Source organism: Leptosomus discolor, chromosome 2 (assembly GCF_034619465.1).
Source record: "Leptosomus discolor isolate bLepDis1 chromosome 2, bLepDis1.hap2, whole genome shotgun sequence".
Lineage (NCBI taxonomy): Eukaryota > Metazoa > Chordata > Aves > Leptosomiformes > Leptosomidae > Leptosomus > Leptosomus discolor.
The window spans coordinates 99,209,826-99,453,618 of record NC_141392.1 but is presented as its reverse complement, the minus strand read 5'-3'; the positions used below and the strand labels follow the sequence as shown (position 1 = coordinate 99,453,618).

General features: G+C 38.9%; 1 protein-coding gene across 1 annotated transcript; it reads left to right on the top strand.

The window, feature by feature from the left end:
* The first annotated feature begins 17,966 nt into the window (after positions 1 to 17,966).
* PRIM2 (DNA primase subunit 2) lies at positions 17,967 to 136,574 on the top strand. Its single transcript, XM_086461501.1, has 13 exons — positions 17,967 to 18,123; positions 18,783 to 18,886; positions 19,193 to 19,272; positions 25,270 to 25,390; positions 42,985 to 43,080; positions 43,834 to 43,971; positions 81,578 to 81,645; positions 89,919 to 89,991; positions 91,138 to 91,323; positions 114,056 to 114,182; positions 115,049 to 115,131; positions 129,537 to 129,605; positions 136,347 to 136,574. The coding sequence occupies exons 1-13, from the start codon at positions 17,967 to 17,969 to the stop codon at positions 136,572 to 136,574; spliced, it is 1,530 nt and encodes a 509-aa protein (XP_086317627.1).
* The last annotated feature ends 107,219 nt before the right edge of the window (positions 136,575 to 243,793 follow it).

Here is a 243,793-nt window from a genome sequence, read left to right as displayed (position 1 = left end):
CGCAGTCCGTCTGCAGAGAACTTCATATGCACCCTGCATAAAAGCAAGGGTGGGCATCCAGTTTAAATGTATCATCATTTTGAATACCTCTGTACTCAGCAGAAAGAGGGAGGACTCCTGAGGGGTGATTCATCCTGGGATAAAGTAAGTATCACAAATACAGTAGAGATCTTTTGCTCTCTGAGACCTCTCTCTCTCTCTCCAGTAACCACTGAGGCAGCCAAGTCAATTAGCTTGAATTAGACACCTAACCTTTAGATGGCTAAATTAGGTGAGTGAAAGTCATTAGCAACAATGTTCTGTTTCAGAAATTCTCATTATTAGTGAAAAAAAAAAAAGTACTGCAAAAGATGACCTCATGAAATATTATCCTCCTGACTGCTTTGTCCAGTGTAACTGAACAAAAATGCTTGTAAAAACAAAATAAGCACAGTTGTGGGCTATCTACTCAGTAAACTGTACACGCACGTCGCAACTAATGACCTGTGGTGAATCTACTAAAAATGCCAAGGGTTGAATCACTGCCGCATGAGCAAATCGAGTGGTAGGAATTGGCTGGTTTTGCAGAGATTAAAAAAATAATATAAAACATCAAGTTTAAAAAGATTTGCTTCAATCAGGCGGCTGCATCATAGACTCAGAAATGTGCAACTTCTCTGAGTTTAAACAATCATCACCACTGTTTTATACAACCCATAATCTGTGGATTTGATTTTTCAATAAATTACTGAGGTTGAGTCCAGTAGATTTCAGAAATAACTGCACATCAATTGTTATGGTCTCTATATTGAGTTGCTTTGTTTGGGCATGTGTAGCCATGCCCTGTGATCTTCCACAAGTAGGAGATGCACAACTTACAAGTACTAAGCAAGCGCTTATTGGCTTACACAAAAAATAGCTTGGATTTAATAATCTCTTAGGTAAAGGAATAATACACTCACTGCCCCAGGTATGGCACCCAGGGTCTTTGCTGTCCAGCCAGGCATCAGTCATGAGGAGGAGGGCAGGCTGGTCCCACAGCTCCCAGCAGTGGATGCACAGAGCTGCTGAGCTGCCACCTACCACCAGCTCGACCAACACTCATGACACTGGAGACTTGACCCAGTAGCTCCTGACTAGTCCCTGGGCCAATAAGCCTCCCTCTCTCTCTTAATTTAGGATTATACACCTTTCCATGCCGGTGGTTTCCCTCTTGGATCCTTGAGCTGCTAACAATTGTGTCACACCAGCACCTGTAATTTTCATTTTTCCTGTCTCTGTACAGACTCATACCTCATTTTTGGCAGTCTGAGCAGTGGTTGTGCAGCTGTGGTATCACAGCTGGCCAGTGGATCCTTGGTGCACAGACTGCTAAAGCTCTGGTGATGGGAGAAGCTTGCAGCCAGGTGCAGAAAGAAAGAGACGGGGTTCACTAAACAGGGTGTACATTATTAAGGTGATGGGAGAGAGTGAATTTAGAAAGGGTGTAAGATGCCGTTTTTCAGGGCACGCAGCAGCTAAACAGCAGAGTTAGGAAGAAACAGTCCTTATGTATCAGTTCTTCCATGACTCGTGGATTCTGTGGAAATTTCCTTTGCAGCATCTGGTACCAATCACTGTCAGAAACAGATTGCATTAAGTAGATGCTTGGGCTGCTCCTGTATTTGCAGCTCCTGCACTTTGTATAGGCACATATCTGTGTGTAAAAAGACCTACAACCAACCTACGTTCTGCGTTGCCCTGATGCTAGTGGGTAGGCAGGTGTAGAAAGAGATTGTAAAAGATGTATCAATGGCTACTGATGTTTTTCACCAAATAGTTCAACATTTCATTTATAAACATTATAGATGGAAAACAATGCACTTTTACTTCATCTGTAGAAGGGTATCTATCTGTTCACATTTTTATATCACATTTTTGTATAACTGATGTTGTTGGTGATGGTTGCTATGAAAGAGTATCGGCTCTTTAAGCCAATGTCCCACTTATAAGGCTAGTACACAGTGGTCCTCTTGCTTTAGATTTATATTTTCTACTTTAGTAGATTTAGATTTCTTTCACTACCAAGGTTGTTTGGCTAGTGACTGGTTATTGGTCACCTTAGCATTGGTAGGAGTTAATTTTTATCTTTCCTATTTATTATTATTAATTTATCATTATTATTTCCCTTTAGAGATTGTCTCTCTTGCATTCGAAAAGTATATGAAACTGTTTCTCTCCTAAAACATCACATAGCTCAAACTTTTTTTGAAAGAAAACTGTCAAGAGGACATGTTTTTGTCACTTAGAAAAAGGACTCAACCATTAGATGTTTTCCTTCACGTGTGGATTTGTAGTAGTTAAAGCTAATGCTACCCTCAAGGTACAATAACTATGGTGATGAAAAAATGATGCCTACGAGAAGCCCACTGACTGGATTCAGTTAAACTTGGCTGTCATCCAGGGAACTCCCTTGTTTCTCACTAAGAGGCTTTAATTTGATCCTCCTTATTTGTATACGACTTTCCACTTTCCTTTTTGCCTCCCTACAAACAGGAGATAACCATTTGTTATGTTCAGATCAATATAACAGTAATGAAGGAAATACTTTCATGCAAATCAGGGTAAACCCTCGCTGTGAACCCTGGAAAATTCCAGGCTAGAACAAGCCTCACACGACATTGCTGAGTGTGATTAGGAAGGAGTGGTTTAGATCTATTTGTCATACAGATGATGCTAGGGACTAAATATCCTGTGGACTTCTCTATTTCCTTGAGCATTGCCTTCAGATCAACAACCTCTGCACTGCTTTGAGGTAGCTGGGACATCACAGAATGGTTTGGGCTGGAAGGGACCTTAAAGACCATCTAGTTCCCACCCCCCTGCCATGGGCAGGGACACTTTCCACTAGACCAGGTCGCTCAAAGCCCCATCCAGCCTGGCCTTGAACACTGCCAGGGAGGGGGCAGCCACAGCTTCTCTGGGCAACCTGTGCCAGTGTCTCACCAGCCTCACAGTAAAGAATTTCTTCCTAATATCTAATCTAAGTCTGCCCTCTTTCAGTCTGAAAGTTACCCCTTGCCCTATCACTACACTCCCTGATAAAGTGTCCCTCCCCATCATTCCTGTAGGCCCCCTTTAAGCACTATAAGGTCTCTGGATATCTTGGATGAAACTGCTAAGTAGATGTGGATAGGCCTATTGAGGAAATTAAAAGGATAAGCCGTCTGGAAGCTAGGACAAACAGGTATGATCTGGTAACTAAACTGAAGGTTGTTTGCAGGTGGTGTTTTGGGTCAAGGACTATGCATAGGCATGGAGGTTCAGGTTGCTAAGGCTCCTAATGTGAACTGAACGTCCAAGGGGGAGTGGAGTTCAGTTGCAGGAGTCTGAAACTTCAAGACTACATTGCCGTTCCACCTTTTTGTCTTACAAGTTCATGGCAGGGATCCAGCATGGGAAGTAAGGGGACAGAAAATATTTGTCTATTCATAGCAGGGCCACATACCTTGAAAACTGGTAACTGTATGAAGGAAATACTCAAGATACTGCTGTCCGTCTCCAAGTGCTGTGCCTCTCACTCAGTTCCACTGGAACAACAGTCTGTGTGCTCACAATGTAAACTGGATGATGAACTGAACTAGTGTTCAAAAAGTGCTAAGTTTTTTTCTTAAAGTCAAATCAGTCCCCTGATCTGCTTCACAGCATGGCACATCATCACATAGGGGTAAAAGAAAATGCCTATGATAGCATCACTGCTGAATTTTCATAATGTGAAACCATGGTGTGAGAAATCATGTAAGATACAGAATATTCTGTAGAACTGAATTCTGGTAGTCATAATCCTTAAGGACCTTACAATAAAAGACCTTCTGTAAGACATGCAAGAGAACTGGGAAAGTAATATTGTGACAAAAAGTCTTGTTTTTTCCTCATCAGAAACAATGTGCAGTAAGTTTGCAAGACGGGCACCATATCACCTACCAGCCTTTTCCCCATTCCATGTGACATTTTGTGGGGAAGACAAACACTCACTGAGTACCAAATACTGCCTGCACAGCGGATCTCTGCTGACTGTCTTTACAGACTGTTGCTAATGCAATTGCAGAAGAATTCTCTATTTGAGTTGGCAGCTGGTAATAGTGGTGAATGATTCCTCCTAGTAAAAGTAGGTTCCAAATAATATAGATGTAAACCAAATAATATAGATAGATGAACATCTCAAAGATTGTAAATATTCAACATGTCTGAAAATTGGCAACTAAGTAGATGAATGAGACCTAGATAAACGAGTGTGTGTTCACCAGAGACAAGACAGCAGAAATCATCTGCTATTTTTGATAGCTACTACTGAGCTAGTGGGTGTCCAGGCTACGCTGAGCCCATGTACTATCTTTTTCTGGCAGTGAAGAAGAAAAGAAGAACCTAGGAAACAAGAATGGGGAAGAGGGTGAGGTGGTTGTGTGTGAAATGGAGCAGAGGGCTGTAGGCATGCTAGCGGAAGGAAAAGATGGTGATCCATGAATAGCCAAATTGAATGTGTTTGTCTAATCACAGAATAGGTGCTGTACTTCTAATGCCATAGAGAGTTCAGGGATTACAGCAGGTCCCTTATGCTTCAGGGAAATCTTTATTCAATGACCTGTTCCCACAGCCTGCGTGGGTCACTCTCCATCCCCAGCTGGAACAAAGCTACTCAGAAATCCAGCTCTCAGCAGGCACTGCCAGCTTTATAGCTACATAGGGCTGGAATGAAGAGTTTTGAAACGTCTGTGTGGAGGAATGGGGACGGGGAGGAATGGATAACATGGCTTGTTATCTTTTCCCTTCTGTTTTTATTTTATTTAAATTCTCAAGTGGATCTAAAATTCCAGAAAAAGTGTTATTAGTGTCTGCAACAAATACAAGATACACCATCTTGTCAGATTTGCTCACCTGAACTTTTGGTCTACAATTATAGTTGCAATGAGTAAGCCAAAAACTGAGACAAGAAACTGGGCAACCATGTTACACTTCAATGAGCTGAAACTTAGATATCTTATTATTGGCAAAACCTTAGCCTGAATATGTGAGTGTTGCCTCAAAATGATCTTCCATCTGACTGCCAAAGGCTTTTTCTGTATTAAATAAAGACTCCCAGTGCTTGATTGATTTTTTTCATAAATTTCAATCCTGACTTTTTTTGTAGTCATGTAGCACTGCTGTTTCCATCCTAGCCTCTGCAGCTGTAGTCCAAAATTGTCATAGATTGTCTGTGCTATTTCTTTTGTTTTCAATGTTTGTTTTCATGAATCTTATTTGTAAAAAAAGAAAATTCCTTAATTATGTTTTTAAACTTTCAGGCAGGATTTATTAAAATGCAAAGAAATGGAAAAATTAATTTATTCTTTGTTTTTCTTTCAGTCTTGGCAACAAAATTAGGTAACAAATACACTGTAACACTTCTTGCTGCAATCTGCGAGGAATGTTTCACTTAGAAGTAACTGGTTTTATTAGTGTGGCAAAACAGATAAAAATGATGGATTTGTAAGAGCTTAGTTTTATAAAATTTGCTTCAAATTCAGTATTTAATTAGACAATATTCTCTAAGGACATTTAAATGCCTTTTTCCTTAAAATAATGTATTATTCAAAGGTTAGAACTTCAATTTTTGGGATGCTGATGAAGCAAGCCTCATAATTCAACTTGCTAGTCAAAATAATACTAACAAGGAATGGATGCTGTGCTTCTTAAGCTTCTACTACTCCAAATGCGTGCAATAAGAAATAGCAGTGCTTTGCCTCCCAGGGTCAGGATGTAGGTGTTTTTACAATATTAGTCACTGAACCTACTGCATATCAAACTGTTACTGGTGCGTTGTGAGATGTTGATGCCACGACATCTTTCAGACATGCTGGTTTGTGCATGTATAATGAATTGCTTCTCCAAGGGCATGGCTTCTGTGCTCCAGTGCGATACTAACAAGAAGGAAGAAAGGTACTTTGCTGCCTTTATACAAATGTTCTCAGCTAAAAATGTATCCAGCACACAAAAAGCCTATTCCTTTTTTAAAAAAAGCCAGTTTCAGATAGTTGAAAAAATCTGAGTAACTCAGCTATAGTCAGGCTTGTGTAGCAAGCACAGCTGGACTCCAGACACTGACTCATTCTCCAATTACCACTACCCAGCTCTTTTTCCAACAGGATCTCTTCTGCCAATAAATCTTCCAGTTTCCCATAATGTACTGTCAGGCTGAGGTCATGTCAATGCAGATATAAAAACTGAATCTATGTCCACACCCATGAGGAGGAAAATAAAGCAAGAAATTTGGAACTAATAAGCACCAATAAAAGCAAAAAAACCCAACTGGGAAACACACAGACAACTTTAGAACTTCTTTGTACAGATCACAGTCGAAATACTCTGCATCTGTGTTTACCAGGCTGCCCTCTGTAAGTCTTCTGTATTTCTGTTGTAAGCAGGAAAGGAAAGGAATTTACACTTAAGAAAGACTACTACCCTTAGTTAAAAGCAACAAGACAACAAATTTGTCTTTGTAAGATGTTACAGCCAAAAACCCCTATGTTTTGGTAAATACAAGAAAATAAACAGTAGCCTCTACCCTCCCCAGTCTTGCTGTCATATGTGAATAAGTAATAATTGATCTGAAAGACTGTTTGAAGTGCCCTGCTGCAAATTTCAGATATGTAATACGTTCCATGTTCTTGTGACCACAGCGTGTGGGCTCTACTAAGTTTTGGCACAACCAGATCTCCCTTTTGCTTCAAGTTTACTCCAGAAAATTTGCATTTGAGTTTAACAGAAAGACCCTAAGATCCACTCTTTCCTAAACCAGGTATATTAGACCAATTTTGGTCGGACGAATCCATACAGTAGATGAAATTCTACAGCCTGTCATAGGTAGGCAGTTTAAATATATTTCCTTCTGGCTCTAAAACCTATTAAAAACAGAGCAGAAAAAGTAAATCATTGAGCATATTCTATTTTTTTCTAATTGTGTGACCAGTCTCTTTCTGTTGGCCACCAGCAAGCACCTTACAGTCACCCCACCATCAGTAGACCACAATTTAAAATAGACAGTTGTCACTGATGGAAAATGATCTGTCAATGGCAAAAACAATACAGAGATTGTACTGTCAAATTTCCTGAGCTATCTCATTTTTTAAGGAGTTTTTACAGATATCCAAAAATTCTATTCAACTGACCTCTTAGTCCTACACATCATGGGAAAGGTAATATCCCAAAGTAAATAAATGGCTGACAAATCGGCTAGTAGACAGTCTCGACGGCAAAACCGAATTGATATAAAAATTTGGTTGGTTTTGCAAAATCTCAGCCAGGCAATTTTTCAGTCTTTTCAAAGTTTGAAAATGCCAGAGGGAACGAGTTTCTGACATTTTCTTTGGCTGCTACTGAAAACTCATCTACATTCAGGCTATTACACTTGAATTTTGAAGTCTGTCATAGCAACCTTCAAAAAATTTAATGAGTCCAACTTTAGCTTACTGAGGGAGACAGGAACCTTATAAGTGAATACAGGTGTTTTTATACCAGGCTCTGAGGAAAAGGCTCAATAAAAAGTAAAACACTATGAAGAAAGATAAATGAAATGGGAAGTTATGCTAGCCTTTTGCCTCTAAAGCAAATAATCTATAAGAGCAAATGTACTTGTAATTATCTAAAATGACATTACTCTCTTCTTTTTATACCTCATATCACTGAAATTTCAGAAAAGTCCTTTGTTCCCAGGAGACTGCAGCAGGAAGGTGCCGATGCGCTGCCGATGTGCTGCCGTTGTCTGCTTGGCCTATGCCAACATTTGGAGGGGCAGAGCGCTGGAAGGTGGGAGCTCTGCTGCTCTTCCCTGGGGAGTCTGAACTCCTTGGATGGCAAGGCTGAGATGGAGCCAGAATGAAGAACAGGGTCTAGATCACTCTAGCTGCGACTGCTGAACGGGGCGTGGGAGATGCACAATAAGCAGGTTAGTAACTCTGATGGTGGTGAAAAGAAGTGTGGGAAGAAATGGGGCTGGCTATGGGGCTGTAAGTGAGGGAAAGAAGTGAACTTTATCCAGGACACCAGGCTTGTTGGGGATGGGGTTACTACTATTGCTTTTACTACTGAATTAGTGCTGCCTACAAGTGAAGGGTGTCCACATATTTGGAGCTGGGGGACCTGTGCAGGCAGTAACACAAGCGCTGCCTATGCCAGAGACAGAGCTGGGGAAGGAAATACTGGGGTGATGGGAAAAATGAGCATCAGAAGTTCCTGGGGCCCAGAAACTGTCAGAGTAGACTGAGATGTTGTAAGTGAACTGGGATGGCAGATGAGGAGACTGAGAAGGTAGCGATGGCAGCCTAACCAGCATACTACTGAGGATACCTGGGGCTGTCCCCCCCTTTTTGAGACTGCCTGCTCTGTACTACCCTCCTACAGCTTTGGCTTTCTCAGTGTCCTGTGTAGAATTTGCAGGCTGCCATGGGTACACAAAGAAAACCAAGATGTTCCCGGTCCTGTAGGTAAGTTAACGCTCTTGGCTCTGTTCCCAGAGAGTATCACCTTCTCCCTCCTGCAAGGCAATGAGATAGGTCAGCATTGGATGAGGTGGTGTTACAGGGAGGCTGTGCTGCCTGCTCACCAGTTGCCACCAAAAGGCTACTGGCAGCTCTGTCACTGCCATAAAACTGCATTTTGATGTAGAAAACTCTCTGTTCACCTCTGTGCAAGAGGTCCCTGAGAGATGATACAGTGGACTTTTAAACCCTAAGTGTGAATTACTGTCATAGAAGAGCATATTTCCAGTTACCTGTTTTTCTCATCGACCTTCTCATTCTAGTAAATCTCCAACTAATTAGACTTTTTAATCAAAACCAAATGTGGTTTTTCTTTTATTACTCTTCTGGTATATTTAGTTTTTTCTACTAACAAATATATTATTGTTATGTAGTACCTATTTGTACACCATTCAGGGTTTTGTTCTGTGTAGTTTCTTGAACTAGCCTTATCTCTCGACTGTGTGAACAACTTGTAGGGATACAAGTAGTATTATGAATTTGTTCCACATGGTTGGTTCTTTCTCTCATACTCTTACAAGAGGGAGAACTGTGTGTGAAGTTTAGTGCTTTGTTGATGAGTGCTACCGGTTTATTTCAAAAGCATTTATATGTATTTAAACAATTTGTATTTATGATAGAGAAAGGAAGACAAAGAAATTCTTGTGTTTGAAGTGAAAGCATGGAAAACTGCCTCCACAAACCTCCATCATCTTTTACCTTGTTAGAAAGATGTTTTATTACCAAGGAACAGAATTATTGAACTTAATGTTAGGCAGTCCTTTGACCATGGAAGTGCGTTTGTCCTCAAGAGTAAGAGAAAGACCTTGCATTCAACAGAGAGCCAGAACAGGGAACAAAGAAAAGACAGAAACTTTTTTTAAAATTAATAAATTATCAAACAAATTTGTTGGAATACAATAAAACAGTTCAAATTAAAGCACACAAACTAGCACACACTAGCTCTTTGTGCTATGTGACCCCTCAGCTGTGGACTCTGTAGAAAAAAATGTCCCATGTTGCCTTCATCCAGTCTTCAGAATTGTTGAAAAAATGTAGGTGATTGTAAACTACAGCCACTCTAACACACCTGAATTTTCTGTTACTCTAAAACAAAACTTAGCTGGCTCTCTGAAATGGAAACTTCAGTATTTTTTAAGCACAACTGACCATTTTGCTGTAGTTAAACTATGCTCATTTTGGTTTATTTCCCTGACCTCTAGAACCTGCCTGTAGGTGCCTATTGCTTGGTAGCTTTCCTCGCAAGGTGAAGGCAGACAAGTGCGTACACTCTGTATTATGCAACAAAGAGAAGGAGGAATTGGGAGAGTATTCAGGCTGCCAGAGAACAGCAAGAACAAAGAGCAAAGAGAAATGCTGATTTTTACCCGTGATGACTGCCATTGTAACTGTTGTACCTGCCTGACCGATCTTTGCTTTGTTCTACTTTCAAAGTCTACTTTTGCCTGAAGGCTGGTCTAGAAGTTCTTGGAAGAACTTTCTCCCACTAGCATGGAGTATCAGGTTATTGCAGAGATCACCATATTCATCATAAATTGGTGATGGACTCAACACCTCCACATGTACTCAACACTCAATATATAATTACTGTCTGCCATCATTTGTACTCATATTTAACTGTATACAGTTCATCGAGAAGGCAAAACTGCAGGCACTGAAGTGTGTAATACCATGAAGATACCCACGTAAGTAATGGGTCCATAAAAACTAAATATGTATAATGAGAACACAGTCACTTTTGAAAGCATTTGGGACTCTATATGCTAGAAAAAAAAATGTTGCTGCTTTTCTTTGCCATGCATCCATACCACCTAAAATATGACAGTAAGGTATATCAGCTGGATTCATTTGGATTAATTGTGATCCACCCTTGCCATTCAGCTGTTTGCAGATTTGTTATAAAAATGTTAGGTCTTCAATATATCTAATAACCTCGTGGTTTTGAAAGCAGCATGCTGTTAATAGCTGTGCAACTGATAAACTTGGTTTCCTAATTGGAAGTATAAACACAGTAATCTTTCCTACGTAGTGTTGCTATATTGTAGGCAATTTTAACAGTGATTTAAAAGTGAGTAGGATGAGTCGCAGCTTCTGAAATTTGTTATGCAAAGGTACCATGTAATTTTCAAAATGACACTGTGTGTACAGGATTTCTACACATTCACGTAGGTTATCTGAAGAAAGATTGCCAAGATACTGGTGCCAACAGTTATTCTAGTTCTGCAGTCTGAAAAGAAATCAACAGTTTTATCAGCAAGACCTGAAACTTAAGGAGTGTTACAGTAGGAACTGATGTCCACAGTGCTGGAGGATGGGGTTGGGTTTTTATATTCTGAGGCTATATTCTGCTTCCAGCGAAATCAATGCAGTTTTAGACAAGACTTAACGGGGAGAGGAGCCTTTGTTTGAACTTTTCACTATTACTTTTTGATAAACTAGTTCGTGTTGCTTCTTTAGCTCAACTTCCACAAAGCCTCAGCCAAAGGAAATGCTAGAATAAGACAAAAGCAATATAAAGACAAAATGCTAAGAACTAAGACAAAATAACATATTTAGTTTCTAGTAGGAAGGTGGCTCAAGAATTAGCTAGTATGTTAATCATCTTCGTTGCATGTATTTTACTCAGGCAACTTCCAATTAATTTGGAATTTTTCTTGCAAAAGGAATGTATGAGTTACCTCTAACTCCTTACGCTGGTATCCATTCATAACAGGGAACGGGACCTAGTATTACATACAAGGGAGACTCTTTTCACTTAACTTGCAAAAATACTTAGGTTCCCACTCCTGTGCATCACTTAGATTTGAAAAACACCACAAAACCCCAACCTGGAAAACAAAAAAATACCACAAACCCCGAACAAACTTGAGGCAAACAAATGGAAAATAAATCAGCTCCTCAGGCAGCTAAATTTAGGCAGGCTGGATGTCCTTTCGGAGGCCAGCAGGACACCTACCTCTTTTCAAGTATTCCATGGGAAAATATTCCCTTTAAAAGAAGATGTTAAAAGGTAGGTGCAAACCTAGATTAGGCAGACCAGATCTCACCCTGATGTTTATTTTGGGTGTTTTCACTTGTAATGTTGGAAGTGCTCTGAGTCAGTTTAACACAGAGGTTTATTAGCAATTGGAAGGCAGCTGGCCACTTACGTTTAGGTTGGAATTTTGCAGACTGTTTTACACAGCGACTGGGTATTTGAAAACTCAGTGTGTGTCAGTACTGAACAGGACATTTTTTCACAATCAAGTCATAGGCTTAAAACGGGGAATCTGCCTCGCCAAGTCTGTGTTATTCAATAACCCTAAATAAACAGCAAAAAGGCTGAAGAAAATCCTTAAACTGCAGTGGGTTTCTTTTAATGGAGGCACAATCATACTTTAAAATTTTCAGACAACAAGAGATTCTCCTGGTAAAAAAATATTTTAAACTTTTTTTGCATTATAATGAATCCTGACAATTCTTTATGTGATTCAAAAAGGCATAAAAATCCTAGATATGTATCTATGTCTAGTTATTATGTTAGATATCAATATTTTTGGGGTTAAAGAAAATTTCAATCGCCTACAGATTACTTGATAAGAAAGGATCCTGTTCTTTACTGTTATACAGGTAGAAATTTGGTTAATCCCAAGAGAGTATCAGAAATGCAGCAAATCTTAAATGTTATATGTAACAAAAGCATTTCTTCTTTTAAGTTAGTTTACTGGTAATAATTTCCAAGAAGAGAAAACATCAATATCTATACATGTAGACAGACTGAAAAACTTCTTTGCATGTTCAGAAGCTCACAATTTAAATATAGTAAGATAGACATACCAGGAAAAAGATGGAGATCCTTGTGCAGCAGAATGCATTAAGTCTACAAATGAATTCTACCTTCTTAGTCCTGGTGCTTGATGGTTCAAACCTTCCCCTGTCTGCTTGTTTGGAGACAATGGAGCAGTGGCTGAGCTCAAGCTATATTTATGCTGATCAGCCAGGATGTTTGTGTTAACTGGCTGGTTGCTGCTGCTCCACACACAAAAGAGGCTGAGTTCTGCATTTCTTTCCCATGTGTCCTGGTTTGGGCTAAATCAGAACTAATTCTGGTTTAGTGCTTTAACTTTTCAGTGAAGTCTCCTTTAACTAACGGCATTTTCTCAAACAGCAGCATGTTTTTCCAGACAGTGACTGCTTCTCGCAGTGATAAGGCCTGGTGTTTATAGCTCGTACCAAGGAATGGTGTGCAGAGAGGCCCTTGCTTATTCTTGTTCTTGTAGCGACCAAGGTCACTGCTAAATCTTGTATCCCATGCTGGGGTGCCGGGAGTGAAAATGGTCACAAGCACGAAAAAGGTCACACCTGCAGGGAGGGGTGAACTAGACAGGTGACCCAAACCTGACCAACAGAGTATTCCATCCCATACACGTCATATTCAGTGTAAAGCTGAGAGATCACGAGGGTCTCGCTCTCTTGCTCTCTTCTTCGATGGCCGACAACTGAGGAGGACTCTGTCTGTTCTTCTGTCATCAATCCCAATCCGTGCATCCCTGAATCCAGTGCCTGAGTCCAGCTCCTGCATCCCGTTCCTGTCTGCTGCCGAGTGCAGCCTGGGACTGCCCCAGTGCCAGCCCTGCAGCGTGGTGGTGACGTATCGTCATCAGGGTGGGGGGAGTTGGGTTCGGTATTGGTTTTGTATATATTTGTACATATTGTATAGATTTCATTGTTTCCTTATTCTTATTATTATCTTTTATTGTTATTGTTGCATTAAAGCTGTTTTAGTTTTTTTTTCCAAACCTTAAAGTCTCTCTCTCTCTTGTTCTCTCTCCTTTTCCCTTTTGGGAGGGGAGAGGGGTTAGTAGATTGCGTCTGTCATTTGTTAGTGGCCAGCCCAGCCTCAAACCATGACACCATGGTAGAAATCTGAATCTCTCTCTCTTTCCTTTACCCAGGCTCTAATTTCTCAAATTTGTGAGTACTTCTTATCTTTGATGCTTCAATCCCTCGCTCTAACATTGATTGAATGCTCAAAAGTTATCAGAGGAAGATTAACAAGAGACAAAAAACCAGGTCAACCTCTCTCCACATTGCCCAAGTGCCAGCATGACAGGCAAAATTATTCAAAGTATATGGAACATCTTGTAATGCAGTAGGACAGCGGCATCCTTTTGGAGAAGACTTGCATAGGGACAGGGCATATTCTTCCTTGATACGTAGCCTGAACAATGGTCCTAAGGGATTGAAAATATCTGTAACAGAACAAGGGTGCAGTGAACATATTTGCTACAGCTGCTTAAACGTACTGAAGAAGATGCATGCAGTGAGAGGTGGAGGTGGAAGACAGACCTGCCTGTCAGGATAAATCTAAGAAGATGCATCTAGATTTCCTCCACCTGTGCACTAGCGTCTTGGACAGGGGACTTGTGAATAAATCCAGGATCCGAAAGCCCTGTACGAGTGGAGCCAGAGAGACTTAGACCGTCACAAGGGATGTGACCATCATCACTTCTCACTTATATAAATTAACATCGAGAGACTGGGAGCGTATTCCTACTAAAATAGCCCCCTGAACCTCTCTTCACTGCATGATTCATGCTTTACTTGGAGCTGGCAGGAATTTAAAGGCCAGCTCAGAACATTTACCCTGCTATTTATAGTAAGTAGAGAGGTACCTGCAGCATGGTCAGAAAAAAAATCTCGGTATAACCTGGGTGGAAAACATTTAAAGAAGTAATAAAAAGTGTGGAGCAGAGAACAGCAAAACAGACATACAAAGAGAAGTTGGGCTAGCAATGACACAAATACACTACAAGAAAAGTGTAAAACTGTCAAGACTTCTGAAAAAGCCCGACCAGTATACTAATTGAGTTAAATTATATAAAAACCTATAAATAAATACACTGAATAAACAAAAGTTAAAAAAATATTCAAGGAGAATATCCTAAGGGGCGAAAACATCAAGAAAGCAAGTTATGAAGACAATACATATAAAGACTGAGTTACACGGGAATTCAGTCAGCCTGATGATACACACAGTAAATAAGATCATTGGTAAATTAACAATAGGAGATGAAAGGGAGCTGGAAGCAGAGTCAGGACATTTTGATGTCCTGACTTGCCATCCACAGAGATCTAGACATCCCAGACACAATGGATGAATGGGGCAGCTTGAAAGAGAGACTAGGTATCAGCATCCCCATATTTACTCTTTTATTAGCAGTTCTAGTTAAGCAAGTAGAGAAGAATCAGGCTCGGACAGATTAGCATCGGGCACTCTGCTAGTCAGTATAACAAAAGTGGGAGTAGAAACTGTGCAATGATTCATATTTAATGCAAATAAGGATTTTGGGGTTTTTTTTGTTATTGAAATAGCAGAACAGTTTGGGGTATGCTGAATCGGACTGTGTTTGGACGGGATGATGGAGACAGGTTGACAGCTGACCATATGGATGTTGTTGCAAAACATTTGTGAGGTGGGTTGTTGCAACATCAATGATTCTGTTAAAAATATATTTAAAAAAATCAGACCCTACTGGTAATGATACTATGGAAGTGATGAAAATATATGTAGAAAAAAGTAACAAAATATTACTAATAAGCACCAATTATTAATAATTAATATTACTAATATTTACCTATTATTGAAATAGGTTTCAATAAATGCATCAATAAGAAATTCTTGGTTATGAAATTTCGGGACTTTTCCACCAAGGCGATACCTTTTCACTTTGTCTGTTTTCTTTTCCCAAGAAAATTATTTTTGGGTGAAAGAGCTGACAAACCCCTCATGAGGTTTTGCATTGTAAGATTTATTTGAGTCTACATTATACAGATATTCATTTTCCTTCTTAGTTTCTGCTGAAGTAATCATACGACTTTTTGCAATAATATGCAAAATGTTAATAGTTAACTGGAATTAAAAAAAAATAACCCGGGTAGGTCTTCACCTAATTACAGACAATTTGAGGATCAGTATTTAGCATTAGAGGAAAAAAAATAGTATTAAAACAAAAAAAAGATGAGAAATGGCAGATGTAGACCTAACTGCTGACCTGTTAAAAATTAGCAGGATGTGGTTCAGTAGAAGAAATGGTGACGGACAGCAAACCACATACCATGGTTTCAAAAAGTATGGTACTGCTTATGTGCCAAACCCTAAAACATTAATTGAAATTAATTAAAATGCAAAGCACTGCTGGTTTCTGCAGAGTGCTCCTGAGCACTGTCACACTTCTCCCCCTCCAGTCCAGGCTGTGTACAGCATGCAAAGCAAATGTGAAAACTCTTACCTTGACCGGCCCTGGACAGTGCACTGCCAGTCTCAAGATCTCTCGGGTATTAACACACCGGTCAAAGGCAAAAGCTCTGACTTCTTGTAACTGCTAGGTGGTTTTGGCAGATGCACTCCTACTCCTGAGCAACTCGTGTAGCAACCGGGTGGAGAAGGGAAGAAATTGTGCAGGGATGAGCACTGGCTATTTGAAAAAGTTGCTCTGGGTTAAAGTTGCTTTATATACATATTTAAAGATATCAAGTTGCTTTGGGTTAAATATATTACAAAAATATAAATAGATAAAAATATATTGATAGCATATTTTTTCCTGGAAAAACTACAGAGCAGCCCTGGAGAGTGAAACTTGATTTTCCACTCTGTTCAAATTGTCCCTTGGCAGAGGTTTGGCCCAGCCCAAAGAGCACACTTCACAGTTTGAGAATTAGCATGAGCATAGAAGTATTTTCCGTAGGCAATTTGGATGTGGCCACCTTGTTCTGAAGGGTAACCGAGGTGGTTATCCCACATCAGTTGAACTCAGCACCATGTTTAATCTGCTAGTACAGAGGCAGGCTGCAGTTTTAGGCTGGCTTCCAGTGGCAGTGTTTGTTAACTCTGCAATCAAATTACTTGGCAATGTCTTAGGTGTTGCCCATGAACATGAGACTACTGTGTCCTGGTCCATGATGGCTTCATTGTTCTTAAGAACTTGCCAGCCTAAGCTACTGATTTTCCTCACTTTGTGGGCATAAACTGTATGCCAATTCTGATTTTCCATCCCTTTACACTTTAAATTTGTCTCAAGGTTATTAACCAGCTTTTCTGGTTAGGGAAAATAAATGGCATTTTGAGGCAGGGATGTGAAAGAGAACATAACCTCCGCTGCAGCAAAACAGTCGACCCACTGGCAAAACTTGCAAATTCTACAGCTATCTTGGAAAAATGACAAAATTATACAACTGTATAATGGTGCCGAGTTTATGGGATCACAGAATTAAAAGGGAGTTCCTCAGTGTTTGAATATTGTGCTGAACATTTCACTTTCAAACCAGCTTAACAGCATCATGAAGCTTAGTGATATTGTGAGCCTCCATTTTGGGTACTGGAGTTGCATAGGACCAGATGACATTGCTGTCGCTGATGTGAAGAGGGGACAACAGTAGATGACTGATGAAACCCAGCAGTTGTGCCAGTCTCGAGGGCAGGTGTTCAGTGCCGTGGGACAACACCTCGGGTGGGCCCTTCGGAGACAGTCACTGGTGCCATGGCCACACGGGGCTTACGCAGGGCGGCCATGGAGCCAGGCCTTCCCCCCCCAGCAGCGGCCTTCCTGATGCTGGCTGCGGCCTGGTGCTGCCGACAGACATCGCTCTGCTTCGGCCCCCAGGGAGCCACGTCACTGCGCCGCCATTCGGTGCTGGGAACATGGAAATGGCCAGTGGGCAGGCGGGCGGTGGAAGCAACGACCACCCTGACGCCCACAGCCATCTGCAGGCTCCCAGAAATTCAGAGGCAGGGAATTGGAGGGGAAAAAAAGAGTTTTAGTTTAATTTGGTGGCAAATATTTTTAAAGATCTTCAGCCGTGAAAACCACAAACTGGCAGAAAGCTAGTTACAGCGTTTCACGCGCTGTCGGAAAGACAAAAAGACCCATTTGTTCAGTTCAGGTATCCAGGTACGACTGGCCAGGAACCATAGAGCTCCCAACGGGGCTAGAGAGGCCTCCACAACCTGCCCGCACGTAGCAGGAGCCGCCATGCTGGTTGTGGGCACCGTTCATTGGGAGTCGGCGCGCTTCGTTGTGGACAGCCAATTGCCGCGCGGGAGGCGTGGCCCGGGTAGGCGGGGCTCGGCGTGAGGCGCGGCGGAGCGTCGAGGGCGGTGCGGAAGTGGGCGGGGCTAGCTGTGCGCGGGAAGCTGGGGCGCTTGGCCGGTGCGCGGAGGCAGGTGAGGGGTCATGCGTTATGGTTAAGGCGGGCGGGGGGTGGTTGCCATGGGAACGAAGGGATGGGCACTGCAGGGGAGTAGGGGGTCCAGGGGGCTGCCCCAGGGCGGCTCGGTGGCGGGCGGGCCGGCCCTACCCCACTTGGGGCTTCCCCTTCCCTCCCCTTCCTTCCCCCCGGTGCCGCCTGCCAGGTGGCTGAGCGCCCGTGTCGCCCGCAGGCCCGCCGGCGGGGCAGATGGACTTCTCCAGCGGGCGAGCGAGGCTGAAGCAGCTGCGGCTGGCTGGGGACCGGCGGGACCTGTACCCTCACAGCCTGCAGTTCTACTTGGAGCCCCCCACGGAAAACATCTCTTTGGCGGAGTTTGAGAGCTTTGCCATCGACCGCCTGAGGCGTGAGTAGCGTCCCCGGCCGCCCCTCAGGCCCCCCCCCCCCGAAGCTTTTGATTCTTCCTGTCATGGCTTTTTGGCGGGCTCAGATGCTCTTTTTGCCTGTTAATGTGAACTGTCTGCCTGCTCATGCTGAAATGAGCCCCCTCTAAAGAAAAACGAGTTGCTGTAGGTATTTCAGAGAGCTGTGACTGATTTCATGACGAGTGTCTGGTGTATAGCAGTCAGGACTGTACAGTTTTGGTTTACACTGGTGGTTTTTAGGAACATGTTTCCCTTTCTATGTGTGGTGACATACTTGATATCTCTCAGTACAGCCATTCAGATAGCTGTGGCTGGGAGCAAGGCTTCCCCTGAACTCGTGAAAAGCACTGAATCCAAGGGTTTTGTCATTATGGTGTAAACTGATGTTCTGATCTATCAGAGTTAGCAGCCTCTCTTTCCATGGTGACTGTATGGATCCCAGAGTTGGACAAGCTGTTCAGGACTTGTGGGCCACAGCTTATCCTCCATAGGTCTTATTTGCTCCCCATAGCACTAAAAGCAATTCCTGCGCCCTTACCCCGGTTTGTGCATTTCCCAAGACATGGTACAGTTAGATGTCTCTTCAATATCTTCTCCCTAACATGGACCATGGACTTTTTCTTTTTTTTTTTTTCCACAGTGCTCAAAGTAGTTGAAAACCTTGGTGTGAGCTATGTGAGAAGTAATGATTTATACAAAACTAAGCTGGAGTCTGAGCTCCGCAGACTTAATTTTCCCTACAAAGTAAGTAAAAATCAAAAAAGGGAACTCTCTTGCACTTATTTTCTTTATACCATTCAAGAATTCTGAATAAAAGTAGAGATGATGAAATACTATTCCTAAAACTTAAATTTTGGTCTTTTTGTCAGAGATGTAGTTTTTCTTTGAGAGTATATATTTATTTCTTTAGGACAATCCCCTTCTTTAATAGTCTTGTATTTATTATCTTAAAGATGAGTTTTAATACACTGTTGAACAGCAATGATAAATTATTTGTGGATTTTTAATCTGGGAGAGATTATTTCTCTGAAATAATAATATGTTCTGTAGGCTTTGGCTGAGGATGATTATGAGGCAAGAAGAAAAGACCACATCTCTCATTTCATACTGCGCCTTGCTTACTGTCAGTCGTAAGTACTTTTTGTGTTATGCTATACTCTTATTATTAATTTTAAATGTATGCCGATACTACATTGCTTTTTATAGACATTAGAGATATTTTAGAGTTGCACGACTACTAAATAGAAAGATAGGCTCAAACAGAGGGCTTTTTTTGCTAGGAACCTGATTTCAACAGTGATGAAAAGGGATACTCGGGATCAAAATTGACATCCAGATTTTGTAATAATTAACAAAAAAAAGTACAAACTTCTGGGTTTTACACACAGAACATTGATTTCAGTCTCTTCCTTTTGACATCTTTTTTTGAGATTGAAGCAAACCAGTATTAAGTGTTTGTCAGGCATTCGCAGTGATAATTTAATTTAAATTAAATTAACTGCTTATATGCTTAAACTGTTGATTGCTGACCGAAGACCTGACTGTAAAAAGGCTTTATATTGTTGTCGAAAGAGAGTGCCTTGTTTCTGGCAAACTAAAAGTACCATCTGAGTTTGAGGTTTCCTCTACTGACTCTGCTTTTCTTCCAAATTCATTGCCATGGATGGTTGCTTTGCAATTTTTTTGTCATGTGAAATCTCAAGCACAAAGTTGGTCCTGTCAAGTGTATTCCTTTTGCTTCAGTTGTAGTTTTTGGATGAAATTAGAGGTTGTCGGTACTTGGTGTCTGTTAGCAGCTTTTCTGTGCATCAGTGTGAACTTCTGACTCCTTGCCATTGCAGTCCTTTTTTAGAATTAAAACTGGCAAATATGAAGTGTGTACTGTTTTTGAATTGTTAATTCAACTGGACTTTGAAGTTGTGATATAGTTGAAATTAGGTGAATGTGGTAGAGTACGTGTTATGATACTGTGATAGCTGACATGACTGAAGCGCTGCTATGGACCGATACAGATTTGTAAGCAAAAACAGATTGGGAAGGTGAGTAGGAGGGATTGTGCTCTAAGCCAAGATATGGAGCTGGAATGGATGGGGCTTTTCCTTTTTTGGAATGGGTCATGAGACTGTTGAGAGTTTTGGGGCAAGTGTTGGAGAAGAGACTGAGGTGGCTAACAAACAGTAGGTGCCTCCTACCTGACCTATTCTGATCAGAATTAGAAGTAGCAGAGGCCTCAAAAGCTTCCAGATGGAGGAAACCTCACCATGACAGGCCCTGGGTGGCTTAAAACACCCCAAAATCTTTAGGATTATTCACATCCTGTCACGTTGCCCTTTCAAAAGACACCTGGGCTGTGCTGAAGACAGTTTGTTGATATATGTGATTGATGACCCAGCTAGATCTGTGATGCATGTACAGTGAGGAATGGGCTGTGGATGTGAAGATCAATAGCAGCCTTCACTGCATTGACTCTTGACAGTGTAGTTTAAAATCCTGAAAGAATGGAACAAGTTGAGTAACAGAATTACGAATGAAATTCCTTCTACCCTTCTCTATTGTACAGGTATTATATGCAGTTATGAATAACAAATGTAATACTGGTTTCTTTCTAGTGCTTGCATTCATTGTATATATTTTTATAAGCTCCCTTTGTCATACTGGTCATGCTGATCTTTACAAGAAAATGTCTTGCTTTACCAGTATGTTAAGTTTCTACCAATGCCCGCTAAAAGGTGGTAGTCTTAAGTAGCCTGGGACTAAAAAGCTCCTGAAAACTTATTGTTTCTTATTATGCAGCTAGTGGCATTTTGAATAGTTAGTTTGGTTTCCATTATCCTGTCTTGTAAAACTTTACTTTCAGAATCTAGGTATTATTTAGATGGGACCATTGCTTTTCTGGGGGAGATGAGACACTTTGAGGGTGAAGAAAGTGCTGCTGTTCTGGAAGGAAAAATCGTCTGGTGCCAAGAATCTGGTCTGGAATTCAAGAGGCATCTGTTTTTGGTTGATCTGTGGCTTCAGGAAAACTGGGTTGGGTCAGATTCACAGAAGGCAATACAAGTCATGTAGCAAAACCCTGAAGGTTAGGTATTTGTTTCAGGAGTGGAATTTACTAAGCTTTGTTCGCTGGTCCGAGAAGGGAGGAAGGCATATGTGAATGATGGCGGCTAGCATGCTGAATGAAAGGCTGCCTCCGTCAGAAATAGCCAAGCAAGGACTTGGTGAAACATTTGCCTTTGTCACTGATGTGGTATCTTTCCCCCCATGCCCTGAATCTCTGTAATGGTTCTGGAATCTCCTGGAATTAAGGATAGATGCAGATAATTGGACTGCTTTCTTTTTCTCTGCAAGCTATTTTTTAAAACGAAGATCATTGTCTTTTGTATGAGATCTTATTATGCAATGCTTGCTTGGGAAAGAAATGGAAGGCATGCTCCAAATCCTGTGTTTCAGGGAATAGGCTATAGGCAGGGCAGAGGTGGGCAGTTTGTTGAAGTTGAACCACTGTGCAGAAATTAATACAAGCTATTTTGGGCCACAGAATCAGCAGGAAGGAGCCTGGCTTTGTAGTCTAGGGGAAGGACCCCTTCTTAGGGAGGAGAGGCCTTGGATAGAGCTCCAGGGCACTCGTTTATAAACTACTTGGAAATGTACTTTTGTGTTCCTGTTTATATACAGATAGTTTGATGCAGTATTTCAATAAAGCAGCTTCCACTTAAGCTTGCTGCTTTTGTTTCTTTGGAAAGGTGGACTTAGTGCTTACTCATAAAATGGAAAATAGCATCTTAAGCGCTGTGAGGTGACCTTGTACCCAGCATTCTTCATTCTGTCTTGAAAAGCAGCTGTTTCAGGCATGAGATATTTCTATGCTCTAAAACTGGGAGGCAAATAGAATATACTGTTCTCTAAGTTTTTATCACATTAGGTCAAAATTAAGCTTGGCACAAATAATGAGGTTAATTGAAAGCTATTAAGGTAGGAGTGTTTGAAAAAGTGTACTTAAATAGACATGACTGCAAACTAGATTGAATTCAGTTCGCTGTGGCCTGCCAGGCAGTTGTGTTTACAGGCTTGTTTTACTGTGACACCGTCTTTTTAAGTTTCCAGTTGGCCAACAGTGCCACCCAGGGGTACGAGTTTACATCAACTTTTTTTTTTTCCTGGTCTGCATCAGTCCTCAACTTATAAATTGGTTTGTTTTGGTTTGTTGTTTTTCTTAGTCTGAAGTGGCCAAGTCCACCATTCTTGTCAGTTAAATTTGTAATATAGCCATCATCTGTGGTGTGTTAACCCTGGCTAGATGCCAGGTGCCCACCAAAGCTGCTCCATCACTCCCCTCCTCAGCTATACAGGGGAGAGAAGATGTAACAAAAGGCTCATGGGTCAAGATAAGGGCAGGGAGAGATCGCTCACCAGTTACCATCACGGACGAAACAGACTTGACTTGCAGGAAATTAATTTAATTTATTGCAAATTAAATCAGAGTAGGATAATGAGAAATAAAACCTAAATCTTAAAAAACCTTCCCCCGACTCCTCCCTTCTTTCCAGGCTTAACTTCACTCCTGATTTCTCTGCCTCCTCTCTGCCAGTGGTGCAGGGGGATGGGGAATGGGGGTTGTGCTCGGTTCATCACATGTTGTTTCTGCCACTCCTTCCTCCTCAGGGGGAGGACTCCTCACACTCTTCCCCTGCTCCAGCATGGGGTCCCTCCCGCGGGAGACAGTCCTACATGAACTTCTCCAACATGAGTCCTTCCCATTGGCTACAGCTCTTCACTGACTGCTCCAGTGTGGGCCCCTTTCATGGGGTGCAGTCCTTCAGGAATAGACTGCGCCAGCATGGGTCCCCCGTGGGGTCACAAGTGCTGCCAGCAAACCTGCTCCTGCATGGGCTCCTCTGTCTCCATGGGTCCACAGTTTCCGCCAGGAGCCTGCTCCAGTGCCAGCTTCCCACGGGGTCACAGCCCCCTTTGGGCATCCACCTGCTCCAGCACGGGGTCCTCCAGGGGCTGCAGGTGGATATCTGCTCCGCCGCTAACCTCTATGGGCTGCAGGGGGACAGCCTGCCTCACCATGGTCTTCACCACAGGCCACAGAGGAATCTGCTCTGATGCCTGGAGCACCTCCTCTCCCACCTTCTTCACTGACCTTGGTGTCTGCAGAGTTGTTTCTCTCACATGTTCTCACTCCTCTCTACGGCTGGAATTGCGCAGGTTTTTTTCCTGCTTTCTTAAATCTGTTATCACAGAGGCACTACCGTCGTCACTGATGGCCTCGCTCTTGACCAGCGGTGGGTCCATCTTGGAGCCAGTTGGCATTGGCCCTGTCTGATATGGGGGAAGCCTCTAGCAGCTTCTCACAGAAGCCATCCCTGTAGCCCCCCCACTATCAAACCTTGCCACGCAAAGGCAATACATCATCTCTTGGCTGTATTTCTTCTGCCTTCTGAAATCCAAGACTTTTAAAGCTTATTCCCATACAATGTTGCTAAGACATGGTATGTACAGTCTTGAGCGACCGGTCTCATCCGTACCCTTCTTTTGCACCGCAGTCACTTATATCTGTCAGGACAAGGAAATAGAATAATCTTGTTTCATTCGTCTTCATGGCAAACACAGCTCTAAAGAGATTTTTACTTGCATGTTGGCTGTGACCATGCATTTCTGCTTCTGTGTGTTGCATCTCTCAGACTGACTGGCCTCCAAAGTAATTCTATATGCTCGATTCTCCCCGCCCCCCCCCCCCCCCCCCCTTAGGGAAACAAATGTAGTATAAAGCTGATGAATTAGGGAAAGAACAAAATTTCACATCCTAGGTTTTTGTTACTGTCCCAGATGATCACAGAACTACAGAAGATCGGTTGTAAAGGCATTATCTTCCATTTTAATTTGCACAGATTATTAATACATCCCAAGCACTGAAACTGTCCACAGGGTTATACTTCACAAAGCACCTTAACAGAGCCTTTCCATCTGGAATTATAATGTGAATAATAATAACTTTTCTCCAAGACCTATTTCAAGCACAGATTTTGTCCCTAAAACCACGAACAGCTCTGTTGTAATTCACTGGTGCCCTATGGGAAAAGATGTTTAAATATTGTAAGGAGAACATGTCAGACTGCAGTATTTCTGTGCTCTGTGAATTGTCGTGACAGTAGCCCTCAGCGTAGCTCTTGGAGGACAGTCTAAAAGCATGCCCTGTAGTAGTGAGGTACAGGATCATAGGCATTCTCTGCTTTTATGTACAGGGTGGCTTTTGTTACTCATGTTGTGGTACCTGTGTGCTATAGCTTTGAGTAATGTGCTGATGCCTGGGGATCAGTGCTGGGATGTAGAGAGTAATATGAGTACTTAGAGTACCTGGAGACTGGCTTCAGTGTTGTTTTTCTTTTATGCTGTCTACTGACTCCTGTCCCTGTGTTCTTGTTTATTCTCCTCCTTGCTCACCTGCAGTTGCTTAAACCCCTTTTGCTCTTTTATCAAGTGTTGGATGTTCTATTTGTGTTCCTTACCCAAGTTCATTGTTATATATTTTCCTTTTGCCTGCTTCCAGGCTATTTGTTGCCTAGCATAGAGCATTGTTGTTACAGTATGAGATGTGTGTGTTTTCCTTCAGCTGCAGATACCTCAAAAATAAGAATTAAAAGAAGTAGGCTTCATAATGTATTTGCCTCATCAAATTAATTGTGGCTTTAGTTGTACAATGAAGAAATATTGTGCCATGTTGAAGAAAAAAAGCTGTCCTTTAAATACCAGAGAATGTTATCTGCAGTTGGTTATTCTTACCTAAAATAAGTAAGAAGTGGTGAGTACCGTTTAAAGGAGACAGACAGCTTTGATAGCTACACAACAACTTTTAGTGTTGAGATTGACTACCTCTGTTCTTCCAAAACATCTGCAGTCGTGCCTCATTGTGTATCGTCTCTTCACAAGTCTTCTCTGATTGAGTACTCCTTCCTGAAGGTTTCCTGCCTTCTCTTCCAAGCTCCTCGGTTTGTGGGTCCCATGCCGAAGTCAGCATTACATTTAATGGTGTGTTCACTAGGTTTGACATATAGTTTATAAAGAAAGAGAGAATGTGTAATCAGAAAATGTATTTTTTTTTTAAAACTATTATTTCTTTGCAGTGAGGATCTCAGGCGTTGGTTTCTTCAACAAGAAATGGATCTCTTGCGGTATCGCTTCAGTCAATTAACTGACAGTTTAAGACAGAAATTCCTGAAACATGTTAACTTATCATTTGAAGCTGTAAGTATGTTACTTTACGTATTTGTGTTATGTTGCATGTGCCTGCTGTTTTTTAAAATTCTCAGTAAGACAGTTTTAGTACTTCTGTTTAAAAAATAAAGTATGCAGTTATGGCTTTAAAAGAAGAACCATACAGAACTTCTGTACTTGGAGATTACTGTGCATTCCACAGAAGTGAGGATTAAGTGATGTGATTATGTGCTGCAGCAAGAGAAGTTCAGTCTGCTGCAGTCAACTAACACTTACCTGAAAAAATGTGTAATTACAAAAGTAAGTTAACAATGTTTACGAAAGCTGATAGATATTTTTGAATCAGATTCTGGATGGGTTAGATCCAGTCTATGTCCTTCAGATATGGTGTTTGTATGTCTCATCTGTCAGTCAGGGCAAATAACACTCAGGTCAGAATTACCTTGCTTTCTTTTACATGTAAGCAATGAATTGTGTGATAATTCACCTTAAAGGTTTCATTGATGAGAAAGTGATAGCTGTGTTTGTTTCTAACCTGAAGTGTGTGTGGAATATTACTGACTTCAACTGGAAAATAGTTTTGATCAACAAATGTCTCTAATCAAAAACTTTGCTCTAGAACCTTTTAAGATGTGGGCTTCTTGCTGTAGTAACCAGAGCAAATCACAGTGACCTGAGGACTTTGTACATCGTACGATTTCGTAAATACTGACATCTGGAAAACGATGTGAAAATTAAAAAGACATGCATTCAAGGAATACTTAAGGTAGCTGTTGAGGACATAATTAAAATTTAATAATCAAGTATGAAAATCCTGTATGGATTGCTCAAGAATGTAACTTACTGTGTGATTGTCACTGTCGGTTAAAAATAATAGGCTTCTACTTTGCAAGTATAATTTTGACACATGGTCGTATGTTTGTACATGCTAGAAATCATTTTGATTCTGCTTGTTCGTGCATATTAAGTGAATTACTGGAGCTACAGATGTGTAACCAAGAGTATGATTTTGCTTAAGGAAAAAAAAAAGCTGGTATTAGATACAGTAGTTAAAAATTGCCTGCCATATTGAAGGATTTATAAATAATTTTAAAATAAATGATGTACAATTAAATAAGGTTTATTGTTACTTAGACTATGCATGCACGTACATGTGAATTATATTCTCATTTAATAGACCACTTGATTTTGGCCCATTAAGTATGGAGAATGCAGAATATGAGTTGTGTCAAAAATTCTGTAAATGCTCTTATTCTAATAAGCAACTCTTATTATTCAACAGTTGTTGCTTTCTAATTAGAACTTTGGTTCAAAGCTTTTTTCCCTTTTGATTTACTCATTCTAGTTCTTTACCGATTCATGAAAAACCTTGAAAATACCAGATCTATGTAGACAAACAACTGTTGCTTTTGAGATGCTTTAGGGATGTTACAGAAGCGTTGCTGCTGTTACATACTGCTTCATTTATCTGTGTGGATTACAGGAAAATCCGTTGCAGTTTCTGCGTTAATGATTTCAATAAAATTTTGCATTGCAGCTATGAAGTACTTTGTTAGAAAGCTCCAGCTTTGCCTGTAGCTCTTGGAGTAAACTTAAATTAATAAAAATTAATGTAACAATCATCACTACTGAAAAAAAATTTCTATTAAAATACTGCTTAATTAGGAGAACTTAAATATTCTACAGCATGTGACTGACATACTATATGTTACTGGATTGAACGAACTGGCAGCAGTGCATGTTGATGATGAAAGATGACTTGTGCAGTGTTGAGAATGAATTTGTCTAGCTAAACAGTAACAAATGGGCTTTCCTGGTCTTCGAGAGACTATTAGAAATGTCATTCTTAGGTTCAACAGACCTTTCAGCAAACAGTGTGTTTGTGGAGCTGTATTTCCATTGCTTATTCCCCAGCCACATATTGTCCTGTCACAGTTTCAGCATTGAGGCTTGTGAGAATAAATTAATATTTGCAGGTTGCTGGAAATAGCCAGGAGTATGGCTTGTTTCTGTGTTATTGAATGTGCCTTCAATATGTCAAAATGATTAAGGAGGTATTACTTTCTTACGCCTGTTGAGGCAACACAGCATCATTTCATTGAAAACTACTTCCCGGCTTCTGCTTTTTTCACCCCTTCTGTTTCTGGTGGGATTTTAAGGAAAACTAATCCCTCCTTGCATTACCATGTGTAAAACGTTTGAATATTACTGAGGAATTCCATGCATATCTGAAACAGGCTTGAGTTGGGAAGGGTTAGGCTTGGCCTGGGAGCAGCATTTGTTAAATGACACTCTTGTAGTAATAACTTTTAGGAAATAATATTTTGGTAAAAAAATATTATAGGTATTTATTAGCTCATTTAAAGTGTAGTTTTCTTAAAGCTGTGTCATCTAATTGATAGGCAGTTGTGGGGTATTTGTCTTGATGTTACCCGTTCCTTGGGAAAATGGCTGTTTGAATAGCATTTGCTTCATGTTAATTAAAATCCTTCTGTCTTGCAAAACGCATCCAGTTGTTCAGCTTAGAGCGTTGGACCAAACATTTGCTAAACTTTCTATTCAGTAATCCTCCAGTCCTCTTGTTCAGTAAAGCTTTTTTTTATCCTTATTTGACACTTTAAGTTCTGGACCTCAGTCTGTAATCTTGTCTGTCTTGACTTTTTATGTAATATTTCGTAGGTGGCTTGCTATCAGGTGCCTGCCAAATTTTGGGGAACTGCTTAAGGGAGACTGGAAGACTGGCTAGTAGGCTTTCCTCAGAACTAAGCTTACTTGCTTTTTAAAAAACCAACCACACATGGATCCAGGACTCACTCCTTTTTCATTTGGTTGTGTATGTTTATGTTATTTTAGCATTATGTGGTTTGTCAGCCTTTGGGTATGTTCAGATGTGAGTTTCCTGCTTTTAATGTTTCTTTGACCAGAAAAGAGGGAGGTGCCACATTGCCTTTCGTGACACTTTAATATGGGCTGTTCAATACGAGAAGAAGATTCTGCTGTGTAATTGTTGTTTTTTTCCTCTGTTTCTACAGCTTGGTTGTTTTTAATCTATACTTTAAGAGTACTTTCCCCTGATATGTTGAATGGTTTTCTATCACAGTAACAAGAGAATCATGGAATGGTTCTGAAGATATTTCAGAATGTTTTCAGTCTATTCTATACTTCTTGTACTTTAAAAAAAAACCCCAAAACCAAACAAACCGAAAAAACCCAAACGTTTTTAAGGAACAGTGCTGTCATCCAGATAAATACTGAAGCTTTTTATGTATAGCATGTTATTTTCAGCTCTCAAGGCACATTAAATAGTCTATGTGCAAAGTCAGTCACCTAGGGAGCACAGGAAATCCTTAAGCAGTACTCAAGAGAAATAAATGCTGACATTTAAGGTGACAGAGCCCATCAAAGCGAATATGCAAACACAGGTGTGCAGTTGAGATTTACATTAATTTAGGAGATTAAAGCATTAAAATCTCACTATAAATGAGTAATTACAGCAATGATGCCTGACAGTTTCTGGCAGTAAAAGCCACTAATACAGATTTTTAAGATATTTAAAGAGAAATATAGTGAATATTTTCAATATTATAGTCGCTGAAGAAAATATTTTAATCTCAAAGTAAGTTCTTCAGTATATGAGGGAGTTATTTAAAGTAAATAGTTTTACAGGTAACTGACACTTGGGCTTTAACTAGAAAGTATTTTTTCTTTCTTAGCACAAGCTGTGGGCATCTGATGTTTTCCTTTGTTTAGGTTAGGAGTGCCTGAATTTGTTTCTGCCAGATTGTGATACAAGACCTGCTTGGAGTCAGTTGACATTATGCCCAAGGCCCACTTTGTCATGTAACTCTGTCAGTGAGATTGTTTTTCTGTGCCCTGCTATGTATGCACTGCCTCATTCGTGCCCCTGTTCCTACCTCAACCTTTTCACTTGTCCTTTTCCCTTTTTTGTTCCAGCTGGTTATGAATGCCCATATCAGAAGCCCTTGAAAAATGACCATAGTTACACATTTTTCTTATAATAGTCCTTCATAGTGTGAGATAAGTCCTTCTTTATCGATCTGATGTTCTGATAGCCTTTTTGACATAATCACAGTATTTATGGCAACTGCCACAAGTTGTTATTGAAAAGCTTTCCATGTGCTTGTAAGTTTGAGGAAAACTGCATGATATCTGGGTCATTGGTGTTCCTAGGAATTCCTGAATTAAGGTGTTGAGCTTCCTATTGTTCACATATTTGGTCTTACAGGACCTATCGCTGGGGAATTAATTAATCATGATGATGATGATAACCTGAAGCCATAAAAACAGAGTAAATTTATTCTTTCCTTCACTCTGCTGCTTATTTTTTTTTTCTTGCCCATCAAGGCTGTGTCTATGTATGTCATATTGCACAGTAACTTCTAGATCTTGGGCTGGATTTTTGCTTGCTTCTGAAGTATAAATAGGCACCTCTAATATATTCTGCTTTTTTCAGCAGTCGTTTTAAGATATTTTGGAAAAGTGATGAGAGTATTCTCTTTAGAGTTTTATTTGATTTACACATTTTTTTTCTTCTAATATATGCCAGCTTGGGAGACATTAAAGGAGAAATTGGGTCAACTATTGCCTAGTCATACTGGTATCTTAGCTTTGCTTAGTAGTTAGGAGTGGAGTCCCCTGGATTGGCAACTAACAAGCCAGTTACTGTAAATTAGTATGTGGAGTAATGTTTCCTTAAAAGGAAACTCTACTAGCAGAAGTCTAAATGATCTTTCTTTTCATTCCCTGTGAATTTAACCTCTGTGTTAATTTCTGTAATAAGTAACACTTCCTTCTTTCCATGAAACTGACTATTTCCTCAGCTGCTACTCAATCCTTCTGTTCCCTAAAATGACAATGAACAGAACTTTCCTCTTCGTTGCCGTGTTATAGAACTTTTCATATAGGAACTATCACTTATCTAATTCATTTTTAGACAACTGCCACATGTTCTGGGACCTTTATTCCTTCCTGGAATAGGTCTGCCATACTCATTTTGCTATTCTCTCCTGTTTCTCAAATCAGTCTAGTCCTTCTCCTATCGCAAAGTAACTCTGTAACTTACCCCTCGTAGCGTCTTGCATTCCTATATCTGTGTACAAATCTCAGCAGAAGCAATGCCTGAGTTTGTTCTTAAATTCTGGGAAATTCTTCCATGCCATAGTCTGCTTCAGTGAAACTGATAATGCACTGAAGTTGTTCATAATCTTTCTTTTGACAGAATTCAAATTTTAAAGAAAATTTAACAATTCACTGTCTGTCTTCAAATAACGAGCTCTCCTGCCAATGTTGTATTCTATACTTTATCACTAAATTAACTGCATGTAGCATTTATAATGCTTGCTTTTTCTTTGTCCTAACTTCAACTTCAGGTCCTTCTGGTGTCTCTCAGCTACAGCTTTTTCTTCCTCTGCTGAAGCTACTTTCTAGTCTACTCGGTCATGCTTTCCTTCTCTCATTGTTTATGTCCCTGGATATTTTGATTATTTTCTTTTAACTTACTCTTTCTGTATTGTTTCTGTGGTGAAGGCAATAGGATTCAGTTCTTCAAATTTTCTTATTTTTCATGGATGTGAGGCATCGCTGTTACTGTGGTCTCAACCCTTACCTGATAGCTAAAAATACTTTTTTTCTACTAGCTCTTTGTTTTCAATTAGTTTTGTCTTTTCCATTTTCTCTTTTGGATGTTCTCCTAGCTTATGTTAAGTGTAGCAAAGCTGTACTTTTCCTTAGGATGCCATTTACTTCTTGGCACTGTCAGAAGTATCTCTTTTGAAGCCCACAATCTGAGTTTTAGCCTTTGCATTGCCTTGCATAGTTTTAGCTGTTCAAGACCCTACCACTTCTCTGAGACATCAAATGGAAGAGATCTGGCGTTCAGCATCTGCAGCTCAATGTCTCTCTAGGTTGGTGACGCATCTTGTGTTGATTTGGAAGATCCAGTGAACTTCTGATTCCTTTCCACTTGGTTGTTGTGAAAACTTGCCATGAAACTTGTTCATCTTAACCAGTCAGATTTTGTCTCTCTCTGGGGACTGTTCAAGGGTCTGTCTTCTGATCGTGTGGACCAAAATGTTCTGTGGTTACTTTCAAAACGCTATGTATTTCTTCTCTCCTTGCCTGTTACTCTTTCAATAGCATTTTGAAGATGAGTGTTGTTTCATTTGCTTTGTACATGAAAACTTCACAGCTTTGCTTGCAAAGTCCCCGGCACCTGTATATTCATGTCTCAGTGGTGGTCACCATTCTGCTGCTTTACTTTCCTTAGGATTTTTTTTTCCTAATGTCAAACCTAACTCTACCTTCTAGTAACGTAAGCCTATTTCTTCATGTTCTATCCACCAATTGATAAAGGTAGTTTAATTTTAATTTTTATTTTGTTTTTTTTTTTTCCTCTTGGATTTGCCTTCTACGTATAAAGATGACTCTATGTTTTCTTGTTTCTTTTAGCCTTTCTTTGTGTGTGGTGCTTGTCATTCCTGTGGGAGTCCTTTGCCATTTTTTAGTGGGGCAACATCTTTTGTTAAGTGCGGTGTCAGCTGGTCGGAGTATTCCAGCTGAACCATTACCAATTCTAAGATGACATGAAGAGTAAATTAATGTATTCTTTGCATCCCCCCCCCCCGCCCCCAATACCATGATATAGTGACTCCTAAGCTGGAGATGGGCAGGTCGCAGAACTGCTTTTCTCAGCACTCCTGGTTAGTCAGCTCCTCCTCTGTTTGTACAGAACTGTCTCAGATGTAAGATGTTGAAGCGCCTCTGCTGAAATGCAGCCTTCAGCTTTAGATGAGATTCTCTTGTCTGATCCCGTTCTCTAGAGCCCTTGCAGTGTCCCCAGCCTCATGGCATTTAAATATGTAATCTGCTCATGTTTTAATATGCAGGTTAGTAATTAAAATATTAAATTTTAGTTTAAATAACTGTGGAACTTGACTTAATACATCCTTCTATTTTTGAGTTTGCATGGCTTTTCCAGTTGGTTTTGCACCCAAATTATAGGAGATTTCAGTGGAACTGTTTGGTCATTTGCTCATGAAAATATCTTATGAGAGTGACTTTAAGGGCTTTTGACACAATAGGACACCTACTTTTTCTCTGTCCCTGAGGTCTGTTACACTGCCATAAAGTCAGTGAGATTGGCTTAACACAATTTGTTTTTTGACCGATCCACCTGTATCCTGTGTTTTTTCCTAAGTGCTATCAAGTGGCTTTGATTTGTTGCTGTACCTTTCCAGGAATTTAACTTGCTATACTGGAATGTGGAGTGGAATAGAACGTAAAGTTTTATCCTAAATTTACTTTTCAGTGATGTTCTGGTCATCATCTTGACTGTTCTGCTTTCTGTGACCCTTCCTTCATCTTATCTTCAGACTGTTCGTTCCTTGAAATAGACATATTTCTTCTTTGTTGCTTCCACAAGAAATGAAAAAAAAAATACTTATTATCATGTCTTTATCTGTGGTATAAGGATGATGTATAATTGAATTTAGATTCCCTGCAATGCTTCTGTTCTGTGTTATCTTTCTGAAGTGTGCAGAAGAAATAAACTTCAAAGTATAGAATATTTCTTCTTGAATACATCTTTCTGTATTGCTATTTCCTCTTTACAGAGCATAAAAAATCCTGTTTAAATTATCTTAGAACTTCTTCACCTCTGAAAAGCCTCTTGAAATTTAAAAATTATGACTTTTAAAATAACTTCTAGGTTAGATGCCTTATTTTTGGGTAACTGCCAGTTGTTGCAAAATTAACCATTTAATTTTTTTAATGCTATTGTAAAGCACATTATTTTAATAAAATGCTTTGGATCATAGTAATGGGGAAGGAACAGCAGTTGGGGGATAGTCAGTTGGGGGAGCTAATGCTCTCTGGTGCATCTGCCAGCATTTGAGAGGGAAAAATAAGAACTGCAAAATAAAAGGAAAGAGCAAAATGCCTTAGTGTTAATTTTTTTTTTCCACAGTAGCTCTTTGATGTTGCAGTTGAAGTGCTTTTTTAGCAGCTTTAAGCAGTAGAAATTAAACTTCTTTAATTTCCATTTTTATGATCAGAGCACTCTTATAAGAGACTTTCTGATATCACTGTTATGCTTTCTTCAAAAGCATTTATTGGAGTAGTGAGGCAGTTGTATAAATATTTGTAGTTTAGCTTCTTGAAAAAATATTTTATGTCTGTCTTCATTTGGTACAGCAGATCCTCAAGTCAGATTTGAATTAATGAGAATGCGACTAGTTTGGGTCCTCAGTAAGGACAGATATAGGCGAAAGAAAATAATATCGCATCTAGCCACTAAAAGGCCATGACTGTTATTATCCATTTTGGTACCAGGTGCATAAACCAAAATGTTCTTCTGATTAGGTTTATGGCTTTGTGTTTCAGAGGCATCAAATAATATTTCTTCCTTTCCCAAATAGGGTGGCGAAAAATGCTTAAAAGTAGAAACTGTCTAGAGCCTAATTTTACGTTGTGGAAACTGCTAAAACAGCAGCTATGTCCAAGCAGTTTGCAGTTTGTGTTTATGAAGGAAATAATTCTGAATTTTATCTTAGTTTCCTGCTACTTGAATCTTACATTTGTCCCTTTATTTGAAAACCAACGATGCTTGTTTCACAGGTGACAGTGAAGGTCAGAAGTGATGCACGGCTAAGTGGGAAATAATGCCTTATTGCTCAAGTAAGCTAAAAAAAATGTATTCTGTCACTCAGCTCCAAGCTTGAAGTTATAAGAGAAACCAAGTTTTATGTGGAAAGGCTTAGGAGTAGATTTGATTTTTTTTTTTTTTTTTTTTTTAAATGCTACAGTTTATTATGGCAAAACATGTGTACCATTAGAATGAGAGTAACCTGTAACATTTTTTAAAATACTTGATTTCAAAGGAAGTAAAAAATGTCGCTGTTTAATGATTCAAGATTCAGAAGATAGATTTAAGTGAAACCAAGTGGCGGCTTTGTCATAGAATCAACTGTTCCTTTTTTATAAATTTGTTTTTTGTTCCAGATAAAGAAAAAAAAAAAATTCGATATCTAGGTTATGGCTACCTCTTGTAGTTGACTGTAGTTACGTATTAGTGGAAGAAAACCCTAGGGAGACCTCTTTCCTCAGAAGCAGCAGTGTGGGAATCCCATTCAACTGGTACGTAGTACTCTTTAGGCCATTGTACTGCAGTCCAATGATTTGGTAGGCCACCTGACAGGTCTATTTGCAAAGTAATGTCTTTTGCAAAGCAGTCTTACTAACTGACTGCAACCCCAAATAACTGGGTTGATTGCAAAATCACCTGAGTATTGTACTGAACTAACATTGTGAGGGATGGGTAGATGGGGTGAGGTTTGATCAAAACATTTAGGCTTAAAATGAATTGATATTCTCTTGCAGACTTTTTATTAAGTAAAACTTGATTCATGGGAGAATATAAACAAGTCTCATAAATGTGTTTGGATTAATGGGAGAAGTGTTGGCTGGAAGAAGGAGAACATGCACTTGCCATTTTTTTTGTTCACTGGCAGGATAGGTGAGGAGGGTTCTTTAGTCACCCTTCTCTAATGGATCCTTCAACTATAAGCATGACTTTGTTATTAGTCATGGAGAAAACTAGTGTTTTGCTGCAGTAATTCTAGTTGCATATACTTATTTGCACATATGGTGTTGGTGATGTTCTATAAAATCATGGAATTAAGTAATAAACTTGATTGAAGAATATATATCTACTGAGGATGTCCCTTTTCACCTTCATAAACATAAACAACAGTTTGTAAATGATGCAAAATGCTAATTAAAAGTTTTAATTTGGTAATCATCTCAGTTTGATTAGAAACAGATGTTGATTATCTACAGAAATCTAAACGGACCCTTAGAAGGTAGCTTAAAATTGACTTGTGAAACTGAAGTCAAACTAAAACATGAACTGTACAGTTACTTATGCCCCCTTTAGTGCACTAGAGCACTATGATTCTTACTAAAAACCTTTGTGTAGTTCATTATCTGAGTTAAATAGGACCTTTAGAGTCCACTGTAAGGTTGAATCCTTCTGGTCTGGGTGCTATACATGTTCTTTCTTGTTTGAAGTAGATTCCTTTCCTGCTTTGAAAAAGTTATGTGCTTTGGAATAAAAATTATAAAAAAGGCTGCAATAAAAGTGCGATGATGAATAAAAACATTCTTCCTTCTAATCTATCTGAAAATAACCAGACAGCATTTAGAATACAGTCTGAATCCTGAGGCAGATAGTCTGCTGTAACCTTGGATTTTTACGGGGGGGCTAGGATTAGGGATGTCACAGAGAGATTACCAAACCTGGTACATCCCACGGACTACTATCCACTGCTACTGTTTCATGTGGGCATCAGTGACACAGCCAGAAGCGATCTAAAGAGCATCAAGAGGGATTATAGAGTCCTAGGAGAGGCAGTGAAGTTCTCAGGGGCCCAGGTAATCTTTTCATCAATCTTCCCAGTCAAAGGCAAGGGGCTTGAAAGAGCTGACAGAATCCAGAAAATCAATGAATGGCTAAAGGAGTGGTGCCACAGCCAGGGCTTTGGCTACTTGGACCACAGGACTTGCTTTGAGAAACCTGGTCTCCTGGGTGCTGATAGGGTACATCTCTCAGAGAAGGGGGAGAACATCTTTGGACAAAGGCTAGCCAATATAGTAAGGAGCGTTTTAAACTAGATTTGCCAGGGGAGGGGATCTTCAATCCATCCCACTTCAAGACCAGTGCTGGAATTAAATGCCCTGGCCCTGGAGATGGATTGCAGGCCGGCAAGACAGCACATGAAGTGCAAGATAATGAATTCCAGCCAGTGAGCATTCCGGCTGGTAAGCTGGCTTCAGTGGGGGGCCCACTTAAATGCCTCTATGCAAATGCACAGAGCATGGAGAACAAACAAGAGGAGTTAGAGATGTGTGCGTCTACAATGTTATGATGTTATAGGCATCACTGAGACGTGGTGGGATAGCTCCTGTGACTGGAGTGTAGGAATAGATAGGTACAGGCTCTTTAGGAAAGACAGGCAGGGGAGAAGAAGAGTGGGACCAGCTGGAGTCCATGGAGCTTGGCCTACCGGTGGATGAGAAGTTGACTGAGAGCTTATGGGTCAGGGTTAGAGGAAAGGCAGGGGAAGGTGATATCATAGTGGGGGGGTCTGCTGCATGCCACCTGACCAGGACGAGGCCCTCTATAGACAGATAGGAGCAGCTTCACGTTCACAAGCCCTGGTCCTCACAGAGGACTTCAATCACCTGGATATCTGTTGGAAGGAAGGTACAGCAGGGCATCAGCAATCCAGGAGGTTCCTGGGATGCATTGATGACAATTTCCTTCTCCAGGTGGTAGAGGAAAGGGGATGCTATGCCTGATCTTGTTATCACCAACAAGGAGGGGCTGGTGGCTAACATGAAGCTTGAGGGAAGCCTTGGCTGCAGTGACCATGAAATGTTAGAATTCAGGATCCTCAGGGCAGCAAGGAGAGGTTGCCTAAGGAAGTTGTGGGTGCTCTATCCCTGGTCGTGTTCAAGACCAGGCTGGAGGGAGCCCTGAGCAACCTGGTCTAGTGGGAGGTGTCCCTGCCATGGCAGGGGGGTTGGAACTAGATGATCTCTGAGATTCCTTCCAACCATTCTATGATTCTTTGATTTCTAAAGTAATATGAAATGGCATCTGTGCCAGAAACACAGTGGAGAATTGGTATCTTCTACACTGTGTTCTTCAGCTTATGATAGAAGAGGTAGAAAGAGTACTCGCACTACTTGTGTGCACTAGCACTCAGCAGTTGACCGGGTCATACTTGATTGCCATTTGTCTAATGGCTTGGAGATGATGAAAGAACAGCAAGTCCTAACCTGATCCTTGTAGTTCCTCAGTTCTTAGCAGCTGGTTATTTTGGATTCCTGGAAGAAACTTAGTATAGACAAGGCAAATGGTGTCATCAAGTGTCCTCTCTGTTTCTACAAATATTTTAGGTGTTCTTTTGGGGCATAAGGGAAAAGAAAATTGGGAAATCAATAGTGTATTTTTTAAAATGATACCGTGGTATTCAAGAAGAAAATAAATTCTTTGGATAATTAAGGTGTTAACTTCTTTTTTAGTGGTCGAGGTTCAGAATGTTTCCAAAATGAATTTATTCTTCTCAGGGCAGTGAATGCAGTAACTTTGGAAATGTTTGTATCGCTCTTTAATACAGCAACATGAAAGCTGATACTGTGCAGAATGGAATTACACTGCAAGTAGGATTTCCTAGCTACTGTTTTGGACATAAGCTTCATAAAATGATCTGCAAACACTGAAATACTCTTCCCTGGTAATCCTGTGATTGAATCTAGAGAAATATTTGTTAACAAGTTTCTGTAAAATTGAGTCTGACGTTAGCATTGTCATTTGTAAATGGAAGAAAACTTGTTGCCATATTTCTCATAAGGATCTTCCATTAGCTCTTCAGTCATGTGCGACTCTAATATGTATGTGGTTTCTAGAGTAATCTATAGTAATTGTTTTGTTCAGCTTTCATTTTCATGTATGTAGGGAAGTGTTTGTCAGGAATGTAGGAAACTGGACCTGTGTCACTGAGTTTCTCTGTGATTATGGTAACCATGAATTATCTGCATAATTGAGGAAGGTCCTTTCCATGCCCCTCCTGGCTTTGAAAAAATCCCGAACAATATTTCAGTCAATGGATAAGAATGAATAATAATTCCAAGTGCAGCCCTTTATTTTTTTTTAGGAATGCCAGCAACTTGAACTTGAGCTAAAGTAGTAAGTTGTGTTACTATGGAAAATACAATTTTCTTAATTCATTTGTTCCTGGACAAAATGGAATTGATCTCTCTTAAGAAACATCATCAGGTTTGTGAATAACAGATTTGTGAGCCTCTGGAATCTTTTATTTAAGGCTCTTCATGCTTTTAATTGGTAGGACAATTGGGAATGAAGTTTACTAATCAAGCTAGTATTCATTAGCTGACTGAATAGACTTTAAATTTATATTCTTAAATTTAATGGTATCTAGCTTAATACTTTTGTATTCTAGTTCTAGCTTAGTTTGAACGGTCATGTGTGGCAATGGAGAAGATGGACTAGGAAATGATTGTTTTGTCTTACTTAAAATTGCAATACAGTGCAGTATTGAGACTGATGCCATCTCTTTTTGAGAAGGGTGCTGTGCCATTTGAGTACCAGCTGCTCAGTGACTAAAAGTAAGTTTTAAAAAGTTCACTTTCTAAGGACACCAGTGATGTGTGCATGTGAGTACCTGAAGCTGAGTCTTGGGAATTGAAAGGACTTGTGCACTGAGTTCTTGTTCCTTACTGGAACACTGAGAAATGGCAAAATTAAGTAGTTATGCATGTGTAGTAGTATAATGTGTGCATGCATCTTTTCATTGAAACAGAGCAGGGATATCAAATGTATTTTGAAGTTTGTGGACTGCCTCACTGCCAGCTTTGTTTAACCAAGCCTTACATATTAAATTATTCATATTTTAATCTAAATTTACATGTGTTTGTGTTTCCAGGACAATTCTCTGATTAAAAAGCAATGAATAAACTGCACGTAGAAAGCAAGAAAACTAGAAACAATGCAACTTGTCCCAAATCCTTGCTTCCTCCCTTTCCTCTCATGCCCTCCGTTTTTATGTCTTGATTTTTCTAATTTTTCTAAGTCTCAAAAACTTACAATGAAGCGTTGAATTTTTTTCAAGTGACGATACATGAACCACCGTCACTGAAAAGGGAAGATCCTTTTCCTGATGTTACTGTTCTTTGTGCAAACCGAAGAGTGGCTTGGTGATAAGTAGTTTCAGTTTACTGAACTGGCAACAAACTAAGGAGGCAAAACTAGTGAATTGTTTCCTGCGGGGTGAGTTGAATCGGTTCAGTGTGGATGGGAGCACCAGCTGACACCCTCAGAAGAGTTTTGTTGATACTCAAAAAAAAAAAAAATCTTTTGCATATCACAGTATTTTATCTGGCAAGCATCACTAAGAGCTGTCAAAAGTTAAGCAGTCTGTTTATCCTTCTGATCTTGATTAGAAACCTAAAAGCTCTATTTAATGGTGTCTAATTTTTTAATGATTACCGGAATGTGTTCTTGCAGGTGCCATTTTAGAGATTAAATGATTAAATGTATGAAGTGCAGTATTCTTATTAAAATAATAATAAAAAAAGAAAAACAACAACAACAAAAAACTTTTTCAGCCTCCACGAACCAAGAAAAATGGGGATACATGTTTCATGATGCTCTGTATACAGAGGTACAGGCATGACCTAACTGAAGGCTTGATTCGGAGACTGTAAGGAGCTTATTTTCATTGCGTTGCATCTTCAGTCAATTTTACACAATTTTATGTGGAAATGGTGAAATCCTTAATGCCACTGAAAGGTTATTTTTAATGTTCCAGTCCTTAGGGAAGCAAGTCTTATTTTTAAATGCATTCTGGAGTCATCTCCTAGCTTTAGTTAGGGGCTAGGGATATCCCTTGTTTCTTCTTCCTCTCTCTCCAGTAGCTGAAAACATGAAGGTAATGTGAATTTGGTGAAAAGGCAAGGAGCAAAGTGTTTGTAGGGCTGCTGAAGGTTTGCCTAACCTATAAGATCCTTGAGGCTTTAAAAAGTAAATTATTTAACAGCTTTATAAGTGCCTTTTTTTTAATATGATAAATATTGTTTTGCAATAATATTTGTGTTTTGTTTAAAAAATACCATTTCTGTTGAAACTGCATTTTCAGTAACACTGTCCACAATCTTTTCCAGACCTTTAGTCATGGCCCATTAACCTATTTTTCTGGAGGTTTCACCAGGATCACTTTTACCCCAACAGTGTTAAATTTTTTGCTATTGAGGTGCAAGAAAATCTAAAATCACTGTGACTTTACATCTGTACGAGACCGATATGGTCAAATTACTAATAAGGAAGGATCTAGACAGCTTGTGAAGTTTGGAGTCACTATAATTATTTTATGTGTATATTAAAAGAGAAATACCCCTTGAAATGAAATGTAGTACTGAATAAAATGGTTTTGTTGATGAAAATGAGCTAATTGTTTTTCGAAAAACAAACAAGCAAGGAAACCTTGCCTTTCTCTCTTCTCATTCTCCCCCCGGCAACCCTGTCTGTAGAACAGTCACCAGACTGTTTTAATGGCTTTTTGTAAAAAAAAACAAACCAAAAACGTACCCTTGGCTCGGTTTTATGTTTTTTTAGTGAAATAACCTAGAAGAAATAATGCAATTGCAACGACTGTAACTATACCACATGTTGTACTGCTTTTATTCGAAGAGGTTTCACCAAGGGCTTGGAATGACATGGTAGACTAGGCTCTCTTGAGCAATTTCTACTGAGAAAGCATAAAACTGTTACACTTGAAAAATGGAAGTCACTATTCTGGAATTAAAGTTAAAACTTTGGTCTATACTAGGTGAAAGGCAAGCTTGCAGGCTGATGTGGTAACTTAGATTTATGCTTATTTAAACAAGAAATATATCATCTGGAAGGAGTAGCAGGGATTTAGTTGTACTGTGTGAAATTTGTATGTAGTTCCAGGGTGTCACGTTTGAAAAGTGGGAATCTTTCTGACTAACAAGGATAAGATTGTTAGTGAAATTATTTTATAGAAAGTATTTTCTTGGATCATTTACGCAAACACATTTAATTGTTTTGATACACTTACTTTGTTAGAGGAAAAATGGTTTCCTTACAGGCTGTTTTTCCCTGAGCATTACATTTTCACATGCAGAAATATAATGCTACTATATGGTTCCTCTGTCTTCAAAGTTATATTCTTCTGCCTTGCTGACAGCTTTATTATTATTTTTTAAAGCTGTTTTTCTTAAGAGAGTACTACAGATTACATAAAGATTTTCTTCTACATTGGACAGTTTTAAGACTCAACTTGACAGGGTGCTGGGCCATATCATTTAAACTAAACTTTTACCTTGAAAGGTTGGACTAGATGATCCTTGAGGTCCCTTCCAACCTGGTAGTCTATGATTCTATAAGCTGCAGACAGGGTAACCTTAAGCTTCTAGACATAGCTGCCTTGGCCATTTCATACGCATCTGTCAAATACTTTCATAGAGGAGATTTGCTGAGCTACTCCTCCGAGTTTGAAATTAAAGGGTCCTTCCTATGACTTCCAAGAAAAGTGTTGTTTTTTTTTTTTTTCAACTGGGAAGGAGAGAAGTTTTGTTTAAATGCCCATTTAACTACACAGAAGTGTTAGTGTGGGTATTCTGCCCCCTTCAGAGAAGAAACCGAACTGCTTACGCACATCCTTTTCCACGAGAGGAAGGACACTGAGTGTCTTTTTATATCTTGTATTTGAAGTCTGGGGGTCTATGGCATGTGAGAGCCTTGGCTTCGTTCCTGACTAGTCTCTAAAAGCTGTCTTAACTGCAGCCTGGTATCACCTCTCCGTAGGTATTTGAGCACATGAGAGTTTATGTAGAGCAGTGTCACACCATGTGTTATACTTTGGTGACGTTTTGGTGTCCACCTGTATTTTGGGAGGGTATTCTGCATTCCTTAACATTTAGTCCCTTTCAGTCAGGGTCTACTTCCATTATACTTTAACAAGAACATATTGTGCAAATACTTAAGACTGTTGTTGCATGTAGTTAAGTTACTAGGTATCACTGCTGGATTACAAGCATTTATGATCTGTTTTATCGGAGTGATTTATTTATAATTTATTTTTTTTTTTAGTTATTACTTTTTTCAGGTTTTAAAGCCTGAACTTAGTCATGATTTACAGGAGAACAATTTGATTTCAAATTTTGTTGTTACTTGTTTTCTGTTGAATAAACACACAAAATGATTTATTGACTAGTAAAATCACTACAATAGGCTATTTTAAGTGTGTCTTTTCTGCTGTATGTGGTGTGTTAAGTAGTCAAAAAGCATTATATATATGTATTTATGTATATGCAGTATTTAAATTTTTCTGTTAGGAAGTGTAACATTGTCCATGTTTTTTCAAGCTAGAAATTTTGTCTTAAATACTTTAAGTTGCTAAATAAGAGTATTGCTGCTTAACTTAGCTGTTTTAAGAACTGGAAATGCACTAACATTCAAAGAACAATAAGTATACCATTGTTCGCACTTCTCAAAAATAAAAGGAGAGAGATATAAATCCATGATCTATAATTTTTTTTAAAAGTCTGGATTTAAAAATGAGCTGAAACTGATGTTTTTGTTAAAAATCGGACAAAGTTCTTTAAATCCTTACTATTTGACATTGAGTCATCATGCTTTGTTTTAATGCATGCAGTAAATCCAGATATGAGCAGGAATTGTCACAAGTTTTATTTTGAAGTCGTTGACTGTTAAAAAGTATGTTTTATAGTTCTCATATTAACATTTAAAATTATTATATTTTAAAATCTGCACTAGTGCTTCAGAAGGAATGTTGTTTGATGCTATTGACCAGTAATGTTTTGCTGGTTTCTGTTTAATTAATTCTCAGTGATCACTTGCTGAATATGTAATTCCTTTTCCCTTGTCAACTGAAGTGGTGATGTATTTACAGATTAAGTAATCTTTTAGCTCATGTTAATTACAAAAAAGCCTTATTCTAAAATATTTCAGCAGTTTTAAAACAAACTTTGAATTTTAGATTAGTGAAGACCTCAAAGAAGAATTGGCAAATGAGCTGTATACATCAACCCCTGGCCATAGTACACCTAAACTAAAAGAACAAATATTCTATAAGGTAAGTAGAAATTGCTGAGTTCCACAGATTTGCGTTCATTCTCTTTCAGTTAAACTTGGACTTACTAATTTTAAGTTTACATAATAAAACTAGTTGAATGAAGGGAACTTTAAACTTATAATAATGTCTTCTGGCCTCTTCTGCCATCCCTTGCCTTTCACCACAGAAAAGGTCCTAAGTTTTAATGTTCCCCAGACAAATGACTTAACTTGTCTGACTGACGGACTGTTCAGGTTGGAGACATTCTCAAACATCTGTTGCTGAAACTAGGTTTGGTCTGATTGTGTTAGTCTGATAATCTCTTTGCAAGAGAGGAAGGGGAGAGGAAAGCAGTTTCTAATGTAGCCCGCCGGTTCTTCTTTGGAGCAAAGTTGATTGGGTTCCAGATCTGTTTCCAAGACCTTTTATATGTAGCTTACATGAACCAAATATTTCAAGATGTCTGAAGCAGAAGGCCAACGGAAGTCCATTTTCAAATATCAAATCGGTAAGTGATGCAAAGCTACGTACTTGGGCTAGTAATCATAGATACAAACTTTAAAGTAGCTTATTTTGTCTATTTGCATGACTTTGTATAAGTAAACAATATTTTCCCACCAAAATAATGATCAGCTATTCCAAAGTCAACATTTCAAAATCTTTGAATTTTGTCTTTGTTAAGACAGAGATGACTTAAAGCTTTACTGCTCCATCTTGAATCTTAGGGTTGTATTATTTTGCTATTCCATAATGTGTTTTTTTGGTCTTTCTCAGGTTGGGCTTGCAGATGCTGTGGATCTATTTAGAGCCAGAAGAGTGTTTGTTAAAGACGGCTTTGCTTATGTGCCATTTAAGGAGATTGTTGTGATTGTTTTGAATAACTACAGAACAAAGTTATCTAAAGCACTGGCGGTAAGTCTGATAAAGTCTGATATTTACAACTTTTGTTGCATTATGTGGTGACACTGTTGATTTCCATCTGAAGAACACCAGAAGCCCAATCAAAAGTTCTGGCAGCACTAAAAAAAGGTTCATTATGAGCTGAGAGTTCATTAATTTTAAATGGAATTTAGCATGAGGTGCATTGTAAAGAAATTTCTGCTAGAGGATTTTAAGATTATTTCCCAAATAGAGAATAACATGACTTTTCATTGAAAATGACAGACCTGTTCACACAACTGTTTTTTCTCTTCATATCAAATCTTTTCTCCTACAGCATTTTGCAACAGTTTTTTGTTGAAACAAGTAAAAGAGTGATTTGTGGGTGGGATTTTTTCTTTTTTCTTTTGTTAGAACTGAAATGAGGATAAGTCAGAAGATGTCAGGCAAAAATAAAGTCCTCATTCTATGAGTGTTAGAGGTGTCGAATCTAGTTAGGACACCTGTAGTAAATACCATGTGTGAATGCTCTTCTGTTAGTGATTTGGTGATCAGTTTAGGAATTGCTAGTTTTACAATATTAGACTCTCACAGAGTTTAAAAGTTGGTGATCATGTATAATACACAGAATTTTAGTCCTAGAAAATACAGCATTGAGTAACATGAAGGCACTTTGGATTGCTTTTTAAAAATGTTTTCAAAGCCTTATATTGATATGTCACATTAATATTGAGGTTGACCATGAGTGTTTAGTGAACAATGTGAAGTAAAAAATGCATCCCTTTAAGAAGCTGCTAGTATGCTGATTTTCTAATTTGTTGATTTTGAATATAACAGGATTCTGTGGGATTACTTAAAGTACAGTGAAAATCATTGATATTCTTATGTGAACATTTCCATTGGAACTCTTTAATACAACTGCAGCTAGAAACATCTTCATTTCAGTTGATGCATAATGTTCTTGCTGAAATCTGGTAACATTTGTGTGGGATGTATGCCATGAATGTATTCTACAGAAATGTGGCTAAGTACGCAGATTATCTGCATCTATTTAAAATACTTTTGAGAAGCTTCAGGGACTTTTGGAATTTGCCTGTTGTGTGAGTAGCTGAGAAGTCTGAAAAACGGTAGGAACTGTAAAGAGTAGGCTACCTGACTTTTCAGTTTGGGGAAAAATCTGCAAATTTTCCTTATGAACACACACTGGCTTACATATATTTAATTTAACCCAGATTGCTATATTAAAGCAAATAGCTACTTTATAGTGAAGAAGCACTTCTTTATGTTTTCCTCTGTAATCATGGTTTAGAAATTTTGATGCTCTCATGAGCTTGGAAAACTGTCTTCTATAGAACTGCTATGTTTTAAGTTATTGCGGTATTTCAGGTTTGCATTCGGTTTTAGTTCTAATACATGCGTTTTGTCAATTAAAGTTTACCATGTTTTCAGAATAAGGAATAAAAGAAGGTTCATGATTTCTGTCCTATTCCAAAGCTCCTGACTGAAGTCGTGGGGTTTTGATTGCTAATTTAGTTTGAGAAACCACATTTAATACGCTGTTTCAGCTAATTTTAGCCAGCACAGTGCGCTGCTGAGAGATGTTAGGAATATTATTACATTGAGTCTTTTTGAAATGAAGGCAAAAAATCCAGCATGTTTTGCAGAGGTAAATCTAATGTTATTCTGGTATACCAAGCAGAGGCATAACTGGAGTGTGACACTTGGTTGCTGGATAGTTAGTGTAGTTTTCACTGGAACAAAACTATAACCATCAATTACATTTCAGAGAAACTGTAAGAAATACACTTTTAAAGAAAGGATTGTACAGAAGGAATCTTTTTAAAATCTAAAGATGGTAATGGTTGCTGTTCCACAACATACAAATTAGGAGGATAATCTTCAATGGTTTTCCTCAGCCTTATCTGGAGTGAAGAGGCACATTTCAATAGAAGTTATGACACAGTTATGACTTCCAGTGGTGTTTGTGAAAACCAGTTGTTGAAATACTCTTTGATCTAGTGTTAAGTTCTGCAAGTACAGCTGGTTTAGTAGTGCTTGGAAATGCTTTTGTAGCACATGGATGTTTGTATGTGTCTGCTACAAAGGAGAAATCGTTCAAGAGAAATGTGCTGAATTTCAGGCACTGTGACAGCATAGAGGTCTTCATGAGTGTGCAGAAGTTGCGTATCACGGCCAGACTTAATTAATAGAGCCTTGAACACCATCACTGATTTGTTATTTAATTTGGCTCTTAATGAATGTATTTGATAACAGTACCACTTTGGTAAGCATTACTTAGGTGTGCTTTTGGGAGTGTGTTTTAGTGTTTTTGCAGCATCTGGCTATTTATACTTTGTTCTCAGCACTTTCTAACGGAAAAAATGTTATTAGAATTTGAGAGTTAAAGATCTTAATGATGTGATAATCCACATTAGGCTTGAATGCTATTTCTAAAGAAGAGGTCTGTATATTCACAGGATCATAAAATTAGGTGAAATACTTGTATCTTCTGTATGGGTTAGTTTGACTTTGGCCAATATTTCTGGCTTTTGACGGTCTGTTTTAAGCTTCTAAGGGACAAAATACCCTGAATATAAATAGTGGAAAGACGGTCTTTCAGGCATGTAGTTTGAGAAATCTTTCTTACGGCTCTCATTAGTGGTTCAATTCTTCAGTGTTAAAGCAGCGTAGTTTTCCAGTGTGTATGGTGTTATTGATTATTTGTACTGTGATGCATGTTTTGCCTCTTGGAGGTTGTTTGGTGCTACTCCAAGGAGTTGCACGCGTAGGTTTTTGGAAGAAGTTATCCCTACACAGGAATGATTTCATGGTGAAGGCCTGCCCTCTCTTTTCCAAGGTGCTCTGAAGCTGTTTCACTTTATGGGAGTGTGCTTATGCTAAAGCTACTCTTCCTAGGTCTCCAAAGCATTGGATAATTTGGATGGTCGCTTAGCCTTGTTAAATTGCTCACCACAGTGCAGACTCGTGTCACCACCATCCTGCATGTTATACGGTGATTCTAGCTGCGGTTGTAAAGGAGGAATACAAGGAGGTGAATTGATGTGTTGATACTGAACTTTGAGAGAACATTAAATAATTCATAGTACTGACTTCTAAAAACAGTTTTATGTTGACACTGTCATGGATTCATTTTGGTCAGAGTTATGCTTTAATCGCTTGCTAGTCACGCCCATGAAGCAGTCGTGTTTTGTTTATCCTTTAAAAATAAGTTTGACATCTTGACTATGTGGCTATTCCTTGAGGCTCCGTAATAGGGGGAGTTAATACTATTTAAGCCTTCTTGACAGTTGCAAATGCAGCTGAAGGAGTTCATTTTATGTGCAAAATCAATACTGCAAGGACCTTCTTTCTGTATTCTATAGTAAGTAGTTTCCTTTGTGCCATTAATGATGATTATAGTGTAGAAAATCCGAACACTTTCTGTAGTTCACAAAGGTTGTAATATTAGCTCTACAATTATTAATTCCATTGCATTATATTTTATTCATGAGGTTTTACTGTGTTTACATGAATACACAAACATTTCTGCAGTAATGCTGTGCTGCATTTTGGTAATTTCAGTTGTAGTCATGTAGTGAACTTAGGTTGTGAAATTATTGGCAGTATTGGATCAAATGTTTTGAAGATGTTTGTTCTAATTTTTGATTTCTTGAAATGAAAAGATTTGGCTTAATGTCGCAGTTCAGACCCACAGACCCGCATCAAAGCTGTGTTGTACTTGGTACTGCACAAAGGAGAATTGCTGCAGGGAAATCTGAAGTGGGTCAGAGGGGGGAGAGGACAGAATCATCAGCTGGGACTGGCCTTTATCAGCAGTGTCCTCAAATAATTGAGAAAACGACTTGGTATTGCATTAGCGGTTGCCCAACTTGTTTGAACAGGAGTTTGCATTGGGCAGCAGGTTGCCTCCACAATTCCCACCCTATGTGATTAACCGCAGTGGGCGCAGGGGTGGACAATGTCTCCCATCTGCTGCAAGTGTTGCAGTCTTCAGTGTGAGCTTCCCTCTTGATAGCAAGTGCTTCTTCTTAGTTGAATGCCTGCACGGTTTTACTTTGTAGTATGATCTTGTGTAATCTGACAAAAAATTGAGTCTACAACTCAAATTGGGTTTTGAGGGCCTAGCACAAAAGGAAGACCTCAATGCTGTTTTCTAATTTTTATGCATTTTTTTGTTATTCCTTTCCCTATTTGGGATGTAATCTTCAAAATTGTTAGAAATGTGGATCAAGTAAGTTGCTTCTAGCTTTACTAATACTTGTAATGATTTGTCTTTTAAATACTAGTCAAATATGCTGTTTCGGTTGATGTATGCTATATTCTCAAAGAAGCTGCTAATTTGGGAAAAGCATCGGTATACATGGCACCACCTGCAAAACATTTTCTTCCTAAAACACCTACATTTTCAAGCAGTGAAGCAGAATGCTTTATGTAGTGGCATTAATGTTGAAAAAGTATGATTGATGATGGGCTTGTCACTTGAAATTCATTTCAGGTGTTGTGTTCTCAGTGTTAACGTAGAGTAATTCACTGTAACATAAATGGATGGTTTTTATAGTATGCACATACAAAGTTAGTGAGGTAATAACTTTGGCAGTGCAGGGTAAAAGGTGATTACAGTGACTTTGTCCTCTGAATCTCTCAGATGAAAGTTTGCTGTGAGAAGTTCTGCAGAGCAGCAGCTGGCTTTCGTTTCTGGGTAATATTATATTGTAAGGGCATTGTCTAAGGCACAGGTCTACTGAATAAAATGGTGGTATTTGGAGAGGGAGAAGCAGAACCAAAGGAAATGACTTGGAGTGTGTGTTTGCATGTCAGAGAGAACTCAAGCCTGTATGCAGAATGGTTACCTGAAAGACAGGGAAACTCGCTGGACTTTTCTTTGTAGACCTTCTTTTTGACATGGCCCCTTAATTGTCCCATTGTTGGCTATTTTCTGAAATCCATCCGTCAGTGTTTTATCTCCTCTACTAATTGAAGTATATGTGTTTCTTTTAGAGATTACATAGATTGCTAGCATAAAGTAATTATAAACAATGTTGGGAGGCTAAATTAAATTTGACTCTTCAATATTTTGTCTTTCTGTTCCTTCTATCTGCTTGCATTTACTACAAAACACAAGATTTTGTTAAGCACTAAATTTGCAGTGTAAACAATTGCTGTGGTCTCTGCATGGTTCTGTTCTGTTTGATTTCTATGGAGGTACTCATCTTGAAATCAAAGTAGGTGTTTCATGATAGTAAAACTAACAAAGCAAGATTTGAAGCATGTGGAAGGCTTGCTTAGCTTTTGAGATGTTCCTCAAATTTCAGAAAAACTACTGACATAGAGTATATTAGCAGGAAGTAGAATTTTATTTATATGTTGTGTGATAGATGCAGTAACCTGGAAATGCATCAGTTAATATAGTACCTGTTTAATGTAATGTGACAACAGTTTACGAAGGTAGCAGTGCTTTGTGAACTGTAATGGCATATGTGGTTGGTAAGTAAGCAGAAGTCTGTATTTCAGGATGATGCTGTGTTAGAAATTTGAGTTTTCCCCTGATTATTTTCTTACGGCCTTTTGTGACCCACAGACAGTTGCTAAGTGATAGCTGTAGTAGTATCTGTCTGGAGTTGTTTTCCACTGGAGTTAATGACAAATTATTTCGTCAACTGTGTTTCGTCTTTTTCTTAGAGAAAACCAGTTATATTTTTCTCCAAGTTAACCGATAAGTGGTGTAGCTGTTTACTGTGGACCACCAATGGAGCAGGACTTGGGTGACACAGAGAGCCATCCAGACTGCCATTGAAGACGTACCTAGTGTGTTTCTCAGTGGAATGAGACTGATTTGTATGTGCGATTGTTTCCTGGAGAAACTTGATTCATATATGTCAGTAGTGCTAGCTGAATCCCTTCTGTGATAGGGGGAACTTGGATTTCCCACCCGTCTGTACATTAATAGAACTTCATTACTGAAGATCCAAGTTTCAACCACTTACTAGTTTTATGTGTAGTTCAAGAGACACATTTTACCTACCACTGCTATGTACAGTAAATCATAAACTTCCCTTGAAGTGAGTATATTGCATCTTGCCTACAACATTGCAGGGTTCTGTAAAGGAGCATAAATCTTAGATGTGCTTTGACTAAACCAATTCTTTCAAGTGATGTAGTTCCTTTTAGAACAGAACAGTTACTCACTGGGCTTAATAAATGGATTCTTAAATTCACTATTGTTGAAAAGCAACATTGTTGCCTCACTGACACATTTGAACAAACATGGTTGGATCCTGGCAGTTAGATTTTTATAACATTTCTAAAGGCCATGCTACTTTTGCCCTAACTTTCAAATTGTTTGTGACTTAAACTTTGCAAGTATTTATGCTAAATTTGCAATTCCTGTAGAAGGTAAATAATATGCTTGTTCTTGCTTACCTCTGTCTAATTGCTCTGCTAACTCATTGCATCATTGCGATTAGACAAATTAAAATTTCTTCTATTTGGAAGCTCTGTGGAGTACATGCTCTTGCCCAGTTCTTAAAATTGGGCTTTTTCTTTCTCCAACTCATCCTTTCTACGAATCTTAAGCCTTGTGTGTTGAAAGAAATTTGAGGTTTTTGGGAGTTCCCACCCTGACAGTTTCTTTATGACACTTCAGAGTGCCCACCTCACATTTGCTTTTCGAAGTGAGTCTCTTCTTGCTTTGCTCCCTTGCTAAAAGCTGTTTTGGAAGTAAAGGGGAGAGGAACTTCTGGAAAACTTTGTAATATAATCCTAAAAAAAATCTGTATGATGGAAGAATCACAAACAATAGAAGAGTAAATGCATCTGCATTCATTGTGGTGATTTTTCATTCAAGTAACCCTTGCTTCTCATGATCCTTGCTTAGATGTTAAATTCTGTCCGCATATTGCATACTTTCATAAACCTACTCTACAGATATCCAAAAAGTTGAGCTTTATTTATAAATAACAAATATTTTATAGCGTACTAAACACAGGGGCTTGTAGGACTTGCTGTTGGGAATAGTCATAATGAAGTCTGTAGGTCCTGTAGCTGTTGAAAGCAACGTGTACAGCAGTGAGTGTCAGATTAAGCATTCAAGAAAGAACTGGAGTCATGCAAGTTACCAAATATACTCTGCAAATTATTTTGAGACCTAAATTAAGCTGTAGTGTCTTAAGTTATGGTTACGGTTTGAATTAACAATTTGGATTAAGAGCAGAAAAGGCTGAACAAATATGGAATGTAGAAGGATAGGAAAAGGATATGTTTTAAAATGTTTAATGCAAGTTTATGGAGCAGGCAGGAAGAAATAGATTGAATCACTAAAAATTGAGATGACTCCCTTTCCGGTTACGTGATTGGGTTTTTTTTGGCATACATTTCTCTGTGAAACGTGGAGAGTGGCTATTCTCCTGAGCAAAGTTTTATGATATCCTAAGCCAGTGAATGTATGTTACATAGGTGATGTTAACTTATTTTTGACGTTCCTGTTAATGATAGAGATCAACTGACTGTTGATCAGTTGGACTAAATCTTAAATCCTTTTTTTCAATCAGAAGGAAAAGTGAGAGATGGCTGTCAGTAACTCAAAGTCATACATGAAATAAATAGAACAACTGATGGTTGTATCGGATGACACTTGGTTAATTATTATAGAGAGTCTTTCTAGAGGTTGGAGCACTTCTTTAAGCAGCAAATGTGAGAATAAAGTATCTGTGCCAAGACGTGTTTAAAAGATTCTTCTGTAAGACTAATTAAAAAAAAAAAAAAATCACTAATTTTAATTCTGCTGTAAGACTAATTAAAAAAAAATCACTAATTTTACTGATTACACAACTCATGTTTTGGTCTCTTTTAAGAAAAACTGTAGCAATGTGCTTTCTGAACTTATTGAATATTTATTTTTAAACACAGATGAAGTGAGTATTTTAGAAATGCCATTCACTGTCACTGCAGCTGATTTCTGGGTGATCTCATTGTATGGCTTTCCATTTTACTGCATTTTCCCAAAGAGAAGTTAATCTGTTAATGCATTTCTTCTACAGTTAATTGCTAATCTGATTATTTATGCTAGAGAAGAAGTGGACATTTTTTGTAGTTCTTGTAGGTGAAGGTTATTTGTCAGAATATTTTTTTCCTGATAATAGGAAAGCAGGGTACGTTCCAGAGGCAGTATAGTTGAGCAGAATTTTTACAATAAAAACACACCCTGTTGTCTTACAGGCAGTCTGTACAGGCTGTCACTAAAATCACTGGAGTGCTGTCTTTCTAAAATATTAGAAACAATTTAATTAGGCTGCAAATACAGAGCTAGGGTAGTTAAACTTGGCTCTAGTAGTATTGGGCCTGTTGGAGTACCCTGTCTGGACCACTGCTTCCCAGCCATGACATCATTTAGCAGCTCTGGGTTGTGAAGAAGCAGATCCTTATCTGAACAATTACTTGTCTCCAGGAGGGCATCATGTGCCTTTGCATTGACTGTACTCTGCTGCTGCCAGGCTCCTACTGGGTCATCACTTTCTTTCCTCCTGGTGGCCAGCAACTTCCCTGCCTGAGAAGGGTACTACTTTATCCCTGAATATCTTGGCTGCAGGGATCCTTTTTTAAAGTTGGTTAATCAGTGTATTATGCTCAGCTGATTTTTTTAGCTGTTTCCTTGGTAAGTTTCTCTTGTGTACCTGACATGGATTTTGAAAGTATTTTTTTGGTTGGCTGGGTTGGTTGTTTGTGTTTGGTTTGCCTCCTGATGGACTATCTCTGGTTATTGTATAGTTCATCTCTCTATTTTTTTTTTTTTTTTCCTTCTCAATTTCTGAATTAGTGGCTTACGGGGAAGTAAGCTGCTGATGCAAGCTACCTCTCGCCAGGGAGTACACTTTCCAGTTAATTTTCCATTCCTTCTTGAGAAGCCTAGCCTTGCATTTCCATGAGAGATGTAGTATATTGTATGTGCATATCCAGTTATCTCATGTGATCTGTTCAGCCTGAAGAAAGGTATGAATCGAAAGTTGTGTGTGCAAACATGACTGAATTAGCTTTCCTTAAGAGAGGCCTTGTGCTGCTGTGTTGCACCTTTATTGATCTACCTTCATCTGTCAGTGTTTCAAGCCTTCCTGGACTTAGAGGCACTGGAGTCCTGAAGGATGACAGTAGCTTCATGTGGAGCACTTTGACGTTGCTATGACCTGAAATTTCTTTGTCTGAAGTGGCTTTGTTTTCTCTTGAGGTGTGTAAGGAGGAGGTGGTCTAGTAGCAATAATCTCTACATTAGTAGGCTTGTCTGTATGACCTCACCTAGGCTGGTTTTTATTATTCCTTGGATCTCCTATTACTATCAAATAGAAAACCAGGAGAGGTTTTCCACAGATTCTACGTGGATTATATACGTTTGGTAGTGTGTCAAGCATAAGTATATACGAAAATGTTTTGTCATCTGTCTGATGATGCCTCATCTGTCTGAGAAAGGAGGCACAAAACTACTGTAGTATAGGTGTTTTGTATTAAAAATGGTTTTTGAAAGGTGATGATGGATTTATTCAGCATCCACAGTCACAGGAATGTCTCCAGCTATAAGTGGAATTTTAAAAAGCTTAGTATGTGCTCTGTAGAGGACACTGAAAATAGCTGTTCAGTGTCTGTATTGTAGAAAGGCAGAAAATAAGACGAAATATCAGGGGAAAAAAAGACCAATGAAGATATACAGTTTCAATTTACATTTTTTTCTGTATTTATGTAAACAAATTCCTTTTTATGTAAATACTAGTATTTTCCTGTTTGTAAGGATTAATGTTTAATTTAAATAATCTGTTGTCCTGAACAAATATCAGGAAACAAAGGGGTTTTTTTATTCTCATCGGTTGAGAGTTAAGCAAAATGACATGGTTTATTAATAACTACAGCCTTTGTTTATATATGTACATATGGAAGAAATGGATTAAATTTGGATATAGCGCTTGAAGCTTCTTAACAGAAAACCCTGTGAGTTTTACCTGTTGTTTTCCTAGTTATATTGCCAAAATGAGTTGAAGATTGTTCTGTTACCAGCTTTGTTAATTGCAAAGGATTTGATTTTACTCCATCTTTTTGACGTATAGACAATACAAATAAATAAAAAAATGTAGAAATCCCAATACCTGCCCCCCCCCCCGCCCTTTAACACTGAACTGTGAATCAGAAGAATCGTCTTTGGAGTGCATGAAAATGTTGAATTACTTCTTTAAAAAGTGGGAAGAATCCCACCAGTTGTCGAAGTGAATAAATAAAACTATTAATTGGTTTTTATTCCAAATGACAAGCTTTTAAAGTAATTTTTGGAAGAGTTTAATCTCCCAGGCACTATTGTAGAATGCTAGCTGCGTAAAACCCTTCGGTGACAGAAAGCAAATACCTGTTTCTCAATAAAAGTTGATGATATTTCATATTGCATGAACAAATAAGTAGAAGAAATGTAATGGAGGATGTAGGCTAAAGAATAAGAGCTATGAATTAGTTTAGAATATATTTAAATTTAAAATCAGTCTCTTATCTGTCACATGAAGTAACATTTTGCCTTGTTATTTTAATAAGTGGAATTTCAAAGGCAAATTACACTATTTCTTTTGAAACATGCTTCTCGACTTTACTGAAATTGTTACTTTAGATTGTTTTTACTGAACAAATGAAAATCTTGGGGTTAATCTGCTTTTAAATTTTGTTATGTTCTCTGCTGCTGTATAAGAAACAAAGGGTGTTGGAAAGGAGACATCTTGATACTGAGAGTCACTTTCTCTTTCCGCCCTTACAGTGCTTCATCACTCATGGTACGACTGGCCAAGTTTAGAGTAACTACTTTTAAATAGTAAGTCCAGTTGGACTTTTGATCTGAAGCTATTTTGGGAGGAACAGAGGGGAGTGTTGTGGATCATCTGATGATGTGCATTTGCCTAAACTTGAGCTGGGGAGTAACCCCTGATTTTCATTATTAGTACACTTCCTATGGAAGACTATTAGGCACCTCTAGCCATCTATATATTTTTCTTATGGTGTAGGATAATGCTGGTGGAGCCTCCAATGAAAGCAGAGAGATGACTGAAGTAGTAATTAGAGAGGCATTAATAAAAAATTCTTCCAAGTTGAATGCTTTTGAAACCAACATTCTCTTAGATCTGTGACAAGGACCTGCAGTGACAGGACGAGGGGTAATGGTTGGAAGTTGGGAGAGGGCAGGTTTAGACTAGGTATAAGGAAGTTCTTCACCCTGAGGATGGTGAGACACTGGAACAGGCTGCCTAAGGAAGTTGTGGATGCTCCATCCCTGGAAGTGTTCAAGGCCAGGTTGGGTGGAGCCTTGAGCAACCTGGTCTAGTGGGAGGTGTCCCTGCCATGGCAGGGAGGTTGGAACTGGATGATCTTTGAGGTGCCTTCCAACCCAAACCATTCTGTGACTTTGGGGAATTTAGTATAGTTCAAAGATAATGGTAATTCTTGTGAAGTCCACAGCCTAGTACGTGGCTCTTTAAAGAGTTAGATTGTTGCACGAGTGAATGTGGGGATACCTCAATTCAGTTGATGCAAAGAAGAATACATCAGACAATGCGTGAGCATAAACCTGTGCTCTGCTGCTTAGGGGTTAAAAAGTAACTGTGGAGTAGTGGGGAATAAAAGCTTCTGGCCTGCCCTGCAGAGTGTGCTCTGCCAGCATTGCTAGCAGAATCAGTGCAGAAGCTACCTGAGGATCATTGTGAGCACTATCAGGTGGAAGCTTTTTCTTTTCCTCACGCATTAATACTATTATGAGTAGTAGAAGGATATGAAATATTTGTGAAAAAGAAATCCATAATCCATTTTATTTTCTCACTGTTTTAATAACCTCCTTTGCCTTTGTGACAGTGTCTAGAAGCCACAGAGAAACTTCCCAGGAATAGAAAAGAAAGGCTTTTACATGTGTGTGCATGTTGTGTGTTGTGGGGTTTTTTCCTTTTTCTTTTTTTTTTATTTCTCCTAAGAAGTGATTGCTCCAAGCTCAGGATTGGTTCAACTTTTTTCCTTACATTTTCTTGTGGCTGTTGGGTAGGACTATTGACTAAGTCAATATTGTCTAAGGCTAAGTCGTAGTCACCTAGAACTTCCCTGACCACTGCTGCGTGTTGCTTCAGCCACTTAAAAGGCATATAGAGACAAAAGCAGGTTTAAAGAGATGTGATTTGACTTTATTTATGTGATTTATGTGGTCCTGTTTCTTAAACTTTTACTTGTAAGCCTTATAGCTTGGGTTTAGTTTAGTTCACATCTGAGCAAACAGTAGGCTCAACATGAGCCAGGGGAGTGCAGAGAAGGGCAACAGTATCAAAAGAAGTGCAGTTGATAGAGGGAGGGAATCCCCCTTTACTTCACAGAATGTTAGGGGTTGGAAGGGACCTTGAAAGATCATCTAGTCCGACCCCCCTGCCAGAGCAGGACCACCTAAAGTAGGTCACACAGGAACATGGCACTCATTGGACCACATCTAGAATACTGTGTCCAGTTTTGAGGCTCCTGGTACAAGAAAGATATTGATCAACAGGGGCAAGTTTAGTAGATATCTACCCTCTATGTTTTCTGTCTGCTGACAAAGTTGAGCTGACTGCCAGATCTGCAGGTCTTTTCCAGCAGAGCTGTTCCTCAGGAAGCTGGCCACCATACTTTACCAATCTTTTTTTTCGTAAGTACAGGACTTTTCAGTTGTGCTTGGTGAATTTCATGAGGTTCTCATTAACCCATTCCTCCACACTGTTTAGATCCCCCTGAATGGCAGCACTACTCTTTGGTGCATTGATTACATTCCCTGAACTGATGTTTATGAACCTGATGAAGGTACATTTTGTCTCTGTAGGTAATTGGTAAAGATATTAAACAGAATAGCTCTCAGGATAGATGCTTGAGGGACTCCATTTGTAACTGGTGTCCAGGTAGTGTACAAGACATTAACTGCTACCCTTTGAGCCTGATGACTGTTTTTCATCAGGAGCTGCTGGTTTGGTTTGATCTCAGCAAGAAAGGCACTCAGACTCAGTAAAGTGCTGCTTAAAATGCCATTTATTGGAAGTAATATGATAAAGAGAGGATAGTACTGATAATCTTACACCCTTTGGGTTCTGGGATCTCAGAGTTGTGTGGCGTCGAATGAGCCACCAACCAGGGCACATCTCACTATGCAGATCCTGTCTGTGAAAGGTTAACCCATTTTGGTCTTAAGAGTTTTTACAGGATTTTATTACAACACTTCTGTTCATCGTTTCTACATGTTCATGTGAGAATTTGTTACCAAAGTTTTCAATAAAGGCCATACAAGTGGTGCAGTTGCTGGTGGGATTTGCCCACAGGCTGCTTCATTACAATTAGCCAGCTAAGTCTGTCCTGCGGCCAAGGGGTATGTGTGGCATAATACCAGAAGGCCAAGTTACACATGCAGTATAGCACAGCCCAGGCCTGTGCCTACTCAGGTTTACTGTTCAGGGAATCCCTAACTCCTTGATGTACAGTGATCTTCTGACTGGGAGCACTGCAATGATCCAAACAACTTTTCACCCATCTAGTAAGGGACTGGACTATAAAGTTGCAGCTTAGATGCAGGGATACTGTAGATAATGTAGAATGCTGTATCAAAAGTCTTGTTAAAGCCAAGGCAGATGACATCCACTGCTCTTTAGTCACAGATCTACTCGTTTAGTCTCAGAAGGCAGCCAAGTTGGTTAAAAATAAAATAATAATAACAATAAAAATTTATTTATCCTTGGTAAATCCATGCTGCCTATTCCCAATGACCTTCTCCATTGTTTGTCCAGAAGAGCATTCCAAGAAGACCTGCTCTGTGACTTTCCAAGGGTCTGAAGTGCAGCTGACTGGCCTGTTCACCAGTCATGCTTGTTGCTCTGTCAGAAGATGGGTGCAAGGTTTGCCTTCTAGTCATCAGGAGCCTCTCATGATTGTAGTGGCCTTTCAGCAGTGATGGAGAGCAGGATCATAACGTCAGCTCGCTCAACACCCTCAGGTAGATCCCAACAGATTCTATGGACTTGCATGAGAGGAGATTTCTTGGTAAGATCCCTTACTGAGTCCTTTTTGACTACTTCGAAGTTCTTCACTTCCTTGAATAATGTCTATAAGGCATAAATGCCTGGAAAACTGTCAGTAAGGATGGACGGAAAATGTAGAGGGTAGAATTGCTCTCTAACTTGCATTTGTATTAAATGATTGTCTCTAATTTGTAGCAGTACTCTTTGTCTAAATACTTAAAAACTAATTTATTTCTATTTACTTTTGGAAAGTTGGAAAGGAAATATGTAATATTGCTTTTTTTGTTTACTGTGTCCTGTCACTTAGCAAATATAATTAAACTATGCAGTTTTAGTATTACTTGGAATTATACTTTATTAACTGCACAACTAGACTCAAACAAAAGTTTTCTGTATTTGCAGGATTAAAAATGTAAATTGTAGAAATTGCAAAATACATTTATGTAATTCTGTCAGTTTTTAAGTTAGATGTTGAAATTTTTCTGTGGGTTTTTCTTTTGTGTTTGAGGTCTTTATTCAGCTCTTTAATGTGAGCTCTGTGAAAGCTTAATTTTTTGTATTGCGCTTGAATTCAAGGAACCTTTCACAGTCAGAAAAGAAACCCAGACGAAATACTAAAAATTAAATGCTATGTGTATGAGACTTCTGTCCAGGTTGCTGCAGCTCCACATCTTAATCTCATGTAGTCTAACTGGACGTTTTGCCCGCTGAGTGTGGAGTCTGGAGCAACTTTATTGGGTTTCCTGTTTTATAATCTGATTCTCTTTGTAAGCTACACTGGCAGTTTTAGTTCTGGTCAGCACAGAGTTAGTGGGGTGAGGCTTGGAAGAAGGTTCTGGCTTGCTATTGCATCTAGTCTCACTTAATATTAGTTGTCAGTTAATTTTTCTTACAGTTCTTGCTTGACCCTATATGCTTACAATGTGTGTGTCCAAATGCTTAACTGGCTTGAGAGGTTATAGCTGCACCTTGTGGCCTTGGCCATCAGAGGGCACCGCGAGAGTGCCGAATGGGGTAATGATGGAAAATCGTGCCTGAAATGCAGCCTTTCTGTGGAGCAATGGTATTCCTTTAAGGAGGAGATGAAAACATGGGATTAAGTTCTTAATTCTAAAGGAAAATGTGTTGTATTTGGTCTAATGCAGAATGTACATAAATGAGGTTGATTTTATTCTCTTGGTGTACACCAAATGCAAATAAGCTTCTCACTAAATGTCATTAATTTTTAGTTCTGTGATTAATTTCCCTTTATCTGTCAGTATGAACAGATAAGCAAAAGTTAAGAAATGATCAACATTTAAAAGTTCTGATGATATCTTAACAGTAGCCACATGAACCTGCTTGCATATGTCATTCACAGTTACTGTGCTTTTATGTATTTGTGATGTGTAGCTCATTCTGGTTTTTAATCTGGTATAGCAGATACCACATGGTGCATTCAAAGTTTTCAGTGTCTGAGGTAATATTATGTTTTGTCCATGATGTTATGACTATATAGGTTAATCTTTGAGTCGTTAGACTTCATTCCATGAGGTTTAGCATCCCTAAACCAAGTGTCTCACCATAAACGAGCAATTATGTTTTTCTCTTATTTATTGTCAAGACTGCTTAGCATTGATTTTATGTGCAATTCCTGTTCTTATTTTCTCTTCTAAGTGTCTTAGTTAATTTTGTTCCTAATGTCATTGCGTTCTTATTAAATGGGCACTTCTTGTTCCTTTTTTAAAAAATAATCTACATTAAAAGCTTTGTATCATTTTTAGAAGATCAGTGATTCTTTCTCTCATAATATTTTTTTGCTAACTAATGCTGATCTTGGAAAAAAATGCTTTTTGCAATTATCCATAAAACGGAAAAGTGTGTTGTTGATCAAATAGCTACTAATTTGTTTCAAAAACTCTGCCTCTGTTTTCATGTCTTTTCAGCTTTCTAAATTTATTTACTTGGGCATTTTCCTTCAGCATCCTTTTAGGTTCCCTCAAGTCTTCCGTAACCTGAAATACTGCAGATGTATCATCATCAGTGGACATCTGGCTGTGAGAGTCATCCTGTGTTTAGAGCTTTGGTCTTGGTCTTGACGTAGTTACGTTCGTCACACCTAACCTTAATCTGATGAGTATTCTAGACATTCTGTTAATGGTTTAAAATCTGTGTGTGTTTGGTGTTGCCTGCAAATGTAGCTTACTGGATCTCTGCAGGTACCATTTTTCCAATAGGATATTTAGAGGCATGTCCTGCATTTGATACTGTATGAAGAGGACAGACTATTCCTTATCCTCTGGAGTCACAGTGATACTGTTTCCAGTCCCAGTTTTTTATTTTTGTCAGCTCAGCTATGAAATTGCATGTCAGGTTTCTTATAGAAAAGACATATTTCAGGTTTTAGCTAATACCACAAGGTTATGCCTAAAGCTTTTAAAGGAGAATATGTAACGTTCATACCTCCAGTTCTGAGCCGTTTGGGTTTTTTCACTGACCTGACTTCCACAGACCCGTGTCTTCAACGTGTCATGGAGGAAGGTGGAAAGGATCTTACATGGTCTTCAGTTTTAACTGTATTATACTGGGTCATGCTGGCAATGGGGAAGTTTTATTAGAGCTTGGCATAGCCTCAAGCTCTATGTTTAATTGAAGAGAAAAAAAAAAAAAATTACAGATCTTGCTCCTTCTCTGGATGTCTCAAGACAAGATTTCTCTGGACATGCTTTACTTTCTCACACTGATTTTGGTTTTGGTATTTTGATGGAGCAAGAATCCTCATTACCAAGTGCAAATCCATCCACATCTTTCAGAACCAGCAAGAGGTGTTCATGCATCCTTCTCATACCTGTCAGCTACATGTTTCCTTGCAGATAAGTCTGGAGATGGGTCTTGTATGGCCTCATCTTTTAATGTAGAACAGAGCAAACTCTTGACAAGAAGCTCAACAGTCATGGGTCACTTCAAGTCACGAATGTGGCCAAGCCAGTGGAAGTTGTCTTCTAGCAAGCCTTGTCACTTGAACACATTGCAATCAATACCGCAAACGTATCTATTCATTTCAAGTGTCCTTAATGCCCTGATGACCCTCAACTTCATTTTTTTGTGTGGTGTGTGGTTTTTTTTTTTTTTTAGAGAGTTCAGTATTCAGTATATGGAAGTACATACTTGTATGCAACCATATGTTTCAGTGTTCAGAATGATTGCATACTGATATGGTCACCATTCCTTGGTCTGATACCTGGACACACATGCAAGAATATGATGTAACTATCTCTATGTAGTACTTAAGAACCATGTTAGGAATTTTATTTGAATTCACTTAATTTTCGTTTATTTGACTTTTCTGTTAACCTTCCCTTGTTCAATCACTTCATATAACTTCCATGTTTCCTTAGCAGCAGGCATAGGAGAAAATCCAAGGTGCCAGATTATTTGTTGTGGTGGCCTTCCTCATCCTCAGTTTTCCAAGTCGTTGCTGCAGTCAGAGTTTGATGTCCTTCATCTTTAACTAAGCCGTCTGCTCTCCTAAATATTCTTATCACCTTCTCTAGATCTATTAGTGAAACCAGGTCTTTTTTTTTTCTTTCATTGGGCCAATAGTAAGATTTGGAATCAGCTTACCCAAGGCAGTTTACAAATAAAGTGTTAATATTACAAAGTTATTTCCCATAGGCTTGTGTTCTATTTGAATTCTGGCTGTTGTGAGATCTATCTTATGGTGTGTTGTGTGTTCCCTGCCTGGCAAAAAATCCAATTCTGCAGCAAGCTTAAAAAAACAGAACACAACTCTATTCCAGAGGTCGACAACAAAAATAAATAAATAAATGAACTACACTGCTTACTCTTGGTAGAGCCAGAGCTTTAAAAAAAAAGTTATACTTAGGTGGTAACTGCAGCTTACTGCAGAGATAACAGAATTTGCTACATTTGGCTCTGTTACCTTCAGCTCAATATCTGTGTTATGTCATGCTGTGACTGGTAACTCTGAAAAGTGGATGAAAGTAGTAACAGATTCAATTCCATACTAACGTAATGATTTTATCGTTAGGGTCTGAGGTGGTGTCTCTAGTGAAGGCTGTGCGTGTCTTGCACACATGGAGGCAAGTACGTTCTGTACATGATTCTACATATTACGGTTTTATTGCATGTGAACTTGATTATAGCGCAAACATAGTTCAGATTTGCTTCTAATTCAGCTCAGATTTCCCTGATTTAAATGGCAATATAAATTCAGGTTGTCTCACACATCAGGAACGGGCTGAAACCCTGTTACTGCTGATGTTCTAGCTGGTAAACCAGTGAAGAAGTAGAGGCTTGAGTAACAAAATACATGAGTTTGGAATGTGTTTATCTGCTTCTGCAGTTGTCTGCTCTTGTGGCAAGATAAAGTGATAAAATAGCCTTGAAAACTATTTGACACATTTTCTGACATAACTTGTCTGTAAGCAGCACTTCTTACATAGCTCAGTTTTGCTGTTTTCTTCCTGTAACAATTTTTCCTCCTGCACTTTGCAACAGTCTTTTTCAAAGTAATAAAATTAATAAAAGTAGTAGTACTTCCTCAGTAGTAGAGATATGACTTTATAAATCGTAGCCATAAGATGTCAGTGATACCTTAGTGATAAAAGTTGCCTTCCCTGTGTTTTTCAGTTAGCTACTTGCATTAATAAGCCTTGTTTGTGAATTCTGAGTCAGAATAGCAGTGTGCTGTATATATTTGTGTACTGACTGAATTGAAAATATGGTTTAATCAACTCTGTTATGATCCAGTTATGCAGCATTAGATTAGAAGGCCCCACAGAGGGCATCTGTTTAGAAACAGGCATATGTTTCTAAAAAACAGATAGCTGAAGGTACTTTGAGCACTTGAAAGGATTCTTTTCATGCCTCTTGCTGACTATAGACCCATGCAAGTCTTTATTGAAGAAGGGCAGTGTCAGGTGTGCTTAGTTAATTATTTGTTATTAGAAAGATAAATTTTATTTATCTGCAAGATGAAGTGAAAGGTATACAGAGTGATTGTAAACCAACCCCAGAACTGCATTGTATGAGTTAAAGCAAAGGTATTCTAAATTTTGCAGGCTAGTCCTAATAAACTATAGATTTTTTAAATTTTTGCTTACCAAAAAAGTTAATCACTATTTTTTGATGCACCTTACATGCATTTAAATGCTTGTAATCGCTAACTAAAAGAATACTATAAATTATATATATTTTAAATGTGTATGTTTAGGCAGTTTTTATTATCTAAAACTTGAATCAGAAGAATATGTTAATTTAGGAAGATGAAACAGATCTGTCCAGTGTAGTCACTGAATTTACTATTAATTTAATTAAAGTTGAGGATATGTATCACTGAGTCAGATTCATTTAGTGTTTGAATAGTGAAGTTCTGAATGTGTTGTTCCTAAACCAAGATTTGCCTCACTAAGGAATAAGGTGAGTGGTGAGAATGGTTTAAATTACTGTTCACTTGTTATACCTTTTCAAGTTAGGTACCTATCAGTCCTGAGCACTTTTCTCAAAAAGGTGAGAACTTACCCAGTATATCAACTAAATAATTAAAAATTCTCTGGAACACATGAGGAAGATTAAAAGCACAAACAGGTTGTCTCACAGGTTCATAAGTTTTTGGTAAAGATTCCAGTTTCTTGTGAGCATAGTAGGCTGTCATGTAAAGCTCTTTTTTTTGGGGTAGTTTTGTTTTTGTTTTGGGTGAGGGTTTCTTGTCTGGTTGCTTTTTTTTTTTTTTTTGGGGGGGGGGAGCTGTGTTTCTTAAGCGTACTTGGTTTAACCATTAGGGCTGTGAAAAACAGTTGCATTTTTATTGAAAACAGATGTGGGAATTAGCAGATTCTTGTTTCTGAGCATTTGGTAATATGCGAAAATTAAACATGCTATTTGAAACATCTTTACTGTATTTTAATTTAAAAAGAACTTTGGATGTCTTACTGATCAGTTACTAGGTTTTTGAAATGCAATATTTGCGTTAGACAATGATGTTTTCTGGTTAATATATTGGAGTTTTAAAAATTTTTGTTGTCTCTAGGCTTGACTGATTAGTTTGTGTAACTTGTGTTTTAACACCTGTGTGTTTCTACTCAGAAGCCCTGATGGAATTCTATGACTTTCCTTGCTTGTTTTGCTGCTTTTGATCTCTCTGTTGTTTGGTGCAAGGTTGGCATGTCTTACTATCCAGTTGTATTACCTTGTTCTTGAAAGATCTTGATCCAGCAGGAGTTTAGTTTACTCTGTTGAAAAGTGCTTTAGAGATTGCCAGCTCAAGAGCAAACAAATGCTCCTACAACATCACTTTGTGCTGAAAATAAAGGGGGACTGAGTTCTAACCCTGGACTTCTGGGAACTGAACTTTGATATTCGCAACTTAAATTTGGGAAGATGATCTGCTCTGTGTTTCTGCTAGTGGCTCAGGAGAGGAGGTGCATTTATATCGCCTACAGGATGCTTACTTTCACATTGCGTGCTCCACTGTGATCTCCTAAATGCGCTTGGTGAAGACTGTTATCCTTGTCTTTATCCGAATTTCAAACTGTCTGAGGCAAACTAAGTTACTAGTAACCTGTGTTCGTTCAGGTATACATTCCATATGTACATTACCTTCTTCATCTGGAGTACTTTACAGATGCATCATTTGGTGAAGAACAACTGAAACGGCAGTGGGTGGCAGGATAGAGCTGGAGCGCCTCTTTCTGAAAGGAAAAGGTACTGGGCCTTACATGGCAGAAAACTACCTCTTGCTAAGTGATACAAAAGAGCTGCACATCTTTAATACTACTTCACTGGTAGTAAGGTTTTTGTACTTTGTGTTTATATATAGGTTATTTCATTAAAGAATATAGTAAAAGATAAATTAATTGGTAAAGCAGTAAAAAAAAAGTACAAATAAAAAAGCTTGCATGACAGCATACTGTTAATATGCTTTTTTGAGCACATAGTTAAAACATTTAAATTTATTAAATAAAACACTGCACATTGATTTTGATTTACTGTCTTCATTTCCCGTTCACCCTGCACCACTTGGCAGGGTTGGGTAAAGAAATTGGGAGTACAGTAAAGTTGAGCCTGGGAAGAAGAGGGGGTTCGCAGAAAGGTGATGTTTTGGGTTTTGTCTTTGTTTCTCACCAGCCAGATCTATTTTAATTGTCAAGACATTAAATAGCTTTTCCCCAAGTTGGGTCTGTTTTGCCTGCTACAGTAATTGGTAAGTGACCCAGAGCTTTTCGATCTGTTTTCTCCCACTGTCCTGTTGAGGAGGGGGAGTATGTGAATACATACTTGGGTAGCCAATGTCCACCTACCAAACTATTTTAGGATTTGTATTTTATGACCTGCTCACACATTCTGTGAAGAATACAGAGTCATATCAAACAAATTGTTTCTTCTTGTCAAGCTGTGACTGGAGCCATGGATTCTGAGCAGGGCACTCCAGCTGGTCAAGGGGTTCAGGTCTTGGCTGGCAGCCTGACTTCTGTGCATAGTGCTTCTCCCTTGGGCTCAGCGTTTGCAGTGTTGGATGTTCATGGATGCATCACCTCCTCTTACCCAGGACTATTATTTTTCACTTATTTATTGTTTTCCAATTTAGACACTTGGCATAAGCTGTCAGTGGCCTGGTTGGTGATGTTACCTCTTCGACCTCTGTAGCTAAAGCCCACTTGCTTTTGTTACCTGGGATGCTATCATTGTTTGTCTTTCGGGCCCAAATGTGTGTAAGAATGTTAAAGCTGTTACGAGTTCATCCATGCTGCTTTGTTTTTGTCCTGTGCATACCTAAACCATTAGAACAAGGCAAATGTAGTCTTTTGGACAAGCTTACACCCCCTAGCAATTATTCCAGTGTATACTGGAATCACCTAAAGAAGTTCGACCTGGACAAATGTAGTTAAAGTCTTATTTCCTGTGTGATACTTCCAAAAAAGGCTTGGACAATATACGGGTGTTTTCATCTGTCGCTTACTAAGGGCATTAGGTACAGAAAGTTTGAAATAAAAAAACCAAAATAAATAAAGAAGTTAGCCTTTTGTGGCATGTGCCCTTCTATTTTGACTTACTGCATTGACCTTAAAGAACAGAGATAATCTTTTAGACAAATAATTTCCCATTAAACTTTGCTTTCTAAAACAGTTGTATATGAGCTGTGGGATGGCTGTGATTGCTCTGGCATTTTATCGGAGCTGTTTTCTGTTTTCTTCTAATCTCTTCCATTGTCTCTTGTACATATTTGAAAACAATTTTATTTTCCCAACCTCAGTAACCTTATTGTCCTTGTCCCAGATGATTTTTCTCCTGCTTGAATATTCTGTATAGGCTTAGTCTTGGTGAGGTTGCAGAAAAGAAGCTAGTTTTCTCATACAAAATGGAGAGTGGCTTTTCACAGTATTTCCAGTAACCATTAGATAAAATGTTGTAAAAAGTGAAATTAAAGTTTGAAAACTGTGCAGATTTGGAGTCTGGGTTTTTATGGTCATAGGGGTGATGGCATATGTTAAGTGTTATAGGAGGTATGCATGGCAGGACTTGTCATCAGTGTGTTTCAGGAACACTGATTTAAAGGGTATTTAAAAAAAAAAGTATCACAACACATCTGGTCACAGTTGAGTGAGAAGATTAGTGGAGCCTTTTTGGTGTCCAAGTGTAATGTCAAACCAATCTGCGAAAGAATTAGTAAGTTGACTGTCATTGATGAGTGATTATTATTGTTTGCTATTGTTCTGTTGATAAACTACCCAGAACAAGACTGATCCTATTTAGATCTAGTCACTTCTTACTTTTAATTGTATATAGACCTTTTTTTTTTTTTTTTTTTTGGTACTTTATTTAACAATGGTTTTGCTGAACTATGTACTTTACATGGTCATCCTCTACACAGGTTATTTTCTGTCATGAGAGCATGCTACAGGTAGTTAGGAGCAGCTTAGATCCTTTAGGGCTTTACAGTTACTCAGCTGCCATGGCAAAACAGATTTGATGCTAACAGTTCAAATGTTCCTTGGCTAATATAAATACTTGAACTAGTAATTACAGCCTCTGATCCTCTGCCAATAGTAATTACATCCTCTATTCCTCTGCCCCAAGGGTGATGAACTGCTGTAATTCAGGAAGAACCAAACTTCTGTCTGTTGCCATCAGACAGACACTTGGCCAATACCCATTGTGTATTTTCATGGCTCCCTGTGGATCATAACCTGTGGTTTGAAGAATGCTAGAATAATACAAAGAAGGATATTTACTCACAGGTATTGCCTAACTCTGTGTTGGTCTTGCTTTAGAAAATGGATACCGGATGTTTTCAAAGGCTAATGCTTGGGGACTATGTACTTCATAAAAACTTTTTTTTTAGTGCCCCTTTTGTTTCAGGATATTAATGTAAAGTAGCTTCTTTCTTGAAATGCAGGGATAATATCTGGTTTGGCACTTCTTTAGGTTGGGTATTCTTCTTTTACACATTCAGCTGGCTTCAAACAGCCACTTATATTTTTCAGTCCTGTATACTTTTGGTTGCTGGATTCCACAGTCTTTTTCAACCCTTGTGCTGCAGTCACTATGTGCATTTATTTGTTCAGTATCTAATTATTTCATTAGTCGTCTTAAAGTAAGTCAGACGCATTAGCTAATGGGAGCAGCTTTCAGACTTTTTTCCAGATGACCAGTAGCCAGAAAAAAATACAGGCTGGTGAGAGTCATGGTCCTAACAGTGCCCTCTGGTATTTTGCTAGTGTCCTGTTCTTGAAATCTGTCCTTGAAGAGTAATAGGTGCACCTCAGTTACTAGTTATTTGTCCTCCATTTGTCTGCTAATCTTTTCAATTTCATTGTTATCTGAGCAGTTTCCTGTAATTATTTTGTTGTTTGAATACTTTAGAATTTAACAAACTGAAAACTCTGAAAATTCTTTTGTAATTGACATATAACACATTTTCCTTATAAATTCTCTGCAGTTCTTTATAGTTTATGTTCTTTTTTGTAGTGTTTTTCTTTCTGAGAGATAATAGTGTCTCTCACCTAATATTTTCCCGCGAAAATTTTAAGGCTTAGTGTCTTTCAGATTATTTTCTCTATCAAATGTGGTGAGATTGGCTAAGATGGGCAAAAGTTATTAATTCTAACACTTAAAGGTGAGTGTAGATAGCAGGATCGCTCTAACCTCATTTTCTCTGGGAAAATTGTGCAAAATAGTTGTCATGGTATTTACTTACCTTTTGATTTTCTAGACCTATGTTGGTTGAAAATGAGTCTGTCTCTGTCAGTGAAACTGTGTTAGTTTTTGTCCAGAGGGGGCATGGAGCCTGAAAGATACAGTGTCTTGACGATACTAGATGTAATGCTTTTCATAGTATTCATCTTTAGGAAAGGGTTGAATTGCCTTCATACTCTAGTTAAGAATGGATTTGCTAGCCTGTGTATAATATTCTGTTAAGGGAGGTCATGCTGTATACTTATCTGTGCAGTTGCCCTTTTTGTTGAAGAGTCATTTGCTTTCAGGTCCAGGGTGCTTTCTCTTAAACATGCATTTGAATCTAGAAGGATTCAAATTAAGATGAATATGTGTATAATGACGATATCACTTTGGATAACTAAAACAGCTGATGTTCATCTTTGTCCTTCTCTGAAGGTCTATTTAGATAAAATTATTAGCAACATGTCCTTGTGGCAAAGAGTTCTAGTGGGGCTGCACTGGGACGAGTGTTGCTGGCATGTCAAGGGAGGTGATTCTTCCCCTCTATTAAGCACTGGTGACACCACACCTGGAGTGTCATGCCAAGTTCTGGGCTCCCCAGTACAAGAGAGAGGGGTGGACATACTGGAGAAAGTCCAGCAAAAGGCCACTAAAATGATGAAGGGACTGGAGCATCTCTGCTGCGGGGAAAGGCTGAGTGGGACTGTTCAACCTGGAGAAGGTATGGCTCAAAAGCATCTTATCAATGTATGTAAGTACCTGAGAGTGACTGAGCACTGGCACAGGTTGCCCAGAGACGTTGTGGAGTATCCCACCTTGGAGATATTCAAAAGCCAGCTGGACGTGGTCCTACTTGAGCAGGGTGGGTCGGACCAGGTGACCTCTGGAGGAGGTTCCTTCCATTGCCTCTGGAGATGTCCTTTCCAGCCTCCACAGTTCTGTGGTTCTGTGACTAGCTAGAAAAGTAGTAGAAAGAGGTGGCAGAGCCAATCCATTTGACTGAGAAACTAAATCTACCATTACTATTATAGCTTATAACTTAATGGTGATTTTTACTTTCTCAGCTTCTGTGTCATGGCTCTAGTGATTCAGGCAGTCTTTAGCAGGTGTGTATGGAGTACAGTATTTACCACTTAACAGCATCCTTGTTTGAGTACAAGATCTCTCTTCTATACCAAATGTATTCAGCAAAAACATCTTGGTGGGATAGCTGATTTTTTTCATGAGTGTGCTCCATGTTCTACATTTCATTACAATACTGTTGCATGCAGGACTAATTTAAAGAAGGCAGAAGAAGTTATTGTCCACAACTTGTACTTTTGCAATGTTCATGTCTCATTGTGTATATCTTTTAAGATCCAAGATCTTGCCAAACTGTGTGGTGAAGCAGTCCTAATACTTGAAGAGCTGTAACTGAGGTTTTGTATCAGTCTGGACTGAGCTGTGCTGTGGTTTCTTTCCATTGTGTTCTCTCCTTTACCTCATCTGTATGTGGACATCTTTCTTACGGTTCTGTAAAATATAGTCATATTGCTATTATTGGTTAGCATCAAGGGGTAAAACACATCTAATTGTTGAACATGGGAAGTGGTCTGACATTCCACATATCTTTATGCAAGCATATCTAGTTAATGGCTATTCAGCATGAAAAAGTAGGACAAAAGACAGGACAAGTAATAAATTAAACACCCAGATACACAGACTCTGAAGAATGGGAGATAATTAAGAAGATACCAAAGACCAAAACTATCAGACTATTGGTTGATAGACCGTTGAAGGAGCAGCTCAAAGCCTTCAGGGAAACAAGATTATCATGTGTCTCATGGAAAAGAGCAAACATTATGGGATATTGAGGGGGGTTGTGGGATTGTTTAGAAGTTATTATGGATCATCTAGCAGAAGAGCCAAAGGCAGGAAAAGGGAGCATAAGAAATCTGCTGATAATTAGGCTTCTGCCCAGTGCCTTGTCACTGCAGTAATAACTTTAATAAGAAAATCTATCTTATTAAACACTATTCCTAATTATTTTCCTGGTTGAGGGTTTTGTCTTTTCCCTATGCCTGTGGTGCTAGTGAACTTCAGTCCAGAGTAACTTCAGCAGTAACTGGTCTGAGAGCCAGAGCCCATAGGTCTGGAGGCAGGATGCTGGAGAGAGCAGAGGGTTTGGGAGTCAGTGGCTGGAGGGGTGGATGTCCAAGCCAGCTTCCAGAGAGAGAGTCAGGGCTTTGAGAGGCAGCCTCTTGACGAGACCACAGTTTGTGTCCAGCTACGAGAGGCTCATGTGCATGAGATCAGCAAACATATGAACAGATCAGACCATTTGCATATTTTGTTTGTGTGTGTGGTGCCTGTTCTTGTGTTCATGGTGTTCTTCTGGTGGCCAGCAGTGTCTGTACAGTGTCTGTGTGTGTATGAGGGGTACATGGTCAGCCTTGCTACTGGCTGGGTCTAGGGTCAGCGGGGGCAGGAGCCTGGCTGTGGTGGGCTGAGAAGGAGAACACCACTGGGCCTGGAAGCCCACTAACTTTGGTTTCATTATAGCAGCTTGCTCTGAGCATTTCTGCTTTTACTTAAAAGCACCAAGCCACAGGCCTTAATACGAGGTCAAATGGAGGTCCCACTGCCATGGTTAAGTTCTAAGGCAACAATATTATGTTTTATAATTAAGTAGGTTTTTTAAGGCTTGGTTTTCTGTTTCATGAACTTCAGTCCTGGGGGAAGTGTTCTTATGTCAGAGTGTTTTTATTCAGAGGTAAAATATTTGTGGTAATTGCGAACTTAAATAATGAACATTTAAGAAAAGGGAATAAAAAAAATCCATGCTGTTTGAGCTGCTAGTGGTTTTCTTTAATGTGAATGTCCTTTTCTGTTTTGGAAGAAAAATATTTAAGCATTAATTCTCACTCATATTTGGGAAATGTCATTGCTGTTGCTGGCAATTGAGAGTTGAGATTAAGTAAAATATTTGAAAATGATGAGAAGGCGGCTGAGATTAATGCTGGTTTTTAGCAGCATGAAATGTGAGCACCTGTCATGTTTTTGGCTCTATTCACTAAAGATAAGAATGTAATCACTGGTAATTGAACATATGGGAAGCTAGGGCTTAAAGCTCTTTCAAAGTGTTTGATTGCAACATTTGATTTTGCTTCTTAAAAAAAAATCAATATTGTAAAAGTATTCCAAATACCTTTTTACTTTTAGAAGATGGATATTTTCTAAGTCTTAGCAACAGAAATATTATTTCCAAGGAGTACCACATGTTGAGAGAATAAAAAACTAAAATTTAAATGCCTTCATTTGAGGTTCGAAAGTGAGAGGTTGGCATCACACAGGCTGTTGTAATAAAATCTTTTCTATGTTTATTGTTACTAAAGATCAAGTATGAATTCTTAAGGATTACTTAAATTTATTTGAAGTTGTATAGAAACTTTCTCAGGGAAGAAAAGTCAGTATATGAAGATCTGACAAGCTCATTAAACAGAGAAAATGCTTTGCAGTAGGGTCCTTTTTCCTTAGATGTGAATGTCTTTACCTTAGTGTGTAGACTAAATAGGAACATAGCCTTGGTCAGTGTCAACTATGGTAAATACTCTTGGTCCCTAACAACAAGTGTTTTTAAGATTTTTGTTTCTTTGAAAGCAACCTAAGACTAAAATTATCTCATTTCTAAAAAGCCCACTTCATTTCATCCTTGTAACTCCTGCAGAAAGTTTTAACAGTCTTGTTAGAATTTTTCTAATTGCTAATCACCAGTAATTTTGAAAATGTGGACTTTTGAGGATGCTTAGAGAGTGGAATTTCTTGTATGGAAAATGGGAATGCTAGTAGTTGTTCAGAAATATTTGGTACTGGAGGTCTATAGTACATATTGTATATTTGGTTTTAAACAACCGTGATTCTTTTTGACCATCTTTGATACTTGGGCAGTTGAGATTAGAAGATTGGTGGAACTCATCTGTTCTCCTGTGGTTTTTCACAGAATCACAGAATGGCTGAGGTTGGAAGGGACCTCTGGAGATCATCTGATCCAGCCTCCCAGATCAAGCAGGGTCACCTAGAGCTGGTTGCCTAGGACTGTCCAGGCAGGTTTTGAATATCTCCAAGGATGGAGACTCCACAACCTCTCTGAGCAGCCTGTGCCAGTGCTCAGTCACCCTCACAAGGAATCGGTGTTTCCTGACGGCCAGACAGCACCTCCTGTTTGTGCCCATTGCCTCTGGTCCTGCCAGTGGGCACCTCAGAGAAGAGCCTGGCTCTGTCCTTTTTGCACCCTCCCTTCCAGTATTGGTATGCATTGGCAAGATCACTCCTGAGCCTGCTGTCCTTCAGGCTGAGCAGTCCCAGCTCTCTCAGCATCTACTCATATGAGAGATGCTTCAGTCCCTCAGTCATCTTAATGGCCCTCTGCTGGTCTCTCTCCAGTATGTACATTTCTCTTGGTACTGGGGAGCCCTGAACAGGACTGAGTAATTAACTCTCAGTAGTAAAATCCTGTTAAGAAAATTAAATATCTTCTCTGAAGTTCTATAAATAGACTGATTGATAATAACTTATTTTTATACAGTGGCAGATGTATTTATTTCTAGTAGTGTCTTCTGAATGGCATAGGGCTTTAGTAATAAAGTTTGTCAAGATTAATAACCACATAACAACTTTTTAACTCAAGATTTTTATGGAGATCTACGTTGTTGAATAGGTGAAGCCCCTTAGTAGTAATGATGACTATAAAAAATGGGATTTTGATGGAGTGGATTGGATGGGTATGTAGATGCTTGTTTCTTCTCTTTGACTGCATATTGTCTTCAGCATTGGAGAAGCTTTGCTGTCATGGTTGTGATTATGGTTGTTCTTAAAGCAGTTTTGGAACATAGCATTAGTGCTAGACTGATGAAGTTTGTGATGGGAGAAACCTACCATGACTTCTGACAGTGACTTTGAGGGTGCTTAATGAATCTTTCATGCTTTCTAGCTGATTGCTCCTTTTGTAGTATTGGCTAGTAACTTCTACCAAATTATGCAGAGATGTTGGTTTCCTTAATTTCCTTCTCAAGAGATGAAGAGGGGGGAAAAACTTCAAAATCATAATGTTAAAACCTTGGGGAAATCACTGCTGTCTGCATGACCTTCTCCCCTTCCAATAATGCTCTGTTGATGCAAGTTAATTAAAGCAGCAATGTATAGTTTAACTGAAGAACAGTTTGCAGGTTACCTTGGAGTACTGAAATCAATATTTAGTCTGTGAACCTGGGAGAAAGACAGTGAAACAGAGAAGCTTCTGTTCATAAATAATGCCAGAAAAAGAAACAAAAGAGCTGCATGCAGCCAAAGAACAGTAAGCAGTATGAAGAGATGAAGAAATATTTGCATGTATCAAAGTTGGTAGTGAAATAAGGTAAATTATTTCATTTTCCAGGCTTGCTGTGAAGGCAAGCATTCGAGGACACTATTTACTTAGTTTTAAAATTAGTAGGTATCTGGAACTAGATAGAAAAAAGACTGAGGACTAACTATATTAAAAGTTGACACAGCTATCGGTAAATGGCAAGTCAGTGGTGAAACAGTTGACAAAATCACCAAAGAACCTTCACAATCATGGGAAGCAGTATTGTTTGGATTGTGCTGACAAGGTAGCTTTCTAAATGGCTACTTCAATGCTCATATAATTAAAGCCTGAAAGATACGTATTGGAAGGAAGATGGAATTGATAATCTGTTTGGGGGGAAAAATATCTAATGAGAATCTTGGTAACTGTCAACTTAAGCGTTATGTTAGAATGCAAAAAAGTACAAGAGATGAGTTCATTTACATACTTTCACCCTAACATGCAAGTGAAATGAGTATATGCATAAGTAATAATAATGCAAAAACCAGCAGCAGTTCACTTACCAATTAAACAAGGTTTAATTATTGAGGATTTTTGCTTTAAAGACTAAATATTAATCTTCAACCCAGATGTTATTTATACCTCAGTGTGAATATGAAAGCTAGACATTTCCAAATGGAAAAAAAGAAATCAATTACTTTCAGAAGCAGATGCCTCAGGAAAACATTAATTACTATTCTGAATGCATTTGACAAATGCTGAGCTAAAATTAGTGGTGTTAGGTTTCTTCAAAGTACTTAAAGTGTTAGGTAAATATCTAGGACATGCTAGCAACAAAGTTTTTCACAACTGTTTTTTCTTCTGCCATGGAAGATTATTTGTCCTTTAACAGCTTGAATTAACTGACTGAATATAAAAAGACATATATAAATATATATATAAAATATCAATAATATTTATAATTTAGAATATATATTTTATAAAACAATTTATATTTATGTATAGCTTTTAAATTTTTAGATGTAACATTTAAGCAACATTCATAATAACTCTTGTGCCCTCTCCTTTAGAGTCCAAAAAAAAGAGAAAATTACAGTGCTAAGACGGTAACTTGAATTCCCTTTTTTTAAAAAAAAAATAACATAGCTGTTTTATTTTTTCCACTTTAAACATAAAAGGCCACTTTGCACTCTCTATTATTGTCTTTGGGCTGGTTCGAGTTGTTATGAAGGGGGGGGTGTGTGTGAGAGAAGAGAGTGGTGCGGGGTTTTATTTAATTGAAAAAAGCCAAACCAAAACAAAACCAAAAAACAAACTGACAAAACCAACTTCAGCCTTATATTGACACCTATATCAACCACTAGAGATTCATGAGGGACATTTTTTCCTTTCCTTTGAAAATGTCAGAGTTGTTACATTTGTGCTAAGAGCCCAGTGATGCCAATCTGTATTATTTATTTCCTTTCTTCCATACATTTGGTGGTGCTGTATGAAAATCATCTAAATGCTTTATGTATTAAGTTATATTGGCCCATTGCAAAAAAAAATTGGTAATGATGAAAACATTTTTGCTTAAATAATTTTGTTAGTTTTGAAAAATATTATCTCCTGTCATACAGATTGTGTGTGAATAGTTCATGTGGAATAAACGGAATATTAATTGTTTGCTTTAGTTTTTATTGAGCATATTTCAGTGTAAATGCTGATGAACTAAATTTTAATGTCTGCGAAAGCCTTGGCAAAAATTACTTATTAATTTTGTAACATACTGTGAAAGGTTAAACCCCAACTTTTTTCAAAAGAAAATTGATCAGCACTAAAATGTCAACTGTCTAGGTACAGCAGCGTGCTGGCATGCAAACACTGTTCTCTTATTTCAGGTTCCCCAGCTGCATAGCATTTGCATTGTGACATTTTGTTACAGCATTAGCCAGATAGCTGATGTTTCAAAATCAATCAGTTTTTGTTGGTATGAGGCAGCCTGCAACTTAGTTGGACATTTCTCTGAAATGTAATTAAATTGAATTCTTGGGTTCTGCCAATATCTGCATCTTGTGACTACTTAGTGGTGGCTGCAAAGTCATACAGTTTTGAAGACCATCTGAGGTTGTCTTTCTGAAATATCTTAAAAAGAAAAAAGGCAAAAGAAAGCAATATTAAAACTTTCTCAGAAAGACAAAACTTTTCTAGACATTGTATTTTAAATTTAAGTCAAGTATTTTGATGCCTGGTGCATTAAAATGCAAGACAGAAAAATCGGCTGCCTTACTGGAGAGTTCATATCCTTTAAAACTACTTTTTATGGAATTGCTAGCTAAAATTCGGGTTTTGTTGGAAATGAAGTTGGTTTAAAGTTTTAGAATGACTACTCATCAACAATATCAGAGAGAAATGTATGAAGAAGCCTTTTGTGGCTATTACTTCCTCCATTTAGGCTGTATTCTGGAATAAAAGGTACATTGAAACTAGTGGTCATTTCTGAAGACAATCAGATTGCAGTGGGAAAAAGATTTTACCTGAGCTATTTATGTTTGTAATGTCAGTGTAGAGTCTCTTTTTAACTAAAAGCATGGTCTTGATTGTATGCATTGAGAAACACTTGTAGTGGGCCTCAGTAAAAGGGGAACTGAGACTTAAAGGCCTGTTATTTACTGTAATCATAGTGGGTATGTGCATGGCTCCTGTTGATCCTAAATACTATAAATATGTAAAGAGTACTTTGATGCGTGTAGCGTATCTATAATAATATAGTGAAAGTTATGACACAGTCCTTAAATAAATAAACTAAGATGTTTCTGCAGCATTATTTTTAACCCGTTCTGTATTTTAAAATGGGGGTGAGGCGAGGAAAGCCTCTCATGCTTTTGTAGCATCTCCTGGAGATAGTTTTTTTTTTTTTGATCAAGCAGGGACTTCAGAAGGATAGTTAATCTAGATAGACTAGGGATAAGGAGAAAAATCCTGAATTAAGGTAAAAACTTTCACAAGAAACATCTTACTGTCCTCTCTCATTTTTCAGGTATCCCCAGTGAGAGGGGAGAGCTGGGATCTGTGTTTCTAACTCTCAGATATGTCGTGGCTGCTCTGCCGTCAATAAAAAAATATGCGTGTGTGTAAGCTTGGATTTATGAAGGAAGAATTTCTTGGGGGGGAAAAAAGCAATGTAACTTTTCAGGGACTGAGCATTCTTTGAGATACATTCACAGTGCAGTCACCCTCCCTTTTAAATACAAGTCCCATACCATATAATCCTGATTTTAAAAGAACTGAGGAGGCAAAAGCATACTAAGCCTGGTTGTACAGTGTTTGTTAAAATATGGAAGAAATAGCATGAATGCCAGCACAGGTAGTTTTAGGTTATTAAAAAAAGAAAAATTTGGCTTGACAGATTTTGTAGAGGCAGATCACAGGCTGTGGATGTTCATGTGGACAGCATGCCTTCAGACACTCTCTGTTGTTCTAGGAGTACTTACCAACTGCTAAGAAAGTACTGCTGGTAATAATTTCCATTTTAGGTTCTCTAATGCACACTCCTAAAGGAACTTTTTTTTCGCTTGAAAATTGTAGAAAGAGCCTGAAGTAATTCAGTAGCCTGCCTCAGCTAAAAGTAACCTTTGCCACAAAACCGTTCTTTCTGTGCTTTCCTCCTAAGCCTTCCATGTAATTTTTCTCAATGACATGCAGCTTAATGTGATTTTTTTTTAAAAAAGTATTCATCAAATGATCTGACAGCTTATTAAAATATTCTTGTGCAATACAGCTAATTAGGACATCTCATTTAGAAAAACTCTTTGTGCAATTAAAATTCCCTTATCTTTTTTTTCACAGAAAAATACTTAACAGATAGCTTTCACATGATAACCTCAAAATCAAGAACTTCACGCAATCCTAAAAAGAGACAAGTTAATTGAGCCATGATAATTTTGTTCTTAATTGCCATATGTAAAAGTGTCATTGCCTTCCTGATAGCATGTGGAGCTGCTACTTAACTTCAGGCTTTGTGTTAACTTTTTTTAATGTTTATAGTAAATCTTTGATAACTTGCAATTTCATGTACTCGTTTCATGTTTGGATGAGGGGGAGAAAAATAGACCAATTCTTAGACATCGACCTATTGTAAGTTGCCATCCTTTTAACTTCTTTATTACTTGAAGTACCACTGCCAAATTTTAAATAATTCTAATGTGCGTGTAGTTTTCCAGTCATCGCATACTTTCTGCATTCTCAGATTGTTACCTTCTTCATGCAAATAAACAGGACATTTTCATATGGCCACAAATGCAGTGTAGTGAACAATAGAGATGTGATTGTTGCATAGGGCTCAACAGAAAAGAAGAACTCAGCTTCTTTTACTTGTACAAGATTGCATAAAAAAGTTACTGAATTTTGTCAAAATTTCAAAAATCTTCCTTTGGGAAATTCTAGTTACTTCAAATACGTAAATATTTTGGTTTGATTTTTTTCCCTCCAATGCTTCTGCCTATTTTTTGTTGTTGTTTATTTGTGGTGGTCTTTTTGTTTGTTTGCTTGTTTTTTTTTTACTGTTGGCAGTCTGAATTGCAGCAAACACAGTTGGTGACTATAGTACTAAAGCTGGTATGAAGTTGGACCGATGTTGTCGTCTCAGATTTCAGTTTATTCATTCCCTTTCCTCATATTGTTAAGTATTCTTCCTCTCTCAATTTTAAATGGTGTGTGGTATCGATAACATGGTGCTTAATTTGCTTTAATGATCTACGTCACCCCAGCTTCCACTATCTCATCTCAGCACCAAGGAATCTGCGTTTTCTCTCTGTGGCTCACTCTGCCCACTCCTCTGATCATCCTGGCCTTGGGACGGGAAATATCTTGTCTGCAGTGTTGTATGTTCTCTGTAAATTAAACTGCTTCACCATGATTAGAGTTTGGAGCTATGCTCCTTACTTGACAACATTTTGATGTCTTTCATGTATCTAAAATATCAAATAGCATGGTTTTGCTTTTTTTCTTTTCTGGTAGGATGATCTTTGTGTTGAGTACCATGAAGGCAAGGCTGTGCTTGCAGGAATTTGTCTGAATTTCATTTCAGAGTCATTGGAGGAAGTCTTCAGAATCTCAGTTTGGATTCTGTAATTGAGATTATCTTTTTCTTTTAGAAAAATACTGTTGAAAAAGGACATAAAATTCTTAGCTGTTTGAAAACACTAGCATTGATTTTCCACAACCTTTGTAAAAGCTAATTTTATTTTAAGTGTGGATCAGTTAGAAAAAATAGAGTTGTGAGGAAAGACTTTATACATTAAAATTTTTCCTTTTCCTTTAACTTACCTGGATTATAAAAATGAAGTGTGCTCTTCCAATTAACATTTTGCAAATATTTTGATGGGCTCTACTCAACTGCATTGAGGTCTCCTCAACACTGTTTAAGGAAAACTATCCTTAGTTTTAGAAAGAACTGAACAGTGTCATGAGTATCCCACATCTTCCTGAAATAATCATTAGAACTAACCTAACAAAGTTTTTGTTGTGAGAGTTGAAAGGTGTATGAACATATCTTCTAGAGAGCATATTCTGTAGAAAGCTTTATCTTGCCCTTCCAGGCAACATAATGGAGGAAATTTGGCATTCATTTTGCTCCTAAAATTTGCAGATTCCACAATCCTTGGTGAAACACAAGACAGTAAGAAAAAAAAATAAGAAAAATATTTGCCATGGGGATTGTCCTGTGATTTCAAGGGATTATGTTTTTTTCCCCTTTAATGGTGGTTCCCGAAACAGCCAGCATAGGCCACTTGTTCCATATTCTTTCGTTGCAACATCAAGAAAAAACTTGGTTAAACACCAAGATTGCTAGTTCTTGGTTCTACCTCAATTCCTGAAAGTCTCCCAAATCAGTTTTAAAACAGAGTTTCTGTTCATTGATAATGTTTATGTAACAACGTAGTTTAGTGTATATATACCTTTGTCAATATCAGTACTTTCGCAGATTTTGAATTTTATTGGTTTTTGCTTCTTACACCACTGTCCAGTTCAACTTTCAGAAACATCATCATCTTGTAAATGCATTGTTCATAACGAGGAAAAAATTTTTTTTCTAATGAAATGTAAAGTACTGTATAGAGAAAAATAGTGTATGCTTGCCTCATGTAAAAATATGCATATGTATGTGAGTGTGCACGCAAATATTGTTTTCTGTTATCAGTTAAGTTATTAATAGAAAGAGAAGCAGATGGTATTGTTTCAGATAATTCAGGCTCTGTTCTGATTTTAGCCAAGTGGAATAACTTGGATGATATTTAGAGGGCTTCTAGGTTCCCTTCAGAAATAATTTTTGGTTTTCTGACTGTGTTTAAAACAAAATTGGAAGGTTACTTTATAGAGGACATGAATATAGAACAATACATGTATTTGCCTTTAATAGTCAGTGGTAAGAAAATTAATTTTTTATGAAAAGAAACTTCTGAATAAATAGAGAGCTTACTGAATTTTTAGTATACTGTATGCATCTCAGTGTAGCTCCATAAAAGAAGGAAATGTGGTTAATGCTTTAATGCCAAGATACCAGCCTTTTTTTTTTTTAAAGATGAATGGATTGCTGAGACTGCTTGATTTACCTTTACTGCAGCAGTCAGATCGGATGAGTGCACCTGAGACTGGGAAGAGCTGCGGTTTGAATCAGTGATTGCTGCAGACCAGGACTGGCTTAACAGCTGAAATGGCCTGTTCCTCCTTCCCCGCTGTCCTTCTGTTTAGTAGCTTCAACTTTCACTTGACAGACTAGCTGTTTTGAACCTCCTGTCATTTGGCTGGTGGTTGGTATTGCCGGCTTGAGGCACGAGTTTAAAATTTGGCCTCAGTCTGACTTCTGCCTAGCAGCAAAGGTTATGAAATGGATGTGATGGATTGCTGACTTTTAGGAAGATATTAAACTCCTCCATATTCACACAGTCTATGAGCCGGTGGAGTTTGGCATAGAGTTTCTCATGATTACAAATAAACCCTCTGTACCCAAATGCTGAGCGCAGCTTTTTCCAGGGTATATTTATTTGTGGGTTTTAAATAGAAGTTGCAGCCTGCTAGTTAGTCCTGCTTCAGTGCTTGCCTGTACTTGTGTGTTGGAACCAGCAAGGTTAAGCTGCACTGTTGGGTTTTTATGGTTTTTTTAATAAGATTTTTAAGGAATATGTATAACTATACATGCTATTTTAAGTTACCTGTGAAATACTTAAGAACTTGATAGTGATTTATACAAAGTGAAATATGCTGAAATTTTAAATTCATACGAAGATAGTTTTCAAAATACAGCCTAACTTGGCAGCGATAGACTCATGAAATGTATTTTACATTAAATATTTTATAGTAGATATATGTCAGCGGTATTGGAACTGCTATGCTTGTAACGTTTATAGGTGAAGCTAGACACCTACATACTGATATTAAGCAAATTTAATACATATATTTTTCCAATTATTTTAGTTAATACACCAGTTAACTAGTATTCTCCATTAGTGTGACATGTACTTGTTGATTTATAGACTACTAGGTTTATTTTCTTCAGAAAAAGTTTATTGTTTTAACCTGTCATATGAAAGTGTTACAAGAAAAAAGTATGTATTTAGTTTAGAACAGTCAAATTACAAAATACAGGTTATGCCCATTTAAGAAAAACCGCTGTACACAGAGGCGTGTCTATATAAGAGTGCTAAATACAGTGTGACATGTTCTATACAAATGTAAATGCTATATAATAAGGGTTAATGGACTGTATTTACGTTATGTGGTTGCTGGAAGGCTGTCTAGGTAAAGTATGACTTCTAGTTCAAATATGTTTGGAAAAAAGTATACCACTTTCTATGATGTCTTGCTATTCAATTCAAATAACATTGCGATTTTAGAAAAAATATTTTTCACTGTTTGTTAACTTGTAAATATTTCTGCTAACTTCAGATTCTGGAAGGTTGTGCTTCGTAACTTTTAATAGGAGAAAATATGTCTTTTCCAATGTTGTGTAAAGTTGTAGCAACGCAGGGTGATTTCTTACATTGTTCCTGCTTTGCGCTATCAATTTTTTTGAAGCTAATATTTTACTAATTGAACTTCTGTTTTCTTGTAGCTGACAGCACGATCGCTGCCTTCCATACAGTCTGATGAGAGACTACAACCTCTACTTAATCATCTCAGGTATCGTGAACTGAAAGCATGAGTGTATTTTTTTATACAGATTAAAATAATTGTATTAGTAGGATGTTTTAGTTATAATTTTTTTTTCAGACACCTCATCTGTTTAATTGTTCTTGACTGGGGAAAAAAGAACCCTGAAAGTATCCCTTCAACTTAACAAAAGCTTTATAAATTACATGAAACATAATTTATAGAGCTGGTATTTCTTCCAAGTAGCAAGAAAATATTTGTAGCTTTTAGAAAAACTGGGTTTTTTTAGTAGTAAAGGCAAGGGTGGAAAGGTGGTAAGTTTCTTTATGAACAAAACAGGTTCCAAATTACACTGCTCAGAGTATGGACCTTCCTTGTTGCAAATATTTTATCCTCTATGATCTTTCTGGAAGATTTCTCTGTCACTGTCATTGACAAATGGAGTCCTGATTTTCTTCTTTTAATGGACCTAAAGAGAGAGCTGAAAACATGGAGTGTTAAGAGTGCTCTACAACACAGTTGAAATAGCGTACCTCTCTTGGTAATATACAGTATATAGAAGCTTTCTACTTTCTTTGAATGTGTTTGAATGGGGATGAAGAGGAAGAAAAAATACTTTTCTGATGTTCTTCATGTTAAGTCTAGATTTGGTCTCTTTCTTATACGTGTGATTGCTTTTTACCACTTTATATTGTTTGGGAGTTTTCTTACTACGGAAGTATGAAGGACGAGAAAGGCCATACAATTAGAGGGAGAGATGCATTGGCTTAGAATCATTGAATAATTTATGTTGAAGTGAACCTCTGGAGATCATTTAATCTAGCCCCTGCTCAATGCAGATCCGGTTGCTCAGGTATTTATTCAGTTGAATTTTTAATATCTCTCTAAGGGTAGAAATTTACTTAAATATTGAATGTCAGTAATGAAAGCTCTGTTTTTGAACACATACAGCTTTGCATTAAGATCACTGAAATGATGTTGGATGAATTAAAAATGGAAGTGGTGAGGCTCTTATCGTGACAGCACTGCACTGGAATTAGGACGCAGATCTAGTTAGCATGCTCTTTATTTCCTGTAGTGCTCAAGGTATCTATACCCAAAACCTGACATTTTATTTTGATTTTAAAAAAAAAAAAAGTCTTCTAATTTTTGTTACATAGGAATGGTTTCATGTTTTATTGCTTTTAGAGTAAATCAGAATAGGAAAAATAACTTTTCGTTTCTGCTTATTTACACATGGTTGAACTTTGTTCAAGAGCGATGGATGAAAAAAAAATAGTGCAGTGTAACTGTTATGTAGCTGGTTAGGGGATACTTCTGGATGCCAATAACATTCCATGTTTTTATTACCATACATCTTTCTGGGATTTTAAAAAATACACCTCAGTGGTATATCTTTCTGCGTTTGAAGCTAAAGAACAATTAGGTTAGCTTTTTATAAATTGTGTTCTCTAGGAGTAATTACTGTGGTAAATTTGAAATTTCTTTTGATATATGCTATGCATCTATGTAAGTGGAACAGCCTTCAGTATCACAGCAATCACAGTGCTCTCTGCACTTTTTTTTTTTTTTTTAAATATGGGAAGAAGAAAGGGTGCAAAAAAGGCAGTTTAACATCAGCTACTTTAATAGGGACAGTGTATCCTACGTTTATGCAAAAAGCTATTTTTTGCACATTCTTATGTTAACTTGGGTATGTTTAACAACTGGTAAGTTACTTCCATTTTGCTTTTGCAAAAATGTAGGAGCTGTTGCCAGTACATTTTGTCACCAATTGAAAAAACTACACAAATGCTTCGGAGTTGACTTTTTGGAAGTTCCTTTAAAATAGACAAAATACGTCAAACCTTAGAACTTGTAAACAAGCTCTGGCAGTGAACAGACAGATGACCAAACAGGTGGTCTTGGTTGTCTTATTTCTGCGAATTTGTGATTCATTTTTGCTTCATCTTGCTCGTAAGAAATGAGAATATTTGTTAGTTGTAGGCTTTCCTCTACCTTCGTTGTGTGAATTTGTACAGCAGGATTTTATTTCTGGCGTGTGTCAATAGAGCTTTATTAGGGAAACAGAAGCTTCGATAGGAACGTATGAAAAGAGCATACAGTTAGAGGTTACAGAGCATACAGTTAGAGGTTACAGAGCATTGATTGTTAATGCCCCACACATTTTTTGGCAGCTATTAATATCTGCTTGTGATTTAAAATTAGCTAGTCCTCAGAAAAGGTCATTTTACTGTGGGTTATGTCTGCATAGATATTTTAACTCATGTCCATTTTTAAAATGTACATAACATCTATTTTGTAATTGGACTGTCTATTTTGTAATTGGACTGTTTTGGACTGAATACATATTTTATCTGTGACTTAGGTCCTCTTTTTGTCCTATTCTGTTTCATTGGTGCTTTCTAATATTAATTGTACTAGATCAAAAAAAAAAGAACTGAATCTTTTTAGTTAAAATGTTAAAATATTTGATGCAAGGTTGTGCTTAGGGATTTCACATGCTCACAGTAGGCTACAAGATTTAAATTATTTAAATTGCTAAAACTTTAGCAATTTAATAGAAATGGAAACTGTGTCTAAATGCATGAGAAGAACAGCTCTACAACTCCTGCTTTCGGAGGAGTTTATATGGGTGCTATAATGAAATTAAAGGGTTGTAACACTCTAATGTTTAAAATCTTCGGCAGGAATAATTTCAAAGATAGACAAAAACTGTCCTGTGTAATCCCATCAAACTACCATAGGACTGTGCCTGTACATGAGTTGTAAGGAGAAGCTGAGTTGCCTTTGTTTAGTCTGGTGATGAGGAGGCTTAGGGATGATCAAATAGCAGCCTACAACTGTTTGAAGGGTAAACATCACAGTATTGGAATTCTTGCTGGTGCCAGAGGATATAACAAATGACAGTGGCCACGCATAGCAGCTTGGGAGGTTCAGATCAGACATTAGGAAAAATGCCTCTGCTGGAATGATAGGTGCATCAGATTGCCCAGACATGTGGAATCTTGGTTCATGGAGATTTGTAGGACACAGCTAGAAAAAGCCATGTCTCACCTGACTAGTGTTGGCAGTAGTCCCAGCTGAAGTGGGGTGTGGGACTAAATGGTCTTCTAACATCCTTTACAACCGTTTTATGATTCTATTAATTCTGTCTTCAAATGATAGTTCACAAGGTTGATACAGAAACCAAGTGTTTTGCAAGACTGCATTTTTTTTTTAATGGATAGTACAATACTCATGCAGGCACGTTCACCCTCCTTCTCACTTGTGCTCATCTCACAAGCCAGTAAAGAAGGATGCACACCTTAATGGACAGGTGTAATTTACTATTATCAACATCTACAAAGTGCCCTTCATATCTTTACTAAATCTCATGATATACTTAACACATCTATGAATGATACAGTATTTATCAGAACAGTCCTCCGGCTGTTTATTTGAAAGACATAGATCCCACTCTTGGAAACTTTAATACAGTGGAGGTTTCTTCTTGGTCAACAGTGGTGTGAATGCATGTATTGATCTTTTGTTGCAAGATATATTTAGAAAAATTTTGGTAACTAAGATTTTGGATATTTAGAAAGACAATTTTTGAGTGATTGGGTCAGGCTGAATGGTGAGAGACAAGCATTTATATATGGAAGTAAAATAAAACCTTTTATGGGTGGAAAGGGGAAACATTGCTGCTTGCATTCTAGTAAATCACAAAAAGAAATGATGAAGAACTATAGATATTTCTAGGTGAGTAAGAAGCTTGATCAGGCTTAGGAAGTAACCTCAGAAGCTACACAGAGTAATAGAAATGATGAGTCCACAATAAGAGCTAAAACTGGAAGCAAAAAGAGAAGAATGTGAGGGTGATCACAAGCCTGGTTAGTTTGAGTTGTAATGTGATTTCAAACCAGCAGTAGGAAGCTGTTTGCCAACGTTTAATGATGTGAAAAAATGACGGCCATTGTTCATAGAAAGACAGGCTTAATTTTTTTTGGTTTTGCAAGGTTGCTGGAATAGGCTGTCCAGAGAGGTTGTGGAGTCTCCTTCTCTGGGGATACTCAAAACCCACCTGGATGTGATCCTGTGTGACCTGCTCTCGATGAACCTGCTTCAGCAGGGGGGTTGAACCAGATGATCTCCAGAGGTCCCTTCCAACCTCTACCATTCTGTGATTCTGTGATTTTTTTTTTTTTTTAAAATAGAAATACAGAGAAAATAATGGCAATCCATTGAGAAACCAAAGTGTTGTTTTCTTGTGATGAAATCAATGGACCTGGGGAACCTCTACTATAGAAAATCAGAAGACTTGGCACCTAAAATGGCAAACCCAAAGGCTGTAGTCCCTTGAGCTCCTTGGTACAGGAATCCAACAGCTTAGCTGCCTAAGGCTGCATGACCAGTGCTGGCCTCTTTATGCCCAGCTCCAATCTACCGCTCCAATCTACCGCATATTCTGGATGGATAAAGCATACTCTTTTTTCAGAGCACAACCTTTGATGATAGTTTGTAGGGTTCAGCTTTTTGGTGAGAAACTTTGACCTTGCAAGGGTCATACACTACTTCTTAGTCATAGAATCACAGAATCATTTTGTTGGAAAAGACCTTTAAGATCATCAGGTCCAACCATTATCCTAATACTGCCAAGCCCACCACTAAACCATGTCCCTAATAACGTAAAATAAGGAAACCAGCACTGATCCTGGGATATCATACCTGACTGACTGGTCTTTTTCCTAATTGATTTTTTTTTTTTTTTTTTTTAAAAAGAAAAAAAAGTTGCCTAAGCAACAGCTGTTTTCTGTTGTTCTATGCTTCGACTGTAATATCTTTAGGATGGTGTTTTTTGTTTTGTTTGTAGTTTTGCCTAAGTAAAGTGATGCAGATCTGATTCTACAAGGAAATTTAGGTACTTTAGTAGAATCGGTAGTAAAAGATATACACAGCCCAAATACTTTTAATTATTTATCCATTGTTGTGTAATGAAAAGTATCTATTAACTACAGTAGACTTGCCTAGTGCTCCAGTGTGTGCTAGAAATAAGACTAAAGGACAAATGAATGCATGTATAATTAAACAAATAATTTGTACTGTAGTAAAATCAACTCTTAGCTATATGCTTTTCACACTTTACAATACTGAAATGTCACAAAATAATCTGTAGCACCTAGTATCATCATTTAGCTAAATTCCTTTTTTTTCTGAAGTTAACCTCTATATACCTTCAGAAGATTTAAGAAATTAACTCTAAGTCACTTGCAAAATCTCTCTTGCACAAAGAAATTTGCTTTTACCCAGACTTTGCAACCTAATTTTTGAACCAATATGCTGTATCCAAAGCCCTTGTTTGCTTTATTACCTGCTGTACTGCCAACTGGTTATCTTCCCCCTCTACTCTGCCCTGGTGAGGCCACACCTGGAGTACTGGGTCCAGTTCTGGGCCTCCCAGTTCAAGAGGGACAGGGAACTACAGGAGAGAGTCCAGCGGAGAGCTACGAAGATGATTAGGGGACTGGAGCATCTCTCCTACGAAGAAAGGCTGAGAGACCTGGGTCTGTTTAGCCTGGAGAAGAGAAGACTGAGAGGGGACCTCATCAACACTTAGAAATCTCTAAAGGGCAGGTGTCAAGAGGATGGGGCCAGACTCTTTTCAGTGGTGCCCAGTGACAGGACAAGGGGCAATGGGCACAAACTGGAGCACAGGAAGTTCCGCCTGCACATGAGGAAAAACTTCTTTACTCTGAGGGTGACAGAGCACTGGAACAGGCTGCCCAGGGAGGTTGTGGAGTCTCCTGCCCTGGAGATACTCGAAACCCGCCTGGATGCGTTGCTGTGCAACCTGCTGTAGGTGAACCTGCTTTAGCGGTAGGGTTGGACCAGATGATCTCCAGAGATTCCTTCCAACACCTACCATTCTGTGATTGTGTGAACTTAGTTCAGTTGGGTTCTGCTGTAAGCATTTCTCTTGGCCTATTCTGCAGCCCTGCATATATCCTCATTCAAGAAGTCTGTATATTTAAAAGTAAAAGCTGAGGAGGAACAAGGAGAGAAGGGATGGAAAGAGTTAACAGGATTCAGGTAGCTCCTGCCCTGAGCCTTGAACAACAGTAAAGGAAGATAACAGGGAAGTAAACAGGTACAGACCGCTAGGTATGAGAGGAGCGCAAGCCTGCAGGATAGCAGCCAATGGGGTTAGCGGTAGTGGCGCATGAACGATGCCTGTACACCAATCACAGCTTACTTAGTGATGCGTGTGCTGATAGAGAAAAGTATATAATGATGCTATAACAAACAATAAAGGTCTTGGTCTTCGATCTTTGGTTCACCCTCAATCGGAGTCTGTGCATTCAATCTCCACAAAAAGCTGGGCATTAGATGTTTATATTTGTTTAAAATTATTTTGGTGACAATGTCTACATGACTGTCTCTGCAGTAGTGTAGGGTTACCTGTCCTTAGCTCAGGTATCAGAAGAGGCTTCATTGCAGTATGAATGAAAGATGAGGCAGCACGTGAAAAGTCCTGTGCTATTTTGGCTGAACAGCTGTTGTTGGGAGTTAACATGTCTTCGTATGTCAGTACTGCAGTAAAAGCCTTCCCAGCTTTTTATTGTCACACTTAAGTAGTTTTTGAGCTTTGACTTTACTTTTCCCCCATGGTAGATGTTCATAGTTGATGCATCAGGTTTTTTCTTTGTTTGCTTGTCTTTTTTTAAAATGCTACACAAATAGCAAAGGGGTTCTTGATTACTGGAAGAAAGCAAAAGTGAGCCCTGCTTTCACAAAGAGTAAGAAGGATCCATAGAACTGTAGGCTGGTCAGCCTCAGCTCAGTTTCAGACATATGAAGGACGAGAAGATGACCATGAGTGGTCAGCATGGACTTATGAATGTGAAATTATGCTTGACTAACCTCATAGGTGGTCATTTTATCATAGAAGGCTCCGTAGATGGAGGGGAAAGCAGCGGATGTTGTTTATCTTGACTTTAGCAGGGTTTTTGATGCTGTCTTTTGTAACATACTCACTGACAACTGGTGACCCATGGGCTAATAAATGGACAGTGCCATGGACTGAAAACTGGCTGAAGTGCTGTGTTCAAAGGTTTGTGATCAGAGGCATTAAGCCCAGCTGGAGGCAGATCACTAGCAGAGTACCTCGGGGATTGATACTGGGTCCTATATTGTTTAGCAGCTTCCTGACATCCTAGGTGATGGGACAGGGTGTGCACTCAGCTAGTCTTAGGTGATACAAAGCTGGGAGGAATTGTTTATCCCAGATGGGTGTGCTGCCTTTTAGATGGACTTGGACAGCCTGGAGAAATGGGCTAATAGGAACCCTGTGAAGTTCAATAAAGGGAAATACCAAAGCCCTGCGTCTGGGGAGGAATAACCGTATGTACCACTGTAGGCTGAGGCTGAACAGCTGTGAAATAGGGTTGCAGAAGAGGACGTTGAGGTCCTGGTGGACAACAAGTTAACTATGAGCCATCAGCTTTTCTTGAAGCAAAGAAAGCTAACAGCCATTTGGGCAGCATTAAGAAGAGCACTCGTAGCAGATCGAGGGAGGTGATACTTCCCCTCTACTCAGCACTGGTGAGGCCACATCTGGAGGGCTGTGTCCAATGCTGGGCTCCCCAGTACACATGAGGAGAGGCTGAGAGAGCTGAGATTGTTTAGCCTGGAGGAGATGAATTGCAGGAGGGGGTGCTTGTGAATCTTATCAGCGTGTATATGTGTCTGATAAGGGGGAGTAAAGAAGACAGCGAGACTTTTCTCAGTGGTATCCAGTGATAGGCCAGGAGGCAATGGGCACAAGCTGATGTACAGGAAATTCTACTTAAACATAAGAAAACACTTTTTTACTGTCAGGGTGGTTAAACACTGGAAGAGGTTGCTCAGAAGGTTATGGAGTCTCTGTCCTTGGAGATGCTCAAAACTCAGTTTGATGAGATGCTAAGCAACCTGCTGTAGTTAACTGTTTTGAGCAGTGGGTTCAACCAGATCATCTTCAGAGGTCTCTCTCAACGTCAACAGTAGCGTGATCCTGTGATCTGAATTCTGAATGACCCCTCACCACCCCTTTCAGATAAAGGGAGGGTGGCTTTCTTTACCATGCTGACTCTAATGTTGGGTTTATAAATCTTAATTACTTACATAGCTGTCAAATTCTGTTTTCTGGGTTTTACCTGATATAAAATGTTTGCAGCCCTTAATTGGAAAAAAAATTTCTTTCCAAATTTGTAAACTTAAAAAAAAAAATATTTTTTTGGAACAGTTTTAAATGATGCTGTACTGTTTGCTTTGTTTTTCAGCCATTCTTACTTTGGCCCAGATTACAGTGTGCAAAAGAACACTGGAAAAATTTCTCTAGAACAGATTGATGCTGTAAGTCCTCTGTGTTTAGTGAGTTATATTGCGTGTTGATACATAACTTTTTAAAGTCAAGTGCTCTTGTACTTATATGTACAGACAATACATAAAGCCTTTATCTTTTTTTTGATTCATATTTGCTTTGTAACTCTTGAGAACTGCTTGCATTAAATTGTGATAGAATTTTAAATAGAGCAGAATTAACTGAAAATGCATCTAATCAGGATTTAGACTGGAGCTATAATGAATTGCTTAATTTGCTGCTTAATTTTGTGTACTTTCACAAATACCTAACACAATTATAAACAAAGTTTAGCAAAATGTTCTTATTTAATAATTTTGTAGCCCATGCTGTTTAGTTTATGATTATTGCATTGCAATATTAGTGTTTTCAGTGCTGTTTTTTTGACTTTTGACTTACAGAACATTTTTTCAAAACAAGGAATTAAATAAAATGTAAAACCAGCTGAAGGGTGCAGAGACAATTAAAAACATGTTACGACTCCTTTATTTGAACTTTAGAAATCATTTGTCTTTTCAATGTCCGTCTTAACCATGACAGTGTTCCTTTGGTAGTGAATTCCACAGCGTGACTCAGCTGTTAAAAATAAAAATGCAAAGCCCAAGTAGGCTTGAACATTACATTGTTTTATCTCTAAGATCTTGCTTTATATGAAATAGTATTCTTCAGGGAAAAAACCTACAGATCGGTTGTAATAGATTTTACTCCTACCTGTAGTTTTTCAAAGAAGTTTAAAAAACCCAAACAATCATCCCCTCTGCCCCCAACCCAGAAAACCAGCGAAGGTCACCTTGCTATTCCAGAAGCTGAAATAAGGAAGGAGCAAGAAACATTGTAACGGAACTGTGGATATATTTTTCCTGACTGCAATTAAACGTTTCTTACTTTGCAACTGAAAATATTCTGATACTACCACCTGTATTACTCTGTCCTTTGGATATTGCTCTTGCGATAGTTATTGGATGTGATGGCTTAAGGACACAAGTGTGTTATCATCAGTCCCAAGGTGCTCTGCACATGCATATCTTTTCTTCCAGCCATTGGCATTTTCAAGTGGAGGTAATCAATAATCGCAATAAGCATATATCCTCCAAATTAGATGATCGGTGTGCCTTAAACACAAATTTTTGTCTCGGCAGCTTTCTGTGAAATCATACCCTCTTTGCATGCGCCAGTTGCACAAAGCCCTACGTGATAACCATCATCTCCGTCACGGAGGCCGTATGCAATACGGACTGTTCTTAAAAGGCATCGGCTTGACTCTGGAACAGGCACTGGAGTTTTGGAAGAAAGAATTTATCAGAGGAAAAGTGGATGCAGACAAGGTAATTCAACAAATGAAAAATATCCAAATATTGAATGTGGGGATGAAGTTAATATGTACATTGTGCTACATATTTGGATAGATGGTTGTTAAAGTAGGTAGTTGGGCAAAAGGCGCAGAAATGTGGGGGCTTTTTTCTTTCTTTGCTTATGATTTTATTCATTTTGTTGGTCATTCTGCTGTAGCATGGGGAAAAAAGGCAAGCCACAAAGAGGCTTTTTATAGATGAGGACTAGAAAAACCTTACTTTACCACTAAATCACTAGGAAACCAATGTGCTTTATGGAATACAGGTATATGTGACTAAATTAATTCGCCAAGCAGGTAAGTGACAAACAGTACTGTCCGAAAGGCAGAAAGGCTTCAGACCTTGTATCAGTTTTTGTTTGGACTGTGATACTTTGCACCTAATATTGCGAGATCTCAGCTTTCCAGAGTACTATGAAATATTTTAGAGTGTTTGGTAGACAAACAAAACAATTTTTGTTAGCTTATTTTCTCTGGGACTTGGCTATTTATACAGGATACAGGGCAAAAAGTAATGCTGTCTACAATGAATTAAGGTATGTATGTCTCTTTCAAGTCTCAGAAGATAGATCAACTGGGCTGGAGATTTTTTAGGAAGGGGGAAGGGATTTGAAGGTATGATTTGAATGAATACCTAAACTTCTGTAAATCTAGGTCCTTAAGTGGGATATGATTTAAGAGGTATGTATTTTTTAAAAAAAGAAATCCAAAATGTGTTCCCTTACAAGTATTTCAAGAAAGGATTTGCAGAAGGATAATTAACTTAAGTTTTGCCGTTGAATGCCAATTAATTACTAGTTGAATTCAGGAAAATACAAACTTTTCAGTTGCAATTTCCTCTGCTTAAAGGAAATTGAAAGAATAAAAACAAGGTGTGAGAAACAATAACAGTGTAAATATATACATTTATTATCTCTCTTAAAAAAAAATATTATGTGAACAGGTTTGATTCCACCTACTTGTGCTTTGACCCTAGGTGTATGCACATGTATGAAGACAGGTATACACCTTGGATTCTGTTTTCAGTCATAGGCTCATGACTTTCTACTTTAGCACCTCTCTTGATAGACCCTAGAAATAAATGAACTTCGATGATCTTGTGTTTAGCTTTGAACGTTTGAAAGCATGTTGCAAATGAAGCAAGGGGTTGTAATTACTGCATTTTTCACAAGCAGGCTGCTTTTGCCATGTAATTTTCATTCTTCTTCTCAAGTTCTACATAATCAACTTCAGACTGAGTTAAAAAAAAAAAGCTGATTTTTCACGCTGAAGTCAGTGTCCTGTGGTTTTTCAGTGTAAATTGTCATATAATGTTTGATGTCCTCTAAAAAATGAAGATTAATACAATTCTTATTGGTACTTTCTTCTTTTGACAATTTTATTTTCTGACATTCATGCTGTTGTTACTTTCCTGTAGCATGGAGATAATTTCACTGTTTTCTTTTACCAGAGCATTGTGAAGATACATGCATGATACTTGCTAAAGACTAAGGTTAACTGTTTCTACTGACTAGTGCATTGCAAAGAGGGAGTTTTTGATTTGCTGCAAATGGTTATGGTTTCAAAATTGTGTGTTCACATTTGTCTTTAATGGCTGCAACATTTACACCAGTTCTCAATCCTAAGAATTCTTGGCACACAACCTCAGTCTTCAGCAGGAAGGAACTTACCTTGAACACATAGTGGCACACTGGAGTGCCTATCACCGGGCTAAGCATAGGCACATGGAAAATTTGCACCAAAAAGAACTTCCTGTGCTCTGAATCACTGATGTGGACATAGCCCAGGGCTCATTGATAAAAACAATGTAGAAAAGTTTTTAGGAAACAATATTTTACAATTCTTCCTTTAGAGATGAATCTGTAAAGTATATTGTAAATGAAAAGTGAAACTGTGCATTCAGTAGAGAAAAAATAAAATCGAGTAGTGCCTACAAAGAAAGCACTGAAACTTGTCGAAATGCTTTGTTGCGGGGGAGTGGTCATATACTGGCAAGTTCACAACAGAGACAAATGCAGAGCGCAAAATAAAACCCTTTTCTTTAGGGTCTGTAATTAAAATTACTCTGGAAATTGCTAGGCTGAGAGTGCCTAAATTGTAAATTCTTGTTGTTCAGATGATAGGATCAGCTGTCAAATGGTGGTAGATGTGTTGCTTCCGACTGAATGGTTATGCCAGTTGGTTCATAACCTCAGTGTTATTTTAAGGCTGGTTCATTTTTTCTATAAAATGTGATCTTATACAAATATGAATTCCATAGATTCTTTCACATCCTTTCTTGTTGCTTAAAAAAATAACTCCCCTCTGCCCCCCCCCCCCCCCCCCAAATACTTGAAAGAAGAAAGTAATAAGATGAATCAAGACGAATTTAATAATTACAATACAGTTGTAGAAATGGTCTGATAGTTGAAAATAAAATCCTCTTATAGCGGAGATCATTACTTAGCTGTTACTGTTTTCAGATCTAATTGTGTGATTGATTAGTCTGTGAATGTGAAATCGGAGACTTGAAAGATAGTGCAGTGTTTAGAACAAAGGAAAGAATGAAAGCTGGATCAGTTTCTTTAAGGCATTATTCAGTTACTTCTTTAGCTAATAGCCTGGACCCAAGCTTTTGGTACAGATGGATGACTTTAAGGCATCCATCAATTTTTGCTTTCCTTTGCGTATATACTTGCGATGTGTATTCTTTTTCTGAGCATTATTTGGTGCACGGTGGTATTAAATGCTCTCTTCTAGTACTCTGATTACTTACCGCTTTTTACAGTTGCTAGTTATGTACAACACTAGGTGGTTTTCTAGTTGTCAGAGGTTCTTGTCGGAGGTATGCCTCTTCATCCCTTCCTGCTAGTGAAGGTCCTCATGACAGATATTCTCCTGGAAGAAGGAAGAGGAAAGTTTACTCAGACTTAACCTAGCTTAGAGTCTGTGACTGGTAAAGAAGCAAACCTTTCACAAAGAAGCTTTTGAGCTTCAGTTGATTATTAATATATTATAGATGTTTCTTCCACACATGATGATCATGTATGAAACTGAGCACAGACAATTTGCCAGCCATATACTGCATCAATATGCAAAGGAATATGTCTCCTACTCTGTTAAGAAGTGATGAAACTTTGGGATGAAGATACATCCCAATGAGGTAGTTCCAGTGATTTGATTTTCCTGGCTCTTCCATTTCTTTTCCAGACAATTTTAGGAGATTCTGTAATCTGGATTCAGGAGTGAGGCTTTATCTTGCTTTCAGACAGCTGGTGGTGAATGTTTTTACCAGGGCCAACCAGAAATTCCATGAGGGAGAGCTTGGACTAGAGACCTCCTGAGGTCCTTTCTAGCCTCAGTTATCCTGTGATTCTGCATACAGGTCGAAGTACAGTGTTGTGAGGGCCAGCCACTAGAGGGAGACAAGATCATAAGGAATAAACAAATACAACATCTCGTTATAAATTAGAAGTGCTTATGCTGTAATGCGTTGTAGGTCTGTACATTTATATTATAAAAAACACCTATGTATTTAAATGAAAATAGAAATAGGCACTTGATACTCTGCAGGGTGGTGCTTTTAAGCACACATAAATATCCCCAGTGCAATTTATAATGCACAAATGATGCGGTGGTTCTTTAAAACAAACTCCACCTCCTTAAATCCCCGGGAATATTTTCTTTATCAGTCAGTTGGTTGTGTTTGGTTTTGGTATTTTACTTTCTCAGTTGCTTCAGATTTGGGGGTTGATTTGCAGCTAGAGTCTTTTTTTTTTATTTTTTTTTAAGCTGGCTGTCTTTATATTGCATAATGGTGCCTACTATTTTGGGAACATAGTTTGATTCATAAATCAGAATAGGATCTTTATTCTGTCACGGTTTTAATTATAATTCTCTAACGGAATATAATTTGCTACTTTAATTCTTGAATTATTGAAACTTTACAGATCTGCAGCCTAGAGTGACATGTTGAGCAGCAAGCCACAATATTTAACATCTAAGAGATAAAGTTACAAGTATAATAGAAATTCCTCTATAGAGATTAAAATCTTACCTTTTTTTAATTGTACATCAGTAGTACTGTAATGAAAATAGATGACTAGGCTCGAATTCTCCTGAGTTGTATAAAGGCTACTATAGAACTTGAAGAAAATGTTTGGCCTCTTCTAGGATATAAAAAAAAGTAATAAAAGTGCAGCATATTACCGTAAAATCTTATCCCCCTGAATTCTGTGGAAGTGGGAGAGTATGTCCTGGTAATAAAGCATTAGTATAGTTAAGCATATTGTCCTTGCTTTCATTGGTTATCAGGGGACTAGATAGTCAAGTTCATGATTAAACTGCATTTTAATATTAAACTTATCATAAAATGAAATAGAAATTTTTTTTTTTCCTCCACCAGCGACTGTAAAATTTGCTTCAGTAGCACTACTTTCTATCTGTATTTCTCTTTCATTATTTGGAAATTATCATTTCATACTCTGGTTGTAGTGAGACAGAACAAGTGAATTTTAAAGATTTTGAGTGAATCATTTTTATTCCATATTGGCAAAATGACATTCTATTCACAACATTATTATATGTTGAATGGCTATGCTTACCTAGTTTAACTAGGCATAAAGAAAGTCTAAATACTTTTATGATAAGTTTCTAAATGTTTTTTGTATTCTACAAAGTTAGCTCTTGAAATTGCTTTAATAGCAGTCTAAAAGTGATTTAATGGTAAGAAGAAACATGAAAATGAATTTTCATTTACATGACTCATTTTGATTCCCAAACTACTACTGAATTTACATTAAACCTTTTCTTTAAATGCAAGTTTGAAGAAAAAAACCAGTAATGTGCTATTGTTATGGGGGTTTCAAGACAGTAGGTGGTCCAAGTGCATCCTAAGCATGTAGGCTTGAAGTAAAAATTAATATTTAATTTGAATTTCAACCTCAAAGGCTAAAGAACAGGACTTTCAAATTTCACTGTTCCTGAGTTCTTTTGTGTGGTTTTGGTTTGGGGTTGGGTTTTTGTTTGTTTGTTTTAGTATAGTTCTTTATGGCATTCCTCTGAACAGCCAGGTCTATGAAATCAGAGTATTTGTGCAAAACTGTGAAGTGACTCAACCAAGACGATGGCTGTTATGAGCTGAACAGCCTTTGCCACAGTGATGCACCGAACACCAAGTTAAAAAAGTCCGTAGTCTGAACCCATGTAAGTCGTGTCAATTTCCAGAAATCAGCTTTATGGCAGTGAATCAATCATCAGGAGATCTACTGCTTTTATATAGCTTTCTTAATGTTTTGGGGTTTTTTGCATAGAAATTGAAGCCTGGAGGTTAACAGGTGCATTGTTCAGATGGTACATAACTGTGGTTGAAGGTGATATTTGTATGAAGAGAGATGGCTGCTGAGACCGATTAGCTGGTGTGTTCTCGAGTGAAGAGGATAGTCCAGAGTTTGTTTTATTTTTTAATAAACAATATGCAGAAGGGGTGTTTTGAATGAATTTGTATTATAGTCAAAATTTATCCAACTGTGCATGAGAATTAAAAGCATGGCTTGAAGCCATAAATGGATGGATTACGGTTGTCGCATTTGAGTCAAGCTGAATTAGTACAACTTTCTTGTTGGTTGTAGCTGGAAAAAGATTTTGTTTTCTTTCCTTTGGTTATGGTAATTTGCTGATAAGCAGTGAGGAGTTGTACCCAGATAACTGAAAATCCTGAAGACTTATGTTGTGGAGAGCTTCTTCCTCATTTGGTTCCATATGAATGGTTAGAGCTGAGCCTGAAAACTAGGAATTTCTTGCAAAACCTCTGTGGTTTGACTCCAGAGTTTAGTCCAAGGAATCATAATATCATTCTTTAGCTGAATGGAAATAAGCTTCAGTTGCCATTAAAATTGGGTTATTTTTAGCGATAAGTATGTCACAGTAGGTATGTTAAGTCTATGAAAGATTCTTGGAATCATGTATTACTATAGCATTTTATAGATGGTAATTTGTCATTTGTGTCCTTCATGTTCTGTGCACGTTCATTTATGCTTGCTAGCATTCTGTTGCCTTCTCTTGTGGAGCACTTCAGAATTTTGAAACACTCAGATTAGTACTGTTGGCGTATTACTGACGTACTGGTCTGCATGGTTTGATTTCTTCAATTTGTTTTGTATACCTATTGACCAAAGGAGTAGGAAAGAGATCTGTAATGGATTCTGGAAGTGAGAGATTGTGAAAGCACGCTCACAGGGGTTGCATTTGATTGTATTCCAAGAAGTACGATGCTTAGGAACATGCTTTAGTGGGGGACTTGGCAGTGTTAGGTGTACAGTTGGACTCAATGATCTTGAAGTCTTTTCCAACTTAAGTGATTCTATGATCAAACATGAGTAACTTCTTGCAGAGTCCTGTTAAATTCTGTTAAGTCGTGGGAAGGAGCTGGGGCAAGATTCCTCCCTGAATGTATCAAATGTAGAGAATATTAGCAATGTCGGTAAACATATAACCCTGGCCTGTGGCTAGAGGGAAGTCGCTATCAGTGTTGACAATGTTACTTCTGTTTATTGTGGTGCATACAATCGTTCTGGAAAGACTGCAGAAAATTAGCTCATCTAATTAAAACTAGAGATAGCTGTTTGCTTCCTGTTTAATTAAGCATTGTGAGATCAAATTGAAATAGTTTGAAGTTGTTTGCATCAGATGGTGATTTTTATTAGGACTTACAGTTAAATAATAGTATGGAATTGCTGTCATTAAAATAACATCCCATGTTGTATTTATGGACATCACTACATGGTATGATTAATAATACAAGATTGCAAAGCAGTTGATACGATTTCTGCTTTCCTGACAGATAGGAAATCCTGACTTTGCTGCAAAGGGATTTACCAGTAACATCTACTTTGATCACGATGCTCACACAAATGTGTGCAAGTTTATAGGTATTGTTGCTCTGATCTCTTTATTAAATGAAGAATATAGACATGTGTTCTGTGGCGCTCTCATAGTCCATTTTACTTGTTTTTCCAAATTAGGCAGTAAATAAAGCATATCATAGTTCTAGTTCACAAATAAGGAGTCACATGATGAGAAACCAGATGCGAATATAGGACTAGATGTTCTTTGTGGTACATGGTAGAAATGTCCTACTGCTTCAGCAAAATATGATGAAAGTAATCAGTTCTTCACTATTTCTGCTCGTATGCAACCTATGAAATAATCACTGAAAAGATACTGTTAATGTACAACTTTATATAAATATATAAATAAATAAATATGTATAGTGTGAGTGTATCATAGAATCATTCAGGTTGGAAAAGACCCTTGAGGTTATCAAGTCCAACCATCAGCCCTACTTTACCAAGTACACCCCTAAAGCCTGACTCCAAGCACCACATCTAAATGACCTTTAAAGACACTAAGTGACTCAACCACCTCCCTGGGCAGCCTATTCCAATGCCTGACAACCACTTCAGTGAAAAATTTTTTCCTAATGTCAAGCCTAAACCTACCCTGGTGCAGCTTGAGTCTCTGTCCCTCTTGTTCTATCATTAATTACCTGTGAGAAGAGATCTGCACCTACCTCTCTACAGTGTCCTCTCAGGTAGTTGTAGAGAGCAATAAGGTCTCCCCTCAGCCTCCCTTTCTTAAGACTAAAAAGCCCCAGACCCCTCAGCTGCTCTTCATAATACTTATTCTCTAGGCCTTTCACCATCTTTGTTGCCCTTCTCTGCACTCTCTCCAGCACCTCAATGTCTTTCTTGTCTTGAGGTGCCCAAAACTGAACACAGCACTCGAGGTGTGGCCTCACCAATGCTGACTAGAGGGGAACGATCACCTCCCTACTCCTGCTGGCCACACGATTCCTAATACGAGCCAGGATGCTGTTGGCTTTTTTGGCCACCTGGGCACACTGCTGGCTCATATTCAGCCGCTTGTCAGTCAGTACCCCCAGGTCCTTTTCTGCCAGACAACTTTCCAGACACTCTTCCCCAAGCCTGTAGCGCTGCGTGGGGTTGTTGTGACTGAAGTGCAGGACCCAGCACTTCGCCTTGTTGAAGCTCACACAGTTTGCCTTGGCCCATTGATCCAGCCTGTCCAAGTCCCTCTGTAAAGCTTCCCTACCCTCAAGCAGATCAACACTCCCATCTAACTTGGTGTCATCTGCAAACTTACTAAGGGTGCATTCCATCCCTTCTTCAAGATCATTGATAAATATGTTAAACAGAAGTGGCCCTAGTACTGACCCCTGCAGAACACCACTTGTAACCGGCCGCCAGCTGGATTTCACTCCATTGGTCACCACTCTCTGGGCTCGGCCGTCCAGCCAGTGTTTTATGAGCATGTTTTACTCAGCCAAGCCATGAGCAGCCAGTTTCTTCACTAGAATTCTGTGGGAAACAGTGTTGAAGGCTTTACAGAGGTTGAGGTAAACAATATCCACAGCCTTTCCCTCATCCATCAAACAGGTCATCTCGTCACAGAAGGAGATATATAGCCTCCACATGATCTGACTATATTCAGAAGTTTTAAAAATTGAAGTAAGAATAGTAATACAAGGTAAGTGGTGCATAATGTTGTGCGATCGAATTCAACTAGTTAAGGGATGCCCCCACCCTGCAAAATCAATGATGCTTTTTAGTATCAGTTAATGGAGTTACTGGCATTTCCAAAATTAGCCATGTTCATTCCCCTTCGTGATTGATGCTGTATCAATTCCCTGTACCTTTTGGCAGGCAAATGATCAGCAACTTCACTTGGTACTGGTTTCTTTCAATGTGCGTTAGAATTCTGTTTTGCCTGCCATGTCTGGACTTCTGAGCACTAGAAGGAATAAAACCAAACTAAAACCTTACTTTTTTACCTTTTTACTTGTAAGGATGTATTTTACTTTAAAACAATACTGCCTGACCTTTTAAACCCAAGATCATTGCTGGTTTATTAGTAAAGCTAAGGATACTAAAGAGAAAGTGTCTTTGGGACATAATTATGTAGATTTAAGAGTGTGATGTAGTTTTAATTATGCCCTGTAGCTAATGTAGGTGCATATTAAAGTCAATCATGCTGCTGTGTATTTCCCTCTGAAACTTTCTTTTCTCAGGCCTTAAATTACTAATCAACCTATCAGTGTATCTTATAGTTGTCTAAGCTTACTGAATATTGACAAGAATTTTGTCACTATTTGTCTTTTTATATTTGAAAATTTTTTTTATAAGACAGTATTTTTGTTACAGAAACTTTGTTTTTAAAAAACCCTTAGAATTAAAAAAAGAAAGTTAATTTTCATGTAATAGATTAGAAATCTTATGCAATATTTCTTCAATGAAATAGAGCTGGTATAAAAGCATTATTTTTCACCATATTTTTGTTTCATGGGTGTTCTGCAAATAGACCACAACTGATGATGATGTACTAGAAAACATAAAATAATTTTAGACTATGATATACTTTGTGGTTATAGTGTGGGCACATAAATTATTCTAGGAATCACAGTAATAAGTGCCATGGTAAAAATGCGTGCTCTTTCACTCCAAACACAATCCCTTTTTCAACTGCTATCAGATTCTCATTTATGTTCTTTTAAAACCGGAATTCTCCAGTCTTTGTTGTGAAGTTATGGTGGCGTTTTCCTATGATTATTCACTTTAAAGTACTTTAATTTCTTCAGCCCTTTTTTTAACCTGTTAAAAATGTATCTGCCCTTACTTTTGATTTTCAGTTTTCATCATCTGATTTACAGAGGAAAATTTTGGATGGTCTTTCAGCCTGTGGCAAGTCTTGGGGACAGAGAAGAGCTCTAGATACATAATCTCTCTTCCAGGACATTAATTACAGTGCTGGCATAATTTTAGTGATGTTTTTTAACTGTACTAGCTACCATAAAAAGAAATGGGATCAGTTTTCATAGTTGTTACATATTAGGCACTGAAATCTGTATTTAGTAATCTAGTGTGTGAGCACATTAGTGATAAGGTTCTTGTACTGACAAGAACGAAAGCAGCAAGTATCTTTCCTGTACTAAAACTAATTTAGATCAGAATCTGGTCTCTTATGAGTTGTTTTATTCCCAGCAACACACATTGTCTTTCCATGCTGTAGTATCCTTTTAGAATTGTATGTATAAAAGTGTATGTAAAGCCAGACCTTTAATTTTCTAAGATTCTGTTTGTAGTCTTGAACCACTTGTCAGACTTGCACTTTATTATCTCTGTAGAAAGACTGTGTGCTTGTCAGGAGAGGTTTCTGTTTTATTAGCCATTACTGCAGCAGCAAGTGAGTAAGTCCGTGACATTTTACGAAAAGAATAGATGGATTTGTCTACCTTGTTGCCAAATTTCTAAGTTCAGCAGTTGTGAAGTATCTGAGTGTCACTAAATATGGTCTTTAGCAGGCTCTGTTGAAAACCTGCTTAAACATACAGCTCTCTCTTTATAGCTGTCTGCTGAAAAATACCTGGTGTACGTTGCCACGCAAACCACCAGTAATGTATTTAAGCTCTTTGGCTATTTACCCCAAATTCTAAGACAGGACTTAATGGTTTTTAAGATGCAAATCTATTCATCCATATCTTTTTATTACTTTCCAGGACAAACTGAATGACATAGCAGGTCTCTTCCAGTTGTGTTCCTGTGCTTTTTGAACAGAAAAGTTTTGATAATTAGTTTATTAATCTTGATACCACTGTTTGAAAGAATAGTTTAAAATTATTTTATTAGATGTAATTGTGTAAACTGACTTCAAAAACAAAACCCCAAGCCTGTATACTTTGCCTTCTCTTTAGATAATGTCCTTGTAATTGTTGTAACATTGTATAACTGTCATATTCCATCTGTCTATATTCAGCCAGCAAATTGTGGCTATATTTTATATTGTCATCCAGAAAAGCAGCATGTTGTATCAAATGTGCACTCTGCTGCTATACCACATAGGCACGATGTAAATAAAAATGTATTTTTACTTTCAGAATTGATTTAACATTCTGCCATGTGTCTTTGAAATCTGCTGAATCTCATGAATAAAGAGAGGACAGCTCTTTTTTATGTTATTTGTGCTATACACAATTTATGTTTCAGAAATTTAATATATTGATTTAGGAAAGTTAAATTACTATGATAGGGCTTAAGTATTTCAACATTATAGAGGTTATTACTTCTTCAAAGAAGGTCAGGTTCTGATTTTATACTGAAATGGACAATGATATTTAGCTGTGAAACTGAATTCTGCATAATATGGTGGGCTCTGAGCTTTTTCTGTTGCCTGTGTCCCTTCTTAAGTCCACTCACACAAGGAGAAAAACAAAATGTCTCTCAAATACCCTTTTTTTTTTTTCTTTTATTTTCTTTTTCCCCTGCAGTACATAAGGGAGCAGAAGTTAGCGGTCTTTATGGCAAGTTTCTTTGTTTAAATTCCAAAATTTTTTTTTTCCCTTTTTCTAATTCATCTACTTATGGAAATTAGTTTGGCACATAAGAACTGGGCAATACCAGTGACACTCTGAGGAATTTTTTTTTTTTTTTAAACAAGAAAGTTTCTTTGTTTAGATGAATTACAGTAGTTGGTTTTCATCTGTCACTGAATGCAGAAAGACTTGGCATACTTGCAGACTAGAGTTCAAATATGTCTTGATTACAGTGCAGAATATAAAAGGGTGTTTATTTGTAAGCAGTTCTCCTTATAATGACAGCAAGGGGTAGTATCTTATTTTCTGCACTTCTTTTTCCTTTGATCATCTTAAAATGTGATTTTTTTCTTTTATTGTGCTGTTATTAAAGGAAAAAAAAAATCTGTTTTCACAACAGAGTTTTTACAGAGAATGCCAGCGCTTTTAAGCCAAAGTGTGCTGTTTGGAGACCTCCCGTATCAAGTTTATGTTCAAATAGGTTGACAAACATCAAATCTCTTGTGTACGGTTTTGTGTTTTAATGCCTTGTTTTTGTCATTCTTTTACCACCGCATCAACAAAGTTAATTCTACATGTTTCAAGAGTAGACATAAGGAATACTTAGCAGTCTGAGGAAAAATATTAATTACTCAGCCTCTTTGTAGATTTATTTTCAGAATTTGATTTTTTTCTAATGATCAATTTATCCAGAAAAAGAAATTTATTTTTTTTTTAATTTATCTGCACTTATACTGAGCATTTGCTGGTATCTTGAGATATTACATGGTTGGGTACTTAATATCCTATTCTGACCCTGATTCTTGCCCAAGAGGTTTAACCATCTCTCAGTGAAAGGCAAGGTTTTTGCCACAGTTGTATCACATGTTAACAACTTGGTCACATGGATTGGTTGAAGTGATGTTCTCCAGCCCAGGTCACTGGATCTCTTTGAGTGATGCTGCCTCTTCTGGAAGTCTGAGGCTTAAGGTAAAATTGAACCTCTTGGACTTTACTGTATCTTTTTACAGACTAGATTGGATCAGTCATAGATTTCTGATGAATGAAGACTGCTTTGCTAGTGGACTGTTATAACCTGATGGTAACAGCAATTTACCACTCAATCTCATGACCAATGAAGAAGGCCTGCCTTTGTTTTTTTAATTCACCTTGCTTCTTGTGTGTGTTTGGTCATCTAATGCCGAACTTGGCTTCAGATGTCATTCTGATCAGTGTATAGGTTGAGGAATAACAATCGATAAAGGATTCCTAGTAAAGTTGCTACACCACAAGGGTGCTTGCAAGGGCATGCAGTAATAAATTAATGAAGTAATTCCATAATATCTGATCAGTCAAAATGGGGAGTTTACTCAGGTGAACTCCCTATGCAAAGTACATGACTTTAAAAGGGAAGAACAGTTCTGTGGTTTAAGTAATCCAAAAGACAAAAACCTTCCAGTCTATGCTTCAAAGATTGCATATTTAGGGAATGGTGCATAGTTCAGAGAGCTTGGAAAATACAAACAATTCAATGAGCACATAATGTCTTCTGCAATGTCAGGAGATAGTTGCTTTTTGGAAACGATGCATAGACAGAGAACTTCAGCTGTTGTGGTGAACTTGCTCAGATCTGTTGACTCCCTGACGGATGTACTAAGTAGAACTGAAATATTGGATAATGAGCCAGACTTCGGTGGATTAATTCCAGTATCCTCCAGAGTTCTTTGAAATTAGGAACATCCTAGCATAGGGTGTAGTAGTTTGTAGTATGACTGCTTGGATAGCTTTGCTTTCTGGTATGCTCCTTCTCCTTATGAGGAAAATCATTATTACTAGAATGAAGGAGCCTGCTATGCCAGACTGTTGAGTTAAATGATAACAAATTGGACATGATCACACATTGGACTATTTTCTGTGAAGCAGAAGGTATCTCAAATATCTAGGGTATGAGCTAGATTCGAGATTAGTGGCTCTCTAAATCTCTTCCCAAGTGTTTGGCTGCCACTTCAGCCTATTGCAGTCTGGTCTGCTGAATGCCTCTGCCTTCTCATCCACAGCTTTAAGATGTTGTGATAGGCTAGTGAGAACAAACCTTCTGTCAGCATGCAGTCTAAACCTCATGTCCCAGTCCTGCATTTTATTGCTGTTTGATCTTATAACTAGAGTCTAATTGGATATATGTCAGGATTCTTCACAAAGTGACAACATGTCTCCATGCTGACATCAGCTTTCTTCCCAGTTTCTTCCCTGTACATTTAGGGAAGAATGTATTGTACATGCTGATCTAGGTTACAGTATATGCTACATAAAATAAATAGATCATGAGCTACAAGAGACTGTAAATGCATTATGTGTTCTCTATGCTCAAATAAAAGTATAGAACATTGTATGAGAGCACTCTTGTTTAGAGTATTGATAGAGCTCAGATAAGCAGTAGGAATTGAGTTTTTGGACTTTGGAGAGGTCCCTGGACAGTCTTCCTCCATTTTTTTTTTTTTCTGAAAACCTGCGATACATGCTGCAGTGGTGTACATATAAGTATGGATTTTTCCCAGTTCTGATACAGACTTAACTGAATTTCATTTCTCCTTGGTATACATATTCTTTACGCTGGGTTCCTAAGCTGCCGTTATGATCAATAGAGATCTAGCCTATACAGTCAATAGTGTCTAGAGAATGATTAATTTAATGAGCCTCTAGGTGCCTACATTAGGTTAAATTGAATTGCTCCCCAGGCTCCTCTGACTGCATTGACCTCTATTGACAATAATGGGGGATGTCTGGATTTAGATGTCTGGAGCTGAATCTTATTCCTATAGATGCACACAGTTAGTTACTATTCTACTTCTGTTTAACTTCTAGTCTTTTTTTTTTATTGTACCACATACCAAATTTCCGTCTACTTTGCAATCTGTTAACACTCTTGCATCTCTTTCAGTGATAATGCTTTCTCTGTTCTCCTTTGTCATTGAATGTTTTGGGGATTCTTTCTGTCTGTCCCTTCTGATGAAATGAATAGCTCTGCTGATTTACTGCTTACCTTCTTCTGAAAGATACACTTCAAATGACATCAGTTAACTTCTCTGAATATTGAAATGTGAGAAATGCTGATTGAAAAACATCAGCAGAAAAATCTGAAAGGCATCGATGGGCTTGTAATTCATGGAGTACCAGAAATGTGATGAAGGGTTTTTTCCTAACTGAATGAGATTCCTCAGTTTAGAAATTGATTATTGGCTTTTTTTTTTTTCATCTCATTAAATTTTCTAAATAAGTATGTTCTGGAGTAAATATTTAGTAATGGATTCAAGATTGCTCTCTGTTATTAGAAAGACTTTTCTTAAGAGTTCCTTAAAACTGTAGAAATCTGTTGAAAATAAAACAGATTTACAGTAATCTGATTTATTGAGTGTTCATTTGTTATTTGAAGGAAAGCACCAACGTATTTTAAAAATACTTATAAAAAGCATGGTATCTCTTATGGTGCTGTCAAATATTTGCCATTTTAATTCAGCTCTTTTAATTCTTGTTTAATATAAGATTTAATATTTTTTTCTAGTTAAAAACAAAATAACAGAAGTTCTTGTCACCTAGAATATTTATTTTCTTGCTATAATTTTCAATTTCCTTAGAATTCTTGATTATAATTCATAAACATGACTATGTCTTTGTGTGGTTGTTTCATTTGAAATAAGGAATTTACACCCCTATGTTTAGTAACTCTCTGAACTGCCAGCATGAAACTTTCGATATTTTCAATAAGATTGTGTATTAGTTTGTTAGTGGAATTCTGATATCAGTTTGTGGGTGACAACTTCACCCATTTTTGCCTTAAACCATCTGCTCTTCCTCTCGGATTATTCTTTTTTTGATAGTGTTACTTACTGAAAATGTTGCAGTAGGTTAAACAAATATTTAGGAAAAATAATGATTCTTGGGAATATCAAAACAGTGATATTCATAGATACATAGCATTTTCATCTTTTTCTAGGTTTGTAATTTTTGGAAATATTAACAGTCTTGGAGAAAATGACTCATGTAATTAGTGGAATACTATGTGAAATGACTTAGGCATTGTAATCTCATAAAGAATTAGGAGATGGGTGCTCCAAACAATTGATTGAATTGAAATGTCTCTGACCATATGTTTTGAAATGCATCTTCTGTATGAATTTTTTCGATATAATGTGTGTGAAACATCAATAGACTAAAAAAAAAAACAAACAACAAACCACAAACAAAAAATCCCAAAAAGCTTAGCTACAGAAAGAAATATTGCAATGCCTTGAAGTAGGTAGTAAAATCTTTCATAGATCATGTTGTTACAGGAGATGGCTTTAAGATGCATTTTGCTGGTAATTTGATGCAGTGTCTTAAGGCAGGTGACAACCTGCGGTGGTTTTTTTACTCTTTTCCTCATTCAAAGTCTTGGTCCATGTAAATGTGTGGAGAAATAGTGTACATGAATTGTATATTTAGCTAAGTTATATTAAGGCAAGCTTAGACTACTCTAAAAAAATGCTTACATTGTCATAATTTTGCATGAGTGGTCTGGGGTAGCCCAAAAACTAGTTCACCAGCCACGCAGTTCACACTCATGTGAGTAGTATACAAGGAATTTGACTGATCAAAACTTTTCTCTTTTCCTTGTGGTAGATGGAGCCATCACCAGGGCAAAGCATTTCTTGCCTCATGTGGTTTAGAAAACCTGAAATCGGAGGGGAAGAGGTTTTTTGTACTTGATGTGAATTGGTCTGTAATGACTGCTGCACAGCATATTAGAATTTTCCAGCTCAATTTTAGATGTCTCTGATTTGTACCTTTAAGGTAGAAATTGTGCTACAGGTGGAGAATTTAGGATGAATTGAAACTTTTTGTTGTTGGCAGATGGAGAAGCATTTATTCGTGCTCCTAAATGACAACTGTGCTTGGGAAAAGATAACCTCAAGTTGAGGTTATTTTGTCAGCTTAAAAAAAAGGTTGCTTGGCAAAAGATATGCCAACTAAGCAGTGTCAACAGTAATGATTTGAGTGACTGCCTAGGAAATGGATAAAAAAGTGAACCAATTATTTCAGATGATACACAAGTTTGTGTGATAAATTTATGAATTTGAAGCTGTTATCCATACAGCCTCAACAATTTTAGACAGGAAATTACTCAATGGCTGTTTAGAAAAAGGTGTTAAACCTTTACTTGTTTGAATTTTGCAGAGTTGGAACTAATCTGGTGGTCAGCCAAGAAGCTAGACAAAATTACTGCAGTAATTTTGCTTACTTGTTAGGCTTTAAATAAATAAATCTTCCAGTATCATAAGGAATAGATGCATAAATATTTACATAAGTATATAAAAGTAGTTAAACTGAAACATGAAAGTTTTGTGGAAGTGTGAACCTGAGCATGCAGGGCTTGGAAGACCTGTCAACAAATTGTTTTCCATCCTAATACACATGCTGAGTATCAGAATTGATAACAATATTTATGGGGTACCCAGATCTATTTCCAGATACTTATCTGCAAATATGACAACTGATACAAGGAAAGTAATTTTCAGTGATGACATGTTACTTATTCTGCAGTGGCTGGAATGCTTTGGGAATGTTGTTTGTTTTTATTCTCTTTTGAAAGTGTATTCAGTTGTATCAAATGGTTGTGCAAAGCATTTGACACTGCCCCAAGCCACATGCTTGTCTCTGAATTGGAGAGACGTGGATTTGACAAATTGACGCCTCAGTGCATAAGGAATTGGCTGGATGGTCGCACTCAGACAGTTGTGGTCAATGGCTCGATGTCTGAGTGGAGACCAGTGACTAGTCGTGTTCCTCAGGGGTTGGTATTGGGACTGGTGCTGTTTAACATCTTTGTTGGCAATGTGGATGGTGGGATTGAGTGCACTCTCAGCAGGTGTGCTGATGACACCAAGCTGTGTGGTGTGGTGGACACACTGGAGAGAAGGGAGGCCATCCAGAGGGACCTTGACAGGCTGGAGAGGTGGGCCCGTGCCAACCTCATGAAGTTCAACACGGCTGAGTGCAAGGTCCTGCACCTGCATCGGGGCAATCCCAAGCACCCAGGCTGGGTGGAGAATAGATTGAGAGCAGCCCTGCGGAGAAGAACTTGGGGGCAGTTGCAAATTTATCAAGAAGCTTGACGTGATCCAACAATGTGTCCTGGCAGCCCAGAAAGCATCCTGGGCTGCATCAAAAAAGCGTCACCAGCAGATCAAGGAAGGTGATTCTCCCCCTCTACTTGATTCTTGTGAGACCCTAGCTGCAGTTTTACGTTCAGCTCTGGGGCCCCCAGCACAAGAAAGACCTGGACTTGTTGGAGCACTCCAGAATCGGGCCACAAAGATCTTCTGGAGCACATCTCCTATGAGGACAGGCTGAGAGAGTTGGGGTTGTTCAGCCTGGAGAAGAGAAGGCTCTGGGGAGACATCATTGTAGCCTTCCAGTACTTAAAGGGGGGCCTACAAGAAAGTGGGAGAGGGACTCTTTGTCAGGGAATGTAGTGATAGGGCAAGGGATAATGGCTTTAAACTGAAAGAGGGGAGATTTAGATTAGATATAAGGAAGTAGTTCTTCACCACAGGGTGGTGAGGCACTGGAACAGGTTGCCCAAAGAAGCTGTGGCTGCCCCTTCCCTGGAAGTGTTCAGGGCCAGGCTGGATGGGGCTTTGAGCAACCTGGTCTGGTGGGAGGTGTCCCTGCCCATGGCAGGGGGATTGGAGCTAGATGATCTTTAAGGTCCCTTCCAACCCAAACCATTCTGTGATTCTATGAAATTTATAATTACGAGGCACACATGACCTTTCCTTCCTTGCTTTGTTCAATGAAAGCTTTCTTCGAAGGAGAGCGTATAGCTGCCAAATGGTCCATTTGATGTACATCTTCATTCCATATCCAAAGATCTTGTGTGCATTTATGTGATCAGAATTAATTGAAAATAACATTTCCTTAAATTACTGTCTGGAACATAGTGATCTGATATTAGTCTATAGCAGTTGCAAATTTATGCTTATATATCTTTCTTTTTTATACCTTTTTATTTATAGCTTACTTATACCTTAATTTATAACTTGCATGTCTTCTAGTGAAGGCTGTCTAATACAGTATGTGTGCCTTAACTAACAGCTATAAGGCAAATTAATCTGCATTTATGTGAATATACAGCTTAAAGTGCAAGTTCCTTGCTACAGTACACTCATTTATATCCGGTGAACTGTCCCCCAGCCTCCTTGATTCTGGCTTTGGACTACTGATATAGTCCCACTGATCAGTGTTAAGAGTTTAGTTTCTTACAGGAAGAAGTCTAAGAAAGCCTCAGTGTCACCTGTTCCGGGATACCCAGGATCATCGTTAGTACATTCACTAACGTTACACTGGGTACGTTGGTTCATTACAACAAATACTGATGCACAGAAACTCGAAACTACCCACTTGTCATCAGCAGTGCACTTCAGACCAGGCATCACATGCATCCTGCAGCCATGCCCAGAGGAAAGAGAACTCCTCATGTGTCTTCAAGGATCAAGTTAAAGATCAGATAGTTGACTTGCAGTCTTTTAAAAAAAAAAAAAAAAAAATTCACACTGTTGCTAATACCGATTCACAGTGTTGCACATTCCAATATCAAAGTGACAATTTTGATAGAGATGTTGTTAAAAGTTTGTCTTTACCTCAGCTTCTTGGCTTCAGTGTGAACCAGTTCATTGCTTAAGTGAGACATGTTTCTTGATCCCTTTCCCCTTCAGCAAAGCAATGGCCCATCCACCCAGCACGTACATTACAAATGCCTTGCAGATTTTGGAAAGCTCAGAGCGCCAAATAGAGGCAAAATAACTGAGATAGTGGAGATGTGAGCCACACAGTTAAAAAGTTGCAGAGAACCCCTGCTTTCAAGTATTACTAGCAGTAGGTGATCTATAGTACATGTAAATACTCAGTAGTATAATGTTGTTGCTTTAACATTGCTGTTTTGTGGTAACTTTGGTGATAATATATTAGCACAGACTATGGTGGGATGTATATGCACACCCAGTTTTTCTATGATAATATTTTTTTGCCTCTGTATTCTTTTCTTTCATCTCAATGGAAACTGTCACACAGAGTACAAGGGAAATGTACACACACCTGCAGCATCAGTATTGTTGAACAAGTCCATATCAGGCTTCAAAAAAAACCTTCGAAAGTTCTTATAGGGCCGTCATAAAAAAGTGATTTTTCAAATCACTTAATTCGAGTTTTGAATTTTTACATTTTTTTTGCCATAATGACCTTGTAGTAGATTGCAGTTAGAATATACTGTAATTGAAGTTTTACAGGTTTTTAAACTGTTTTTCTGAAATAGTTTAAAACCAAGCAATTTATAAATAGTTAGAATGACCCTGCAAACACCTACATGCATGGTGTATGCTGCACATAATTTATTTTGTTCAAGGAACTGTGAAAATCCTACCACTTCAGTTTGGGGCATTAGAATAAATAGAAAGGGACAGTTCCCTACCTCTGCCTTCTTGTTTCTGCGTATTTCAAACATGTCTAGTTATACCTTGGTGCTTTTGCTGGCAAAAGAGTTTTATCCCAAGTGGGTTTTTTCTTTGTGCACATCCTAAAGTAACGCTATTGGGAAAGAGTGAGTCTGGTAATTGCATTCATCCCCCAATGTACAGAGAGGGTTGTTCTGCAGGATCTGTCTTCTGAAATGAAATGCTGCAATTCGTGGTTTCTTCCCACGGAGGAAGACCACACAGCCTATCAGATATTGGCCCTGCTAAAATCCCATTTCCTTGATCGATGATAAGAAACGCTAAATCACAAGGGTGAGAGAGCTCTGTGTGAAGTGTGTGACTGTGCATGTGTTCTGAGTTGCACCACGTAGCTGCGTTACTCTCTGCCATCTGCCATTGTGAAAACTCTTGAGATCCAAACAGGATTACAAGAAAGCAATGAGAAAATATCCAACCTGTCGCAAGGCCATGTTGTGTTATTATGTAGCTGTTGTTTCTATTTACTGCAAGAGCTGCTTCTGAGCATAAAATAATGAGTTAGGTAGTAAAAGTAATTTCTGTGGGCATTAAGGCAAGTGATGTGAAAAGTACCACTCAAGATTTTAGTATACAGAACTATTAAAGGGGTGTTAATTTTCTGGCAAACTAAGCAATACATCCTGAAGCATTCAAGATTTGCTTTTCCATTACAAAAAACAAATTTAAGCTAATTTAACTCCTTGCTCAAATGTTCTTTGTTAAGCACATGAAATATGCCTGCATTCACCTTTTACAAAGAAGGAGGAAATGTTCCAGAGCTTCTGGGTGGAAAAATAGGTGGCTATAGGATCATAGACTCCATCTTCAGTTTAACAAGTTCACTCAGATGTTGGGAATTAAAACACACACGTGTTTGTATTTGATGTTTGCTGTTTTTCAGGAGTAAATATACCATTTGCAGCTCCTGCAGGAGCAGCAGCAGGACTCGGCCAGCAGCTGCTGCTTGCCCTGCGAAGGCGAGGATACCTTTTCCCCCAGCCCTTTCCGAGTACATGCATGCACTTACAGCAGATCCTCATACAGTCTTACTCTTCTTTCTCATGAAGAGTTGGTAAACCCAGCTCTATTGCTAGTAAAACCTGTTCATTTACTATTCAACCAACCAGTCCTTTTCTCTCCTGAGGGTTGACTAGATAGGAATATTCCTGTGTGTTGGATCCTGCCTGTGACTCTGCTGGAAAACACAATGCTTCTTTCTTTTCTCCCTCCCTGCACCTTTTTTTAATCTTTTAAAGTAGAGTAAAGTCACTTTGTCAAATGCACGGTAAGGATTAATTAGTCAATGTTTGTTGAGAGCTTTGGATGCCTTAAGCTTTATTTGGAATGAGTGCTGAATATTACTCTTCTTGATGCATTGAGTTGATTATGACCAGCATCTTGGTAGAGAAGTTTCTTTATTACCCTTTGAATCAGGTGCAATTTAGGATTCTCAAAGATTGTATATATTTTTATACACATTTATTATGTATTTGCCTATTATGTTATAGATTTTCAATTTGTATTTTTCAAAAAACGTTAAAGTGTTTTCTATGAAGAAAAATAGACTTATTTTACTGTTTCATGTAAAAATGTTTTAGCAGGTCAAGTTATTTCATAGGTATATGAATATTCTGAATTACTGTTTGGAAGTCCGCAGGCCAAGCAGGGAACTACTTTTATTTGTAGAAATGGGAGTAACCTTGAAGTAGTAGTGTTACCACATGTATGCTTGAATGATTTTTCTCAGTATATGACATTGTCTTATGTTAGTAAAATGCCAGAGTAAAAAATAATTTTAAAGTGTTTTTTGAGAAGAAAACATAAATTCTCAAGGGAATTGTTTATATTCAGACACAGAACTTTTACATAAGGTTAATGCCAAAATTTTGAATGAAACAAGAGCGCTGTTGTTTTTTTAATGTATTATCATAGCTTTTTTGAGGAGAAGAGGGTCTGGGGATGTGTAATTCTAGACACGATGCTTCATTATTTTATCGTGATTGGGTTTTTTTGGGGACTAGAAGTATGTTATTAAGAAATGTTCCTTGTTGTCTTACAGTAGCTAATGCAACTTAACAGAATCCCTATGTTAAATTATCTGATTCGACCACAGATTTTGTGTCACCTATTGCCACATGTAAAGTAATGTGAACTCATGTCATTGATGTTCTCCACAGGACTTATCTAAAATGATGTATTGATAGCACTGTACTCAGCTGCTGAGCTAAATGTTGGTTTACATCTATATTAGTTCAGAAAATTTCATTTTATAGGAGGAGTTGGTAGTCTAGCAGTAGACAAAAGAGATTTGCTAGAATCTTTTTCTTTTGTACAAGTGAAGTATACTCCATTTTAGAATCTACTGTATTGAACTTCAGTGCTGAAACAGAGTGAAGCATTGTGCTTTGGGAGAACAAGAATGTGAACATGAGTGCAGAAATCTATATTTCAATTTTTTGCCCTGATAAAGCAATCAATTTTGTTGACATTTATGATTTTAGATTACTATGTTTTCTCCATTTTACTAACATCATGGGGTTCAAAATTTTGATCTTTAAATCATCTTATCTTTAAAGCGATTACTGCATCAGCTGAAAAGACCTTAAATCAATGCAGTTACACACTTCTCTTTTGATGTGTCTGTAAAACACGTATATGTGCATATATATACAAGTCCATGTAATAAAAATCAAAACTAGCAGCAAGGAACTCTATTTTTATTTTTCTCAGTTTGAATACGTTTGGAAGATTTATTTTGTCATCCAATATTTCCATTCACAGAGCAGATAGAATCACTGGCGTAATATGTAAGAATTTATTCTTTTGTTTTCATTTAGTTTGACAAAGGATATGCTTACAGCATTCGCCACAGCTATGGGAAAGAAGGAAAGAGAACTGATTATACCCCATACAGCTGCATGAAGATTATCATGTCCAATCCACCAAGTCAAGGGGATTATCATGGTGAGTTCCATTTAAAAAAAAAAAAAAAAAAAAAAAGAAAGTTTAAAAACAGTGGAAACTTTTGGCTAGAGGAATTCCTTTCTCCTGTAGTCTCTTAAATTATATATTTAATTTCAGTGCCACGGTGGTCTTGCACCGTGTTCTTTAGGTCGCACTTGATAGCCTCTGGCTTTATATACATTGTATCATGCAATGCAAGGAGACTTTAAATGTACAGATGCTTTAAAAAGTGACCGATTTGATGTGTTTTCAGATGTGAATTAAATCATACAGAAATTCTTAAGTTTGCTAGGGTACTTTAAGACCTCCTGCCTCTGTGTGACTAAACATGGAAATCCTGCACTGGCTTCACTGTTATTCTAGTACTAAGTCATTCATGAAGTTGTGTCTCAAAACTAATTTTGGGACAAAAAGCCCCCACTCTTACTTAAGGTGGTGGAACTTTCTGAGGTATTTATAAATAGTATTTTTACAAAAGACTATGCTTCAAAGACCAGTTGACTCTCATTATTTGTCTTTTCCTTTTTCCCCCCTCCACAGCTATTAAATGTACTAGTGCTATCATTGTTAGTGAGGAGCTAACTAAAACTCTTTTTCTGTCAGTGAATGAGAGTTGTGGCCTGTTTATGTTGGGATATTTTATGTAACTCTTGAGCTTGTGGTGCCCTGATAACCATGCAGTGGAGTCGTCATTTTTTTACAAAATAAAATTTAAAAAGTAAGCAATTGTACATGTGGGCAATTAACTTTCTTACTAATAAGCTGTTAGACAATTAGGAACAGCTTAGCTGGTCTCTTGAGTGCCTTACTGCACTAACTCCTGGGTAAACAGCCTTGTTTGTGAGCTTGCTTTTTTTTGCTGTCAGGGTGCCCATTCCGCCACAGTGATCCTGAGCTACTGAAGCAGAAGCTGCAGTCATACAAGATCCCTCCCAGTGGAATAACTCAGGTAAGGTGTATTTTGTTTGGCGCTTTCATTAATAAGGAGCTGCTTTTCAATTTTACTTTCTATTTGTACAGGAATGCTATGTGTAATTTGTCAGTATGTATTGTGAAATATCTCATTTTAGAAAAGGTTTAAGCCAGAATCTTGGCTTTCTGGCTCCAGTGCTTCGACTGATGTGTTGATTAGTTGTCATCACCTTTTATAGTTTAATATTATGAGTTGGTTTATTACTGTAGTGGATACAATGCAGGATTTTGTTTTACTTCATTTTACTGCACTGTGATAAAAAAAAGAAGTTCAAATGACTGGCAATATTTTAGAGAATTTATTTTTATTCTTGCAGTGACTTGTGGAAGACTCGAGTGTGTAGTCAGTAGACAGAAGTAATTGTGCTGTAATAAACTTCTAAAAAGTGTATACTTTTAATCATACATTGCGCTGACTTCCTGTAAACGATGAAAGCATGTGAAATGCCTAGTGAAATTAAGCAGAGATTTTTTAGCAGCTTTTTAAAAGGTAACATTAAATTGAAAACCTATCTTGTATAGCAAGGACACCACAGGAATTGGAACTTTTTGAGATGTGTACTGAAGGACTGTGACTCCCATTGCTTGCTCTAGTGAGAGGTTAAGGCTATAAAAGAATGTCATTACCTTCATTGGAGGAAGACATACAAGTTAGAGTTAAGCTGAGACAAAAAGTTGTGTATATTAACTACCTGCAACCTGCTTTAGGTCCATAGGAAAAACCTGCTTTAAGTTGTCATCTTTAGTTCATGTGGAGTGTCACCATTGCTTGTCAGGCATCAGCAGAGTCTTGAATTAGATAGAAAAGAATGTGCAAGTTCCACTTAAAGCAGGCTACCTTGGAAGGAATAATTAAGATATAAATGAAAAGAGAATAGTTTTAAAATCTTTGTTGTTCACTCATAACCATTCTTGAAAAGTTCTTGAAATACAGACTTTTTCCCTGGAATGTTTGTTTATTTGTTTGTTTGTTTTTCCTTCTCTCCTGGTTTTTATAAATAAGCATCTGACTGTCTTCCGTATATCTGACAGGCACTAGAGATACTCCTTTGGCTTTTTTCCTTTTCACATGCATCAAAAGTTGATGCTGCTCTGAGATTTTTAATCCTGCCAATCACTGAAAAGATTGGTGAGGATTTTTGCTGCCTTGCTGTGTGTGGGTAGGATTTAGTAGAGGTTATTTCTTCAGTGAATTTGCACAGTAGGGCAGTATCTTTATATTTAACACAGTTCCTTACTTGATGTGAATTAGGTTTTAGTTTTTCTGTGTGTGTGTGTTTGGGGTTTTTTTGCCTTGTAAAGTAGGATTGGGATTTGCTAGGAGTCTTAAATTTTCTTATCAAAAGTGACTTAGAAAAACTGTCTCCATCAGCATCATCTTTGCTCAGCGATGGACACTGTCCTGTCCACGTATTTTGTCGTATCAGTTTAAGTGCAGTTGGGGTACAGGGCTCTGCAGTGGCCACTCAGAGTGTTAAGCCAAAACAAATCCAAAAGAAAACACCCTCTGCCCGAAAACTAATGAAAAAGCTCAACAACAACAACAAAAAGTTGGCTGGGGCTGGCTTTTCAGAAGTTGATCTTTTACATCCATCAGTCTTTGAGATACTCAGTAGGAGAAGAGGAAGAGGAATGGTTCACATCTGTCTCCAAGATCTCATATAGATCTTATGGCTACCACTCCTCGTTGCTACATTTGCGTGGTCCGAAAACATTTGCATGACTGATAACAGTTCAGGATTCTTCATTCCAGACCATGGCTTTTTAGAGTCTTCTCTGATGCTGGTGATAGTTGCTGAATATCAGAATTGTTGTTTTTCCTTTAGCTCAGTGAATGGTTATTAGGGGTGGATGGTTTGCCAGTCTTTCGAGTAGTTGCTTTTCCAGTATCTGGGCCTCAAGACTGACGTTCACTCAAACCTGTACCCCTTGAGTTTGTTAGACCTCCTGTTAACTCCAGATCAAATGAGAGCTTCCTTACAACCTGATAGATTCCTGTTTTTAATTAACGATTCAGAGCTTGACCTTTCAGCTACATATTCTAATAAATGGTATGTCTTTCCTAGGGCTCAGGGCCTTTTACACTTTTCCCTTGCTTTGTTCCAAAACTCTTTTCCTGTCTTCAAATGTGACTGCGTTTAGTGTCCTCTCTTGCTCTGTGTGCTTTAGACAAGCGGGTTGTCACAGAATAAAAAAATTCCCTTCTGTGCTGTCAAAACCAGATCTATGTATGTACCTAAATACTTTTTCAGTTCTCTCTGCCTGGTTTATGGTAGAGGTAAATGTCATCTTCTGGACTGAGGGGACACTCAAGTGGCCATGTGTGCAGGATAGCAAACTCAGAAGGAGCAGGCGTTTTACATCGGTTGTCCAGGTCTCTGAGCTGTCTGCAGTGAGTGGAAGTCTCACATCCTCTTAATAAAATACGACGTACAAAGTAGTTGAATCATCAAAAAATATAAGTTATGGTGTCACAGGTGAGACAGTAAATGACAGCCTGTAGTGGATCTGGGTACTGTTGGGGTTTTTTATTTTTTATTTTATTTTATTTTTTTTTAAGAATCAAGGAGATTAGAACTATACCTCTACTTGATTGTCTCAACACAGTCCCTCACTTGCATCCCACCCTGGTGTTGTGCTTACTGAGGTCTCAACTTTCCTTCTCAGCAAGGGAAACACTGCTGGTGTGGGAGGATGGGTCAGAAAGTCTTGTCAGTACCTGAGTTGCAGCTGCTTGCAGTTAACAGTCTCAGGCATTAGAAAATGTGGTCTCAGTGCATTCCCCAGCATTCATCTCCATGCATCCCTGATGTCCAGGATCATCCTCAACTTCCCAGGATCTTCACCCTCATCTTTCTGGGCTCCCAAACCCCCATTTTTCTTCGTCTAATCAGTCTGTATGCAAACCCTGTTGTCAGGTTCCTAACTGGTAGTTCTGTTACATGTCTCTCTATTAATGGGAAGATCAGAACATGTCACTTTTGATTAGTCCAGATGTTATCAAAATTTATGATCAGCCCATACCAGTTGCAGTTACCTAGCAGGTTCATGCTTGATGGTTTGAAAATTCACTTTTGAATGTTTTACAAGCCTCTATATGAAATCTATGCAGAAGTAACTTGAAGCAGCTGTTGTTTGCCTAACTGTTTCCCAGCTTACTTCTTGATGGGTGACACTGAGGGAGTTATGAGACACCCTGCTGTGGTAACATGTGTGAGATCATGTGAACAGTAGACTATTGCTTTCCAGGTTAGTAGTGATGAATGCTTCTCTGTGGCTAAGGAATTGCTCTAAGGAATTCAAATGAAAGGTCAAGACATTCAGTCCCTGTTGAGTGCAGATTATAACAATCTGGAAATCACATTGAAAGGTAACGCACCAGACCTTCTGTGGTGGGTTGGCCCTGGCTTCGACACCAGGTGCTGCCCACCAAAGCCTCTCTATTATTTCCCTCCTCAGCTGGACAGGGGAGAAAAAATATAATGAAAGGCTCGTGGGTTGAGATAAGGACAGGGAGAGATCACTCACCAATTACAGTCATGGGCAAAACTTACTTGACTTGGGGAAATTAGTTGAATTTGTTACCAATCAAATCAGAGCAGGGTAATGAGAAATAAAACCAAATTTTAAAACACCTTGTCCTGACCCCTTCCTTCTTCCCAGGCTCAACTTTATTCCCTGTTTTTTCTACCTCCTCCTCACCAGTGGTGCAGGGGGATGAGGAATGGGGGTTGCAGTCAGTTTGTCACATGTCTCTGCCGCTCCTTCCTCCTCAGGGGGAGGACTCCTCACACCCTTACCCTGCTCCAGTGTGGGGTCCCTCCCATGGGAGACAGTCCTCCATGAACTTCTCCAATGTGAGTCCTTCCTATAGGGCTGCAGTCTTCATGAACGGCTTCAGCTTGGGTCCTTCCCACGAGGTGCAGTCCTTCAGGAACAGACTGCTCCAGTGTGGTTCCCCTGTGGGGTCACAAGTGCTGCCAGCAAACCTGCTCCAATGTGGGCTCCTCTCTCCACAGGGTCACAGCCTTATTTGGACACATCCACCTGTTCTAGCGTGGGGTCCTCCAGGGGCTGCAGGTGGATATCTGCTCCACCGTTAACCTCCATGGGCTGCAGGGGGACAGCCTGCCTCACTGTGGTCTTCACCATAGGCCGCAGGTGAATCTTTGCTCTGGTGCTTCTTTCCCCTCCTTCTTCACTGACTTTGTTGTCTGCAGAGTTGTTCTCTCACATATTCTCACTCCTCTCTCCAGCTGCTGTTGTGCAGCAGATTTTTTCCCCCCTTCTTAAATCTGTTATCACAGAGGCACTACCACTGTTGCTGATAGGCTTGGACTTGGCCAGTGGTGGGTCCATCTTGGAGCCATCTGGCATTGGCTCTGTCAGACATAGGGGAAGCTTCTCGTGACTTCTCACAGAAGCCACCCCTGTAGCCTACCCACTCCCCCACTACCAAACCTTGCCAGGGAAAGCCAATAAACCTTCTGTTCCTGAATCAATTCAGCCTTTCAGCCCTCCCTGTGTACAGCAGGCTTTATATCACTACCAAGTTCTGTATCAGCAAAAGAAAATACTACAAGATCTGTGAATGTAATGCACTGAGTAGGGAAACCAAACATGTATGTACATAGACTTACGTGTTTAATAGATTGCAAGCAGTGTGGAATGGTATCTTAGAAGTCACCTTTTATGAATGGGGCACTCCATAAGTGAACTGTGCATCTCAGAATCTAACAAAAAGTGCTAGTATTTCTGTTCCTGGGATGAACAGGTTGTGGGAAGCTGTCAGCTTTCCTAATTGGGAAAGCTGTTCTGTACTTTTCCTCTGATACTTCTCTTCAGCAAGAATATTCCTGCTGCACAAAAAAATCCAAGACAGTTGCATATCAGGCTACTTCACTTCGAATCCCAGAGTTCGATCACTATGCTGAGACCTTCTAATTCTAGAATCTGATCAAGGTTGCTCTCCAAAACCCAATCCTGATTGAACTATCTCATCTTTGACTTTAAGAAACAGTGTATACCCACTCATTTCTTAAGAGGGTGTCTTTGATTAACAACAGGAAACATTGTGCTGGACATAATTTGTGGCCTGGTGTACTGCTTTTTTACTTGGTGTATGTCAAGGTTACTATCCTCCTAATAGGTAATTTTTATGTATAATTTATGGTAATTTACTGGACTTGGGAAAAATACAACTTTCTGAACTGAATCAGCCAACAGCTGGCTATGTAGAAATCCTCCACCTTCAGACATAAATGTTTGGATTTATTGTTTTTTTGCGAAGGTTTAGGTATGGCAATTCCTCTGTGAGAACCAAATTTCCCAGCAGCATCTCAACTTAGCATTTATTTTTTTGAACTAAGGGCACTTGCTTCCTTTTTTGCCGTATTAGGAGTATGACTTTCTGCTGACAGTAGTTGCAACAGAACAGTAGAATCCTTTCTTTTTTTTTTTTTTTAATTCACCAATTCTATCCATTTTGAGATAATATCAATCCTTAAAATGAACTGTAGGTTTTTGCTTACAGTGGTGTCTAAATTTTAGGAGATTAATCTTTGTTTTATTCAGTAATATATTTTTCATCTAATCTAAATGTTTTCAGGGCTACAGGTAACTTATATGCTATAAGCATAAGGTGTGCTTCTTTTCAAGAATGTGCCAATATCTATATGCAGGAGACCTGTTGGGTGGATGGTTTCCGCCCTAAAATTTTTTTTATGTTTATCTGGCAATGCATGAATCTGTTACGTAGGCGTTGTCATGGAAACAAGATTTTTGAAAGACATCTTCATGCTAGGTCTCAAGGAGCCTATCTGTGCTTAAGGTCATGAGATCTTCAGAGCTCACACCTACAGTTCTGTTCACATGCTCACCAAGTGTTTTGTTCTTGTTGAAACTTTTGTACAGTTTCGTAGTTTTTGTTGAAATAGATACTCCAGGGCACGCTTCTGGGCAAATGGTATTTCTGAGAGGCATACATCACGCTTCTTTCTTCCGATGAGCAGTAATAAATATTTCTCTCCAAAGCCGAGAAGTTCACTTTAAGGGGTTGAAAGGTCAGCAATTTCTGTTCTCTACTGAGATTAAATTCTCATTCTGAAACAAAGGTTGACTGGAAACTCATCAGGCCTTCCAGAAGCATCAGTCAGGATGTTGATGCTGTCCTGGCCAGAGGGGCTGGAGAAGCCATGGCAGCTCAGGCTGTGCACAGATGATTTGCACTGGTGTCTACTTTGTACCTAAAATGAATCAGAGATGTGCGTACAGATATTCGAGTCTGACTTTGACGGAAACTTACTACATGTCTTTATCAGCAGTGCCTGGAGGCTTGCGTTTCTTCTTTGGGGGATTCTTATTTTTCATAGCTGTCTATTGAATCCTTATTATCTCCAGTTCATATGCAGTGATCTGGATCAGAACTGTTACTGTTTGTTTCCTTTCCATTTGTTCACAACATTTAATATTTATCAAGATCAAGGTCGTGCTGACAAAGTAATCTTGAGGACATTTCTTTTTTTTTTTTTCGCTGATGTGAGTCCAGGGGTTGTTTTATGTGTTTCTCTTTAATGATCTTTGTGCTGTCTATCAGCAGAAAAACCATGGCTTATTCCTAAATATATTGTGTTCATCAAGGGAATACAGATTCCTGAGTGATGGTGGTTTATTTTCCATGAATTTAGTTCACAGTGCTTTAGACTATCAAAAGATTTGGATTTGTAGTCCATCAGCAACCACAGAAGTAATTTTTTTTCCTAGTTCTCCCATAACTTTCACAAGTTATCTCAAGAGGTCGTTGAATCATGGAATCCAGGCCACTGTGTTATTTGATTTCATGTTGATTGGCGATTGCTTCAGTGGGTTCAGTTGTTTCAGGAAAAAATTGCAAGCAGCCATCCATTGGTTTGTATGCGTTTCCCTTGCTGTGTTTGGTATTTATGCCATCTGTTTCAATAGGTTCTTTCCAAATTACCTGTGCTTTACCTTGATTTCGGTTCTGGTTCCAGGGCTTTCCCTGTCTGTCCATTCAGAACCTGAGGCCTTTGTCTGTTCCTGCAATTTATTGTTAGGACTTTGATTGGATGCTTCAGTTGTCCTTGAGGCTCTCTGTTTTCCAGTGTAGATGGTAGCTGGTTCTCTGTGGTTTCTTCTCTGGTCAAGGTTCTGGTTTTTTTGTTTGGTTTTTTTTTTTTTTTTAAACAGCAAGAGTGTATACTTCAGTCAGAATATATCTATTAATGTTATTTTAAATCTTTTTTAGTGTTTTTATCTTGCTTATTTTGTGATATTTCTTGGATTTGAAGAATGTGGAGCTTTTCTTTAGCTTCTTAAGTACTGGCCTTCACTGCTGAAAATTTTTAATTTGTCAGACCTGTCCAATTTTATGTGACTGATGCATAGAAATCCAAGTGTTTATTTTGGATTTAGCTACGTTGTCAGGAATTGGTCACCCACTGCGTTTTTAATCTGCTGTTTTAGAGTACTTCCTTTTCTTCCCTTCAAGCCCCTTTCTTCTCTATGGAGCTTGTTCCTCATAGCTATTACATGAGCCAGAGTGTGGGCTAGTGTCCAGCCCATATGGTTGTGTTTTTACCCAAGATGTTTTTCCAGCACTGTCCTCAGTCTTCATACTCTTTGAGATAAGGCATACACCTTTTCCTTTTAGGTTCATAAGATCAGCAAATTCCTGAGTTTATTTCGTACAGATAAAGCACTTGACTGGTCTGTGGTGGAACCAAACCGCATCCTCACAGTGCTTTTCTAAAGGGTGATCTGTCCACAGGCTAGGTGTGGAAAAGAGGAAGCTGGATCTTGGGATGGTGGTGCAGAGAAAATACTGCCAGGCCTCAATGTGACTTCAGTAATCAGTCTGAGCACTGGACTGCTTCCATTGCAGTCATTTTGTAGTACAGTCAGTAATGAAAAAGTGATCAAAATATTTGAGTATGTGAATCTGCTTGCTGTGAAGTATTTAGATCCAGCCTGCTATCCCAGTCCAGATTTTCTGAGGCTATATTTTATCTGAGATTGTATCTGCTGAAGTCGTCTTCCCAAGGTATTGTAGCAGATGACTTCCAGGTATTGCCTAGTTATCATATAGCCCGAAGCAGAAAGAATTAATCCTGATGTTTATTCCAAGAACTGAATGAATTTAACTTGTACTTATTTCACATTTTCCTTAAGTTAGGCTATTTCTTTATTTGTGATAATAGATTTTTTTTGTTTGCTTTGAAAATGCTTCTTGGAGAAGTAGTATGGTTAGCTGAGCATCTAATGTGGGAACGTGTGATTGTATAGCATTAGAGTTTATAGTATATTTTGGATCACATTTAATTTCTGTCTTCAATATACTGCTAATTGGGTAAAATCTTCATGAAACCAGGCTTGAAAATAGCTAATCAATTTGAAGAATATAAAGATTAAAGCATACGTTGAGATAAATACATTTGTTGTGGTGCTGTACTAAATGCACTGTAATGTGTTGCCTACATATCTCAAATAGAAAAATAGATATGATAGGCTTTGAATTAGAGTTATTTAAAAATATCTATTATTTGTTTCTGAAAGCTTTCTTGGAGAAATTACCTTTTTCACAATTCAATTCTATTACAATAGCAAAAGCAAAAAGTAGTAAAATTTCCTAGTTCTCCAGTTAGGAGAAATAGAAGGTCTAGACTAATCCTTTTTGCTTTTGCTCCATTTTTTAGGGGAAAAATGCTTATGTAAATGAACCATAGATAACTTCAGAAGAAAGAATGTTCTTTCTAGTATAATTGTTCTCTTAATGTAAAAAACTGGTTTTTTCAAAAATTGGATTAAATGAAAGGTTTTGGTTGAGTCATTGGAGTTTGGCCAATGTTCTCTAACAAATTTACTGTTTTAGGGGATTGGATAGTCTTCACAGAGGTGGAAATAAATAAGCCAATCTGTGCCTAGGCCTCTGATACGGCTCTGTGTTTCAGTGAATGAAAAAAAAAAAAACCCAAACCAAAAACCAGCAAGCAAAACCAGGAAAAAACAACAAAACCAAAATAAACCCAAAACCCATCACAGTGGAAAAAAACCCTCCATGCTTTCCCTTTCCCTTCTGATGATCTAATATTAAAAAAGTTTTAGATCATTGCTGGCTATAAAAATATTTTCTCTTGCAGCTAAAGAATTTTGCCCTAACATCAGTCATCTTCGTGACAGTGCTTTTTTAAAGTTCTAATTAAATAAGAGCAAGTACTGTTTGAGATCTTTTATTAAGTGATTAAATAAGAGATCTTTTATTAAGTCAGTATTTATTGTGGAAATATATAAAATGGAAACAAAATGACAAGAACAATTGATATTCATGATATGGACAAACCTTATGTGATACCCATTTTATTATTACAGTGAAATTTGGTACATCAAAGTCCCTTAAAATTTCTTTCAGGAATTCCAATTCTAAGTCTTTTAATTGGTGAAGATAATCATGTGGCACTTAATATTTATTAATTTACCTCTTTTCATCAAATTCACATTTTTACTTAGAACACAGATTTTGTGAGCTTTTACTGGGAAGGAATCCCACCACAAATTAATTAGTTAAAACTCAAATCGTGGAACAAGGTACCCTTACACGTTTGCTGCCAGGAATTTTTTTAGAAGCATTAGACCTTTAATCCAGAAGTTGTACATCATTCAACTGGTGGCTAAGATACCGTGTTCACTGTCAGATGGTTATAGCCTTTACTACATCAAAACCTGTAAATGCTTTAAAATGATTAAATCTTTCTAAGTGGACAGTGTAAAAGTCTCAAAAGTAAGGTTATTCAAGGAAACTTAATAGTGAAAATAAATCTTTGTGCTGCTCTGGTGTCAATTTGTGCGTTGAAAATTTCCACATGTTTTCTGTAGATGGAGGGAACATTTATCAATAGGAGACAGCATTCAGCCTTTCCGTTATTTTGAGAATAGTAGTTGTGTGTTACGAGTATGTCTTTCCCATTTTATCTGAGATTATACTTTTTCTGTATACTCACTCTGTAGACCCTGTATTTTGACACTACACTTCTGTGGTTTCTCAGCTAAAATGTGTGCCTTGTTTGATTATCTTGTATTTGGTTTATTTTTCAAGCATCAACAGGCTTATTGATTTTACTAGGACTTCTTTTGCATATAAGCCGAACACCTACAATTACAAATAAAACCAGCCAATACTAAGCCTTCTTTTCTGATATTGAAACTACCACCTGACTTTTTTAGTGTGTGTTTATTGGTGCTGTGGTAATTTCTCCATCATGTTAAGATGACTTAAGACATCTTAACGTGACATGGCTTAAAACTAATTATTTTTAAAATTTGTGTTATAGTATTTCAGTGTATCCAATGTAGAAGTATTTAAATTCATTAGTCAAATCTTAAACTTTAGTTCCATGAGCAGTTAATTAGCCTAAAAAGGCCCTGCTGGTCTGGAAGGCAGTTTTACTCTGTTCATCCCTGCTTGCCGAGTTTCTGTTCCTTGCCTTATGACTACATGGTAAAATAGATTAAAAAAATTATCCAACTATAGGCTTACCAAGGGAAGGTGAGGAGGAATGGGGTTGATTTGCAGATGTCAGGAATGGGTGGACAGAATTAGGAGCTGTGTCTTCATACTTCAGCAGCTTCAATTTATGATGTATTAAACTACTCATGAAATTTTCATTTAGAAGAGAAGGAAGCAAAAAAGAAGCACACAAAAAAAGTCAAAGGGATAAACACACAGTTCAGGATGAGAAAACAGGAAACAAAGAACAAACGTATGAAATAAAAATGTTTCAACTCGTTGTTCTTGAAACTGTTATGTTGCGAACTTAATATACATGAAGAAAATACTTCATTTTTTTTTTTTTTTTTAAATTTTGTAGCTTTTTCTTTTATTTTGAAGTATTTCAGATGCTTGCTTTTGCACTAGATAACGGTCCAGGCATTGACTCAGCATTGCAACAGGGGAATGTGGGTTATCCATCATATCTAAAACCAGGCATGACTGCCTTTTAAAATAGGTGGCTGTAAACTCGTGCAGGATTTGTCAGTTAAATGAAAATGTGTCACTGAAAAATAGCCAAAAAAGTTCAATCATAAAATGCACATTTTATAATGTTATTTTAAAGCTATGTGAAAACAGAGAAGTAGAATACTCAGGTGCATTAACTCTTCTTGCATTTGATTTCACACCATTGACTTTCAGCAGATGACTGGATAAAACTGAAAAATAGCCCATAACCAAGCAAACAAAACCAACTAGCATTAGAGCTGATTCCTTTTAAAATTATTAACTCAGTTTAAATTAATGTCTTCATTTAATAAGCTGCTCAGGGGTTGCTGCAGCAAATATGGGCACATATTGACATATTCTTTTCATTCAGACATTCACGTACTCTTTTGTTAAGTATTTAATGAATTCCTTACTGACACACATGAAACAAAAACTTCAGGTGAGAAAACGTATACATTAAAAACGGAGGAAAAAATACAGGTATTTTTAAGAGACGTTAATAAAGTAGCTTCTTCTGGATCATGACTGCCTCTTTCTTTTACTTTTATAAAGTGTGCTTGACTACAATTAGGTTTTGTTGTTTGACGGTTGTGATGCAAATTGCAGGGGAGAAATTGATCTGTTCTGGTGCAATCCTGAGCACTGTGCGGTCAAGTACTCTTCACTACAAAAGACAAGTAAAAGAGTACAAAAGGAAAAGAAGCTCTGGCAAATCTGTAACAATGATTTTCTAGCCTGTAAATCCCTGATGGAAAACAGCATAAATCTTAGAAAATTGTGGTAGGCGTGCATACGTTATAAACGTGAAACCTTCAAAATCAGTTTTAAATATAAAGGATATATCAGAAAGTAGCAAAAAGGATGGAGGCTGTACTGACCAGGAGGCAAAGGGCACTGGGGAGTCCTGGCGCAGGACTTAGCACTGAGTTGGTCCCAAACTGGCCTGAAAGAGAAGAAATCGGAATGTGTTCAGATAGGCTCCAGCCGTTGCACCCAATCATATCTTCAGTCACCTGTGAAATAAACAGAAAGTTAGAACTGAGTCATGCTTAACTGAACCTGTAGTAGAAAGTGTTTCAGTTTGAAAATATAAGTTAATTCTGCAATTTTCAAATAAAACAAACTAACTTTGAGTGAGTGAAAATAACAATTCCAGAGCCCAACTACCCTGCTATGCAGTATCTTAGCTTTGAATGTTGAGGATCTATAAAGCAGGTGGCTGCACACAGGTGACGAACATCATCTTAACCTCATTAGTAGTCAGTAAAGCAACATCAGAAAAGGAAGTTGTAGATGGCAGCAAAAGAAAAGGCATGTAAGAACTAAGAAAAAAAGTGTCCTTGAGTATGTACCTTTACTTGCAAGATAAAGCAATGTAGCGTAAATGTCGTTATGTATGTTAGAGGCAAAAGATTGCTGCTGTGAATTAAGGTAGTTTTGAGTGAAGGTCTGTTTCTGGGTAGCACTAGTGAAAAACAGCTGCAAGCTTGCTTTCATTATGTGTACAAATGTAGTAGGAAGGATAGTATTATGAATGATAATTCTGACTTATTTAATTAGAGGATTGTTAGTTTCTGTCACACAGAGGACTCCTTTCTAGTTGGGCTCCATTCTATTGCAATTTTTAACCTTTTTTTTGTGTTTATATTGAGAATTTGTCCATACTTAATTTTTTGTTTGCTCACTTAAGGTTCTGAGAGTTAAAATATATTTACACCTGAATTTAGATCACATTTGGTTTATATAATTTGTATTAGGTGTAATCTTGGTTAAATGAAGAATAATTTTGAGAGAACCTAAAATATTTATGAGCTAGATTAAATTAGTTGACTTATTTCATCTTAAAAATTCAGGTTAGAAAAGTCTGAATGCTACAGAACATTATGAATATTTCTTTCAACTAACCAACAGACATATAGGTCTTCTGATCATTACTCCAAATTATGTGAAAAATACTTTTAAAAAAGTACATAAATACAATGTGGTTAGCATTTACTTAAAAATAGAGATAGCTCTTTCGCATGGCATAGGTTTTGTTGTCAGGAACAAACAGGCAAACATAAGGCAATATATAAGTGAAGTATTAGGAACAGATGAGTTTTCTTCAATCCTTAACTACTTAATGTGACATAATTTTTTCAGTCGATTTCAAAGGAGGGAGGAGGTAAAAAACAATAAAATATGTGTACACAGATAGTGCCAGATTTCAGACTTCATTGCCTAGTTGGCCTTGGCCTTGATCTTCTACAGAAGATTTAACAGGAGGTGGCAAGAGGGATAGAAATGTAATCAGTTGGGCTATTACAGAGAAACAATGCGGCTAAGTACTTTCTTGGCAGTGTGTTGCTGGTTTTATCCATTCAGCAAATGTAATTTATTTATGCATCTGTCAATAAATACAAGGCGGCATCCAATAATGAGTACAGCAGGGATTTAAGCTGGAGTGTATTGCTGTGTTTGACACAAAGGTCATCCTTGGGAAAGGGGCTTCAAATTAACATTTCTTGAAAACTATTTTTCCTTCCACTGAGGCTATCTCTTAATTCCAGCAATTTTCTCTGTTTGATAAGCAGAGAGAGCATACATTTTGATTATATAAAGGAGGGAGCAGGCGATGAAACTTAAAAAAATTTCAACTGGCATTGCATTCTGGTGATAAGAATGGGACTTTATGCAGCACGGAAGAGATTACCTGAAGTAGAATTGGGAAGGAAATTGTATTTACAAAAGATGGCATGATTTTCCTAATAGGTGTTCAAAACAGGCTATTCACTCGCGTATTCTGCTGAGCTTGGCTAAAAATAACTTTATTTCAAAAAGGACAAATCTGATTGAAGGTAAAAGCGTTCCCCTCTCACAGATACTTGTCGAAAGGATTTGCATTAAATTTTCTTGATGGGAGCACAGTAGTATTTTATTCTGCATCTGCATGAGCTGGTAATGTGGAAAATAAAAATACAAATCGAGTCCTTGATTGCTTCGTGCTTCAACCACTTGAATTACTAGATTTATGTCTGCAATTATGGAAGAGATGTTGCAATATGGTAGTTTGACAATAGCTGTCACAATTATATTCCCAAAATAGATTCAACTTATTCTTGGAAGTTAAGAGTATTGAAATTATATCTTAAGGACCAGACATGTCTTCCTGTGGTTTTTATCTTGTTTTTCATGTAGCCAGAGTATTTTTAAAGAACTATAGTATCTCTAAATGTCAGTTATTGGTAGGATACACAGATGTCAAAGATGTCATGTGGTGCCAATTTCCACAAGGTATACAAGGCTTTTGTGAAATGCCTTCTCATGGTAAGCATCAACAAGATGTACGCGTGCTACTTCTGAATCTGCTACATTTTTCTTCCTCTGTATAGATCCTGGAATTGGTGAAGGGCATGCATTACCAGCTGGCCTGTCAGAAGTACTTTGAGTTGACACATGATGTGAGTATTTACTAATTTTTGTTAAACCATAATCACTGCCTTTGTCTTGAGGCAGGCCTTGGAAATCACACATGAAGCCCGGACACTATTTGTGGTTTTCACATCCATCATTAGTTGTCTTGCCTTGTTAGTTTTCATTTCAATAATTTTGAATATTCTTTTGTAATTTTCTGCATTTATATATTCGTGTCATTAATACCCTGAACATTACAAGATGTAGTAAAAGGTTATGCTTTCTTCCTGAAAATGTCAGTATGTTTCTTATCTATTTCAAGCCATTTAACTTTTTCAATATCCTGTTTTTAATCAAATTTGTGGGTTTTAACCTGTTATACAAGTTTGGTATTTTGAGGTATACCTTAAAAAAATAAACAAAAAGGATCTAAAAAATGTAATTAAAACTCATCTGCTAGCATGTACATAGTTAATATTGTTACTTTTCACTTGGTATTTTTTCACATCTGTAGTCATGTGTGATTACTTTTTAAATTAAGATGAACATTCTCAGAGCTTTCCCATTTGCTTAATCATAGGCAAAGCTAAAGTAAGATCCTCCACAAAATTGTAGGATAGCCAATGGCTTCACACAGTGAAGCACAGCCCATCTTATACCTTTGTGCTCTCTACAACTCCAAAAATGGAAACGTTCCTTTCAAACAGCAGACTATGGAACAGCCTTGCTAAAGATATGGATGAGAATTAGATGACCCACCCAGAAACATTTACCATTGACTTTTTTGTTCTTACTGGTTTTCACATTTGATTTAAATAGAACTATTTGTCTTCCCAAATTTCCGGCAGTCGTATGTGTGAATGTATAGCAAAGGTATATTCTGAACCCATGTTTAGTGTTGTTTTGGCAGCTGTAATTTGAGAGGAACATTTTGTCTTACAGTCTTAGAAAATGATAAAACAGGTCTAATAATCTGGAAGGAAATTAAAAATTATGTACAATTTGAAATTTGGATAACACTTGCCCTGTATAAGGCTAAGTCAGTAGAAATAGTATTTTTCCAAGATGACTGTAGACCCCAAGGTCAACATTCACTAAAGGATACATCAGCACAGTGCTGAAGTTCTGTTGCATGTTAGGAAATCTGTCTTGCTGTTCTTCCATGGCAAATTCCAGAACAGCATTTTTTCAGTCCTGTGTTAGTATAAATCTCTGTCTTTGCTGCTTGCACTAAGAATCATCTTTCAGCTTTGCTGTTGGTAAGTCTCTTACTTCAATGAGAGAAAGCAGAATGCACAGAAAGGCATTTTCTGTGGTTTGAATGGCACATCCTTATGAGGGCAATTTTTTTAGAGAATTTAGCTGCTAAACTTGTTACCAGCCTGCTCAGAATGATTTTTCTATCCTACAATTATATGCTTTAGTAATTTTTTTTTTTTTTCATGGGGTGGTCAAAAGATGTGTCTCTGAAGCTGATGACACCTAATCAGACTATCAAACCCTTGCTTTCCTGTGTATCACTAGCAGAGCTTTTCAGTGAAGGAAATTTTTGAAGAATCAGTCAGTATAACATTGATTGTTACTGTTTCTTCAAATAGGCGAAAAATCTTAAGTAAAATTTTCCTAGAAATAATGGACTGGCTTAGATGGAGAATTTCAGCTTCAATTATGTAAGAATTTTAACATGAAAGTGTTTGATGTATGATGGGCAGAGCTGTTAGTGTTACCTATAATTCTTGAAAGTTACAGTGTGGGTTAGATGTATTATGGATGACTTTGTGCTGGAGACTCATTTAAGATTATGATATTTTTCTAAGTTCGTAGGATCAGTTGCACATTGTCTACTTAAGGACTCTCTTTGCATTTCCTTCCCATCATCCTCACTCAAGTTTCTACTGCGTCTTCCAATCATGCTGGCAGCAGCTTTGCTGTTGGATTCAGTAGTCTGGTACTTGGCACTATGACTATGCAAATAAATCCAGCTGGATTAGAGTGAGAAAGTTTAGATCTGGTTTTTTTTTGGGGGGTGGGGTGGGGGCTGGGAGGTGTGTCTTTGCGTCTCAGTGCTACTAGTTCAGATGGCAGAGGTTACCTCACAGCTGCTTCTCTGCGTATTCCATGTAAACTGGGCGTATTAACTTTAGTGCTACACCTCTCCTGAGCGTCCGTTTCCCTGTCTCACAACCACAGAACGAAAGCAACCATCGTTTGTGTGGTCCAGCGACTGTCTTCAGACAGAAACTAATGTGTTGGGGACATGTACGTGTATGCAATTTGCTAAGTCTTTCAATAAGTGTGGGAAAGGAAAGCACTGCATATAGTGCATGAATGGTTTTACCTTATTTTTCAAGTTCTGGTATATTAAAGCATACTCCTTTTTGGGGAAAGTTGTTTTCTAAGTAACAACACCGTAATTTGATCAAGTCAAGCTGTCCCATACATGTGAAGAAAAGAAAGTCTTTGACTTGATATAAGTATGACCGAGTGGCCTGTAGAGTAGATATTTTCAAACATTATCATATTTTAATAAGAATCAAGAATAAATTATGTTTATATGGTAACTAGAGTAAGCATTTAATCAAACACTACCAAAATGCTAAAGTATCTTTCTTGATGGTCAGATTTGGATTTTAAGCCATATGGAAAGCATCGTAACAGTTTGAAGTTCTAATATTTGTACTTGAGTTCATAATAAGCTATTTCATATCAATTATCCATTTTAGAAAAGTTTTTATTTTGTACTAAAGTGAGAACACAAGGCAACTTCCATGAAGTGGAAAGAGACACCCTGAAAATGTCAGCAGTGTAATCATAACCCAGAGTAAATAGTCACAGTAATGAGGAATGCCTTTCACAGTCACAACAGTGGCAAGATTTTATTTTACTTTAGTTGATAGAATTGGGTGGCAACCCAAAATAGAGAAAAATATTTCCAGTCCAGTTTGCAGATCTGGGCTATGTATATGCAGTCAAGTAAAAGAGATTGATGATAACACCTATGAACTACTAATAGGTTAAAGAAATGTTCTTGTGACAGTGTGCCTGTAGAAGCAATTAGTGCTTTAAAATCTGATTGTGTATAAATCTGCTGAGCATTACGAATAAATAAGAAAGCCTAACTGGCTAATGCCTATGTTACTAGGTTATATTCCAAAGGAACTAACGATGTTAATGTTGTTTACATGATTATTGCTGTATTAGTTACTTGTTACAGTTACAGCTGTAACGGCTGGTTATTTATATATTAATATTTATTTCTAATAAATATTTTATTCTCGAGTACTGATATTTTACAATCCTTCTGCATTTTTAGGAAGTAAATGAAATCTGACACATAGCAAACTTTCTGGTACAGAGGAATCCCTTTTGAATAGTTTATTTGAAAACATATGCATAAACCTATTTTTCTTAGTCCTTTGTGATCAAATTGCAAGAACGCTTCTCTTCTTTAGAAAAAGATGTGGTTAATTGATACAGTTTACTGTAGCACCATGATTGCTCCGTGTGGTTTTTCTGTAATATCAGCTGTAGCATTATCACCTGTCATTTTAAAAGTTCTTGGTTAAAGCCCAAAGATGCTATAGCTTCAGAATGATTGCTTCATTCTTTTTCGAAACAGTATTTGCTATAGCAGAAACTGGGTTTGTATAAAGCCAGTACGTGCAAAAATGTTGAATCAGTAAAAGTCTTGTGTTAGTGTCACCTGCTAGATGGAATAAACAGTTCTGTCTGAAGTGACAGGCCTTTTCACTTGGGTCAATACATGTTAAAAGGTTGAATTTTTGACTGCACAGAAAATACGTTTGAGGGGGAGGGCATAGTGAATTCCAGAGGGATTTATATGTGTGAATGGATAAAGTTGTTAGAGAAATCTAGATTCTCTATTTCTGGTAGTAAGTTTCTGTTAACTTATAGCTAAGTTAGTGATGAAGCTTTTAAAATTCATGTGCTTTGATCTATATTACCTAAAAGCATTGTAAAAATTACATAAAGTGACACAAGCAGTGTAACATAAAAAAGCCAGGACGTTTTTGTCTGCATCACCTCCATTTTTGTGGTAAAATTTCTTGTGTATTTCCAGCCAGAGCAGAATATTTTTATTCAGAGAAATACTTACTGAACCTTATTGAAAATTACACAGAACAGAATAGTTTAGGCATCACTATATCACAAATGAAGAGGATGATTATGAACAAAACTTCCCTTTTTTCTGGCGCTCAAAAAAAGGTGATAGTATGAATGGGCAGAATTCTTTTAATTAAAATAGACTCGTCTAAGCCTCATCCAGTAGAGCTTTGTTTTAGTAACATACAGGTTTGAAAAGGAGAAATGGTACATGGAATCATACTGCATTTTTAACTAACAACTTGTAAATAGCTTTTAGTCAAATACCATCAATCACCTCTGGAAACATGGTTGTGGGCTCCATTCCTACAATAAGCTGCTTCTGCAGCTGATTCAAATTTGTTGGGGAGAGGGGAGAACAAAATTAAGAGTTACAAAGTGAATCTTAATTTGGTCTGAAGAAAACCAAGGGTTTTTAAGGTTAAAAAACCCAGAACTAATTAAGAGGGTCTTCGAGGAAAGACAGCTTTTCACTGTATCACTTCTTTTCAAGCCTTTTTGGTGTAAAAAGTAATTTAGTTCCCATGTAATGGAAATTGGAGCATGGATGAAAGCTCGCTGAATGAAACTCATCCAGATAAGACTGAAATGAAATTTAGTGGTGGGGTTTTTTGTTTGTTTTTGTGCCTTTTTTTTTTCTTTATACCTTTTATTTTGAGTACCAAATTAGAGTGCTAGGCCTGTCACTTATTTTTAAGATTTTTTTCAGGCAAGGTCACTTACTATAGTTGCTAATGTCTTCCTGTCTGAATAAGATTTTGTTATATGTCACCATTTTCAGATGGAGCTAAGCTAGGCAGTGGTAATGTATTAAATTTAGTAAATTTAGTCAGGGTTGCGTTTAGAGTGCACGTTGATCCTCTGCTTTATGATTTTTCACAAGTGGCTGAAACTTAAACTGATGTTTTTTGGCATATTAAATCAGCCACAGTATACGTCCTCCTGAGACACTGTGTGTATGCAAAGTTGCTTGTTATGCTTGAATTGGCCCCACCCTTCTGGGAAAAAGGGAAGATAGTGGGAGCAGAAAATTAACGATATGTAGCTCGTACTCTTCCTTGGTTTCTTGTATCCCAGGTTTGGGAAGTTTTCCAACGTTTTTCAAAAGCATTATTTTTCTCAAAATATTCTTAGTATGCACATGAACTGACGGACAGATAAAAGGTGCAGATTGCCTGAATATGAGGTGGAAGGACCATTTAAAGTAAGCATTTCCAACTTCTGAGCCCCTGAAAAGAGGTACAAAGGTTATAACTGAGATTTGTGGTGAATACAGAATGGTTTGGGTGGGAAGGGACCTCAAAGATTGTCTCGTTCCAAACCCCCTGCCATGGGCAGGGACACCTTCCACTAGACCAGGTTGCTCAAAGCCCCATCCAGCCTGGCCTTGAACACTGCCAGGGAGGGGGCAGCCACAGCTTCTCTGGGCAACCTGTGCCAGTGCCTCACCACCCTCAGGGGTGTCAGTGTATGTCAGTATAGCTTACTTTTAAAACTGAAAGCTTTGTTGATTTGAAATATTTGATGAGCATTAATTGGATGTTCATTTATCAAATAATTATGGAGCTGAAAGAATGCACCCACTGAGTAGACAGGAGCAATAAAGCTATGCTGCACCTCATGCTAGTTTTCTGTATTCTTTTCTGTCGAGGGGATTGATGCACGGACTCCGGTCTGATGGATCAAAGACTCTTTATTATCAGAAAGCTGTGTTTATATAGCTTTGCTAAAGCGTACGCACGCTGTCCATGCGCTCTTTTACATATTACGATTGGTTACTACTCTCTGTCCACGCGCTTATTCTCTACATTCCATTGGCTGCTATTTAGGAGGCTCACGTTCCTCTCCTATCTAACAGTCCACACCTGTTTTCTTCCCTGTTATCTTTCTTTACTCTTATTCAAGGTTCAGGGCAGAAACTGCCTGAATCCTATTAGCTCTTTCCATCCCTTCTCTCCTCGTTCCTCCTCAATGCAACGGTGCCTGGCCGGCTTCCAAAGGCCTCTGACTTACTCCTACACTTTTCCACTGGAGACTAAATGTTCTTTAGTATTTGTTGTGCATCTAGTTTCAGGATGCTGGTATTGGCGCTGATGTGGCAGAGATAAGCTCGATCTGTTGGGTTTCTGTCTTAGCCTGCTGCCTTGCAAATGCTGCATTTGTGGCTACTGGAGAAAACAAGGAAAGAGGTTTCAATTCACAGTTTCACACCGATACTTAAGATCTAGATTTATACTGTGCAGTTGTTACAACTTTTAGTAGTATTGTCTACTGCCATTTGCACTCTAGACTTGTTTCAGTCCCTCTTTGGGTCGGGAAGTGCTGTTTTAAGGTGTAGGTTCAATTGTCCTACATCAGTAAAGATCGGCCATTTTCTCATTTTATATCTTTGGGGTGTTATTTTTCTTTACTACGGCAAAGACAGTGTGAAATATTGTTTGAATATGCCAAAGCAGCTGCTTTATTGCTAACATGAAGAAATTTTGTGATGAAAGTAAATCTGTGGCATGCTAACACTTACTGGGTCAGTATTTACAAACTGATGCCTTTTTCTTCAACAAAATTGGAACTTATTAAATTGCTAATTAATTTGTTCTTGAATGAAAAAGATGATGTTTTGAAATAAATATAATAACTCAGTGTTCCTTTCCTTTTGTGTGCAGGTTGATGACATTGGGTTTTCTTTGAATCATCCTAATCAGTATTTTACAGAGAGTCAAAAGCTATTAAGTGGTGGCAGAGAACTGAAGAAGGAACTAAGTAATTCGGGAAACTCTCAGCAAAAAAACAATAGTCAGGAAAGCATTAATTCAAATTCTACTCCCACCTCTTTGAATACAACAGCTGATGCAGAACTGGAGCGACTGGAGGCATACTTCACTGAAGACTAAGGAGCTGTGTTATTTGGGGTTCTTTGTTTTGTTTGGTTTGGTTTGGGGTTTTTTCCTCTCTTTCACTCTTTCCCTTCTCTAGCTGCATTTGTCCCTGTACTAAGGTATATGCACTTCACTAGCTGGAAGACACAGGCATTTAGTGTTTTGAATTGGCTGAAGCAAGAAAGATAGATACTGAAGCTGTAACTGCATCCAGTACTTATTATCTCTGCTTTAGCTTACTGTTTTATATGGCATGTTGAAGGATGGGAGATGAAAGTTCCTTCCCAATTATTAGATGATTTCTGTCTGATTTACCTTTTTTGTTTTTCTTCAAAGTGTTTAAATATTATTATCCCATTTTGTGGTCACTTTTATATGTTTCTTCTTAATAAATACATTTCACAGCAGAAGTTTGTGGTATTTTCTTTTTAGCTGTATTTGGGTGATAATTAAGTAGGAGTTCTTATGATCAAAATTACCCTCTGGAGGAGTCTGTCTGTGTCTTTTCTGCATGAGGAGCTGAGGGAAATCAGCTTCTGATTTTGTGTGCCTTGACACGAAATTGAGAGAGCCGGTTTTGGAGCTTGAAATAGAACATGAGCAGAGTTTAGACACCTGTATGTAAGAAGGTAATCCAAAAAACTGGTACTCTGCCAACTGACTCATCTTGAAGAAGCTAAAAACGTACTAGCGTATATTCCTTTTCAAGTTTCCTCAGTGTCTGAGCATGGCTGGAGCCTCCTGTGCCCTGCTAAACAGCCATCTGAATGCAGCTTTGGGTCACCTAGATTCCATCCATTCCCCCAAAGCCCAAGTCACCTAACACACAAACAGCGTTCAAGAGAGCAGTGGCCACTGTGCGGTGGGTGGAAGCTCTACGTAGACCTGGTATTTTATATCATGCTGTCCAGAGTGTTCTGCCGGGGATTTGAAAGGCCTGAATTTTATTTTATCTGATGCTGAAGGAGTTTCAAGACAACATTTCCCCTTCTCTGGAGAGTGACCTAGCTACCAGTATAGCCCTGTAACTGCATAAGCACAATATTGCGATTGCTTGTAACTTTTATTAACTCTGCAAGGCCTTGGCGTGAAGGCTCACTGAGCTTGATGTTTCTGGGCTTACCTTGCCCTACCTGAAGCTTTGTTTTAGCCATAACAGCAACTGTCAAATGACAGCCTAGCTTTGTACAATGGTGTGGTGTACTGCCTATGTTTATGATGATTTTGGTATATTTTATAAGTATTTATTTTGTATAGAATGAATTAATGTATGATCTTACGTGCCAGAAGCCCCATGGATAGAAACAAGTCATCCATGGCCAAGTGCTCATCGTTAAAGAAAGATGTCAAAGAAACTTAAAGAGTTGTGCAGAACAAGTTTTTAGGGATAAGAGAAGAAAGGACAAATGTGCACTGTGGGTAAACCACACTATATATAGAATTATTTGGCTGTAATGTGGAATTGCCAGACCAATGAAGAAAGAACAGTGAGTAAAAGGTTTTTGGAAATGTGTAATATAATGCCAGGTGGAGTCTAGAGAGAAGAAAGAACAATCCCCACCATCAGCATCCTACTACTGATGAACAAAGTGGGACCCTCCTGCTGTGCTGTTGATTTCAGGACCCCAAGTGTCAATGGAAAGGTATGTGCAGCACTAGAGAAAGGGATAGGTACGAGGGGGTGTACGAGTATGTAACACTCGCTAGTCATACTGTATTAGAGGTTTTATTTTCTTTACAATGAATGACTGGTTTAGATTATTGTGAGTGGACTAAAAACTACTCCATTAATGTTAAGATTTCGGGCAAACTGTAAATCTTTGGCTTCTCATATGTAGACTGTTCTTTTGAGGGCACATACCTCGCACTGGGTTAGTGCAACACCAGGCTTTAAAAGCAAAATGTGTCTTGTGCTGTTAGAAGAGGACCTGCCAGGGTTCACTGTTCCTCTTCTCTTCCTTAAATTATTCCTTAATTTATTTAAGCCACTACTTTGTATAAACTACCAAACCCCTTACTCCTTTGGCTATCATGTATTCAAAGGAGTCGTAGAAATCCACCCTGAGCAAAGGCTGTGCACCTTGATCCTGCAGGGTGGTGGTTGTTCTGGGCCCGAGAAGGAAGGAGTTACAAACATCTGTGGGGCTGGTTTCTCATGTTGGTTAAGCTCCTGGCAGCACCCCACCTGATGTGTGGAAGTCCACTGGTTGTATTAGATGGTTAAGAAGCTTGACCTTAGGTGTTTGGAGTGTCCTTGCAAGTGATAACTGTCCTCTACTTTTGCGTTATTGAGTACCTGAGTTGGAGGTGCCTTGGTGGACATTGTGGACCCTTTTAATAGAAGTGAAACTGTTTTGGACCTGCAATGAGATTTATGTTCCTAAGTGAAACAGCTGGCGGAAGAACGAGGTGATCCAGGCACTGAATGCAAGTGGTGCTTCCGAGCCAAGGGAAGCTGTAACTTCTGATTTGGTAGAAACTTTTCTGTTAACCCTACTCATGTAGACGTCACTTGCGGTGTGAATAAAACTCCTAGCTCTTCATTTCTGAGCTTTATGTGTACTTTGAAATCTGTTGTGTTGGGAGTGGGTGGCTTGTTCATGTATTGTACAATGGATTGCTATGTTAGAAGAATAAAGTTAATTTTTAGGAATTCAAGCATAAAATTTGAAAAATAAGTCTCTCTTACAAGGAAGAGAATATAACCACACAAATCCTTTGAATGAAGAATGCTAATCTGAAATGCAACAAACATGACAGTATGTGACAAAGCCTTTGTCCTTTATTGGTTTACTTCGTTATTGTGAATTTACCTCTCAATTAATAGTGCTACAAATTAGTTTTAAACTATATTTTCTTCCCTTTTATTACCTGTCAGGAGGACTATATTAAAATATAGAACAGAAAAATGTACAAATTGTAGTATAGCATTACAAGTAACGAGCAAAGGATTGAAATTAGTGCTTTTGTTGCTATTTGAAGAAAAAGGTGATTTAGTTTTAATTTAACACATTCTGACCATTTTGATTTTTCTTTGAAAGCAGGATATTTTGAATTTGATAATGTAGAAAAATCCAAAATGAGAATCCTTCTTTTGGGCAATTGGACACCAAGGAGCTTTAAACTCTTGCTGCTTTATAGGAGCTGTTTGAGATTAAAAAGGCAAAATCACTAAGAATATGTAAATCATTAATTTGAAAAAATTTCCTGCATTGTAGTAGAGCTATTAAAATGATATTTAGTCAGAAAAGGATTCTGCAAATGAAGTGACCCTGATATGATTATGCAGTAGTCAAAAGTAACACAAACCAAATAACCAAGGAAGTCAATAATCAAACAAACCCCACAAAATCCCAAACCCTGTTCTTTTACAAGTTGGAAAGAAAATGTGTTTCTGCAGTAAAGCATTGCAAATGGATCTATTTGCAAGCATCAACTCTCCTAAGTGGATTTTTATAGTAAATTTTGTTATATTTTGCTGCTTGAAAAAAAAAACAAACCAGGAGACCAAAAACATCTAGAGTTTGAAACACTTCTGGACAAGACACTTCTGTATTCCTGGTTGGTAAAGGAGATACCAAGATAATATTTGGTTGCATTTCTGATGGGATGCACTATGCCAAAAGGTAGCCCTGTGCAGCCATGGTGCTCATGTAGGCAGTACTGCTTTTTACAACATCTGATCTTAGAAGTAGCACAGTTAAATTCAGAGGTGGAGGTTTCAAAAGGAATGCTGTCCATAGCTTGTGATTTTTTGAAGTGCTAGCATCAAAGCCAATAAAACAGTCTCTGACTTCAAAGCCTTTCAAGATCTAATGAACAGAACTTTACTACTGGGTGTTCTGCAGAAGGAAGCGTGAGGAACTCACGAGTTGGGTGTGACTTTCAAAGTGCTCTGCTGAGATGTGGAGCGCTGCCCTGGCAAGGGGAATGGCGAGAGCAGCCAGTACCATTGTGGCACGATGGGAGCGGATGCTGCAGCAAAGCAGTTGATGCTGAGCATGTGGCGTTCCTTCCATGCACATTTTGGGAGTGTTACTTTGGACTAGTTTTAGTCTTACAGTATGGCTGGAGTGGTCATTAGCAGATAGAGGAGCATTGCAGAGTGTGCCTTTGGGGTGAATTCCTTCCAGAAGGAATCCAGTTTGCACACTCTTGGACCAAGCATCAGTGTGAGCCAAAGCAGAGTAAGTGGGAATGACTGAGAGTTCCCTCTGAAGATGGTGAACATTTCAGTCAGTCTCAAGCCCATGTATGGCAGCATGGCAGCAGACAGATGGCAGCAAGAATACGTTTAGAGGATGAGGTAGGACAACATCTTTGTGGTGCAGATTCTCGCTTTGTGGTGCTGTTGTAAAACATAAAATTTCTTGTGGTTTCTACTATCAAAATACTTAGGGAAGTTTAATATATCAAAGATTTTACTATTTGAAAGATCTGTTTTCACTCAAATTTGCTAATATTCTAAATACAGTAAAAAGATTCCAGAATGCTGGGGTTAGTTCACTGTTTTGTTTTTGGTTGGGATTTTTTACTGTAACTAAGGAAGGAAAACACTTAAAACCTTGTACCTATGGCAAAAATTTTTCAGTTTACTTAGACACATTGGCCTGCCGAGGACATCTATGTTATCTAGGTTGCTGTCATCTTCTGGCTTCCTGGCCCAGATTTGTTGCAAGGATGTAAAACTTAAGACTTCATTTATGCTTTTTGTTTCTTCCCTATGTGTACCTGAACGATTAGGGCAGGGCAGAGGTAATCCAGAGCTTTTAGGCAAGTTTATCCCAATATAGTAGAAAAATGATTGGAATAATGTCAAGAGTGAATTGTAGCTGGAAAATACGTAGGAATAGATACATAAATGCTAACATGTCAACAGAAGAAGCACTGGAAGGCTTTGGAAGTGAGTTAGGGAGGATGAAAAGTAGATCAATACCTGAAGACAGGAAGGTGCTATTGATGTAGATCTGTGGAGGGAGAGTAGGACTTGGGGATTAGGATGCAAAAAACAGGAAGATGTATGAACTCTCAATTTCTTAAACCAAAAATGATTGTCACAGTGAAAGCAACACAAATAATGTGTTCTAGCTGAAATGAAAGTTCTCAGCCAAGTTGAAGACATTTTGTCATATAATCATAAACCTTAATTGTGATGATTAATGAACATGGGATAATGAAAAGGACATTAGTATAGCAGAAGCAGATATGGCACAACCTTAATATTTGGTTTTTTAGAAGAACGTTATGTTCTCAGGATCAGAGTTGTATCGTGGGAGGTGTTATGCGAACAGAAAGTCTCTGCCATGCTTAATGGCAGCACTTAAAAAGCGAACTTCAGTAAAAATCAAGTTAGATCAGAGGAAAGGTCTTTACTCAAACTGAACTACTCTAATTGATGCATGAAGTACTGGAGGAAATGTAACGGTCTGTGTTGCACTATTCAAAACAGATGATCCGACTGGCCCTTTTGGCCATTAAAATCTATGACACTTGGATTTATTTTTAGGTTTAATAAGAATTTAATCTTCCAAGCTGCAGTGTGTCCTTAGTTCAGACAGCTGCTCTAGCGCTTTTGGGTAGAATATAGAGGCAATCTCAGGAGAGAGAGAGGCAATCTCAGGAGAGAGACCTAAGAGTTAGAAACATGTGATTCAGCCACTTGGTGTTCAGGTCTTTGGAGTGTAGGTAGTCTGGCCAACCACAGTTTTCAGAGAAATGATTTGCTATAGAAAAATACCAGGGAACCCGCTGAATGTCATTAATTCTACTCTGATCTCTAGTGTTAAAGCATAATTAAAAATATATAAAGTTCTTAACATGCCGTATGTAAAAAAAAAGTTATAATTGCTCTTGCTGTATGATTTTGAATGGAAAAAGGAAGAATACTTGTTAACTGTGACTTAGAAAGGAGGCTAGGGGTTTTTTACGCTGTCTCTGTTAAATCAGCAGGCACTGTTGGAGGTAGTGGTTTTGTCTACAGCTGATAACATTTTTCTCTTTATTATGATGTCCTAAGGGATGATTGTAAAACTACATTTTTCAGGGTCTAGTGTTAATAGAAATACAATTTTTTACATTTGGGGAAACTTTTCACTCGGATTTAGGTATTTACCTAAGGTCTAACTTCTCACCGTTTCATCACTATTATAGCATATCGAGAATAACAAGTACAAATCTCTGAATCAAGATACAAATAGCAGAAATAAATTCTATTATTTAAATATATGTTTCAAATCAGTTGTAGGGTGTATAATAAGAGTTACAATAGTTGAATGTTGGTAGTGTAGCTATAGTAATCTGCTGAGTGCAAGCATATGTGAAAAAAGTGCAGTACTCTTCTCCCTGCCTATTCCTATTCAGTATGTTTAGAAATGAGCCTTGAAAAAAAATTTTCTCCCCTTTCTAAGATTATTTAAAGAATATTATAATTTTGTTTTCAAAAAATTCAAATGTATTATGCAGTGGAAAAATAAATTTGAATGTCCTTTTTAATTTAATTACTGATTTCTGTGGACTCTCTGTCTGTTGCCTCTATATTTTGGCTTAAACTGACTTTTATGAGGTATGTAAGGCTTTACTTTGAAACCTCAGGATTTTGCAACTTTGGATTAAAGAATGCCACTTCATTCATTTTCTCTTCATGCATCAGCTAGAAAAAAATCCCTATACAACAAAAATTTTAAAGACCTTCATAGGCCATATGAAATTAACTCCTCCCTTTGCCCTTCTAAAGTTCCCACCAAATAATGACAAGTGCATATAGATAAAAAAAAAAATCTATTTAAATAGTCTTCTAAACACATTTTGCCAACTTTCTGTAGAATTTCCCCTGTTATACCCAGGAAGCCTCATAACAATATATTTATGCCAGTTCTAGATGCAATGTTTTTCTTTTTTTATCCAAACTGTTTTGGAGCGTGTGTAAATGGGACTTCCCTTCTGAGGGAAAACCAAGGCAACCTCGCCATCCTTATCAGAAGTCAAAATAGTAGCATATTCAGCCTGCTTTGTTGCTTCCAAACTGAAGACCAAAGTGATCTGAAGCTCAGGCACCAAGCTGGCATATCCAAATTGATTACCAAGCAAATTTGATGGGATAGTCACTCTTAGAGCCACACCCACTAACCGCGATGTGGGCTCCCAGCACGTATCAAGTTAGATGGCAGTGGAGAGAAGAGCCACTTGTTTCCTGCAGATAGCTGAAAACTGTTTTAAAGCAGTTCACACTGTGTGACACTTAAGGTGCTCAAATACAGATCTGGGAGGGAAAAATCCTATCTCTATATACTGTAAAGTTGTATAACTGGTTCTGTTAAAATGCTTTTGATAAATGTTTTTAATGTCTGAAAAAACAGTAGCTGAAAAATATTTCTGCAAGCAATGTCCTTGCCACATGTTTATTTCATTACATGATAGGTTCAATATTTGTTAATTTATCTGCTGTGCACAGTTTAAAACACACAAAGCCCAGTTCTTCAGGAACGCTACTCAAATCTCTGCAGTAATCCCAGCCACCAACACTCTTAGTTCTCAGTTCAGATCCAGTTTCTCAAAAAGGCTAGTTAGTAGTTGATCTTATTTTTGAACATGTAGCATACTCCAGAAATGTTTTTTTTTCGTTATTGGAATTTAGTGCTGTTTCAAAAATTTTACTTCTGCTTTTCAGCTGTAGTGATCCAGTATTTCTGGGTGATGTTAAAAAAAGTGCATTTTTTAAAAAAGCTTTTAATCACATTTAAACTATTTGGAAAAATGCTGCATTTCTTAATTACAGTCTCTTACTAAAGTTTCTTAAAGTCAGTTGGAGCTTACTGCCTGTGGTGAAGTTTGTTCCCAATAAATTACTTTTTTCCCCCTTTCATGTTAGTAGTCCTAAACCTGTCCGAGTCACTAGTCTTCCTCATTGAGAAGGGCTGCAAGAACCATTATCTCTACGAAAATTACCTGAGAAGTGTTTCTGTAGCCTGCAAGAACAAGATCTTAAAATGGGAAGGAAAGTAGTACTCCTATATATAGTTATTCATTCAGTTGCCACCTTCTTAATCATCATAACTATAGAGAACATTTAATTACTAAGACCTGATGTTGTCCATAAACCCAGAAGAAATGTCTAAATGAGTGCATCCCAAGCTTTAGTAAAGACCATTTTTGACAGACATTGTTAAACTGACGTTATAAAGAAGTGAATAGGCCCTTTCTACTTTACTGAGCGAGATTTATATGCAACTGGTATCAACTGATGTCTTAACAGAGCTGTGATTCATAGTGTCAGACTAAAGTATTTGTTATTCATGACTATTTTCAGATGAGGATTATGAACTCAGGTCTGCCAGACAGGTGGACTGTGCAGTGTACCTTGCCAGCTGCTTAGAAAACTCAGAGATCTTATGTGAAGTTGAATGCTTAATGTATAGCTACACAAGGAGATAGTCAAGTTGGTTGGGACTAATGTTTTTAATTGTGTGAGCTAAAATTAAGCGTTAGGAATATACTCAAAGTATCTTTTTTCCTCTCTCTACCAGTAAGTTGAAGGTTGTTGGCATTCTCTTCATTTCCAGACATCTAAATATTTTAATTAAAACCAAACAAACATCACCACCACATGCTATTCCTGGGTAATTTTGAAGAGTTTTCGTTTTCAACTATCACTGAATGTTTGTTTCAGGAATGAAAAGTTGGCTCTTCTCTGTGCTCTAAATAAATAAATGCGTCGGCGTAACATTTCAATGTATCATGGTGTTAATGTCTTCACGGTTCACTGTAGTGAGAGTCTTGCATGCAAATCCTTGAATGACGCTTAACCTAAATCTACTGTCTGGAAGTGGTTTTTTTGCTTGTGAGGGTAATTTGCAGTGCTTCACTGAGCAGAATCTACAGCATGGATAAGCTATTTGACCGATTTGTGCCTGCAGAGGGAAATTATTAAAGCCATGGGTTACTCTGCATCTGTTTGCTCTACCAGGTGGAAGACTAAAGTCTAATAAATGTATACTTCTAAACTAGTCTCTGGGATGTTTGTAAGTGACTGGTAAAATCTTAACTTCCCAGGGGTGAAGAGAGGAGCGTGAGGTTTCTGTTGACAATCACACCTGCTGTTGCTTGTGATTCAGAGCAGTTGTTAGCACTGAGAAGAGTCTGGCCTGGTCCTTGGGGTCATAGAGTGGCTTTGGAATAGGGAAGGGAGGGATAAAAGCATCAGTATGTTTGTTTTCTGCATGGATAAACTGGTTGTGGAGCAGTGAGCTAAGTGGGACGTGGGTTGTTGGCTGCAGGCATCAAAAAGAGCCATCAGAACCCTAGAAAAACAGGAGGTCTTGTGGGTAATATCTGAGGGACTTTGTTTATAACTCATGGTTATTAGAAGACAAATATATATAAAAAAAAATCCTGTATAGATTTTAATTTCTCTGAATGCGTAGAATCACGCTATCAAAAGCATTGTGACATTAAACCTGGTTGCTTAGCGTAAAAAAAAACATTAAGAACACTCTTACCCATAAGTAAAATAGTATGAATTAATCATTTCAAGGCATAGTATTCTTGATTACAGGCTGCTGTTACTATTCACAGCTACTAATGGATGGGTGATTCAACGCCAAGAGCTTTTTTGATTTGGCAGGCAGTAGACCTTTCCATTTGTGCGTGCTCTCTCTGAGCAGGGTTTCAGTGGAAAACACTCCCTAGATGGGTCTTTGATGTCAGGTTTGCTCTTCGAAACAGTTTGGCTTAATGGAAGCATTCAGACAAACTTCATGTTGTCATTATTTTGTTTTGTGTGTTCTGTGTTTGGGGAGTTGGGAAGAGGGAAAATATGAACCAGGAATGTGTGAAGACCCGTCTGCTTCCTTCATCGGTCTATGGGAAGCTGAAGGTTGCTGAAGTGGTAACTACTCACCAGAGCGGCAGCATTTTGGTCAATAGATGTTGTACGAAAGACTGTTTTTTCCCAAAGAGGAACACAATTTCCATTTCTATTCTCCAGTGCAATACTGAGATGCTGTGTACCCTGGATGGCTATCCTGTGACTTTAGACCATCGACAGATTGGAGTGTGACAAAAACAAGATGTTGTTCCCTGAAGGACAAAACCTTCTGGATCCATTTGATCTGCCGCTGCTACAACACACCTTTCTCTATGGAAGATGCATGCTTTATGGAAGATGTAAGGAGCACACAGTGCAAAGTGCAAAGAGGTGCAGCAACTTGGCATCTTTTTCGTGTCTGAATGCAAATCAGACAGCATTTTCCATTGCTCTGCTTAAAAAATACAGGAAAAAATATAGTTCGAAAAGGTAAGGAAATGGTTGGAAGGCTATAAGAATATTATTACATGTATTAATTTCCAGAGGAGCTATTGTGGCAGGGTCTCATTAGTCATTGTCTCGTTGCACAAGAATATGCAAAACAGAGTATTTTTTGTCCTCAACCGTTTATAATTTAAATTATGAGATGTTGTGATGAGTGAATGTAAGAAATATGAGGGGCAGATGATAAAAAAAAATTGAAAGGACTGTGACAAGAAAATGTTTTTACATTGATGTGTTGTTGTATAAATTGAAGGCTTGAGGTGGGTTGTTAAAATAGACACGTTAATTATGCCCATAGCCTCAGCTGGCCACTTGCCTACCCAATATGAGCTGGCAATTTACCATAGCTATTGTGGCAGAAAAGGGTACTGAGGAAGGATTTGAAATCAATGAATACAAAGCAGGAAAACACATGAAATCAAATTACATGCTGAATAACCCTGAGCTGAAGTCTGTGCCTCCCTTACTGTCTGAGTTCTCTGGCTGTCCACAGACTTTTCAGGACCTTTGACAATGCAGCAGCTCTTGTTTGAATAGGGGCCCTCACTTTGTGGCTCTTTGTTTTGCGTTATTGATGTGACATTGCAGAAATAACAACAGGCACGAGAATGTGCCTGTTTCATATAGATGTCCGTGAGAAGGATATTTTGATGTCTGATGAGACCTCCATTCATGATGTTGGTCTTCTCAGAGTCCAGAAAGATCTACCTTTTCCCTTGCCTGGGATTTCTGAACAGCCTAGGTCTTTGTTTCATTGTTGTCCAAGTCTCCTTCATTCACCCTTGTAATCTTTTTGTCAGCTTATAAAAGACCTTTTTATGGTTTGTTTTCCAAAGAAACACTTCTGTCATGTGAGCATTTTGACACACAGCAGCCCTGCTCCTCTGTCCAACATTAATGGCGCATGCAGATGATTTATGAATTGCTCCAAAAGAAATGCTTTAGTCAGGTTTCTTTTTGTAGACCTTTCAGCTGTACCTTGTTCAAGGAAAAAAATTTACATTAGCTGGCAATTTTAATTTGATATGAGTAAAAAATACATTGGCTTTGAGTGACACTGAGCTAACGCACGCGTGAGATGACATTTATAATTTGTCATTTCAGCTATGTTAGCTCTTAGGTGTCAGTTCATAATTATTTTAATGTGTTGGGTTTTAGTACACTAAACTGCATTTATGAATGATCACAAGGGCATCTAGAGCCTGGATTTCTTCGCTTGTTTCAATCAAAATAAAAATAAGTAAATATTACACACACAAACTAGTCATGATACCTTATGTTTTGAAAGACCTTCTGTTTGAAAGAAGCTCTGTAATTCAGGTGAGAAATACTGGAGCTGCTTGCAATCTCTCAGTCCCAGCTCTAATTCTCATAGCATAGAATGGCAGTAATAAGCTTGATATAAGCTTATTGCTTATTTGGTATATTGTTTATTCTGATACGCAAATCTTAAATTTTCATTGTTATTGCTGCTGCTTTGAACTCCCTGAGCTTTTTGGATTGAGATGTGTGCTTTCTACCTAATGAAGGTAAGTGGGTGAGTCCTATAGCTTCTTAGTCTGTATCTCATTCCTGGCAGCTGTAACTGGCAGGATGCTTAGGAGAAGGAAGAGGACAAGCGGGCAGTGATCCTTCTCTGGGCAGTCCATGAGATTTTAGAACAGTTTTTGAAGTAATTTACATTTTTTTACCTTCGCATGCTTGTGTAACAATAGTTCCCATGACATGGTTATATATTATGTGAAAAAATGCTTCCTTTTTATTATTTGAATGTTAGTAATCAATCATATCATGATGTTGTATGATGAGAAACAGCAACTACCTGTTCTTTTCACCTTCTCAATATAACAGGTCCTACCTGTCCTTCCTCACTTATTGTCAGAATCTTTGTTGGCGACATGGACAGTGGGATTGAGTGCACCCTCAGCAAGTTTGCTGACGACACCAAGCTATGTGGTGCAGTTGACACATTGGAGGGAAGGGAGGTCATCCAGAGGGACCTTGACAGGCTGGAGAGGTGGGCCCGTGTGAACCTCATGAAGTTCAACAAGGCCAAGTGCAAGGTCCTGCACCTTGAGCAACCTGGTCTAGTGGAAGGTGTCCCTGCCCATGGCAGGGGAGGGGGTGGAACTCAATGATCTTTAAGGTCCCTTCCAGTCCAAACCAATTTACGGTACTATGATCACACACAGAATCAAAGCATGGTAGGGGTTGGAAGAGACCTCTGGAGATCATCTGCTTTCCTAAACTGAAAAGTCCTCCTGTGTTTAATATTTCTGCACATGGATGTTCTTCTATGCTTTTGATGTTTCTTCTTCCTATGTGTTTTTCATATGTGGTTTATCTCTACCCCAGACCAAGTTGTGTTTTCACTCCTGGTGCTCCCAAGACTTGCTCAGTCACTGTTACAGTGTGGCTAATGAGTCTTGCTACAAACCCCGAGACATGACTTCACATCTCACGTCGAACCTGCATGAAGGCTTCTGCCAGCTAACTTAGCTGTCGTGGGTACCTGGTAATTTCATCTGGGGGTAACAAAAGGTGGCTGGACATCATGTGGAGAAAATGAGTCCTTTGTGTTTTCTTGGCTTCAGAACCTGAGATGCTTCAAACACATCTGCCTGATAAGGATCTGTGCTTGTGAGACTGACCTGAGTGAATATTTATTAGGGTATATAGATCAGTGAGTTATGTAAGCAATGCAGTAGAAGCAAGTAATTCTGTAAGTAAGAGTTTGCAACAGCACATATTTTTTCTAATTTAATCTCTCATATTGTTCTAATATTTACCAATAAAGAAAAGAAACATATCTTGTAACTAGAATATATATGTAGAATGAGGTAGTAAATTAAACAGATATAATAGGAAGGATTTTTCATAATATTGTTTTTCATAACAAATCTAAGGCATTTTAAACTTTGTCATACTTCATGATGAATGTTAAGCTTAATATAATAACTTCATTTATATAAAGTGTAATGTAGGCCACTCCATGGAGCCCAGAGTTCTCTGTTTCAAATACTTCAAACATCTTCTGCCTCAAGCAAAAGCTTCAGCTGTAGGAAGAAATCTACCTCTAAAAAAACCGGTCTATTAAAAAAGATGCTTATTAAAAATAAAAAAAGGGAGAGGTGGATTCTGTCTTCGCTTCTAGCTGTCAGAGAAAGGGTAAGTATAGGGCATCTAGGGTTCTGTAAATTGTTACATCTTTTGTTTTCAGAAAATTGGTTGTAGGTGTGACAAACACAATTTGTTGTCCCTTTGGACTGCGTACAGACACTCGATTGATTTCAGTGTTGTGAAAGCCATAGCCAGCCCCATGTTTTATCACTGTACTCTATCAGAGATCTTGAAGATGAGATGAAATGTCCCAAATATAAACTATTTCTATAATTACTGGTTGTCCAAAGAATAGGATTGTGTATGCTTTGTAAACACTTTCTCTTGTTCTGAGCATCACAGATCTCACAGTCTTTTAACACAGATATTTAAGGTTCATAAATGTTTTTGTATTTGAACACTGTGTTTTGTGTTCTAGCCTCGTGATTTCACACACAGAATGAAACACTGGTTTCAGCAAATTTCATACACTAGCTTATGAGCTGCAACGAATGATTTTTGGATTGATGCCATAAAATGAGTCTATTTAATATTTTAATTATTATTTTATAATCATAACTAACTATTAACAATTTGTAATATGCAAATTATTACACAGCCAGAAAAAGCAACAAAAATATCATTTGCTTGGCAGATTTGGTTGACTAAGGAATAAGAGAACTCCTATTCCTGTTAACTTATCTGTTTAAATGCAACCTAATCATTTATCACAAAAATTTTTTTGAAACTTGGATACTTTATTCACCTTTGACATGATGACTGAGCTATCTTCTCCACTCTAGATATGTTACCCTAATGTGTTAGGGTTAAAGAGACATGTCTGGAGCTAAGCAAGAAGCATATTCTGTCCCCTGTTCAGCTCTTCCCACCCACAGAAGTTTTTATTTTCAAAGCTGTCAGCTGAGTATGTTCAAGATATTTCATGAGCACTGGAAATATGTTCAAAACAGTACTCTGGTCACTTAATTAATTTCTTTCTGCCATTCCAGAATTGCTTTAAAGAAGGGCATGTTTTTATATTTTATTTTTTAATAGTGCTTTCAGGAACAGAAGTTTGTTAGAGAAATGGAGCTGCATAAGGAAATTTATGATCCTTGAGCAGGCTCCCGGCTGTTTGGCTTTTACCTTGTGTTTCTGGTTTGGAATGGGTGTTTGAAGTGTTGCTTTGTGTTTCTCCATGGGTAGTTCAGTAAGCAAATGCTTTTGTTCCTGATAAAAGACTGGAGAAGAATAAAAATTCAGTTTCCTGTAGTTGCTTTTTGACCTTTCAGTTCCAAGGACACAGTATCAAGGAGCCTAAAAAGATACCAAACAAGAAAGTCAAAAAGGCAAACTCCCTTAAATAGCAACTGAAGTGTAGATTGGATGGAAGGCATTTCCATCATCCAGAAACATCAGCCTTTGTGGGAGAGGGATTTTTTCCTCTGCCTGCTGAACAGCATCCTGGCTGAGGAGCTACCTTGCCTTTGACTGGTGATGCTTTTCTATGCAGAGTCAGTCACTTGCTTTTGCTTTTCAGAGTAGGCATATATTCTTATAACCTGTCCTGATTTGGAAGAAGTAAGTTTTCTATTCCAGAACACGTTTGTTTTTTTTTTTTGCTCTCCACTGCTGATTAACATAAAAAACGTGCATGCCAGATGTTCTGTCCTTTGCCTCACCCTTGAATTTAGTTGTAGGGAGAGATGCACATTTGGGAGCAAGTCCATAGTAATTTCTTTTTCTTAAAATGATAGGGTAAGAAGCTGTACTACCAAGGATTGTTCAGGCAGTCACACCACCAGTGGCAGCTGTCAGGTTGCACGGTGAACCACAGATGGTGGCTGAATAAGTCAGAAATAAACGCTTTGCCACTATGGACTGCAGGCAAAACTTAGTACTTCTGTGTTCTTACATATATATTTCTTATTAAGGCACTACAAAATGGCATATTAGGGAAAGTATAGGTAAAAGCAGTCACTTAACACGATTTTTTATTTGTTTTACTCAATATTTAAAAAATAAAAATACTCTAGGGCTTGGATGGGGAAAACAGTTTTATCTGCCTCCATTACAAAACAATACAGAATGGTTTGCAAAGAGAATATAGAAAATCTGCAGAGTTACGTCTTCAGGCTGTATAAGCAGGTACAGTATTCAGCTTGCATGATGAAATATGGTAAATGAGGACTAACTGGGTAATCCTGCTAAGAAAAGAAGGTTCATGTACCATCAGAGGTAGGTGGAATAGGGTTTTGCTGTGATGAACTGGGAGAGGATGGCAAGACCATTAAGATATGATAAGAAAAACGTTGTCTTGCCTGCTGACCAGAAACCTCAAGAGTTTAGTGCCAGATGTAAGCCTGAGGCCAAGTATTTCCAGAATTTGACCTGATTACAAACGCCTCTATCCATTTACAGTGAAGTTTTGATGGGGCTAAGCCTATATCTAGACTTCTGTGGTCATACCTCTGAAATAGTGTCCTCTCCCCAGGAAGCTGTGGGGAAGGTTGCAAACATATAATTTGTGCTGAAATGGTGCAGCTGCAGTAACAGATTTTGCTGTTGACACTGGCTTTTCCTGCTCGATTAATCTCTTCATCTTTCTGAGAAAACGCACAGCTCTCCTCTTGATGAGCTTGACCGTGGCAGTGGGGCTGCACAACTGCCCACATCGTGCTGGTGGTAGCCAGGGGACAGCTTCTGACACAAGCAGCCATATTTCACTTTTATTTCCTCCCAAACTTGAATTACATGACATCTTTTGCATAACAGGAGCACATGAAAAATGAAGGCCTCTGATGCCAGAGCCTGGGGTCAGACTGAAAATCTTGTGGCTTTGGTTGTGTATGGAAAGCTGCTAATTTCACAATGCTTTTGCATACGCCTGTCACCTGAAGTACACATTTTTAGGAAGAGCTTGACAGTATCACAAGTAAAGGAGAGCTGCTTGCAGGGCAGTTCAAACGGTCCTACAAGATGAGGGAATGGAAAGCGAATAATGGAGCCATGAGCTCCTGTGTGCCAGCAGTGGTCAGAGAAGCCCTTGTATGGTGACACAGTCGAAATGTTGGGATGAGAGTGAGCAAAATGCCTTTGTTTTCCCTTCTTAATAAACATACCAGACTTGTGCTGGCTCAGTAGGCACAACCCCGCTGCTGCTGTTAGCACTGACCCACTGAACATCACCTCTCTTGCTAATGAAAGACCGTGCTGCAGAGCCTGGGAGAGTTTGTGTTCAATCTGAGATGTGGCCATGAATTTCACTAGTGATCCATGGCAAATTGCTTACTTGCCTCACCTGCAAGGCAGAGGGAACCTCCCTCCTTACCCCAGCTCTGGCCCATTTGCATCATCAGTCTATGCCACATGTATTGTATCTCCTACTTTGTTTAGCATATTGAGAGGATTACCTCGGCTTGATTCTCCAAGCTTGCCTACAATGACAATAAGCAATAATAAAAGTTCTCTTTCCGGGCACTTGATGTGTAAAGGTGTATTTAACTTGAGCAATAACTTTGGATTATGATAGAAACAAATATTCCAAGTGGCCTACTCTAGCATCCTGATACTAAGCGATCTGGATGTTTGCAGCACTCCTAGTTGCTAATTCTGTGATATTTTGGGGTTCACACGGGTCTAGATTTCCATCTGCCATTTGATATTACCTTCAGATCTCCTGTGTTTCTGGCAGCTCACTTAGAACTGTTTCCACTCACCTATCACAACGTATTCTCTTCTTCACTCCTAAGTGCCAAGTACTGTCTGTGTGTAAGGGCTGAAGCATGGTGTGCATGAGGTAGGAAATGAAAACTTCCTTCTGACTGCATGGATGGCGCAGGTTGCTCTTGCCTTGAGTTCACTCTTCTGCTTCCTTGTTCATTTTAATAGTCAGTTCAGATGCAGCCACCAAAAATCTCTCATGAACAGCTCCATCCCACTCCTTCAGAGTGTGAAAACCCCTATTTAAGTTATTTGCGGTGTTGTGGGTATCTAATTATTTTGAATGTTCTGTTTATCTGTGCTTGCATTCCCTCCCAGCGCAGCTGGCATGACTGTGTCTGAAGCTTAGGGAACAGGATCCTAGCTGGATGCTTTTGACCAACTCAGTTGTTCTGTTTATTTCTGTTTCCAACACAAAAGCTGTGGAAGTTGATTAAATACTTTCTACCCTAGCAAGATGATGAAGGGACATGCAGGTCAAAACAAGAGCTAGGCTCGGTGTGTGGATGCCAGCTTCTCATAAGATAATTCTTTATCATGTGCAAGATTTAGTTACTTAAACTGAGTTTAGTTTAACTATCTAAACTAACCCACCAACTAGGTTTGAGGAGATTCACAAGGCAGAAAGGGAGACTGGTCTTGTATACACTAGAAGAAATTACAGCGAAGAAGTGCCCCAGAAGGAAAAGTGCAATAATAAAATCAGGACATGACTGCCTCCAAGGAGGTGAAGAAAAATAATAGCCCTTAACAGATTTGGCTGTATGGGCTGTAAGAGAGGGAAGAGGGAACTGGAGATGACCCTTGAGATATGCAGCCAAAAATAGAGATTCGTGGATGTGACATTTCTAACAAAGAACTGGAGGAGAAGAAGATAGAGTATGAATTAAGGTTTTGATTTTATTTGCACTAAGCTTGGGATATCAGGGAACCTTTCAGAAGGAGCTGCCAGAGAGACAACACAACTGACAAACGTGAAAGGAATTCAGTTTTTTAATGGCTGGAAAAATTCTGAGTCATAATGAGATGGCAGCAAGGTTGTTATTTATGACATCTCTGGTGTCAAAAGAAACTGGAAAAGAAGTACAAATTCACTGCACTTAGAGAGAAAGAGGGGAGAAAAAGCTCAAAAAAAGTAAAAAAAGAAGCCATATAGCTTCTTGTAGTGATGCCCTGGGGCCTTTTGGCAGAGCTTGTAACTTGAGATCTTGCATTTTGCCTGTTTTGTTAGGAAACATTGAGACTGGTTGTCATGTTGCAGATTGCATGGTGTACCCAAGCTCATCTTTGGTCAGCCTTGCTTTCCCCTGACCAATAAGCACTTGGTACCTTTTAGAGGTTTAATTTGGTTTGCATTTCTCTTTGGTGGCTCCTGAACCCTGTAGATATGACATCAATTTGTCCTTTTTCTCCAGTCCTGCTGGACATCTGTTCTGCTCAGTGGGACAACAGAAGGATTAAAACGGATTAAAGTTGGGTAAAGTGCCAAGGTGCCAATAATAAATACAGGAAAGAAAACTTTCAGATATAACTCAGGAAAAGGTGGGCTGATGAGGAGGGAAACACAGCTGTATTTTTGGGTGGAAATCCTGACAGGTCTATCAGTCAAGATGAAATCTCACATTACACAGTGTTTGTAGTCCAGAAATTCCCCTAATAGCTTTGCTGAAATTCTCACAGATTGATTTGCAGATTACATTGAAATAGTTTCTCTCTCTACTGAAATGTCATTTTTTTGCTAATAATGGACATTTTGAAACAGGAAGTGAATGATGTACAATCCATTTGAAATTTTAAAGGTGAGTTCATGGAGGCAGAATGTAATCTGCCAAGCAGAAGTGAGATTATTCCTGCACTCCTATGATAAATGTCGCAGGGTATTTAGCAACCGTGGGAGGGTGGGTCTTTGTGGTGAACTCAGCCTTGTGGATTCAAATTGATTTTGAGGTATTTGCACCAGTGGTTGTCATGTTACAGGTTGAAATTCATTGCCTTAGAGTCTTTAGGCAGGCTTTCCTCATCCCTGACAGGGTTTACTAACATCAGGCTAATTGCTTTCTTACTGCTGGAATAGACAATGATGTTGTATGGGTTCTTTTTACACAGCTTCCTGGAGCAGTACCTGCTGTGTGGGGTCTGGAGGGGCCCGTTGCTCTCTGACCTCCACCGGGAGCTCTTCAGAAAAGTCCTGTGGGAAGTGAACAGGGTCAGTCATGATTTTATAAGGTTCAAACATCCAAATATTTTTATACAGCACGTGCACTAAGCTATGGGCACCTATTGAAAATGAGCTGGTTTATAAAATGAATTTCAGGAGACCAAACTTTTTTTCACAATTTCCAGTAAATAGTTAGAAAACTGCCTACACCAATTGACTAGGCTACTAAATGTTTCAACTTTAATGAAATGGAGGTGTAAAACCTCAGTTATTGCTTACATTAAAGAGATGGGCTGTTGAGGTTTTCAATAGCAGCAACATCAACAGACCCAAATATAAATAATTAGTTAAATTTGCAGACACTTGGCTGAATTGCAAATTTAATATAATTTCATCGATTCTCTCCATAGCTAATACACATGTATATTTATTTGATCAGAGAATGGGGAGAGAGCAGAGCTGGGAAGCCTTTACCTTAAAGCAAATCAGATTGATTTTTATTTAACTTTCTCAAGGAATGCTGAACAGTATAGCAGGAATTGTACCCCAGTGGTTATGATGAGAAAATAATTGCACTATTAAAAATAATCACCACCTGGGATTTATATCTGAGCATTTGTCTTATGTGTTCGTATAAAGTGGTCTGGACAATAGAAACCAACATGTAATTATAGGTATTTAAGCGCTGTTATAATGAAACAATTTCTTAAATGTGAAATCAGACTTTACAATGTAAAAAAAAAATACATTTATTCTCATAATAATTTATGATAATTCTGTTCAGTTGTGATCTCTCAGTGCACTGAGGCTTTTTTCAATTTTCCAGTTGAATTGTTGATTCTGAGCTTACAAAATGCAAGGATTGAAGTGCTTTGTGCAAACTGTGTATGCCTGTGTTTATTACAGATAATTGGAAAGTTTTCGAAGTGGGGAAATTCTCATCTGTTGAAACTAAAAGTTTTGGACAAACATTTCAAGGAGATCTCTGTTACGAAGGCTCCTTGGGGTCTGATTTGGTGTGTGCAGCAGAAAAGTTGAGGGAGCCCTTAATGGCAGCGATGCTTGTGCTGGTTTTATGAGACCGCAGGTCAAGCCTCATGATTTTTTAGCAATTTGTGGACACCAAAGCATATGTAGACTAGAGGAACTTCCTTTTGTAACTCCCTTTGTTGGACAACTTAAAATCACTCCATGGGCTTCTTAGGGGTCTGGAGGCTGCAAATTGGAAGCCAGTCATTTCATTTCTATGTGCAGGGGGGAATATTGATCACACAGTATTGTGGCTAGAGAACTGCTGGGAAATCAGGCGTCTCAAGGAATGGCAATTTAACACTGGATATCTGCAGCAATCATCTTAACACTGTGTTTTTCTTCTGTCCCTTCCTGAAGCCACGCAGAGTTGTTCCAGCTCATCCTTACAACAGGTAAAACTCAGTGGTGAAATACGAACCATTTTGTTAAGCAGAGTTTTTCTTTCCTAGCTGGCCTTGTTATAAATAAAAGATGGTGCATGTGATGGACACAGTAACAGGTATGCAGGAACAGGTGACTGCTCATGGCTTTGCAGCTGGGCGATTAACAGGGCTTGTTTCCTGGATGACACCAGGGTCACAATTCTAGTCTAAGGGACATTATCGCTTACTTGCTCATATTTCTTTACTGAAAAGGATTGCAACTTGAGCCCAAAATGACTGATGAAATTGTTGTTTATATATAAAATTGGTCACATTCGTGTCTGGAAATTAGCATATTAGGATATGAAACTCCTGCTTGAATTTCAAAAGACAGCTGCCTTTTGCAGTCCCCTATGGATCGCATTTGAGGTCGTTAAGTCATTAGCAGGCAGCAGGGAAATTGTAATTTTGCTTTTCTTCAACCTAACTATTCCTCTGTGCAGTCCATTTTCTACTCACGTTGCCACTTCTACTCGAGTTGATTACTAACACGATCTCTGAATAAACCTACTGGTTATACAAGAAAAGATGAGTACCTGAGTAAAGCCGTTAAATCTAAGTTTATAAAATTATCTCCCTGGACTTAATTATCACTATCCTGCTGGATGCTCTGATTCTATACTTGCTTATCCTTTGACTTCGTTCTTTTGTTTGATAATACAACTTCTCATAATCCACGTAAGCCTTGCAATATATTTAATTCACTTCCTGACATTTCACTTTGTTCTTGATATTCATCACTAGGTATCACAAAAATGCCTGTCAATTAATCCGTCACCAGTCTGCAGAGTGTTATTAGAGCCCGGGACTAAGCACCCGGCTTTCAAATGAGGCAGCATTTGTCAATTCATATGACTCTCCCCGTGAAAAAGCAGAAATTGTACTATGTGGTTGCCAGCAGTACAAGGTAAACTCTGGATCAAATCCTACTGGACCTTTTGGACATATCTTTCAGCATCAATGGGTTTTGACTCCTTCTAGCCTTATCTGTTGTGATTTGCCTGTTATTCTTTTTCATGGTTTAAAAAAGTCTGGATCCAGTGTGGTCTTTAAATGTGGTTGTGAAAATTATAATTTCCATGAATTTTAAGAACATGAGCTGGCTGAAGCAACTGCAGAAATATTATATGTTAACTTTTCTTCAGAATTTGGAAGAAATTAATAACTGAAAAGTCACTTTTAGGTAATCCTCTTTTCCATGCACAATTTCATGCTTTCCATCTGTTCTACGCATTGGAGTGGCGTGTTTTTTTGTTTTTTTTTTTTTTTTTTACGGGAGCAGCTTGTTTCTGCAAGAATGAGCATACTTCTGAAAACCAACAGCAATGATGACCATGGATGGAATGTGGGCCGCACAGCACAACACCTGGGGCAGGTTCCCCTGTCTGCTATTTCCTCCTACCAGACTTAGCTGTGTCAAAGCAGAAGCCAAGAAAGCATTTCCCTCTCCTGTAAGAAATATCAGGGTGTTCTGCTTAACAGAGAGCAGCTTCCCAGACAATGGGTTACTTTCCAGTCCCACTCTTCTCTCGTCCATGTGCTATCAAAGCCCCAAGCTCAGGAGCACTTGGGAAATGACTGGCTGTAACCGAACAAGGGTGTCCGTGTGTAGTAAATATGTTTTTGTTAGTCATCTAAATATTGATGTTCTCTCTTAGTGTTCATGGGCAGTGTCATCCTTATTGGTAATATATTTACTTCTCCAAAATGCTTTTGCAACTGTGCTCCACCCAAGGAGTCTTACAGCCCTGTGTAACATGCAGTCAATGAAAGAACACTGTGCTGGGTCTGTCCAAAAGTAAGGTGGAATTTAAGAGACACTGAGAGTTACATAGGCCTTCAGATTTATGAACCTGGGGGAGATTGTAAGCTTTTGCTAGCACCAGTAGCTTGTGGTGTCTAAAAAGGTGGGGTGACATATGTGTGAATAATCTGCAGATGTTTCCTCATTGCTTTTCAGTGTATGTAGAGCCAGAGTACATGCTGCTGACATAACAAGTAGGAGAAATGTCTCCAGTTTCTCATTAATTACTGTTTCAGCAAAGCTCCCTGGGAGACTCGAGCTCTACCTGGCCAGTTAGGATGACTGAGCCAGCGTAACCCCAGAGCTGGCTCAGAGCTGCTCAGCACCAGAAGATGACCTGAGCATTGCCGTTCTGAGGAGGAACGGCCAGATCCTCACTCCAGGGAAGGTGCAAGTGGCATGGGAGGAGAGGTCAAGGCTTGTAAGAGCTTCATTCTTGTGCTGCTTTTTGGAGGACAGGAACGGGAAGGTTTTAGGACACCCCCCTTCACACAGGCATGAGCACAGGCAGGTGGTGAAATGGTTGACTGTGCCTGCACTCGGGGCTGGGTCTGCTTTCAGTGAAAGATTGTTTTAAATATACTTATTTCTAACCTAAATGTGAGCTGCTGCCATTTTCCTCCTTGTCTGATAGTCCAGAGCAGAATTTTTATGCTGAAGCTAAGTTAAGAAGGCTACCAAATTTTTAATTTTTTTTTACTTATTTATGAAACATGTTTCTTAGAGGGAATGGGTTTTGAAGGGAAGCTCTTAGTCTGAAAGAGGCAAAGGGTGGATTTAATTCACATCTTTCTCATTTGGGATATGTGTTCTGATTGGTATAGTGGTCATGTTTGAGAAATGTGATCTCTAGTTTTTTTCCAAATCACTTTTTGTCAGGATGCAAGGAAAAAAAAAACCCTAAACCTTTGAAAAACTTTTGCAAGACAGGAAATACATCCCATCCAGACCTATTTGGCTATTCCACACTATCCCTTGAAGGTCTTTAAGTGATATAATCTTTCATGGGGCCTTCTTCATCCTGTGTTTTTGACCACACAGAATATTTACTCTCTATGGTATTTGATGAGTAACGATATTTGATGAGTACTCAAGCACTGGTTGCTGTAGAGATGGAAGCTCAGTACAGAAATCAGAGGCAAAGCAGTGCCAGTCATGAAGTTGTCAGAGTGAGGAAAACTAGGTGTATAATTAGCAGAGATGTAATTCAGATCCCCACAAAATCGTCAGTGCTGAGGTGTCAAATTTATAGGTGCATAATAACTTTTTATCTGTTTTGTACTTCATCGATCTGGTTTTAGGCAGGCCAGACGTGCAGAATGAAGGGAAGTGGCAGTGGGCAGTGAAGTGACTGTCACCCCTGTCAGGAGCTGCTGGGGACTGTGCGTGCCCCAGAAGCGGTCAAAGGCTTTGGCCATAGCTGGAACTGGGACTTGAGAGTCAGGATATGTGCATACAGACACACACTATCTATACATACATACACACATGCATACAGCTTGCATCAGGGGTGATTTATTGTGGAAGCAGTGCTGCTGCAGCAGCTGAGCTGGCATCCCGTGTCTACTGAGCCCTGCAGTAAAGCTGCAGATACAAATGCTGCTTTTGTTACGCTATTTCCTCAAACAGCCCAACTAAGCTGATAAAAGCATACCTGTACCTACTCTAGGGGTTCCCCTGGCAGAGCTAAGCTGGCTTTGAGATACTATTTGTATTTATTTGTTTATTTAACATTCACAATCAACATAGCTGTTCCAGCAAAGCTTTACAGAGTAGCCTCAACCTTGATAAAATGACCGCTGTACCGCTAACCTTTGCACAGTGCTATATTTTAGGCAGGGCTGACTCCATTTTAAATGGGATGTTCAATGGAATGTAGTACTGCAATCTGTCATTTAATATAAATGCTATTTCCTCCCCAGGCTATACATGTGCTTACCTGTTATGACAATATTGAAACGATGCCAATTGCATCATGTTTGTAAACAGTGCCAGATTGGGACTGCGTGCTCCATTTTGTAGGATCATGTCTATTGAGGGACGTGGACATCACTCGATTAACCATCTCCCTTTGTTTTCCCTGGATTTCTTCTTGGCATTTACTCCAGGGGAGGCAGATCCTGTAGGCAGCTTTATTTGCGGCTCAGGAAAAAAACACACTTTAATACGCTCACGCTGCATTTATCATCATCTTGCCCACCTTGAGAAGGAAGCTGCAGCTGTTGTGATGGATAGAGGATGACTCGACCAATTTTGCTGTGGTTTCTGTAAGTGGCATTTTCCATCTTTGGCCAGAGAGACATGGTGTAATGTCTCGTGGCTGTGCCACACAGCAGAGCTCTGATGAATTGCTCTTTACTCTCTTTGCAAGTAACCATTGCCTTTTAAAGGAGGTACTGCAGCTGCTGTACCACGGTGTCTGGTTCAGAAGAAAGCCTGCTCCTCACCCCTCCCACCCCTGGTTCTCTGGGGTAAAAGTACTGCAGCATCAAGTCAGGGTCATATATAGCGTAACCCTCCCACATAATTAGGTTGCAAATTAGTTATACTCACCCAGGGAAGAGGATACTAGTGAATTCACATTAATAGAGGGCGTTGTCATTTAAACTGAGCTCTGGTAACAGCTACCCCTTATTTATATTAATATGATTGTGAATTGTTTCCTGTGTATTATCACTAAAGGGACATATTGTTAGATAAGAATATTAACGTGCTCCCTAAAGAAAAGAGTTCAGTATTGTCTTCATATTTGTTATCCCACTTTGCTTCTTACCGCAGATTTATTCTGTCCCCACCTGCCTCACGTTCCTTTAAAACAAAGCTCCAAATAAATGACTCCAGGTAGATGTAATTTTCCTCCGGCTTGTCTGTGGCGACATTTCCTCGGTGCCTGCGGCGAAGAGGACTTTCTCAGCCCCTTGCTGCTTCCTGGCTCTACGGGAGCAGTGTTTGCCATGGGGTCTGTGGTCAGGGGAGCTGGCAGTGGCTGGGGCTGACCCTGGCTGGACCCTGCTCTGGGGGCAGTGGCACTGCAGAGGCTGGGGCTGCAGTGGTGCAAGGCCACGCCATGCATCTCCCCGCTTGAAGAGCTGTGCAGAGACTGATGGAGGGCGATTATGGGACTGATGACAGACCGTGGTAATTTGGTTAATCCCCTGCTCAATGTGTGGCACTAGGAAGTGACTTTTTCTCCTTAGTCAGACAAATGAACACAAAATGTGACTGTTCCCTACTGTCTACATTGTATTAAGTGCTGAAAAAAACCAAGATTAAATAACAGCTCCAGAAATCAATCTCAGTAGCTACTTACTGTTTTTTTTCCCCACCATATCTACTATACAGTAAAGATATAAAAGCCTAAAACTGCAGTTAAAAATGTCAGAAGATGAATATTCTGCTTTCAGACATTGACTTCCTTTACTTTTTTTTTTTTTTAGAAGAAAGAAACTTCTGTATGTAATTTAGAGAATTGTGTATTATAAAATGACAATGAAATAACTTTGACAGTAGAAAAATAACTGGTGTACATTTTATTTGTTCTCTACTATTCTTGGTTAGGCAATGAATCTTCTCTTTGCACCATGAGGCTCAGCTCTAGGTTTTAACAAAAATAATTTAGGATCAGCTCAGAAACAATGATGTCTGCTTGCAGTAAGGAAATATCTCCTAATCATTAGAGAAAGCTATGGAGGAAATACTGATCTCTCTCAGCTAGCAGATTTAGAAAACTTGCCTTTCAAGATGTTTGATAAAATAGGTAAGTCTACAGAATTAGCTAAAGAAGATTATAGATTTTGGGTTAAAATAGCCTTCAAGATTTGTCTAACGTTCACCAGAGCTGCGCACAGTCCCTTTCTTCCCCAAAGTGGGCTGCATAGCCAGGCCTTTGGGTATCTTCATGCCCCAGTGTGCCAGACAGATCAGGTCTGATGGAGAAAATCAAAGCAAAGCTTTCTCCCATCACTTTTGAAAGGTTACTGCCCCTCGCTCCCCACTAAGCATGTTACCAAGTGTGACTGGTGGCTGTTAATTAGGAGTTATTTTTAAACACCACCCCGTCAAAAAAGCCACAACAACCCCCCAGGCTTATCTAAAGAAAAGCAGAAAAATTATGGTCTTATTGTGCAGAGAGTGATGTTAGAGGGATGCACTGCTCGGTCAATTTGTCCCACTGTGTACAGTCATGCTCGTGCCTATGTGCAGACACTGGACTCATCCAGGCGGATATCCATTAGGTTCATCCATTTCATGTTGACATAAACTCAAGTGCTCTCAACATGGGCTTGTTGTGCTGAGACTGTCACCTTGAGTAATGGCTGCTCATGTGATAACTCAATGTAACTACTGGATAGCGAATGACTTACTGAGGCTTTTTGTTGAACCACTGTACAGCCCAAATTCAAGATTTTATAAATGGAGATTGTTTCCTGTTACAATAAATCAGAATATTTGTTGCTCCCTGTACTTCCAGCACATCTAATTTACATCCATAATCAGACAAACCCATTGTGATTACACACTTATTTTTGCCGTTGAAGGTGGCAGTCGTGAAAGGCACTTCTAATGATCTTGCTTTAAAAACTCTCCAAAATTTCTCCCAGCTGTCCCAGGAGAAGCCAGTTGGCCAGCATGCTGCAGGGCATGGGTTCAGCCCTGCTGCCCTCAGTAACACCATACCTGGTGGAAGGACTGCCAGATTATTATTACAGCTAAGGAATGAATCTCACCTTGTATGGGTATGTCCTTTGCACTGTGCAAAGCAGTAAGTTGCACTGCTGACTTTGGAGCTTTCTTCCCAGATGCTGGCCTTTGGGTCCCAGAAAGCAATGAGGAGAGACTTGCAATGAAGAGAGGTGGGAAATGGGCAGATTCCTGGTCACAGAGGAATGGTGTGGATTTGAGGAGTGACAAGACTGAGGCCCCTGAGCAATTTTGTCTCTCTGCTCCTGATTTCTGCGGAAGGGTTATTGCTCTGGTACTGTCCGCAGTGTTAAATGAACATTTTGTTGCACGGCTTTTTCTTTTTGGGATGTAAAAGGTACCTTCTTCTAGTTTTACTAATGTAGGCTGGGTGCATTTCTTCAATGGCAGTCAAGATAATATATCCTGAGGTTTGCTTTCTCCCTTCGGCTATGGTCTTTTTTATGGCATTCCCTAACTTGGTCTGGAGGGAATGTGCACAGGACACTGTACAAGGCATTCACATAGTGCAGTCTTCTTGTGGTTGTGGCTGGCAAATCCAGCTTGCATGGAGAGTGACAAAACAGCTCTAGTGTCTCTTACACTGGTGATGGTGGAGTCCCGAAGAAACCTAGGTGCTGACTCCCTTGTCTTTTTCTAGAGTGGACCAGCATGTAGGCTAATTTGTAGCCCTAAGGCGACATGTTTCCCATGTTTCTAGGCTAGTGAGATACTGGGGCTGGGCATGCTGGGAGCAACCTCTCACTGTAACTCTGCTTTTGGGGAGTATTTACTTGGTAACAATTTTGGGAAAAGACACCTGGACGACCTGATGTGCAGGGCTGCCATAGACTGATGAGATCACATTTTTGCCCCATATACTTGCTCTGACTGCATAGAAATGATCTTGCACACCAGCAACAGAGTGGGTTAGGCAGAATGGGGAATGAATGTTTGGTCTTTGAAATTGTTCTATGTTTAATTCTAATGCCTTTTGAAGAGCATTTGCTCCCTCCAGGCTTCTTCCTTTGCTTCACTTCTATTGTGATGAGAGGATAAGGCTGATTTATTTGCTTTTCAGTTGTACAATTGGAAATAACTTGATTGTAGTTTAGTGTAACTTCTCTCATCTCATAGGGCTTAGCAGAGGAACACTTACCTCAGCACCCAAATTCCCATTGTACAGTCCACAGATCCCAGACCTGGCAATTTCAGCAGCTTTAGATGAAATATATTTTCTTTCCACCCACATAGTCTTTCTGCAGGAAGGTTCATGCATTTTTCTCCATTGTGGATACTAGGGTGGTTGGTGCATCACAGGTGTAAAGCACTGGTTCTTTTCAGCTCCACCTCAGAGGATTCACGTGGAGAAGTGGTTTTGGTACCCCGTACGAAGTGTGAAGTCTGCATGTAAAGTTCATTGACGTTTCTGAGACTTATTGATGAACACCTGATTCCCAGCCATTTGTTTGACACAGGTAGTGTGGGGTGAATGACAGCACAGAAGACTGCAAACCAGCTTCTGTATTTTAATCTGGCTTTTCTACAAGGGGAGGGAGATTGTTTCCTGGCATTCCTCCACAGCTCTGCACAGCCTAAAATTAAATTGCTATAGTGCAGCCCTAAGAGATTTTAATTCCAAAGTAGCAGTTAGTAAATCTCCTTCTGGGAGTAAGTTTCAGGTTCTGGTTAATGACTAATGTTTTTGATATTGAGGAGAAATAGGTGTTTAACTTTGAGGGTTAAGGTATAATTTCCTTTTCTGTGGAAGGGTATGAGCTCTGCCCCTCTGTTAGGAAGGTTTAAAAAGTATCCATCCACAGCTTTTAATTGCTGCCACCTCAGCTGAGGAGTGACACAGGAGGAGCGGACTTGTGTAAACCAACACTGCTCAGCCTGTGTGCAGAGGAGCACTGCAGTGCCTCATCCCCTCCCATCCCATCCCTACTCCCACCCCAGTGTGATTTGTTAGCTCACTGGATCCAAAAAAAGGGGGCCAAAATAGGTCAAGAAGTGTAGTTTCATGCATAGACAAAGGAAGCAAGTGCAGGGGATACAACCATGACGTTGTTGCCATTCTCTGCCCCTGGCAGACCGCTGGAGAGCTGCTGCAGTGGCTCCTGGGCTGTGCATGAGAGGGGCAGCCCTGGCCAGCCCTTCCTCTCCCTGTGACTCCCTTACCCTCCATCCCTCTGCTGAGAGTGCAGGAAGCTCTGCAAGGCTGCTGCTGTGCTGGCCCTCCATCTCACTGCCAGTCTTTTTCCATCCTCCTGCCCTGTCCGTGGTTAGTCCTCTGTCCTATAGGACTGGATTGCCTGCATTGCTGAGAGCACGCTTTTGATGTCTTGGACAACTTTAAACAGTGTGTTTTATGCTGAGATTAGTGTAAGAGAAGATGTAGAAGTTGGTGGGAAACACTGAGATGCGTTTACAGCATGGGTGGCACAAGGCGTCCTGTCCTGTCTGCTGCCCAGGTGGGAATGGGTCTGTCAGACAGAGTAAAAAACCAAATTACTGTAATGGGGAAGGAAATCTGTTCCTGGCTTACTGATGCTTAAAAGAAGCCAGATCACTGGTTTCTGCACATATTTTTCTCTGTTCATCTTCTTCCCTTTCACAAGGGAAGCTTTCCCTCACTACCCAGACCTCCCCAGTGCAAGGAGGATGCTGGGGGGAGTTAGAGTCTGACCTCACAGTGGCTTTTCCAGCCTGTGTCCAAGGGAGGAGGAGATCACATTCTGTGATTCTGAGATGTGTATCTTGGCTCTGACAACACCTGATGAGGGCACCCTAGGCTGTAAAGCCATGCTGTAGTGTACAAAGCTGCTGCGCCTTTATCTTTAAAAGTCTTCTCCTTGGATTGTGGCACATTTGGGACTTGCTCCTGTAGATGATAAGTGCAATGGATGCCTGTCCCATTGCAATGCCAATATCTAGAACTGCACTCAAAAAAACCCAAAAAACCCCTGAAAAAAGAGGAAGGAGAACATCCCAGTACAAAATCCTTTTAATAAGGTTAGTCTGAAGAATCCCACAGCCCTTTTGTAGAGTTACTCTATCTCTGTTGCATTAATTTTTACTTTGGTAGGAAAAACATATTGCAATTGTAGAAAAAAAAAGCCCTTTCAATGCAACAATGCTAAGCAACTCTCATCTGGCATCTAAGTGACTTTTGAAACAAGCAGTTGAAATGTTCAAAGTTGTATTTCCATAAACTAAAAGTGCATGTTAGATGGGAGACTATTCATCTGAGCATCAGCACAGAGATTCCTCAAGCAGAAACAAAAAGGTAAGCTCCAAGCATCCATCTGATTAGACGCTAAAAGGATCTGATTTTTACCAGAGCATACCGTGAAGGTGGACTATCAGGGTGTTCCCCTCTTCCTCCCCCCCTTCACCCCCCTTTTATACTTTGTTGTGCTCTGTGTTCTTCCTTAAGTTGTATTCTGTGTCATTTCTCGAAAAGCCCCGGTCTCACTTCCCAAATCCCTGTGTGCACCACAAGTTCTGTGTTTCTTTGTGTGTTGGAAAAATCAGCTGGGCTGACAAATGCAGCATGCTTACCTTAAATCTAAAACTCAAAGCCCCCAAACCTAAGAAGCTTCTCTGTTAGCAGGACTGTTATGCCTTGAGGGTCACATCCCGGATTACCCTGGGAGTAGCTGCAGATGTTGACAGATGCCATAAGTACTATACGATATTATAAGAAATGGAGCCATGTACCATACATGGTTTACTGTAAAGAAGTGCCTTGGATGCTTAAAAAAAAAATATATAGCAAATGAATGTATGAGGCAGTCAGTGACCTCTGATAGTGTGTATCTGACTCCCTTAATGCTTGACAAATGTTTTTTAAGCTTAGTGACTGGCTTTGGAGGAATAGAGCATAAGCATTTTTTCCAGAATAACACAGAAGTTAATGTGCTACAATAAAAGTAGCTGCTTTATTTAATGACCCATTTCGTCATGTAATTCCTGTCTTTAGCTATGAAATGCCAGCAATTTTCAAGAAGGCTGGGAGTGTCCCAGAAATGATATGCCTGTTATCTTATGTATGAGGGAAGGAAAGAAGCAAATGAAAGCTGTAAAAGATTTCCATCAATGCTGGAGGTGTACTCTTCTGACTGGGCCTGGCATAGTGGCCCCTGGGTCATCCCTATCTTGTGCCAGGCAGAAACCTCTCTCTTGCCCCTTTCCCTGCTCCCTACTTCTTAAAGACACTGTGTATTTACAGGTAAAATGCCAAAAATGTTATAGAAGAGTTCTGGTGTTGGACTGTGGACTCTGCAGGGCAGTGCTGGAGTTTCTCTCGTGCAATGCAGATGGAGGGTCACTCAGTTACGGTGCTCTAACACTTGCCATTCCTCTTTTCTTCATCCTCTGCCACTGAGAATAAAAATCCAGGAGCTCTGCTCTTACTGGTAAATAATAAATGGTGATCATAAATTACACTTCTTTATGGAATACATTGGAGCAGATGTGGTCAGTTGCCTACAATCACGGATGCTCCTTATTTCTCCAGAAAAAGGATAGCAAAGAGTGAGGTACAATAAAACATGATTATTCAGTGAGTGTTGCTAACTAGAAAATAGTGCAATACAGTTGTATCTTTTGTATTTAAAAATGAGAACAGTTCTGCTGTTCTTATTCAAAGTCACCAAGTGACTTAAGCTTTTAGTGGTGCAGAGCAAACATGCTTCCAGGAATGTTTCTAATTTGCATATAAAGTTATTTTCTCAGTCTTGCGGTGATCAGCACTTCCTACACTTCTCTAGCTTGTTCTTCATAGCTGATTCCTTCAGACACTGCTTTATGGTCCTGCCTGGTATGGGATCAGTTCAAAATGGCCATAGCAGAATTCCCAGCACGTCCAGAAAAAGACGTGAAATGTGTAAAGCTAGAGAAAAAGCATAAAATATGCAAAGTTAGTTTTCAAACTGTAGCATGCCTTAGAAGTCATTACAGCTCTAGCTGGGAAAAAAATAGAAAACAAAAAGTTTTAAACAGACAATTGGAAGTAAAGCTTGCGACCTATCAGGTAACCCATCTGGGAGGGTTATTTCAGCCCGGACTGTTTCTGTAGTCCATTTCCTAGTTCAGTTCCACGAGCGTCTGTGCTGCACAGGTGGAGGGGCAGGAACAATGGAGAGAAGGGATGCCCTTCACCTCCCAGTGTCACCAGAAGTGCTGTGCTGAGTGACCTGGGTGTCGGAGGCTCTCCAGCCAATGAGGAACCCTGGGGGACCTGTTTGGCGGTGGGAAGTTATCTGCAGCTGGTCCTTGGAGTGGTCAAACCCGTACTTTTCCCAGGTGAATGTGGTCATAAAGCTGTGTGTTAATGTGTGAGATAAGATGAAGTTTGGCTAAAAACATATAGTAACCTCTAACCTAGTTAAATGTACAACTTTCTTATCTGGTATGCTTTTTACAGTTTAACATTTACTCTGGTAGTTTTTACGACGCCCTGTCTTTACACTCTGAGGAATTGAACTTCTTTTTTTCTCCATTAATGCATTTCTATCAAACAGGGAAATATTTTTTTCCCATATGCTTTTCTCCCATGTAATGTCCTTTTTTCCCTTTGTCTTCTAGCATGCTGCAGTCCCCATGAAAGTCTCTTGTGACCATTGCATTGGATCAAAGTTCAGAGTTGATTGCTTTCCACCAGAGACTCCCCTTGGCCTCTTGTTCATATGGTCACTTGTCTACATTAGCTGGATAAGAGCTCTTTGTCTCGAGTCATTCTTTATCTGTTTCCCAGTCTAGCAGAGCCTGGTAATAAAACTTACTAAAATATTAGGTTACTCGTCATTTGTAAGTAGCAACATGCCCTTTTCTGTGGTGACTGGAGGTGGAATAGCCTCAGGATAAAGGACAATGAAAATACAAAACATCCCTATTATGGTGACATGACCTTGAATGGGATCCCCTTTATCACAGTCTCCTTCTGCCCCTTGTGTATGGGTAGGGCTAGTAGAGACAGTAGAAGCAGTATGTTTATTTTCTGAGTTTCCTCTCAGTGTCCAAGGCAAGTAACTGGAATTTCACTCTCATTGCTTTACCCGTGATGTCCAGAATCCATGCGTTAAAGGGCAGTGTATCTCTGGAGAGCTAATATATAAAAGTGGTACATTCTTATGGAGTAATACAATACCCTGGGTGTATCAAGATTTGAATTTATTTTTGCAGATGAATTTTCTAATTTTTTTCTGCTTAATTTCTTCTTGCTCTTGGCCCTGCAGTTGTACCTGGAAAGGACTGAAATGTATTTTCTTCTGACTTTCGCAACACAAGAGAACCATTAAGTAAGTTCTGGTTTGTGGTCCCAAGTTGAGCTGCCACTTACGTCTGCGGGATGACACTAAAGGCACAGAGAATGGGTGTAGTCTGTGAAAACTTCAGAGATGGAGTTTGAGTGTGGCTCAGGAGTAACACAGGAGCTCCAGGTTAGCTGGAGTCAGAAATCCCATCTCCTTACTTGTGAAATGAAAACTCTCATGTAAATTATGAAAACATGACAAACCCTTTGATGTTTTTGCAGAATTGGTTTGCAAAGTTCAGTTGTTTTCGAAACAAGGTTTTGTTAGAGACATACCACTGAGACTCCACCTTGAAGATGAGTAAAACTTTTAGGCATGTGGGCGATACTACTTCATGTATGACCATTTCCCCTGCAGCATGCAATAAGGTTTCATTGTAGAAGTTACGGTCAGTTTTAAATGTTTTTAAACTATGTTGTGAATAGCATCCATCAGTAAGAGGAAACAGGCAGCATATTTCCCCTCGAGTCCAGCTCTCATGGTCACAGGTCCATAGTTCCTGGGTAAAAGATGTGAAGGCAAAGACAGAAAGTGGTTTTTTTGTATACACCAAATACCCTTTCTTTTATTGGTAAGGTTTAATATCATCCATGTCAATGTAATGCCATCATTCCAATGGGAAAAGATTAGCCTTCATTGCTCTAGTTTTACTCCTACAGAGAATGAAAGAGTAAAGCAGCACTGTCACCATAAAGTAGACCTTTGATCTTCACACAAAGTTTGGTGGTGTGCGGGGATCACTACAGAAAAGGAATCATTTGGCAAGCTTAGTGAGAAGGGAAATTAAATCTGTGTAAGCCTCTGGAGTTTTGGGTTATTTGGGGTTTTTGAACAGCACAGGAAGTTTTTTTAGTGCCTAATTCCCTCAGCAAGCAACTGTTTTTTGCCACAGCGTCAGAAATCAGGTGTGCAAACTACTGACAAATATGGATTATTTTAGCCACGAGAGTGTACGTTCAGGCATATTTAAGGGTCCCTTAAAAAATATAAAACATTTTGTTTGAGCTGCTGTACAAAATCATATCCAATCACAGATATTGGAACTGAAAAAATGGGAATTTGTAAACCTTTCCAGGCTTACCTGCAACCTCTCAAAGTATCCAAGAGATGAGCAAAACTCCTGTGTTTTTGACAGAGAAATTTACTTATGAAACCTGCTTATGAAAAAAGTTTATATTAGAAAACTGAAATGCTTGTAGCAGGCTCCTGTGCCTGAGGGAAATGTTGACTTCCCAGGGCTCCAGATTATTTTAGTGATAAACATCCTCCACGCAGCAAGGCCAGGCTCATTAATTCAGCTGGGCGCAGGGGAGGCTCAGGTGCAGTTTTGCTCAGTTGCCAGCTGCAGCCCAGCAAAGCCATTCCTCCCTGGTCCCACTTTAATCCACCCCAGACAGGCTGCAGAGTGGGGAGGGCAACATATGGAGAAACTGCAGACTTGATCTATAACAAAACTGAAAGTGTAGTGAAAACAAGGGAGGAGGGACCGTGGGAGAGGACTCTGCATCCCCTTTCCATCAGGCTGGGATTTGGGGCTGGCAGGAGGAGGATAGGGTGCCTGCAGTCCTGCCAGGGGGCATGAGTTGGTATTGGCTGCGTACTCAATAGCTATATTTCTGGCAGGACACGCTGAAGTTTTCATAACTGTTTCTCAAGAAGAGAAAAAAACAGTGCACAGATTAGTTTTCCTTATCCTGCTCATCCCAAGTTAAACTCGGCAAATCCATTTGCAAAGCAGCACAGTCTCATGGACATTTCCAGGCACAAGTTTTGTGAAGTAAACATAAAGCCCTTCTTTAAAAATTACAATCCTAATCCATTTTTCTTCAGCATAATGCCTACTTTAATAATGGCTATTCTCTCATCAATTTTCATCTGTGGAGAACTGAAGTAGATAAATCTGTATTTATCCGTATTAACTACAAATTGGCTACAAGGTGCCACTACAACTTCATTAGAGAAAGATTTTTCTTTTTTAAAGTGTAAACTAAATGGACTTTATTTTATTGGAAAGAAGGGGTAGACACTTTTCTGGTTATTCTTGTCCTTATGTGTATTATACTACTGCACTATCTGGGAGCACTGCAATAGATAAGTTTTTCTTGACATCTCCTTTCTCATTTGTATTCTGGTACCTTGCACATAGTTAGTGATGGCTGACACTTTGCTGCTTCAAAAGAAAAAAAAAAGAGAAGCTAAAATCACAAAGTTTCCGTATCTATTTCCAGTGATTAAAACAGGAAGGACTAAAATCACCCTCATGCTGTGGACAGTGGTTGCATCAAACAGTAGCAGAACTTTTGCTGCTCACTTTGCTGGATTTTCTGAAAATGCTTGTCAATTATAATGGCACAATAATGATGGATATGACAGATGAAACTCCAGTAAATAATCAAATACGTATTTCTCAGACAAAACTGCAGTGCTAAAGGGCAATTCTGAGTTTGCGTCTTCTGTTCCGTGTCTTACTGCAAAGAAGGCATAGGCGTTCAGTCAAGCACTAAATTGCGTAGGGGTTTGAGGCCATCAGCTAAGGAACAAAGAAAAAAAGTAATTTTTAGTGAAAATGTTGTATATACTCTCTGAAACATCTGATTGTGATATAATGTCACTCCCAAAATGCTAAAAGACAGAGCTAGGTGCTGGGAGTTTCCTGTACCTGCACTATATTTAGGGGGATAATTTGTGTTCAGTAAAGACTATGGTGGGCACATGTGTTCATATATTCATGCTGACTTGCATAAAGGTGTTATTGGGTGTGGCGTTTTTTTAAAGTAAGCAATCACTGCTTTTCTAACAGCATATTCCAGCAGAGAGCCCTTGCCTATCCAGAGCGAAACCCATCCTCAGGAGCTAATCACAATTTCAAATGACAGAGGAGTTTTAATGCACTAGAGTCCTGCATATTAGCTGGTTGCTTCTCAAGTTAAAGATTTATAATATATTTAATGCAGATGGAAATTGGAACCATGAGTTGTAAACTATTAATGGAAGAGCAGTAGACTTGTGCAATCAGGTAAGGTCACTTGCTATGCACCGTCGGGAAAGAATAGATTCGATATCATTCAGATCAATGCGCTTCAGTACATTCTCTTAAAACATGCCAATTTCCAGGCAGCTCGTAAACTCTAACCATTTCCTGAAGCACTTAATGAAGTATAATGCAGAAGCAAAGCAGAGAAGTAAACAAAAATGAAATATCAACTGTAAAACATGGAGTAAACCTCATGTCACTTCTTGCTTAGTCATAGCTAAGTGCTGTTAATCATCTGCTCTTTGTAGCGTTGTCAGGTGAACGTCTGAGATTTCAGGTGATTTATATGCCTGTCGTTCGCTTTGCAATGCAAATGACTGGAAGTGCATGTGGTCTGTTGCCAAATGTCAGCTGGGAAGAGGTAACCTGCAGCTTTTCGTGCTCTTGGAGTACCTCGAGCTCCTCTTGAGTCATTCCCACAGGATGTATAACCTTTTTCTAATTTGATCGTAAACATCTGGTTGTGTAAGTACCACTGTACTATCAGAATATCTCATCTTTGAAATCCTGTAGCATAACTCTTTGCACTGTAAATGTTTACGATAACGTATGACCAAGCTCTGGGGTAATGCACCTGGTGATATTGCTACTGGCACTTACAGACTGGGGGCTGAACATAAACATTTTGTACAGCTAAATTCAAATGTGTTTGGAAGGAATAGATCCAAAAGAAGAATAAAAAGTAGACCATAACTTTTGTGTGGACAGGGTAATAGACAATGCTGTAGAAATGGAAAAGACAGTTTCAGTCCTTTCATCTTACTTGTACAAGCACTAAATAAACCTGTTGGGCCAAATGATTCCCTCTCTGGATCTTTCAAGGGCAGCAAGTACCCTAAAGATCTTCTCTCTGTCTCAGGAGTATCTATAGCAAAGCTCAAAGTAATGCCCTGGTTAAAATGTAGATATATATGTTTATAAGTTGCTGATCATTAGATGTAAGTTCAGACTCCATGCTAGTAAAAGGATCTCAGCCTTCATCCTGCAATGGGATGCAACAGGAAATCCCTGAAGCCTCTGGGCTCAAGCCTCACACTGCAATCCTCTGGTGCCACAGAAATGGCTTTAAAATGAATTTTTTTTTTTCTTCAAGAAGCTGAAAACCTGTGTGGCATTAAAAAAAAAAAGTGAAAACTTTAAGCTGTCATTACCCTTTACATCCCAAACTTGTGTAAAACCCCAGTCCCCTCTCAATGTCTTTAATATTGATTCAGTTATTTCTGAGTACCTAAGGACAAAATTTGTGAATCACAATAACGCCAAGAAATACCTACTTGTTTCTCACCACCTTTTTTAGGTTGTATTCAAGCTTAGAATAATTTAGTGCTCGCTTAGATAAGAGATAGCAGTTTATGAAACTTTTCGTAGAAAGGAAATCTGTACGCGGCTCAGTTGTCTGATTTGGTTTGGCACTGCACAATATGTTGTCTTTTAAGAGAAGAATAATATGTTTTGGCAGTTACTTTAACGGAAAATGCTGAGCTGCTGTTGGATAGAGCTATGTAATTTCTGTTCTCTCAGGGTAGTGTTGTCTTGCTATAACTACTGTTTGGGTTGCATTAAATTATTTGTTAAAGGCAGTAAACTTTTTGGTTGGCTGGGATAGGTAGTTGACTAATGGGTTTTATCTGAAAACAGATGTATTGCTATGAAATCCGAAATCCATTGCTGTCTGGAACTGTGATGGTTCCCAGAAGACAAGATGTGCTCTAAATATGACTTTTTTACAGTTCCAGTAGAAAAGATATTATAATTTAATTTTGGAAGAATGCGTATTCACATCTTATCATTCAGCCTGCAAATCTCTGTGCTTTTGTGAAGATTCCTGACAAATTTCAGCTTACCTTACCTTTCTGGATTTTCAATTTTTTGAGCAACCAGCGTGTACAGACTTGTAACTCTTTTGTAGTGATGGTGTCCATGACTTGAGAAGCGTAGCTTCCTGGATGCCTGCAGAGTTCTCTGTATCTTTTCAGATCCTTTTCCCCTTTCCTGAAGCTTTGTCAAAACTTTTTTGTTAATCTGTAGTAGTTTTTCTATGTTCTTTAGTGCTTTATATGCCTATTTAATCAGTCCATTATACAGCAGTATAAAAGTCACTTGAATGATATGTTCTCCAATAGTCATAACTTGGCTCAACACCAAAAGGATAAACAGCTCCATAGATCTTTCTACATCATCACCTATTTATTCATTTCTCAGGCTTGACTTATGGGATAGACTTTATTTATTTCTCTATAACTGAGCAGCAATGCCATGTACCTCTACTTGGTTAAGAAGTCTGTGTAACTGCAGAGCTCTTCAGTCATGCTTTGATTATGCTTGTCTTCAAGATTTTCACGTCACACTATGTTATCATACACATTAAAGGTGGATCTAGAGACCACTGAGGTAAATATGAGGCTTTGCACTGACTTTAGTGAGCCTCATTTCTGTCCCCACGGGAACACCCAAAATTTATATAAAAAAGATAACTTGGAAATACCTGTGTCTGTCATCAGTTAAGTAAATTCATAATTAGCATCTATTATTTGAAGCAAAAGCATGTCATCCTGACATCTAGTGAATACTATGTCCCAACAATAGAACCTTTCATTAAGCTGACTCTTGCCATTCAGAAAAGCTGTCTTAAAAGTTTAAGTTGGTTCTAATTCTCCATGCAGCTTCCTGAATTGTAGTAATGTATTTTATGAAACTCTGTTTTCTTCACCATTGACTGCTGGGATTCAATGCAGTAACATTAACCTATCATTACACGTTTCAAAACCTGACAAATTCATGTTCCATTTGAAAGGAGACTTTCTCCAGTTCATATATATAGAAGGAGTTCATATTTGTTCTGCAAGTCATTTCTCACTTCTGAAATTCATTCCCTGCTATGAGCAAAGGTTGTGTTAGGTTTCTGCCTGTGCTTTCAGATTTACGGCTGCAGTGGTATTGCTAATCACAGGAGGCAAGTCTGAGATGGAAAAAGGAGTTAGGGATAGTTGGCAGTTCCCTGAGAAGCTGTATTAAATGTTCAGCTATGAATCACTTCAATGAGGAGGAAGAATAGGAAGTGCTATAAGAAAAACATTAGCTAAAAGCAAATTCTAAGTCTAAAATGAGCAGATGTGGAGATTCGGTCAAGTTACTAAGGATGAATTGTAAAGAATGAAATGGGAATGAGAGAAAAAAATCAGAAAACCCAAGACGTACAAAGATAAGCAAAACAAGAACATGTAGTGTAAACCACATCATTATATAAGTACAACAGCAGGAAGAAAAACCTTCCACTCAGTGAAGAGGGAAAGTTGTGGACAGATGAAGCCTGAAATACAGAAATATTTAAAGCTTTCTTAGCTTCATTCCTCAGATTATCGCTTGGCCAACTGCTATTTAGGCTGCAATAAGTGAACGAAAGCTCAGGTTAGACCAGTGGAAAGACAGATGGGAGAACACTTAAAACAGTTTAACAAGTTATCTGGATCGTGACGTCCAGGATACCAGAAGAACTGGCTGAATCAATCATGAGTCATTATTAATCTTTGGGAATTTCTGGAGGGTAAGTGAAATTTTGAAGGAACGAAAATTTGGTACCTATCTTTATCTTAGGGAGAGCAGGTTTATATTCTTTATTCTGAATAAGAGAAAACAAATCCCTCCAAATATTATTTTTTCTTCTCTCTGGATAAGACAAAAAGAAATGGACTTTCACTGCAGCAAGGCAAGTTTGGATGAGACAGTTACCCATTAAAAAAAAACCCTAAACTTTTATAATGTTAAAGGGGTACTTATCCATGGAAAGAGGTTGCTTAGAGAGGTTTCAAGAGCATCATTGTGGTGCATTGCCAAGATTAGGTTAGAGAAGCATCTGCTAGAAATAGTGCAGGTATGTTTGCTCCTGCTTAAAGGTAAGAAAGGGATTATACTTTCTCTCAAAGATCCTTCCCTAGATGCTTGGTTTTTATAATGTCTTTATTAAAAATCTGTATTTTGAATGTCCCTGTATCTTCTGTTATTTACCAATATATAGAAATTCTTGCAGCTGAACTCTGTTGTGTTTTCACATCTGATATGACCTATTTGAAAACCAGACCTTTCTAAAATGACCACTTTTTGTTTTTTTCCCTTGCTGAATTGTATGAAAACATACCAAAACATTGTGGGAAAGCCTCCTCTGAATGACTAAAAATAAGCAACATTAAAAAAAAATACCAAAACACCCAAAACATACAGGGGAAAAAACCCCCATAGAAATGTGTTACTAGGCAGAAGAGGTTATAAAACAGGCCAAAACAAGAATAATCAGTAGTGAAAGCAAAGCAACAATTACAAGCATGTTTCCAATAAATATGTAGCTAGCACTAGTGTAGTGTCTCTGCCTGAGTCTGTAAAAGTGACATGGACAGTATGAATGCACAGTGCGTCAGGAAGGACAAGCTGGTAACATGTGGACGGGCTCTGCTCAACAACTTTCCAAGGGCTGCATCTCTTAAAACAAGAGAAAGTCAGCCAAATATAACAGGTTGCACAACCATCTCTTCTCTTTTCCTTTTCTCAAGCCCTTGATGCATCCTAAGTGCTTATCAAAACACCCGCTCTGCCAAGGAAACTACCTTCGGTGTAGGTTCAATCAGACAAATGATAGAATGTCTCCAGTTATAGGTGTGCAAAAAAAAAAACCCAAAAAACCCCCAAAAAACCCCAAAAAAATGCAAATTATGAAGACCCGAGGCAGAGTTCTTCGTCCAGTCTGTACACTGTCACCTGCTGGGATGTGCCTTTGTTACCTGCAGGGAGAAAGTGGCAGCAGGCAGAGCACTGTGGTGTGAGGTGACTGGAGCTCGTAGGACCTCCTCTGCTCCTCAGCTTCCTAATGAGGCACAGAACATGCGCTGACCATAAAGGCAGAGTCTCTCTTTCTCCTTTGCTGATTATTGCAATAGGATACAAGACCAGTAGCTTTCATCTTTTTTCAATGTATTAATGCTTCAGCACTTTCCAGGAGAGCTATGGATTCCTGCGTAGCCTATTTATTAGTCTGTTTATAACAGAATGCTGGTTTTAGTTACTTTTGTGGACCTAGAAATATGAATTTCCTGGGAGTCTGTAGGCCATAGGAGGAAAATCACTGCATTAACCACTCAGTGTGAATGATGACTGCAGAGGCCTGTACAATTTCTGCGATTAATAACAGTCCTTGTGTTGCGGGAGACCTGAATCAGAAATCATTGTTCCATTCTGCTAAGTACAAAATTACCAAATCTTCATGTAAAAGATGGTCTGTCTTCTGAAGGATTTATAATCTATGTTTTAAGCCAGCAGAAAGACTTGAGAAGCAGGTGGTGAGCAGCGTAACACAGAAGACTATGTGCAATTAACCTGACAGTGGCAGTTACAGACTGTCTTCTGCCCTCTCAGCTTCTGCTTAACTGTGGGCTGTGGCTGCTTTTAACAATGGGTCTCAGATTTTCTTATCCCTCAGGCCTTCTCCTTTCTTCAGAGGCACCTCCAGAGCTTTAATTTCCTTTCTGGAACTTTCCATTCCTTCCTAAATCTTTGTCATACCTTCCCATGGCATTTTTACAATTTTCCTCTGATATTCATACCATTCTTTGTTTTGGTTTGCCAAAGTAAAATACCTCACATTTCAAAAAGCAGCTATAGGAAATAATCACTATTAACCTTTTGGTGTGCCACCTCTTCTTTTTTGTTTTAGCATGTTGTTTTCCTTGGCTGCCTTTAAGTTTATGATTCTTGTGGCAGAGATAGGGTTTTTTGCAGCACCTACTAAAATAGCATTTAGACCTATTGGTGCCTAGATGCCTTTATAGTTCTTTTGTCAAACTATATTAAAAATAGAACCAATGGAAAGCTTTTGGTTTTGAATACACAAAAATCAAACTGTCTGAAAGCTTACTACAAAAGAATATGATTTTTTTTGGGGGGGGAGAAGTATTCTAATTTTGCCTGATGATGGATAGAAATGTAGAGAATTTTCCCCATTATTATAAACCATTATGTTATGTTTGACTATGCAGAAGTCGACCAATAATTTTAGCTTCAATTACAGCACAAAAGTCTTAAGAACAGCCAGGATACATTCCAGTTTGAATTGCATTGACAAAAGCAGGATTGGCCCAAAACTTTTCCAAATGTTGAATTTAATTCACCTCGAGTGAAGGATTCATGCCATGGAGTTCAGGCAATACATTTGGCTAAGATGAAGGTGTACATATGTGAAATAATAGTTATATGAGGGCTTCTTTTTCTCTTTTGGTTTGACTTCCATCCCAGCAATACCTAATTAAAACAAAAAATTATGTCTTAGAAACTTCCTTACATGTCTGGAAACATTTCTGCAGTTGCACTGTTATTATCATCCAAAAGATCAAACCTTTCAGGACAGAAAAAAATCGGTAAGGGCCTTTGTACAAGTTTTGGTAATCTAATTCTGTCTTTTATTTAAAGGCTGGGCCAACCTTCCTTCCTTCCTTCCTCCCTCCATTCCTTCCTTTCTTCTAGTTAAATCAGTTTATTATTCACATATTTCTCACAGTGAGCATATTAAATATAAGACAGGGATGATCAAAGTAGCTGAAGTTTAGATACTACATTTCCTTGCCAACAACTTATAGCAAAGCAGAGGTGCATGCGAATCATACCTATCTTAATTCCAGAGATGACTTTCTCAGTCAATTACTTTAAAATAACTTATATCTTTGAAACATAAAATGTCATAAAGGAGCTTTAATCTTGGATATGGAAGGTGTCAGTAACTACCCAACCAAGGGCAAGACTGAAACATACAGTCACATTTTCCAGGCTTTCATTGACCTCATGGGAGCTCTCAGCAACAAATCAATGACAAGGTCTTTGAGTAAGAATTGTGTGCACGTGTGTCAGAGGTAATAAGACACATGTCTTGTGTTACAGGTGATTTGCTTTTTGGGCAGATACATTCTAAAGAGCGTGAAAAATGGTGTTTTCTCTACCTGAAAAAAAAGTGACATTTTAACCGAAAATACATCAAAAGAAAAAACCCCTCATGCTTCTACACAGAAAAGCACAGAGCTGAAGCATCAAAGTTCATGATACTTCGTACAATTGATTTTTCCCCTTTCCTTTGCTCATGCCAATTTTATTGCAGTGCTGTCTCTGTAGAAGCCCCTTGTATTCTGGTACTCACACTTCTGCCTTCCTCAAAAGTTAGTGCAAGCTCCATTACTCTCAAGAGGCAGTCTCTCCTAAAGAGACCTGTCAGAAAAGGCACTCAGCAGTTCTGACAAATAACTGTCAAGACTTTGATTTCACAGAGTGGAATAATTTGTAGTCTTAGCCTTTCATCCGGCAAGTCCTGTTGCCTGAGCCCTTCTGTCCACAGTTGTCAAGCACATGTATTTAACCCATTATTCTTCACGTGGTAGATGGTGTGATTAAAACCATGCTGAGCACTAGTTACTTTCAGAGATCCCCTAAATGCTTGCAGTCTTCCGATATCTTTTTTACGCTCTTCTCGAGGGACAGAGTTCTTCAGCTAGCATCATTGACTGAGAAGGGGTACTAGACTATTCCCAGCAAAATTAACCTTTTCACATACTGAACAGGAAGAGTTCAGTAACAGCAGGATGATTTTGCTGTAGGAACAACTATGTTTGTGTAAGAGCAAGCCGCCTTGCATGGACCTATACACCAATTACTCAAGCTGCTGGTGCATTTTAAATGCATCATGAGCCTAATAGAGTTCCACTTCTTTAAAAATAAATTTGTTTAAGTCCCTATTTTCTGTGTCCTTTTACTTTGGTACCATATTTTCCCTATGCTCTCCCTTTCTTTGTTATTGTAATTACAGCTGGTTCAACAACAAAAAAATTTCTGATGTCTTTCCTTTCTGCTGGACATTGAAAGTATTGATTTAACACATGCCCTGTGTGTGTTTCTTTTCTTGTTTCAGGGTTTATTGGAAGGCAGATTGGTAGTTAAGACATGTATTTTTTTTTTTGTTCTCTGTGAGACCCTGATAGGACATGTAAACAACTGCTGCTCTGTTTTCTACTGAAAACAAAACAAAAAGATGTTACCAAGTCGTATGCCAGTTATATGTCTACCACTGAGTACAATAACCTGCCTCAAGCATTTCTGTTTGTTGACAAGATGAGGTGAGTAGGAAGCATTTTTTCCCCATCATTTCTTCATATCTACTCTTTTCATTTCCTGGTTTTTATTTGCAAGCGGGTGGTTTTTTTTTTTTTTTTTTTTTTTTTTTTTTCACAGTATGTTCTCCCAAAACATGGAATATTGTTACACTGATGTTTTTAAAAACCTCCAGGTTCTGATGAACCAGAAATACATTTAGAAGCCCAGGCTGGTGTTCACAATGGGTCTTTCCACTGATGTGTCATCAGCCACTGGTTCAACAATGGACAAAAAGGCTCCCAGGAAAAGGTTTTTGAATAGGAAAAATCCTGTATATATGTCTAGTAGAAAACCCTTCTGAATAGTAAAAATACATTGCCTGGCTATTTACACATGGCATATCTCCCTTGAAGAGAGTATGAACAGAATTATTCCTCTATAACATTAAGCAAACAAGTAAAAAGAACAGTTTCACTTTGCTGTGGTGTATATACATCCTTCTAGTGTACTTGTACCTCCACTGTTTATCTTTGAATTCTTTTTTTCTCATCCTATTGTTCTCTGGTGAATTTATGCATGTACTCATGCCTTGTCATAATGGCTTTGTCTTGCCCACTCTGTTTTGTTCTCACATCTTGTGTGTCTGAAATGAGTTAAACATAAAACGAGAGAGAAAACCTCTGTGGCAGATTTTCGTTCACATTATCTCAGACAAGAGTGGTTCATTGCTATGCTAACGGGGAGCACATGGCACAGGGTAATTGTTACAAAATATTCCTTGCAGACATCTATCATTTTTCACTGTTGAACACTAAATATTCTGCTCACAGTAAGGATTGAACTCGCTCTGGGCAATAAGACACCAAGCTGCATGCTACTCTAATTGCAACAAACCTCTGCAGCATTTAGCCATAGTGATGCATGGATAGAGTCCAGTCTCAATAAACTACCGTGCTACAGTGTGGGTGCTGGCAATAACATATACTCAGCTGAGGAAGGTCAACTGTGAAATGAATTTATAAAAGAGATTGACAGGTCACAAAACCTCTGATTTGATTATAACAGGACTGATTTACTTAGACCGTGTATGGCATATGTTTATGGAATGTATAATGTGGGTAGTACAGGTACGGATATAATACCACTCTACAGAACTGGAATATTTCTATACTCCATCCAGGAAGAACAGTCTTGTACTATCCATGAGGTCAGACTAGATGATCATAGTCATTCCTCATGGCTTTAAAATTTATGAGTAAAAGCAGAGTGGTTCACAAAACTTGCCAACAACTTAGCTAGGCAGACCTGTTTTCCTCACAAACATTTAGATGAAGCAGTAATGGTTGCTATTAAAAAAAAAAAGAAAAGGCCTCTTGAAGCTCCTTTGTAAAACGAAGGGATAATAATCGTTCTGAACTACCTAAGGCTGTTTTGTAGCTTATTTAGTGCTTTCACTGCACCTTCAAGATTCTCCTATAAAAGGCACTGCTATACACAAGTGCTGAGTATTGCTATTATTAATAAAGGACCATAATGGTTCTAAATTTAGAGTTATAGTTCAATAGAAAGTTTAAGCTCTTTGCCTGTGTTACAGCCATGAGGGTCTGCAAGTAAGCAGTCCCTGTCAATTATCAACAATGACATATGTGAGATAGTCCCTGCTTGTTTCTCACTATTTTGATTTGAAGACACTGTAGCAGGAACGCTCAGAATGCTAAAACCTCAAGAGAAGATGAACATGCTGATAACATAAGCATAAAGCTGTCAAAGGCAGAAAACCTTGAGTACTTGAGTCTTTTGCCAAACCACAAGCCGAACGTGCCCTTTGAACACTCTAACATATATTGTACTCTACATCTGAAATACACATGTGCACATGTGGTAGCAAATATACACACCCCCCCCCCCCAATGCTAAAATTAATGCTTTCTGTTGTGTTTTTGTATGCTATATGTTTAGAATAGCCATAGTTTGGAAAAGGTAAAGGTTAGCTTACCTTATGCTGGCATTTAAGGCTGTCTAGAAATGTAGGGGCAGCATTAAGAATTTTGGTTAGTTTGTAATGGCATATTAAGTATTTATTAGACCACATGTGATCATTGCTTGTTTGGTTTTACTGCAGCGTACAAAGTCACTGGCTCTGGTTTGGAGTGTGAAATTCCCTTAGGGCGTAGGGGAGTGAGAAGGCCCTTGAGAAACACAGGCAGCAGGCAGGCAGTGGTGGCACAGTGCTCACAATAGAACAAGAGCAGCAGGAAGGGGACACAGACTTCATGGCTGTCACCGTTGTGTCCAGTGTGGTGGCCCCACTGTGCTTGTTGGTGAGAAGAAGGATGCATGCAGGGTAGGTATGCCTGGTGGGTGAAATTCTGTACAGCAATTCCTGCCCTGCATGGGCAAGAATCAGAGGACCTCCCATTTAGCACAAGCTGAGGGATATCTCAGGATCTCTTCCAGTTGTAATTTCTGCAGATTGACTCTATAGTAGCTCGTATGGATTTGGAAGGTTAATCAGAGAAATCTTGAAAATGTAATTAGTGCTGACAGGTTGTCACCAGTGTTCCTCTGCCAAGTACTTTCAAGTCAATTTACCTAAAGGGCAACTAAAATGACCCTTCCACATGTTTATGAGGAATATTTTGTTTGATGGGGGCTAATGTACATCAGATGTAAAACACACTACAAATACAGCTTCTCCTGAGAAAAGTCAATGAGTCCATGTTTAGTGGCTAAATTCTTTTTTGTGTTGCATCAAGCTCTTGTGTAAGAAGAGATACCTGCCCTTCCATCCTCTAGCTTGCTACAGGAAAGGAAAAAAGTATTTGAACAGCACAGATACCCTTCCTTAGTAAAGATTAGACATGCTGTTAACTCACTCATGTCCTCAAAAATAGGTATATGTATTTGACAACCACTATTTTTCCCCATAAAAGAAACATTTGTGCTTTTATTTTTGTAATTAACACCTTGTCTTATTCAAAAGATATAAATAGGCATTAGTGTAGCACACATTCACAGCAAGAACAAAACACTGTCACAAAAGTGATCTACCACACAGGAGCCTGCTGTTACTGTTTCTTTACTCTGCAGGATCATGCTGCTGAAAAAAACATCAGTCAAGCCTAACTCTTTGCAATCAGAAAATAAGATGGTTGAATTATTTAATATACAAGATACCGAAGTGATATGAATGCAAAAGCCAAGCAAGTAAGATCAATTACAGTGCTGAGGATTGTCAAGATTTTCCAGTCTCTAGAGACGTTTGTAAATCCTATTTCCACAAAAATGATATACTGTTTATCTAGGTCAGGCTGCCAAATGAGGTAGATATTTATACATCTTCCACTCCAGGATAAGCTTCATGTAAAAAATGTCATCAGGAAATATGGACGAACACATGGTGATAATACCCATTAGCTTTGTGGCTACATTAAGTTTTCCTCTTAAGGCAGTTCATTTTCCATACGTAGGTATGCCCACTTGTGCACCTCGTTTTCAGGCACATGTAGCTGACTGCTCAAGTGTGTGGCTGAACTCATCTTCAGTCAGAAGATGCCGGAGTTTTGATAAAAGACTTTTTCAAGGCAGGCAGCCCTCATTTTCTGGATGCTTCCTGCACTCCATGATTTCTTCACACTGAGATGTCACAAACACAAGCTTTTGCAAGGGCTTCTGCCTGCAGGGTGGCAGAGGGCAGGGTGTTTCAGGAGGGAATTTCAGGGAGTTAATGGAATGAAATATACATTTGTATTGGGTTTATGTGGCAAGGTTTTGGTGGGGGGGTGGGTACAGGGGTGGCTTCTGTGAGAAGCTGCTAGAACCTTCCCCTGTCTCTGACAGAGCAACCACCAGCCAGCTCCAAGATGGACCCACTGCTGGCCAAGGGCGAGCCCATCAGTGATGGTGGTACTGTCTCTGTGATAACAGATTTAAGAAAGCAGAATTGCAGACGGAGAGAGGAGTGAAAACATGTGAGAGAAACATTCCTGCAGACACCAAGGTCAGCAGAGAAGGAGGGGGAGGAGGTGCTCCAGGTGCCAGAGCAGAGATTGCCCTGCAGCCTGTGGTGAAGACCATGGTGAGGCAGGCTGTCCCTCTGCAGCCCATGGAAGTTAATGGTGGAGCAGATATCTACCTGCAGTCCCTGGAGGACCCCATGCTGGAGCAGGTGGATGCCCAAAGGAAGCTGTGACCCCGTGGGAAGCCGGTGTTGGAGCAGGTTCCTGGCAGGATCTGTGGATCCATGGAGAGAGGAGCCCAAACTGGAGCAGGCTTGCTGGCAGCACTTGCGACCCTGTGAGGGACCCACACTGGAGCAGTCGGTTCCTGAAGTACTGCACCCTATGAAAGGGACCCACTCAGGAGCAGTTTGTGAAGAACTGCACCCTGTGGGATGGACTCGCTTTGGAGAAGTTCATGGAGGACTATCTCCCATGGGAGGTACCCCATGCTGGAGCAGGGGAAGAGTATGAGGAGTCCTGTTGAGGAGGGAGGGGCAGCAGGGACAAAGTGTAATGAACTGAGCACAACCCCCATTCCCCATCCCCCTGCGTCACTCGAGGGGAGGAGGTAGAGAAAATAAGGAGTGAAGTTGAGCATGGGAAGAAGGGAGGGGTAGGGGGAAGGTATTTTAAGATTTGGTTTTATTTCTCATTACCCTACTCTGATTTGATTGGTAATAAATTAAGCTAATTTCCCCGTGTTGAGTCTGTTTTGCCCATGATGGTAACTGGTGAGTGATCTCTCCCTGTCTTTATCTTGACCCGTAAGTCTGTCGTTACATTTTCTCTTCTCTGGCCAGCTGAGGAAGGGGAGTGATACAGAGACTTTGGTGGGCACCTGGTATCCAGCCAAGGTCAACCCACCACAATATTACATTAAAATGAATGCCTGTATAGGGGAGAATTTTTTTTTTTTTTTTTTTTTTGGTGTGGAAAAAGGCCAGGGACAGAAGAAGACAGTCCTGCCAAGAGATGGACTGCCCTATTCCTTAAAGAAACTAAGCATGTGATTTTCTGCATATCTTGACCCCTCTCTTGACAGCCTTGTCTGTCTCCCTGTTTCTCAGGCTACAATTTGATCAGCTCTCCGGCCTGCTTTTTCTCTGTTAGGATGAAATTGCTGTAAAATCTCTGCTGCCTATGCAGAGCCAACAAACTTTGGCTGTTTGATGACCCTCCAGTGTCAGCTGCAGCAGTCCTAAAGCACTCAGGAGTGCCTTTGCATGTAATAACAGTGAAGCAGCCTTCGTCTTCCACTCTCATACCTTCGTTATGCACACACACACGGCCTACATCCTGAGTGTCATTGAGCTGAAAATGACCTAAAAATAGGAAATGCCCAAAAGAAAGCTAAGACAACTGTAAATTAGGGAACAGACGAATTCTTAGGTGAGGGAATACTACTACCCTGGAGGTAGAATGAGTCTTTTCTGGCTTCTGCCACAAAACTCCTGGCCATTACTTGTCCATTGACTTTTCTCACATGGTCATTGTCTGGAAAGGTCACATCTTTTGGTACCTGACTGAATACATCTAAGTCTAATCCTCAAAATCGCTAAGCACTCCACAACTGCCTCTGAAGGTATTAAAAGCCATGCTTAAGATATGCATATGGACTCTGGAAAAAATAAGACTGTAAATACAGGATTTATCCAACAAGATGTTGATGTTTGTACCTTGGCTTCTTTTGAAAGTGAGAAGCAGGAACTTGTACGACGTGATTTACCTTATCATAAAGTAGGTATTTCAACTGAGTCTCGAGATTTTCTTCTTAAAACTGTCTATATCCTCTTCATTGCTTTATAGAGAATGTAGGTGGCCAGCTCAGGAATGGCTATCTACAATGAGAGAATTGAAACCTACGTAAGTCCCAGCCCCATGGTGCTGGTAAACAACATTGCAGCATGCAAGGTCTGGGGCATCACACTGAACAATGAAACCAAAATGTGTTCATTTAGTTGAGTACTATTTGTTTTATTCACCAAATGATGTGGGAAAGCCTATAAAGAAAATGATGTCATATGACTCTGTAGTCATTCACTGTATCATAGTGAATTTGCACAAAGTGATGCTGTATGTAAAATCCTAATTCTACCGTTTGTTAACTTTTAAATCCTTGACTTTGCAACCTTGCTGATTCTTCAGAAGTAATGCTTATGTGTTCTTCAGTTTTTAGAAATTCTCTCATGAGAAATGTCTATTGACAGGACTGGAGCCTTCTATCTCACAGATCTTTGTAACTTCAGCAGCAGAATAACTGATAGGAGTATTAGGTTGTCATCACCTGTGTTTACCAGCAGTGAAGGAGAATGAAAAGTTCCTTTTCCAAGGTGCTTTATAGCCCATGGCTGATACTAGGGGAGTGGTGAGGTTTAGGAAGTTGGAGTTTTGTTCTGCCTTTTGAAGAGGAAGTTCCTTTGGTGGTTAGAGATCTTTCTTGACTACATCTATCATGGTGTCTTCCTCAGTACTCTGAAGTCAGCCCTCTTTCTCAGTTAATCTTAGTCTTACCAGCTTCTCCTGGATCTTTAGCCATTACCTGTCCTAACCTAGACCTTCCATTGTTTTCCTTGTCCCTTGTTTTCGCATCAGGTGGCAGTCTCCGTCTTGCTGCCTGGGTGCCAGAGCTGGGAGTGTTTGAGACTGCTCAAGGCCACATCCCGAGATTTTGTTCTTATGAAAAAAATTCGGTAAGGTTTTATAAGAAAAGCAAGACATTGCTAACTTTGCATACACCTTGCACCTTGTAAGGCTACCATGGAAGCAGACTTTGCCCCTTTCCATTAAGCTGTCTCTGTCTGTGTGGTTTCTGTAAGGATGGGGCATCTGGCACAGCAGCCAAAATCTTTGAGAAAACATAATATATTTGGGGGCTCATGTCTTAAATTTATTTAAATGTCAAGCTGTTCAAATCAGCTAAGAAACAGGGTTGGTGGCCCTGCCACTTGCTTTCCTGAGCATCCTAATCTGCTGCAGCACTGTGGGAGGAAGGGCAATGTGGTGAAGGGAAGCTCTCACAGTCCTGTTTTGAATTAAGGAACAGGAAACCTCAGATTGTGCTAGACCACCCCAAAGGAGTAATTTCTGAAAGCTTTACTTTAAATGTTTCTTGTGCTGTGGTGCAAAAAAGCGACTGCCAAACCATTGTCAGGCTCGGTGTTGAACAGTGAACTTAAGCTGGGAAGGGGCAGATCATTTCAGTGACACCACATAATTTGTTGTTACTGAAGTCCATATTTATCCTATTAATAAAGAGTTTGGCATTAACATTTTGTGCAAATGAGAATAATTTATTAAGTGGAAAAAAAAGAAACCAAGGAAAACATATTGCTCCAGAGAACAAAGAAATGTATCACTACAAACACACATAACGAATGCAATTTATAAAGCACTTTTAATTAAAAGTTTCTAACTTGAATTATTTCATTTGATTGCAAAACATGAGCATGTTTTAGTAAGCCAAATTTCTCAGTTGATCTTTAGGCGCCTTTTAAGAGAAAATAACTATTATGTTTATATCTGTCTGTTTGTCATTAATAAATAGTTTATTTATAATTTACCAAAGTGGTGTAAGCACAGCATTTGTTGGCTGTGCTTTTGTTCATGAGTGTTTCCCCTGAATTAATTTCCAGCTACCTAGACCTTTTAACAGTGATAGTTATTCTTTTTTGTAGGACTGATGAATAATACCAATACTTGTATCCTGCTTTATATAACAGAATTGAATAACTATCCCTTAGCTTGGGAACATGAATGCTTACTGTCGCACCCTGCTATATGCTATACATTATCGTACACTTAAATGTTAAATGCTATACATTACCATATGTTTAAATACACGCATGGAGAAGATGCATCTGCTATGATGAGGTGTCTGGTGTCTTCAGATGGTTGTTTGTTTTGAGCATATTAGTGAAGAGGGTTGTCTCACCTCTGTCCCACAAAACCTCTGGTTTTGCATAAGAGCTTCTTGTGCAGACCAAAACATTCCCAGCTTTTGAAAGCATTGATCAATTGGAGAGGAAGCTGGGTACAAATGGTAAAGACAAGTGTTTTCTACCTTGTGGTCTTCATTGCTACCAACAACATGTATCTACCAGAGATGGAACCAGGGACAGCTCTGGGAATGATCCATCCCCTCCTCCTTAATTTTAAGGTTCAGTATCAACAACTGGGGAAAGTCTGGATCTTGAAATAGAGGTTGAATGTCCAGTCAGGAAATTGACTTAATATTGCTTTGAGACATTAAGCTTTAATAAAATGTAGAAAAATACTGTACTTAAGAGAGGCTGACTTCTTACCTGGCTTTTTTTCATGTACATGTACTGTGTAGCCTCCCCCTGTGGTTCTTCCTGACCAGTAACAATGACTTGTTCAGTTGATTTTGGGGTAAAAGGTGGTATACCTTGTATTTAGTATGCTTGGGAAGTGGTATGTGGCACATAGAATTCGTGACACATCTCACGTACTAATTTTCCGTCCTCCTGATTCCAAGCAGATTTACATATTGATTTATTCCTTGATCAGCTTAACTTTTGGAGTAGGATCTGTGAGATTTGAACCAGCGAGAAATATTTCTTTCCTCAGGTTTAATGGAAATAACGTGCTTGCCTATCGCAGCACTGCAGTGAGATTTGCCCAGGTGACTCTTCTTCAAAGGCTGAAGAGCAGAGGGACCAAGTGTCTCCTTGGAGTGTCATTCTGTACTCCCACAGAAGCCAAGTTCACTCATGCCATGTTTTTTAGTGAATCAACAGAAGTTATCCTTAAATAACCTTTAAAAATATTAATAAATTAAGTCATTATAAAAATAAAGGCCATGCATCTGTGTCAGGAAAAAAAAGGTGTCAGCCCTTGCTAACACCTGCAAATAGTTCTTCAATTGATGTATATTAGAAGTTGTATTTGGCCACAAGAAAGTGAAGGGAGTTATATACACCAGAAAACGAGGGGTCTTGAGAACCTTTTAACCGAAGTTTGGGAGTGAGAAAATTAATTTTCTAAGCTTCAAATTAGAAGCCTTCTGTGCAGATTCTGAGAGTTTGCTGTTCAGTTTTCATGAAAAGCTGAAGTTTGCAACTTCTTTTTGAGATGTTAAAGTCAGGACTTCCCACAAATTCCTTTTTTTAAATTTATTTTAGTGAAAAATTATAAGGTTTATTTTGCCTTTGTTTTAGGGCCCTAGTCTTTCCCACAGACATAATCATGTTTCAATTTGCCCGTTGGCCTTCCTCCTCGTTACCAGCAGTTCTGCTTGAGTAATCTCACATCTTGAAAAATTGGCATAAATACAATGTAATTTTATTTGGTATTGCAAGAGTTTCTTTCCTTTTTTCTCTATGTAAGTTTTAAGAGTCAGACAGTATTTTATTCGCAGTGATTTCCCTTCTACAGCATCATTTTGCACCGTCAAGTGTGCAAAGAAAGAGCTAGGAAGCTGCCTTGGTCCTTTTCGTAGTGCTGATAATCAAGGTGCTGCCCTTTGAAGGCCGTCATATTCAAATACAGAATCCACCACTTTCTGAAGGAAACTGCAGCACTTATATTTGAATTGCTTTTTCTCTGCTCCAGACAAAGGTTGACATTGCTTTTCTGGCTTTTGTAAGCAAACCACAGTCTTGGCTACACTGATGTGAGGAGCAAGCAAAGCATGGATGTACTCAAGACTTCCTTACTGCAAAGATTGCTTATATACATTTCAAAACCTCTCTCAGTTTCAGAGTGCTTTGATTTTCAGATGACAACATGTGATGCTGGGAGAGCTTTTGGGCTTACTTTACCCTAGCCCTTGTGTGTTAAGGATGCACATCTTGGTGTGTTTATGTCTCATTCTCCTCACTACCATGGTGCCCTGAATTCATTCAAGGCATTGACTAACATTTACACTATCACTCCCAAATGGCAGGGACGTAGCCTGGTACCAAAAGACTATTGTAGGAATTGGGCATATTATGATCAGTGCATGGGCAGCATGATCTTGCTGTTTTCCCATATGAAGATCTGATTTTTTCTCTCCTGCTGTTCTTTATTTCATAAATCTCTGGAGTTAGGCAGCTGCCAGGAGGTGGTGCTGATGTACTCCTCTTGTTCAGGAGCTGTGTGACACCTCTGAGCGCACTAGAGTGAGAGACAGTTCGATTTTGACAGGCATGCACAAGCTAACAGTATTTGGTTACACTTTTACAACAGTTAAATACCACGTCACTGAACGTACCTGCAAATATTGTCCTGCTCCATTGACTCTGCTGTGAGAGGCAGCTGGACTTTGGTCTGTCTTTTTCTTCTAAAACATATTGCACAGTCTTCCATGACCAGATTCCTCATCTTCAGGATGTCAGTCTTGATATCTAGAAACCCCCTAAGAAAAGCATTAGAAATTAAGCAACCCGTGTTCATACCAGGCAATAAAGACATGAACTTCAAGTGTGAGTTGCTCATTTCATAAATGTAAATGGTTTGGGAGAGGCGTTCAGAGTGATGCATGTCAGTTTGAATTGCATTGCACGGGAAAGATGGTGGTATTTCCTTTGTACCTTCATGCACCGGTGTGTTCCCATGGGACCTGGAAGCTCTGTGGAGCCCATTTCACCTGGTGACGCAGACAGTCTTTCAAGTCGATGTAATCAGGTCCAGCATGATCTTTTACTCACCTTCAGTAGTCCAAACACATCCTTGCTACAGACTTGCCCTGGAAGAGTTAATGCCCATTTTCTCCACGACCATATCACAGCTCCTTGGCCCTTGTCGGGCTGGTGCTCTGGGCCCTGCTAGTCTGACACAGCCCCTTAGTTTGCTGCTGTGGCTTCAGACAATATCTGCCTCACCTCAGACTTCTGGGTGATGATCAGCTTTTGAAGGTCTTAGTGTTCTGCATGCTCAGGATGGCCCAGGGCACGGGGCTCCTATCCCTGTGGCTCTCATGAGCTCCTGCTTGCCCTACTTTCCTCCTGCTCAGCTGCTACTCTCTTCTTTTCTGCCCTCTTCTTTCTTTGATAACTAATACATATGTGTAAAAAAAGTGCAACTACTTGTAGAGGTTATTCTACAGAAATCTGTCCAACAACCTACAGTCACACTTGCAGGTACAAGCTGAGGAGAACTGACGTTGAAAAACCAATGATTGCTGGGTGTATCAGCTCTTTGGGTTGTCCTTAGACGATCTTCGAGTAGACCCAGCTTGTGTTTCTTGGTGTACAGTTAAATCATTTCTGTTCCTCCCTGTGATTTTCCTTCTGTTTGTTGTTTAATGTCTGACATACAACAATTCTTCATCTAAGTATGTTTTCTTGTGCATCTTTTCCTATAGGCAGAACTCATCTTCTGGCTGAAGGTCTGCTTCACAGTCATGCTCTGAGGCTTGTTGTCTGTCTTCAAAATGGCATAGTCTGTAACAAATGTACCGTGTAAGTAAGTTAAAAATACATTGATCTTTATTCCTACTCTGTCTGTGAATGCTTGATAGGCAAAGAAATACTCAGGAAGCCAGCATCACAAAACTCTTGTGAGCATGAGAACTAAAACCCTACTGTTAAGCCACTAGTATAAAAGACTTGACCCCATAAGGACAGACAAGTCTGCATATCACATAAATTCCCTCTTTGGACATTAATGCTCAGATTCACTGCTTCCAAGTACTTCAGAACTTCACATACGTATTTTTTTCTTTCACATAAAGGTCTGTCTCAGCATGACATCACGGCATTTACTCCTTCCCTCTGTTGCAAATCTACACTAAAGTCAACTGTAAATTCAGTCTTGTAACTAAGTTTAGCTTGCAGAAGAATACATATTCTTCAAGGAAATTTATGGCATTTTCTGAGGTTTAGTTCTCTTTCAAATGGCCTCATTTAAAACACTAGACTATAAGGCAGTCTTGAGCAGTGAAACTCATAACCTTTCATGTTTCTGCATGGACAGAAAGAAGCTGATGCTCTGATTTGTTTCCTACACAAGTGTCTGGAGAGGGAAATGGCAAAGACCTTGCTGTACAATAATCTGTTTCAGTAAAATCTGCTCTGTAAGAAGGAATAAAGAACTATGACCAGGATGAAGTAAAATGTGAGCATACGATTGCTAGATAGGAGAGGGGCAAAATTGTCCTGACTGGTATTCTGCTGGAGTCTAGAAGAATTCACAATATGCTCTGGTCTTCTGTTGCAATGGCCAACCAAATGCCTTTGTGTGTGGGTTGTTTTGTTTTGTTTTTTTTTTTTTAAACCCTATTAATTAGCTTAACCTGTTGGTTACCCTTCCTGTCCCTCCTCCAGATCCCTTTCTCCAATAGCTTTAAAGCTCTAACTCACTGATGAACTCAAATAACTCCAAATAGTTATGTCAGGAAATATTTCCATTAGAACAGACTTACTTTCTAGGGTAAAGGGTGCTGGGGTGACTTATTCTGGTTCAGCAGTGGTTTGGGCCAAAGTCTTCCTCAGCTCACCCTTACCACACAGGTCAAGGGTTGCTGTAGGGGCAGAAAGAACATGCTGGATAGGTGCCCACGCTCTGATAAACTGGGCTTTCTGCATCCACAGGATCAGTCCCCAGACACCGGGGGAGGTGAGATGGGGTGCCAAACTCCCCTGTCCTCGGAGGAGGAAGTTAAATGTCTCACTGAGGGCTGTCCTATGTGACACTTAGAGCACCTTCTGGTTCTGCATTTCAATGATTCCATTACACAGTAAGCCAGGAAAAAATAAAACTCCATAAATACATCACCTATGACCCTGGATATGGTAGTTTTGCAGAACTGGGTTCTTGTGTTTTTCATTCAAGGCATATTGTGCTGTTCATTACAGTATGTCAGTGTGACAGTAGCATTATTCTCTTATTTACAGTTCTTCCTTTCTCTTCAGCAGTGAAAATGAAAAGGAAATCAATGCCATTAAAGAGAATAATGACAAACTCACCTCCTGCAAGGTCTGTGCTCATACATATATCTTTTTCCAAATTCTCATCTCTGAATGTACTTGTACAGATGTGATGGAAGAATGGAGGGAAACTCCATCCAGGACAGCACCACTGCAAAAGAGAGAAATTATGTGGTAGGCCACTGCATTTGCAAAAGGTTGAGAAAGTTGCAGAGTCCTGCATCCCCCTCTTCCCTCCGGGCCTTTACAAAAACCTGCTGTATGATTAGAAATGTCAGGGAAGAAGCTCAAGAAAGATCAAATTAAATGACACAGGAGACAAGGAGAGCTAGTACAATTCTGTACCAAGCAAACAACACGCAAAACTTCAGTAACATCATTGTGTCTTTCAGTCTATCTGTGCATCACACTGTGAAGCCTTAGATTAAAGGTCTGTTAAAAATCCACTGAGGAAGTTCTCCATCAGGCAAGAACCTGTGGTGTCTCACAATTTATTAAGTCAGAGCAGCACCTAACACTGAACTGTGTCAGCAGGGCAGTATTTCATTGCCCTTTCTGTGCAATTCTGAACTAAAGCCTTTTATGAATTTCCATATTGTCACCAGACTGTACAAGGAAAGGCACAACGTTTGGAAACCACTTGGGCTTTCAGAAGTGAGAAAGTTGCGGTGTGGCTCTATATCTTCTGCAAGACCCTTGTTTCTCTGGACTGCATTGCTCAGTGGACTACATTGACTGCTCAGCTCTTCCCGACTGTGAATTTTATGGAGGAACAAAGAAACAGGAATAGAGGGCAGCGTGTATGTCCAGCATGATGCCTCTGCTCTAATGAGTGGGGTGGCTATATAGCATTTAGAGTTGCTGACTATAAAGGGTGAAACAAATTCCATTTGCATACCACTCTCAGGGAGGATTTTTCATTAATGAGGTTCACCCTCTTTGTACTGTACCACTCACTACCTCTGAAACAACCCTGCTGGGCTGATGGGAAGCAATTTAGATGGGCTGAAAAACTGTTCAGTAAGATGAAAATTTTCAGTGGATAATTGCCAGGCCAATATTTCATAGATCTGACTGCTTGGCTAATTAACATACCTCGACTAGACCTGCCTGCAGCCAGAGTAGAGCCCATTAAGGAGTGAGCTACCAAATTATGTAGTAAATACTCTGAGGTAACTTCATCCAAAGACAGGCTGCCTATATGTGATATGGCTTGGAGGTGCTATATCTTGGCTGGATGAAAGGAAAGCTAAGCTCAGCTGAAATGGAGAAAAGTGCAGCAGGCAGCTGTGATTATGATCTGGGAGCTGAACGCTGATCACAGAGGAGAACAACATGAGGGCAAACAGCAATGGGTGCGGGCTGTAATCTGAGGTTAAACATGGAGAAGAGCACCTAGAGCAAATGAAGGTACTGGCACAGGAGCAGAAGGCAATAGGTTTTGGCATAGTTCGTAACCATTACAGTAACGAAGCAGCACAGCAGGGTCCTGGCCAGCTGCATGCGCTTGCAGAGTCAGGACATCTATGGTCCCCAAAGGAAAGAAGAGCATATAAAGGGCTGTTGTATGTGGTGTGTGTGTGTTTGTGTGAGACAGAGAGAGAAAAAGGGCTTAATTAGTCTCTCTTGCTGAGAAGGAAAATTGCTGTTGGCCTCCCCGTTGAAAGCACGGTTTGTCGGTGCACTAATTTCATTACAGCGCATTCAGGTACCTAGTGGTGATGCTCCTGATGTGCAGAGGTTGCATACCTTGCAAGGGAATTTGTTGAGACTTTCCTAGTAAGTACTGCATCCTGTATCCTCAGCACATTTCATACGTCATGGCTGTTTTCCCCTGGGACAAAATATTTCTGTTTCAGCTGCATTACCCAAGAAATACACCTGCTCCTTTATGTAATCAGCACCATCTCTACAGAAGAGTAAATAACTACACATTTACCTGACACGGCAGATGTTAAACATGCTTGTAAAATGGCAAGTAATGATTGAGACTTAGCTTTGCAAAATCCTCCATAAATACTATAAAGAAATAAAATAGGTAGAAGACAGCTTTGGGTAGTTTTAATTTGCATTTGTTCTGCTCATGAGTAGAAGAGTTCTAGGTAACCTGTGTGCATGTAGAAGTGCGTATGTTTTTACATGCTTTTAACCATTTGTCCTAATCTCCTGTAGAACCACTCTATGCTGGGCATGTATGCACACATGCATTAAAGAAAAATATTCATAAATATGAGGCTAGATAGTTTGGTGTGTGTATAACTGCGTGGCATGTAAGGCTATCAAAGAAGAAAAGTAGATTCACTGACACTTTACTGCTGCTTTTGAAACATTTTCATTGCTACCTTCAAAATGCTGCCAGTTTTTCAATTTGATGGAAGACTTTGCTGAGGAGCAAGATGGGAGTCACCAGCAGCTTGGTGGTGTCTTGTCTTTACGAAAGGGAATGTCTCCTGGCTCACAGTATCTGAGCTCAGCACTCACTGGCATCAGAGGAAAAAGATGTATCCTTGCCTTCTTCATAGCCTTGCAAACTTCTGTCTCACATGCAAGTGTGAGATCATACTACAGTTTTATTTTTTCCCCCCTCACTATCTCAAATATTCTTCATGCGGGTAGAGGAGAGTTATGCTTAGGGACCTTAGCTGTAATTTCCCTGGAAACAAGCTGTTACATTCTCTTCTCACATAATAACACATTCGTATTACAGAGAATGTGTACATATATATATATATACACACACTGAGTGTGATTTTATATGTACAGTATATATACATGTGTGACCTTTCAGATATATGCACATGGACTCATGTTTGTGTGCATACCTGCATCATTTTCTAAAGACTGGACACATATAATTTTAAAATAAATAACTGTAATGTTTTGTATTTAAATAACACAAAAACCGTTTCTGTTTTATAGCATATAATGTTGATACGGATGATTCCATAGGAATTTAGAGGTATGTGTGTTGGGATACCTCATGTAAACATGCTTACCTTATATAAGGCATGACTGTGTTATTGTGTGTGTGTATAACATAATTCTGCAATTCAGAATATATACAAATTTATATATACTTTTAGACTAACCCCACCAGACATCAGGCTAGTTGTTCTCAGCAGCTGGATGCTAGTTTAAAAGCTAAGGCACTGCATGTGCTGTTTATGCAACGCAGCTACTATAGGAGAGAGACCTGATGTTTAAAATCTGTAAAAAGATGCTTCAGCAGCTGCGCTATCAGCCAGTGAGTGTGCCATTCCCTTGCCGCTCCCTTCAGCCACAGAAGACTGTAATTCAATGGCATGCGAATCCTTTGCTGCCTGAAGCAGCCAGGCAGCCAGGCCCAGAGGTCCTTTCAAATCAGGGTTTTTGCAGTTCTTGCTAAGACACAGGGGATGCTGGTGCTCTTCTGCTTTGCAAAGGGAAGCAAAACTACAGCAACACAAAACTGTGGGAGGAACAGCTGAGGAAGAAGCTCAGCACAACAGAGAAATGGGGACAAAAGACCTGCCTGTTACATTACTATACAGTAACACAAGTAATACAACAGTCATGGAGACTCTCGCCCTTTCTTTACCATAGGGGTGTTACTGGCCATCCTCACACATGATCCTACCTCAGCCCTTCCAGGAAGAAAGAGGGTTAATGCCCTTTCCTGCCATCTCTGCCCTCAGAGGTACGTTTATATGTGTCTTGTCCAGGGATAGCACTGGCCACTCAGCTCCCCTGCAGCTGAGGACAGGTGGGAAACAACTCAGTACAAGAAGTCCTTGAGGAGAACCTCACCTTCATACAGGGACAGGAAGGAGCAGCCCCGTCGTGGCACATTGCAGAAACTCCTTTCCACCTCCAGGCTGCTTTTTGGAAAGAAGCAACCTCTGTTAAGGGTTACCCTGCTGTAGCTGCCTGTATCTGTGTGTTGTAGACCCTTTCAGACTGGTGAGTTGCAGGGACCTGTTTCCTACCCATGTCTGCTGTTCTTCAAGGGAAATTAATAAAACTTTTCTCATCGATGCCAGGGACCTCTAAGTGAGGTAACTCTCTGAGTGCTGTGACTATGCGTCCAGATAGGTCTGTTCAAAATTAATGTGCCTCCCCTCTGTTTCTTACAGGTTAAATTCCCATTACTAATGAAATGAGCTTTTCTGCCAGCTAGACTGAACCTTCAGTTTGCGCTCTGTTTACTTAAAGAAGAGGTTAAAATGGTTATCTAATAGAAAATACTGTATTTTCCTTTGTCTTGTATGGCAAGTCATTATTTAGGGCCCAATTCAGCAAAGCAGGAGCTCTTGCTACTTTGTTGGGAATTTAGAAGTAACATTACACTGCTTGTGTGTTGAAGGTTGTATGTGCTGCTAAATGATCTGCCTGGCTAGGTACCTCACTAGGTGTCACTGGGAAGTGGATGAATTCCACTGCTTGCTTTGGCTGTGTTATATTTTGTAGGTATGTGAAAGATTGCAGGACGCAGAGCAGTGTGGAATCAGTGTCATTCTGTTTTGTTTTTGCAAATCTTTTCTGTGTTTGAACTGTAAGCTATGATGCTCTTGAACTTGCATAACACCTACAAAGAGTATGGTCTTATGAGTCATGTTTGTGTTTCAGCATGATTTAAAATCTCTCCTCTACCAACCGGTTGAATAACTGGCACCATCCATTAACTGAACTTAAGTATGGCATGATCAATAAAACATGAAGTTTTGTAAGTACCTTGTGCTCAGAGCACATAAGGACATAGCAGAGGAAGTGCCTCTGATAAAAGACTGTTTTTATGATGAGAGTTTTCCCATTCCTTCCTTTCCTGCTTCCTTCATTCTCCTCCTAAGAGCTGGTGACTGCTGGATACAGGGCCCTTAAGTATTTAGGGTTGTCTCTTTTTTGGTTTTGGTCCTAACTGCTTGCAATGCACTGAGATAATCATGTTCTGGTCTCCCCACCCACAGCATCATTATGAAAGAGAGTGGGAGCTGAGCAGGGCTGAGTGCAGAGAGGTCCATCCACCAACACAGCACAAAGCAGTCCCTTTCTGCAGTGATCAGAGGTTCAGCCACACTGCTGTTAGATAAATAATCAATCAGGCCCAGAGAAACACATTTTCTAGGTTCTCTCATGCTCTTCCCCATGCTCATCCTAACACTGGCAGAAAAAAACTATTCTCTCCTGTTTTTCTAGGGAAGTTTTGCTGGGTATGACAGTGCTGTAACTGCTTCTCATAGCCAATAGGTTAGATGTGCAATAAGCTTTATATTGCAATAATTTCCAATCCTTTACTTTACAGGGAGATTTTAAAGATGCACCTCAACTCATTTACTCCACTGGATGATTGTAGACTTAAGAATATGAAAAGGATTTCTGAATGTTGATGCTTTGCTCTGTTAGATATTGCCTGAGTAGACACTGCCTGTTTCTTCCCCTCTGCAATAGGATTTCTTTGTTACTTTCACATTTGGATTGTGTACTTGGACTTGCAAGACTTTTCAACAGCAAAAATCAAAATACCTAGTGGGTCTTCTGTCCGATCGAAGAGCCACCATGAATATAATTCTAATTCTTCAGTTAAAAATGTGACACAAAACTATTCATGAGTCTGTATTTTCACTAGTATGCAGGTATATTTTATAAGCTAGTCCAAAAATACTTTTGAAGATCTCTGGTTGGATACTGACTTTGTGGACCATTTCTCAGACTCACACCAACATCTTGCTCTGATAGTTTGTGGCTTCTTCGAATAGACAACAAACAGCTTTTTGTTGTACAGGGACAGAGCTCTGCTGTGCCATCGGCTGGGACATATCCTGCCCCTCAGCTCTTCTCCTGACTTCATCCTTGCAGCGTGAGAGCTTGGCAGCTGGCCTGCAGCAGGAGGGAAATGCCATATCCAGAAGGGCTCCCTGCTCCTCCCCACTCTCCATTAGCTCTGAGTACTGCCTGCTGTGTTGCAACAGTGTTGAGAGGTACCTGGTGACAAAATTACTGACTACTATGGACTGTAGAGCTAAAAATAAGGCAGATAGATACAATTTTCTTCAGCTCTCACCAGAACACGCAAGCTCTACCACCAGATGTTGACTACTTGATACATCCAACCTCTTTGAGTTAGAGAGTGAGTTTGTGAAAGACTTGTCTGAGGGTCACTAGCAGATGAGGAAAAGTGCCTTCAGTTTTTAAGCAAGCCTTCGATTTAATCTGAAAGGCCCACCAAGCTATTGCAATATCATTTCTTCAAGAGTCACACTCAGCCACACTTGCAGCTTCTACTGGAATGCAAACACTTCCTCTATTTTCCAGGGCAAAAAAAAGCAAATCTTTTTTCTTTTTTTTTTTTTTTTTCTGTCTTAAACAAACTGACTGTATGATAAACCTAAAACATGAAGGTGGCTTTGAAAAGTGTTAATTCACCTTTCTCATTTTGTGTTGAGATATTGCATAGGCCCATCAGTAAGCAATTGCTCTCTGATTTCAATTTCTATTTTGTTCAGCTGCATGTTTTATGAAAGTCACACAGAGCTATGTGTACAACAAGATGCCTCCATGACAGAAAATATGAAGAATCAGAAAGATTAATGTAAAGTATAATACCATGAATGTACGTTTAAAAGATGAGTTGCTCATTGTACAGTAGTTGACTGTATAAGGCTATTTATGCATAAATCACTTAGTTCAGCCTGACTTCTGCATTGATGGGACATAATTGATCTTTAAAAGTTTTATGAAAGAATCACAGACTGTGAAATTAAAGGAGGTTCTGTTATTTAACTTTGCATTTCTATCAACTGCCAGAAATATCACAACAGTAGAAAAATACCTGTTTTCTCCTGAGGAAGAACATTTAACAGATAGTATTAAATCTGTAATTATATTAATTTATTACTGCAAAATATGTGGCATCATGTAATTTTTCACTTTGTATCTGGAATTTCTGGAATAAAAGCGAATACCACTGCTATAAATCAGTTCACTTTCAGGAGGAATGATGGTAATATTTCATCAGCACCATACCTGAGTTGCAAGGCTCTTCTTTTAGAACAGCACTAGACAACTCAGGCGTCGGAGAGATCTGGATCTTGTGCTGTGCCCATGGGCTACCTGCCTCGCAGGCTTCATATGGTGTTATTTAGGAAATTGGGCCTAGTCAGGTTGGGATAAATGGGAAAACATTTTGCTTGTTCCAATCATTTGGGAGCAAATGGACAAGGGAAGAGGAATGGATAGAATCACACTGCTCTTCCACTGCCCAACGTAGGTGTGACAATCTAGCACAAATATATCCCAGCAGCGAATCCCTTTCCTTTTGGATACAGGAAGGAGCAATGGTCTCCTGAACCACAGCACCTATCCCACTGTGTTCATGCTGGTACAACAGCACGTTGCTGTACTAGAGATCATGATTAAGGTGCTGACAATAGCTTGCTACGACCTGCAGTTTTAATGAATGTACCAGTTTCCTCAATTCTTTTTGCATCTTAGTTTTGAAATAATTACTCAACAACTTAATCTTCTTTGTTTTCTAGGCTTTTTGTAGGAGGGACTGCAATGAGTAGGCCTCACACACCCATTCCTTTATTCCTCCAGTGGTTTATTTTTGAATATGTGTCAAATACTTCTGCATGTTTTTCCAAGATAGTTCATGCTTTGAAACTGGAAAAAGAGGCAGAGAGCTGTGATCTAGCCTGGCAATGGCTTTAGCTGCGTATTATGTACTTTAACATGTATCAAGGCTGAACAGAAGTGGAGAGGGAGATGGAAATTATTCCCAAGGTCCATGTACTTTCATGGACATGAAAAATATATTGCTTAACCTTTTAGAAGAGCTTTGTGTGCTGCAGTGTCTTGCCTAGGACCCCAGTTGCAGATGAAGGATTTCATCTGCTGTTTGAGCCTGATGGGTTTGCAATGGCTGCACACAAAGGCCTCCAAGAATTCAGTCTTATCCTTCTCTGTGATACTCCCAAATCTCTCTGGGCCCTCCTTGTGGCTGATGTCCTGTTGACCTGCTGGTTCATCCTTAGCCCTCCATGTACGGATGAGAAAGTCAGCGTTGAGGAGTCTGAGGATTTGCTGTGCAGCTGAAAGGGAGTGATCGGGGGCCAAACGTCCTGCAAATGGATCTTGAAGGCACCGCATACAATTACTATAAATTACTGACACAAAATGGGAAAAACTGCACTTAATGCATCAAATAGAACAGAATTAATATAGTTGTCTCCTTCCCTCACACGTTCTCTCTTGTTCCTGTCACAATCTAACATGGAGTTCCCCCTGAAGACAAATTACAGCAGAAGGACTATCTAACCTAGACAGGGGTTTGTGTACACAAACATCACAGCATGTGATGCAGGGTGATCCATTGTAACACAGATAGTTCTGTCTTTAGTTAAACCTTTATGCTGCCAGACTGTATTTCCCTACTGTACACGGTAATTGTCTTGTAATGTTAGGTGGTTGCAATGCCCAGTCTGATAGTTGTGTAATTTGGGACACTTGCTATGCCATTCTCTGATGCAAGAAAGTAATATTAATTTGGTAGGATTCCTGAAATGCCTTATTCTGTGCAATGATCTCGCCAGGGATACAAGAAACATGCCCTCCACCTTGCTCTCCCAGTGAATCAATGTTGGTTGAAAGAAGAATCAGAGGGTTTTATGTAGATCTCCAGAGAAAGTCACAACAGACCTCCTCTCAAAATTCATACGAGTACAGAATAGACGTCAGTAAGAGAGTTCAAAGAAACCCGAAGTGTCATGTATTGGGACTGGTGACTCATCTATTGGGAGAAAAAAGGTGATGACTCTGTAAACAGATGAAATGAATTATACTGAAGGCAGGAACATGGGCTGTACAGGCATTGGCAGATTGATATGGGTAATTATCATAATTCTGTGGGAATCAGTTGAGCAATGACAGTATCTGACAGGTAAGTGCAGATCATTCCTAAGCCATTGACAGGGATCCAAGTAGCCTATAAAGAAATGTATATTTACAAAAAGGAGGAAAATGGGTTGGATCAAAGAGAAGTTTCAGTACAATTACTCTCAATTAAGTGCACAGTTGTGTGTGAAACATCTTTCTGAAAAATCTTCTTTCCTCCCTTGATTAAATCCTGTGGCTGTATAAACTGTGGACTAGCTGTTTGGAATAATTCACCATAATGCATTGCAGCATTCCTTCCATGAACCAGCAGAAAAATAAGTGGTCTGTTAGTTTTTAATTTTATAAGATCAGGCAACTAAAGACAGGGGAATGGCCAAAATAGGTGGCAATGCTCAGGCTGCACACCTTGCTTTTATGTCAGTGATGCTTGCAGCTAGCTTCCTAATAAGAGCAGAGTGTAACATACTGATGGTCCTGTTTCGGAACGGTTTCTCAGCACAGACACGTGGTGTTTAAGGAAGTTAATGAGAGGATTGAATTGACAGAGAATGGCAGTCAGAAGACATATCATGGGTGTCCTGTTGCATAGGAATGGAGAATGGGACAGACATGTCCAATTACTGCCCAATATTGGGGCTGTAGTAACACCTTCTTACCAGTCACATGATCGAAGCAATGATCAAGTACACCTTCATCTGCTCAAGTGGGTGCTTCGCCATGGAGAAGGCCAAGCTTTATCTTGTAAATGCATCTTCCTTCAGCTACTGGCATTGGCACATTTTATTGTTTGCTGTGATTGAGACTCAGTTAAAACATGACAGGCTTTGATAGACTGCCTCAATTGTTTTGTTTCTTTTCTTGATAATACCTATTGAATTTTGCAAGTAGTCAGTAAAAAATGAAGGCTGCTTGCTGATAGTAAGAACCAGTCAGAAGAGAAACATGTCATACCTGGAAAATGGATATTGCTTATGGGTTTGATAATGTCGGCTCGAATGTCTGCATAAAAAGTTCCCTTTGGATTTTTGTCAGAATCACGGTCACACCAAATGTCTTTTAAGTTCCACCTCAGGTATTCACCTCATGGACTTTGCCAAAACTTTTAAACAGGGGTATAAAAAGCAGATTTTATGATCCACCGGAGAAGGCTCAGTAAATCCTGAAGGAGCTGATGCCTCTTTGAATGCAATGCTATTTCAGCCTCTGTTTTCCAGGCTTTGCTCTCTACTTTCTAATTTAGTAATTTCCTCTACACAGTTCTGGTTTTGCTCTGCTGAGCCTGCACCATGGGAATGAACTGGCTTTGCTTTCTGCTCAGGCAGGCTAAAGTTTCCTTGGAAAGTGTGGCTGGGAGGCACTGACATCGCTGCAGCCCACAGTCACAGCATCTCTGCAAAGTACATATTGCTGTTCTCACTTTACAGATGGGGGAACGAAAGCAGGGGAGTGAAGCGATTTGCCTAAGGCCACATAATGAATCAGTTGCTTGTGTCAGATTAGTTACAGCTCAGGACTTCCCTGCTGCCAACTCTGTGCTTGCTCCAGCAGACCGCACCATTTCCAGTGCCACAGGGAGACACAGGATTGGTTTTGCCCTACTAGTTTAGAGGACATGCAGGTGGTCTTATTCAAGACAAAAAATAATCCTGCTGCAAATTGTTTTAAGAGACTTCGCTCTCATAACGCAAGGTGGCAGCTCTGGAGGAAATGGTTTCTGCTTGCGTGGCTCTTGGCACCATGAACTTTATGTCATTGCACAGAGGTTCTAATATTTTAATGACATTTTTTCTGATAATATTGCATGGTTTAACAAAAACGTGCTAGGTTAAGCCACAGTCTGGATTGCTTTCCATATTCTTTATTCAGACGTGAAAAGGAGGTCAATCATATCATGTAACTTTACTTAGAGGACCGACACAGAGCATGGCAATCATCCTGCAAATGCTTCCTCCTGTACACGTGCCCACTTCTTGGTCTTTGGTGGGCTGACAAAGAGCAGTAAACAGTAGAGCCAGCAGTGAGTGTTTGGAGCACTGTGCTCCTGAGTTCTTCTGTGTCCACCAGGACAGCTGCATGTTTGCTCTAGCAGCTGGGAAGGATTGCAGGAAATGGTATATCTAGGCACTTGAACATGGGAGCACTGCTGTACTTAGATGAAGACAGCAGAAAACGTGAGATGTAGATGTTTTGACAAGAAAACCAATAGCTAGAGCATGAGCAGAGCTGCCTATGATATGCACTGGAACATGTATCTAAGCAGAGCATGTTTCAGGAGTAAAGGGGTAGCGGGAAGAATCCATAGAGGCAGCAGAGAATATCTGAAAAGTACAGATGCATGGTAAGCAGAGGAAGGAAAGGATTTGCTCCTGCAAGGTGCTGAGCATCCTTAATGCCCACTAAGTTCAGGGGAAGAAGGAAAAATCCTGCAGTCATGTCTTCGTCAAGTCGGAAGTGTTGTAAATGCTCCTGAAATTTCCTTCTTACTGTTACTGCCATTTTACCGCAAGAAACTTAACGTGAGCAGAACCACCGCACATTTTTTTATCTGATCTTTGCAATGCTAAGTTGTCATATCTTTCTGATCTTGTGTTCTGACAAAGCTCATTCAGAAGTGTACAGCAAAAAAAGGTGACTTCGGCTGCTTTCACTTTTATTGCCTCAGTGAATAATACAAGAGAGAATTTTCTATCCCTGAAACCCTGTTTCTGGCTGTCCCACATAGTAGTATCAGCTCTATAATGTTTTGGTACATAAGAATGACATTATTAAAATATTCAACAGCATAAGTAGGAATCTTTCCATAGTTAGGATGCTCTAATAAAACACCCTTCTTTAAAAGTGCTCATTTTCAGGTCCATGCAAATATTTATTATTGTTTATACACATGAAAAACAAAACTACTCAGACTACATGATAACTTTGTATCCAGGACATAAAAAATTAAGTATTCATGTATGTCCATAAAGAATGAAATCTGGTTCCCTTCAGGCTCTCCCTCACCTCCCTTTCAGTCAGTGGGATGTGAACAGGGAGGGTGGGATCAAGTCCTACAGTATCTACGGAAGTGGCACTGCCACACGCAGAAATTTCATTTATGTCGTTCCCAGCTGGAACGGCATGTGTTCCTCTGTGTCTGCAGACGAGCGATCACCCTGAAATTGCCTTACTACTTGGGCTTTTTTCACAGCAGTGAGATAAATCAGAGTCTGCATGAAAAGCAGCACTCCATCACACCTGTACAGGCTTGTGACACTATCAGGATGGTTTTTGTTTGTCAAGCAGTCAGTGCATTGCATGGAGGCAAAGATACCTTGTTTCTAGCAGATGTAATCTTGCTCTGCAGTCCTGTTTTATGCAGAAACAAGTCTTCATTTCTATTACTGAACTGTTATGAAACACCTGAAAAAAAAGCATGAACCAATCAACCAGATGAAATCTCCATGTGAACAGTGTTTAAAAAGTGAACATTGCAGATGTTTTCCTTTTGCAGGGTGGCATATCATTAGCTGCATGATAATGTAAGCTATTTTGAGTAAAGTGTCTTCTACTGTATAAATCTGAAGTGCATCATACGTAAGGGCGAGTGTATATATATATATATATAAAATCATAAAAATATATTAAAAATACATATGTATATGCATATATGAAATGCCATATTTGGAAGTAATGTAATTATGATGTTGTTGTGTTAAAAGTCATGCAACTTTAGAACTTTACTGTAAAAAATGTAATGATGACTTCAATATTATGTTAATTAGATATATTTTATGTAATATATTAATATCTCTGTGTTGCATACGAGACATTTTTATGAAATGGTGTTAATTTGATGTGGGCCAATTCAGTTTATACATGAAGCACTATATTAGCACAATAGCTGCTTCAGATAGCGATATTTACTCTTTGGTAGGAATTTCTAGGGATCCCATTGTGTGTTTTTTATGCTTTTAAAAAAACAAAGTTTCTTCACTTTTTTTTTTTTTTGTAAAAGTCTGAAATCAGATTTAAGCACAGCCTCAAAGTGACCATGGCTTTCTAAAATATGATGCTGTGAATCATTCCCATTACCAAGTCTCAACATGAAATTTGTGTTGAGGGTTGAATGCAAGCAGCCCCCTGGCCATACACGGAACTGCTGACATGTTTAGATTAGGCCTTTTTATTTTATTTTCTTTTTCTTCAGGAATATAACATTTTCTTTCACTTAATTCCAGAAAATGCTGTGTTTTGCCATGATAGCTCACTGCTGGGCTACTGTTTCAGGATGACAAAGCAGGGTGGTCGGGAAAGCAGTTGAGCAAGTGAGTTGCTCTTAGAGCCCAGAGGTCTCATCCATGGGAGCATCACACATCTCTCTCTCTGCTGTTATTACTGTTTGCAGCAACCCCACAGAAGTCTGAGGTATATGCCAATGCACTTAATGCTGTACTTTCAGATGCATTCTTTTCTTGTCAGAGGCACTTTTCTGTCAATGTAATTGTCCTCGTGGTGGTGAACAAGCTGCAGCCAATCAGTCTTGAACACTGGACACACTGAAAGTAAAGGACAAAAGGAATAAATTTTGTAGGAGGAATGAAGAACAAATTTTAAAATTGCACAGCCAAGCTACAATTAGAGGAACACAATAGAACACAACACAACACAACAGAAAGAGTGAGTGAACATCACCCACATATTGTTTTAATAACATATCCACCTGAAAGGACATGCAGACAAGTACTTATACTTCTATTTTATTTGTTTGTTTGTTTTTATAATATTGTTGCTGTATTGATACTGTACAGCCATGGTAGCTTGAAGTTATAAGAAGCCTGAGCTCTAGCTACTCTGTGTCAGAGAAGTAATTTTTTTTGGAGTATTGGAGATATAACTTGAGTTTGGCAGGTGTCTGAAGGGGAAAGTTATTGTCTGTGGCCTTTTCTTGTAAGAAGCAGGATCTGAAATGAGTAATATAGGAGAAGTAATATCCAATAAAGTAAACTTCAATTTTATAGCAGTTTTTAATTATTATTTATTTATTTTATAACATTATTTTATTATTATTTATTTATATATATTATTTATTATTAATTTTATTGCTAGTATTTGGAAGCCAATGTTAGAGGTTAAGAAGCAGGAGGTACTGAGTGGAAGGCATCCCATGGTAGTGTTTAGGCAGTATCAGGTGGCTTGATACTGAGAGACACTTGTTTTGAGAGCACGGAAATGCAAAGGGTCTGGAGCAAGCAAGAAATATATAAAGTGAGTCATCCATTGTCTGTTGATGTTTATTTCTAGATTTTGTATGATTAATACAGAATAATATTTCCTATTCTATTCACAATTTCTATGTGTTAGGTCGAATGTTGCAAGAACATTCGTAGAGAAACCTGAAGTAAAACTGTTTCCTATCAGTAGCTTTTTCTTTGCCAATACGCCTGATCTTTTGTGGAAAGAATTGCTTGAGAGTGTTTTTATAGGAACATATTTGTCTTATTCAGTACTAAAGTAATTATGATCATTGCTGGAAACTTCCTAACAATCGATTTATTTAGAAGTAATACATTGCCCTTGATGGTATTTTACACGGGTTCTGAGAGACATAAATGAGCATTGAGAGCAGCAAGTGAAAAAACTTGATCTGCGTTCCTTCAATTTCCTGCTACTTGTAGTGGGCAGTTTGCACTGGTGCAGCGAACGTATCCGAGTCATAGGACAGTCCCAAATAATGCAGTCTTTGGGCACTTGTCCAACCCACCTTACATGCCCAACAGTTATTTCAAGATTAAGTCTTCTGAAGACACAACCGTTGTCGAACCCTCAGCCTTCTTCCAAACATGTAGTGTAACCCAGAGCTCTAGGAACTTTCTTATGTAGATTGTGTTACAGAGAGCTATTACCAAAATGTTGAGCCTGGGAATGTCTGTGTTGCAGTGAGGGAAAGTCAGGAGAAGGGCTGTGAGAATGGTGTGTGTTGATGGTGGGCAAGATACTAGCACACATCCACCTGCACTTCCTACCAAGACTGGGAGACAAAGGGCAATGTGCAAATCCTAATGGAGGAAGACATGGAGATGGAAAAAACATCAGTTCCTAATGGGCACAAAAAGGTATATCTAAAGCCAGCACAGGGTCACCAGCATAAGAGGAACTTAGAAGATGTGAGAAGGACTTGACAGCTGGTGTGCCTTGCTCCCCAAGTCATTGCAAGGACTCCTAGACACAACACCTGCATATACGTGGCCTCTTGTCTGGATGCTGGACACATGACTTGGGCTTACACATTTTAGCGTTGTGAGTATGCAGATGTGAGAAGGTGAGTATCAACAACTGAAATTGGTTTCATTTAAAAATAAATTCTCCCCCTCCTGTAAGGTCCCGCATTGTGATTTCCCTCATTGGCTGCAACAATCTTGGTATGTTATTTCCTACAGTGTTGCCTGCTGTTCTGCGGAAATAATATATTCTGCAGACAAGAAGAAAACGAGGCTCTGTATTTAAAACAATGTACTTATCATGCCTCTTCTTGCAAATTATATATTGCAGCAAATGTGCAGTGTAGTTTTTTTATTTTGGATTGTATTTATAGAGAACTCTAGAGGAAGTCATAGTGAGTGTGGGAGTATCCTGTAGGAGGTAAACCAAACTGTGGAAGATAATGGCAATATACTTCCGAACAAAGACACAAGGGGCAGAAAGCAACCTGAAGAACAAGACAGGTAGGAAGAAGCTGCAGGGTCAGCTATGGCTGTCTGCCAAGGGGTGACACAAAATGAGGCTGGGTTAATGATGGGAAAGACCAAACAGAGAACTGCTCATCCAAAGGTTGGTAAGCATATACCACACTTGTAGGGAGGTAGTATTTCACTACTAAAGGAACGACAGGAGGATACATGTCAGGAATGACTGAAACGGATCAAATGGACTGAACTGAAGAGAAACTATGGCTGGAGAAAGCAGGAGATCAGACAGCTTTGCAGCTTTTCTGTGGTTCTGTGAAATAAACCTCCCTTGGTTTTGGGTAGGAATGGATAGGACACATAGATGAACAGAAAGAAGCATAGTAAGTTTTCTGGTCCCAAGAGGAACATCCAGGAGAGCTAAAGACCACTGAAGGAATGATTATTACTTTGGAGATGACATGAATGGAGGGGGAAGTAGTCTGTTAGTGCAGAACCTGGTTATAGGATTGGGTGTAGTGTGAAACGATGATGCCCTACACAGATTGCATTATAGAAATATCAACCAGTTTCTAATTCATAAAGTTGAAACAGCACAAATCTTAAGGGCAATACCAATGCTTCCTTCCAAGCTCTGCTGAGTAAACCCTATGCTACCGTACTAGGGTGGACAGTAGTGGCCTGCTTGTTTGCTTCTGCACATGGCTCCTTACTGACGTAAATCTATAGTATGCCACATGAACATCTCAAGGTTTTGGTCATTCAGAAGCATTGTGACGCAGTGAACAGATCGGATCACATGGAGACAAAAGGCACTGCTATTTTAGCAGCTGTACTTTTCCCGAACACTTTTCTTTTATGGCAAAATGGAAAGCTGACATATTTTTGTTGCAATTTGTACAGTGATTTACAACTTAAAATTTGATGGTCAATTGCTTATGTCTAAAAGGGTCTGAAAAGACAGTCATGAAAACCAAGCTGGAATAGGTTTAAATTTGCTCTACAAAGCTCTCCACATCCCTGAAAATTTTTTAGGGCTTTACAGGTTGAAAACTTCTGACTTAAAATGATGCTCCAGAAACCGGATGATGTGTTTAATTTTCCCCTGGCATTTGTAAAAGGAGTCTAAATGAGGTTGGTAGATCTGCACACTCATTTTGTGATAACAGGAGATTTTATTTTTCAGTGGTGTGCCAAGAAGTGTTGAAATTCTATCAGTGTAAGAAAACCTGCAAAGCTTCCTTTATTCATGTTTCTGGATGGTATGGATACATAACTTAAAAATAATGTATCTTGGATTTCTGTTATGTTCAGTTATTGCTGACTTATATCTAGAATCATGGGAAGAACTGAATAATTAGCAAAAATATTAAAATGATATTTTTCAAATCTCCTAGTAGCTACAATCAAGCTGGAAGAGAAGATGCATGTCATCTATTTTACCCAAGGCAATCTGATAATTTCTGCTTTTGTTTCTCTTCTGGTTACCTTACTCACTCTGCAGCTACAGCACAAAAATAGAGGAACATCCAATTTTGCCACTGTCTACTTTGGTTTAATTCTTTGCAGTGAAGAAAAGCTTTTATTAGGAAACCATAAAATTGTGAACAGATGTATTGCTGCTTTATTCTGGCCATTGGACAGATCCATGTTGAAATGCAGCTAGGTGTCCTCTCACATAATTAGAAGAGTCAGAAACTTCTGTCTCTGTGCTACCTTTTAAATCTGTCCCCTGGGGTTTATTTTCTGTTGCAGTGAATGCATTGCCTATGGTGGTTTAGCTATTCCTAATCCAGACATATTTAAATGTAACCAGATTAGTTTAATTCATGAGTAAAGGCAGCTGAAATGAATCTGGATGACTTTGTTCTTAAAAAGGACAGAATCACACAGAATGGTAGGAATTGGAAGGGACCTCTGGAGACCATCTGGTCCAACTCCCCTGCCAAAGCAGGTTAGCCTAGAGCAGGTCACACAGCAATGTGTCCAGATGGGTTTTGAATATCTCCAGAGAAGGAGACTCCACAACCTCCCTGGGCAGCCTGTTCTGGTGCTCTGTCATCCTCAGAGCAAAGATGTTCCTCCTCATGTTCAAGTGGAACTTCCTGTGCTCCAGTTTGTGCCCGTTGCCCCTTGCCCCGTCGCTGGGTGCCACTGAAAAGAGCCTGGCCCCGTCCTCTTGATACCCACCCTTTAGATATTTATAAGTGTTGATGAGGTCCCCTCTCAGTCTTCTCTTCTCCAGGCTAAAGAGCCCCAGGTCTCTCAGCCTCTCCTTGCAGGAGGGATGCTCCAGTCCCCTAATGATCTTTGTAGCCCTTCGCTGGCCTCTCTCCAGTAGCTCCCTGTCCCTCTTGAACTGAGGAGCCCAGAACTGGACACAGCACTCCAGATGTGGCCTCACCAGGGCAGAGTAGAGTGGGAGGATGACCTCCCTCGACTTGCTGGTCGCACTCTTCTTAATGCACCCCAGGATGTCGTTGGCCTTCTTGGACACAAAGGGCACATTGCTGTCTCATGGTCATCCCGTTATCCACCAAAACTCCCAGGTCCCTCTCTGCAGAGCTGCTCTCCAGCAGGTTGACCCGCAGCCTGTACTGGTGTATGGGGTTATTCCTCCCCAGCTGCAGGACCCTACACTTGCCCCTGTTCAACTTGTTCCTCTCCACCCAGCTCTTCAGCCTGTCCAGATCTCGCTGAATGGCACCACAGCCTTCCGCTGTATCTGCCACTCCTCCCAGCTCTGTATCATCAGTAAATTTGCTGAGGGTACACTCTGTCCCTTCATTTAGGTCATTGATGAATATATTGAATAGGACAGGCCCTTAATACTGACCCCTGGGGAACACCGCCAGCCACAGGCCTCCAGCTGGACTCAGCACCCCTGATCACAACCCTCTGAGCTCTGTACTTCAGCCCACCTCACCATCCGCTCATCTATCCCACACTTCCTAAGCTTACCTAAGGATGTGATGGGAGACAGTGTCAAAGGCCTTACTAAGGTCAAGGTAGACCTCATCCACTGTCCTCCCCTCCTCCATCCATCCTGTCATTTTATCATAGAAGGCTATCAGATTGGTCAAGCATGATTTCCCCTTAGTGAATCCATGCTGACTACTCCTGATATCTTTTCCTCCATGTGCTTGGAGGTAACTATTAACCCTGTCACCGTTTGCTTTGGCACCTCCATATATGGGGACAGGCACATCAGCAATGATGTGAACTGCTCATGCTGGAGTAACCAGAGGCTGCTTGATTGCAGACTTATTAACGACAGTGCATTTGTGAGCACAGCTTCTTGCAATTCTACATCAAAGCAGCTTACAGACACTTAGGCTGTGTCTATAACTAGTAAATTAAGTGTGTTAAAGACTGTTGTCTGACGCTGTGACCGACTGACTTGAAATGACCTCCTAACAATTCACTATTAAAATCTTTCCTTCACTACCCAGCGTGCCCAGTAAGCATCATTTTTGGACTGTGCTAATTCCTCATTAAGCCCAGAAATTGTCCAGGACCAGAGGCCACATCTGTACCAGTTCCAATAATTCCCCACAGAGATAACTGAGTGCCTGGATATATTTTCTGGGACTGTTCAGTTTACCAGCATAAATACAGTTCAAAGTGTTACACAGCTCTCCTTCATAGTGTCTGTTTTACAGAGGAGCAGTCAAACTATGCGCTCACCACCACCCACACACAAAAAAGGGCAGCCATATCTGAGCATAGGACTCAAGTCCCAGCTGTAGCACTGAGTCTAGTTTAGGTGTTTTACTTACTGTGGACCTAGACTGATTCTTTATACCCTGTTTGTGGTTTACAAAGAGTTTGTCTGCTCTGGCTGGAATTTGTCTGGGAATGTGTGTGAAGATATGTTTCTGTCATCCACACAGGCTTCCTTGCCATGCACAAATTATTTCCTTCTACGTGATGTTGCAAGTCTTAGATCTAAAAAAATTATATTATTTTCACATAAAATATCTTTCTAGCACTGTAGCTACTTTCCTGAGTCTCTTGTGATGTTTGGGATCAGACACAACTACTATCAAAGTTCTACTCATTTCTCATTCTTTCTCTGATATTTTTGTCTGGATTTAATGACACTTTCACTGTGTCAGTGTTGACGTTAAAAAGGTAAAGGAATGAGGGAATTAATCCTTCTTTAAAGCCAAATAGAATTGTAAATCCTGTAACTAGTGAAATGATTATTCTTATATGTACAATGTTTTTTACTTTTGAAGTATTTGAGGTATGCGTGCACCACACTGTTCCAGTGGATCATTTTTGTATTTGGGCCTAAGACCTCATCACATACATGTTTTCCTCTCTGCGTGATGCTGGGTGCTGGGATGTTGTGAGACAGAAACCATCAAGCACAGATGGTTTCAGAAGCTGGTTTTCCTGCAGGTGGGAGCTCCTGCCCATCACAGCCTGTCTTGCGGACAGATGTCCTATGGGTGTGACTCCTGGCTATTGGTTGTCGTGTGCTGCTGTAGTCAGCATGCAGACAGCCGGTAGGTGCGTTTGTGTGAAGGAGACATCTCTGACCCTGTGGGCAGTTTCAAGTCCTGCTGTTGACCTCATCTCCAGCTCAGCTCCCTATGCCTTCCTTCTCTTCCAGCTTCAAAACTCACTTTATTTTGGCTGTGAGTCCCAACCTGCCTAGAACTTGCTCCTTCCTGTTAGCCCTTTGCATGGTACCTTTGCTTTCTGTAGACAACCCTCAATTTCTTGAGCTTTAGTTGGGCTTTCGATGATTCCCTTGCCTTGACCTGACACATATTGTGGCTCCTGGGCTGCTGATGGGGTCTGGGTTCCTGGCCACAGCTTCTGCCTTCAGGTGGGGTAACCAGCCAGAAAGGGGAACCACAGCTTGTCTTCTATAGCGTATCCCCTATATCCATCCCGTGCAGGCTCTTCTTCTGTTGTGCTGCATAGGTAGGACGGGTTTGCTATATCCATTATGTTTTGACTTTTGCCATCTAGGATGATGTGGGAGAGACAGGCTGGCAGATGAATGTCTTGGATGGGCTGCAAACTGCATGTGATAAGTTTTGTGATCCTGTTTGACTGTGTAAAAATTTCCTGGTAGGAAGAAATGTGCCCTTCCACAGCTGTGAGCAAATTATTTTTCTGACTCCAGAGTCAGGAATCTGCTTTCTAGTGACACAATGTTTCTATTACTAATCTGGCGGTGCTTGGCACCATGATATATGAACAGCATGTAAATTTTCCATCAGGAAAAATTTGACACCAGACCAACACTGAACTGGACACAATACAAAGATAATTATACTGCGGGGCTTGAGAATTTAATCTGTTGTTGACAACAGAGAGATTTCTCAGGATGCCTTGTGTTTAAACCAAAATCAGAAACCTAAATGCAAGCTATAATCTGCTTGTTGCTCAGTTTTTTAAATTGTAATTTAGGTACCATTTGTTTGTTTTAGTAGTATTTTTTAAAAAAGGCTATGAATTCCCTGCTTTTATGGAATGTCTTGACATTGGATAAGGTATTTGGTGAGCAGATCCCAGTTCTGGTTAAAATTTTCCTGAATGTAGGAATCTTTTCATACAGTCTAGAGCCTTTTAGTGTGTTGGGTTTTTTTTATTGTTTTTTTTTTGTTTTTTGTCAGTTGGCAGCTTTGGACAGGGTATGATCCTGTCTAAAATTACTGGAATTTTCCCTTGAGGGTCTCCTTTTTCTGGGGGAAAATGTAATGTTAAATATCAGAAGTGAGCACTTCTTCCTCTGTACTCCCCACATCTTTCCTGAAAATGTCTGACTACTGTAAAAGTTACAAATCAAGATACAGAATACCAGGGATACGGTTACCCATACAACTTTTGGTCTTCTATACACATAGATGTGATCTTTAATTGCACAACCGTTGATTAATGCTTAAGAGAGCAGAGTGCTGTTTTGGAAAACTGGGTTTTATTCTACTAGAGAGCTGCTGTGTGGTACTGGGTAAGTCAGTTAAATCATTAGGCCATGAATGTGTTCCCAGTGTGTTACACTGAGGGACAAGCCCGCTAAAGTGGATAGTGCTTAACATCTCCAACTATGGCTGCTGGAATTGTGCTTTGAGCTTGCATAAAATATGAAGGATCACCCTCCTCTATGGCTGAACTTGGGAATCAGCAATTAATGAATGACTTTAAAAATTTTAACTTCAATATCTGTACCTCAGGTTCCCAACTGTTCAGTGAAAAAAGAATAACATCTATCTCACAGGAACTGTATTGTGGAGAGAAATTAATTCTTCTAAAGCACTCAAATGCAGTGCACCTCAAAAAAAAACCCAGGAGGAAATAAATAATTTTGCGATCTGTGCAAAGCTTTTGTATATATGTTTAATAAAAGAGAAGAAGAAGAAAAAAATCTGAATCACAAGCTGAACAAAGAGATTAAAACAAAAGACTGAATAACAACTCTTGTGCTGAATGAAGCTGTGATCCCACGGAGAAAATGCAAAGTGATAACGTAATTAAGGATTAGAAGAGAAGATCAAAGAGGAGCAAGCTAAAGGTTTTTAGATACGTGAAAGACTGATGCAAAACCCTGTTCTTCATGTTGGGGTGACAGGACAGGACAGGAAAAACATACAAAATTGCAGCAAGGGAGATCAAGATTTGTATGGAAAACTTCCAGGTGAGGAAAATTTCAAACACGAAGAGGGGGGATGTACAGTGTCCCATTCTCCATGTTCTTTGCCAGTTTCATCCCAGTTTGAACCTTGCTTTTTCTCTCTACTTGTCATGCTAAAATTCTCGGTTTCACCTTTTTTAAGCTGACCTTGTCACCATTCCTGTATACCTCCTCCTTGCATTTGAAATCCATAAAGCACATATCATTTAGCCACATCAGTCTGTTGGCTATACTTCTTTCTTTTTTGTCTGTGGTGGGATTCTTTGTGTATTTACCCTTAATACAGTTTCTTCAAGGAACTCAGTCCCTTTAACAGGTTTCCACCTTTCCACACTTTCCTGCCTTCCAGGGGGGTATATCTTGAAATTTCTTCAATATATTGAAACCTATCTTCCTAAATATCACTGGTTTTATTTGCCTCTTCTCCTTTCTTCTAAACATGTCGTTTCACTCTTGCTTTTTTCCAGATGCCCTTTCCCTTGGTATTCACAATAATTTCCCCCCAGTTGGTTAGAAACTCCTAATGGCTTTCTGTGCTATTTAATTTCAAAACAATGGTCAAAAGAATAATAAAAATGTAAATTCTCAAAAGAAATTATCAACCAGTTCCTCATTGCTTGGCTTTGTAGGAAAAGCTCCACTGTTATAGCATCTGTGGTCTTTTTCCCTTTGAATGACACTTTCCCACAGGTCACTTTTGTTGGTGTGTTAGAGAGCTAACATATGCTCCTTGTTTTCCTCCTTGATGGCGAGATAACATCTACATTACATTAAGTAGTTCTGTGACAGGAATTCAGCCACAAAATCTCTTATTTTGGTTAAATGATATATATCAATGGAATAGACTTGAGTCCAAATTTGTGCATCTTTCCATTTTTGGTGCAAATTGTTATTTTCTTTCTTAGTTCAGGTATATTTTGAAATACTTTCCTGTTGCCGACGGTGACCTTTATTCTACCAAGGCAAGAAAACTTATTAATTGTTCTCTGATTTCTTTCAAGTAAAAGAAAACAAGAATCAAACCTCAAAAAAATAGTTGAGAGAATGAAAATGTGGATGACTAGATGAAAAGTGTGAGGAGAGTAAGAAAATACGGTGATGATTAGATCTTGACCATGACAAGAATACACAGGAAATAACAGAAATATATGTGATGTTGACCCAAATTGTTATAAGGAAAACAGATCAAATCAGCATTTTCAAAATCCTTCATTTCAGCTCATGGTTTGCAGAAATGCACTAATACCAACAATATGAAATAAGGGCAAAGACAAAGTACTGTTCTTCAGAGGGAAGCATCAAACACAAATACTGAAAGGTGGAAATAAGTAGACAACAGTACTTCTGATAATGGCAGGGCATTATAATGCAAGATGCATATAAATAAGGCCAAGAAACAATGCTATTGCCAGGAACCTAATCTCATTCTGGAATTATTTTTATAAGGAGGAGGCTATGTCAGACAGGGGAGGTAATTATTTAACTCCGTTTGGTGCTAGTGAGGATATCTAGAGAACTGTGTCCAGTGTTGTGTACTGAACCTCAGGGAAGATGTGAACAAATTGGAGAGCATCCAGGAAAGATGTATAAATTAGTAATTAAGACAGATTTATGAAGCCCAAGCAGCAACAAAAAAACACTGAAAGAACTGCAGCTGTTTTTTCAAAAGTATGGAAAACTAAGGAGGGACAGGATCTATTTTCTGAGATGTTAAAGGTTTTATAAAGATAGCTGTGATCAACTATTCCACATAGTCACTGGGAAAAAGAAAAGAAGAAAGGAATTTAACCAGAAGGAAAGATGGCTTAAGGTGGATATTAAGAAAACCCTTCTCATTTTTAAAATTGTAAAAGTCCAGAAGAGACTGTGTTAAGGAGCTGGTGGCATCAGGGGTTTTGAAGAACAGCTGAAACAAACACTTGCTAGGAATAGTCAGGAAAGTTTTGAAATATCCCACTAGGCTTAGGTGCTTTCCAGCCCTACATTCTTATGTTTTTTTGACTGTGTCTACTATCTGTAGTTACAATCTGTGACTTTGAAAGAAAGATATGTCATCAAATAACTTGCAAAAAGACCCCACTGCATCTAACAGTGCAAGACTGACAACCTTGGCATTGGATGACATCTTTACAGCCCCAATTTATTTTTGAGAAAAACAGCTTCAGTCATCTCTGGCTGGATTATTCCTGTTTTTCATTCCAGGATGAATAGTTCTGGGAGCAAGGATTGAAAGCAGGATCACATTCCCCATGTGCCCTCTAGAATCAGAATTCCTCTCTCCTGCTCTCCATATTGGTTCTCAGCTTTTTGCATTTTGCTGCAAATGAGACATGAAAAATGCCTTTAGTTTTATGTAGGTTTTCTGTGGAGACATGTGCAGCTTCTCTGTAAGGGAGGGAAGCAATGATCAGCACCCCTTTAGGCGGGCAACTGTCAGAAGGGTGTCTCTTCTCTGTGCTTTTGGGACATATCCCAGCTATGGATCTGCAGCAAAAGGAAGGGAAAGCACCACTCCTTTTGTTTCATTGTTTGCTTATTTTTAATAACCATTCTGAGGTAGAATGGAGGATAAACTTACTGGATACTTATTTGATCAAGTCTCTTTTGGGCTTGGATTCAAGGATATTCACTTTGAAAGAAATTCGCCCCAAAGGAGACAGACTTCAGTTCAGTTGAATAACCTGTTCAGCCGCAATGACAGCATTTCTAAGCAGTAAAAGAAGTGAGTATCTGTGTGCAAGATTGTAGTCAGGCAACTTGAGGGGTTTATGGCATTTCAGGCATACAAATGCTACTTTGGATGACATCCTTACTGATTTCTTCTTTTCTTTCCCGTACTTTGCAGCAGCTAAGGCAGCATCTTCTGCCATTTTACGTGGAATGCGTACTCACGTCTGCAAGCTAAGGGCTGTTTGGATTTTCCCTTTTCTCACATTTATGTAGTAGCATCCATATATCCACATTTCTAGAATACGGTACTTATAGCACCCTGTGTCCAGCTGCATAAATATATTCTGCGGGGAAGGTGACAGCTACAAACAAGCTTTTTGTATTAAAGGATAAAACACTCAGTCTTAAATGGCCTGTCTTAGGGGTCCAGAAAGGATTCCCAGTTTTGCTTAAATTTTCAAGATTAGTGAATGTTTCATAGGCATCACTTGTGTATGGCATGAAATCATCATTTTAATCCTGGAATGATTTGAGCTATTATTTTTTCTCATGTTAGTGTAAAATTCCTGGTTTTGATTGCACTGAAGGAATGTTCATTGTTGTAGCTGAGTTTATAACAATTACTATATTGTTTTAATTGACAAGAAAATCCATTAATAGTATAAGGAGCTGTTTTCTGTTTCAAGCTGAACAAGAGAATTCAATACTAGATGGAAGATGGGTAAAATAAGTTGTCTGTGAATCAGTTGCCTTAATCTTTGAAAGCAGATTTTAGATCTTTAGATGTTTAGAAAATGTGTACCTACGTGACTTCCTAAATAAAATGAATGGAAAGTATAAATATTTATTACTAGGAAGCAGTAAAAGTATTCTGTGTTTAAATAATAGCTTTCAGTCAAAATAATAGCTACAGCAGAAGAAAGGGAACTGGAAATGCCTCGGAAAAATAAGTGAAACTAATAAAATAGATCGGACTTGTTTGACTGTTTGAGTACCGTACAAAGACCTAAACATTGCAAGTAAAAAACTATTGACAGACAAAACCCCTCCAAAACTGTGAGACTCTACCAGCAGTAGACTGTGGTCCTGCATTTAGAATAGCTGGTTCTGGAAATATTGTTATATGCAGAAAGAACCTCTGTTATCACTAATCTCTTAAAAATAAAAGTCGGCAGTGCAGTATGGTAGCTGCAAAATGTGTTATTTCTGTAGAAAGCTTGGTCAGTTTTTTCACAAGGCTTTATGTCTCTTCTTGTTAGGCGCTAAATCCTGTGGTTTCTAACTGTGAAATAGTTCTGTGATAAATTCTTACAAGATTAGAGGGACTGCTCTGATACAGCACTTTATCAAATTAATACAATGACTATTGTTTCAGTTAACGTATTGCATTATTTGCTTCACTTCACTCCCTAACTCTTTCTCTCTGAAGGAAAACTAAGCAGTGTATTACATCAATTACAACATGGCATGCACTGTAGTCTGGTGTATGGGATTTGTTTATCTCCTTGTTTTTCAATACTTATCCTTATGGCTCAAGAATCATTATGTGCCCAATTAACCTTGGTTTACATGCTCCGTGTGTTTTAAGTCTGCAGTGTTGTTTCTCTAGAAAAATTACATTTCTACAAAACTGTGATCGTTTCAGCCAGCACAGGCCACACTGAGATCTGGGAGTTTATTACCTTATCATGGGTCAAAAAAGAACAGATGTAGCGACTGAATATAGGGTCCAGAGGGGACAGATTTGGTTACGGAAGACAGTCATACCTTAGCTTCTCCAAGACTGTACCAGATACTTGAATGTTGTTCAGGGACCTTTAAAAGACAGAAATAATCTACATTATTTTGGCCTAGCACCTTTAATAATTGCAACTACATGTTAAAGGCTCTCAAGAAATTCATAAAGTTTAGTGCCTCTAAGTTCTTTTGACCAAGGAACTGTTGAGAAGTTAGACTACAGAAAACTGCCCTGTAAGTAAGGCTATTTATATTTCCACTTTTTTGTTCACCATAAATGAAGTTTCTTGCTAAGATGATAATGCTTTAAAAAAAGCTCTTCTAGGAAACTGTAAATACAACTTTTGGATTATTCAGTTTCTGTTGTTTCAATGCAGTACTGTGAAATAGTCGTTACCTGATCATTACTTTGATTTTAGTGAAATGGTCGTTACTTGAAACAAATGTAACTTTAAAAAAGTACATGTGTTTTGGAAGCTGCAGTTCATTATACTGCCTGAATTTATGTAATTATTTAGATTTCTGAAACACTAAAAAGACATTTTCTGCATATGCACCGAGAAGTTTTGTTCTAAAACTTTATAAAACTTACTCTAAGTGCAGCACTGAAAGACATCCCTGCTGAAAAATCATTAATTTCAACATTTTCAGTCTCTTCTACTATGTACAAAGTTCTGGAAAAAATAGTGTTGTGCAATGTAACCTGGAGGTCATCAGATCTGGGCTGTTTCAAGCAAAGAGGAAGGCATGAATTTCAAAGACATGGAGCCCCCACTAAGAATGGGCTGCAGCATCCTCCTTTAGTTTCAGCCTATAAAGCTCCAGTCTGAATCCCTCTACTAATTCTAAGTGAGCAAAGTTGGCCTCAGAGAATAGAGAGTCTCCTCAAGTAAGTCTACATTTGGCAATTAGTTTGAGTACCTAACTTAACTTAGCCAAATGCAAAGCCCTACCTCTAGGCTATTCCACCACCACTGTTTTTGCTTTTGACTAGTTGTAATTAGAAGAATGACTCTGTGGATAGCAACGCTTTAGGATTCTTTCCCAATAATTACAAGAAAATATGTCTCTCCTTTTGAGGGGAATGGTGGAAATGTAAAGACTGTCAGTACTCAAGCGAGTAGCCTTCCATCTAAGAACAGACCTATTCCAGTTAGAGTTAAAACAAAATTTGACTTCTAATTTGTACCAAGACATTCAGTCGGAAAAAAATAACCAAGTTACAAGGCACCTCCAGACTTTCTTTTTCCCCTGTGTGAAACATAAGGGCACTTAGACAAAAAGAGTCAAGATTAAATGGAATGAAACTCTCAGCTAAGAATATGATAATCCTTTTAATGCAGCAAAAAGTAAGCACATTAAATGGTGTAATAATTTGTCATCCCAAGAGAATGAGTGTGAAAACTCATGGAAACGTGATAATGGATTCTGATGCTGATGTATGAACCTCTTCCAAAATATGTAACATCCTCCCCTGCCATGGAAAGAAACTAATGATTTTTACATGTTCATGACACAGATGTGAGCCTCGGCAACAGCACACTTTTTAATTTGGTTAACGGCTTCCTCTTTGCGTCATGACTGGTTGTCTTTTCAAGCTATTGGAAATATCTGTGTGAAGTTGCTGTTCAAGGTAACAGCAAAACCTGCTGTTTAATAGAAACCATTTTTAAACAAGTACTAAGCAATATGGTGCAAAGAACAGTGGGACATCCTTCAGTGACTGTCCCATAAGGATGGTATTTAATACTGTTTTAAGCTGGAAGGTGCTAATGACCACTATCAAATAGGTCTTTGTTCTCAGTCTATGTCACATCTTATTAAAAATAATGAATACAACAAGGATTCCTGTTGAATTTAATGAAGGTGACTGAACTCCTTTTTGCAATGAAACAGCTGTACATAGTGGGGATTACTGACTAGTTTATTGAATTGTATGGTAAGCTCTGAGCAGAGCTCTTCTGTGGGCAAAAGGGCTCCTGTGCCTTGATGCCCTGTGTATAGCTGATGTAGTTAAAGACCAGAAAAGGGAGTTCAAAATGTGACTTTGAAAGAAAGAAGGTAGAGATTTGTAAGCAATGAACTCACTGTTGAGATAAACATCAGGGTTTCTGTAAGGAAACAGACTGTTCACAATTTATTTTTCCAGTGTTCAGTGAAAGAGAATTTTTTTTGGGGGGTGGGGGGTAGAGTGTGAAATTAAAGGGATTACATGAAAGACATTCCTGAGTCAAACAGTAACATCCTCTTCCTAAATGCAAATGGCTTTTCAAGATCATGAGTGTCAATAAATAGCAAGGGCCAAAGAGACACTTTTACTAAATCAACTTCTAAATCTTTTTTTCTGATCATGAAAGAGTACGTTTTTTGGAGCTGTGCAAGACAAGGGTCAAATTGCTGATAAGCATCCTGCCGCTGACCCACTTGAAATAAGTGTGCTGGGCAATGAAAATTGAGGACACATCTCCTGGAGAAGAAGCCTTGAAAGAGGAAGACTATTTTTCCCCACTGTAGATCTCACTGGGGTCCATCATAATGTCCTACAACTGATCGGCATCTACAATGTAAAAAAAGCAATATACATAACTTGGGCGCTCACAAACAGCTTTTCTTAATGAGACAGTAGTGAACCTCCATGCTCTCTGCTTTTTAGGGAAAAGGCTTTGGAGAAGTGGTGTTTATCTCAGCCTTATTGTAGCCAAGTTGCAACTGGGTAACAAGAACATATGGCCACTGCAGAAACACACCTGTGAAGGTCCCAAATCCATGGAGAACTCAGACCCACAAAATTTCCCTGTAAAAGAAATGTCCACAGGCCTAAAACATATGATGAGACAAAATTATAGCTAGACTATGAGTCTAGAACTTCTTATATTGGGTTTTCAGTAATAACTGTTGTTGCAGTGTGCAAGACTCTTCCTACTACCTTGTTCCAGTTTAAGCCTTGGACACTTGTTCGGCAGTGGGAAGCTACCAGGCTCTCTGGGTGGATCATTCCCTTTAGGTAAGGAAACATAGCAATGAGCCATATCTTTGAAAAGGCGAAAAAAAAGATGTGGCACTAAACAAGTAAAGTTTTTGTGATATATGCTGAATTTTGAAGATTGTTTGCAGGATGTTTTATGTTCTAACTGAATGCATAGGAAGACATTTTCTAATAGTAAAGAAACAGGCATGCTTGAATTTTAAGTATTAACAATTACTAAAAACCAGTAAGTCACAAACTGAATTAAAACAAACAAGTGTGAAGAAAGGGTAAATAAAAGGTTTTGTACTGCAATCATCCTACATGGCAAAGTTGGCTTACGATTCCTCAAGGACCGATTAGTCCTATAAAGATTTTCACAGTAGCAGAACACACATATTATTAGTTACAGATTTATTTGAAACTCAGCTCAGCTAGTGGAACTTATTTTCCCAAAATGACTTTTTTTTTTTTTTTTTTAAATAAAAAATGTCTATAGGGGCTCCTTGTCTAAAATTACTATGGTGACAAAACAGGTCTCTGAGCATAAAAGCATGTCTGCAGTAACCAACAGAACAGAAGCTTACATGTTCAGCATTGAATTTCTATTGAAGGCTGACACAAGGGGAATGTGTTTCCATATTGACATGAAAGTACAGGCTGCTGTAACAGCGGCAATCAAGCTAAACCCCGCATGCCTGTCCAGTGGAGTCAGTCCTTATCACTGCAGAAAGAGATCTTACCAGCAATGCTTATTAAAGTCTGCTGGAATGCAGAAATGTAACAAAATCCATCAGTAATGATACCCACAAAGAGAAGGTGACTTAGCATGTTTTATTTCCTTTTATTTCTCATGCTGGAGAGGAGGACAAAGTGAAAACTATATCCATAAAGTCACATTTGACCTCAAATTGGTCTCTATCAGACATGAAGTCTGCTTTACTACGTAATCCAGAACCTATTCTAAGAGTTGCTGTGGGAAAGTTATTTTGTTATTTTGCGCCACTTTCCAAGAGAAAGTTATTGAGCCTGTTATCTTTGGTTGAATGAGTAAGCATATCATGTGTGGAACAACAGAGAAAAGAGTAGAAGAAAAAAATGCAGTGCCAATGAATCTATTTAGCTGGGTCCCCATCTTGTGTTTTCAGCTTCCAATTCTTGCTCTCTGCTAACAGACTCCTTTTTCCCTACTGTCTGGGCTTCTGTGAGCATCATTTCATAGTACCACTAATTTTCATTGCCCTAAATACATTACCTCTGCTAAGAGTTGGCTGGCAATCACAGAATGTGGATAATTATGTCCTGCTCCCATGGGTAGCTTAAAAAAGTTGGAGATGTGGAAGGTTTTTTTTCTCTTCCCCTTTTCTTTTCCTCTTTCTGCTGGAAACTTTCTAAACTATGTATGTCCATCCCTAGAGGGAATATTTCTCAAAAAAGGTTGTATAGATAATTCATCAAGTTGAAATAGAATAGCATAGAGGAAGAATATACTGCAATAGAATGCCGGAAAGGCAGTGACATGGTGACATTATTCATATAGACAGACACTAGTGAGATGGAAGTTTAAAAAGCTGCCTCTTGCCACAGGCATGTTTTAGTTTGCTATTCAGTACAGTTTTCCAGTGTTTTTGTTGTTGTTGATGAAGAACAATAACAAAAATAGCCATTAAAAACATGGGATAAAAAGAAACCTAACTATTCATCTCTCTGTTTCAGTTGTGGTTTATTTGAGTACTGGTGTGCTCCTGCAAGAGTGGCTGTGCATGTGCATAGTAGTGAGTTAGTGTTTTTTTAATTCCTTCAGGTGCTGAGGTTCTGAATTTGCTTTTAGTTTGGCATTTGCAGTGCTGTACTATAGTCCTCTCAGTGCCTTGTTTTCCAGTGATATGTTTTCAAGTTTCTGTATTAGGTTTCTGTCAATGCACAGTCTAGTATTTCCCCCAAAGGAGAGATTTTCCATTTGCTTTTGCCATTTTCACTCACACTGTGTGACAGGTGTGGTAAGATCCAATGGGCAGAAGTCTTGACATGCTGTTACCCCACCCCTTGATCAACCTCCTACATTAGTGTAGCTGTAAATGCTTATGGCTGCCAGATGGCACATCTCTTGCTCCATTCATGTTTCATCCTTATTTCTCTCCTGGATAAATGATGGCAGAAGGCCTCTGAACTCCCTTATTGTATTTATTCCCCCTCTCATGTCCTCAGAATCTCCTTTGAGGATGGAATATTAAGACCAGGCATGCTTGTAATTTTATATTTAAGCCCTTTCAGAAAGATCTGTGTTTGAATTTTCCTGCTGCCATTGCCACTAGTATTCTTTAACCTTCTTTTAACTTCACCATTTTGCTAAGAAAGTTGGAAGTTTTGCCCTTTCTAGCTTCACCTCCATTTCTATGCTCTGCTTTTTTTTGGATATTGAGAAGGAGGGAGGAGAGAACCAGAAAACAGCACTTTTAAGTTCCGAGTGCCCTCTCCACCCCTCCAAAAGATCTGAGAGCCCAGAAATACAGCTGTGTTATTTCTGTGGAGATTTGTTTTCCATTTGATCAGGCTTACATCAGTCAGGGTGAGCAAAAGGTGTTTGAAAAGTAAAACAAAAGTTAAACAATGCTTTTATGAGAGCTTTATTTTTTTCCTTGAGGATTTATTTTCTTTCATATTATGAAGCACCAATAGTTCTATCAACTATAAAAGATTAGATCTTGTGGTGCAACGTGGCAGGGTTTATAGGATCAAGCAGGGCATGGTGAGGGTGTTTCTGGTCACATGTTGCCTTCATAAATTCATAGCATCAGCTTTCTGTGCTTTCTTGGCTTGAGCAATGTGGGCTCACGGCTTTCACTGCTCACTGTCTAGTAGCAGAACAGCCTAGCCCTTCAGTATTCTTCTCCTGTTTCCCAGCTCACAATTTCAGGTGAAAGAAAAGTTCCTGAAAGGCTCTATGACCTCTCCTGGTTGTCTTTTCTTTACTGGAATTCAACCCCAAGGATTTGTCAACTTTGATTTTGTTCAGTTATGGAAAAGTAAAATTAATTCCAGATTCAATATGATAGTATTTCTCTGCTTGGAAATAATACAGCTTTGATCAATACTGTGTTAAAGGAACTCACCCAGATACAGTGGGCTGACTTCTACTAGTTTTAGTGAAGATTTGAAAAGCAGAACAGTTCAAACATGATATAAATGGAATTTGGGGTTCTGGGCACAGCAGCTTCAACGGTGTGTCTGTAGATGGTGGTGGCATATTATTATCTGGCAACATATTATGTATCATGGCACGATGATATTCCTCATCTCAGCTTCTGTCCATCTCTGTTATAAAGATAACAAAAAAATAACAATTATGGAAGAAGACAGGATGAAAAGGCACCAGATGCTCCTAGTGTGAGAAGGAGAGGCTGAAACAGCTTGATACTTTCAGTAAGAATCTGAGGTTGTGGAGACACTTGATGTGCCAGCAAGGGAGGAGCACATTCATCCTTTTTGTATGGGAAAGGTGCTGGAGGTTACTGGATCTGGTCAGGTTCATGATCTAGGGGATTTCTGCTTTTTGGTTCACTGCAGCCAAATCTGGTTGCTGTGAAGACTGAGGGGATCCTTCCTGGCCCAGTCCAGCAGAGCCACACTGCTGCCATTCCCATTTGTAAATTTAACCATTAGTGAGGCTGAGCTTGTTTCCCTAAAAGTCGCCCACATGCACAGACACATATTGGTTGGCCACACAAATCACCACAGATGCCAGTGCTTTTACTGATATGAAAACAGCAGCGCTTGTGTGGCCATAAACCACATAGACAACCCAAACCTGTTCCTCCTCTTTTGCTTATTGGGGTTGAAGTTTGCACTGGACATACACACACATTGAAATGCTGTGGGTCTCTCCGAGAGCTGGTGTTTGATGCTTGGTCTATCTAGAAACTGCCCCCGGGGCCCTGGTCTTCTCCAGTTGCTGACCCCAGGACTCTTGAGCCCCAGGCTTATGGTCCCACCTCGGTGGCTGGCACGTGGACCTCGAACCCTTCTCAGTGTCCAGTCTGATTTGGAGGGTGCTAGGGCTCACCCACACGGGCTTAGAAGAGAGAGTGCACCCACACAGAAGATGATAGTTAGAAAAGGGCATTTAGTAAGAATAGAGGAGAGATTACAGTGTTCATGCACACGGCTCAGTTAGACAAGTGCACTGACCAACAGCAGGTTTTTGTGTGACCGGCTTCTTTCATCCCCATTACTCTCTGCTCCCCCATGATTCTTTCTCTGTGATTTGCTCTAGTTCCTGGAGGAAAGAAAGAGAAAGAAAGAAAGAAAGGAGCACCTGATGCTTGAGCAATGACTGTGGACTAAGAAAACTACAAAGTTCCTGTCTTTTTGGTCACAGACCTTATTCCCATCCCTTCCCATTTTTTCTGTGTGGTCAAGCAGGCCAGGAAATAAAGGGATGCTTAGTGCTGTCATGGTGAATGTTCCTGTTTCTGTGCTGTGTGTTACCTGGGATAGCCTTGGTCCAGTGTCCATTATATCACACAGCTGGCCAGCGGTAGTCAGCGGCAGTCATGCCAACATGACCTCCGGATTGACCAAACTTCTTGTTGCTGGCAGTGTTCCCTTGGGACAAAGCAGTTGCTGTCTTTTGCTGAGTATATCACAATTCTTCCTTCTCCCTGCCTCCTCACCCTATTTGTCCTCAATATGCTTTGCAGAGATGAGCTTATAAGACTTCTAGATGTTTCCCCTTACAGGGAGCATCTTCCACAAAGAGAGACTTGATAAAGGGAGCGGAATGAGGCTAATATTGTGTTGTTTTAATCTGTAACAGTAATCACAAAAGAATCGTGAGGTCAATGTATGGTGATAAAATTCTATGTGGAGATGGGAAGCAAATGCTGTCTTTTTTTATCATGTAGACTCTTTTCCTTGAAGTTCAAATAATCACTTTATGTAAATCACAAGATAAGGAAATGGCCTAATGACGTAAACTACAAGGCATCCATGACTGTAAAATAATGATCCTCGTCTTAGACATTTACAAACATTTACTAGTAACACCTCAAAATGACCCTTTGAGATGAGCTCATCTGTGTTTGATGGAATGGAAAACAGGTAAGAGAATAGGAAAGAAAGGAGAAAAGGACAAAGAGTGAAATCTGTGAAATTCTGTACATCCCTGTTCAATCTTTCTAAAATAATGACCTTTCCTATGTCCTTCAAAGCAATCCATAGTTGTTTCACTTGTATCTTTAATGTTTCATTCAACATGAACAATGAAGTTTACACTATACAGGGAGGGGAGCTATTGATTTACACAAGGTATGTCTCATTTATTAATCTGTAAATACTATGCAAATATATGCATGACAAGAAATTAAATCAATGCCTGTCACTTGTTCTTTCAGTCTGCATGCTTTTATGAGTATAAACTTGACATTAATATTAGTTTACAGGAATGTACTTGCTGAGAAAGCAATGATTTACACTGGTGTGCAAATCATTCACATGGTCTGAAAGAGAGCTTTTGAAAAGAGCATGTGTAACCTGGACCTGCTGTCCTTGAGTGCCATTTTATAGATGATCTTAGATCCATGCATTATACAGATTATTTAAACATTAAATTGTAGTTGTTTCCTTTTAAGTTTTTAAATGGTGTGATTTTGAGGCCTGGGACTGGAGCACAAAACTAAGAGTAAGAAACATCATAGAGATGAGGCAAGCAACTTACCACTTCTCAGATGAACTATCATTAAAGTCCATCTGTGCTTTCATCTCGTCTGAGAGGTTAACAGTGTTAGCTTCAGTTGGACGTCTCAATCATAACCTAAAAGGTATAACAACGCTGTTATCATGTAAAGTTTGCAAACGAAGGATCTCCAGTAACACTCTCTTTACATAAAGCATGAAGACTACTTCCATATTCATAATACAACTCAGCAGCTGCTCTCCTGCAACTGCAATGTGAAGTGAAGCACATATCGCTCTGCTACTTGGTACAGGAATAAGTCCAACCTCACTTTATAGAGCCTGGGAGTTCTCAGTGTTTCTGCAAAGTTGCTCTGTACTCAGAACTAAAATTCTTAGCTTGATATTGGAGAAAAAACTCTTATGAATTTATTTTCCCAGGTAGGGAGAAGGTAGTTTCCTAAACTCAGGAAGAACTGCTTCGATAATTTACTGATATGTGCAGCAGGGGAGAGGAACAACAGAGAGTCCTCCTTTGATCAACAGTAAAAGGCAAACAGTTTCTAGAAAGATGTAATGAGAGATGAGTGAAACCCTAAGCAGAGCTTCAGAGCTTTACGGACAGATGTCAGAAGGTCCAGAATCACGGAATCATAGAAAGGTTTGTGTTGGAAGGGATCTTAGAGATCTAGTTCAAAGATCTGTGCAGAGACACCTCCCACCAGACCGGGTCGCTCAAAGCCCCATCCAACCTGTCTTTGATCAGTTTCAGGGAGGGGGCAGCCACAGTTTCTCTGGGCAACCTGTTCCAGTGTCTCATCACCCTCACAGTGAAGAACTTCTTCCTAATATCTAATCTAAATCTGCCCTCCTGCAGTTTAAAACCATTACCGCTCGTCCTATCACTGCAGTCCCTGATAAAGAGTCCCTCCCCACCTTTCCTGTAGGCTCCCTTTAAGTACTGGAAGGCCGCTAGAAGGTCTCCCCAGAGCTTTTTCTTCTCCAGGCTGAACAACCCCAACTCTCCCAGCCTGTCTGCATAGGGGAGGTGCTCCAGTCCCCCGATAATTTTTGAGTCGCTCCTCTGGACCTGCTCCAAAAGGTCCATAAACTCCTTGTGCTGGGGGCCTCAGAGCTGGACACAGCATTCCAGGTGGGGTCTCATAAGAGTGGACTAGAGGGTTGGAATCACCTCCCTCAACCTGCTGGCTGCACTTCTTTTGATGCAGCCCAGGATGTGATTGGCTTTCTAGGCCGCGAGAGCACTTTGCTGGCTCATGTCCAATTTTTGATCTACCAGCACCCCCAAGTCCTTTTCTGCAAGGCTGCACTTGATCAACTCATCACCCAGCCTATATCTGTGCTTGGGATTGCCCCGGCTCAGGTGCAGGACCTTGTACTTGGCCTTGTTGAACTTCATGAGGTTTGCACCCATGAAGGGCCCACCTCTCAAGCCTGTCAAAGGTAGAAGGATGGTGCAGAATAGTAGAAGATGGAGACAGGCTCCTCACAGTGCTCTGTGGCAAGACGATATGAGGCAGCAGGCATAAGCTGAAAAGAGACAGCCAGACTAGGAAAAAAAAAAAAAAATTATAATAAAACCAAACCCTAATAATTATAAATAAATAAATATAAATAAAAGGAAAAAAAAAATTACCATGAGAACAGCTAAGCAGTAGAGCAGGTTGATCAGAAAGGTGGTGCAGTATTTGTCCTTGAAGTTTTTCAAGACCTAACTGGATAATGCCCTGAGGAACATAACTGATCCTGGTTTGAGCACAGGGATGGACTAGAGACGTCCCGTGGCCCCTCCACACCTTCATTATCCTATGATACTGCTGTCAGCTAGAATGTCCCAACAGGCTACTAACTGCAGCCCAAACCATGCAAAGCACCTGCTTGTATGAAGTGCTGGTGAGGTTTTATATGCTGAGCAGAGAATCACTTGCAGTCTGGATCTTGTGATGACAATAGGGATGAATGAACAAATATTATAATGAGGGAAAGGGAAAATCCACTTATTTTTCTCTAACTGGAAAGGGGGAAGAGTTAGACATTAGGGTTGGGCAGGAGACATGTATCCATTAACTCACACTGGATAGGAAGTCCTGCAGATGGTAACTGTAGATCCTACAAGTATTGCCACCCAGTATGGGAAATACTGCCTGTTGGCGGTGGGAGACAAACATCTATAAGTAATACTAGGAGAAAATGTTTATGTCATTCTTCCTCTTTCTTGCAGGGTAGGTTTGTGCATTTCACTGTTTTCAGAATGCCTGATGACTTCTTGATATAGGGTGGGACACAGAATCAGTGGCCTATGTCTGAGTAATAACGTCATTATTTTGGTGGTAGTAATTGTAGCATTTTTCTTACTGATGTATTATGAAAACAGACATTTTCCATATCTGAACGTGTCTGAGTTCAAGTAGGGTCTGATAAATGTTTCGTGTGAGAAAATGAATGTTTTTTCTAGATAGCTGTACGTAATGGAACATATGTTAAAGGAAGGCATTGAGTCATTGTGTGATAATGCAGCACAAACAAATTTAAGATATTTGTTCTTAAAAAGTCTTTATTTCTCTAAGTTGTTTTTTCTTTCATTTTTAAATTGTGTTTCTACCTTAGCCATCTTTACACACCCTGAAACAAGCAAGATGAAAAAGTGCTGACCTAGAGACTGTGTTCTGGGAAGTTTTGCATTACTATAAGGTGGAAGTGTCATAAGAAAAGAAAAATCCCTGTTCTCATGAAATACATTTTTTAAAGCACATCTTTGAGGACTCCAGAGGTTCAGATAAGCATCCATCACAAGTATCTGCAGGTTTGAATCTCAGACTTCCCTAATGTGATGACCCCATTTCACTACAAATTGGTCTCTGTACTCAGCTGGTTGTGGGTTAGTTAAAATCAGCCTCTTTCTTCTAAGAGTCCCACTTCAAATATTCCTTCAGAAGTTTTCACACTGAATACATTTGCACCTGTCAGTTCACAGGAAACTATCACTGTCTTCCAAGAACAAAAACCATGTGAACTAACTGTTGATGGGGTTTTATGACTCACTGAAGCCCAGAGCTATGTGAAACTGGCTTTAATTTCTAAAAATCAATAATACTTTTAAGCACTGTGTGCCTCTGATAGTCTTCTTACCCTAGCGGAGAAGCAAATGTACTCAATATAAAAGGTGAAAATAGATTTTCATTCAATTTTAGGCTGAAGTAGTGTTTCTGAATATAGCTCTGATAACACAGCTCAGTCGTTGGGTTTCAGGGAAACAGCTGTGTAACACGTTGCAGACATCTGAGTCTGCTGCAATGGAAAAGAAAGATGAACCTGACCAGGGTTTGGCAGAGAGGAATTATGATTTCAGAATAAAAATGAAGACATTCTGGAGTTGAATCACTTCTTGATGCGCTGATAATGCCATGAAATGTGTTTTTTTAAACATTGCCATTCTTTTTCTAGGTGATATATGGAGCCTGTTGTGTGCCACAGTCATTTGATGGCATGTGAGTCACAGCACAATTTCCTTCCCACTGCAAGTCTTTTGTGTCAGAGAAAAGGAATAGCAATCTGTCCCTGGGTTTGTATTGTCCTGTTTAGACCATTTTGGAAAGTTACAAAATGTCCTGGATAATACAGCTTAAATGAAAAGTTTTCATAGCCTTTTCAGCTACTGCAAGATTTTACCGCACACCCAGTTTACAAAAAAAAACCCGAAAAATCTATGTAGTTGATGTTCTACTGTCCCTGCAATGAAAAATACAGCAAGAAACATATATACATACATATATATATAAATGTCACATTTCAGAAGTTTGCATTTGCACTGTGCATTCCTCAGCTAAAGAAACGCAGCACATTCTTGGTGTGCTTCACTTTTTGGATTCTAAGAACAGTGAGAATTAACAACCCCGTGGGCTGCATTCACAGGCGACTTTGTCCTTGGCTATCTCCATGGTAGCTTTCAGCCCTCGGTTACACCTCCATTAAACCATCCTACTTGTTTTGATACCAAAACGATGTTCTCAATTTGCCACACTGTCAGTATTTACTTGTTAGCCTGCCAATAGCTTTAACACTTTTAATTGATTTACCACTGATTTTTCATTACCAGAGCAGCGATAAAAGATCACAGTGAATCCACTGTACAAGTGAGTTGTGTCTCTCCTGTAGTATCACCTCTAGACACTGTGAAGGATCTCAGTCTGTCTGTGGAAGGTACATTTGGTAATTAAAACAAGAATGATGCTAAGAACAAAACCTGGCAGTACAACATGAAAGCATCACTTTTCCAAGGTATAGCAAATTTTTTAGGATATGTTTCGAATCTTCAAACGAGTTGCTAGGGAGTAATGAAAGAAACAGTGAAAAAAGAATGAAGATAAACATTGTATGTTTTTTCTTTTTTAAATGATGTTTGACTTTGTCTAATCACCAGATGTCATAAAAAGAACAATTCTGCCATAGCAAGAGAGAACTTCTGTTTCCTACAGAAGAGTTGATAAACAGTTTTAAGTAGAGTCCTGTGAATATATGTTTGCAAAGGAGTCATGGAAATTCAGAACCTGCTGAAAGAGTCAAAAGATAACACTGGTTTGGTGCAGAGTTAATTTCATTACTCCATTAATCTTATTTCTGAGCTTGTTTAACAGAAGAAGACTGGCAAATGACTTTGAATTTTGGAGGAAGATAATTTTAATTTTATGGGGCACTTGTACTCAGAAGTAGGCGTTTTGCAGATGAAAGCACATGGTGTTGGAATTCTCCCTGTCTGTAGTCAGGACTGGATGATGCCAGCCCACTCCAGCCTTCAGATGCTATGGCACTTTGTAGAGTTTCTGCCTATAAATAGTACACTTTCTTACAGCAGAACTCACTAAAAGAAGCCAGGTGCTGTGAAAAACTTGTTACTCGATCACAAGGAGACTAATAACTACTCTCTGCCATACTCACCAGCCTCTGATAGCCACTAATGCTTGAGAGCTTTGACTCAGATTAACCACGTTCTCAGGGCCTTTAAAAGCACCCAAGCTGTATGTAATTTTGTGTGGACAAAATACCAAAGGTTTCCTTTAAGATGCTAGAATTTGTCTTGCAACAAACCAGCTAGAAAATAGAGCTGTGTCTCTTCAAAAGCTCCAGACTGCATGATATTCAAAGTATATGAAGGGTTTCTGCATCAGTTCCCCATCCATTGTTAGAAGGAGCAATTTTAGTCACGGAAATACTCCAGATCTGATCATTTTTCACCTACTGTTTCATTCATATTTTTAACAGCAGTTAAAACCAACCAAACAAAAATCCTCACAATCACATCCTTGCCATAATATCAGACCTTTCTTTTTCTACTGAAGGAAAACATAGGTAGCTAGCACTGGAGGTATTGTAGCTTCCTCAGATATGGTGTTGCAAAGCAAATTTATTCTTGCTCATATTCTTTGTAAAAGTTGCAAAGATGTCATGCATTGAGTAGTTTGTTCTGCAGTTCTGCATACTCTATTTTAGTCTCTTCAGGACTGTGTAACATGCACATAATATAGTGGCAAGTTTCTGCTATTCAGTTCCTTCAAATAAAAACAGAGTTCTGAGATGCATTAAGTGTATCTGAATTAATCAAAAGAGCATGTTTTATGGATATGGTTAGTGCTTCATTTATCAGTGAAGAGTTCCAGATGCTATGAGATCTGTAGTGTATCCAATTTAAAGTTGTTCTTAAAAAGGAGAATTTGTTTACTTCTTATATGGGTATTTAATCATGGTAAGCTGATTACACGACTCTTTTCTGTCTTTTCCAGTTAGCTAAATCTTACCATTATCTCTACCTCTCAGAACTCCAACAAAAGCTACACTGGCAGATCCTACCATTCATGAGGAGAATTGATCTCACCTGCATCTGCTAATTTTTAAAATCTGTATGTATTCTTTATTATCTGTTCTATTATATACCAGTAAACATTTTTGTTAATACTTTTTTAGTAATGTTACAATAAGATAAGTCACTAAGACTACGATTTAACTGGAAACACTACATGCGTACCTAGTATCCTGTTGAAAATGCAACATATATATCTTCTCCTTGATTCTTACGGAACCTACATCTGTCTACAGTAAAGTCCGGTAGATGTTATATTGCAATTGCCTTTAGCTATTTCAGTTACTGTTATCAGAATGACTGATATAATTATCTGGAAGTACAGAGCTATTCGGGTCATGTACTAAATTGAGAGTATTTGAACACGTTAAGTTTCAACAAAATCTATGAATTCATCAGTTTCCTTTATGAATTAGAATCAAATACCAAAGAATTTCAAAGTGCTATTTTGTGTGGTTTAACATTTAATGTTTTTAAACATCTCTTACGTACTTTGTCTTGAAAACAAGCAAATGAACAAACCCAAAATGCAAATACACTTTTTCTATAAAGTTAAAAAACTTTTTGCTTCTGGCCTGGATATTCTTATGAATACATGAAGATGCAAACACAATGAAAAGTCATCTTCTTCCTGGAAGAGAACAATTTTTTCTGCATCTTGACTCTAACTTACGTTCTCACTTTTTGTGCCTGTTGAAAGCGAGGTCTGAGTAACCAGCACACCATACACAGCATCTCAGTCATTATTAATGCTCCTGGTAAAACATAGAAGAGTAATTTATGACCATATAGCTACACACTTCTGTCTTTAGTGATTCTAATTCATCTTTACTGAAGTGAGATCTTTTATCCTGAGGAAACCTCTGTCAGAAGGTGTTGACATAGTTAAAGGGGGCCACTGGCATCACTTGTCATTCGTAAAGCACTTTGTACAGCATGCAGTAGGGCATGCTATAGAAAGGCAGAAGGAGGTTACAGTGGGTGGTAACCTTTTGGGTGTCTGTTTTATTAAGGCAGGCTGGTGATACTCGGTTAACTGAGATGTCACAAAGCTAAGAGTACAAAACTATGGTTCCCATTTCACCAGTTAGAAAGATAGACTGCTGTCACTTTTGCTGTTTCCCATACATGCATACACACCTGGTGGGTACCAAGCACTTCATTATACAACAATAAACAAGAGATAAAGTAAACTCTTTTGCAAAATCTCCTGCATATTTTCATCTTCCAGTTCAGCTTCCCTAGCATTTCAAGAGATGTTTTGTTTTAGCAAAATTGGCAGCAAATGTTCTATATCCAGCACTATTTACAACTGTCAGTTTTTTTCTCTTTGTCTCCCTCTCCATCCCATTTTTACCTGACCAGCACCTGCCACTTGATAAAGAAATACATTGTGTAGCTGCTGATGGTAGGTGCTGCTTGTTTCAACATCATTGTAAACTAATTGATTGCCTTGCTGGTCATTCAGGGGAAGTTTGTGGTAAAGTTTTTGGTTACCAAGGAAACACGCTATGGCAAAGGAAAAAATTAAATTATAATGCAAATATTGCCCTTAATGGGAAAGAGGTAAAGTTATTTTCTAATTTTTGTGGTAAAACTAATAGAATAGGAATAGTTACATTGTTATTGTCTCATAGTGTGTTTCCATATTGGATAAAGTAGCCATGTTATGTTTCCTCCTTTGTGTAAAATAGATGACTTACGTAAAATGGATTATTTGCCTCCTACACTGATTTCAGTGGCACTGCTTGCAAAAGACATTGCTAATCAGCACAAGAAAGGGTGACAGAATTAAGCAAAAACCTATAGTGCTCATGAAATTATTAGGCCATTTTGCATCTTGAAGAGAGGCTTTCAATTCAAGTGCGATTGATTGGATTTTAAATTCTCTCTGTTATTCATAGTGATCCTTTCCACAGTATGGCTGGTTTGAAAAGAACTGCTTACTTAAAAAAGATATCATGGGGAGTCAGTACACAATCTGGCATAAGTAACTCCCAATTAAAATAAACAGAACCCTGTGAGTAGGAGGAGAAGAAATGAAAAGAGGAGCAACTTAAAAAATGAAATGCCACTTTTAAGGAGTCAGATACTAATGCAATTAAAATTACTAACCTGAAATTAACATTCTGCTAAGGGAAATAAAGTAATTTAAGAGACCAGATAATTTTTGGTCATATTAATAGTGTCGCATGGTCATGAACCATTCCCTTATCTAATATAGTAACATTCTTTCAATATGGAACACACTTGCCTTTTTAATTACTTAGCTGTTAAAAAAAAAAAATTACACTTTTATTCCCAGTGGATGGTTAACAAATCTTGATTTATGCTTTGCTTCGTTAGAATTGGGTAAACGTGACCTTGGCATACTTCTTGCAGCTGCCTCAAATGCACTCATGGCAGAGGAATGAGTTAACGACTGTAACTTGCTATGTGAATTATCCAGCATCCCCCAGAACCTTGCAACAGGCAGATAACATTTTTTTCCCCTGTGTCTGCCTATTACTGATGGTTTTTGACTTTCATACTTCTGCTTTGTATAGGGCAACTCCAGCTTGGGCACATTAAAGGAAAACGTATTATGAAAATAAGCCAAGTACGTTTTCAAAACTCAAGCCATATCTACCCTGTGACAAAATAAACCAAACATAGTGCATTCTTCTCAAATTCCCTCCTGGAGGTCATTCTTAAGAGTACAAATTGGCAAAATAAACCCCCAAATGGCTTAGGATTATCTGGTTTACAGCTTCCAGAGTTTACATAGCTATTTCATATTGCAATCTGAATAGCAGAGGAAAAAAAAAAAGTCAGGCCCACCTATTATAGAACTGTACCTACCCAGAAAAAATCCGGTCCATATAATCATCGCCTTAAAAATTCTGCTTAGGAATGAGGCTTTTAACTCTGCATAAACCGAAACAGAGAGATCTATGAGACCGTCCCAACAACATGTGATTGCTAGTGATGATATGTGAATGCGTATGCCATAGGCTTTCCAGATTACTAAAAGAGCCTCTTCAACACAGGTTCAGGTTATCCTTGGACAGGGCAGGAAAAGGCCCTCCTTGTCTTATGGCAAAGAGCCATGCCCCAGATGCCTCTCTCAGGCCCTTACGCTGGTGCCAGGAAGGAGTGTATGGGGGAAATGGAGTGAGATTCAAGCCCTGTTCACCTCACATTGACAGTAACAACATGTAGGGACTTTGGGATGTGTCATAGGCTTGTCAGATCTGTCAGCATCAAGGTATTTCTCCCAGGACTATCCCTGGTGTTATCTGGTGTTGAGGGTTTTGCACTCCGTCTCTGGGTTGGTTTTTCTTTTTTTTTTTTTTTTTCCCCCTGACTTCGTTACAAAATAGAGGTTTTTATATTTCTGTCTTCAGATGTTTTGTGTCAGGGCATGCATACCACCTACGTGTTCCATGTGATACCGAAAAGATTTAACAAAGACACAACTCACGTTAGGGCACATAGTACAGGCTTTATGAGGTAGTTCTTTAAAGACTGTGGTCATGAAGGGCAACCAACTTTTGCCGTGGTGGGTAAAGATTAAACAAAATAAGCAACTGCTTTGATATCACCAAAAATTAATGTACCATGCATTGAATAGTGTTGAAACAAACTGATTGTCTTCTGTAGTAATTTCAGGACTCAGCTGGAGCAGCATCTAGCAATGAGACAGTGGGGCCCCAAGTCATCTTAATTCAGTTTGACAGCTAGCAATAGGCAACCGCCCCCATCACAGACATATGATTCGTTCATGCCTTTACCCCATCACTTCACCGAAACAAACCCAACTTGTGTAACTTCTGCAGTAGAGTTTGTGCTGGGCCATTATCATCTGTACCTGTCAGCAGCTCTAATCCCATCCGCCACTGGCTGCTTTTGGCCTTCTGCCCAACCAAAGCTCCTTGATACACAGCTTTTGTTTTTCTCATTACCGGGGACCGACTTATCCTCTTCACCAGATTGTTTTAGTGGTCTGTAGCACATCCTGTTATTAGACTCTCTTGACCTTCATTATCATGTAGATCTGTGTACTGATATGTGCAGAACCCTCTGCTCAGAGTCCTCATTTACTCCACAAGAAATGTTTTCTCTTTCATTTGGCTCACCATACCACCCACTCTTCTCTCTTTTTCTAGACCTACGCCAGTGATTTTAACATTCCAATCATATGAATTATTCTTCTTGGATTTAGTGTTGCCAATTAAATCACATTTCCTCTTATCCACAGGAATTTCCACTTCACCCTTCTTCTTACCCTGGCATTTGGTATCTAAGAGACCAAACAATTTCTTTGAATTTCTTCTCTTTGAGTTTCTTGTCTTTATAGTTCTGATGGTTGGTAACAAATTGATTTTGACTTTATGTCCCTTTGCAGCCCTCTCCCCATGTGTTAGCTGTCTTCCAGCTAGCATCCAGCTAGGACTATACCACTCACATATATGATGCAAGCTGCGCAGTTGATGCAGGCCTACTATGCACACTTTCTTTTCCGCTCTGAAAGGAAAATAAAACACACTGAAGGCAGGTCACAGCAGTGGCCTCCCAAGTGACAATTCATACTGACTAGTTTAGAGCTATCCTTGCAGAGAAAAGACCAAAATATCTTCTTACAAATATCTTCTGTAACTCTCCTGGTGTCCTATTCACCTACATGAGAGACAATTCTGTGTATTTCTCATCATTACCATTCTCATGCATTAACAAACAGTGAATCAGATTCCCCAAATTAATTCTTAATAAGTTTAAAAAAAGAAAATTAATAACCCCAAGTAATAATAATATTTGTTTTGGAGTTTCTAAAATGATCAGGTGTTCTGAAGTCTCATTTTCAAACTTTCCTTTGCAACAGAAAGAGCTAGAAATCTCTTTTTTGTAGAATGAAAACTGAGACTCTCATTTCAGGAGCTGGAGCTTAAGGAAAAATATTACTATCATGAGAAAAATAGCAACAATGGAGGAGCTGGCAACACTGTAATGTTGTGTGCATCTCAGGAGTTTCAGCAATCACAATACAGCTCACGTTCAGAAAAGTTTACCAGCTGACCAGAACAGATCTTCAACCTCAGTGTAGCACTTGGTGGCTTGGCAAAATGCATTCAGCTAGGTAAGTTCCTAGATGGAATGGGCCAGAACCATGCATGTACTCTAAAAAAACCCCACTAAATCCAGACGTTTTCAAACTCTGAACTGCAGTTCTTAGTTCTGGATCTGAATTTCAGGCATGATTCATATGTCCAAACTACTTTAAATCATAATCCTGGGTATAAACAGTTCTAAATCTATGGGGAAGAGAAAGACATATTTGAAACGCAAATGAAAATACTGTCATTCTAACTCCCCCTAATGTAAATTCAGCCCCTGAAGTAAAACCCCACAGTTTCACTGATGAAGACAGTTTCTTCATGAATCATTGGCAACTATTCCCCTAGAAGGATGTTGGTTCAGTAGCAAAAGTGACTGTACAGATTCTCCTTTTCATGATGGCAGAACTTTATTGTCTCCTCCTAGCTCTTTCATTGCCTGCTTTAGTTTTCGGAAGTTCTTTGCTGTGATCAAGCAAAATACAACTGCTGAATGACTGATTCTGATTTTAGCATACTGGTATGCAGATTACTTGTGGAAATGTGAGGGCTGACTTATTGGGAAACACACAAAAGCAGATTTTCTCTGCTCAGTGACTGTGCAGGTGAAAGCAACCAACAGACAGAATACAGGTCTTTTCTTTTTTTTTTTTTTTAATTGTGATGGGTACCTGTAGCTGTGACTTTGACAACTGAGGGTGCTCAGCTGATCTGAAAATGAGCCGCAAAGCTTCTGCCCTCAGCAAGCTTTTATTTCTTCAGCTCTGATTGATGGGTACAGGGAACTGAAGCCTAAAGATAAGTCTTTAATGGGTCACTAAATTGTGACTGCCAAACAAATTATTGTGTATGTGCTACCTAGAAGGCAGCATATTTCAGGGGTGAAATTTTACACTGGAGGGAAAACAAAACAACAGCAGTTTCAGTAGCGGTTTTAATGGCTGATTTTGTTCTGAATACTTACTTGCTGCTGTCTCGTTTCTCTGCTCAGTCTTCTTTTAAGTGCCTCTCCTTTCTGCCATATACATGCTGAAGTTAGTAAGAGGGCCATTTGATTACTCTTCTTATATTATTTTGCAACTGTAAGATTTTGTTTCTGAAGTTATCAACACTAAAAAGAGTACATATAAATTACTTTATAGAAAGGAATAGTCACATATGCCATATGAGGAAGTTATTCTTTCTGCTTATTTTTGCATCTTTATTTGTGATACATGCAGAGATAGATTGGACACTTAAATTATGGCTTCTTCTTTAGTCACTGTCATCTTCATAAGCATTTACTGTGCAATATTTAATGGCTTAATATGGCTTTTCTATACTGGGGTAACACTCATTAAAACAGTTTTAGCAGCATGTTCATAAGTCATCTGGACATGGATCCTAATTTTATAACAATATTGGTGTCCAGTACAATGTCTAACAACTGTAATACCATTTCAGGTATTGCTTGTCTCTGAATTGTTGCTATTACAACAAACCTGGAAACAATACACACCAAAAGAGCTCACAGTCATTAACTGCTATACTAACAAGTCTGTTTAAAGGTTCAGAGGATGGTTCATTTTTTTGTTAGATTACTTCTTTGTCATTGTTTTTATGAACTAATTTGTATATCAAAGATTCATTCAGTTTTGTGTGATTTATTCCTGATGTAAATTTGAAGTCATAAGAAACAACACGGTTTTGAGCTTCAGAAATGTATATTAGTGTCCATTAATTAACCGACAACATGTTGAGCAAAAATTAGAAATTCTGTACGTGTAATGAAACACATGATAAATTTTGCTCTACAGGACATCATACCACAGATTTTGGCTTAAAAATGGACATTAAGTTGACTTTGATCAGCTATAGAAAGAGGAATGCTTTATTTCTGGACCTGAAAATATGCCAGTTTTGTGTTACTTTTGGTGCTATTGGCAATGTGAACTTGGATGAAAGCAAAAAAAAAAAAAAAAAAAGGTGTTACACATTCACATTGCATTAAGCCAACAAAATATTGAATAGAATTACACACATTTTACAAGGGTAGTATAGTAGACTTCTGGGTACCTTAGATGAATTCTAGTTTTATTTTGCTTGGGTAAGCATTTTGTGGTCATCACAAAGCCCTCATAGCAATGAAAAGTGCAGAGCGAAATGAGAGTCTGAAATGAAAATCATTAGTTTGCCTGGGATGTCTCCAAGGGAACACAGAGATACTGAGGTCTGCAATATGTTATCCTCCAAATTATAACATTTGTGCATAACAGAGGAGTAATAAGTCCCATTTATAGGCAGGAAAATGAATCAAACCTTATTGTATGAACAGTGATGGACAAATACATCCAATGTACTGGTCATTTTACTTCTGTGTATTCTGCTTTTATTGTTAAATGAGCTAGGTCATGTTTTGTCTTTTCTGTGTCAGCCCCCCACAATTATAAGCTGCTGTTCTAACTGAGGTAAGGACTTTATAAAAGAAATGTTTAGCTTAAATTTGCTGACAACATGAAATAGTACCAGATTTAGAAATCTTCATATCTTTCAAACAACCTTTTCATGTCTGCTGTCCTCTGAGGTAGAATAAAACATTTTTGGTGCCAGGATTTCAGAATACCACCCCATATTCAATAAGGGCTCTTGAAGCATGGATAAAGGAAGAAACTCACTCAGGAAGCCTTAGAGAGGTGAAAATGTTAGTGGTCTCTCACCAACAGATGCATCTGCACTACTACAACACTGACTTACTTGGTGTAAGTTCTCCCCAGCTTCACATACAGTATATGGAGACAGATGGAAGAATAAAATTATATTAGAGTCAATACTGGTGAGTAAAAACTGGGAGTGCCAGAGAGGGATTTTTTTCTGAAATTGTAGTTCTTTGTTTTTCACTGATTTAATGATGTTGTTGTAATTATCGCTTTAACACTGTTAGTACAGAGAGTCTCATTCCTGGAATGTGCAGACAAGGTCTGTAAGTGCCTAGTCAGCAAATTATTTGTATGACTTCTGAGGACACATAAACCTGAAACATGATATATATTGGGTGCACACCTGTCTTCTTCTGTAGACAACAGGAAAGAAACCAAAAATCCTAATAATGGTTATCCAGAAAAGTACAGAGTAATACCAAATGCAGATAACCTAGATCAAAGACTCATCTGAAAGCAGGTATCTTGAAATCTGCGCCACATGCTCTGTCCCACAAAGAAGTTCAGACTTATATAAAACCTATTAACAAAGACAGAAGAGAAGGAGAGATGCAGAAATGAAACCTCACACAATGCAGAGGAGGAGATGATAGTAATCACAAATGTCTTTTTTAAAATATAGCTAACATAGATTTTGTGGAAGAAGGAAAAGTATACCAAGGGGGTCACAGTCAAAGGTTTTCAAAAGCAAGGAAAACTGTACTGGGATGGAGACCAAACATGACATAAGATGATCAACCTGACAAATCAGCATTTGCATGTAGTATGGTAGT

Coding starts and splice junctions, on each gene's coding strand:
- PRIM2 (XM_086461501.1), top strand. CDS start 17,967: ATGGACTTCTCCAGCGGGCGAGCGAGGCTGAAGCAGCTGCGGCTGGCT. Junction 18,887..19,192: donor GACTTAATTTTCCCTACAAA/GTAAGTAAAAAT, acceptor TATGTTCTGTAG/GCTTTGGCTGAGGATGATTA. Junction 43,972..81,577: donor AGTTATCTAAAGCACTGGCG/GTAAGTCTGATA, acceptor GTTTTCTTGTAG/CTGACAGCACGATCGCTGCC.